Source organism: Ammospiza caudacuta, chromosome 21 (genome assembly GCF_027887145.1).
Source record: "Ammospiza caudacuta isolate bAmmCau1 chromosome 21, bAmmCau1.pri, whole genome shotgun sequence".
NCBI classification, from domain to species: Eukaryota; Metazoa; Chordata; class Aves; order Passeriformes; family Passerellidae; genus Ammospiza; species Ammospiza caudacuta.
In genome coordinates this window covers 2,547,655-2,820,842 of record NC_080613.1, presented here as the reverse complement: position 1 = coordinate 2,820,842, position 273,188 = coordinate 2,547,655, and the positions used below count along the sequence as shown (strand labels likewise).

General features: G+C 53.0%; 15 protein-coding genes, 1 long non-coding RNA gene and 2 other non-coding genes across 26 annotated transcripts; 13 read left to right on the top strand and 5 right to left on the bottom strand.

Annotated features, from left to right (window-relative positions):
• The first annotated feature begins 12,528 nt into the window (after nucleotides 1-12,528).
• PPP1R26 (protein phosphatase 1 regulatory subunit 26) lies at nucleotides 12,529-21,204 on the top strand. The gene is made up of 2 exons (XM_058818258.1): nucleotides 12,529-12,626; nucleotides 15,013-21,204. The coding sequence occupies exon 2, from the start codon at nucleotides 15,074-15,076 to the stop codon at nucleotides 19,016-19,018; it is 3,945 nt and encodes a 1,314-aa protein (XP_058674241.1). The 5' UTR covers nucleotides 12,529-12,626; nucleotides 15,013-15,073; the 3' UTR covers nucleotides 19,019-21,204.
• Nucleotides 21,205-23,494: 2,290 nt separating this feature from the next.
• Nucleotides 23,495-24,503, bottom strand: PIERCE1 (piercer of microtubule wall 1). Its single transcript, XM_058818349.1, has 3 exons — nucleotides 24,323-24,503; nucleotides 24,087-24,165; nucleotides 23,495-23,943 (listed from the first exon to the last, which is right to left on the bottom strand). The coding sequence occupies exons 1-3, from the start codon at nucleotides 24,385-24,387 to the stop codon at nucleotides 23,743-23,745; spliced, it is 345 nt and encodes a 114-aa protein (XP_058674332.1). The 5' UTR covers nucleotides 24,388-24,503; the 3' UTR covers nucleotides 23,495-23,742.
• Nucleotides 24,504-24,585: 82 nt separating this feature from the next.
• MRPS2 (mitochondrial ribosomal protein S2) lies at nucleotides 24,586-26,089 on the top strand. The gene is made up of 4 exons (XM_058818497.1): nucleotides 24,586-24,613; nucleotides 24,693-24,764; nucleotides 24,875-25,004; nucleotides 25,249-26,089. Exons 1-4 carry the CDS (start codon nucleotides 24,586-24,588, stop codon nucleotides 25,790-25,792), a joined length of 774 nt encoding a protein of 257 aa, XP_058674480.1. The 3' UTR covers nucleotides 25,793-26,089.
• Nucleotides 26,090-26,596: 507 nt separating this feature from the next.
• LOC131566959 (uncharacterized) lies at nucleotides 26,597-29,757 on the top strand. Its single transcript, XR_009275607.1, has 4 exons — nucleotides 26,597-26,838; nucleotides 27,306-27,413; nucleotides 28,102-28,164; nucleotides 29,562-29,757. It is a non-coding gene; the product is annotated as an uncharacterized LOC131566959 (long non-coding RNA).
• Nucleotides 27,655-27,788, top strand: LOC131567041 (small nucleolar RNA SNORA17). The gene has a single exon (XR_009275615.1). It is a non-coding gene; the product is annotated as a small nucleolar RNA SNORA17 (small nucleolar RNA).
• LOC131567042 (small nucleolar RNA SNORA17) lies at nucleotides 28,203-28,336 on the top strand. Its single transcript, XR_009275616.1, has one exon. It is a non-coding gene; the product is annotated as a small nucleolar RNA SNORA17 (small nucleolar RNA).
• Nucleotides 29,758-31,162: 1,405 nt separating the features above from the next.
• On the bottom strand, nucleotides 31,163-37,514 carry DIPK1B (divergent protein kinase domain 1B). The gene is made up of 5 exons (XM_058818298.1): nucleotides 37,415-37,514; nucleotides 35,045-35,179; nucleotides 33,758-33,865; nucleotides 33,454-33,630; nucleotides 31,163-32,915 (listed from the first exon to the last, which is right to left on the bottom strand). The coding sequence occupies exons 1-5, from the start codon at nucleotides 37,475-37,477 to the stop codon at nucleotides 32,103-32,105; spliced, it is 1,296 nt and encodes a 431-aa protein (XP_058674281.1). The 5' UTR covers nucleotides 37,478-37,514; the 3' UTR covers nucleotides 31,163-32,102.
• Nucleotides 37,515-47,892: 10,378 nt separating this feature from the next.
• AGPAT2 (1-acylglycerol-3-phosphate O-acyltransferase 2) lies at nucleotides 47,893-56,134 on the top strand. Its single transcript, XM_058818316.1, has 6 exons — nucleotides 47,893-48,121; nucleotides 51,577-51,710; nucleotides 52,110-52,285; nucleotides 52,431-52,526; nucleotides 53,972-54,044; nucleotides 54,501-56,134. Exons 1-6 carry the CDS (start codon nucleotides 47,934-47,936, stop codon nucleotides 54,650-54,652), a joined length of 819 nt encoding a protein of 272 aa, XP_058674299.1. The 5' UTR covers nucleotides 47,893-47,933; the 3' UTR covers nucleotides 54,653-56,134.
• Nucleotides 56,135-56,582: 448 nt separating this feature from the next.
• Nucleotides 56,583-73,356, bottom strand: EGFL7 (EGF like domain multiple 7). 8 transcript variants are annotated; one of them, XM_058818300.1, is made up of 12 exons: nucleotides 73,201-73,356; nucleotides 71,831-72,101; nucleotides 68,899-68,967; nucleotides 66,261-66,374; nucleotides 63,953-64,122; nucleotides 62,409-62,525; nucleotides 61,691-61,803; nucleotides 61,017-61,112; nucleotides 59,697-59,861; nucleotides 58,874-58,938; nucleotides 58,484-58,640; nucleotides 56,585-56,896 (listed from the first exon to the last, which is right to left on the bottom strand). In XM_058818300.1, exons 5-12 carry the CDS (start codon nucleotides 64,030-64,032, stop codon nucleotides 56,874-56,876), a joined length of 816 nt encoding a protein of 271 aa, XP_058674283.1. In that variant the 5' UTR covers nucleotides 64,033-64,122; nucleotides 66,261-66,374; nucleotides 68,899-68,967; nucleotides 71,831-72,101; nucleotides 73,201-73,356; the 3' UTR covers nucleotides 56,585-56,873. The 8 variants fall into 8 exon arrangements, with proteins under 8 accessions (XP_058674288.1, XP_058674289.1, XP_058674283.1 ...); XM_058818299.1 differs by lacking the exon at nucleotides 66,261-66,374 and having other exon boundaries at nucleotides 56,586-56,896; XM_058818305.1 differs by lacking the exons at nucleotides 61,017-61,112; nucleotides 66,261-66,374 and having other exon boundaries at nucleotides 56,583-56,896.
• A 63,507-nt stretch (nucleotides 73,357-136,863) lies between these two features.
• NOTCH1 (notch receptor 1) lies at nucleotides 136,864-178,188 on the top strand. Of its 2 annotated transcripts, none has more exons than XM_058818463.1 (34): nucleotides 136,864-137,042; nucleotides 138,710-138,791; nucleotides 154,728-154,990; nucleotides 155,747-156,085; nucleotides 158,859-158,981; nucleotides 159,118-159,351; nucleotides 159,439-159,594; nucleotides 159,699-159,884; nucleotides 160,287-160,400; nucleotides 161,043-161,156; nucleotides 162,104-162,337; nucleotides 162,680-162,790; nucleotides 163,461-163,653; nucleotides 163,885-164,030; nucleotides 164,561-164,674; nucleotides 165,521-165,640; nucleotides 165,872-166,024; nucleotides 166,427-166,655; nucleotides 166,787-166,988; nucleotides 167,090-167,243; nucleotides 167,485-167,669; nucleotides 167,815-167,947; nucleotides 168,392-168,511; nucleotides 168,612-168,724; nucleotides 169,169-169,740; nucleotides 170,452-170,880; nucleotides 171,679-171,827; nucleotides 172,457-172,673; nucleotides 172,998-173,088; nucleotides 173,297-173,462; nucleotides 174,150-174,445; nucleotides 175,127-175,274; nucleotides 175,386-175,483; nucleotides 175,898-178,188. In XM_058818463.1, the coding sequence occupies exons 1-34, from the start codon at nucleotides 136,985-136,987 to the stop codon at nucleotides 177,374-177,376; spliced, it is 7,521 nt and encodes a 2,506-aa protein (XP_058674446.1). In that variant the 5' UTR covers nucleotides 136,864-136,984; the 3' UTR covers nucleotides 177,377-178,188. The 2 variants fall into 2 exon arrangements, with proteins under 2 accessions (XP_058674446.1, XP_058674445.1); XM_058818462.1 differs by having other exon boundaries at nucleotides 168,254-168,511.
• Nucleotides 178,189-188,303: 10,115 nt separating this feature from the next.
• Nucleotides 188,304-212,610, top strand: SEC16A (SEC16 homolog A, endoplasmic reticulum export factor). Its single transcript, XM_058818259.1, has 30 exons — nucleotides 188,304-191,993; nucleotides 192,725-192,867; nucleotides 195,155-195,240; nucleotides 195,920-196,049; nucleotides 198,634-198,832; nucleotides 200,210-200,375; nucleotides 200,778-200,920; nucleotides 201,350-201,411; nucleotides 201,629-201,767; nucleotides 202,018-202,260; nucleotides 202,481-202,578; nucleotides 203,053-203,134; nucleotides 203,275-203,392; nucleotides 203,612-203,723; nucleotides 203,938-204,043; nucleotides 204,493-204,633; nucleotides 204,729-204,842; nucleotides 205,442-205,643; nucleotides 205,842-206,081; nucleotides 206,740-206,828; nucleotides 207,218-207,376; nucleotides 207,625-207,702; nucleotides 207,922-207,978; nucleotides 208,150-208,261; nucleotides 208,557-208,694; nucleotides 208,771-208,871; nucleotides 209,253-209,327; nucleotides 209,927-209,986; nucleotides 210,858-210,932; nucleotides 211,349-212,610. The coding sequence occupies exons 1-30, from the start codon at nucleotides 188,337-188,339 to the stop codon at nucleotides 211,415-211,417; spliced, it is 7,194 nt and encodes a 2,397-aa protein (XP_058674242.1). The 5' UTR covers nucleotides 188,304-188,336; the 3' UTR covers nucleotides 211,418-212,610.
• A 1,002-nt stretch (nucleotides 212,611-213,612) lies between these two features.
• On the top strand, nucleotides 213,613-223,452 carry INPP5E (inositol polyphosphate-5-phosphatase E). The gene is made up of 11 exons (XM_058818073.1): nucleotides 213,613-213,710; nucleotides 214,403-215,452; nucleotides 217,177-217,300; nucleotides 217,495-217,592; nucleotides 218,121-218,245; nucleotides 218,347-218,466; nucleotides 218,840-218,947; nucleotides 219,683-219,844; nucleotides 220,333-220,448; nucleotides 220,793-220,929; nucleotides 221,934-223,452. The coding sequence occupies exons 2-11, from the start codon at nucleotides 214,614-214,616 to the stop codon at nucleotides 222,064-222,066; spliced, it is 1,962 nt and encodes a 653-aa protein (XP_058674056.1). The 5' UTR covers nucleotides 213,613-213,710; nucleotides 214,403-214,613; the 3' UTR covers nucleotides 222,067-223,452.
• A 508-nt stretch (nucleotides 223,453-223,960) lies between these two features.
• Nucleotides 223,961-229,369, bottom strand: PMPCA (peptidase, mitochondrial processing subunit alpha). Its single transcript, XM_058818267.1, has 13 exons — nucleotides 229,316-229,369; nucleotides 228,928-229,130; nucleotides 228,737-228,816; nucleotides 228,387-228,469; nucleotides 227,999-228,093; nucleotides 227,753-227,853; nucleotides 227,145-227,408; nucleotides 226,847-226,939; nucleotides 226,464-226,582; nucleotides 225,941-226,031; nucleotides 225,761-225,823; nucleotides 225,244-225,388; nucleotides 223,961-224,963 (listed from the first exon to the last, which is right to left on the bottom strand). The coding sequence occupies exons 1-13, from the start codon at nucleotides 229,366-229,368 to the stop codon at nucleotides 224,794-224,796; spliced, it is 1,560 nt and encodes a 519-aa protein (XP_058674250.1). The 5' UTR covers nucleotide 229,369; the 3' UTR covers nucleotides 223,961-224,793.
• A 119-nt stretch (nucleotides 229,370-229,488) lies between these two features.
• Nucleotides 229,489-232,325, top strand: ENTR1 (endosome associated trafficking regulator 1). Its single transcript, XM_058818435.1, has 7 exons — nucleotides 229,489-229,634; nucleotides 229,711-229,896; nucleotides 230,331-230,404; nucleotides 230,524-230,635; nucleotides 231,150-231,212; nucleotides 231,791-231,918; nucleotides 232,190-232,325. The coding sequence occupies exons 1-7, from the start codon at nucleotides 229,506-229,508 to the stop codon at nucleotides 232,281-232,283; spliced, it is 786 nt and encodes a 261-aa protein (XP_058674418.1). The 5' UTR covers nucleotides 229,489-229,505; the 3' UTR covers nucleotides 232,284-232,325.
• A 783-nt stretch (nucleotides 232,326-233,108) lies between these two features.
• Nucleotides 233,109-246,374, top strand: SNAPC4 (small nuclear RNA activating complex polypeptide 4). Its single transcript, XM_058818260.1, has 23 exons — nucleotides 233,109-233,296; nucleotides 234,056-234,102; nucleotides 234,365-234,529; nucleotides 234,899-235,024; nucleotides 235,695-235,773; nucleotides 236,280-236,361; nucleotides 236,879-236,983; nucleotides 237,453-237,525; nucleotides 237,788-237,952; nucleotides 238,169-238,316; nucleotides 238,580-238,686; nucleotides 238,940-239,034; nucleotides 239,167-239,261; nucleotides 239,520-239,605; nucleotides 240,055-240,447; nucleotides 240,830-240,919; nucleotides 241,147-241,369; nucleotides 241,459-241,529; nucleotides 241,867-241,965; nucleotides 242,193-242,220; nucleotides 242,648-244,716; nucleotides 245,170-245,297; nucleotides 245,931-246,374. The coding sequence occupies exons 1-22, from the start codon at nucleotides 233,131-233,133 to the stop codon at nucleotides 245,284-245,286; spliced, it is 4,629 nt and encodes a 1,542-aa protein (XP_058674243.1). The 5' UTR covers nucleotides 233,109-233,130; the 3' UTR covers nucleotides 245,287-245,297; nucleotides 245,931-246,374.
• A 1,755-nt stretch (nucleotides 246,375-248,129) lies between these two features.
• On the top strand, nucleotides 248,130-254,401 carry CARD9 (caspase recruitment domain family member 9). Its single transcript, XM_058818402.1, has 13 exons — nucleotides 248,130-248,262; nucleotides 248,539-248,761; nucleotides 249,096-249,233; nucleotides 249,571-249,896; nucleotides 250,283-250,474; nucleotides 250,657-250,779; nucleotides 251,053-251,178; nucleotides 251,265-251,456; nucleotides 251,972-252,013; nucleotides 252,570-252,615; nucleotides 253,227-253,297; nucleotides 253,796-253,872; nucleotides 254,133-254,401. The coding sequence occupies exons 2-13, from the start codon at nucleotides 248,578-248,580 to the stop codon at nucleotides 254,227-254,229; spliced, it is 1,614 nt and encodes a 537-aa protein (XP_058674385.1). The 5' UTR covers nucleotides 248,130-248,262; nucleotides 248,539-248,577; the 3' UTR covers nucleotides 254,230-254,401.
• Nucleotides 254,402-254,596: 195 nt separating this feature from the next.
• Nucleotides 254,597-256,213, top strand: DNLZ (DNL-type zinc finger). The gene is made up of 3 exons (XM_058818446.1): nucleotides 254,597-254,833; nucleotides 255,220-255,359; nucleotides 255,943-256,213. Exons 1-3 carry the CDS (start codon nucleotides 254,597-254,599, stop codon nucleotides 256,106-256,108), a joined length of 543 nt encoding a protein of 180 aa, XP_058674429.1. The 3' UTR covers nucleotides 256,109-256,213.
• Nucleotides 256,214-259,163: 2,950 nt separating this feature from the next.
• LOC131566804 (G-protein-signaling modulator 1-like) lies at nucleotides 259,164-269,023 on the bottom strand. The gene is made up of 4 exons (XM_058818212.1): nucleotides 268,858-269,023; nucleotides 263,513-263,672; nucleotides 261,212-261,420; nucleotides 259,164-261,122 (listed from the first exon to the last, which is right to left on the bottom strand). Exons 2-4 carry the CDS (start codon nucleotides 263,601-263,603, stop codon nucleotides 260,934-260,936), a joined length of 489 nt encoding a protein of 162 aa, XP_058674195.1. The 5' UTR covers nucleotides 263,604-263,672; nucleotides 268,858-269,023; the 3' UTR covers nucleotides 259,164-260,933.
• Between the last annotated feature and the right edge of the window lie 4,165 nt (nucleotides 269,024-273,188).

Genomic DNA, 273,188 nt, shown 5'->3' with positions numbered 1-273,188 from the left:
GCTGATTTAGGGTGTCTGGGGCTCTCCTAACGCTGCAGTTGTTTGAGGAGGGATAAAAGGGAACAGAGAGTTTGGGTACAGGGAGCTGCCCAGGGACAAGGACAGGGACAGGAGGCACCGAGGGCTGGCAGCTGCTCAGGTTTCCCTGCTGCTCCTGTGCCGTGCTGGTGGCAGGGTTTGTTTAACTGCAGCTCCACAGACAGGGATAATTTGTAGGTATGAAACCCGTCCTGGTGGGCGTTCGTTTTTGTTGGCTGTTTGTGTGAGCAGGCTGAGTTCCTCCTCCCAGGCTGACGGCTCCCAGCTGCCGAGACACCACAGGGAGGGCACCCATCCAGCTGGGAGCAGCGCTGCCCCACAGAGCCCACCGAGGCACGGGCAGCTCAGGGATGGATCCTCCTGCTCCCCCTCTGCCAGCAGGAAAAGTTCCCCCGAGTGCAAGTGGTGCCCACTTTTGTTGGTGGGATGGAGGATTTGGCTGCCTGGGGCCCCCCAGCACCCCACAGCGTGGGTTTCTGAGTGGGGAGGTGTCGTGGATGCAGTTGCCATGGCAAATTAAAAATTGAAACCCCCGTCAGGATGCAGAGGGAGCTAATGAAATAATTAACAAGCAGCAAAATGAAAGAGGAGGATCGTGGTGGGGCTTCTGTGGAGGGAAGCTGACCCTGAAAGCAAAGAGATGGAAAAAGCAGGGAAATAAAGCCCACCTAAATCCCAGTCTGAGTTTTGTTTTGCTTTCTGTCCAAAAAGCAGAAATGAGAACTCCAGGACACAGAGCACAGCTCCCTTCTGAGCCAGCTCACGGGGCAGAGGGTGAGGGACAGGCAGCCCTGCTCCTCCAGCATGGAGAGCCCTTGTGGCTCCACAGGACCTTCAGCCACAACTGGGATGGGGCATCTGAAAACTGAGGGGACACTGGGAGCGCTGCATTTCTGTGAGACACTGCCACAGAAGGAGCAGATTTAGACATTACGAACATCCCCACGGCAAAAAGGAACACCCAGAGCCTCTGTGGGGTCTGAGAGCCAGCCCTGAGCAGGGCCCTGGCTGGACACCCCATTCCCCTGCGAGCAGAAGGCTCCTTCCCACCCTGCCACGAAGCACAGCACCATTTATATCTCTGCACCAGTTTCTGCAGCACGGCGAGGCGCTCCCTCCGTCTCCCCGAGACACCAGTTGGCAGATCTGTGCTGTGAATGTCACGGCAGTCTTTCATAACAACTTCTCCCACCATCCCATCAAGTGCAGGGAGACGGGAGAACCATCTGCTGGGAGCTGAGCACATCCCTCCCTCGCCAGAGAAACCCTGACACCCTTCCCCGGGCCCACTCAGCCTCTCCCGGGGTGGAACAGCCACATTTGAGTCCCCCAAGTCTCTCCTTGGGGGGCAAACGGGTCCTTTTTGTCCCTCCTATGTCTACAGTGATGTGCTGGGGGTGACCAGGGGTTAAAGCAGCTCCCGATGGCTTTTTTGAGCCTTCAACTCTAAGATAATCTGGCAGGGAAAAGCATCAATAGGATTGTCTGTGTACAAAGCTCCTTCCTAAAACAAGGAGTGGCAGCACTTGGAGCCTGAGGGAGAAAAGACACTGTAATCTGATTTTCTCAGCAGGAGAGTGTCACTGCCCAGGGGACACAGGTCTGATCTGTGCCCAGAGCCAGGGGAGGCTCAGCTGGGCAGTGCCAGGGAGGGCTGGATCAGCTGCAGGGGATCCCAGCCCTGAGCCTGGTGCCACTTGGGCAGCTCCTCCAGCCCCTGTCACCCCCAGGCCGTGTCCCCAGGGAGGCGGGGAAGGGGCTGAACCAGCAGTAACCAAATTTTATCCCAGCTTGGAAAGGCAGAGAGAGAAGGACCAGGCATCTAAATCCACATACAAGGAAAAACAGGCTTCCAAATGCTTTTCAAAGCTGATTCAAAAAATGTTTCTTAAAGAAAACACTCGAACAGGAGTCGGGATCTTTGCAGGAGCACTGCGGTGGCAAAGCAGCAGTAGCAAGGCAGTTCATACCTGTGTTTGTACAGGGGGTGGAGGGAGCCAGGGCTGGAGTGGCAATTAGTGCAGGAGAGAAAAATCTCAGGGTGCTCCAACACAATTTTGTTGATGCTGTTGTGCTCAGTGTGAGCTGGGAAAGGCCAGTGTGGTCCTTGCCCCCGAGGAATGAACAGTTTCAGCACTTGGATAATGAGGAAAAGTGTTTTCTGAGGGAAAAGGAGTGAAATGCTTTTCCTCTCGTGAGGCACTTGCTTTCTTTAAGCTGCTTGCAACACTTTTCATAATTAAAATACCCCCATAACGTCACACAGTGCTTTTTGATGCTTGCTCTTTGATTTGGATCAATGAAAATGTCCTGGGAGCTTATGGCAACAGCCTCGCTCAGCATTTTCTCCACTTGAAAGAAACCCAAGAGGAAAAAAACATTTGTGGGTCTGCAAGAAGAAGGATTTTCCAAAGGGCTATTCCACACCGTGGAAAAAGGGAGTGATAATAACTTCACTCCTGAGTTTTCATCAAGGCTGATTTGCATAATTAACACTAAAATTAGTTGTTGTTCTGTCCTTTAGGCTGTATTGCAAAGGGAACCTGGTGAGAGCAGAGCTTTGCCCAAGGCAAGCTGGGTCCCCCCAGGGACGTCCCCAGGTCCCCAAAATGCAGCCACAGGTCCCTGGCAGAACCAGCACTGCCTTCATGCCTTGAGATGCCCAACCCTGAACACAGCCAAAGCCTGGCATGCCCGGGCACTCCCACAGTGCCCCGAGCAATGAGAAGAACCGTCGGATTCAAATCAAATTAATCAAACTGGAATCAAACCTTATGGGATTAGCACGGAAACCCGAGCGCTGCCGGAACAGGGAGCTGCCACCTCCGAGCCCTCCTCGGTTCTCTTTGGAATGTGCTCGTCTCCCAGCTGCAGAAATTGTGCTCAGAAGTGAATAATTATGAAAAGGGACTTTGGAGCCAAAGCAAAAAAAGAAAATAAAAAATAGCTCAGCCCCAGCTCCCAAACCCGCGAAGCCGGAGCCGCGCTCACGCTCCGGCACGCTCGGCTACACGAGGATTTTCATTTCACCCCCCCACCCCTAAACAAACTGTCAGAAATGTACTTAATGAGAAGATCTTCTGTTACAAATGAAGCAGTAATCTGTCAGAAGGGAAAATCTGCTGTAAAGTTAGAGCTCATCCCCTGACTCCGTGCCAGCACCAGCGCAGCGCTGGCGGGCGGCAGGGCCGGAGTGCCACCTACAGCGGCCGGGGGGAACTGAGGCATCCCGGAGCCTGCTGCCCATCTGAGCCTGCTGCCCATCCCGGAGCCTGCTGCCCATCCCGGAGCCTGCTGCCCATCCCGGAGCCTGCTGCCCATCTGAGCCTGCTGCCCATCCCGGAGCCTGCTGCCCATCCCAGAGCCTGCTGCCCATGCCAGTGCCTGCTGCCCATCTGAGCCTGCTGCCCATCCCGGAGCCTGCTGCCCATCTGAGCCTGCTGCCATCCCGGAGCCTGCTGCCATCCCGGAGCCTGCTGCCCATCCCAGAGCCTGCTGCCATCCCAGAGCCTGCTGCCCATCTGAGCCTGCTGCCCATGCCAGTGCCTGCTGCCCATCTGAGCCTGCTGCCCATGCCAGTGCCTGCTGCCCATCTGAGCCTGCTGCCATCCCAGAGCCTGCTGCCCATCTGAGCCTGCTGCCATCCCAGAGCCTGCTGCCCATCTGAGCCTGCTGCCCATCCCGGAGCCTGCTGCCCTCGGCTTTGGGGCTGCTTGCCCAAAAACAGCCTGGCGCTGCAGCTGGGAGAGTGGTGGGAACCGTGGCAGCGATGCAGGGCAGGTCATCAGCAAATAAATCATCTCCTGAACAAAAATAAGAGTTGTTTTTGGAGCTTGTGTTCATGATGGAGACTTCCAGAAACTCGTGTTGTGGGGTGTGGAGGGTCCCTTGTGTGCCTTCTTCATGAGGAAGAGTCAGGGCACAGGGCTCAGGTTCTGCACATGGCAAAACCCACCCTGGCACTGGGAGGAGGGGATGCAGTGAGAGCCACGCTAAGGCAGCTCCCAGAAAGATCTGCAGGAGAACATATGGTGTGTTTTTAAATGCACCCATAACATTTATTTAAAATACAGGCTCTAAAGCTTGCCAGCAAAGCTTAATGGCAGGAAAGCTTTCTTTATGCTGGAATGGCTGCTATTGTTTCACTCAAATCATTAGGCTCGTATTTATTTGGGTTTAGGCTAAACAAGTGGGGAGAGTGTTGCAGGCAGAGCTGCCTAGGATTCCTCTGCCTGCAGGATCCCAAATCCAACCTGGCCTGGTTCAGGGGGCTGCCAAACCTGTGTGTGTATCCAAGGTTCTGTGTGTACCCGAGGCTCTGTGTGTCCCCAAGGTTCTGTGTGTCCCCAAGGTTCTGTGTGTCCCCAAGGTTCTGTGTGTCCCCAAGGTTCTGTGTGCACCCGGTGTTCTATGTGCACCCGAGGTTCTCTGTGTCCCCAAGGTTCTGTGTGTATCCAAGGTTCTGTGTGCACCCGGGGTTCTGTGTGTGTACCCGAGGTTCTGTGTGTCCCCAAGGTTCTGTGTGTGCCCAAGTTCTGTGTGCACCCGAGGTTCTGTGTGTGTCCCCAAGGTTCTGTGTGTCCCCAAGGTCCTGTGTGTACCCGACTTCTGTGTGTCCCCAAGGTTCTGTGTGTGCCCAAGGTCCTGTGTGTCCCCAAGGTTCTGTGTGTCCCCGAGGTTCTGTGTGTCCCCAAGGTTCTGCATGTTCCCGAGCCTGCCCGCTGTCCTGACCAGCCCATCCCTGGCAGCCGCATCGCTCCATCCCGGGGATGAGTCAGGGCATGGCAGGCGGGCGGGGGCTCGAACAGAAGACAGCCGTGGCATTTCGGCTCCTCCGGCCGGCCCGGTGTGATCGGAAGCAGCCGGATTGCCGCAAGGCACGGGGGCACCCCCGGGATCCGTCCCCTCTCCTCCGCCTTCCGCCGCGCTCCGCCAGCATCTCCCGCGGGCACTGCCAGGACGCGCTGTGCCAAGGACAGAAAGGCCAGGAATAGCAGGAGACGGATTTCTCATCCCCCCGGTGCCACGGTGCCCGCGGCTGGCACAGCGCTGCTCTCCGCAGGTAGCTGGCGCACAGCCTCGGGCAGGTGACGCGTGGCGAGCTGTGTCCCTCGCTTTGTCCCCTCCTGCCAAGACGCTGGGAAGGGGCCAGGGGGAGAGCCCAGGGCTGGCTGCACCCCCAGCTCTGCCGCAGGGTCGGGGTTTGGCTGCGCACGGCGGTGCCCAAAGGCAGCGGCACCATCTAGAGGAGAAACGGGCCCCGAGCAGAGCTCACACACCCAGCAGGCACAGAGGCTGCGGGAAAAGGGTAACCGGGGCAGCCTGGTCATGAGTGAGCTGCAAATCCTTCATGGAGGCGCTGTGCGAGTGATTTCAGGGTCTCATGAGTGAGCCCAGACGGCTCCTCTATCCCAGAGAATGGGAACACGGGGAGAGGATTCACAGATCCTGCCTCTGCCTGCTTTACATGCTACTGATCTCTGGTGGCTGCAGGGAACAGGGCAAAGGAGAGGGGAAAAAATAAATTAAAAATCCCCAGCCTGCAGTCAGGCTGACCACACACCCCCAAGCTGGGAATCAACAGCCCTGAAAGCAATTTCATCGCTCAGCTGGACCTGTATTATTGCTCTCCCTCTGAACAGATGTGCCAGTGACACTCATGAATTATCCCAACAGAGATTCGAGGGGGTGAGGAAAACCCCCCCTTTTCCCATCCTGTGTGCCCGCTCCCCGTTCCCCACGGTGCTGAGGCCAAGCCCCTGCCCAGCATCAAAACAAGCGGCAGATTTCTGATCCCTTGTGCTGGGGATGTCTCCAGAGATTTTGAGGAGCAAACCCTCAGGGCCGTACCCACAGGTACCCAAAGGAAAAGGAGGCTGCAGTCCATGCTGGCAATACCCACAGGTACCCAAAGGAAAAGGAGGCTGCAGTCCATGCTGGCAGCACCCACAGGTACCCAAAGGAAAGGAGGCTGCAGTCCATGCTGGCAGCACCCACAGGTACCCAAAGGAAAGGAGGCTGCAGTCCATGCTGGCAGCACCCACCAGTCACGGATGGAGCAGGGAGTGCCCCGTGCCACCCACCACCTCTCCCACCCCCTGCCCTGTGGCAGCTGGATGAGCCCGTGCCTGGATTTGCGAGGCGTGTGAGAGCCTCACCCTCCCCTGCAGCACACGGGGATGGGAGCTCCGTTCCCACTGATTCCACATTTTCTATTCGCGCCGCTCAGGCCCCTGCCGGCTGTGCAAGTCACAAGGGAGCGTTGATCACATCCCAAACACAACCACTAACACGTCTCAGCTCTCAATCTGCCTCGTTTGCTGACACTGTTTTCTCCTCCTCCTCCTCCCACCAGCTCCTCGCAGCCGGTTCCTTCCTCCCAGCACGTAGGGCTCAAGCTGCTCCGGCTCTCCCGTCCCACGCAGGCACTCACAGCCCGAGGTGCTGCCCCCGCACATTCCCGTCCCTTCTCCCGAGCCCCAGCCAAGCAGGGAAGCCTGGCCGAGGGTCAGAGCCAGCCCTCACCCTGCACGGTGTGGGATGCAGCCAGGAGTGGGCAAAATGAAAAGTACCTCAGGTGATGGGAATGGGATTTTTTCCTCTCTCATTCTTCCTGGCCAGTGACAAGGATTTGTGTGTTGTTGAGCCACATTTTAAGTGAAGATTTTTAGCCCCACACTGTCCTCTCAGCATCTCAGTGGCCTGAGGGGTGCTGGAAGGATCAGAGAGGGTTTGGATCATCCTCCAAGCAGCCCAGACTGCTGCCAGGGGATTCAAGATGAGGACGAGGAAACACTTTAAAAGGACCACCAATGCCAGCAGCACAATCCCCATCCAGGAGAAAGCACACCACATTTTTCTTAATGCTTACTAGGACAGGATTTGATGCCCTGCTCTGTCTCCAAAGCTGTTATGGATCTGTTGTACTCAAGGCATTTGCAGGGCCCAGTCAACATTTCTCCATCACTGACAGCTCTGCAGGATGGGGGGCTGAATCTGACACTGCACATAGCCCAAAATCCCCATGGCTGGCCATATGTCATGGCCCTAAAAGACCCAGGAACAGCAGGAGGACACGTGGGGTGCGAGCAGCTGCACCTTGCATGAAGCTGGGGTGCTCCTGCCTGCACCTCTCTGGGCTGGGGCACTGGGAGAGCAGAATGAAGACTGGGGGAAAAGAAATACCTCAAATAACTATCAGCCTGCTCCAACCAGCCTGGAGCTGCTCCTGGAGTTCCCCTCACCCTGCAGAGCAGCAGGAGGCTTTGGCTGTGCACAGGCAATTCACTCTGTGCTGCTTTGCTGAGAAGAACCCAAGCCAAAGCATTGCACAGAGTCCCAGCCCAGCGTGGTTTTCCAGCCTGATGAAAATTCAAAACAGCGGTGATCTCTGGCTTGATCCAAAACTTATTTAAGGAAGTGTTTTAAGCACTGAACCAAACAGGAGCTGTTTGCAAATCCTTGATCAAAGCCGCTTGTGCAAAGAGCACTTGGCAACTGCAGAGGCATCTCTGGATGAGGCTGTGCACCCTGGCCCTGGTGGGACTGGGCAGGCAGCATCCCGTGGTGGCTCCCTGGGCTCAGCCTGCTCCTCAGGGACCTCGGGGACAACTCATTTCCATCGTGCTGCACTCCAGACAGAGAGCCTGAACCCCTGCCAGCTGCCCTGTTGTGAATTCACCGCAGAGAGGTTTCACTTGTTTGCAGCCAAGAGAGTCCAGGGATGCTAAAAATGGATCACTCCTTGAAGGTGATCTGAAAAGCTGAAGATGCCTCTTTAAAAAAGGCAGTTTAGAGCTAATGGGGGCTGGGACAGTGCTCAGGGTGGCCCTGCTGGGAATCAGGAGTTGCTCCACAGAAGGAATCCAGCAGCCTTTGCCTCAGAGGGGGCTGCAGGGATGCTCCTGGGCGAGCAGCAGGTCAGGAAAAGCACTCTGTAAATGCAGGACCCGGTAATTGCCGGTGGACAAGTCCATGGCTGTGCTGGGATTCCTCAGCAGACAGTCAGAGAAGCAGTAATGAGGGCAGCTGGAGCATGTTGTGTTTTCTTTCCCTCCCCCTGCCCCATTAAAGCTCTCAGCAACTGCAGCACAAAGTCAAAGCAGTTTCCTTTTGAAATATAAAGTGAGAGCAGCATCTCTGGCTTTTCTTCATGTAGCAGGGCAGGTATCTATCCCAAGGTACATCTTTGATCCTGCCCTTTAAATAAACCATTTTAAGGCTCACAGACCCCTTTTCATCACCAGCCACCTCGGCTCATGGCACCAAATGCCCATGTTTATATCCTGCCTCGTGGCTGGAATCAAAGTGTTGCTGTGGGAAACTGCACAGAGTTCATTAAAAAGTTTGTAAAAAAGCCTGGCTTTCTGTCCCTGAATGAATCCCCACGTGTTCAGGCGTGCTCCCAAGCCCTGAGGTGCAGGAAATATCCAAGGGCTTGGTGCCAGCATCAGCACTCAGTTCCAAGTGCTCATCCCAAAAGGAAGATGGGCAAGGTGGGCAGAGGTTGGTCCTGCTGTGACAACACCTCAGTGACCCCACAGAGACCAGAGCAGCGTGAGGAGCTGCTGCAACAAGAAGAGCTGACCTCGGGAATGCAGTGAGAGGTGGCCTAAAACACAAACGTGCTGCAAAACCCGGTGGGTTTGGGGCAGGAGCTGCTGCCTGTGGATGCTCATTCTGCAGCCCAGTGATGAGCAGTGGCTCTGGAGGGATCCCAGCTGTTAAAACCTGGGACAAAACCAGCACAGAGTCCCCGTTTGGTGTCCCAGTGAGCACCACAGCACCCAGTTTGCCCTTTTTGGGTAGGACCCACAGGTAAAAGAGCATCCCAGAAAAGCCACACCAGCTCTGGCTTCTCATATTCTCGTGTTCTCCTCGAAATCCCGGGAACTGGAGACAGAGCCGATAAGAGTCTGACACCTAATGGGCACAAGCAGAACTGTGACAAGCACAGGAGGCAGCTGGAAGCGTCCTTGAGGGAATACTGACAGCATTGCCCACAGCAAAGCCCGCGGAGATGGACAGAAAGGAGGCATTTGTGTAAAGAAAACTCTTAAAAGCCCACACGGCCCGTGCCCAGGATTGTAAACATGAAATATTTATCATTTAACCTAGATAGGAGTGAGTCATACAAAACCCATTAAAAGGTTCCAGGTACAGAATACGAGAGAGGGGATGTAATTTCCTTTGATATTTTAGAGGTCTCTGCCACATGGTAGCAAGAAAAGGTCAGGGTTACAGTTAAAACTCCTGGCACTAAATTGTGTTTTCCACTTTGTGTTCTTGTGCCAGATACACTCGGAATCAACAAGGAAAAGGGACATCTCTCCATGTCTCCCAAGGGACATCTCCCAAAGCAATGAGCTGTGCCCCACAGAGACCTTCAGCTGCACTTGGTGTAATGGTCAGTGATGAAAGGGAAGCATACCAGGTTTGACTCAAAAATGTTAAATGCATTCTGTAACCTGCCTCTGTGCTATAATTACACTTTAATTTCCTTCATGGAGTTGGTTGATTTCTTTCCTTAAAAAATTCTGTCAACCAAAGGTGATTTACAGCAACGATGTGTTCCAAGGCAAGACAAAGCACAGCTTCCAGGACTGGGCTCCACCAAAAACTGCCCTTGAACCTCCTCCTGCCTCAGGTGCTGCTTCCCTGGGCAGCATCCAGCCCTGCTGAAAGGCAGCTCAGACTATCTCTGTTCCATTCAGAGGGTAAATAGAAATGTTCGATACCCAGCGCTGCTTCCTGGCAGCTTTCACAGGCATCTCTCTTCCCTTTTTTTTTTTTTTTTTCTTTCCTAAATTAGATCTTTCTATTATAACTTCAAGGCCTCATGAGTCTCCTTGGCATTTATTAAATAACAACTAAAGTCTTCAATTTGCCATGTTACTACATGATCCAGTTGTTCTCTATCTAATAAATCATCTGAGATCAGACTGAAGGAGCTGAACAGGGCAGGGAGATGTTGGAGCAGGGCCAGCACTGAGTGTCCTGAAGTTCAGTGCAGCCATGTGAGAAATGGACCTTAAACACTGAGGGTGAGCGAAAATCAGATTGGGTTCCATTCACCTCCTTTCTCTGCTGCTTTTCCCCCCAAAAACTCAATGTTCACAGCAGGATTGTGCTGTTATAAATCAGTTTTGCCCCAAAACCCAAAGAGGTGCTTGAGGAATGCAAAACTGTCCCCAAGAGGGGAAAGGTTTTATGGAATCTGAAGTTATCAATTTCCCTCCTGTCCCAGACATGGATGTGCCCTCAGCCAGCATCACTTGTGACCCATATTCCCAAAAAACAGCACCACAGCAGACGTGGCTGGTGTTTTAACATAGCTCCATGTAGGAATATTAATTGGCCCTGAAGCCACAGGTTACCCAACAACAAAATCTGCCCAGTGAGTCCTTTTACTCCTGCTAATGTGGTTTTAATCTTGTCCTTTCTCTTGCTGGGGAAAAAAAATAACACAAGCCATTGCCTGAGCTCTGATTCCAGGCTCTGAGGTATCCAGAGGCACCTGTAATGAGCACCTACCCCTGCAAACAGGAGCAGCACATCCGGAGGTCAGGGGAGATGTTTCATTTTGGAAATGTGAACGTTCCCCTGCCATTCCAGCCATTCTAACGAGGGGTCCAATTAGTGCTCCTGACTTTGACATCCGTCCACTGCCCTCATTTCTGCCAAGATCAGGGATCAGGAAGGCAAATCACCCCTAATGGCACCTCTGCTCTTCTTTCAAGTCAAAGTGGCACACAGAGCCACAAATGCCACCTCGGCTGGGGACAGCAGAGCTCTCCAGCAGCAGCAGCAGCCTCCCCCCTCCCAAGCAACTGCATGTGCACAAAAACATTTATCAGGCTTCTGGCCGCAGCTTTGACTTTAATTTTATTTTAAAAGTGCATTCACATGTAAATTGACTTGGCCCGGGAGGATACATGAATACAAGAGCCCTTTCTTCCCTCTGCCGCGGCATTAGGGAGGAATATGGTGAGCGAAGCAAAGTTTCCTCACCTCCAGGCTGCAATTCTGCAGTGAAGGAAAAGCAAGTCCATTGTTTCCTCCTGCACACAGATGCTGGCTGTGCTGTTTTCAGCAGTCTCGTTCAAGCGAGCCAGATCAGAACATAAAAGCATGTTACATATCCCAGGGACAAGAACACACAGGCAAATGTCTTATCGGCTCTGTTTTATCTGTTGTAAGAGCAAGAGATAAATTAATACAAGTTTGTAACTGTGTCTGATGGTTTGAAACATGGTCCTGCCCCACATTCCCAGAGTCAGACCTGGTTTGGTAGTAGAGGATTTCTTTGGGTGAGGAAAAAAATTAAAATGTGAAGCTGGAGTTGAGGAAAGGGCACAGAAATACATGTGCTCCCCAAAACAGGAATCTCCGGGATAAAAGTGGTGGAAATCTGTTCCTCACCATATCTTGCCATAGAGTGAGCACAAAAAGAGTGCAACATTCTCAGTCACCCCATTTCCAGGTTGAGACCCCCTCTTACCTGTTGTTCCCCACTCTCAGCCACCCCATTTCCAGCCTGGGACCCTCCTTAGCTGCTGTTCCCCACTTTCCATCACCCATCCTGAGCTTTTGATGACACCCAGCCAAAAGATGCTGATTTCCACTGCAGCATCACAGGTGTTCCAGCCCCACGGGGAAACAAAACACACTGACAAAGTGAAAACAGGCATCACTTTGGGTTGAGGCACCAGGGTTTTGTTTGCCAGAGATGAGGAATGGAAATGCTTGCGCAGATTTATAGACTGAGAGGCGTGACTCACTCTGTGTGTTTTAGGAATGAGCAGGTTGAAGCGGGTGTCCCGAAAGGAAGCATCTCACTGCTCTGGAAGGACAGGGATGATGGCACAGGGTTGGCACTGTATCCTCGGGGAAAACCCGCTTGCCAACAAAACAGGGATGAATTCGAGCGCTAAAACTTTGCTGTTTCGCTGTGTGAAACCTCCAACAACCCAACCGCTCCAGGAGCCCCAGCACTGACCGCTTCAGAGGCCTTGGCTCCCTGCACCTCACTTCTCATTCTGCACCCCAAACTTTGCACCTGGGACAGCCAAGTGTTGCATCCTGCCCATATTTTGAGTTTCCCCCACTCTGGCACCCCGAAGGCAGCGGATGGATCATCCCCTGCTCTGCGCATAGCTCTGAGACGAGACCCGAGCACAATCTCGTTCTTTCCGCCGCTGTTTTGCCGGTCCGCGCCGGGACCGCGGTCTGGAGCCCGGCCCTGGCCGCGGGGCTGCTGCAGGAAGCCGCGGTGCCCCTTCCCCCGGCGGCCCTTCCGTTACGATCGTTACCGGGCTCCCTTCGCCCTGCCTCCCTCCCTCCGCTCCGCGCCGGCTCTCGGGGCCAGCGGCCGCCGCCGCCTTTGTGCCCCGGCCCGGTGCGGTCCCTCCCCGCCTCCCCGCCGGAGCCCTGCGGCGCATGCCTCCCGCTCCCCGGGGGCAGGGAAGGAAGCGCCGCCCGCCCCTGCACCAGCGCGGCGGGCAGCGGCGGAGCGGAGCCCGGCGGAGCCGACAGCCCGGCCCGGCCGCCGCCGACCCCCGTCGCCCCTGTCGGCCTCCTCTCGGCAGGTGAGCGGCGGGCGGGGGGGCGCGGCCGGGCCCCGCCGCGCCGGCGGCCGAGGGAGGCCCGGGCCCGGGTCCGGGGCGGCGGAAGGCGGGAAGGGGGAGCCATGGCGGCGCGGGCAGGGCCCGGCCGGCCGCGGGCAGTGGGCGCGGCGCCCCGCGGGGGTCCCGCGGGCGGCGGCTGCGAGCGGCCCCCGAGGGTGGGGGGCCCGTCAGAGCCCGTTCGGGGTGCTCTCCGAGCTGGGGGTACCCCCGTGTCCCTTCATGGAGCCTCTGTGGGTGCCCCCCGGGTTGGTGTCGCTTCATGTCCCCTCATGGAGCCACTATGGGAGCCCCCCTGGGTTAATGTCGCTTCACGTCCTCTCGTGGAGGCACTGTGGGTGCCCCCCGGGCTGGTGTCGCTCCATGTCCCCTCAGTGAGCCTCTCTGGGTGCCCCCCGGGTTGGTGTCCCCTCACACACCCGCTGAGTTAGTGTCCCCCCATGCAGCCCCTGTGGGTGTCCCTTCATTTTCTCTCAGAGTTACACAGGGTACCCCCCTCCTTCTATGTGTGTGTCCCCTCATTTCCCCTCAGATCCTGTCTGGGTGGGTGTCCCTTCATGTCCCCTCACACCCTCAGTGTGTGTCCCCTCATGTCCCCTCACACCCTCAGTGTGTGTCCCCTCATGTCCCCTCACACCCTCAGTGTGTGTCCCCTCACACCCTCTGTGAATATCCCCTGGGTGTGTGTCCCCTCATGTCCCCCCTCAGGCAGCACCCAGGTGTCCCCTCACGATCTCCTTGGGTGACCTGGGTGGGTGCTGGGACACAAAAATTCACCCCAATCTTGTGTAATTCATGCAGGACCCCCAGTTCAAGTGTGGGGTAGTGAAGGCACCTGCCCCTTCCCTGAAAACTGTGGAAATAGGTTAATAGGAAAAACGTTGGGTTTTATTTTTTAATGAAGCTGGGAGCTAAAGTGTGTTAATTATGTTGCTTCAAGGTAATGAGGTATCCTAATTTCTGTCTTTTTGATCCTTAGCTGCTTATTACAAGGAAAAATGTTTTTAATTTATATTTGCCCAAGCAAAGATGAAGAATTGTCTTCCTTGGTTGTCTGTTACCTTACTCTCAGTAAATAAATACAAGTTTTAAAGAGTTTAGAGTCATTAATCCTTTAAAATATTTAATACCACTGATTAATTTGAAACCAGAACTAGAGAATAATTGACAAGTGCAAGGTCAGGGAGGTTTCAGAGGGAAAATTGTGTCCCTGTACGTTGGCAGAGTCCAGTGCCACTGCAGTTGGGACTCACTGCGTTTGTGTGGAGCCATCCAACTGCAGTAGTTTTTGGGAATTATTGTCATCCCTCAATCCTACCAAATGATGCTGCAGGTGAAGCCTTCAACCCTCATGGGACCATGTGGAGGTGGTGAACTCTGTGGGGTGTTAACTGGAATTTTGTGGGTGGCTTTTTCCATTCTTCCACAAACCGAAGCTCGTTCTGTCTGCAGTTTCAACTGGAACACAAAGAATAGCTCCTAATCTTCATCCTGCTTTTGTGCACTCCCCAAGATCTGTGTTTGCCAAGAGCTTTTATCCTGCAGTGAGGCCGGATGACTGATGTCTCGGGGTTATTGCTGTAGAGTGTGTTTCAGGAAGAAATAAGTTCCCTTTCCTTCTCTCTCAGCTGCCCCAAGTCCCTCAGCTGTGTGTGTTTAATGCCAAGTCAGATCCAGTAAAAGCTGTTTTGGAATATTGTGTGATCCTCTGCTCTCTGAGGAGGAGTTGGTTTGTGTCCCACCATCCTGGATGATGGTCCAGGTTTCTCCACATCCACCCATCCTGCACCATGTGGACACAGCCAGTGCTGCTTTCCTATGAAAGCTGGAAAGCTGAGCTGCGTGATCCTGAAAAAGGGCAGTTATGCCAAAGGAAACAACGAGCAGAGTATTTTGCTGAGTTCTCCACTCCCACTATGAAAGAATTCCTCAAAATTGGTTTTCCTCTCCTGCCACAAAGTTTTCTGCAAAAGTATTCAGTGCGAAGGGGATTGCACACACCAGTGCACTGAATACCATCACAGTGGGTCTTGGTGGGTCTGGGCAGTGCAGCATTATTTGGGAGCACATTATTTAGAAGCACAGGAAGAGTTTCAGAAGTGAATTACCTGAATTTGGTTATGATTTTGCCAGAAAATACTTCAAACCATAAATGATGAGCTCTGCCTTATCCCCAGGGGCAGTAGTGACTGATTTACCCGTTCAAGTGATGTTGAGGAGTAATTCCTGTGATTATCTGGCACAGTAGTTCTGAGTGTTAATAATTTACAGTTTATGTTACCAGGATTATTACTTGGAATTTCTGGAAGGAACACACTTAATAAATAATTTCCTTTTTTAATTGTTTTAGGATGGAGGAGAGACCGGTCTGAAAATCTGTTCCACGGTGGACTTTGCTGTGGTCTGCTAGAATGTTCCTTATGGATGCTCCTCCTCTGGTAGCTCTTCAGACAAAATGGGAGTCCTTTGGGCCAGCAAGGAATTGTAGATACCCCGTGTGCTTCCCTGAGTCCGACAGCAACGTCACCAGAACCTCCGTGAGCGCCAAAGTTCAGATGATCATAAACAACCTGCAAAGCCAAGAGCCTGCCCTGGGTATGAACAATGAGTGTGGCTGTGTTGTGCAGAAGAAACAGAAGGGAGAAAAAGGCAGCAGTGCCAGAGTCACATCCAGCACCACGCTGCTGCAGAAGCATCCTCAGTACACCCAGTGTGGGTGCCCCGAGGATTCTGATGGCAGCGAAGTGGAAGGGAATGTAGAGTTCGAGACTCTGCTGCTCGATTCTGACAGCGACGATTCTGTGGACCGAGGTATAGAGGAAGCCATCCAGGAGTACTTGAAAACAAAAAGCAAAAGTGCCCAGTCGTTGCCAAGGAATGCAGAGCGTTCTGGGAATGTGGGCAGAGACAAAAGGTTTAAGAGGGAGTTCTCCCAGAACAAAGTGGCTAGTAACCTCCTCCCCGTGAAATTTAATGCAGAGATGCTCTCTGAAGAGTACCTGTCTGACCACCTGGGAATTGGGAAAAGAATCCAGCCTGCTTCCCCTCAGAGCATCAGCAGCGATGACTCCTTTGAACAGAGCATACAAGCTGAAATAGTGCAGTTCTTGAATGAGAAGAAGCAGCAAGAAATTAGTAAATGTGTTACCGAGGAGGATAAAAAAGATTCCCGTGTGAGATCTGTCCTGAAATGCAACAAAGAAGCAACAAACAGAACAAACTGTGGTGCTATAAAGCAAGGTTGTAATGCACTTCTCCTGAGACACCATCCCAAGCTGCAGAAATCCAGTGCCCAGTCCAAGTGTTTGCAGTCCAAAATCCAAGCAGAGCCCAGTGATTTCAGCCAGGTGAACCAAGCTTATCTAGAAATGGGCACTGCCAGCCAGCCCTGGCTCGTGGAGGAGGATGAGGGAAGTGCAGCTCATTACTGGGAGCCAAGGGAAGCACTCATCCAGGAGAGCATGCACACATCTGACTCGAGCAGTGATGATGGCATTGAAGAAGCCATCCAGCTTTACCAGCTGGAGAAAATCAGGAAAGAGGCAGGTCATGCAGCAAACTGTGTCCCTTTGCAGAGGGAACCATTTGATCCAAAGGGTATGGCAGACATTTCTGCCAGCCTGACAATTAGCTCCACAAAAAGTGCCTCACCAGAAATCCATAAAAACCCTACAAGCAACAAGAGAAAAGAAGTTAATTCCAAGTCAACAGGATTAGAAAGCACCAGCAATGACTTTAATAAGCTGTTTAAACCACTGAAAAAAGCCAGACATTTTGCACTTCCAGAAAACAAGATTACTGCTTGTGAGCTCACATTGCAGGCCTCTTGCAGAGCAGACACATCTGCAGAACTCATGTGTGCAGAAGCTATCCTGGATATTTCCAAAACAATCATGCCATCCCAAATGGGAAGTGACAACAAATCCCTTACTGCAGACTCTTTCTTTTCTCCCCAGCTTCTCTCCTCCTCCCGTTGTGAAAGTGACAGCAGCCTTGTGGACAGTGATGACAGCATAGAGCAAGAAATCAGGGCTTTTTTGGCTCTGAAAGCACAGTCAGAGAACCTTGGAACAAAACCTCCCAGCCTGTCACGCTCCATGCAGATGCCTTTGCCTTCTGATCCAAACAGCCTCACCGGGACTCTTGAGCCTGCTCTGCCCAAAACACTGAAATTATCCCTGAGTCGGAAAAGGAGACTTAAAAGGGAAGGCAGAACAGCAAAACAAGGGGGGTCAAAAGTACCTGAGCAGCTGGAGACAGGACTTTTCCAGCCAGGTCACCATTCCAAATTCCCAGTGCTCCAGGAGGAGCCAGCCCTGAGCAGCCCCACAGAACTCCGGGATGCTCAGAGCAATAAAGACCCGAGGCAGCAGCAGCTGATGTCTCCCAAATTGTCTGGCTCTGATGGCAGTAGATGTGTGCCCTTGGACTCTGTAAATCCTTTTCTGCAGGTTCAGAGTAGCACAAAAAAACCTGTCAAAAACCCCATCCAAACCCCAGAGAGGGAGGGGTCAGGTGATGAGAGCAGCTCTCTGGACAGTGATGAGGACCTGGATAGTGCCATCAAGGACCTGTTACAGTCTAAAAGGAAGTTAAAGAAGAAATCCAAGGACCAGAAAGCTCAGTGCAAGAAGAAAGTCAGATTCAGTGAGACAGAAACTCAGCTGCTGGATGAGTTCAGTGGCCTCCAACAAAACGAGTGGAAATGTAAAAATCCCTCACTGCTAAAAAGCTGCCTCTCAAAACCTAGGAAAGCTGTGAGGGAGAATGCAGTCAGGAACCCTCCAGACAACATGAAACTTCCCAATGACAAGCCAGAAACCATGAAAAACTTGGAGTCTAACTTACAGCTTAAAAAAGGCAATAAACCTAAACCAGTTTCAAACCAGCGGGGGGCTAAAAATAGGAAATGTGCTTTCCCAGCTGTGTCAGATGCCAGTGACAGCAGCTCAGTGGACAGTGATGACAGCATTGAGCAGGAAATCAGGAGGTTTTTGGCAGAAAAGGCTAAAGACTCTGCAAGCAATTCAGAGATGCAAAAAGGTGATGCAAGTCTGGACCTACTTAGAGCAACCAAACAAACTGGTAATAAAGGAAAAGCAAAGCAGCAGCCGGTGGAAAACGAGATTGACCTGGTGCTGGGTCAGAGTAGAAAGACTGAGGCAGCTCAGCAAACTGAGGAGGTGAAGAACTCTCAGAGAGCAGAAGGGAAAAGTGCAATGTTAGCTGGCAGTGGAAAATGTGCTTCCTCTGCAGAGAATGTTCCTACTACTGGTCAGTCAAAAGCTAAGCAAGGACTGGGGGGGGTCAGAGGTGGTGCTGCTGAGGAGTTACCTGGGAGTGCAACAGGTAAAAGGAATGTCCATAACACAGAGCCCCCAAAACCCAGCAGAAATGAAGGGTGTAAAGTGAGAAAAGTCATGAATGCAAAGCCCAGATCTAAGAGGAAGAATACCTTCCAACTGAAAATCTCAAGTAAATTTATTGCAGGTCTGAAATATGCCCGGGACAGGAAGAAATCGATGCTTTTGAACAAAAAGCAGAAAGCAGAGCGTTTGCTCAGCCAGAGCAGTGCCTTGGGAATGGAGACAGCTTCCCAGGACACAGATGTACTTAACCCCTTGCCAAAAGGGGAAATTACACCAGCAATAAAAGAACCCAGTTCTTCTCAGAAACTCATTGTGGGAGGGGCGAGTCCCCATGTGGCAGAAAGCTGTGCAGGAGCTGGGTGTGTCCAGGAGGCAGCTGAGGGTTGCAGGAAGGCTGATGCTCCAGGGGATCAGTCCCAGTGCAGCCTTCCCTCACAGGAATGGAGTGTGGCTGCAGGAAAAGCTGATAAGGTTGGCAGAGGAACCTCCAGAGCTGAGAACACCCAGATGTGGATCAAGGAGGGAGATATCCACCAAGGCAGCTGGGCTGACCCCACTGCAGATCCCCCACACCCTGAGTGCAGTGTGGGAAAAGCAGATAAAGCCAGCAGAGAGCCAGCTCAGCACAGTGCTCAGGTGGACAGTAAGGGAGGGAATAACCAGCTGGACAAGAGGCCAGATCCAAGTTTAGCTTGCCCAAGGCATGAATTCCATGTGACAGCAGCAGCAGTGCATGATAGTGGAGGAGCACGTGCAGATAACAGTGTGCAGATGTGCATTAAGGAAGAAAAAGCTGACAGGCAGGGAGAAATTCAGGTATCCAGCTCCAAAATGGAAGGAAAAATACCTGTCCTGCAGAACAGGGAAGCTGCTAGTGAAGTACACCAAGGACAGGAATTTTTAACCAAAACCTGTGCAAAATTTACTGACCTACCTGCAGGGGATTGCCCAGGTTCCCTCCTGGGAAAAAAGGTTTCAAATATGTAAGTACTTTTTTTTTTTTTACACTAGCAGTCTTTTTATAAAATAACTGTGATTGTAATTACCTTGATAAAGCTTGAGAGACGAAAGGAGAGGCAGTGGGAGATGCTGATACCTGTATATCATAAACACACTAATGTGAAAATAATTCTATTTAACAGGGATATCACGGATAGGCATTCGTAGCTTTTGTAGAATTTTGTAAATTATTTAAAGTGCTCTAAGGAAATATTTTTTATAATGATTTTTAGGGCTTGCATTCCTACAGGATGCTGTAGTTACTGTAGATAAGATATTGGCTAATCACACTTTAAATTATGAGGCCTCTAATTGTCTCTCAAAGGGAAACCTGTTTGCGCACAGAATTTATTTGGGAGCCTGTTCAGAGATCCTAGGGAAGCACAGCCTTGGATAGCTATGCAGATGTGACACTGGCCACATCCCAGCTGCCTCGGGACAATCCTGTGGGGTGGGGTTTGCTGGAGCTCAGTTTTCCCACCCTGAGGACTGTGGGATGAGGTCCCTGAGCAGAACTGGGGGTGTGGAGATCCAGCCTGGAAGACACAAATGCAAATTCAGGTAAATCAAGTGGATGGCTCTGTCTGCACCTCCTGTGCAAAGAGATCTCAGCAGCTGCTCAAAGTCCTTTTACACACCCAGAACCTCCTGCTAGCAATGATTCCAAGCACAATTGCAGTCCAAGACAAGTGAAGGAGTGTGTCTGTTCAGACAACATGATTTCCCTGGATTTCCCTGGATTTCTGTACTGTTGGGCCTGCAGGGCTCAAACAATTCCTGTTATTCTCTACTCTCTCCTTTTGATGCCCTGCAGTTACCCAGAGATGTCTTTTGGTTTCCTGAATGAACTTTCTGGAACTGAGTGCCCTTAACTTTCCTTTTTCAGAAGTGGTTTTTAAAATGTTACATTTCTGTGAACTTTTCACTGACAATTTTGGTGCAATAAAGCAAAGCTGGGTTTGCTGTAGGAAGTCACAACACAAACGGATTTTTTCAGCCACGTATATTTTCAGCACTGTTCTTTCTTCAGGCTCTTTCTCTGCCTCCGTTTCCAGCAGCCAGAATAAAGCAATTTTTCACTACTATCTTTTTATTTGTACTGACTTTCAACGGGATTGAAGTAGCACATTCACATCACACACACAAAAAAGTGCCCCCACACTGGTTTCGCTGCAAATTCAAAAGGTGTAAATTGGAGCTGTTGGCTCTTTCATTTTCATTTTTGTGTTGTGAAGTCCTTGGAAGAGTTTGTTCTCACATCTTGTCCCTGTGAATTGATCTGATATTCTCTTTGTCTGCTCTTCTGCAGAACTTCTCAGCCAAACCACCACTTGGCATCACTTTGTTTCTCAGTCACTTGAGGAGTCTTCCTCCAGGCTGGCCTTAAACTTGCAAAACGGAGCAAAAGCAGCCAGGACTGGATCCAGAGTCCCGTGGTGTCCCTGGTGTGATGCAGAATGTGGGCAAAATACGGTGTAGCATAGAGTAGTGACTGTGGCATGTAGAGAAATAAACATCTTGGTGTGTTCATGCTGTCGTGCAGCTGCGTTTGAAACATGTTCCTAGTGCTCACTTGGCATTTCTGACTGTCCAGCCACCTTTCTGTAGCCCTGGGGTTGGTTGGCCGGGTTGTTTAAAGGTCAGTGTGTTAATTCATCTCCATTTTGTGGTAGGATACCTTGGACAAGTGTTTTTTTCCTTAGCTCAGTGCCTGCACTCCCTCTTCACAGGTTTATCTTTTGCTCTGCCTTGATTCCGTTGCAGGATTTGAGCCTTTTGTTTGGAATAGGTCAATAGGCTGGTATTTTAAACTAGAAGTTTTCCAAGTACCTTGCTTTAAAAGGATTAAACTGTATACTTAATTTTCCTAGAGATGTTGGAAGCACTCTGTACTGTTTGTATAAAAAGCTGAATGTTTCTTCTCAAAAGTTTTCAGTAAATCCACATTAAGACTTCAAAGGTGTCTCGTGCCCCTGTTGCTGTGTCTGTGTCCTCAGTACCACTCGTGACCTGATCCACTCCCAGTTAAAATGCAATTCCAGTTACCTTGTGCTTTAAATAAAACCTGATTTCAAACAGCACTTTTTTATTTTAATTGATGAACTTGATTTGTATATAGGAACTGGTGTACATTGCTGAGTTTCTAATGTTTAATAAATGGGGTTCTGCCCATGGACCGTGCATCTGGAGTGTTCCTATGGTTTGTGTCATCATCTTGAGTGAGTAATAATTTCTATGTTCCCTCTTCTTCCCTCCTCACTGAGGATGTCATTAATTCTTTGTAACAAAAACTGAAGGAGGAGAATTTATAAAATACAAAGGGTTGGCTTTTGGGAGGTGAGAATGGTGCTTGTGGTAGCAGAACCCCAAGAGATTTTTTTCCTGGTGTTTGATCAAGAAGTGGAATCTTTGCTTGTGTAATTGGGTGTGTGTCAAGGAGCATCTCTGGAATTGAACAGCCAAGCTCCAGTGGCAGTGTCTTCATCCTGGCCCAGTTCTCATCACTTGTTCAGAAAAGAGAAGTCTGGTGGTTTGCAGCAATAGGAAATCCCTCTTACACATCACTAAAGGCTGAGCAATAAAAAATATTATTTTGAGTGGCAATAAATTCCCACACGTGGTACCAAGGCTGCAGCACGAGTCTCTCAAGGCTGAATCTTCATACCAGCAGTTCCAAAAGCAATTTTATTTCCTGTTCATGGTGCCCATGAGAGCCCCAGGGAGGGCACAGAGTGGGCACAGCCTGCACAGCCCTGCTACTCCATTGCCAGCCCTGGGGAGTGTCCAGAAACTCCTTTTCCTATTTCTCCCACCCTCCTGAGACACCAATTAATTATAATTACTGCAGTAGATACAGGGAGCCATAAACCCAGCTCTTCCAAAGCTTATTAAGTTACCTTTTTTTTAATGAGTGCAGGTTCATATTTTTAAAAAAAGCACAATGCTCATTTTTCTTTCCAGTCAGAGCCCAAAACTTGTTAATTTAGATATTAATGCTTAAACCACTTGGTGTTTTTGATTATGGCTCTGGTGAGTTACAGATCCTGGCTGCAGTACCACAGCTGGCAGGTAAATCTGAACAGAGGTTTATTGCTTCATTTTTTACCCCAGTGACTGGTTTTGGGTGCTTTGGGAACAATCTTCAAGGATCCTCAAGGGACAGCAAGGACTCCCTTAATTTTTTTATTCCCAGTTCTTTGCTGCTGTTTTAGGAACACGTGTTTTGACATGTAGCTGCTCTTTATACAAGGCAGGAACATCCCTGCCCCCGTTTCTTTTATTAATGTAGCTTTTCAATTTTTCATCCCTTCAGTTGGTGATAGTTCAGCCTCACTTAATTTCATCTGCAAATGTGAAAATCTTCCTTTCAAAAGACAGAGTAGAAAGAGATTGTCTGAGGTAGATCCTGTGTGGTAAAATGAGTCATTTTTTGGAGGGTATTTTGAATTTGTACAGGTATTTCTTTTTTTAAAAGTGCATTTGGTTTAACCTCTGAACACTTAGATACACTGCACGCCACTCTTCAAAGGATCTGGTTCCAAGAATAAAATTAAATTAAAATTGAGGCAAGAAAGAAGAGGTGGGTGTTTTCAGATGGAGTGGGAAAATATGTGACAGAATCCACTCTGTTAATATTTTTATGAGGCAGCCTTATCCCTAAATTATGCCACCTGCAGAAAAATCAGTGGATAAAAATACACGTAACATTGTCACAACTATTTCTATTGATGCAGCACTTTGTTATTTTCTCATTTCAGGAGAAGAAAGGGAAGTTCTAAAGAAGCTCCAGGTATTGTCTAGAGTCTGATACGAGGATCACAGCAAATGGAAGAGGGTTGCTTATTTATTTTCAGATGTTAAATCTTTGAAATGTTAACTTTTCAGGCCCATTTCTGCTCAGTTTATTTACCTGTTCCAATTTATTATTTTTGGTGTGTTTGCAGCTGGAGGATTTACCCAGCTCTTACCACATGTCACAAACAGGGAATGGTTCTGACATGTGAAGAGTATCAATTGCAGTAGTTTGGACATAATGTTCCACTCATTATTTATATTTTTGGCAAACAGTTTGAATAATATTATGCTTATTTTTAATGTTTTGTTACACCTATAAGATGGGACTGTTTCTCATCCATAAACAGGCAGAGTAGTTTCTCTTAAAAACTCATTTTTAAGCCAAAAATGTTCGGGTGCTCTTTCAGTGCACTCACTGTCCAACTGATGCAGTTTTTTTGCCTGTACCTACAATTGTTCCAATAAAACTTTTAAAATAATCTTCTTCTTGATTACTTGTCATTATTTGAATAATTTCTTAAAACTTTGTAGTTTGGACACAGAAGAAACATGAACTTTCTACAGGAAATCCAAAGCATTCATGAATAACTCTGGAAAACTTAGAGATTGATTATGCAATAAAGACTAGAGAAGCAGTTTAGATCTTAATTTTTAATGATAGGTAGTAAATAAGGCAAGAGTGTAAAGGATCACTAGTGACAGAGAAGGGGATAAGGGGATAAAACCAGAATTTATGTTGTCCTAGTACGTATATGCTGCTGATAAATCAGGTAAAACGCTTCACATGAGCTACCTAACTGACACTTAACCGCATTAAACCTTCACTAAATAGTGCTAATAACATTCCCCCTGCAATCTAGTGGCTCCGTTTAGGATCAAGGCCGGCTGTGGGCGTTTTTAAGGCCGACAAACGCCGCCTACGGCGGCTGGTCGCGGCAGTGCGAGGGCCCGCTGGGGTTGTAGCTGGGGTGGAAGTCCATGTGCTCGTAGGCGGTGATGAAGGTGTCGGGGCCGGTGCAGTGGCTCTTCTCCAAGGACGTGTTCAGGCTCTCGTTCCTGCACATGCCAAACCTGCCCAGGTGATCCGAAAACGTGTGCGGGAGGGTGTGGAAGGAGTTCTGTGGGGGCGACAAAGGGTACGGGGTAAGAGGGGGGGTAGGGATGGTTTAAACACCAACATGGACAACACCTGCAAAGGCCGGCTGTGTGCAGGGCTGGACGCGGCTTTGGGCCGTGTCTGCATCCATCGGGGTGCTCCTACCGGCAGCTCGTGCACCGTGGGGGCCCTGCTGCCGTAGCTCTGGTTGGCGGTCCGGTAACGGGGGTGAGCCGGCGGCTGCCTGCGGGGGAGAGCAGAGATATTGCGGGGACAGAGCACAGCTATTGTGGGGAGCGGGGCCCGGCCGGCCCGGCGGCTGCCTGAGGGACAGAGCACAGCTATGGTGGGGAGCGGGGCCCGTGGCCGGGGTAGAAGGAGAGCTCCGGGCCGGCGCTCACCCGTAGCCGCGGTAGAAGGTGAGCTCCTCGAAGCGCCGGGGCACGCCCGGGCTGGGCTCGGCCATGGCGGAGCCGCCGGGCCGGGCCGAGCCGAGCCGGGCCGCGGGGATGGAGCGTTACCCGGCGACCAAAGGAGGAGGGCGGGGAGCGACCGTAACCGCCCCGGGGCGCGCCCGCCCCGCCCCGCAGGAAGCGGAAAGCGCCGCTGACCTTCCCCGCTCCTCCTCCTCCTCCGTCCCCGTGCCCTGCGGCGGGCTCGGAGCATGGCGCTGCCGCGGCTCCTGCGGGCAGGTGAGCGGCGGGGCCCGGCCCGGCCCGGCCCGGAGCGCCCCGGCCACCCCCGTGTGACCCGCGTGTTTCTGTCCCGCAGCAGCACCGCGGCTCTACAGCACCGCCCCGGCCCCGGCCCCGGTCCCGGCCCCGGCAGGCAGCCGGCCCCGCGGTGAGTGCTGCCCTGGCACCCCAGCCCCGTGCGGTGATACGAACCGGGCACGGTGCGTCCTCCCGGCCCGTCCCCCTAAACGCAGTGAGTATTTGTTTCCCCTCTCTCAGCTGACGATGACAAGCTGCTGACAGAGCCTCTCAACCACCCCGACTTCTTCAGCGTGAAGGAGCTCTTCACCCTGAAAGATCTCTTTGATGCTCGGGTGCACCTGGGCCACAAAAAGGGATGTCGGCACAGGTGAGTGATGCTTTTCGTGATGCAGTGCTTGTTGACAGCAGGAATGCTTCTGCTGGATTGGTCTGAGCCTGGAGCTGCCCACACAGGGACACAGTGTGGGCACTGTGAGGATGTGGCGCTGGGACAGACACAGGGCTCTCTGTGCTGTCAGCCAGGAGCAGGAGCGTGGGATGGTTCCTCCCCCACATCCAGAAACACTCAATACCTGCACACCCCATCCCCGTGTCCCCCTGTGCCCCCGCAGGTTCATGGAGCCCTACATCTTCGGCTGCCGCCTGGACCAGGACATCATCGACCTGGATCAGACCATGCAGCACCTGCAGCTGGCCCTCAACTTCACAGCCCACGTGGCCTACCGAGGGGGCATCATCCTCTTCGTCAGCCGCCGGCGCCAGTTCTGCCACCTGGTCGAGAGCACGGCGCGGGCGTGCGGGGAGTACGCGCACACCCGCTACTGGCAGGGCGGGCTCCTCACCAACGCCAACATCCAGTTCGGCCCCGGCGTGCGCCTGCCCGACCTCCTCATCTTCCTCAGCACCCTCAACAACGTCTTCGAGCCGCACGTGGCCATCCGCGACGCGGCCAAGATGAACATCCCCACGGTCGGCGTGGTGGACACGAACTGCAACCCGTGTTTGATCACCTACCCCATCCCCGGCAATGACGACAGCCCCGCGGCCGTGGAGCTCTACTGCAGGCTCTTCAGGATGACCATCATCCGTGCCAAGGACAAGAGGCGGCAGAGCGAGGCCGTGGAGGAGCTGCAGAGAAAAGCCCAGGGCAAGTAGAGCCCCAGGGATGGGCTCGGTGCCTCTGCTCCGCTCCACGGGGCTGGCTCTGCATCCAGCACTGCTGTCGGCACAGCTGGCTGGTGGGGAGGGGGCCCCCAGCCCTGTGCACGGTGATCCCACAGCCATGGAGGGTTTCCAGATCCAAAAAATTGTCCAGAGCAATGCCAGGGAAAATGGAGCCAGACTCCTGTTCCTTGAGTTTGTCACTGTTGCAGGGAGTGCCACTGTCCTGTGGCTTTCCTGAGCTCATGATCTCACCTGAAACCACTTGTATCTTGCGTCTGTTCTTAGTAAATAAAGGGATTTATCCTTGTGATCTTTTTTTTTGGTTTTTCCCTAGTGGAATGGGATGGGGAGCCTGGCCAGGGCAGTCAAGGCAATGGGATGGATAGGATGCACCCAAGCTGGGGATATTTCAGGGTGGCTGATGCAGGATGAGAGGATCCCCAGTGGGGGTCAGAGGGTTCCACATTTGTCCTGGGACAGGCTGGGAGCCCAACCTTTGCCACCACGGGAGGTGAGGGACTCCAGGAGCAGCTGAGAAAAGGGATATCCATCTTTTAGTAGCCTCGTGTCTCCGTGGGAGGCCCTGGAGCAGTCCTGGGCAGGGATCCGTGTCCCATCCCCTGTCCCCTCCCGTGTCCCCGGCTGCGGTCCCCGCCCCGCCCGCTCCCTGCTCTGAGTCCTCCCGCCCGCCAGGGGGCGCTCTCGGGCGGAAGAGCGAGTGCGCAAGCGCGGCCGTTCCCCGCACTATATATTGAGGAGGTGCGGGATCTCTCGCCCTTTCGGTGGGCGCGGGGCGACGGGAGCGGCGCTGCGGTGCTGCCTCAGAGGGACTGGACCGGGACTGGGACCGGCACCGGCCTCAGCCTCTCCCGGCGCGGCCAGCGAGAATCCCCGCGTCCCTCATGCGCACCAAACCGGTGCTGGTGGAGGCGGCTCCACAGCTGCGCCTTCCCCCGCCATGTTCTGGCGGGGCTCCCTCAGGGCCTGTGCCGCTCTCCGCCGGCGCTGAGCGGCTGCGGCGGGAGGAACCGAGCGAGGTGAGGCTGGGAACGGCCCCTTCCCCTCAGCCCCGCGGCCCGGCCCGGCCCCGAGCGGCCCCGGGGCTCGGGGGGCTCCGGGAGCTGCCACGTGCGCTGCAAACCCCCAAATTGTGGAGTGCGCTGGAAGCAAAATCTATCGATCTGTCTATCAATATATTAATATGATGTTAATAATATGTCCATATATTGTGAACCGAATATATTGCAAGGTGTATATTTATATCTCTAATATAAAGCATACACAGATGTGTGTTTTTTTTAATATACTCCACTGAAAAAAGGCAGAAAATTCAGGGATTTCAGGTTTTCAATGATTTCAGTAGCTAATGTGAATCTTCAGTGGATATCATTCTTTTAACTGTTGTAATTCTGTGGTTTTTAGATAAATTGTGTGCTTCACCAAAAAAAGGCTGTTAGGCGATTATTAACAACATTTTTCCTTTGTTTTTCTTTTCTTTCTTCAGTCTGGCGGTGGACAAAAAATAAAGTGACCGGGATGGTGTGAGTTCAGAAATGCAGGGTAATCCTTCAGGAGGGGGCTGCCCAAGCAAGCTTCAGCCACCTTGCTGACTGTGAGTGGTGTGTTACACGTGGTATCTGCACATGCAGCAAATACCTTGCTAGCACTGCTTTTAAATAGTGATAAAATCTTCTAAATACAACAGAATCATGGAATGGTTTGGATTGGAAGGGACTCCTTCCACTCCCAGGCTGCTCAGAGCTGCATCCAGCTGGGCATTGAACACTTCCAGTGATGGACACCCACCCATAATTACATTTTTCCAGTGGTTTTGGGTTATTTGCTCCCCCCAGGCTGCCACTGGCGTTGCAGAGATGGCTGCTGTGGCATCTTTGTGTCAAAGAGTGGCAAGAGAGAGCCAGGCTATGTTCTACGCTCGTTTGTTCTGCACCCCGTGAGCAATCAGAGTGATTGATAGCCTGACATCCCTAATCAGCCTCATGGGAGACAGGGACACCAGCTCTGAACTCATTGGAATGTGGGGTCTGGGTAAGGGGAGGTTTGTTCTGTGCAGAGTGAGAGTTTCTGATCCTGTGGGTGCCACGTGTGTTACAGAAGAATAAGTGGAAGTGATCTGTAAAACCACGTGGTAACACTAGGAATTTATCATATCAGAAAATGAAAATACTCCTGTGCTGTTATTGATACCTTTTAAATTTTTGCTGCCAGTGAAAGAGTACCTGTGTAACCAGGCTTTGGGCTGTGTCTAAAGGCTGTCCATGCATTTCTCTCTTTTCCAGAGGCAGACCAGAGGAGCCCAGCCCAGGTGAGCTCCACTGCTGGAAGGTGCCAGCCCTGCCCAGGTGAGCTGCAGCGCTGTGAGGTGCCAGGGGGTGCCAGCCCTGCCCCATCTCGTGTTGCAGGCATGGCTGCAGTGCCACGTCTGTGTCATTCGGTGGCAGACAGCAACAGGCGAGGTCTTCCCTGGTGCTCTGAGCCCTGTGAGCTCTCAGGATTGCTCAACAACCTGACATTTCAGTTCTTTTCCTGCTCTCTTGCCTTTAATGGGGAATGGTGGAGGATGGGCACTGTCCTTCAGTCCTTCCCTTCCTCAGGGACGCCTTTTGCTGTGCCAGCTTGCTCCAAACCCTGTGCACAGGTGTCCCTGTATCCAAGTGGTGCTGTGTGTCACTGTCCCTTCTCGAGGGACACCGAGAGCAGCTCTGGGCACGCAGAGATTGTGACCCTGAGCTTTGCAGTGAGTAGCTCTGGCACTGCTGAATGGGAAACCTCATTAAACGGCCATTAGAAGGGCAGAGGGGCCTCAGTGGTGCAAAGTGAACCCTTCAACTGGCAAAAGTCACTGGCTGTGGAGAAGAATGTTAATGAGCTTATGGGGATGTGGTTCTGCTTGAGGATGTGGCTCTTTTATTTAAATTTCTTGACTTCTGTTAACCTGCAATCCGTGTTTGGGGTTTTTCATCAGGCTTTGCTCCCTCCAGGGGTCCTGCGTGGGCATGAGTGCTAATGAGTGTCTCTTTAGAACTCCCTGTGAGGCACAGCAGAACCATGAACATTTTCCTGATGGCATTCACTGGAACTGCCCTTCCCCAAGCAGCACTTCTGGGCCATGGAGATTGCTTTGCTGAAGGAAAAACTGGCTCTGAGCTGTGGAAAACGTGAATGTTTTACATGAAAGTGGTTTAGAGAGGAATTAAAAATCTCTCAGCACATAGCACAGCCCTTCATCATCCAGGACTGGTTTATGTCATGGCTTTAAAACTGGAATAAGCTCAGATTTTTTTTTTCCCTGCACTATTAATAGCTTGGCTGTGCACCAAGGTTGGCAAACTCACCTTGGATTTTTAGGGAGTGATGGAATAACCCAGAGCAGGCTCCAGCTATCCAGCTCTTAAATTATCCCTTTCCTCAACTCCCCCAGCCAGATACTTTTCCAAAAACCCTCTGATGTCCTGCCAAAGAGCTTCTCCTAATTTTGTGCCATGTCCTTCTGGGCTGAAGGAAATCCCTGTCTCAAAGTTTCCTTGTGAACCCTGATAACAGCCTTAAAATGTTGCATTTTATATTTAATCTTTATTTCCTCTGGGATGTGAAAACTCTTGGGACAGACCCAAGACAGTGAGGGCAGCAGAGTCTGCATGGCAAGGGTTAATTAGCTCATTAGTGTTGACTTTATTGCTCCCTTTTCTTGCCTGTTTTTCAACTTTCCTGACATCCTGGGCCTTATATTTATTTGCAGATTATGCCTTGAGCTGCAGAATGTCTGACAAACTGAGAACTGCTTGGCAGCATCCACATCTGATGGCTTGGAGATTCCTGAAACTTGATCATCTGTGTTTTCTCTGCATGGTTAAGAAGGATTTAAAAAAAAAAAAAAAACTAAATAAAGATGCCACCTACAAGACTGAAAGGATTATGCTGTGTGTTTGTAATGCTATTTTTTAACCATTCTAGGATGTAAGACTTTGTGGATATGAGAATTTAGGATTGTTTTTGAGCAATTTCAGGTTTTACCTCCATCCTCTTGAGCACAAAGGGGATCCACTGAGATCAGATTATCAGTTTTGGAGTGTCCTGGCTTTTCTTCCATCTCCTGTGGGGAATCTGGAGGAATTTAAGTGTAAAACAGCTTTGCCTTGACTCATTTCTCTCCTGTATCCCAGAGTGGTTTGTAAACTGCACTCACTTTGTGCTTCTTATTAGTGATGAGCAGAATTCCTGGGAGTGTCCAGGGCCACAGGGGATGTGCATTAATGGAACAATTGCTGTCACAAGTGACTTTATTTCAATTAAACTGTCAGGGCCTGGTCCCTCAGCTACAGGAGCCACCTCTTCATAAATATTTAGAGAGGTTCTGCTGTTGGGGAAATTGTTTTCCTCCAGTTCTCCAGGTGCTTTAGCACTGCTTTGAGGGAAGGGAACAGCAGGGATTTAGTGGGAGTAAACCATGGAGGGAAGGATGGAAAATGGCTTTTCTGCCGCCCTGAGGAGGGGATTTTGGCGGGGGCTTGGGTTCCTCTGCAATGGCAGGAGGAGCTGGGTTTGTCAGGGGAGCTGTTGCCATGGGGATGCAGGACAAGGGATGAGGAGCCTGGAGCCTCATTGCAGAATTCCAGCCCTGCCTTCCCTCCCCTGCACCTGCAGACAGGGCCTGGATGGTGCCCATACCCAGTGCAGGCTGAGGAGCCCTTCAAACCTGAATCCCCCCAGCTGTTGCCATGGGGATGCAGGACAGGGGATGAGGAGCCTGGAGCATCCTTACTCAATGCCAGGGAATTTCAGCCCTGCCTTCCCTCCCCGCACCTGCAGACAGGGCCTTGGAGGTGCCCATACCCAATCCAGGCTGAGGAGCCCTTCAAACACAGAATCCTTGGGAGTGCCCACCTTCTCCATGGATAAATCACATTCCACAGGCCACTCCTCAGCAGGGACTGAGCCCTGCTGGACACAGAGCACTCCTAACACCAAAATCTGCCCAGTGAGAGGTGATGAGGAGCCTAAAGAACCAACAGAAGGAAAATCCTGATCTTTGTCCCCTAAGGGCTCCTAAATTTGCTGCAGTGTCAGGTGTATTTTTATTTTGTGATGGCACATCAGCTGCATGCTCGCTTCCCTAAGGAATTGTTGGCAGGAGAAGCAGCACATGCTCCAGCAGCAGGAATATGGCTGTGCTGGGAACAGAGCAACCTTGGGGGAGTTTATCCAGCTCTTCCTCCCTGCCCAGAGCTGTAGGATTGCTGTAATTGAGCATTCCAAGGAAACAGCCATAGTTGGAGCCCTGGGAGCACAGACACAGCCAAAAAGAAATGTCTGGAGACCTGCTAAAAGCTTTGCCTGGAAATTCATTTTAATAATGAGAGAAGCACTGGATTATTCTGGTATTAACCTTCAACCTCTGCAGGGCAAGCCCAGCTTAGTTTTTGGAGAATTAAACGGAGGGGTTGGCTTATCCCTGCTCTGAGCGTGGTGGGCAGTGACACCCGAGCACACGGAGGGGTCACAACGTTCGTGTTTAGCCCTTTGCCTTTAAGCCATCCTTGGCCTCGGCCGCTTCCAGAGCGGACACGTGAGGGAATGGCTTGTGCTGCCAATTCCTCACCGGGGGCAGGAGCAGCTGGGGGGAGCCTCTCACAAGCCTCGGCATCACCGTCAGGGTCAGGCACTTAAAAACGGAACCAAAGCACTGCCACGATTCTCCACGGTGCAACAGACAGCTGATCTGCTTCCTGTGTGACAGCTGGAGCTGATGGCAGATGACTCAGACACTTAAGGAGAGGCTTTTGAAAGGGGAAATCTACCTTTTCCTCCTTTTTAGATCACAGTACTTAACAGGCTGCTGTTTGGCTATTGATGGACGGGTGTGATTCACATAAAAGCTGTTTATTTACATCAGAGCCGTTCCTCAAAAGGAGATGTGACAAGTACAGCATGAATGATTCATTCCCATCGCTTTGCTCTGCTTTCCTGCTCATCAAGGAACAGTTTGATGCATCCAGCTGGGCTCTGCTTCCTCATCCCTTTCCGCGTCTCCTTCCTCCCCCAAGCCTGCTCAACCCAGCTCAGTGTCCCAGCTCTGCTCCTGCCGACCCATCCCTGATGCTGCTGGGTGGTGCAAGTCACGATGTTGGTTTTCCATGAAGGAGAAGGGGCTGCAGCTCTGCTGAACTCCCTGTGCAGGGTGTGTTTTTCCTGGGGAGGAGAGGATGGAGAAACAGGCCTTCAGCCCTTGGACCTCGCTCCAAGCTCACAGATTGGAAATTCCAGGGCCGTGCTTCCCCCGTTAGGAATATTTGGTGTTGGAAATCTTCTTCCAGAGCAAGGTCTTGAGGTTGTTGAGCACGAGGGAGTGGTGCACTTCCATCTGGCTGGCCAGGCCACTGAGGGTCATGCAAGTTCGGAGCTGTTTCTGCAGCTCTTCCTTCAGCTCCAGGGGAGCTCCATAGAGCAGATAGTCCTGCAGCAGCCCGCACACCTTGGCCAGGTTGGGCTGCACCACGTCGCTCTTGCACTGCTTCAGGAGTTTGTCACACGTGGCCGTGCAGTCCCGCCCGTAGGTGCAGTCCCCGTTCTGCTCACAGTGCCGGCCCTTGAGGAAGCCTCTGATTGTCATCTCCGTGGCCACCTTGCGCAGGTTGACCATCTTGAAGTCGAACTTGTCATTGTAGCCCACGTTCCTGAGGCTGCTCTCGCAGATGTAGAAGCTGCCGTAGGTCCCGTGGAAGATTTCCTCCACGAACTCCAGGAGGCCGATGGCGATCTTGGCGCGCCGGGGCCAGGCCGGCGCAAACCACTGGTGGATGAGCTGGTGGGCGAGGGAAGGCAGCAGGGACTGCAGGAAAGGGGGGACATCCACCCCGTACAGGGAGGTGTGGGGGATCTTCTCGGTGACATAAAGGTCCCCACAGTGCCCCAGCAGCTTGGCCGTGTGCTCCTTCTCGTGCAAGGAGAACATGAGGAGGAACTCGTTGAGCTGGAGCAGCGCCCAGATGGATTTGGCCTCTGCCAGGGACACCTTCCCGTCACGGTTCACGTCTGCCATGGTGATGATCCGGCTCACCAAGGCGGGAAGAGATGGCTGATCCCCCAGCTTGGACTGCAAACAGCACAAAATTGGCATCAGACCCTCACAGCTCTCCATGTTTGGGTGTCACATCACAAAACAGAACTGGGGGAGCAAAGAACTGAGCTGGGGAGGAGGAGGAAATGGTGACACCCCAGAAAATGCCACACAATGTGTGGGCATCCAGCTCCAGCAGAATTTTACCAGCCTCAGGGCTGCTCTAGAGCTGGAACCCCACCACTGCTGCAGAAGCCCCAAGAGGGGAAACTACCAGAGCCACCAAATCAGCTCTGCCCAGCACAGATGCCACCCAACAGGGTAACTACCAGGACCACCAAATCAGCTCTGCCCAGCACAGATGCCACCCACAGCCGTGGCACAGCCACCTCCAGAGATGCTGCTACTGAAATCTCACAGATAAGAACTCATTTTCTCCACTAATCACTGCATGGCACTGGCACCAGCAGTGGATGGGCGGCACAGGATGGAGGAGCTCTCGTTCAAAGGGAAGGAAAAACAGTTGGTGTTTCTGACTCACAGGGCTGTGGATCCCACAGGGCCCTGCACTGACCTTCAGGAAGTTGAGGAGCATCTCCTTGAACTCGTCCATGGAGGTTCCCCGGGTGGGTTTGTCGAAGAGCACCACGTCCCTCCTGGGCACGGAGTCCGGGCGACTCTCGGCCCTCAGGGCTTCCCCGATGCCACATTTGATGATCACCTCCCTGTCCCTCCAGAGCCCTCTGTACACCTGGAGCACAGGGAAGGGCACAGCAGGAGGAGGGAGCTGGGTGCTGGTTTGGGATGGGCACAGGGGGAGATGTGCAGGGTTTGGGGCTGGTGCCCAGCCCTGGCATGGCTGGGGGGCACGGACCTACCTGCTGGCTGGGGGAGGAGGAGAGGCAGCGCTGGAACAGGAGGCCACGCTCCTCACACAGGTCCTTGCACGTGGAGCCAGAAATGATCCCTTTCTTGTACTGGTCACACTGGGGAGGGCAAGGACAGAGAGGAGCTGAACAGGGACAGATTTCTACTGGCCCTTAGGGGTGGCTCAGTGCCTTGGGCTGGCAGGGACCCCTGTGCTGCTGGAGGGATCTCAGGGAGTTGTTCCTGGCTGCTGCTGCTGCAAATCCAGGGGCTTGGGAGAACTTCCTGCGCTGGAGGAGAGGGCAGTGTGGAGTTGGGTGAGGAAGCTCAGGCTGCTCAGCAGAGCCAGGCTGGCCCCAGTCCTGGGGGTGGCAGGGACAGGGACAGACAGTGGCTCTGATCCATGGCCAGGCTGGAGCTGGAGACATCCCTGGGCAGGAAAGGCTGCAGCTCTGCAGCTCCTCAGCGAGGGCACAGCAGCCTCAGGGCTGGAAGCTGGAGCTGCAGACATTCACTGCATCTTTTCCCTTTTTTTTTTTCTGCTGTGGATGGGAATTAACCCTTGGACCTGCTCACAGAGGACACGACCAGACACGGAGCCTGATAGCCCCAGCTCCGAGCAGGAATTAGCGCCCAAGACCCCGCGGTCGGAGTCAGGCAGAAAATCAAATTAAACGATCGTTGCTGTTGTTATGGCAATTCCTGCCTCCCTTCTCTGCTGAGGGATTGATCAACGAGGCTTGTTCTGACACAGCCCAGCTCCCCCTCCTCTCCTGGGCTGGGCTGAGACCCACTCCCATGCCAGGGGCACACACAGCACTCCTGGGGACACGCCATGGGGAACATGGAACATACTACAATCCCATGGAACTACACTGCAAACCCCAAACAGGGCAAAACACACAGAGCCAGGCAGCCACACAGAGCTCTGCTGCTTTCCTTAGGGCTGCTCAGCAGCCACAGACAGGTACCATGGACTGAGTGCTCCCTTTTCCTCCCGCTCTGCAGAGCCCAGAGGGGGCTGTTGTGGTGCTGTCCCTGCCCACAGATCCTGCTCCCTGCCCTGCCATTCCAGCTTCACCTGCAGACATGGATGTGCCCACGCCTGCCTTGGCTGCTTCCCTCTGCCATCTCACAGAATTGTTTCACCGTCACCCTGGCAGGGTAAGGTCACCCCTCCTGCTCTGAGCCCTGTGCCATGCTGGGGACAGCAGCTGCCAGGAGGGCTCCTCCTCCCAGCTCTGGGGCTCCCACAGCCCCAAACAGGACAGGAGCCAGGGGGCTGTGGTGCCACTCACGATGATCATCCGGCAGACGTGGCCGCGGCACAGCTCCGAGTAGGACGCGTAGTGCATGTAGGCCACCCAGCTGCCCACGAAGATGCCCAGCCACACCACCAGCAGGTACTTCACCTTGATGCCTGGGAGGCGGCCCTGCAAGGCAAAGGAAATGCTGTTGAAACCCTTTTGGAAGGGCAGGGCATTGCCCAGGGCAGCACAGCTGGCCAAGGACAGCTCTGCCACACAAACCGACCTGAGCGCTGGGGAAACCTTCAGCCTTTTTTATATATATATTCATCAGTCTCTTATGCAACTCCTGCTGCAAGTAGGTCACTTAAAATTCCCTAAAAGCAGGGGGATTAGCAGGCTGAGCTGCAAGGAGCTGGATGCTGTGCATGCCTGGGAGCTGTGGCCACATCCTCCTGCTCTCCTGCCCTGTGCAGGGCTGGGGTATCCCAGTGGGGCTGCAGGAGCTCTGTTCCTGTTTGGGGGGGACCCCTCTCAGCAGAACCCCCCCTTTAGAAAGCCCCAAGGGCAGGGGAAGCTCCAAACAGCAGTTCCTGTGTGGGAGTGGGTGAGTAACAAACCTGGGAGCTCACAGGTGATGCTCTGTGCAAACAACTCGGAGGCTCTCAGCAGGATTTTGGGTTTTTGGCTTTGTTTCCTTCCCCCTGACCCTGGCACAGCAGCACTGCTGCCATCTGGCCTCCTGCAAGAGAGACTGCTCACCTGGCTCATGAAACGGAGCAGATCCCAGCAGTTCCAAAGGGCAGGGAACGAATCCTCGCACTAAACAAACACTTCCACCCCTTTTCTGTAGGTAATTCTACAGAATCCCTGGCCTTTGACCACCTCCAAACCCTCCTCACGACCTGCTGCTGGGATAGGGCTGGATCTGGGTGGGTGCAGCACCTTTAAAACCTGCCAAGGATCCTGGCTTGGGTCTTGTAGCCCAAAACCACTCCCCACTCCAAAATGCTCCTCCTCAGCCCCTTTCCAGGAGCTGTCAGGGCTGTGGGAGCCACAGGAATGGGCAGAGAGGGTGAGAGCAGGCAGGTCTGCCTCGAGATCGTGACATTTCTCCCATTAATTGGAAACCCTAAAGTGTGAAGAGGACCAGGGTGCCCAGCTTGCCTGTGAAGCAATGGCACTGCTAATTAACATGAAATTAAATTAAAAGAGAAGCCAAGCACAGCCAGGACTTGGCAAAGACAAAGTGTAGGTGGCTGCTCCTGTGAGGTGAGAAGCAGCCCATGGCCCTGAAGTCAGGCACACTGAGACCTTGAGATCCCCCCAGCACAGGAGCCCCCCAAAACTCAGTAAAGGGGCTTTTCCAGGGACTTCCCACTAGAGATATGTCTTGTAGAACCCTGGAATAGCCAAAATGTCACTTTTTACTTATTCTGACTTAGAATCCATCCTGTAGCAGAAGGGGAGTCAGGACTGCTGCCTGAGCATGGCATGGGGAGCTCTGGCTTCATCATTGCCTAAAGGGTGGAAAGAAATGTGGGATTGGGGGATGCATTTCAGTGAGAGATTTCCCTTGAGATTTGCTTGGATTTTGGATTGTGAGGGTTCCTCCAGTGCCTCAGTCTCAAGACACAGGAGATTCTCTCCCCGTTGCCTTCCCTGCACTGAAGGGTGTTACCCTGCGAGAGTTGCTGTGTTTAGTTTTAGAGTGACTCTGGAGGATATGAAAGTGACTTTGGGCTGGGGCTGACTTCAAAGGCAAAATGGATGCAGCATCAACAAAATCCTGCTCCATCCCTGTGGCTCCCCGGGGAACACGGAGGTTGTTTCACAGCACTCCCAGCTCTGCACCCACCTCCTGCCAGCACCCTCTGCCCACCGGGTATCCCCTCCCTCATCCCCTCCGGGATAACCCCTCTGGTCCAGGATCTCTGCCACAGTCAGGCTTTCCCATCCCAGGCTGCAGAGAACACCCCCATTCCAGCATCCCTGACATCCTCAGCATCCCTGGAGATCTGAGGGAGGTGCCCGGCCCTCGGAAGCTCAGGGATGGGAAGAGGACGGAAGATAAAGAAAGAGAAGGAAGGAGCCATCCCTGCCCTGCTGCATTGGCGGCTTCACCGAGCGCTGCGGGCTGGGCTGCCCCGGTGCTCCGCGGCTCCGGCACGGCGGAGCGGGCGCGGGTTATGCAACCGCTGCGGCCCCGGCTGCCGCTCCAGACCCCCGATGTGCCGGTGCCCGGCCCCGAGCTCCTCGCACCGGCGTCGGGGGAGCCGAGGCGGAGCGTCCCTTTGTGCACGGCCGGTGCCAGCATGCGGAGACGGGCGTCCCCGAGCCCGCATCCCAGCGCATCCCCCCGGCCCGGCGCATCCCCGAGCCCGCATCCTCCACCCCGGCGCATCCTCGCTCCGCCGGTACCTGCAGGCCCTTGGAGAAGGGGCAGAACAGCACCAGATGCACCAGCCGCCGGATCCTCCGCATGCTGCGGGCGCCCCGCGGCCGCGGGCCTCAGGCTCCGGGGGGCATGGCCGGGGCGGCCGCGGCCCCCGCAGCGCCGCCGGGGCCGGGGCGGGCCGGGGTCCCGGCAAGGGGGGCCCAGGCGCGCCGCTCGCTCCGCCGCAGCGCCCGGCCCGGCCCGCGGGGCTCGGCGGCTCCGCCCGGCGCGGGGCGGTGCGGGAGGCGGGGGCGGCGCTCGCAGCTCCGCCGCAGCCCGGGGAGCCGGGGCCGTGCTGCCGCGGCCCCGCTCGGCCCCGCTGGGTTAAGCCAACCCAGCGCTCCGCATCTGGGCGCCCCGCCCGGGGGGCTCATGCCCCATCCACCCGAGCATCCCGCTCGAGGATCTCATGGCCGTGCCCATCCCATGTTCCGGGGTTCCACCCACCCGGGGATCCCATCCCCGGGCTCACCCCACCGCACAGCCCTGGCTGATGATCCTGGCGGAGCAGGGGGGGTCTGTGGAGATGCTGATCCCACCTGGCCCCCAGCACTCACAGCAGCTCCAGGTGTATTCAAAGCCATTTTGGGTGGCAGAGGGCCAGCCTCCCTCCTTGTTACCCATAGCAGGTAATCTGTGAGCACAGCTCGGGGCTGCACCCCTCCGGCCTGAGCCCTGCCATCACTGCCGCTCCTTCTCCTCCTTGCTGTGTCTTTTCCCACCCTGAATCCCAGCAGCAGCACTGGCTGGTCCTCTCTGTTTGCACTGCAGCCGGACAGGGAAACCTCAGGGCAAGACTTTGACAGGCCAGGGACAGCCCCATCCAGGGAATCCTGTGTGCACAGGCAAGTTAGAGCAAAGGGGACACGGAGCAGATAATATGATGGGAAATGATCTGTGAGACTCAGTCACGAGGGCATTGTTAAGATAATTCCTTGCCTGCTATCAGCAAATCTTCAGATTATCCATTGCCCCCTTTTCATGGCTCAAGTTGTTCCTTCCTTTTAAATTTGGTTCAAAATGACCTTTGAAAACAAGCTGGTCACTGCGAGCCCAGATCCCCGCTCAGTGTGAGCGCCAAGCACCGAGTTATCAGGGCCTAATGAGCAAAAGCCTTTGCTGGACTAATCCAAATAATGGTGATGGATAAGGAGCATCACACAAAACTGCCTGAAGCCTCCCAAATCCTGCAGCGTATTTGCTGTCTGCTTTTAACCCCGAGGAGGTCCCTGCTGCTCCAGTGCTGAGCCCTGACCTCTGTGTGGGCTGGGCTGACATTGCCCGCAGCGGTGACAGGGACAGGGACAGTGAATGTCACCTCGGCCACCCACAGCCCCTGTCAGGGAAGGTTTTACCATGCCACTGAAGCCAGGATGGTTCTGCAGCAGGTTCTTATTTTTAGTGTTAATTAAGACAGGAAAGAAGAAGAGCCTCTGAGATTTATTTTTGATGTTGGGGTTGGTAATTTGGGAAACAGCAGGAACGGGAAGGTGCATTGCTGGATGCATTCCACACTCCCTGCTCACCCTGCTCCTGCAGCTCCTTCTGACTTGAACCCTGATTTTGGAGGCCAAGAGTGGGGGAAGAACCCTCGATGGAGATAGGGAATGGCACACCTGGCCAGGACTGAGGATGCCTGGAAATCCACAGAATTCCACTGTGGGGCTCTGCAAAATTCAGGGGTGGATTGTCCAGCGAATCTAATTAGGAATGAGCAGACCATCCCAAGCTGTAATACGCCAAGTAATTAAGTGATTAGTATTGATTGTTAGAATGCCTAATGAGCAGTTATCACTGAATGATTAATTAATCCAATCAAAAGAGTAATAAAAATTCTGCAGGTGTGATGGTACCTTATATTCAACACAGAAGGGAAGTGAGATCGTTCCCCATGGTGCCCATCTCCGGTTTCCATCCCAGGCACCTGGCACCAGGGATGCACTGCCAGGGCTGCTGCCCCTGTGCAAGGGGTCTCTTCCCTCTCCAAAATTCCCCTGGCACTGCCAGGATGGGCTCCAGCACCAGGCAGGCACCCAGAGCTGTTGTAGCTCGAAGGTGGAGAAAATGCTCCCACAGGCACTGTCAGCATCCAGAAGATGCCGGGATCAGCCAGCGCTCAGCTCCTCCCTGGGAATTCTTTCTCTCGCTGCCTTGATTAAGTCGCTTCAGTTTCTCCTGGTCAAAGCCCTGCTAATCCCAGCTAAGCCCGCAGCGTGCCGCCCGCTGGCCTCTGCTCGCTTCCCTGCCAGGCGGTGGCTCTGCGGGCACGTCCCCAAGAGCACGGTGCCCTCAGGACATGGCAGTCGTGGGCAGGCACAGCCCTGCAGTGGTCATTTGCTGGCCCGTAATGTTTGTCTGACTAAATGATAATGAGTAAATGATCTCCAGCCAGAGCTAACAGCAGTGCAGGGCAGCCTTGACTCGTGAGCAGGGACCCCCATGGGTGGCTACCATCCCCTCCGGAGCACCCTGAGCTGCCCAGCGTCCTCTGGGTGGGATGTCAGAGTTGGGTGACAGCTGGGGACAGCCCAGTGCCATCGCCCGCAGTGCTGCTGCCAGCAGGGGAGGCAGGACCCCAAACCAAAATAGGGGCACATGCTCTGCCCCCTCTCCTCTGCCATCAGGATCAGCCCCGTGGCCACAAACCAGAGGGATTTCTGTCCCGATGGCACCCGGCATTCCCAGGCAGTGCCACAGCCCCGGAGATGATGGATCCAGGCTTTAATGCTCTTTTCTGTGCATCTCTGAAGGATTTGAGCTGATCGCCTGCGCTTCCTGCATGGCATCCACAGCTGGCTCTGCACAGCCCGTCAGCTGCCTCTGCTGCCTGCCGGGCCTGCCGGGCTCAGCGCAGCGGTTATAATTAGAAATGCTAATCAGCTCTTGTGTTTCTGGCTTGACAGCCCTGCCACCCCCAGCACAATCTTCCCTCCAATCTGTCCTGTGCTCGCCCCCTCTGCTTCCTCTCCAAATCCCCGCTACTTGTAATTAAGCACTACAAAGTTTAGGGGGGTTGAATGGGAGTGCTGGGGCTCGTTGGATGCTTTGGGCCAGGATTGCAGCCCCCACAGAGCTCCTGGATTGCTGGGAACTGTTTGGGGGTCTCATCCTTCATTCACTGCCATCCACTGGGGCTGGGGACACCCCAGCGATGTCCCTGGCCCTGAACTATGAGGGGGAAGAGAAGAAGCTCTGCAGGCAGTGCTGGGGTTAAAGGCAAAGGGTGGTGGCTGTGGCTGGGAGCCCTGCGGTGCTGGCTCTGGAAGGGGAGCTTCTCTCATTGGGATTTCCATCATGTGCCAACCGTGGGCGCTTCCCAGCCAAGGAGGAAAGGGAGCTTGTAAAGGAGCTCGGAGATGGGGGCTGAGCAAGCAGATCCCTGCGCTGGCTTTGATTATGGAGCTATTCATCATCAGGTCACACTCTGGGAGACACAGCCCAGGGATTCCTCCCTCACCAGTGCCCATGCCAGCCCCCAGCCTCTCCACTCCACAGCCAGGGCACAGCTTTCACCCTGGGCATTTTGCTCCCAAAGTCAGGCTTGGCCAGGGAGACATTCCTTGGGGCAGGCACGGGGCTCAGCTGGCCTCAGAAGAGACAGAGATGCACAGGTGGGATGAGCAGCTCTGGACACAGTTTTTAAGTTAACATTCATCTTCCAGGTGCTCCCTGCATATCAGTTTCAGTGAGGAGAGAGGCTGCAGTTTGGAGGGTTGATGTGCAGAAGGTTTTCAAGAAGGCAGTGGCTGTCTGAGCAAAGGAGAATCCCCTCTTCACCTCCTCTGTCCCATGCTCCACCTGGGACACATCTGCTCACTGCAGCATCTCCCAGTGTGTGAATCAACAAAGGGCTCTCCCTCCTCAGCACAATTTCTCCCTGGAGAAAGGGTAATAAGAGAAATAAGGAGGTATCACAAAAAGAACATGGGAGGGACAGGGCATGGTGGCTTCAATGACGATGCACTCATGAAAAGGCACCAGCAGCACAGCCAAGTGACTGGGAAAGCTCTGGGGGAGAAGTCGGATTGGATTTGTCATGACTAATTGACTCCCTCCAGCACTGTGGTCCAGCCTTCACGCATGGCATGAGCAGGGTCCCAAGCATCCAGGAATTAATGAGGGTCTGACCCTGTCTGCTCAGCCACTTGAGTTTTGCCAGTGCAGACAGCTGGCTTAAGAGGCCCTTTTATCCTTTACAGATCAGATCAATTTGGATAGTTATAATCTAGTCCTGGTGAAAGCTCAGAGCAGACTTTATTGCCCAACCAGCTCAAGGAGAAAAAAAGCAAGCAAGAGGGAGAGGTCATGCTGAACTATTGATTGTGCTGCTCCCAGACTGGCCTCGGCAGAGAGCTCACCTGGGACAGTTTGCCTCTATCTCCTGCTAATGCTGCTCCATTGATCTCCTGTGACAGGCGGCAACTACAAGATTTTTTGAGGTCAGAGTCATTAAGAGGCATTAATCAATAACAGAGGAAACAGAGAGAGAGCAACTGTTTGTTTCATGCAGACATATTCCCCGTGTGGATTTTAGCCTGCTGAGGTGTGCGTGGTTTATTTCCAGGGAGGTGTGCCAGGAAAAGAATTCACCTTGTGCTGGACTCTGGCACTTGGAGGAGATCCTGAGCCAGTTGCAACACACTGGCACCTCCAGCAGGGCTGTGCAATAAGAGGGCAGCACCTGGGGAGCTTGTGGCATCCAATTCCAGGTACCCTAGCATCCTACCCAGCAATTGCCCAGACTCTCTGTTCCCACACAGGCACCCCAGGAAGAGATGGGCACTGATTTCACATGCCCAAAGACCTGGGTGCTGGTTTCATGTTGTGCTTCTACTAAACAAAGCTGCTGCCTGGCCGTGGTGCAGCCAATCCCAGCAGCCTGTTCTGGGATCCAGCCCTGTGTGAGCTCAGCCCCAGCCCAAATTCATTCCTGTGGCAAGACTGGAGCTGTTCACAAGAAAACAGTCTTTGTGCTGAAAGCACCCCGGGCTGCTCGGCTCCCTCCCGCCCTGCCCTGCGGTGTCAGTAGGTTTCCACTGCTCTGTGGTGGCAACGCGCCTTTTCCTTCTCCAGCAGCTCCTGTGCTCAGCCCCAGCAAGTGTCTGTGCAGGTGCTGGAGCCCATTTTCCCTTGGAGAGGCAGAGAAGGGGGCAGGAGACCTGCACAGGAGCAGGAGGATGGGATCGTCTTCAAAGGTGGTGGTTCTGGCACCAGCAGAGCAACCAGCAGCCTCGGGGTGATCTGGGCTGGGGAGGTGCTGGTGCTGCCATGGCTGAGCCCAGCTCCAGGAGCAGCCCTGTGACACACACCAATGACACACCTGGACTTAGCCCAAAGGCCCTTTATTCCTGCTGTGTGCCACAGAGCTGGCACACCCTGTGACACAGTGCTGGCAGGCCTGGCAACCCAGGAATGCCACACTCAGCCTGGGGAGAGAGCACGGTTCAGCCAACAGGGCCTGCACCCAGAAGGTGCCATGAGATGCTGCAGAGAAAGGGAAATGTCCTTTGGGAGGCAGGGATGGAGATTCCAGTGGAGATCAGTGTCCCTTTGTGGGCACACCTTGCCTCGACTCCCAGAGCCCCAGTGTCCCACTTTATGGTGGTCAGTACTGCAGATCCCCAGGGAAACAGGATCTTCCTCGTTCCTGTAATTACAGCCACACATCCACAGCACAGGGATCAAGGGCTGCAGGAGAAGAGGGGATGAGATTGCTGGCTCAGGTTGCACAGGTGGGGCACACACAGCTCATAAACACCTGGCAGTCCAACACCAGAGACACACCCAGAACTCAGCACCACCAGCTGAATCCAGACCACGTGTGCCTTTTTATGAGAATCCAGACCAGGTGGACTCTTTATAGGACTCCAGCCTTGGTGGACGCCTTATGGGAATCCAGCCCAGGTGTGCCTTGTTATGGGAATCCAGCTCAGGTGGGACACATGATGCTGGTGATGAGAAGGGGCTCCCTGAGCTGAGAACCTCTGAGGTGGGAGATGCAACAAACCCCTCTCCAGTCCCAGGTTGTTCACCAAGAGAAGCCCTTGGCTCACAGCTCTGCCTTCCCTGCTCGGTCCATCAGTCTCCAGGTCAACGACCCAGTCCCTTTCACCATCACAAAATCCATCAGAAACAATTTGATTTCCTTTATTTACACATGGCATTTGGGAGAAAGCCTAATCATATTGCAACTTGAAAACAAAAAGAGTTATTCCAATTTTACATCCTTGTGCCTGAGACAGCTCAAGATCTGCAGCCAGACAAAATGTCCTGTACTGGGCACACCCTCATTTACGAGCATGGTGCAGAGACTGTGAGGTGCAGGGGGATTTCCAGCCTGTGGTTTCAAACGTAAATGCAACAGTAAGATCTGGAAGTCTCGTGCTTTTGCTACCTCCTGTTTTTGGCAAAGTCTACCAGAAGCAAAAAAATAAAAGTCAGTGCTGGGGGATTTGGTGGTGTGTTAACCCCAGCTGCAATCCTTGCCTGATGCACACTGGCTCTGCAAACTCCAATTTTCAGCCTCATTGAGAGCCCTGGCACTCTGTGGGGGGCTGGTGTGGCATCCCTCTGAGGATCAGCATCCTGCCTGGTGTCCAGCATGGATTCAAATCCACACCTGGCTGGTGTGAACACTCCAGCAGATGCAGTCTTAACTTTCCAATAGAGTTACTTGTAGGTGAGTAAAGGTTACAGGAAGGAAGGTTGAGATTATTTAATAGCCTTTTAAAACACATTTCTCTCTTAATTGCATGTTGCCAGAGTCAAAGTCCTTTGGGCTCTTTGCCTTACCAGAGGCCAGTGAAGGCTGTGCCTGCGGGCAGTTTAGCAATCTCATGCTTCTGGTTCTTGTGCAAGGCTGTGTTGTGAGCAGGGAGCTGCAGCGCTCACGTTGAAGCCACGCTGAGTCACCAGCTGGTTCCTCCCCAGTGTTTACTCTGCTGTCACCAGAGCGCTGACGTGTGATTACCGAGGAGCCCAGTGAGCACAGGGAGTGTGGCCATGGAGCAGCAGGAGCCAGCGTGGAGGCTGAGGGTCAGGCTGAAGCTCTGCCCCTGTGACTGTGGGCTCACCATGAGCTCCCACACAAGGAACAGCAGGAAAATTTCACCTCCCATGTGCCCTTTTAGGTGACAGGGAAATGAGATTCACCCACATCCTTTGCACAAACTGCTCTTAGCACCATCCTCGCCAAGCAGACTGTGCTGTTCCCAACCAGGGGAAACCGCTTCTCTGTCTTTGCCAGGGCAACACTTCCAGGAAAGATGATGCCAGCCAGTGATGTCAGCCCTTGGGGCAGCCTTGCTTATGGATGCAAACAAGGTTCAGGTTCCCAGCCTGCAGCCCTGCCCGTGTGAAAGTGTTACACAGGGTAAACACGTCAGTGCTGTGATGCTGGACTGTCCTGTATACCCTGAGCTACACAAAGGTGACACACAGTGACACCAGGCCCTGACACATCTCCCAAAGCCAGCTGTTAATTCAGATAGGTGAAGAGGCAAGAGGATAGATCAATGGATGCATGGATGCATGGATGGACAGACTGACAGAGGTCTGGAAGGAGTTACAGCAGATGTGTGGATCACCTCACTGTCCCCAAGCCCCTGACAATGGGGGTTGCTGTGCAGCACGAGGTGCCAAGGAGTTTGTACAGCCCACAGCTTCATGCTGTCAGCCCTTCCTGTGAGGGCTCCCAGGCTCACACATGCGTGCCATGAAAAGGCCACCAACAAGGATGTTTGGCTGCTTGCTACCTCCTCCTCCCCCCCACTTTAATGTCACCAAACCCAGCTGCTGCTTTCAGCACACGGCCCTTGGCAGGAGGCAAAGGGAAGCAGGCCGATGGGTAGAGCTGCCAGAGGCACTGTGGGAAGCCAAGGGCAGAGGCAGGGTGAGGCAGCACAAGTGAGATCCTGCACAAATCCAGCCTTCCTTCAGCACAGCCGGCATCTCCAGAGGGTCCTGCTGAGCACCCACCCAGCCTCGAGCCTCCTGCTGCTCTACAACCTGCTCAGTCAGGAGATGGACACATCCCTCCTTCCTTCCTACCCCTCCAAGTGCTTTCCCTCTCTTCCCTTCTCCATATGTGGGAGATGTTCTCCCTGGCTCTGTTTCTTTACCAGTCAGAAGCTAGTCATCCACAGGGAGGTCACATGCTGTTGCCAGGGAAGCAATAAATTTAGGCAAATAAAAGATAAAGAACACAGCCAGATTATTGTAAGACAAGGGTAATGCTTTGAATTTCATGGCTCTTCATGGAGCCAGGCACAGAAATCCCACCACCAGTGATGCTATGTAGACCCTTCTGCTTGGCACTGGATGTGTTCTTGCTCCTGCCAAGGATTCTGGGCCCTGCTCAGCTACACTACCAGCAGGGTACCCTTTTAACATGTTTAAATAATCCAGTCAGTAGGTTAAATATGCAAAACACACAGCACAATCTAGCAAATCAGGTTTTTTTTGAGTATTTGGAACTGCTTCATCCTGGCTGCTGCAGCTTGGGAGGACAGGGATGGGGTCACCTTTGTCTCTACCCCAAAATGGCCATGTTTCAGGGTGATGGGCTGATGCTCGTGTTGCACAGTGGGCAGAGGCTCTCGGGCCTCCTCCATCAGGCAGTTTGTTAATGAAATGTTAATGCACAGGCTGTCGTCATCTGGCAGCACCACCGCCTGCCTTATGAAATAACTCAGCATGACAGCTCTGCTTGCTCGCAGGCAAGCCCATGTCTGGCTTCTAATCTGGCATCAGAAAGCACTCCCCTTCCTTGAGCTGCAGACTAATACTAAATGTTTCATTTGCATTACTCCAGATAACGCGCTGGAGAGCGTGGGGAGAAGGGGATGGCAGCCAAGCTCCTCCAGAAGCCCACACGTGGAGCGTTGCACCAGCCCCATCACGCTGGATCTGCTCACTGCGCTTGCCGCCGGCACTGTGGCCCTGCCAGGATTTACATTTCAGATTCCCAACGTCAGCCAGCGTTCATGAGCTCCGCGGACCGGCCCGTGCAACTTTCTTCCAGGGACTTTCTTCCCATGTCATCAGAAGGGAAAAGTCACGAGGATAGCACAGAATCGCTCCGGGCCCAGCGTGTGCTCAGCTGCAAAGGTCTCGGTGACTTCTCAGGCATATGTTGGCTGGCACAGTGCCAAGGCTCCCTGAGCAGCCCACACGACACAGGCAGAGGGGATTAATCTCATGCTGTGTGGAGATGCTAATACAATAAGGGTTCTTTGTGGCATTAGCTGGAATCATGAGACCAGCTCTGAGATGTCATTGCCTGGCAGCCGTAGGGAGTGCCAACCAGGAGCTCTCTGTAAAGAAGGAGCCTGTCTCCTGTTCCCAACCCTAAAGCTGCTGTGGGGTAAGGAAAGTGCAGTGAGCTCTCCTTTTTCTGGTGACAGCTTGTTTGGGAACAGCACGCAACTTCTGTTGGTGAATCCAAGGACAGCTGAGGGAACAATGGTTATTTTAACAGGGCTAACACATTTCCATGATTTTTCCAAGAGCTGTAAAGCTGTGGATGCCAAGGGGATGCTCAGAACCACAGGATCACATCTTACCCCACTGAAGTCTCCGCGGAGATTTGCAGGACTTGCGTTTTGCTATAAAAAGTGTTGCAAAACCAGCCGAGCTCAATGAATGGTTTGTGTTGGTTCCAGCAGACACTTTCATCTCCCACATCAGCTTTGTACCCACAGAGCTTCAGGGCCTGATCCTATCCTAACCCCTGTGCCAGCAGGGAAAGCTCCATCCTGCCCAGCATGTTTGTGCCGCTGGACAAACAGCATCAAGCACCAGCAGAGAAGGTGGGTAAGGGTCTATGAAGTTTGTGTCCCTCACAGTGCCCTGAGGGACACAGACTCCCTCACAGCATGGAGGAGACCAAAGCCTTTCCATGGCGCCACACAGGCAGTGAAAATCCCCCACAGAGCTCCATGAGAGTCTCAAAGGCCCACAGGGCTCCATGAGGGTTTCATGAGGGGACCAAATCTCCCACAAAGTTTTATGAGGAGACAAAACATTCCCAGGGCTCCATGGGAGTCCCAAAACTCCACATGATTCCATGAGGGTCCCAAACTGCCACGACCAAACCCCCACAGGGCTCCATGGGGAGACCAAACCCCCCACGGAGCTTCACGAGGAGACAAAACGCCCCCGGAAATCCATGGGGGGGATCTCAAAACTCCTCATGCTTCTATGAGAGTCCCAAACTTCCTCCATGCGGGGACCAAACCCCCACAGTGGTTGGTGAGGGCACCAAACCCACACAGTGCCCCGTGAGGGAACCAACGGCCCTCCTCCCCTCGCCATGGCCACGGCGTTCCCCGCCCAGCAGCCCGAGGAATGCCCGCTCCACAGGGAACGTTCCCCGCTCGTTAGCCCGTCCCGCCCCGCCGAGGGAGCGGCAGGGCGGGCAGGGCCGCCCACATAAGGCGGGCTCAGCGCGGGCTGCCCGGGGAAGAGGCGGCAGCAGTAGCGGCTGGTCCGGGTGGAGCCGTCATGGAGATGGGGTGGCTGCTATGGAGCACGGCCGTGCTGCTGCTGCTCCACGTCCTCATGGAGCTCAGCCCCACCGTCAACTTCGCGCTGCGCATCGGCTTCTACTGCGTGCTGTGCCTGGTGGCCTCGGCGCTGGCGGCCGTAGCCTGCCTGCTGATCAACGGCGGCCGCACCGTCAAGAACATGAGGTGAGAGGGGAACGGGGGCCGGGGACAGCGGTGTCACCGCCCCGCCGCTGCCCGGAGCTCCTGGGGTGGTGGCGGCCTCTGTCACATCGGTGGCAGCGCAGCCCCGGGGGTCCCCTCTAGGCTCAGGGGTGGCTGTCCTGGCCTGTGGCAGAGCCCTCGGCAAGGCATGTTTGGGGATGAAGTGTCTGGAAGGTGGCGGTGGTGGCTTTTTAAGGGAAAGCTGGAAGAGAGCGGTGTTTGTTGAGAGTAGCAGAGCGCTGGAGCAGGCTGTCCAGGGAGTGTGAGGAATCTACCTGTCTGGAGACATTCCAAACACACCTGTGTCACTGGGTGACCCTGCCGTGGTAGATGGAGCCGGTCTCTAGAAGGTTCCTTTTGATCCTGACAGTTGGGTGGTTGTGTTTGGGCTGTTTCCTGCCCCGGCAGCAGAGGCTGGCAGGCTGTGTGCCATGTGCTGCCGGGGCACGGCTCTCCTGCAGCTGTTGTCCGGCCCTGTGTCCCCTGACAGGACACCTGTGACAAGGGCCAAGGGGCTGCTATCATCCAGCACCTCCTCTCCGTGCCAAGGTACATTCTATGTACAGAGCTGGCACTTCTGCTGGCAGCACAGGACAGCTCATTTCCTGGTTTTGCTGTCCCCTTGGCAGCTTTTTACCTCTGCTGAGCATGTCGTGTGGATGCAGCGGAAAGGAGAGCCTTAACATCCTTTAGGATCAAAGGTTGGCAGCATCCGAGCAGGTGGAGCTGGACTTTGCTTTGCAGTGTGGCTTTCACATGTAGGACTCAGGGTGGAGGGAGCTGATGTGGTGCCTTGAGGGCTGTCCTCTGCCGGTCCCAGCTGGTGCCATGGCCCCAGGCAGTCTGCTCGGTGATCTCCAGCCTGGCTCTCTCTCCAGCTTTGGTTGCCTTGGCTCACTCAGGAGCAGCTTTCCAACACTCAGCTAGCTCTGCAGCTGGGAGAATTTATGATGTCAGTGATGGAATTGCTATCCTTTTATTTCCCCCCCAAAATAAAACCTCTAAACTTTATGTAAACTTCAAGGAATTATTTGGGAACAAGAATTTGCATTGGATAACTCCTCCTGTTGAAACCCAGGCTGAATTTTGGCCAGAGCCACCCTTTTCCTGTAACTTAAGCCTGTTGTTTCCTTGTAGTGGCACTAGCTGAAGATTCTGGTGATGTATCCCAGCCCCTGGGAGGTCCATGGCTGAGGTGATGCAGTGAGTTCCTTATTTCTCCAACATCCCAGGCTGTTTATTCCAGCTTGGGAAAGGGGGCTGGAGCAGAGCTTGTGCTGGTGGACAGACAGTGATAATGGTGTTGTTGCCTGGCACAGAACACCCCGTTCTTGCTGTGCTGCTGGCTCCAGTGTTGAGCTGGTGTGACTTGGAAGAGGTTACCCAGGGTGTCTGATAGAGATAGAACTGTTTATCTGGGGTAAAACATCTTGCACGAGCCTCCAATCTGGTAAGCAGATTTCAGTAGTCCTTGAAAATCAGAGCATCCCAAACAAGCCCCTGTGACTGGCTGTGGAGCAGAGCACGTGAATCTGGGGGCTGCTGGCTTTCATACTCACACTGTTAGGGATGCACTGAAAAGTCCCATTCCCTGTCATTTTTGTGCTCCTTGTCTCTGGCAATAAGTGCACTGGTTTTACAGCTCTCTGCAGCTGTGGCTGCACCACGTCTGACTCAATGATTCTGACAGAGAAGTCACTTGTGGGGTTGTGGGGACTCAGATCCATCCTTTAACCCTGTGGGTGACGTGGCCAGCCCAGCAGGTCACCCCTGCTCTTTGTCTGCTCTGAGCTCTGCCCCTTTGCCTCTTTCAGCAGCTCACGCCACATCTTGTGCAAGGAAAGTCTGTCCCCGGGCTGGCAGGAGGAAGCTGGATGGTTGCTCTTGAGTAATGTGTAACCAGCCTCTCCCAGCAGCCAGTGAGCACTGTGACTTCCAGAGCGGTGACCTCTTTTTTGGTTGGCAGTCAGAAGGGAGGAGAAGTGTGATTTAGGTCACCCTGGTGGCCTGGCATCCCCCATGACCTCTGTGGTTTGTGTCACCCTGCCTCTGATCACCTGTACTCCCATCTCTTCACCGGCACTGCACCCCTGTAACCTTGGAGCAGCCTGCACCCCTGTAACCTTGGAGCGGGCTGTGGAGCTCTGCATTCCTCCCTGTGTCCTTTCCCCGGGTGTGGCTCTTTGCAGCAAGTTGAAATGAGGACTGATAACAGTGTCACCTCGGGGCATTGGCCTGGCCTGAACTCCGGTGTCACAGCCAGCTCGGGTGGTCTGCATGGGGGGACACCCCACGGAGATGTGAACCCTGCTGTGGGTAGGAGCAAGCTGGGAAAAGTGCTGTGGCTCAAAAGTTTATGGCAACTTTCAGAGAGCAGATGCTGGGAGCTGCTGTCAAGAATGAGATGCTGTCCAGGTGCTCACCTCCCACCTGAGTGACAAGATGCCTCTCAGCAGGATGGTGCTGCACAGTTTCCAAGCTGGACCCTGTGGTGGGGACAAAGCTGGCTGTCCCTCACTCTCCTGCTGCAGGAAGGAAAGCTCCGTCCCCTGTCTGCCAGGGGAGAAGGTGGCCCTGAGGCAGGACATCCAGGTGCTTGCTGGAGGTCAAGTCAGCTTGAATCAGCTCTAGGGAGAGCAGATCCAAGCTGGTGGCTGTTCCTGGGAGCCTTGTTCACGTGCAGGCTCCTCTTCCACCTGTCCTGTAAATGGCTGTTCCCTTGCCCAAAATAGCCCCTGTGTTCTGCCAGCTTCTGCCTGTGTCCTTTGGCCTAGCTGGAGAGTCCCCAGGTGCCCCGATCAGGGGGTGGCATAGATGGGCCCTGCTCCTGTGGGCTGACAAGGAAATGTGCTCCAGTGCTGGCATGGCTGTTGGAGTGTTCCAGCTGGGAAAAGCTGGGAGCTCTGTCAGACCTGTACATCCACTGGGGAAGGGCAAAAGCTTCAGCACGGTTTTGCTTGGGGGCACGCAGCCTCTGCCAAGCCACGTGGGGAGCATCCTGTTTGCTGCCTGCATCCTTGCCTTGTGCAGGGAAATGTTTCTCACCTTCATTCCCCTCCTTCCTTGTGCACCCCGGGTTTGTTTGTATCACTGAGCCCCATCTCCCAGCACTGCAAGGAGCAGACCTGGCACAGCCTTCCTCGGGTGTCGGGTGTGCTGGGGAGTGGCAGCTCCTGGGAGAATTGTTTGACAACTTTTGGGGCCCTGCTGCTTGCAGGAGGAAGAGCCTGGTAGCACCAGGGCAGCCCAGAACCCTGGCACTGAACAGCACTCCTGCAGCACATGGGACCGTGCAGGACAGACACCTGGGTGGACCACAGCACAAATAAGACTGGAGGTTCTCTGTCCCAGAGCTCTTCTTGTCTCCTTCCACCCCCACTGGGTATTGCAGGCCTTGGCGCCTCTACTCTGCTGCTGTTTTTTTTTTCCTTCTGCAGAATCATCAAAGCTGTTGTCAAGACCTTCAAGTATTTCTTTGGCTTGAGGTTTGAGGTGAAGGGACTGGAGAACTTCAAGGTGGAGGGCCCTGCTGTCATTTTGTCCAACCATCAGAGCATCCTCGACATGATGGGTGAGGAGCTGGTGGGAGGGAAGAGAACATTTCTCCTGCTCACCTTTGGGAGAAGTCCTGCTTGTACCTCCTGGACAAGCAGCCTTGGTGCAGCTTCCCCATCAGTGCTGGTTGTAGGGAGGGTCTCCTGTCACTCTGAGCAACCCCACACCTCTGCAGCCCCCCAGGTTCTGCTGTCCTTGAGGTGCTGGCCCAGCACATGTGCCAGGGGCCCTACTGGACTCCCTGGGGCTGGGGAATCAGCTGCTGTCACCTGCAGCCACCCTGCCCACTAACTGCTGTGTGCCAAGCCTCCTGCTCTCAGAAGCCAGGAGAGAAGCAAGGCAGCAGCCTGTCCCTGGTGCCCCTGTCCTTGTCCCAGGGGTGACTGCTGGGTCTTGCCCTCTGCCATCCCACTAGGGCTGATGGAGGTCCTGCCCGACAACTGTGTCCAGGTGGGCAAGAAGGAGCTGATGTACATGGGCAGCGTGGGGCTCATCATGTACCTGGGTGGAGTCATCTTCATCAACAGGAAGAGCACCAGCAGTGCCAAGATGGTCATGTCAGAGGTGGCCAAGACTATGGTGGCTGAGAATGTGAGTGTCGCTGCGGAGCTGGGTGGGGTGGCATGGGGGCATTGTGGCACTCCTGGTGCTCCTGGCTCAGCTTGGCAGAGCTGGCTGGTGGCTCCCACCACTGCAAGTGGATTTCTGGAGCAGAGCGTTGTCTCTCCATGTGCAGGTGAAGGTGTGGGTATATCCAGAGGGCACGAGGAACTGCACTGGGGATTTGCTGCCATTCAAGAAAGGAGCATTTCACCTTGCTGTCCAGGCACAGGTAACGGTGCTTTGCCCCTGCATGGGAGCTCTGAGTGCTTTTGCAGTGGCACTGCACACTGGTCATGCAGTGTGTGGTTTGTTTGCTCTCAGATGAGCTGTGTTCCCAGGTAAACCACTGGTGTCAGAAGTGCTGCCCTGCAGCAGCCAAGGGCCTTTTCCATCCCCTCTGGGAATGGGCATGAATGGCTGTGGACAGTGGAGAATTGCCCTGTCCTCTCTCCTGCCTGCCTCAGTCCTGGTGTCCCCTCTGGAGGAAGGGCTGTGAGGGACAGGCACACTTGATCCCTATTTCCAGGCTTTCCTGGCAGCATGGCAGGGCATTGCCAGTGCCCAGGGCTTCCTGGGGGCATGGCTGCAGCCCAGAGCTCGCTCCTGGCAGGGAGCCCAGTGGGTTCTTTCCTGGGGAAGCCCAAAGCTGACGATTCATTTCTCAATCCCCCAGATCTCAATTGTGTAGTGATGATTCAGGATTGTTAATTCTTGTGCTTTAGAGCAACATCTGGGCTTGCTCTGTGTGAAAATAGCTGCTGCCTCCCTGGCAGCCATATGGCAGTTCTTGATGTGTCTTTTCTCTCCAAAATGACAGCATCCATGAGCAGTTAGTGGGGGAGCAGGCCAGAGCTGTCTCAGGAGCAGGGTGTTTGCCTGGGCACAGTGCTGGGGCAGTGTGCCAGAGACTGGGATGACTCGAGGCCTTAGGGGAAACTGGTGCTACAGCAGGGATTTTGGGAAAGGGAAGAGATGCCAGCTCTCTGACTGGGTTCCTTTGGCCAAGCCCAGGGTGTAGCCTGTGTTGTACCATCCCCATTCCTGCCTGGGTGATGCAGCCAAGGCAGAGCCTGGCAGCTGCTGGAGGAAAGGATGACGTGGAACTGGTTCCTGCCTCTGCTACACCCCCCTGAGTCACCAACTGTAGATCCTGGCTGTGTTACCAGCACTGCAACAACAGCTCTGCCTGCCCTCCTGGCCCTGTGTCTGTGTGAAGCTTCCCCAGGAGCAATTGATAACAACTGGTGACTCCTTTTCTTAGAAACTGAGAGCAGAGCAGCCACCCTGCCCCAGACACGTGCCTGTACAGCAGGCAGGGCCTGTCACAACAGGCAGCCTGCAGTGTTTGATTGCAGGACAGAAAATACCTGGGGTTTGGAGCCTCACTTGGGTCGAGGAGCCCTAAAAGCCAGTGCTGAGCTGAGGCTGGGGTGGAACTTGGCCCTGGTTCCTAGAGTATCCCTGTGCCTTGAGTCTTTGGGGAGTGCTTTTGATTCCATTTGACTGCTGATTGTTCTGCCCTTTGGGAGTGGGTGTTGCTGGTGGGGCTGTGTGTGCCCTGTGTGTCTGAGAGCCAGGCCAGGTCAGCTTTGCAGCATGGGATTTGCTGCCTGTCTCTGGCCTGCCCTGAGCTGCTGAAGTGTCACTAACTCCTTTTTTTCTTCCCTTCCCAAGGTCCCAGTGATCCCTGTGGTGTATTCCTCCTTCACCAGCTTCTATAACCCAAAGACAAAACTGTTTACATCAGGTAACAAACAGTCACTTGGAGACAGGGTTGCTGTTGTCCTGTGTGAAGATCTGGCTCACAGGGGTGTGGGAGGGAAGCAGAGCTGGGGTGAACAGGAGGAACCCTGCTGGGAGATGTTTGGAGGCAGTTCAAAGCACTTGGCACCAGAGCCTGGGCTGGGTTAACTCAGGAAGGGCTGTAATTAAATACACTGGGGGATGTTTTCATTAAAAATTGGGTGCCACCTCCTGCTCTGGGCAGGCTCTGGCTGGGATGGCAGTTTGGGGCGCAGGGGGATTATTCTGGGTGGCACAGCTGTTGGAGCTGGGATCTAACTCTGCCTGTGCTCCAGGGGTGGATGCCTGAAGCCCTGGGAGGGGCTGAGGGCTGTGCTGGGGCTGTCCAGGGTGGGGACAAGGCACAGAACAGAGCTCCTGTGGTGTGTGGGTTTCTCACAGGCTCCTCTCTTGTCCCCAGGCAAAATCAAGGTTGAGGTTCTGCCTCCAATAGAGACCAAAGGGCTGACGTCAGACGATGTCACCGAGCTCTCTGACAGATGCTTCAGCACCATGAGGGAGACCCTCTTCAGGCTGTCAGGCCACCCAGGCCAGGCAAAGGACTCCTCCTAGAGCCTCCTCCAGTGGTGTCACCGTGTGGTGGTGGCTGAAGGGACCTACCTGTCTGTTCTTGCCAAATACTGAAAGATCTTCTCCTCCTCTGCAGTGATTTCTAACTCTTGGGAGCACCACAGACTGGTACACACAGGGTGTCAAGCCAGCACTAAGGTTCCCCTCTGAGTGGATTTCTCTTATGGGTTCATTTTCTCACTTTGCAATATCTCCTTTTTTCTGAATTTCTCAGGCATCAAACTTGTGCTACCAAAGGGCTCAATGACTAGAGAGGTGAGTTCCCCCAGCTCTTGCAGCTAGCTTGGGGTGACAGCAAAAACCTGCCTGGACCCTGAGCTCTGCCTCGTGTGACTGTCCCTGCAGCTGTGTTCCTGCAGGCTCAGCTCCTGAGGTGGCCCTGTGATGTCCCAGGTGGAACCCACCAGGCAGCAGTTTGTATCAGCACAACCTTGATGCGCCAACAGGGCTGAGAACTGGGGCGAAAATCCAGATTTTGGCTTTTCAGCAGTGCTAGGAGTGTGGTGTCCTGCCTGGACAGCCCAGAGCACTCCCACCCACCAGTGGGACACACAGGCCTGTCCCCTTGAGGTGCCCTCGTGTCACAGCAGCATCACGTTGGGAAACTGCTGCCAGCTCCCCGCCGTGCTGGTGGCTCAGCCTGGTCACATCCCTGCAATGCCCCTTCTGGAGGCAAAGGGCTCTGTCGCGCTCCGTTTGTCACTTGTCATGGTCAGCGCTGGCCGAAAGATGGTGCCTGTCCCGCGTCTCTGCTGCTCTGCGGGGCGGAGCCGCTGCCCTCCAGGGCTGTCAAACCCCTGCAGAGCCACACGGTGGGTGAGCTGCAGCTGGAACGCGGCTGGGAAGGCTTCAGCTCCCCCTTTGGGGGATATAAACCGCTTTTCCAGCCGGATAAAACGGGTTCCCTTGTGCCTTGGGGTGATGGACCAACAGAGCTCCTGCATCCCTCACCGGGACCTGTGGAATGTTGGGGGCTGGCTCAGGTCCATGGTTCTTTAGCTTTAGCTCTCCTGTTCATGGCACAGGGGGCCTTGGGATAAACCAGCTGGGGCTACTCAGGTAAGCAGCACACCCAGCTCCTGCAGCCTGCTCTGGTGCAGTTGTGTTTGTCTGGCCTCAGCTGGGAAAGGCAGGGAGCTCCATGGAAGGAGCCCTGGGGCCCAGCTGGTGCTGCCAGGGCCTTCATTGGAGGGGCCTTAGTACAGACTCAGGGGATGGGAAGGGTCGGGGTGGGAGGATGGGAACCAAACCAGCACTTTGTGAGAGTGGCAGATAAAGGGCTGTCATGGAGGGTCAACCCAGGAGGGCCCTGGGAGGGCTCCTGGGGAGGGGAACCATGTCTGACTCCTCCTAGGAGGAGGGAGCAGTGCTTCTATGTGCAGTTGTCTGCTGTTCACTTTTAATTGGGCTGAGAATGTTATCTGCTTTACAAAAAATCAACCAAAAAAAAAAAAAAAAAGGAAATTACACCTTTGGTTATTTAAATAAAGGAGCCTCCTTGTCTTTTGTGGGGGCTGAGGGAGGAGGATGTGGGGTGCTGAGCTCTAGCAGGGGTTGGTTTGGTGATGGAGGGGCAGGGGGGGGTCCTTGTCACCACCCTGTGACCCCAGACAGGAGGGCTGTGCCTCACCCAGCCTCACTGCTGAGGCACCATCCACCTCCAGAGCAGAATGGGAGCTGCAGGCATGGGCACCCACTCCTGTACCCAGCTCTGCAGACACCAGGTGCTCCTGTCCCTGCTGTGACACCTGGCTTGGGGCTGCAGGGACTTGTCCCCACCTTCTCCCTGCGACAGCAAGCCCAGGGAGCGTGAGCTGGGCCAGGTGTGTGTTCCACAGCCAGCCCTGTGCCTGCTGCTCCCTGGGAGCTGTTACCCCAGGATAGTGCTGAGGGGCAGCTGAACACCCCCAGGTGACACACAGGCAGTCTGGCACAGGCAGGCACTCATGGCACGAGGTAAGGCATTTATTTGCTGCCTCTCCAGCAGGGAGAGGGCTCAGAGTCCAGTTTGGAAGGAACTGTGTTGCCTCTGCTGAGGTGAGCTGGAAGAGAGAATGATGAAGATGGAGCTCAGCCTTCTCCTGCTTTCTCCTGCCACCCCATGCCTTCCTGTGATGCTGAGGCTTCGTCCCCAGCCTGGGGCTGGAGAGGGAGAGAAGAGCTGTGGGCACACTCAGCTTGCTCCAGGTCCCCAGGCACTCTGCTAGAGTTCGTTCTTGCAGGAACCTGGGAAGATTGGAAAAAAAAAATAAATTCAGCCTGATAAATTCAGTCATTAGCCTGGCAGAATGAGACTGAGCTGAACCTCTGGGAATGTCACCCACACTTGCTGCTTTCCTTTTGGCAAACAGCCCCAGGCTGGCTTCATCCCCCCACACTCAGGAGTGTCACTGTCACCTCCCTGGCATGTCACAGTCCTTGCCTGGGCCCTGTGCACAATGTCCCCAAATCCAGTGACAGTAACAGCCTGTGCTGGATCAGGGGCCAAAATCGTTATGGCTCACAGAGCTCTGACCTGGTGCCTCTGCTGGTGGTTTAAAGAAGAGAAAATGGGGGTTTTGGTCATTGCACACATCCCCACTGAGCAGTAAATTAGGGAGTGCAGTTGTAGGGTTGCATTCAGTTGGGAAATGTTCCACCAGGCACAGAACAGGGATGGCTGAGTGACTCCATGGGATACCCTGTGAGCCCAGAGCTCACTGGGGTACAACAGGACAGCTTTGTGTCCTACAGGGACCATGAAAATAGACAAAAACATGGGTTTTTTTGTGCTGAGACAGACTTGGGAGAAATTAACTTCAGGACTTTGGAGTCATCCCTTGGAATGAATCCATGTTACCTTGTGATACTGCTCACATTCCTCGGTGCTGTCACTAATAATATGTGCAGGGCACTACTAGAAAACCCAGCCTGCTGGAACACTCAGTGGTTCTGGTAATTACCCCTTTCTGAGATGGTTTTTAAGTGTCTATTTGCAGCTACTTTGTCTTCAGACAAGTTCTTTGAATTCTTTTCCTCTCTCAGCCATTACTGCAAGCACTGAACTGGGACTGAATATGCCCTGAACCAGTTTCTCCTGAGTCTTTCCAAGACTCAGCAAGCTGCTGTTGCACACCCCAGCCGTGCCTAGTTTCTGGAATTATTTAATGGGAAAATGAGCTGCAAAGAGCTGCCTATCAAAAGAAAAGAGTTCAGATGGTTGTGTTCTGCTTGGAGTCCAGGTGAGCACCACAGGGACCCGAGGGGATGCTGTCCCTCTGCATGGTGGGGACACCAGGCAGGACCCCCACCTCCAGCCATTTCACACATGACAGCTCTCACTGGGGGCCCTTCCTCACTTTGCTACCTCAGAGACCCTCTCCGGTGCCCTTACTGGTCTGTAAACTTCCAAAAGAAATGCCTAAAACTTCCCAGGCTCATAAATCTGCCAACTTCTGCACGCTCCCTAAACTTCCCTGATTGACTTTTTGGGCTGTTAATTTCCCAGGAGTTGGGGGATCTTTCCTAAGGACTGAGTTACCAGAAAGGGACAAGAGTTGTGAGGTGCTGCCTGCCCAGTGCCTCCCTCAGCCCCACAGCCACGTTTCCATGTGCCAGTCCTACAACTTCTGGCTGCTACGTGGGCAGTCAGATGGTGCAGCCATAGAAACAGCTTTGAAATGAAGCTAATGGGCTGTTTGTGTTCATCCTTTATTAATTACAGGCTGCTGAGCTTGAGGCAGATCCAGATTAACAGTGGCATATGTGTTACTGATCTCGCTGGCCCACATGGCTGCAGGGACATCCTCTCCCACTGATTTTCCAGGCACTTACAGGTCTCCAGCCTCTCCTCCAGGAAGGAGATCTGCTCGCTCAGGGAGTCAATCCTGTCCAGCTGCTGCAGGGAGTGCGACAGGCGGCTGATGGGGTCTGCACCCACGTCCTCAGGCGGCATCAGGTTGTGGAAGGGGGCCAGCACCAGCTGGAGCTTCTGCAGGGAGAAGGGGAGCTGTGAGTGCATCCCCCCGGCCAGCAGGACCACCCGGGGGATGCAGCACCCACCCGGGAGGGCTCAAGGGGCTGGAAAAGCCGTGGCGTGGGCGCTGCCGGCGGCTGCTGCGGGGAGCACAGCTGGGATGGTAAAAACAGAGCCGGGGAGGAGGGAAACCCTGGCTGCAAACAGCCCCTGGTGGGAGCAGGGCACGGGGATGTGCTGCCACTCACCTGCTCCAGCGCTTCCACTCTGCTCCTCAGGTCCTTCATTTCTTCCTTCATTTCACTGGAGGCACCTGAAAAAGTGACCAAGGGGATGTCAGTGAGTTAAAGCCCACTGCTGAGGGAGGTGGAAGCTGCTGGGGAGGAAGACACGGCTGCAGGGCTCTGGCCAAGCCCTGCTGCTTTCCACCCCCAGGGTCATCCCCCAGAGCATCAGCTGGACCTGCTGGCATCTGGTCCAGCTGCTCCTGCTGCTGCAGCACCTGCAACAAAGCGGGGAGGGTTTCAGGCACTGGGGTGGTGCTCTAAGGACAAGAGATCTGGTGGATCCTGGCCTTTTGTGCCCGTGCTTCCACAAAACACCCAGCTCTGCCCTGTGCTCAGTGGGCACAGGGGGTTGTCCCTGTCAGGGCCCTGCACAGGGGCAGAGGCAGGTGGGGCAGGTGCAGGCTGTCCCAGATGTTTGCTGCTGATGCCCGTGCTGGCCACAGCGCATTATTACTCACGGTACGAGTTTGAAGTGTCACAGCGCGTACCAAAAGTAATAATGGGCCGTCACCAGCGCCGCTCCTCGTGGCTCCAGAGCTGCCCTGCAGGAACCAGGATGATGAGGGAGAGAACAGACACATCCCAGACAGCTCCAGCCACAGCCAGGCCCTGCCACCCTCACAGGGATGGATTTGTGCTCAGGGGAAGCTGTTTGGGTGGGAGAAGCACTCCTGGCTCAGAGAGAATAAAGCTGAGGGGCTCTGGCTGTTGTCCCCTCTCCCATCTCCTGCTATTCTGAGTGTTCCCTCAGCTCTCACTGGGGCTCAATGTGGGGACAGGATACCTGCTTGGCTGGAGGTGTCTGTCCCAGGGGCTGGCACCAGGGGCTGGCAGCCCTTGGCATCGGCAGCCAGGCTGAAGCCGTCCTGGCAGGCGCACTGGAAGCTCCCGGCTGTGTTGATGCAGAGCTGGCTGCACCCGTGGCTCTGGCTGGCACATTCATCCACGTCTGGAACACAGGAACAGCTCAGTGAGGAGGGGACAGGGTGAGGGACACAGGGGGGCTGCAATGGAACCCAGGGAGTGCCCTTCAAGTGAGCTGGTGTTTGGGCTGGGCACAGCTCTGGGTGTCTCAGCGCCTGGGGACAGCCCTGGATAAACCTGGGCTAAGCTGGAGGGGGTCTGACCTCCTCCCCTCCTCCCCTCCTCCTGCTCCCCCCACAATACCACCAGGAGGAGAAGCTGTGGTCAGAAACGTCCCAGCTCTGGCCAGGCAGTGCTCGCTCTCATCCCGGATTTACGGCCGGGGTTTTGGTTCCCGCCAGCTGTGGCGAGGAGCTATCAGCCTTTCAAGTGTGTACAGAACCCAGTAACCTCTCCTCACACGGGGGAGTTATTAAAGCTGTTCCCACAAAGCAGAAAGAGCTGAAGCTCTTCCCACGCCCGGGCAAATCTGTTTTAGGCAGTGGGAAAATCCTTTCCCTCGGAGCTGGAGCTGTCAGCGATGGGCTCAGCCCTGCCTGGCCCAGCATGGGTCAATGCCACACGCTCCTCCTCTGCCTTACAGGAGGCTGGAGAGCTGGGAAAAGCTGGGAAATGCCGTGGCAGGGGTTTGCAGCACTGGTGTGCAGCACACTGCCTGGTTTCTCCATGCTGTGAGGAACACTGGGGCTGTTCCTGTGCCTGGACATCACCAGGCTTCCCCTCCACCCCCAGATATTTTTGGTGCATGGATTTTTAGTCTCTGCAGTAAAAGGGCATTTTAGTTTACAGCAAGAGTTTACAAAGCCTGGGAGGGATGATCACAAACACACAATCCCAGGCTGGCCCCACAAGGGCTCTGTGCTGCAGAGAGGCTCACAGCTCTGCTCACTCTGACCCAGCACAGAGCAGCAGGCACAGAAAATGGGGCTGCACAGGAGGGAGCACTGAGGGAGCCAAAGGGAGCCACACTCCCCATCCTTCCCTGGAGCAAGTGTCATGTGTGTGCAGAGGGACAGAACCAGACACGGCCCACGGTCTGATAAGGGATAAGCTCTGACAAGGTCCCTGTCCCCGCTGAGGGGTTGGTGTGGGGCAGAGGACACCCAGAGCCCCATGGCAGCTCTCCCAGCAGCAGGGCGGGTGTGACACAGGGGCAGGGACAGGGGGACATGGCCAGTACCTGTCTGGCAGGCTCTCCCCGTCCAGCCAGGGGGGCAGGAGCATCTCCCAGGGAAGGCACAGCTCCCTCCGTTCTGGCACGGCTCCCAGCACACAGCTGTGACAGGAACACAGCACAGCATCACCCAGCTGCTCCCCAGCTCCCTCCCTGCCCCCTGGGGCTGTGCACACCCCAAAACAGCAGCACACAGCTGGGCTGAGCTGCCCAGAGGGAACAGAGCTCGGGATGGATGGGAGGAAGAGGAGCTGGGAAGAAACTGAAGGCCCTGCAGGCAGCAAAGGTGGGAAGGAGGAGGGCAGCAGGCGGCAGCAGCAGCCCCTGATGCCACACTGAGCCATTGGCTGCTGCTGTGGTTCGTATTTGTTGCCTCCTGACAGCATTTCTCATCCATTTCTGCTGATTTAGATGGGAAGGAATTGTTTTATTGATCCTCTGGTAACTCTAAAGGTAATAAGCGATCCCAAAGGAAAAAGGCCCAAGAGGCAGCAGGGAAAAGCTGGGAATTAATCAGATATTGAACCACATTTGGCTGTGATGCTGAAAATTTAATTCAGGGAGAATCCACTGACAAGCAGAGGGTTGGTAAATGAGAGATGTGGTCCTGGGGCTCCCTCCAGGGACACGAGGGCTCTGGGGACAGGCAGTGGCACCGGGGTGACCCAGCAGCTCCTTACCTCTGTTACAGCCCAGCGTGTGCCCGTTTGCTCTGCTCCATCCAGGACAGCACGAGGCCATGGGCTGGGGCAGCTGCCTGAACCTCTGCCTGTAGGCAACCCTGTAGATGGTCCTGCAAGGCAAGGCTGGGCTGAGCAGGGCACCCCAAACCCCTGCCCTGCTCTCAGGGGCTGGGATCCCCATGGCTGTGGGGGGAATGTCACAGACATCTTTCATGAAAAATCTTTTCTTCAGGATTTTTCTTCTTAAGAAGCTGAGAGGCTTCAAGAACAAAATGTAAACAATGGTTATCTGTGGAATGCAACAAGCAGATCTGTGATTAGCCCATGTTAGTTGTTTTTAATTAATGGCCAATCACAGTCAGCTGGCTCAGACTCTCTGTCTGAGACAGAAGCTTTTGTTATCATTTTTTCTTTCCTATTCTATTCCTAGCTAGCCTTCTGATGAAATCCTTTCTTCTATCCTTTTAGTATAGTTTTAATGTAACATATATCACAAAATAATAAATCAAGCCTTCAAACATAAAATCAAATCCTCATCTCATCCCTCTACCTGAGACCCCTGTGAGCATGGTCACACGGGACAGAATCCCCACGCCTGTGGGGGCACACAATCCCCAAAATCCCCACAGCTGTGGGGGCACACAATCCCCAAAATCCCCACAGCTGTGGGTGCAGCAGGGTCTGTGCTGCCCCTGGCACGGACAGGAGGGCTCACCTGTAGGTGCTGCAGAGCCTCTGGCCCGGGCAGGTGGTGAGGTAGGGCTGGTACACGGGCTGCACGTGGGACTCGGTGTGGGCGCTCGGTGTCGCCGTGGCTGAGCACACCCTGCGCCTGGGCACACAGAGCTGGGTCAGTCCCACACCCTGACACGGCCTCAGCTCCCCTCCCTGCACTGGGGTGCCCCAGTGACCTGGGAAGCCACTTCAAGCTGTTTGGGGTCAGTGACACAATTCTGGAGCGGCGCGGGCGCTTCCTCCCCCGTCCCAAGGGACCCAGATTTAGGGATGATCTACTCATTGCATCCATTGTCTCCCTTCCCCTAAAATCACTCACTTTCTGGGCGGATTTTTCCTTTCTGAGACATTCCTGAAACGGATGCCCCTGTGGTCACTGAGAAATTAATGATTTCACAGGAAGGGTCAGGCTCACCGCAAAAAAAAAATTAGAGGTTGGACAAAAGGCACTCCCCAGCCTTGCTAAGATAAGTGTTATCCAGGCAAAAACTTTCCCAAGGTTGACAGCCAAAGTGGTCTTGGTTAAACATCCTTTTTTCAACAATTTCCAGCCCAAGCAGGTCAGTCCCACTGAGGAACCCATCTCCTTGTCTCAGCCTCCCAGTTCAATTAGAAACTAAAATAAAGAGCCTGGGAATTAGCATGGACATCAGATGGTTTCCATTAACTCCAGAAAACTCCTCTCAGCCTCATGATTAATGTTATAGAAGATGCAATTTTTAAATGGCAATTGTTTGCTTTGTAAAATCCAGAACAAAGTTTTAGCTGCAGCCTGTGCGTGTGAGCGAGGAATTCAGCTGCGGTTTCAATCCTAGACAGAATGTGAAAGGTTTGACACTGGAGGAGCATTTCAGTGTAAGAACAAACTTTGTAGAAAATGTGAGCTGTGTCTGGGGGAGGGTTTGGAGCTCCAGCTCCTCTCGGCTCAGGAAGAAACTGGGGCAGTGAGCTCTGGGCTCCCCCAGAGCAGCAGGAGCTGAGCTGTGCCTGCCCTGGCTGTGCTGGGAGCTCTCCCAGACCCATTTCCCACAAAGGGAAGGGGAATTGCTGGAGCTGCCCCTGCTGGGGAGCACAAAGCCCAGCCCAGGGTTTCCACACCTGTGCCTGGGTGTCCATCAGAGCTGGAAGCTGCATCCTCTTCCTATGGGAGCTGCATCCTCCAGTGACAGCTTGTTCACAGGGCTTGATTTGTGTGCTAGCAGGATTTCACACATATTTTCATGAAGGATGTGCTTGAAAGAGAATGTAATAATTCCTGAACAGCTCAGGACCTGATGAGCTTTTGGGACAAAAAGCCCAGAGCGTCTTTGTGTCCCTGCCTGGAGTTAAGCAGAGCTGGGACATTTCCTCTGAGAGATGCTTTAGCTCCAGTGAGAAAGCAAACAACCAGCAATGGGCTGCTGAGGCATGGGAGAGCTTTTTCCACCTCCTCACCATCCCAGAGAGCCACACAGGGCTGTTCCCCCCCAGAGAGGACCTGGATGGAGAACACACCTGAGAGCTGCAGACAAAACAAAGCCTTACCCTGCTGGGGCAAAGCCCTCCGTGCTGGCGGTGCTGAGGATGAGGAGGAGTCCCCAGAGGAGGCAGCTGAGGCTCCTCATGTCCCGTTCCTCCTGCAGCACTGCGTCCTGCTGTTCCCTGGGATGTGCTGGCTCCTTCCTACTGCATGGCTCGTCCTTCAGCGGGGCTCCCTGCGGGCAGGAGGGCACCACTGTCAGTGGGAGGGCATTGCAGGAGAAAATTCTGAATTGAAAGAGAGATTGGGCACTGGGATGGGCTGCCCAGGGGGGCAGCGGAGTCACCGTCCCTGCATGTGTTTATAAAAAGACTGGATGTGGAATCAGTGCCATGGTGTGGTTGATAAGGAGGTGTTAGATCAAAGGGCTTCATCTCAAAGGTCTTTTCCAGCCTGGGTCATTTTGTGAGGTGTCCCTGCCCAGCTGGTGACACCCAGCAGAGCCATGGGGACCAACCCTGGCAGGGTGGGAGCTGCCCCAGGCACAAACCCACCCTGCCCTGCTCATCCCATCACTGTGCACAGCATTAATTCAGGAATTACCCTTGATTTACCCCGGGGGATGCCTGGAGATGCTCTCAGGGCACCAGGGGCTGCCCAGCTGTGTTGAGGGGCAGGGAGGGGATGTGTTTTGCCTCCAACTCGCTGCCAGTTCCAGGCAGTGAGGGTAAAACAATGGCCTGTCATTTCTTAATGCACACAGCATTGTAAAGCTGTGCTTTCCCACCACATAAAACGCTGAAATCTGATCTTCTTCTCTTTAAAACACAAATTCGTGACAGAGAAAAGTGCTGTAAGGGCCATATGTACCATCTGCAGAGTGAGCTCTGAGCACAAACCCAGAGGTTTTGATTTTCCAGCACAAGACAAATACAAAACAAAGCTGAAGAGGGTCAGTAACTATATCCTATTGAAACAATATCTCATTTAAACAAAGCACTTGGCCTCCGGAGGGCAGCAGCTGAAGGAGGAAGAAATAAAGAAACCCACCTTAAATATGCACCAATTAAAGAAAGAATCTTCTGGTTAAATTTTCTGAAATGGGAGACTACACAACAAGAAACCTCCTTCTGAGACTGCAGATTTGGTGAGCTGCAAATCAACTTTCTAAAATCCCCACACGCTGTGGGGCAGGATTGGACTGGAAAATTGCAGTTTGATCCCCAAACTCCACTGGGAAATCCCAACTCTGAGGCAGGATTTTACAAATAACCATGGCAAATCTGCAGACATGCAGGTCCCCAAGCCCTTCTCCAAGGATTGTCCTTTCCTTGGTGCAGGAGAAGAATCTGAGGCAGGGAGAAATGGAGATTCACATCTGGGGAGAACCCAGCCTGGTGCCTTCCTCCTTCATGTCAAATATCAAATATCAAATATCCCAGCAGATTTCCATGCAAGCCCAGCCCTGAGGATGCAAGGAGGATTTTGGTGCTTTAAAGCCTGTAGTCCTCCATTGTTCTTCAAACAATGCAATTAGTTTTATTTCCTAATGAAGAATTCATGGTACCTCCACCATCAGGAAAGCAAATCTCACTTGTCCTGCAGGATTTTTTTTTTTTTTTTTTTTAATAGTGAAGGAGCTTTCCCTGTCCCCATTCCTCCTGGAAACATTCCAAGGACACTGGTGTACAGACACACACCAACTCCCCTTGGCTCCATCAGCCAGCTTTTCCCAGGGCTATACCAGGACACAAAACTTCCCTGCAACCCCAGATGCTGAATTCTGGAAGCCAAACTCTGCCAACCATCCCCATCCTCCCACAGGATTCCCGTGGCTGCCATGGCAGCTCTCCTTGTGGGGATGGCAGCAAACGCAGGGCACGAGCCTGAAACACAGAGTTTGTTTTTTCACTTTGAACTGGAGCTGCACTGCCCTACCTCGAGGGCCATAAAATTATGGTTGCTTAGTACCAGAAAAAGCTGTAAAAGTAGAAAATATCACAGTCTAGACTCATATTTTTTTATGGGTTTACAAAAATCAACCTCTTTAAAGCTGCTGAGGATCCTCCAACCTGTTGCCACCATCTATACCATGCTTAATAAAGCACAGAACTTGAGGAAGAAAAAAATTTTGCTGAAGAAAAAAAGAAATATTTTTTTGTCTCTGCCTTTTAAGCCTCTCACATGAAGAGGTCTGAGAAGTGAAATTATGTCTTAGGGGTCAGCAAACCCTCTTTGGACCACGTGCTCTGCGAGTCTGGGGGTCCCCATCCCACCAGCCAGAACCATTCCCAAAATTCTCATAAATTCCCGAAATTCTCCTAAATTCCCAAAATTCTCCTAAATTCCCCGAATTCTACTCTGGCCTCTCACCTGCCACAGCAGCCGAGGGGACACACAACCCACGGCGCAGGTGAGCAGCACTTTCTGCAGCTCTGCCCACGGAACCAAAACTCCAGCTGAGGGCAGCAGGAGGAATCGCTCTGGCTGCGGAGGGATGAGATGAGATGAGATGAGATGAGATGAGATGAGATGAGATGAGATGAGATGAGATGAGATGAGAGAACCCAGCCCCGGGCGAGGATGCGGTGTCTCTGCCGGGACCCGAAGCTGCTCTTTGCCACACAGCCCGGCCTGGTTGTGCAGGTGAAGCCGGGATCCCGTGCCCTCAGAGCCGAACCGTGCCGGGAGGGGCAGCGCCAGCAGCAGGGGATGGATTCTCCCTCTCTGACACCTCCACCGCGGGATGGAGCGGGATGGAGAGGGACACGGGCATGGTGACACCGCCGAGGGGGCTGTGGCACTGTCCGGAGGGACACGGGGACAGCGTCACCATGCAGGGAACCGGGTACCGCGGGGGCTGCGGGGACACAGGTGTCCCGGGACGGCTGTAGGGACACGAGTGTCCCGGGGGGCTGTAAGGACACGGGTGTCCCAGCACGGCTGTAGGGACACGAGTGTCCCGGGGGGCTGTAGGGACACGAGTGTCCCGAGGTGGCTGTAGGGACACGAGTGTCCCGGGGGGCTGTAAGGACACGGGTGTCCCAGCACGGCTGTAGGGACACGAGTGTCCCGGGGTGGCTGTAGGGACACGGGTGTCCTGGGACGGCTGTAGGGACACGGCTGTCCCGGGGGAACGCGGATGTCCCGGGGATGCTCCCGCGGCCGCATAGCCGGAACCCCGAGCCCTCCGGCCGGTCCATCCCCCCCGGCCGCTCCCCGCGCTCGGTACCGAGCCCCGCTCCGCCGGTACCCCCGTCCCCGCTGGGGCTGCGGCCGTGCCGAGCCCCCCCGGTCTGTACCGAGCCCCCCCAGCCGTGCCGAGCCCCCCCGGTCTGTACCGAGCCCCCCCAGCCGTGCCGAGCCCTCCCGGTCCGTGCCGAGCCCCCCCGGTCCGTGCCGAGCCCCCCTGACCGGGACTCACCGGTGCCGGTGGCGGACTCGCTCCGTCCCTCGCCCCCCGCGCGTTTCCTCCCCCGGCCCGAGCCGGTCCCTCCGCCCCGGCCCAATGAGCTCCGGGCGGGGAGGAAAGCGGAGCCTCCCGGCCGGGGGAAGCGCCGGGCCCGGGGATCTCCGCCTGCCCGCGGCTGCCCGGGGCACGGCAGCGCCGCCGGGACCCGCGGGAGCCATGCGGGGACACGGCAGGAGCCCCCAGCGCCCCGCCCGGGTGAGGGACACGCGGCGTGGTGTGCCGAGCGTCGCTGATGGGGACGGGGTTGCGGGGACACGGGTGGGGTTGTGGAGCCTTACCTGTGACCCCAGGGCCCCACACGCGGTCCCTGAGCCCCCAATGGCCCGGCCCGGCTGGGTGGGCTGGGGATCAACAGCGAGAGATCGCGGCTCGGCCCCGCAGACCCCTCCGGGGATGGCCCATCACCAGCGCAGTGCCCAGGGCAAACTGAATTTTCGGTACTAAAAATGACTGTCCTGCTCCGCGCTCCCCACCACTGAGGATTTTCGGAGACATCGCCCCTCCCTGGGTTAGAGACCTGCTCCAGACCCTGTCCCTAATCCCCCTGAGCTCATCCCAAAGTCCTGCAGGCGCCGGTGAGGAACCACCAGGTTTCCAGCAAATCACAAAGGATGCTTAGGGGATTCCTCAGAAGCCCCCCAGCTGCAGAGGGACTCTCCAGGGTGACACCCAACACCTGCCCCAGCACAGCCCCAGCCCAGCTGCCTACAGGCTTCTCCTCTTAAACACCCAGTATTTTATCAAAGCTGCTCGGTTTGTGCCAAAATGCCACTTGTTTTGTCTACATTTTTGTCTGGAAAATTAAAGCACAGAGGGTTATTGTTTTTCAAGTGACTTAGGTGCCTGCCCATGCACAGAACCATTCTTGAAGATAGCAGGGATCTGATGTGCAAATGAATGGCAGGATACAGCCCCCTGGGAATATTTGTTCCCATTAAAGCCCTGTAAGGTTTTTTGAAAGCATGTAAGCATTTAAAGGAAATATTTACCAGTTCAACAAGAATGGCTCCAGGAGAACAAGTGAGATCACTGGCCCATCCCCTCTGTTTCCTCAGGGATACGCTGGGGCTGCTGGTGGAACTGGAGCTCTGGGGAAGCTGATGGGTGCTTGGGGCTCTCAGTGTGAAAGGAGCTTTGGTGGGAAGGGAGAAGAGGGGAATCCTCTCTGGAAGTGCTGCTGGAGATGGAGATCCCTCCCTGCAGCAGGGAAAGGTTTGCTGGTGCTGGTGGAGGTGCAGCTCTGTGCTGTAAATCATCTCACACAGGTTTGTTCACCCTCTGGAGCCATCCTACCTCTGGGGAATGATTTCAGCTCCCTTAATTTCATCAGCACAGGCAACTTCTCCCAAGAGCCTTGGAAGCACAGTAATTATCTTGTTATGAGAGAGCATTACTGTCTTTTTTTTTTCTGGTGTACGGGGGAGATGAACAGAGCCTGAATTATTGTCTAATAATTGCAAAATGCACGTGGAAGCCAGAGCTTCTCTGTGTGGCCATGCTGAAAACACAGGGTCTCATTTTGCAGCTGAGACAACTCACCTCACCCACGGTGCTCCATCAGGTGTGCTGGGCAGGGATCCTTTGCTTGTGGAGCATCCTGGTTTCTCTCTGTGAGGACAGAAAAAGCCCAGTGTTACACTCCCCTGGTCAGGCAGGCAGAGAGCAGAGACCCAGCCCTCACCCACCACGGACCTGGTGCTCCCTGGACACTCCTGAAATCCCTGCAGGGTGGTGGCCACAGAGCCCCTGTGGCACTGAGCTCACGCTGCTGCTGTGCCACAGAGGCACAGACACTGTCACACCCATGGCAGGGCACGAGGAAACCCATCCCCATGGCCCTGATCCTCCCTCACCTTGCTGTGATCCCAGTGGGAATCAGAGCCACGGTGCCTTTGCAGCTTTTAGGGCTGAGCAGGCTGGGGGACGAGCAGGGGCTGATGAGCAGAAGGGATTTGCTGAGCAGGATCTATCCCCTCCAGCAGCTCAAGGCTGGGATTTTCCAAGGACCAGGAGAACAGGAGTGCAGCTGGAACACTCTCCCAAATGTATCCCTGATTTGTGATCCCATCTGCTGTTCCCCAACACTCTATTTTACCATTACATTCTATTTTACCATTACACCCTATTTTACCATTTACCCTCATTTAAGGACAAGCATCCCTCACTTCCCAGGAAACCTTTGCACGAATCTCTGGGATTCCAAGTGTAATTTGATGGTGAGGAAGAGGATGGACTCATCCTTCAGCTCCTCACAGGACTCAGCACGCTCCCCCAGGGACCCCACTGGAGCCTGCTCTGCCACAGGCAGCCACTCCTTAAATGCACTGAGCATTTTAAAATTCTGCCAGTATTTTAACTGCAGAAAGTTTCCTTTCCAGTTCCATTTATTGGGTCAAATCGTTGCTGAAGAAAAGTGCCCGTGTCAGCTGCTAAAGAACTGCACACAGCCCATTAAAAGAGCATTTAATCCTCCGCTCTCAGGGAGGGTTCTCTGTCTTCTGTGCTAATATTCATTATGCTGGGAGGGAAATCCCCCAGGACAAGGCCTGGCAAGGTTCCCTTGGAAGCAGAGGAGTTATGGCAGTGCAGGGTGGGGGAAGATCAGATCTGCTGGCACTGTTAATGTCAGTGTGATGAGCTCCTGACAAAGGCAGCAGGGGATTCTGGCTCCTGCCCGCGTGGCCGCCCAAATTCAAAGTCCTCCCTTGCCCCACGTTTTACATTTTCCCCCCACAGCTTTCTCCCTTGCACACCACAAGTGTACTCCCACGACATCTAATATTAATGCTTGTCTCCAGGCCAGCAGAGAAATGTTTCTGCCCAGCCTCCCTCTTCGATCCAACCATGTGAAAACCTCCTTGTCTCCCACTGCATTTACCACCAGCGTGAGCTGGGAGGGACAGCGAGGGCTGAGCACATCTCAGGCTGAGCACCAGGTGAGATTTTCACCCACATCCCAATTTCCTAGAGCCTGCCAAGCCCCCTGCACCTGCCTGGGCATCCAACATCCCCCTGAGAGCATCCGTGGGGATTGAGGGCTGGAGATGAGGGCTGGGAGCGCTTCCCGGTTTGGTAGAAGGGTGGGAGGTGTCTGGGGCATGAAGAAGGAAGGATGAACAGTGGAGAATTAATGGATCAGCACCACAGGCCCACATCAGGAACCTGCTCTTTAGCATTTCCAGCCCCTGGCAGCAAATGGGACGTGCCCAGGCACACGAGCTCTCCCAGAGTGCAGTGACAGATGGATGGGGACACGGGCAGCAGTGACACACATACAGATGCAAAACCTTTCAGCCCCCCAAGCCGTGGCTGACCCCACACCTGCAGTGCACAATGGGCTCCACGGGGGTCTGGCACAGAGCTGGAGCCACTGGCTAAAGCAAAAGGGAATTTTTGGTGCTTCTCAAAAATAGAAAAAGGAGGAATGGCTTTTGCTGTTCCAGGACAAATTCTTCTGCCCGGGACTTCATGAGGCTGTTTGTAAACTTTACACTTTGGAGCAGCCCCTGTTCTGCAGGGCTCTGTGAGGAAAATGACCTCCCACTATTCTCCTCTGGCCCACATTGTTCTCGGCTGCGTCAGCTGCACTGCAGCTATCTCAGAGGAAATCTAGGAGCCCACTGATGGCAGTGGGATAAAACCAGGTCAAACCAAGAAAAGGACTTGACCCATAACTCTTGCCACCAGTGGCTCAGGACTCTGCATATTAAAACTGAGACCTGAGCCCCACAAAGTGATTTAATTGTTGGCCTGAGTGAGGATTCACAAGCATTATTTGTCTCAGGACCAGTGTGTTATAACTTAAGGTGCCCATAGGGACAACCAGCAGCTGAGCTGGAGCTGTGCAAACACAAATGCAGGAACAGGGCACACCCCATAGCCAGCTTTATTTTCCCTCCCATGCACACTTGAATTTTTATTTACATTTAGAGGAGAAGCAATGGCTGCAGTGTAAAAACTGGGAAATATTCATCCCACCCAGGAATAAACTGAATTTTGCGTCTCTCTGTAAAATTTCCCCGGCAAAACCTGGCAGTGAAATTTCCCAGTGAATCAGCCCATGGGAAGTGTGGTGGGATAGCTGCAGGATGGCTCAGCCCCTTCCCCATCCCAGGGAGCAGCTCAGCACAGAGCCTTTCCCACAAAAAATCCTTGCTCTCATTGTCTTTTCTCTTCCAGGGGAAATTTTCCAGCTGCAGGAACCTGCCCTAGGCAGGACAGGAGCTCACTTTGGGACAGAGGAATGAACAGTTCTGATCCCCCCTTCTGTTTGCAGAGATATTTTTGTTTCCCAGCCTGGTCTGGGACCTCTTCCCCGGTGTTCCTCCCAGCCCTCCTGCCGCTGGGACAGCGGGCCGGGCTCATTTTCCCCGATTTGCTGCAGTTTGTAAATCTGCCTGCCCGGGGCCAGCCCCATCTGCAGCACGGAGCCTGGGAAAAGGCTCAGACGGATTCCATTTCTCGTCCTTACCTCCGGGGGAACCTGGCAGAGCTGGAACAGCAGAGAGGGGCAGCAGCTCCATCGGCGCATCCAGGGAGGGACGGGAGGACCTGCGGGGGCAGATCCGCGTTCCCACCGCTGCCCAGAGGATGAGGATGCTCCAGCCACATCAGCTTTCCACAGCCTCCCAAGCACTGCCAGACCTTCCCAATCCAGCTGGAAATTTATTGAATCACTGGCCAAGGCTCGCTGTTTCTTTCTGTGTTTGGTTCTCTGCTCGCTGCTCCGCGAATGTTGGACCCTGGGGGAAAATGTGCTGGGTTATTTCTACCAAGAGCCCCTCACTGGTGTGATTCTGCTCCGTATTCCTGCACAGCCAGACAGCGCCTGGTGCTCCTTTATCCCAAAGGAGTAAAGTTCTCCTCCTGCCTGCACTGTGCAATGCCACAGACGAGGACAGCAGGACCCACAGACAGCATGAAAAGCGCCCAGCACCGTGGTTATAAACTGGGGGGCTTTGCTGAGCTCCTGGTGTGCACACCCAGCACGATCCAGGCTCGGCTGCTCCTCAGGAAAAGCCTTGGTGGGACAGCCAGGACAGTCCTGCCCATATCCCTGTCCTGCCCATATCCCTGTCCTGCCCATAATTCCTGTTTGCCCCACATCCCCTTCCTGCCCCACATCCCTGCCCTGCCCCACATCCCACCCGGGTCTGGGGTGAATTCAGCAGCACTAGAGGAGAGCAGGGAGGATGGGCAGCCTGGGGATGTACCCTGGGTATCCAGAGAGCAGGCACAGGGAAAAGGGAGGCAGTCACAGAAAGAAAAGAGATTAGCCAAGAATTCCCAGCTATCTCACAGGAATTTGTGCAAGTGTTTGCAGCCTCTACATGCACAGGAGGTAAAATTTACCCACTGGCTTCTCCTCCCCGTGAAAACAGCCTGAATGCCAGTGGGGTGACTTAAAAACAACAGTGCTGGAGGCTGTGCTTAGAGCAAAGCCCTGCTCAGCACGTGGCTGAGAGCAGATCCAGCCTCACCAGGAGCAGGTGGAGGCTGCCTCACACACCTGTGTGCTCCAAGGTTTGCTTTGCACACCTGTGTGCTCCAAGGGATGCCTTGCACACCTGCTCACTCCCTGCTGGGTGTTCAAGCATCCCCAAAGCCACCAGCATCACGAGCAGGGCCAAAACCCACTCAGAGCTCACAAGGACCTGCTCCCAAGGAGCTCATGCTCCTGCTGCCCACAGAGCTCACAAGGACACATTCCTGCTGCCCACAGTGCCAGCTCCCTGTGCCATGCCATGCCATGCCATGCCATGCCATGCCATGCCATGCCATCTCATCCCATCCCATTCCATCCCATCCCATCCCTCCATGCCTCCTGGGGCTCTGTGGTACCTTGGGTGCCCCCCTGTCCCCTGGTGGTTCCTGGTGGCTCCTGGTGTCCATCCCTGCCTTGCCACCCTGTGTCCAGCAGCCTCATTGTCCCCGCTGTCCCCGCTGTCCCCATGGCTGGCTGCTGGCTGTGCACAGGCAGGAGGTGGCTGCCGAGGTGGAAGGGCGGCTTTTTATGCTTTTCTTCCTGTATAAATCAGGCCGGGGATGGACAATCCCAGACAGGACTTCCTGTGTGTGTTGCGAGCTGATAACGGCGCCGCGAGGAGAACAAACACGGGCGCCCCGAGGGGGAGAGGGGCACGGGGCGGGACCCCCACGCCGAGCCCACCACCAGGGGAGCAGCCACCGGTCCCTGGGGACAGGGGAGGGACAGGGCTGCAGGCCCAGGCACCTCCTGAGCTCACACCAGGCCTGGGATGGGTGGGACCCAGCCCAGGGCACATCTTGGCAGCTCCCGCTCCCGTTCCCCCCCCAAAAGGGGACACTGGGGACCCCCACAGCACCAGGGACATGTGGCAAGCATGGCAGGGTTGGTGGCCACCTCCTCAAGAGGGGCCATGTCAATGCTGATCACCATTGGAGCGCCTTCTGGGGTGTTTGTGACCCAACAAAACTTGGGTACAAGGCTGTGCTCGGGTTGTTGTCACCCTGTCACGCTGTGCTGGGTTGGGAAAGAGGGAGGTGTGTGGCTTGGGCCACTAAACCTGCAGGACACCCCCTGACAGAGGGGGAAGTGTGGCAACAACTGCCCTGATGCCCTGAATTTCAAACCCATTTGTGTGCAAAACTGATTGTATTCCAAATTTAATTTCTCTGTGTGTGTGTGTGTGTGACCTCAGTTCTGGGCAGCCAAAGCAGCAACAATTCAGTTTGTAAAGGGATTTTGGAACCTCCGTCCAGACTAAAACCAGGCATTTTGGAACCTCAATCCCGACTAAAACCAGGCATTTTGGAACTTCCATCCAGACTAAAACCAGGCATTTTGGAACTTCCATCCAGACTAAAACCAGGCATTTTGGAACTTCCATCCAGACTAAAACTCCTGCGCAGGCTCAGGGGAGCGCACAGAGTTACTCCCACCCTGATTCAGCAGAACTGTGCTCTGGGCAAATCCCCCGGGAGCTGCAAAATATCCCTGTGTTTATTTATATGAATGCATGGCTAAAGAAAGCCCCCTCTTGTTTTCCTTGGCAGAAAGGGCTTCAGAGGCTGCCCAGCGCCAGGTGATTTTGTGCCCCATGTGTGAGTGCAGCACTCCCAGCTGAGGGAATCTTTGGGAGCACAGATATCCAGGGAATCTCACAAACGAGTCCCTGAGTGCTCACACTGACTGCAGGGAGGCTCAATCTCCCTCTTTTCCTCTCAGTGATGGATTTTGAGCAGCAGCTCCCCATGGAAAGGCTCAGGGGTGGCTTGTGCCACATGAGGGATGTCAGACCCAGGGCTGAGACCTCTCCCCACCATCAGCACACACACAGATTCAGTCCTGCAGTGCTGAACACCCCCAGAGCTCTCCCTAAAACTCCACACCCCAATTTCACCATCCGCAGCAGCCCTGCCTGGCGCTGTGCCATCTGTGCTGGGATGAGAGCAGGTCACAGAGGACACCACGGGGACACCATCCTGTTCCAAAATCCTGTTACAAATCCTATCACCCACCCCCCCTGAGCCCACACTGACTGCAGGAGTGAAATGGGACGTGTGGAAAACCCAGGTTTGGAGCCCTGAGCAGTCAGCAGGGGCCACGTGAATGGAAGGGATTAAATCTGAGCTTGGGACACCAGTGTAGGACCCAGGTGGGCAGAGTGACCCACACAACCTCTGGGATGCTCCTTGTGCACTCTGAGGCTCAGCCACCCCTCTCTCCTGACAGACAGCCCAAGGGAAGCCTGGTAAGAGAAGAGGAGAAAGTGAGGGAGCAGAAATTTAGTATTGTGCAAGTCTTGAACACAAGCAGCAAAGGCTGGGGGAGAAAGAAACTGCAGCTCAGGGCTGGAGGTGTGATCAGAGGACATCAGATATGTCATTTGCTTTGCTCTGTGGAGGTTTATTCACAGAATCACAGAATGGTCTGGATTGGAAAGATCTTAAAGATTTCCAACCCCCTGCCTTGGGCAGAGACACTTCTACTGTCCCAGGTTGTTCAGAGCCCCTTCCAGCCTGGAATTGGACACTTCCATCCACAACTTCTCTGGCAGCCTGTGCCAGACCCTCACCAGAAACACCCCTGTGGGTGTATTGACAACCATTAATTTATTTTTGCCATTATTTGACAACAGAGCCCAAATCCTAAATGCAGAGCCTTGCTTTCAGCAAAGATCCAAAGCACGTATTTTGAATTCTCTGCCAAAAGTAACAGCAAATTATGGATCAGGTAAGGACTCCCACAGACCTGACATTGATTTCATGAAATCCCAGACTGATCTGGGTTGGAAAGGATGTTAAAACTCATCTCATTCCACCCCTGCCATGGCAGGGACACCTTCCACTGGCCCAGGTGGCTCCAAGCCCCATCCAGCCTGGCCTTGGGCACTTCCAGGGATCCAGGGGCAGCCACAGGGAGGAATTTCTTCCTAAAATCTAACAAAAATCTACATTCCTTCAATTTAAAGCTATCCCTCCTTATCCTATCCCTCCATGTCCTTGGAAAGGTGACTTCTGGGCTATTCCATCCTCAGCAGAGTCCTGAAGGCTGAACCCTCCTCTTCCTCTTCCCGGCCTGCAGCCAACCATCTCCTTCCCAGCAACTCTCACTGGTCACTGTAGACGACAAAAATTGACATTTTAAACCTTCCTAGTCACAAAACAAAACACCTGCAACTGATTAAAACATTTTCTACCTTGAAAAAATACTCTGTGCATGGGAAAAATGCACTCTAAGGGCTGGTTCTGGTCTGGTTGTGTGGGACAAAGCCCAGAGGAGCTCTCCATGGAGAGGACCTGAAGAATGGACAGGACGTTACATTAATGGTGTTGCACACAAATGATCCAGCCAAGTAAGCCCCAGCTGAACAGAGCTCCACAGCCTTTTTATAAAATTAATAATGCGTGGAAGAGATAAGTGTGTCCCATTAATGGGTTTAATACCTTGGCTTAAAAGTCCTACCCAGGAAACTTCCATGGCTTTTCTGCTGACTCCGCTGGATTTCAGAGCATAAGAGAGAAGTGGAATTCAGCCTAAAAGGCAGACAGTCAATGCAGAAGTCAGGACTTAGGAAAAAGATTTTTTTTTAAAAAAAGAGATGTTGATATTTCTCCTCTCTGACACGTCCCAGTCTGTCAAAATGGCCACTGCCTTTATTTTGTTTAATCACTTATCTCCACGGAGGGAAGAGGAAATTCCCAAGAACGCGCGGTCGTTAAAAATATTAACCAGGCACTGGTGATTATTTTTGGTAGCTAAAAACTTCCTGGCTGAGGGGTCTGGGTTTGCATTGGACTCGAGTGAGTGTTTTAGGATAACTTTCATAAATACCCATTATGCTGAAACCAGTGGGCAGTTTACAATTCAGCTGGGAAGGGCGGGGACATGTTTCTCTTTCTTTTGTTCTGCCTGGCCGCATGCTAAAGTGCATAGATCCACACTGAATTAGCATTTGGCTATTTTCTTGTATCCTTAAATAAAAGACCAGTTCACACAGTCAGAAATCTCTGTTTCCTTTCGGGCAGGAAAAAGGAAGTGAATGCGAGGGGCAGATTTGGAGTTTGCTTGCAAGAACAATTGAACTCCCATCCAGAGGGGAAGGGGATCTGCGTCAAGAGGAATTCACTTTTTTTTTTCTCTTTTTTTTTTTTTCCCCCCACCCCCAGCTCTGGAAGGGAAGAGAAAAATGACCTTTAGTTTAAAAGCCTGAAAGAATAAAGGTCTGAGCCTTGAGAGCTGCCTGCACAAACAGAGCCATGAAGGGTTTTTCCTGAGCAAAGGCTCCTCCAGCGGCCGCGCCGCGGCTCCAGCTGCTCCCCGCTTCTTATCCCAGGTGCAGGGCAACACCCAGACCTGTCAGCAGCTCCTGCCCACCAGGGACAGGCCCTGGGTGGTGCTGAGCAATATCTGACATTTTCCTCGCTGTCCCTCCCCAGTGCTGCCCGTGCTGCTGGGCTGGATGAGGTGGGATTGAGAGGATCCCCTTGCCTTGCTCACCCAAAATCTCATTTATAGATGTGTGTGCATTGATTCAGCACCTCACACTGGCCCCATTTTGGTCCTTTTACTGCCCACCACAAAGCCTCTCCCAGCTTCTCTGGGCAGGGGAAGTGCACTGAGCTCTCAGCGGCTTGACCAAGCATCAAACCATTTTCTGTGTGGTCTCATCTCCATGGTCTCACCCAAACCATTCCAGTCCTCAGCACTACTCTCCATTTAGTGGGCCTTCAATATCCACAGACTATTTTTCTCTGTATTTTTCCCCCATGCAAGCCAGATTTCCAAGACAAGCTTCCAAGGAGCTGGAGAACACAGAGGTTGAACCTTGTTAGGATGTTTGAGCATCCCCAAGGGCATTAAGGGCTTTGGGATGAAGGTGGGTGACACAGGCTGGGGTGCCCCCATGGTTCCCAGTGCAAGCCAGATTTCCAAGACAAGCTTCCAAGGAGCTGGAGAACACAGAGGCTGAACCTTGTTAGGATGTTTGAGCATCCCATTAAGGACTTTGGGATGAAGGCGGGTGCCGCAGCTGTGGTGCCCCCATGGTTCCCAGTGCAAGCCAGAGCAATCCTGGCAAAAGAGGGACACACATCAGCCAGACCTGTTCCAAAGCCAGGCTCAGACCTGCCTGAGGGGTCTGTGCCCCAGAGCAGAGCCAGCCCAGCAGCTCCCACCCTGCATCCTGCAGAGCATCACTGCATCCCTGCAGGTGATCCCGAGGGAGCACAGGGGATCCAGCTCCACTCTGCGTACCCACAGAAGCTCCTCAGAGCACTTTTCCTCCCATCCAAGGAAAATATTTGCTGGGAGAGGGGAGCTGTGGCTGGGCAGTGTCAGCAGCAAATGTCAGTGAGTGCTGGCAGAGAGGAACTCAGGCAAAGTGGCCAAATTCCCCCAGGAGGAGCTGCCCTGTGATCTCTGCAGCAAGGATGGATTGCCCAATCATCACTGACATATTTTCTGAAAAATACCTTTGCCAGGATCCTTCTTTTCTCCTGAGAAGGTGGGAAGCCTCGGCTTCTCCATGTTTTGCTGCTTTGGAATGTGATTTGGAGATTGTTTACCCAGCATGTGAGATTGTTTTTAATTAATATCCAGTCACAGCCAGCTGTGTCAGAAGATTTTATTATTCATTCTTGTATAACCTTCTAATGACTCCTTTCTCTCTCTTTAGTATTGTTTTAATATATCACTTTCTTTTAATATAATATATATCATAATATAATAAATCAACCTTCTGAAACATGGAGTCAAGATTCCCATCTCTTCCCTCATCCTTGGGACCCTCAAACACCACCACACCTGATGGTTCCATGGTCATTTTGTGCTCTCTCTTTGCCCCTCTCCTGGTTTTATCTCAGGGGGCCGGTGACCCTCCTGACAGCACACCACAGACACCTCCCAGCTGAGCTGGGCTGAAATCACCTCTCAGTGTGGGTCTCTGAGTGTATTTTGGCAGGTTTCCACTTTTCTTCTCTGGGCTGTCCATGCCCAGTGAGTGCAGCTGCAGGGATGCCCCCAGCAGCCCTCGGAGGGACAAAGCGGAGCAAACAGACCCAGAGGGACAAACAGCCGGTCCCAAAGCAGGCAGGCATCCCCTCTGCTGGGCTCAGGTGTCTGCAGGGCCTGGCACCAGGCAAAGGTGCATCTGGGAGTGCTGGGCTGAGTCAGTCCTGGAGGAAATGCTGTCACCTCCAGCCCCGTGCAGCAGCCCCACTCCCTTTACCCTTCACTGCCAAAACTTCCTGACCAAACCCCGCCAGTGTCGGAACTCAGTGCATCCCTCCACTGTCCAGAGCTGCCAGGACCCCATTGGGGGGCTCAGAGACCCTGGCACACAGCCCAGAACACCTGAGGACTTGAATTTTACCCTTAGAGCAAGTTACCAACCTTGTATGAGGACATGGAAGTCACACAGGTTTGAATAGTGTAATAACAAAATGAGCACAGGGTGAAAATGTAGATTTTAGGATTTTTGGTATAGGGGTATGGGGACAAGATGGAGGAACTGGGGCATGTCCAGCCTTTCTTCTTCTTCTTCTTCTTGGTCTCCATTTTCTGCAGTGCTGTTGGCACTTTGGGATTGGTTTCGAGTAGAAGTGCACTGTCTAACACGGGTGATGGGTATTGGGAATTAAGTGTAAATATGATATAGGTAGTTTGTAGTATAAAAGGACAACACAGAGCGCCTGTGGCTGCCCTGCTGAGCAGATCTCAGAAACAGAAAATTTTATAGATAAGGATTAATAAACAACCTCAAGACTGAAAAGTGAAGAGTCCAGACTCGTTCTTCAAAAGCAGAGACATCCTGCACATCTCGGGGCAGCAATGAACAACCAAAACCCGAGACTCCAGCTGGAGCCTGAGTGAGGTTCCAGGCCCTGCTCATGGCTCTGTTACATGAGGGAGCCCAGCTGGGAGCCCATCCCCACATCCAGCCAGGGTGGGAGCAGAACAGCAGTGGGAGAAAGGCAGGATCCCACGGAGCACGGGGAATCTGCCATCCCCGTGGATTTCCAACCTTATTCCTGTTCCCCTGGAGCTCCCAGCGTGCAGGGGCTGCACCTCCTGCCTTGGTGCACCAAGGTAATTCATTAACTGCAGGAATGAGGAGCCTCAACTTTCCCCCAGTGCCTGGGACAGCAGCAGCTCCCGTGGTGCTGCCAGGCTGGGGACAGTCCCCGGGGTGGGGACAAGGCAGGGCATGTGTGCCCAGCTCCTCAGGAATGCAGGGAAGGCACCAAGGCCAGCTGGGTGTGAGGGGCTGGGAGCAGCAGGGATTTTGTTCCCCTCATGGAAAGGTTGGGTTCAGCAGGGTCACAACACCAGGTTTGGGGTTCCAGGGCTGTGCAGAGGCTCCAGGCAGGTTCTTCCCAATGGAAAGCAGATTGTGACAGGGTTCTGAGTGCTTGTGCAAGGCCAGGGATGGTGGCAGAGCTGGAGCTGTGAGCCCACAGCACCTGCAGGGCTGCCAAGTGCCCTGTGGGGCTGGAATAAGCTCATTGCCTCCCCAGGCCTTGATTTACCCACCAGAAGCAGCAGAACCAGTCCCAGAAAGGGCTGAGCAGACATTGGGATTGCTGCCCCAAATATCCCAGCAAAGAGGATAAACCTGTCCAGAGGGAACACTGGAATGACCCAACTTGAATTTACAGCAAAAGAACATTTTCCTTCTGCTCCTGTGGCACCCCCAGGGCTCAGGGCTGCTGCTGGAGGCTGTGCCAGCCCGCTGGGGAGCCCTCAGCTGCTTTATTCATAGAAACCCAGAGCAGCCCTGGAGCTGGCAGCAGCCCAGAGAGGGTCTGTGCTCTGTGGAAATGGGCAGGGCAGCCCAGGGCCCGTGCTCCTGCTGGGGAGACAACATCTGGATCAGCCAGGGCAGTGTCCCAGCAGCACAGATAACATCTGGATCAGCCAGGGCAGTGTCCCAGCAGCACAGATAACATCTGGATCAGCCAGGCAAGGGTCCCAGCAGCACAGATAACATCTGGATCAGCCAGGGCAGTGTCCCAGCAGCACAGATAACATCTGGATCAGCCAGGCCAGGGTCCCAGCAGCACAGATAACATCTGGATCAGCCAGGGCAGGGTCCCAGCAGGGGAGATAACATCTGGATCAGCCAGGCCAGGGTCCCAGCAGTGGAGATAACATCTGGATCAGCCAGAGCAGGGTCCCAGCAGCACAGATAACATCTGGATCAGCCACAAAGGGAGTCATTGGGGCAGGACCCTGTCGTGCCCTGCTCCTCCTGCTGCACACACGAAGGGTTCAGGCTGGATCATCCTATTTTCCATAAACACTCCAGGTTTGTAATCCTGGATTTGCAGGACAGCGCTGCTGGCACGGCGCTTTGAGCTCGAGTGTCAGCCCTAAACCTGAGCTTTGCTGAGATTAGTCCCAGGTACAGAGCCAGCAGCACCCAGCAGGTTCTGTATGAGCACAAAAATTGGTTGGATCAGGATTCGTGTGGCACACTGAGCGAAATCACTGGCCTGTTATTTCTAAGTTCCTTTTCTTTCCTTTCCTTCTTTGCTCTGTTTTGATTTTGATTTATTTCTCCCCCGTAGGAAGCAGCTCAGAGATTGGTTGTGACACAGCCCAGGTCACCAAAGCCTGTTTTCCAAAGGAAACATTTGCCATCTCACTCCCAGCTTGGATTTGCCTGTCCCTGCTCACTTGCCAGAGCTTGTTCTGCTGTGTTAATAGGGAAATTTCTTTGCACAGAGCCAATTGTGCCCCAGTGATTTTGTTCAAGGGATAAAAAAGCACATTCACTTGGTGTTTGAGATGACATTTATTTGGTGGGTGAGCTGGAGAGCTCGGTGGGCAGAGAGAGAACAAAAACCCACCCTTGTCAGGAGCTCTTTGAAAAGCAAAGAAACAAGAGCACAGCAGAGATAAGAAAATGACCATTTGCAGAATCTGGGAAAGCCTCGTGCAGAGGGACAGAGACAAAGCACGAGAATGCACTTTATTTGTGACAAGCTTTCCATCCTGGGCAGCCAAACAGGACATCCTGCCTCAGTTCTCCTTCCTCTCTTTAATTAGAGCTGCGTTCAGGACGCTGCCATTAATGTCATCTCAGCATTTCCATGCCAAAGCCCTGTTTTTGCTGGACTTTAGGAACTTGGCCCCAGAGAAGGCTGTTATTGGTGTGCAGAGCTGTTCAGCAGGGGGGCTGGAGCAGCTTTGTGACATTTCCATCACAGGGAGCTGCCACCAGCCCGGAGAGAGGCGTTTCCATGCAGGATGTGGGGGCAGTGGGGGAAATCAGAGCCCCTCTCTGGCCACAGAGGGATTCGGGGCTGTTTGTGCTCCAGGAATGTGTCTCCGTTTCAGGTCGGGGCTGTGGCACCTCCGTGACATCTGAAAGTCACTGAAAACACACCACCCACATTTTCCAAACCGTGAGTCACCGTGGAAGCCTCTGTGGCTGCAAATAATTAAAGAAGAGTCTGAAAAGTGGATTCTCCAGCAAAAGTGGATTCTCTCAGGTGTTTTCGCTGCCTGAGAACAGGGCCTGGCTGCAGCCCCCCCAAAAAGGAGCCCCTGAAATCCCTGTCAGCTGTAAAACCCCCATGTTGGAAAGAAGCTGAAATGCACCTCCAACACCAGCACAGCCTGGCAGCTCTGCTGATAAACCAGATTCCTGTCATGCTTGTTCTGTATAAACCCCTTCCTCTGGGTCTCCGGGGCAGGACCTGGGGTTTGTGCACAGCTCTGAGCACATAGACAGGAGAAATCCCCATTCCCATCCCACTGAGAGCCTGTTACCCCAGACTGGGCATCCCTGAGCAGGAGAAGCCAGAGCTCAGTCCAGCCAGCTCCTCTGGGGCTGCTTTTGGCTGGAGAACTGCTAAACATTATTAGCAAAAAGAAAACCACTTTTATTTTTTTTTCCACGATGGAAAAACGAGTCCTTAGTCCTCCCAACCCAAAATATCAGTGAGATTCCAAAATATCAGTGAGATTCCAAAACATTAGTGGGATTCTTCCACTCCTGAAGGGAGGGCAGACAGATCCCTTTGTTCCTGCTGCAGCCCCAGGTGCAATGCTGGCAATCCAGAGCAGGGCAGGCTCTGGAAGAAGCTGTAAAGCAACATTTCATCACAGGATACTCCAAAGCAGACAGGGTTAAGCCAAACATCCTTTCAGTGCTCCTCTTTCACTTCCCATTCGAGGGGAGAGCGCACAATGGCCCTGCACCCTGAGCTAGGGCTCTGCTGGGGCATCCCCAGCTGCATTTTCTGCTGGCTCCCTGCATGGCCAGGCTGCTGTGTCCCCTGGCCCAGGAACTCCCACCAGGAATTCCCTGCCTTTCCCACCAGGAATTCCCTGCCTTTCCCACTGGTGCTGCTACCCCACAGCTTGCTGAGGAGCCAAATCAGAGAATTCCCACCAGGAATTCCCTGCCTTTCCCACCAGGAATTCCCTGCCTTTCCCATTCATGCTGTCACCCCACATCTTCCCTCCCTTGCTGGGGAGCCAAACCAGAGAATTCCCACCAAAAATTCCCTGCCTTTCTCACCCTACAGCTTCCCTCCCTTGCTGGGGAGCCAAACCAGAGAATTCCCATCAGGAATTCTCTGCCTTTCCCAGCCCTGCTGCCACCCCACAGCTTGCTGAGGAGCCAAACCAGAGAATTCCCACCAAAAATTCTCTGCCTTTCTCACCCCCCAACTTCCCTCCTTTGCTGAGGAGCCAAACCAGAGAATTCCCACCAGGAATTCCCTGCCTTTCCCACCCCACATCTTCCCTCCCTTGCTGAAGAGCCAAATCAGAGAATTCAAATGGATTAACAGAGGGAAGAAACAGTGGAATGGGGCTGTTTTGGGGCTGTTTCCCCAGTTCCCCACCTGCTGGAACAACCTGCTTTGGGTACAAGGCACCGATGCCACCACAGGGCACAATCCCACTGTTTTTGGGGTTTGGGCTGAGGGGGTTCGGGATGTGCTGGCCCAGGGTTCCCCAGCAGTGCCCCCCGATGCTGGGCAGCCCCGGGGGGGGGCTCAGGGCTCTGTGCCCCCCCAGCAGAGCAGGGCAGGGCAGGAAGGGAGCAGGGCAGATGAGGAGATGAGTGTTTCCTGCCCCTCTCAGCAGCGCTGTCACTCAGCGGCCCCTGCAAGTGCAGCAGCAAGATAACTCCAGACACAGCCACCAGCACTTCCCCCCTTTGTCCCGGGCTTTTTTCAGGCCTTCCTGAGCACAAACGTCCCATCTCCACAGGAATGTCCCTGCTGCTGCTGCTGGCTGCCCCCGGGGATGTGGGTGCTGCAGCAGCCCGGGGTGAGGGGCTGCCCTGAGCTGGGCACTGCCATGGGGGGCATGGAAATGTCCTGGCATGGAATGAAACTGCAGCTGGGCACTGCCATGGGGGGCATGGAAATGTCCTGGCATGGAATGGAACTGCAGCTGGGCACTGCCATGGGGGACATGGAAATGTCCTGGCATGGAATGGAACTGCAGCTGGGCACTGCCATGGCGGACATGGAAATGTCCTGGCATGGAACTCAATTGTGATGGTGTTCACAGGGGGTCTCAGGTTGAGGGGAGAGACGAGGATCTGACTCCATGTTTCAGAAGGCTTGATTTATTATTTTACGATATATATTACATTAAAACTATGCTAAAAGAATAGAAGAAAAGGTTTCATCTCATCAGAAGACTAGCTAAGCTAAGAATAGAAAGGAAAGAATGATAACAAAGCTTCTGTCTCGGACAGAGAGTCCAAGCCAGCTGACTGTGATTGGCTATTAATTACGAACAAACTAACATGAGCTAATCACAGATGCACCTGTTGCATTCCACAGCAGCAGATAACCATTGTTTACATTTTGTTCCTGAGGCTCTCAGCTTGTCAGGAGGAAAAATCCTAAGGAAAGGATTTTTCATGAAAAGATGTCTGTGACACTGAACGGCCACAGGCCCTGGTTCCTTGGCCTGAGTCACTCCCCAGTGCAGGAGATGAAGGAGCTCACTGAAAACAACGAGCTCAGGAGCTCAGGGCAGCCTGAGAGGCAGCAGAGCAGTGTGCCACACGTTCCTCAGGCTCCTGGGCTGGCACAATTCCCCTCCAGCCCCACCAGATGCTCCAGGAAGGTGCCCACATGACGTTTCAAGCTCCTTGCCTGTCCCTGTGTGGTGCCCACTGAGCCCGCCTGGGGTAACACCCAGGCACTGCTGGCACAAACCCCTCTGATCTGAAAGCAGGGAGCACTCCCAGCCCTTCAGTTAGGCTGTATTTTCCCCCAAATTCCTTCCCAAAGAAGGCTCTGGGTTTGGCTTTTGGGATGCCCTCACCCTGCAGAGCTCGGCCTGTGACTCTGCCCAGCACAGACCCTCCAGTGCCCACAGCTGCAGAGATCAGCCCCACAGGAGATTCCTCACTCCCACAGCACTGTGGGGCAATGGGGGGCTCTGACAGGAGCAAGGGGGACACGTGGCACCCCCAGAGAGGGCCCGTGGCCGGCACAGCACCAGCGTCCCCAGAAAGCCAAGGCTGGAATGCAGCGAGGCTGTTTCCTTATCTCCTCCCCTGCCTCTCAAGGACACAACAATCTAACGGTTGTAGGAACGCATTTTTCACCACGGGATCCTTCATTAGTGCTCGTTTCCTCCCCCCCAGCCGTTTCCTGGAAGCAGTTTGTGCTGCAGGAGCTGCAGGGCTGCGTGAGGGAGCACACCCATTCCTGCCATGCTCCATGGGCCAGGTCACACCTGGGCACTCTGCAGTGCCTCTGCCACCAGCTCTGCCTGCCTGGGAACACAGGCAGGCAGGGACAGGGAAAGGAGGATGGTGTTGAACTGGAACAGGAGAGATTCAATTCAATATCAGGGAGAAATTCTTCCCTGGGAGGGTGGGGATGCACAGAGGCTGCCCCTGGATCCCTGCAAGTGTCCCAGGCCAGGCTGGACAGGGCTTGGAGCAGCCTGGGATGGTTGAAGGTGTCCCTGCCCATGCAGGGAGTGAAATGCATGATCTTTAAGATCCTTCCAAGCCAAACCAGTCCATGATTCTATAATTATAAGCACCTCACAGACAGGTCCTGGTGTTCCCAGCCCCATGGCTCCTGCACAGCTGTTTGTGCATCAACCATAAATATTTGCTCCTGGCTGCAGATTTCAATCCACGAGCTATTCCTCCATTCTTCCCTGGCTGTTTACTCCTGGAGTTCCTCTGAGTTAAACACAGCTTTATTTCTAGACCAGCAGGAATGGGATATCCATCATCTCCATCGATTACAACAAACCGATTACAGACTGTGCAGCAACCAAACAACGAAAAATTAAAAAAAAAAAAAAAAAAAAGAAAAAAAGATCAGCCACCAAAGTGCAGCCCAGGGAGGGAGGGAGGAAGAGGATATGGTGCTTCTGGGAGCCGTGGCCGTTTGAAGGCTGGGCGGGAAGCAGGCCAGGGGTTATCCAATCTCTCGGAGCAGACATTTCCGCCTGGCACGCCCAGAGCGCCGTGCTGGGGCAGCCATCCATCATCAATCACCCGCCCTGCCCGGGCAGGAAACAGGAGCAGGGCCCCGTGTGGGCACTGCAGAGGGGGCACAACGCAGCCAGCAGCCCCCAAAGGTCCTGCCCAGCCTTTGCAGCTCACCTGGCAAAAGGAGCAAAAGGAGCTGCGGTGCCCGAGAGTCAGCACGAGCTGGAGATGTGGCTCTGTGATATTGTCTGATATTTTTCTCTTGAAAAGCTGAGAAGCCTCAGAAAAGAAATGTAAACAGTAATTATGTGATTGCTTAGAATGTGGTATGGATGTTGCTCACCAACAGGTGCATCTTTGATTGGTTCCATGAGAATTGTTTTTACTTAATGGCCAATCCCAGTCCAGCTGTGTTGCCTCTCTGGTCAGTCACAGGTTTTTATTATCATTCTTGTCTAGACTTCTAATGTCCCCTTTCTCTGTCTATTTAGTACATAATTTTCTTTTAATGTAATATAATATCATAATATAATAAATCAGCCTTCTGAGAACCTGGAGTCAATTCTCATCTCTCACCTCATCCTGGGGACTCTCAACAATTGGTGACCAGAGAGATGGACAGAATTCTTCCTTCTACCAAGTGTCCATTCCCCCTTCCCAGCCACAGAGAGCAGCAGATCACTTTCCCAGGGAAAAGATAACTCTCCCAGGGAACAGATAATTTTCCCTTTCCATCATTCTTGAAAAGGCTTTGAGAAGATCAGAAAAAAAAACGAGAAACAATACTTGTCTTCCCTTGCTGCACCTGGCGTTGTGAACGTGTGGAATGTGCTGTGGAGATTGGTTTACCAAAGGGTGGTTTCTTGATTTGCCAGTGGTGGTCATGGTGTTTGGATTCAAGGACCAATTAGGTCCACCTGTATTGTAACTGTCTATAAAAGCAATGTGTTTCTTAATAAAGATTATTATTGATGAACCTTCTGTCAATCATGGAGCCAATGGTAATTATTACCTGGCCAGGGGCCCATTCCAACAACACCCAGCTGCCAACCCTGAGCTTTCCAAGGGCTCCTAGGCTCTCCAGGATGCTCTTCCAGCCCCAAACCATGCAAGCAGCATTGTTTCCCCAGGAACATAAGCATGATTTATACCTGGATTTTTGGCAGATGACTTTGAGAAGGTTTTGGCAGCTGTTTGAGCACAGCTAACATGGGCTGTCCTGCTGGATCCAGCCACTTGCTGCTACCCATCATAGCAGCATCCTAACCCTGGTGGCTCCCACAGTGCCCTGACCCCCGGGGATGGATGCAGGGATGCCAGGGGGGTGGCACACCTCATGTCACCCTGTCCTTGCAAGGACACCCTGGCTAGAGCAGGAGGGACAGGGACACCCCATGTGTGGTGATGCAGCCACCCCCGGCCCCACAGCTCCCTGGGGCTGCTCAGTGACACAAATCCCTGCCACCAGAGCTTCCTGTTTTCCTGCTGCAGCAGCTCACGCTTCCCTGCAGTCCTTGACCCCTGGGGCTGTGCTAGGAAGGACGTGAAATTGCCTCTGCTGCAGCCCGAGGCTGGGCTTGGGGCTGCCCCTGGAGCCCTGAGCCCGCAGCTGCTGTGTCTGTGTGTGTGTCTGTGTGTCTGTGTGTGTGTGTGTGCCTGTCTGTCTGTCTGTGTGCGTGTCAGTGTGTCTGTGTGCGTGTCAGCGTGTCCATCTGCGCATACACAATGGTCACACCGTGCCTCACCAGCTGGCACAGCTGCCAGCAGCCTCAGGGGACAGGATCTGATATCTCAGAGGGAAAGCTGAGCCACGGGACAAAGCAAAGCCCAGCAGAGCTGAGTCTTTGATTACAACCCCTTTTTTCTCCTCTCTGAGCAAGGAAATACAGGCTGCAGTTGTTTTCTCACTTGTACTTCCCCCAGATTCCAAAGCTCCAGGGTTTTGTTTTCCCTGCACAGCTGGAAAGAAACTCTCAAAATCCCTTCCTGGCACAATGGCACGGGCTGGGCTTCCCAAAATGCCAGCCAGGGGAAGGTGGGGTGTCTGTGAGAGCAGGAACTGCTGTTCCAGGCTGTGCAGAGCACCATGGACACACATTCAAGGAAACGGCCCAGCCTGGGCCATTGTTGCCTGTCAGAGCCACCACCTCTCATCCCTGCTGGGAAACGATGCTGCTCATTTCCCAGCTTTTCAACATTTCAAGATTTCGAAGTGTAAAGCAAATGCTGATCACACCAGGATGATGGGTGCTTCACTCTGCTTTTCTTGGGGTGACAAGATACTTCGGCTCTGGTTTTGATTTGTTTTTCTGTTGCAGGAGTGCCAAAAGTCAGAAATCCCTCCAGAAACAAACCCAGGTCTCCCCAGCAGCTGCAGCACAGGGAACCCCACACAGACATTATTGCAGTGGGGACAAAAACATGAGCAGGGCTTTGGGGAGGGGGCAAGGACAAGGGCAGAGGGTACCAGTACAACCAATATCAGCCAGATCCAACTTTCTTTGGAAAAATCCAACATTTGTGATCTCTCTTGCCAAAAGGAGCTGTGATAACCATTTATTTCGATGCTTTTCTAGTGGAGATCATCTCATGTAACAGTGCTGGGCCAGACCACCCAGCAGCACCTCGGGGACATCATCAAGAGCTCTGCAGAAGGGCTCAGCCCCCAGAACAGAGGAGTGAGGACACGGAGCCACCCAGGGCTGAGCCCTGTGCACAGGTCAGGGAGCTCGGTGCAATCACAGGAACACAAATCCTCCCCTCCCAGCCCAGGGCTCCAGTTACACCACACTTAATCCTGGAGCCACTTTGGCACTGCAGCTCAGGGCTGACCCACTTGTGAGGCAGCGAGGCCCCCTGAGCTCAGAAATGTTAAATACATTGTAATTGGAGCCACCACGGTGCCTCCGCTTTCCTCCCCATGCAGAGGCCCTGGGAAGTGAATTTTCCAGAGTGTTCCTGGAGAGGAGCTGATTCTCAGCCCAGCATGGACACATTGGGATCTTCCCCATCTGCAGGGTGGTCACATCAATGGCAAAGCGAAGGAAACCCAATCCAGCCGTTCCTGGTTCATCCCAGAGGAAAAGGGAGTGGGGCTGGATAAGGGCTGAGCTCCCTGGGGAAGGGAGGGGAGAGCTGAGCACTCCCTGTTCCAACTTTTGCTCCTTTAATATCAAATCTTGCTAGTGATGCTGCCAGAATCCTGGTGAAGGGACGTGTCACCTGTCCCCTCTCCTTGTCCGTCCTGGGGCACTGGGGACAGCATCAAATTGGGAACAAATCATCCCTGATGTGCTGGAGGGGGCAGCACAGACATTTGTCCCCACTGTCACCTCTCCCTTTGCCATTGCCAGGTGAGGCTGGAGCTCCTTGGGGCAGAGCCACAGGGCAATGCTCCCAGGTGCTATTTTGGCATAAAAACCAGCATTTCCCCCAGCTTTAAAACACTTTTCCTCCCTCCCAGTGCAGGTGAGCGCTCCTCTCTCGCAGCTGCTGTCCTCTCCAGAGGGAGTTTGAAGGCCACGGTCACAAAATCAGCAAACTGGGGCAAAAGGCTCTGCCAGACACACAGGCAAAGGAAACAGATGCAAGGGGAGCTCTGGAACAGCCTCACTTTGCTACCAAACACTCCAAAACCTCGTGAGGACAAACCCAGCAGGAGCGTGAAACTTCTTCTGGGGACATCAAAGAAAGCCACTTTGTCCTGCTGGAGTTTCCAGACTCACAGGTCACAGCCAGGAGCTGCTGCCTGGGGTGCTGGGGCAGAGCTGGGGCACAGAAAGTCCCGTGGGCAGTGGGGAGCACCCACAGGGGAGGCAGCCAGGCCCCAGCCCTGTTCCCAAGGCTGTGTGGGCTCAGGTTTGGAAGCAGGAAGGGTTTGGATGCTCCCACAAAGCCCTGACACGGCTCCCAGAGGCGTTTCTGCTGGGAGATGCTCTCGTGGTTTGCCTCCCTTTGAAGTGAAAGCCCTGGGAAAGGCAGGAAAGCCTCCAAACACACTTAATTAATCCAACTTGTCACATTAATGACATCAAACCACAGCCACTGCAGCAGAGTCTGGGCCCCATCTCACACCCAGCTACACTAAACAAGGAGACCCCTGTGGCAGGGAGGAATGATGAGGAGGATTCATTCCATGGATATCAGATGGCTAATAAATTACTTTATAATATAATATTTATTATATTATAATAATATATAATAATAAATATACACTATTATATATTTTATAGTTATTATAATAAATATATAATATTTGTTATAATAAATAATTAATATATAATGTTATATGAATAATGATAACAATAAATTTGTACATTATAACAATGTCATAATAATATAATTATAATATATAATATATATAATTATAATTATATAATATAGATATATTATATTATATTATATTATATTATATTATATTATATTATATATATAACTATAATTATAATTCTATAATAATATAATTATTATATCAATATTATATATTTAATAATTATTATCCTAAATAGATATATCATATGGTAATAAATAATAAATAAATAATTTTATATAGAATAGTAATAAATATATAATATAATTTTTTTATTAAATACTATATTATTCTACATTATATTACATTACATCTAAACTGAATCTGCCCAGCACACAACTGCCCAGAATCTCGTGACTGTCAGCCCACAGTCCTCATACACACACCTGGCCCTGACAGGCCAAGGAAACAAAACACCATGACTTTGGGTAAATAATCTCCATGTTGCATTCTACTTTGGCACAACACAGGAGCAGGGAATGAGATAAGAATTGTTTAGACCATTCCTTTCTCTGCTTCTCTCGCTGCTCCTCTCTGGTTCAGAGAATGTGGATCCCACACCCAGCAAAGCTCGGGCAGGACGCAGAGGGCTCAGGGCACAATTTGTGCCTGCACTGGTGCAGCAGTGGGGACAGCAGGAGCAGGACCCCATGGGCTGTGCTCAGAGCCCATCCTGAGCCCCCCGAGTGTTCCCTCCTGTCCCCCCTCAGTGTTTCTGTGTCCCGGGGCTGTGTGTGCCCTTTCCCAGGCTGGGGTGAGGGTGTCTGTCCTGTAGCTGTCCCCACAGCCCCATGGGGCTGTCCCTGAGTGGGGCTGAGCCCCCTGTCCCAGCCCTCGCTGCCTTCCCCAGGTGATAACCTTGGGCAGCTCCCTGTGACCTGGAGGAGCTGGGAAAGGGAAATGTTGACTTTTAACCTCCTGCTGTTCTTCATCCTCTCCTAATGGGCCGAGCTCCCCCCTCCACCCTGAGCCCATCCATCTCCTGCTGCCACAGCCCCCAGCTCTTCCCACGATCCCATCTGGAATGGGAGGAAGGAGCTTCACCTCCAGCCTCAAACTCACCTGGAGCCACAGCTCCCTGCTATCCCTTCCCTGTGACCGTGTTCACAGGGGTCTTAGGATGAGGGAAGAGATGAGGATCTGACTCCATGTTTCAGAAGGCTGATTTATTATTTTATGATATATTTTACATTAAAACTATACTAAAAGTATAGAAGAAAAGGTTTCATCTGAAGGCTGGCTAAGAATAGAATAGCAAAGAATGGTAACAAAGGCTTGTGGCTTGGACAGTCTGAGCCAGCTGACTGTGATTGGGCATTAATTAGAAACAACCACATGAGAGCCATCCCAGATGCACCTGTTTATTTCCATAGCAGCAGGTAACCATTGTTTACATTTTGTTCCTGAGGTCTCTCAGTTTCTCAGGAGGAAAAACCCTAAGGAAAGGATTTCCATAAAAGACATCTGTGACACTTCCCCCTCACCTCAGGGCAGCAGCAGCTCCCAGGCCAGGCCCAGGGACACCTGAGGGGCACAGAAATCTTGCCAGGGCTGCTCAGTGCCCAGATTTTGGCCAGGTCACCGAGTGAGGCAGAGCTGAGCCCGTCCCCTCCCAGCCTGGCTGAAAGGAGCCCCACACCAGGCAGGACCTGGAGATAAACCCAAACCCTTTGATGTGCAGGGGAAAGGAGACATCCCTTATCTCCCTTTCCTTCTGTGCTGAAACCCTTCCCAAAGGCATTCCTGGGCTGTGAGGATGTGACAGCAGAGCCACCCCCTGTCCCCGCAGCACAGGCAGGGCTCAGACACAGCTGGGACACTGGGCTGAGCACAGGAGCCATGCTCTGTCCCTCTGCCTCCTTCTGCCCTCCTCTGGCGTCCCCGGGAGCTTTTCCTTGCATCTTTCTCATCCGCTGCTCCGGCTAAATCCACTTTGGAGGCAGAGCTGTAAGGAAGCCCCCAGGGTGGCAGGGGAAATTAATTATTTTATTATTATTATTATTGACATTTTTATTATTTACATTTACATTTCTTAAGCCTCAAAAGCACATTTCAGGAAACCTTTAGAGGAGAAAATATACAAAACGAGGAGTAGCAGCAGCTGCAGACGACAGGAAGGTGGAGTGGGAGAGCCACGCTAGCAGGAGCTGAGCTGTGCGAGAGCAGAGTTTCTTTGGTTTCACAAATAAGAGGTTCAAAGTTGGAAAATGTGTGAAGCTGTCTGCTGGCGTGGCTCAAATTGAGGCAGCAGCTTCACAGGGAAAGAGGAGGAAGGATGGATGCAATAAAAACATTGAAGTACTTTGCACCAAGGCTTGCCAGCAACAAGTTTAATTCTTGAGCTGCTCAATGTTTTTTGTCTCATCATTGTCAGATATGAAACGTGCTTCTGGTGAGCAGAGTTTTCCCTGAGAAATTGCTCCCAGCCTCAAAAGAAAGAGAAAAAGCCTTTAAAGGATATTGAACAGCCCCCAAGAAGGAAAGGAAGGTTTTAATTTCGTGTGGAACACAGCATTTGCACGATGAACCAGAAAAGGAAACGAGGCAGAGATTCTCCCTTTGGGTCTGAGCCTGTCTGACTTTGCCCTTGTGGTTTTCGGTTCAGCTGCAGAGCAGAAACCTCTGGTTTCCCCCAGATTCTCTCTCTGAGCCCTCGAGAGCAGGCTGGCCATGGACACGGCGTGGGAACTGAGCCTGGCAGTGCCCCTGGAGCTGCATGGATGTGACTCACCCCCTTTGGACGCTGCTGGTTAAAATCCCTCCCCAGTCTTGGTTAAAATGCCTCCCCAAAGCTCCAGGCTCAGCCATGTGTTTCTGTTTACCCACTGTGTGTGCCAGCAGAGCCTCCACACACATCGTGTTTGCATATAAGCTGCAAATTTGAGTTTGATTTGGTGGGCTGGAGCCCCCGGGGCCTCTTGGATGCCTTTGAAAGAGCTGCTGGGTCTGAAAGGTCTGCAGTGCGTGGGGATGTGTGGTCCAGGAGAGGGGCTCAGAGGGGGAGTGTGGGAAGAAGAGCGGGAGGAAAGAGAAAGGAGAAGGAGATGAAAAGGAGGGGGATAATGGAGGAATTGCAGGGAGGAGAGGGATGGCAGGGACAGCACTGGAGGGGCAGAGACATTAGTATTAGTATTAGTATTAGTATTAACATTAGTATTAGTATTGGTATTAGTATTATTAGTAGTATTTTAATAATATAATTATTTCTATATCATAATATAATATAATAATACAATAATAATTATATATGTGAAAATTAATAATTAATATATATGTAATAATAAATAATATATAGCTTATATATATTAAAACTAATAATATAATATAATAATATAATATAATAGTTAATTAAGCACAATATAATTAATGATAACGTTATTAATATTAATATAACACTGAGCACCCAGCCAAAGAGAAAGGAAAAGGAGATGCAAAGGATGGGGATAATGGAGGAACTGCAGGGAGGAGAGGGATGGCAGGGACAGCACTTGAGGGGTAGAGGCTACTATTATTATTATTATTATTATTATTATTATTATTATTATTATATCCATATATATATAGGTAGAATAGAATAGTTATAATTATATATGTAATCATATTAATATATTATCTTAACATAATAATATTATTAAATTGATGTACATATTATTATAATATTATTATTACTATTATACCCAGCACCTAAAAAGAAAGGAGAAGGAGATGAAAAGGATGGGGATAAAGGAGGAACTGCAGGGAGGAGAGGGATGGCACCCAGCACCCAGCCCGTGCCTACACCCATCCCCAATTTCCCACATCCCATCCCGGGGGATGTGTGGGATCTCAGCAGACCCAGCCAAATCCCTCCCCTGAGAGGGCACAGAGCCACCTCAGGCCACCCAAGCGCCGCAGTGCCCCCCTAACCCGGTGTCCCTGTGCACAGCCCATCCCTGTGCCCCCAAGCCCCGCGGTGCCCCCCTGGCCCGTGTCCCTGTGCACAGCCCATCCCTGTGCCCCCACACTCCCCCACGCCTGGGGCTGCCCTCCATCCCCAGCACTCCCGTCTGAAACACCCAGCAGGAGGCTGGGAACGTTTGGCTGCTCTCCCAAGGAGATTTTCCTTCATGAAACGCGAGGCAGGCGGGGGCTTTTCACAAGCACCGGGCACGGCTGAATCCCTTTCTCGGCAGCCAGCGGGAGGAGAATGGCAGAGGGACAAGAGACGGGACGGCCACTGCCTTTGTTTGGGGTTTGAGGCAGAAAGAGGATGGTGGGGGGAGTTTAAGGATATAATGATGGGGCTGAATGTGCTGAAGGAGCAGCTTGAGGTGGGGAGGCTTCAGAATGCCATGGGAGGGGACGGGAAAGGTTTGGCTGTCACCGCTCACAGGACAGGGGTGAGCCCCTCATGGTGGGCATCCAAGGGCTGGGGTCTCCCTGCTGCAATCCCTGCTGGTCCAGGAGGGAACAGGCTGCTTGGGAAGGGTCCGAAAGGTGTGTGGGTTGTTGGGGACACGGTGAACAGGTTGATGGTGGGTTATCCATGATCTTTGAGGGCTTTCCAACCTTAATGATTCTATCATTAAATAAATTAATAACCCAACAGTGTTTTGCACTTTGGGGTTTAGGCACTGCCTCACCCCAAAAGACTGAGGAGAAGGGACCCCAGTCCTGCTTCTTCACGGGGCTCTGGCTTTGTCCCCCATGCCTGAGGAGCTGGGGATGGTGGGGACAGGGACACGGAGCCAGGGCCACCACTGCCATGGGGACATGTGGGGGGAGCCCATCCCTGTGTCACTAGATGGCGGCCCCACCCCAGGAATGGTGCAGAGGCACTCTGGGGGCCAGCCTGGGGTGTCCTGTCCCCCTGTGGGGGCCCAGCAGAGCCCCCCATGTCCCCCTGCCACCCGTGTCCCCACTGCCACCACGACCATGCAGGAGGGGTTTCTCTCTCTCCTTACTGCAGGAAAGTTTTCTTCCTCCCCTTTCAGCACCATTCCTGCTGGCAGGACCCCAAGTTGCACCCGAGGAGGTTCACGTTGGATATTAGGAATCATTTCCTCACTGGATGTGGGATTCCCTGTATCCAGCTCCTTCCCACGGGGCTGATCCCGAGCCACAGCTCAGCCTGAGTGTGGTGAGGTCAAAGAACCCTGTCCCTCTCTTCCCCCTCAAGGAAACCCAGATGGAGGCATGGAAAAGATCTCATCTCGTGCCTAGACCACCCCGGGCTGAGGGTGTGAACCTCCTGTGGTGGTCTAAAACCCCCTGCAGCACAGAGAGAGCGCCCCTGGAGCCCCAGGGAGGGTGGGTGTGCATCCCACCGGGACCACCATCCCTGCAAAATCACCAGGGATTCCCTGGCAGGTCCAAAAGCCTCAGAAATGAAAAGCAAACCCTCTCCCCCCAGCTGGTGTGCTGCCCTTGGGTGTGCTCACACTCCCAGTATGACCAGCTCCCTCCAGCGTGGGGCTGGCTCCGCACTGAGCTGCAGCTTTAAGGCACAGCCAGGCTGCGCAGGTTCCTCCTCCCAGCGCCCTGCCAGAGTCAACCTAGCCGAGAGTAATTAGTGTGGTTATCAAGGGACGAGGTGGATTAATGTGGGAAAGTCATTGACGAAGGCAGAGAAGGGCAGATGCTTTCCTGGAGTCCCCAATCAATACAGACCTTGGAGGACGAATGGGCGCTTCAAAGAAAAGCATCAGCCGACAATTGAGCGCTTTTAGCTCCCGGCCGGCTGCTGTGCCTGCAGCAAGGAGTGAAGCAGGGCCCAGGGCAGCCTCACACCCTGACAATTATCGCTCCTTCTGCCCGGCAGGAGCCTCTGCCCACCGCGGGGAGGAGGAGGATGCTGCTGGGGATGCTGCTGGGGTGGAGATGGGCACCGAGCGTGTGGAGGTGGCCGTGTGTGTGTTGGGAAGGATGAAAGTTTGACAAGAGTCTCACAGATATGTGTGCTTAGCAGGAAGATTTTTGAATGTAGAGTCTGATGAAGGAATAGAGATGGAAGCAAGTTTTGATATAGAAGAAAAGAATTGCTGAGCCACTCTCACTGGATAACCAAGAAGGCAAAATGTGTGTTAGCTAGAAAGAGTTTTTATGACTTACAGCAAAAGATAAACCTACCCTAAACAAGATGATTTTACCAAGCAGAAAGACAGCACAGGCAAACAAGTCAGCAAATGCTGCATGTAGAAAAAAGGTTTCAGAATTTTCCACTGCAAGAAAACTGGAAAACAACTTCTAGCTTAAACTGTAATGTACTGACTTTTAGTGACTGGAGAACAGTAACATGAATGTGGTAATTATAGAAGTTATGATGGGCTATAGGTAAAAGTTAAGGTATAGATTGGTTCTACTGTATTAAGATGCTCAGCAAAGAAAATTATATAATGCAATGTAACCAAAAGAAAAGTATATAATGCATGTAACCTAAAGAAAAGTCTATAATGCATTGTAACTAAAATAAAAGTCTATAATGCATTGTAACCAAAACCAAAGGGTCTCCAGGCCTGCCTGCAGCTGGAGCTGCCACCACTCCTGGGTGTGAGGCGCACACAGACCTGTCCCTGTCCCCAGCCTGGTCCCCTCCAAGGCAAAGCCTTGCCGGTCTCCAGGCTGCAGAGATGTGTTGCTGTTGTTTCGGGGGAAACTGAGTCACGGAATGGTGCCAGCCAGGGGATGGATGGGTGTCCCTGTCCCCACCCCGGGCTCCCTCCATGCCTGCAGCACCCAGCGCTTTACTCGAAAGCCAGGCAGGGCGGGACAGCTCTGCAGAGAGGGAATAAAGAAAACCCAAACAAATCAGAGCATGTTTTTTTTTTTTTTGCTCTCCCGGCGCAGCTCGCAGCCCCTCCTCTGTCATTCCCGCTGGAATGTGTCTCCGAATTCCTCTCTGGCTCGCTGCGTGCTGCTGCCGGCTCTGCCCGCGATTGTTCGCAGCGATTGCGCTTTTCCCACACTCGGATCGCGGCTCGGCTCCAGCGGCTCCGCATCACCCCCAGCGCCAGCGGCGAGCGCAGGCCGGGGCGAAGCTGCGTGGCTGTGCCCTGAGTCACACCTGAGTCACCTCCGAGCCCTTCAGCACCTCCTGCCCCTCTGTCCCGGCTCACTCGGGGCTGGCAGGCAGGGAGAAGTGGCTGCTGCCCTTTGGTGGGTTCCCCATGGGATGGTTCCTGCAGTCTCCATCACCATTTCTGCACAGTCACAATTATTTTGTGCCTCTTCCCCACTGTTCGGGCTGCAAACTTTGGGATTTCTTCGCTTTGGGAGCAGTTTCCCAGCCGGGCTTTGCTGTGTGCTGCCCTTGGGCCCTCTGAGCCCTTCAGCACCTCCTGCCCCTCTATCCTGGCTCACTCAGGGCTGGCAGGTAGCAAGAAGTGGCAGCTGCCCTTTGGTGGGATGGTTCCTGCAGCCTCCATTGCAATTTCACCACAGTCACAATTATTTTGTGGCTCTTTCCCGCTGTTCAGGCTGCAAACTTTGGGATTTCTTCGCTTTGGGAGCAGTTTCCCAGCCGGGCTTTGCTGTGTGCAGCCCTTGGAGAGGCAGGTGGGTGGTGCAGGGATGTGTTTGTGTCCTGCTCTGGATGTGTTTGTGTCCTGCTCTTTGTTTTTCCTGGCTGGGGCCGCGTCTCCCTGCCCGGTGTCACTTCCCTGTTCCCTGTGCTCGGGGCAGCTGCCGTTTCCATCAGTCTGGAGGCTCTCAGGAGATCCCTAAGCTCCAGTTCTGGAACATCACAGCAGCAGGATGGTCCCAGAACTGGCTGGGAGCTGCTGTGCTCACACAGAGCCCGTGTCCATCCCAAGTCACCTACTCTCAGCACGGCATCAGCTGGCAGCCACTTCTCCTTGAACACCCCAAAACTCCCTTATCTGCACCATAAACCGGGGAAGAAGCCCTAAGGAGAGGTGTTATCTGCTGCAGACACGCAGGAGGAGGTCAGGAAACACCTGGCAGCCCATGGCCTGGCCTGGCAGGCTGAATCCAGGCTCCCAAAGCCCGGGCAACCTCAGCTCACTCCCAATAATGGACTGTGCTTTACAGGGACTCCATAAAGCAGTTAATCCTTATCTGCAATTTATAAAAGGATAAACTGCACGTGATTAAAACCATATTGTGTGAGGCAGGCAGCTCCAGCAGAGCAGCAGCACAGCCCCTCTGAGCATCCAGCACACGATCCCAAAACCCTCCAGCCCCTCCTGGGACTTGCCAGGGGTCACCCACAGCCCTGAGCACCCTCCAGCTCCTGTCTCCCAGCTCTAATCTCAGGGCTCAGGGCTCTGAGCATGAATAAACTCAGCTGTTATTTGCAAACAATTCACACACAAGTACTCAATAAACAGAAACCTGTAATTAAGCAAATAAGGAGAACCTTCTTCCCCATTAAACAGCGCTGCAGACGGGCTTCTGTTTGAATTGTTTTATTGCAAAGGGTTTTAAATCACTCTTTTTTATTTGAGATGAGGTAAAAGCTAAACAGACATTAAAAAAAAATTCAGGGGAAGGAGCTGGATGGGTGCCTGGCAGGGCTGTATCACTGCTTTTCCCATAGGAAACCCCCTTAAATCTGCTGAGAAGGGAACAGCCACAGCATCGCTCCTGCTCTGCTGCTATCACAAACCAAACACAGGGCAAGGTGAATGTAAACAGCTCCTTCAGCCCCATCCAATTAACACGGTTAAAGGTTGGCCCTAATTGCTCCTGGAGAAGGGGTGGCACAGCACAACACCCCCAGCCCTGGGGGGACAAGGACTCCTGTCCCCCACAGCAGCCCTGCCTCCCGTGCATGAGGGGTGAGGCAGGATCCCAGGTGAGAGAAGCCCCCTGGGAGAGATTTCCCACCAAAGAGAAGAGAAGAGCCCCTGCAGACTTTCCCTGAGCAGCTCCCTGTCACAGACATATTCTATGAAAAATCCTTCCGCCAGGATTTTTTCTCCAGAGACTCCGAAACAGCTGGACTTTGATTTGGTATTAATTAAAAACAACTACATGGACCAATAAAAGATGCACTTGTTGCATTCTACAACAGCAGATAATTATTGTTTTTTGTTTGTTTTTCTTCTGAGGCCTTTCAGCTTCTCAGGAGAAAAGATCCTAATGAAAGGATTTTTCATAAAATATGTCTGTGACAGTTCCCCAGAGCATCCTCTTCCCCTCAGTTCTCCCAGACCTGACTCTCCTGTTTTCCTTGGGCACCGTGATTCCTTCTGGCTCCTGGCCAGCCAGAGCCCCTCTCCTCCACCCCCTGAGCCATCCCAAACCACCAGAACTCCACATTCCCCTGCTGCTGGGCAGGGACACACTCACTGCATGTGCTGGCGCGTGTGGCTGCTGTCACCGCCGGGCAATCCTTATCTCGTTTTCCCAGTCGCTCTCTCCTTCCCCACACAATGAAGGTCAGGGTGCAGAGGGACATTTGGGTTCTTGCCATCAAAACAGCCCGGTTCGGCTTGGTTTGGTTTATTTTATTTTCCTTCTTCCTGCCCATCAAAGCCCATATCCGAGGCTGAGGTGGCTGACATGGGGATGTGGGGATGGGGCAGCCCTGAGCCAGCTCTGCTGGAATCTCACTCATTTCCACCAGGGAGAGCTGGGAAATGACCAAACTGGGAAATTAATGGAATCAACAAGCCTTTGCCTATTTTTTTTATTTAATTTTTTGTTTTGTTTTGTTTTTATAGGCTCCGTTTTTTCCAAGGCTGGGAAAACCTGCCCCAGAGCGAACCCGCTGGGATAGCCAAGCCCGGGGGAGCAAGACAGTTCTGGCAAATTTGAAATAAAACTATCTTTTTTCTTTCAGAAAAACAAGTCCTAGGCTGGCCAAAACCAAATATTCAGAGTGTTTGCTTTTAACACTTCCAGTGCCAGCCAGCTGGGGCATCTCATTTTACAGCAGCTCCTCACCTGAAGGGGGGTGTCAGGTTTTTGACTCATAAAATAACACATTTTAATGCTTGGTTTTGTGAGGAGAAGCTTCCTCTGGCCGTGTGGGTTCTGCAGAAGCCAAAGCAGCTTCCTGCTGCCCCCAGGGCCCCCCCAGCAGCCCCCAAACCACCCCTTCCCCACCCAAACTGCTGTGTGTGTGCCGGGAGTGAGGGGCCACATCCAGGCTCCTGTGACCCTGCAGTGACAGTCTCAGAGCTGTTTGTGCCAGCTCCGTGCCCGTGGGCGGTGGAATGAGAGGTCAGAGAGGCACCCAGGGTGTCACTGCTGGTGTCACTGCTGGTGTCACCTCAGAGTCACTGCGTGGGGAGCTCAGCCTTGCTCGACAGCAGAGCGCCCACGCACCAGAAACCGTCCCATGAAGCAGAGAGCTCCTCCTGCAGGGGAGAGCAGCAGGGCTTCCTGCCTGGGCTCGGCTGCTCCTGGGGCTGCCCCATGCCCTGAGCCCCTCTGAGCCCCAGCCCCAGCCGTGCCAGCCCCTGTGCAGCCTGGCACTGCAGTCCAGAGCAGCTCTGCCACCCCACCATGGTGCCCGTGGCCCTGCAGCTCTGTCAGGAGTTGCTGCAGTGTGACACAAAGCTTTGCTGAGCTCTTTTTGCTTTGTTGATAAAAGAATGTTTCTGTCCATGCTCTCTGTGCAAAGGGGCATCCATCTGGCCTGACCTGACTCCAGGGTGGAGTCACAAACTTCCTTGGAAGTTGAGGATGGGACATCTCCTTGGCTTGGGCATAGCCAGAGGTGGGCAGGGTCAGATTCTCCTTGGTGTCATCCCAAAATGCTTGTGCCACGTGGCCCTGGCAGGGGACAGCTGCTGGCACACAGCACTTGGCAGGGCTCAGAGGAGGATCTCAGGAGTTTGTGTTGGAACCCACAGGTACCTGGGCCTGGGGGGTGTGGAGAAGGGTGGTTGAGTTTTCAAATCCATTGGTTTATGGAGGAGCCAGCAAGGGAGGGGCAAGGAGCAGCCTGCCTCATAATTGTAATTGTGTTAATTACCCGGGCTGGCTCCGAGCAGGATCCCACACTGAGGCAGGTGCCTCACCATCCCCTACCCAGCATCCTGGCCACCATTCCCCACCATTCCCTCCTGTCCCCACCATCCCAGCAGGGCAGCCAGCCAGGCCTGGGCCATGCTGTGATCCAAACCAACATCCCCATCCCTGTCTCACATCCAGATCGCACCTGGGGCCACCCTGAGCGTGCCACGATGAGTTTTGAGAGGCACAGCACTGCTCCTCGTTGGGAGGGCAGGGCAGGGATGCCAGTGATGCTCAGGGGTGTCCCCAGGGTCCCTGCCTGCTGTCCATCACCCAGGCTGTGCTGTGCAGGAGCAGGCAGGGTGGTGTGTGTGGGATCTGGCCCCGGGGCTCTGCCTCAGCCTGGCCAAGTGACGCAATGGAAAGCAGCAAGCAGGAGCGTGCCTTGCCCCTACTTGCAGCTCTTCCAGCTCTAGGGCTCGATGCTGCAGATAAAGGGCCTTGATGGGACGGCAGGACAAGTTCCAACACTGCTTCCCAGTGGCTGCTGCCAGCTCCAGAGCGTGAGAAAATACCAGGCAGGGAGGGAAGGATCAGCATCGCACGGATGTTTGGAGATGATTGATATTTTTATGGTGAAGTCGGGATTTTTGGGTTCCTCCATCCCCTCCACGTGGCAGGTTCCTGGGCTCGGGCTTGCACGCACGTGTTGGGCACCGTGCTGCCCACGGGCACCCAGGGACATGCCAAGGGCTGGGCTGCACCCCAGCTCCTCAGCTGGGCACCCACAGCTGAGTGCAGGCACCCTCTGAGAAACTGCACAGCAGCCTGTGCCCTCTTCACACAGGCTGGTTAGGATGGACCTCAAAACCTGTGAGTTTGAAAGTAAATCAAGCAAAACACTGAAAGCACAAGTGCCCCATGAGTGTCCATCCATCTCCAAGGACAGGGATTCCCTGAGTGCCTGTCATGAATATCCATCTATCTCCAAGGACAGGGATTCCCTGGGTGTCTGTCACTGCTGTCCATCCATCTCCAAGGACAGGGATTCCCTGGAGCTGCCACCTCCCTGCCCACGGGGACTGGCTCTAGGAGAGGGCTCTGGTTAAAGGAGAAGCAGAGAGAACTTGTTGCTTCTCAGGCAGGCAGAGAAAAACCTCCTCTCAGCTCCCAAAATCTCTGGGATCAGAGGGTCTCACTCCCCCACCTTGTTCTGGGTGTTTGCATTTACAGCAGCTCCAGCACTGACCAAGAATGAATTTTCCTGGCCAGCTAGGAAGGACCAGACTCTCCTCAAGATGTTTTAGGACATGGCCTCCCTCTCTTTCCACCAGTGTTCTCTTTGTAGCACTGGGAAGAAGGAAAGCAGTGCAGGGAACTCTGTCTCCTGGCTCTCTCCTAGCAGGTTGTGGGACATGTCTGGGCATAAACCACCTCCTGCTGCAGACACCGTGTGCTCCAGGGATGCTCCCTCCATGCAGGGGTCTGATGTGGGCAGCAGCTTCAGGACACGGCTCCTGTGTCCATCTGGATCCTGCTGGAGAGGGGAAAGCACAGAAAGCCAGCTCAGCTCTTTGGGAAAGCTCCCTGCCTGCATTCCTTGGGGTCGAGCAGAGGAATTCAGCCTGATTATCATTAGAATAAAGGCCAAAGGAGCTGGCTCACCCTGGCTCTCCTCTCTCAGGTTCCCACCATGGATCCAGATCAGGGACCTCCTCTGGGATGCAGCTGGGAGTCCTGCCTGGTGCAGGAGCTTGCTGTGGGGCAGGCAGGGCTGCTGTGAAACAGCAGGAGATGGGACACGCTCCCAGCAATGCCATTTTATCAGCTCCCAGGCCCTCCAAAATCAGCCACGCTCCTGCTCTGTTACCTGCCTGCTCATCAGCACGTGAAATTCAGGAAGGGGGAGATGTTCAAAGGATGCACTCCTGACCCTCCTGCAGCACCTTGTCAGTGCTTCCTTCCACCAGGACGTGGGTCAGGAGCAGGTGAAGCTGGAGGAGGGAGGCTGCTCCTTCCCAGACCTACCTGCCTCCCCGAGGTGAGGCTGCAATTGCTAAAAGGGAGATTTTCCTGAATAAAGATGAGCGTCAGCCACAGAATTGAACTTTAAAAACACAATCTACTTCAAAATGAATGTCCAGTTTGCAAAGGTGCTCCCCACCCAGCGGTGCCCCCGGCAATCCTCCCGCACCGCCAGAAGAGAGGGAGGCAAATCTACCCGGGTAACTGGGTGTTCTATCAGCTAATTTATGTCTGAGTGTGCAAAAACAACCACCACGCACCCTTGGAAGCCGGGCACGAGCTTTTTTCGCCCGGGGCTCTCCCAGTAAACGCCGCGTTTCCGACGGCACCCGGGGCTCGGCTCTCGCCTCCTTATCGGAGCCGGGACGCGTGTGGGTTTGTGATGCGGATCGTGGCCCCGGGCTCTCCACCTGCCGAGGAGGAGGAGGAGGAGGAGGCTCGGCACCGTGGGATCCTCACGCTCCGGAGCGGCAGTGGGGAAGCGGCCGTGCCCGGGCAGGTCCCGCAGCAGGCGGAGCCGCTCTCCCGCAGGCGCTGGGACGTGCTGATGTTCGCCGGCCGGGAGCTCACCCCAGACACCCAGCGCTGCTTTATTCACCTAAGGAATCCCGGCTCCTCCGTGCAGGTGTGAGAGGAGTCTGAGCTGGGGGGTTCAAAGCCCTCACACTGCCCTCCAACACCTGCATGGCTGTTTTCTCATATAGCAAGAGTTCTGTTATCATTATGTTTTGTGGAGATATAGCCAAAAACTCCACAACTTTGTGAAAGTTGTAAAGCCGGTATGTTTATTATTACAGCGCTGGACACATGCAGAGATTGTTCTCCTTAAAAGACATGCGTACCTCTGGGAACTCCAGGTCCCTTTTTATCCCCCTCTCAAATACATATGCATACAATTTCACAACAGATTCATACATATTCCTTTTTACAAATTTCACCTGACATTTGCCACTAGTTCTTCTTTATCTGAAAGAATTCCTAGGTGAGGAATGCTCTCTCTGTCGCTCTTTATCATCCTCTGTCTCCCCCCCCTTATCTCTGTCCTTCACTGAATCCCTGAGCCTAGGCCTTACAGTCAGGCTACATTGCTATGTTTCAAACCACAGACTTAACTCAAAGATGTACATTTCACCTAAATCAAAATTGATTTCTACCCTGGAAAATTTTCCACTTTGCCTCAATTATGGTGCAAGGATTCCATATCACCAGAGAGTCATACCTCCTGTAAGCACTGACTGTTCCTGGTCCTTGCAGTAGCCATCTGACTCCAAATCCCACCAATCCATTATTGTATAACACTGTTCTTATTTGCTACTGTTATCATCAGGCCTGCTCCTCATCTTTAGTAACTGGTTCAGCAGCAACTCTTTAAGATTAAGGTGGTATATATATTAGATTATATTCTATAAGATTACATTCTATACCACCTTCATTTACCCATACTGTATCCCCCTACGCATGGCAATGCTTTAACCCTGCTCTGGTCCCTCTCCAGCCCTTGGGCTGTTTCCTTGCAGGTCTAAAACGTTTCTGTGAGGATTATGATCCTGCAAATTCCTGCAGTGGGGCTGGAGCACAGGAAGTGTTTATATCCAACCTTTAAAGCAGTGATTTTCAGGGAACTGATCTGCATGAGCAGGATTGTATCAGCCTGTCCACATCCCTGTGTCAGTGATGCTGTTGGGGCTGGAGGGCTTGGAATGTCACCCCTGTTCCCCTGTCCTTTCCTGTCCCCCCCTGTCCCTGTCACTGCTGCACTGGCCCATTCTGGGGGCACCCAGGAGGCAGCACCTGATATGGGCACACCTGGAAAGTCCCAGCCTGTGCCAGGACAAGCAGAAATGACACTGAGGGCTGTCCTGATGTATTGTCCCTGTCCTGTTCCCTGAACAGGGCTCAGTGCTGCCCCAGCTGAAATGGGGCCGGTGCTGAGGTGCCAATGCCTTGGAACAAAAGGTTCAGAGTTTAATATTACACCAGGAAAACAACTGGCTGGAAAGCTGCCACAGTTCCTAAATAAACAAGGGACCAGCCCTGACAGGTCCAGCTCACAGCTCTGATGGCACAACCGTTCCTCCCTGTGCCCTTTGAAAAGCAGGAGTGTGGACAGGGAGCATCCTCCCCCTGCCCACTCCAGCCAGGGATTGTGCCAGGCAGCTGCTGCACTGGCCAAGCTTTTCCCAGTGGCTTTTTCCCAGTCCCTGGCCATGGCTCATCCTGAAAAAGCCACAACTCCTTGGCCCATTCCCTTGGCACATCCCACATTGCCCATGCTGGACACTGCAAGGTGGTTCCTGGGCATGGTGATCCTTACCTGGGGAATTCCTGCCCTAACAGCACCAGGGAAGCTCAGGATAGCAGGAAATCTGGTCTCCAGGGCATGATTAACCCCAGGAAAGCGGAGCTGACTGAGTGGTTACTGACAGCTGTCAATCTACACATGACACAAAGCAGGAATGGCAATTTGGGTGCATCTGGCCTCCAGTGGGGACCCAGGCCAAGCATCTGCCTGCTGGCTACTGATAAAAAATGGTGTTTTCATAAAACTGAGATTTGGGGGGAGGATGCGTGGGGGGGTGACATTTCCAACAAAACTCTTCTCTAGTGCCGGAACAGCAATCATTTTTATCACTTTTTGGCAGCCAACCAGATTTACAACGGCCTTTCACTGAAGAAACAGAGCTTCTGTTTGTTTTCGGGGCACCCACATTCCCAGGGTTTGACAGAAATGATTATTTCCCCCCCTTTTCTTCCAAATGTTGATACAAGAGTGAAACACTCTGCCAGGCTGAGGAAGGGAAATGAGCTTTGCCAGAGGAGAGGCCAGGCCGTGGCCCTGGGATGCTCCACCCTGCCAAGGTTGCTCTGAGCTCAGGGCAGCTGCTCTGGGCCTGATGTACCAGAATTCATCTCTTGGACACCGGAGCCGCTGTGGGCTCATCTGACACTGTCCCCTCACCAAGGGGTGTCCCACAGGCTGGCCAGACGTGTCCCTGCACATCTGCCTGTGTCTGTGTCTCCTTCTGCAGGAGCTGGGAGCTGCAGCAGCCTCCCCATCTCCTGTGCTGGGTGTTTGCATCCCTGGGATGAGGGAAGGAAATCTCCCTGGCCATCAGCTTCCCCTGCTGCTGCCAGTGCTGGGTGTGCAGATCCCAGAGCCCTGCAGGGATGAATCTGGGGGTGCAGGGCTGATGGCTGGGCCCCATGGGACTGTGGGTTTGTGTCTCAGCTCTTGGGGATGGTGTTTGCGGACCAGGCCAGAGCAGGGGCAGCTCCCAGCTCTGTGCCCACCATGGCAAAGCCCCGGTGCTTGGGAAGCTGGAGGCACCCTTCCTCTGGAAACACCAGTGCCAGATTCCCAGGGAACTTGAAACAAAGCAAATCCAGTCCAAGACACGCATCTCCAAGCTCTGTAGCTGGAGGGCACCGGGGGAAGCTCAGGGGGGAACAGGCTGAGGGGAATCAAAACTCCCTTTTGCAGCCAAGTGTTCCTTTTCCCAAATCCTGTGCAGCGCTTGCATCAGAGGCTGCAATCACCCTCTCTTACCCAGACTCGCCCTCTCTGTCTGCACCAGGCTGCCCTGCTGGGTGCTGCCCCATGCTTTGAAGTGGCTCCTCACAGCAGGGTGGAGGTTCATTGACTCTTTGGGGATGAGCAGAGAGACCTCCAGCATCTCCTGAACGGTCAGCAGGGAGAGCACCGAGCATCGGCACTTTGGAGTTGGTGTGCCAAGCACCTGCTGCTGCCACAGCTGTGCTGGCAGGGCCACCCTGCCGCGCTCCTGCCCTGCTGCCAGATGGGGACATCGGCCCGGGGAGGGCTCAGCCCACATCCTGCAGAGCTGATGTTTCCTGAGCGCTGACCGGCGGCACGGCCCGGCGTGTCAGCAGATGGCAATGTTTCTGTGCTCTGCTTATCTCTGCTGCTGGCTGCTTTTCAGCCCACAGCCCACCACCAAACCCCAGCAGGAGCCTCCCGTGGGCCCCAACCAGCACCCGACCCAGAAAATCCAGAGATCCCATGGTACAAACACCTCCAGCACCCTTCTAGCAGGATCTCCCAGCCTTTCTTCTGTGCCCATGCCCTGGACGTGGTCATCTCATCCTCTCCATCGTGGTGTTGCTGTTTCTGGTCTCAGCCCCGGCCAGGAAGGGCAGAGGCACTGACAGAAATAGCCAACAAACTGTTCAATGAAGCTTTTTCAGACGCTTGGGTGTGGTGTGACTTTTGGGCAAGAGATCAGGGGTTGGCTTTTCCCATCCAGCACTGCTCCCCTGCCCAGCTTGGCTTGGCTCGGCTCAGCTTGGACTTTGGGAGCACTAAGGGAAGCAGGGAGAGGCTGGGAACAGCAGAGGAGGTGGAAGAAGCCTGTTCCGGTGGTGAAATGTCAGCCAAAACATCCCTGTGGGGAGCTCTGCAGTGCGAGGTGTGAAGGGCAGCAGGTCACAGGTCGGGGCTGTCTGTCCTCACCCTCCTCCGGCCACAGCACCCCCTGAGCTGTGCCAGCCCAGCCCAGCCCAGCCCAGCCCAGCCCAGCCCAGCCAAGCCCAGCCCAGCCCGCCTCGCTCGCAGCGGCAGATTTCGATTTCCCAGACTTCCTCTTTCGGGTGAGATTTATGGAGGTCTGATCACAGCAATCAGGAACTGGGAATGACCCAGCGAGGCTGCCCCGAGGGGGTAAAAATAGCCCTGGCTGGTGACTCACTGGGGACACACAGCCCTGTGTCACCCTGTGTGCCCTGCTCCTGTCCTGCCCATGTGTGTCCCACATGGTGAGCCCAATGGGGATATTCCCGAGGCATCCAGGTGTGCAGAGTGGGAACAGTTTGCATGGTGGGGGCTCCAGGTGTGACCCAGCTCCCTGGAGATGATGTTCACACCCTGGCAGAGCCTGGCCAGCCGTGCCCATGGATGGGGGCTGCCTTCCCAGGAGCTTCACACCCTGCCTGGGAAAGCAGCAAAGATCTGCAAGAAGCCAGGCTGGATTTTGGGGATGTTTGGGGATTAAACTTCACCTCCTGATGCCAACACCTGCAGCCAGCAGCTCTGTCCCTCCCTGCCTGCAGGCTGGGACTGGAGAGGGGCCAGACCCTTGGTGTGAGCACTGTGTGTCCCTGCCACATCCCCGTGCTGTTCCCTTTCCCTGTCTGATCCCATCAGGCACCAAACTCTGCTGAAGCACAGCCCGGGCACACTCAGCCCTATGTCAGCCCAGCCGAGCAGCGGTGTCTACTGAGGGCGGGGGTAATTGTCCTTCCTCCCTGCCAGCTAAAAATAGGTGTCAGAGCTCAAAGAACCAGGTGCTGGGTGCACCTCAGCAGTGGGAAGCAGGATCTGGGGAGATGTTGCAAGAACAGCTCGATTCAATGCCCCCCTACGCTCCAGTTTCGGGACTGCCTTTTGTTTTCACGGGAGATTTGCACTTGAAAAGCCACTGTCAAATTTGCATGCACAAACATGTAGGCAGGCCAGGAGCAGGAATGGTGCCCTGTGCTTTCCAGAGCCATGGCAGTGCCTGTTGCACACCCAGGGAGCAGCACCAGGATGCCAAGCTGGCCAGGAATGGAGGCTCCATGGCAAATCCAAGGGACACTCCATGGCACATCCAGTGTGTGCTGACCCCTCATCCCACCACAGGACAGACAGAGCTGCCCTGCCCGGTGATTAATGACCCTCTGCTGAGATCTCCCAGAAGGAAACAAACGTCTTCCCATTGGAAGGAGCTCATTTCTAACCCCGACAGCTCCCTCCATCCATCTCAAAGGGGCTTTGACCATGAACTCCACCCCGCAGGCTGACTGTGCATTCCCGGCTGGGGAACAGCAGCAGTGCCAGTCCCTCCAGCCCTGCCGTGCCCCGGGGCACTCAGAAATCAGCACACATCACCCTGGAGCGGAGCAGAGCTGATCCCTGGCTCAGCCCTGCTCTCCTTTCACAGCAAGAGCTGTTCCCTCGCGTGGCGACACGTCCCCAGCCGAGCCACCCAGCGCAGGCAGTGCCGGTGCCAGCTCCTCTGTAAAGCTGAATTCTGAGCCGCTGAAGAGAGCTGTGTGCTCTGAGCATCACAGCCAGGCTGCCCCAGCAGCTGAAGGGAGCTGTGTGCTCTGAGCATCACAGCCAGGCTGCCCCAGCACACGAGGCTGCACCGTGCCAGGGGCTGGGGGGAGTGGGGCTGCTCAGGCTGGAAATGCTGAAAGGAGACACTTTTAGGGCCAGGGTGTCCCCACACACACGGTTTGCACTCCTGCAGATGGTTTTGCATCATCCCAACACTGTGCCACAGGGGAAATGGGGCAAATCACAATCCTGGCCAGACTCAACCATCCCGCTGCCTCAGCTGGCACCCCCGGGGCTGGCCACATTCAGGGAGAAAAGCTCCAAGTGCTTTTGGTCAAGCACAGAGAGCTGCAGAGGGTTCGTGCCAGGAGCTGGTGCTCTCCCACTCGCCTCTGGAAGGGTTATCAGGACAGGAGTGAAATCTGGAGCAGGGCCGAGGTGGGAGAGGTGTGGGAACACAGACAAGGCAGGGTTATTTCCCCTGCTCTGCAGAGAAGCCAGGCAGGAAAGACACACAAATAGACATAATTGAGGCTAAATGTCTTAGGTTTTTGAATCAACATGCACCACTGAGAGCACAATCAAAGGCTCTTTAGTAATTTATTGACTTACCATGAAGTAAAATTATCTGCGTGTATTTATCACACCCACACCCACCCCCACCCCTTCCTATTAGGTAACTGAGTCCTTCCAGAGCACTCAGCTCCCCAGTGCCACACGCCAGGGGAAGGAGGATGGGCTGTGGGACAGGGAATTCTGTGCAGGAGCCAGCCCCACACCAGCCAGGGGCACAGCAGCACCCACAAGGTGCAGCTTTGCTGCAGGTCAGTGGACACAGATGGATCCTGATGCTCTGAAATTCAGATTATATCCAAAAACACAGCTCCAGGCACATCCCCAGTGGGCTCAGAGCTTCTCCAGACACATCCCCAGTGGGCTCAGAGCTTCCCCAGACACATCCCCAGTGGGCTCAGTGCTTCTCCAGATCTTACTGCTCTGAAATTCAGATTATATCTAAACACACAGCTCCAGACACATCTCCAGTGGGGTCAGAGCTTCCCCAGACACATCCCCAGTGGGCTCAGTGGGAATGGGACACAGGGAGATTCTCCTGGCTCAGCAGCACTGTGCCATCCATCACACCTCCCTGCCCAGCCCAGCAGCACAGAGGCTCCCTCAGGATGCTGGAGATGCCTCAAAGATGATTTTGGATTCCTCACCATGTCCCAGCTCCCCAGCTCCCCGTGCTGGTGCTCCTTGAGGGAGTGATTCACCTCCCTGCTCACACCCAGGCAAGCTCAGGGCAGGGCTGTCCCTTCCTGCCCCCAGGCCAGCCCCGGTGACATCCCTTGCAGGCAGGAAGGGGAAGGTGGCAGTGACAGGAGCAGCCAGCAGGCCCCGAGGACAGGCTCTGTTTCAAAAGGCACGTGCAGGTTCCCTGTGCTTGCAAAACTTCCCCAACCCTCCTCTTACGAAAGACCCTCGGCTTGCAAAAGAGCAGGGCCTGGGGAGCACGCAGGAAAATAAACAAATGGGAAAGAAAAACCACGCTTGAGGTGTCTGGCTCTGACTTCCCCTGCACGCCAGCTCGTGCCTCAGTTTCCCCTTCAGCTGGGGGAGCAGCCAGCGCTGCTCCCAGTCCTGCTCCCAGTCCTGCTCCCATTCTGGCACCCAGCCCTGGCCCAGGGGCTCGGAAAAACCTTCCCTCCCCAGCCCACAGTGCAGATCCAGAGCACTGATGTTGATTCCTGACAAATGAGGCGGCAGACAATGGAGGAGGAGGCCAATCCTGACCCCACATCCCTGGAAAGCACCAAGTGCAGCTGTGGGCAGCTGGGATGCACGCTTCCAAAAGGGCTCCAGCTCCCACAGAACGGGAGATAAATCACCAGGAGGTGAATCTTCTCCAGTGGGAAACCCCAGCACCAGGCACAGCCCTCCCACAGGGCATCACCACACCCCAGGGTGGTTATAGGGGGCAGAACACAACTGGAGGGGGCAGAAGCAGTTTTACATGCCAAGGATTCATCCCTGGGCAGCACTGTGGGGTAGAAAGGAGCAGAGGCCATGCAGGCTCCAGCTGGATAGGTGCAGGGTCCAGCCTGACTCATAAATGAGGGGGGATCACGCACACCAAAGCCCCCAGGATCAGATTTGGGGTGTTTCCCTCTGCTTTGCTCCAGCCCTATCGCCCAAAGCCAGCATGGGAAACTGTGAGTGTGACAAAGATAGTGCCAAGGGCAGATATCAGCCACGCTTCCTGCAGCACACTCAGCCCTCCACCCACCCCACAGCCCCTCCGGCTCCCAGCTCATCTACCCTGGCATCAATTAGCCTGATTAACACCAGAACTTGGGTAGTGATTAGAGGGAGAGCCCCATCCTGGTCTGTGCATGGATCAGGGGATGCTTCTTCCCAGGATGGTGTTACCCCTAAAAAGGAGGAGAGCTGAGGGCCCTGCTCCATTTTGGTTGGACACTATCCCAAGACACAGCTGGGACAAGCTTCAGCCTTCCCTCCAAACCATCTTTGGCTGTACCCATACTCACACTGCCCATGTGGTCCCAAACCTCTGCCAGACACCCACTGCAGCTGCCTGATGGGGAAAATTTGACCCCAAAAATTCGAAACCTCACATTCTTGAGCAGAGTCATGCCTGAATCCCACTGCTGTGCCCAAACCACTGAGAGGGAAGAGCTGTGTCATGGGTGCGAGTGTGCAAGGACAGGTGAGCGTGCAAGGACAGGTGGGTGTGCAAGCACAGGTGAGCATGCACGCCTCAGGATGTCACTGGCAGCAGGCACGAGGTCAGAGCCCAGGTCAAGCCCTTCCCCGTGCAGGCTGTGAAGCCCAGGAGCTGGGAAGGGGCTGGATGGATGCTGGCCTGGTCCCCAGTGACAAACCAGCCCTGGGAACAATCTGCAGCAGCTCGGCTGGGGCTGCCCTGAGTGCTGGACTCCTCTCCCCGTGGCAGAAGGCACTGCTTGGGTTCAGCCCTCCCAGCTGCCTCCCCAGGGCTCCCCGGGGATGGCAGCCCTGGGAACGGGCACGGGGGGAGCCCAGCATCCCAGGATGGGACCAGCAGCCTCTGCTCTGCCCTGGCAGCACCATTGTCATGTCCTGAGGTGAGGCAGAGCCACCCCGGAGCTGCTCGTGCTCCCACCACAGCCCGTGGGGGTCCTGCAGCTGGGAAAGGGAAATCCAGCCCATAAATCCATCAGTTTTAGCTGAAAAAAACATCTGGGAATATCACACAGTCACAGAATCACCAGGTTGGAAGAGACCCTCTGAGTCCAATCCAGCCCCAACAGCTCAACTAAACCCTGGCACCCAGTGCCACATCCAGGCTTTGTTTAACACCCCAGGGATGGTGACTCCAGCTCCTCCCCAGGCAGACAATTTCAGAACTTCATCACTCTTTCCATAGATGTCATGGGTAAAGTCACCAGAGTGCTGTGCTCAGCTCAGGGAGGTGTGGGGTGAGATGACAACAAGGGCTCCTAAAACTCTGGCAGCAACCCCATCCTTAAATGTAGGATTGATCCATAGTGAAGGATTCGTCCCTATCACAGGGCCAAGGTGTCCCATTGGGGTTTTCTCACCCAGTCTCACATGTCTGACTGTGGAGTCCCTGTGCTGGCTCACAGCAGGATAAATCCTGGCCCTGGAGCAGTGAGGAGCCTGCATGAGGCAGCTGGTGACAAGCCCTGGGCAAGGAAGATGTGTGGGGGCAGGAAAACACAAGGCAGGGAAATGTGGCAGCACTGGGAAAAGTCAGCACTTTTTTTTTTTTTTCTTTTATTATTGTTGGGGTTTTTTTGTTCTTCTCCTTTTTTTTTTTTGGAAGGTGCCTGGGAAAGGAAGCGATTGTTTGGAGCAGATCTTGATGGCTCCAGGCCCCTCATTGGGGAGATAACCAGGCACAGCCTCTCGGCCGGGCCTGGCCCCGGTGGGAAATGTCCCTCTGCAGCTGGGCAGCTGCAGGGGGGGCTCAGATACCAAAACCCACCCCCCTCATCCCCCTCAGAGCTCGGGGATGGGGTTCTTGGGGTCCCCCAGCAATGCCACCCCACAGCCACAGCTCCAGGCCGTGTCCCCACCTCGGTCCCGTCTGTTTGAGGCTATTTTGGGGGTAAGCAGGAATTAGGTAGCTTTAACTCCTTTCTGATGTTGCTGCCAAAAATCTTGGCTAAGCATATGTAATGAGGGACTCTGTCACTCTTGGAGCTGTTACCCCCCTGCCCGGCGCTGATTTGCAATACCCACATTTTAAACACCGCCGGCCTGGCCCTCTCCTCTGCTTCCCACCACCCCTCACAGCCTGAGCTGGAGATTAGGAAACAAGAGAGGGGTTTGGGGCCTCGCTGTCCACCAGGAGATAGAGCCGGGTTTGCTGTGAGGAGGGAATTATTCTGGGTATGAATTATGTCATTTTCCTCTCCGGAAGCGGCGCATGCTCCCGGGTGTCACAGCTGCCGGGGCCGAGGGGGAGGCTCCTTCCCCGGCACGTCCCGGCTCCCCAAACCACGAGGAGAACAAGGGGAGCAGCCAGAGGGGGAGGGAGAATGAGGATGGCTCCTTTTCCCTGTTCCCCTCCACCCCAGCTGCCCTCCATGAGGGGAGGATGAGGCCGCAGTTGTGAGGGGCCGTGCTGGGCCCGCGGACTCAGCTGTGCCCGGAGCAGGGGAGATTTGGGGTGGATCAAAGAGCCCGAGCCCCCTCCCAGCCCCACAAGGAGCCCCCACGGGCTCTGTGGCATGTGCAGCATCCCAAGAATCAGAGCAAATGGTGGGGGGCTCATCCCCCTGCCCTTGGTGTCCTAAAGATAGAAATGAGGGGAAGCACTCTTGGATGCAACAGTGAGCGGAGCGAGGTTGGGGTGCAGCACCCCACGCCCTCAGAGCACCCCACAAACCCCTCTGGGAGCTGCTGAGGAGCAGCCAGCAGCCCCCAGCCCCTCTCTCGATGGAGCTGTGGTGAAAGGGAGCATTTAGGGCCACGCTGGCACCCTTGGCAGGCGCCGGGGCGCGCGGCCGGCCCAGCTGCTGCCGCTGGCGCCGGAGCCGGCGGCGCGGGCCGGGGGCAGGTGGGCGGCTGGCTCGGCCGCCTCGCTCCCCACAAAGGCTCCCCTTTCTCCCAGGCACCATGGGAGCTGAATGAATCCGCCTGATTTATCTGGCCTCGTTTCCTCAAACGGTTTTTCCGCCCCGCGAGCGTGTCCGTGCCGCCGCTCCCCCTCCTGCTGTTGGCACGGGCCTGGGGCTCCTGCAGCAGCAGCAGCAGATGAGGGCCTGAGGGATCCCCCTGCAGCAGCAGCAGGAGAGGGTCTGGGTGCTGGGGATCCCCCTGCAGCAGCAGGTGAGGGTCACAGCTCAGGGGGTACCCCTGCAGCAGCAGCAGGTGAGGGTCACAGCTCAGGGGGATCCCCCTGCAGCAGGAGGCGAAGGTCACAGCTCTGGGGGTCACCCTGCAGCAGCAGGTGAGGGTCTGGGTGCTGGGGGATCCCCCTGCAGATGCCCAGGGAAGGGGACACCTGAGCATTTTTGGAGGAGAGGCCGAGTGGTTTGCCAGCACCCAGGGAGGATGCTGGGGGTGCGTGCAAGGAGTAAACTGCTGATGGGACTTGCTCCAGAGGCTCATATTTACCCCAAAGTGCTTCAAAAACGTGCTGTGACCTCCTTACATCCTCCCTGAGCGCCGGGCATGAAGAGGGAGAAGCCCAGCAAAGCCCTGCTCCGTCCCCAGGGATATCACCCTGCCCACCCCACACCCTGACCCCAGCAGCACCCAGGGTTCTGCAGGAGAGCTGGGGCCCAGACATGAAAAGGGCTCTGTGCTTTCTTCTTCCTGCTGTTATCCCAGCACAATTTCAATTAAAACCCTCTCTGTGTGAGGATGCAAATGCTGCCTGGCATGCTGGTGCAGACCCAGGGAGTCACCCCGTGTGTGTCGGTGAGGGCCCAGATCTGCTCATTTCACTACCTCAGCCCGTCGGAAACCTTAATTAAACACTGCCTTTGATTTGGGCGTGCTCCTGCACCCTGTGCAGCTCCTGCTGGGGCGTGCAGGCCTCCCCCAGCACCCACCCACTGCTCCTGCCCTACACCCACAGATCCTGGGGGCGGTGGGTGCAAAACCTCCCTGTGCCTCCCTGAACGCCACACACGGGGCAGGTGGGGTAAAACAGGACCTGAGATGGGAAAATCTTCATCGCCTGTTGAAGGCTGGTTGGAGCTGCCTTTTCCTTCCAGGGTTTTCCACTTGAGTTGATACCCACCCAGCCAACAACGCCTGGCTGTGTGTCGGGGCTTAAAAACTTTTTAAAAAAGAGAAATATCAACGCCAAGAAGACGCCGGCGGTCGTGGCTGCTGTTTGCACGCCCTGGTGACAGATAAAAGGCCATCCATGCTTATCAGAGATGCCTCCCCCCAGCATCCCCCCAGCCCTGGTGAGTTTTGCCGGCCAGCCCCCTTCTCCTGCTGCCTGCAGGGGGGTTCCAGGCGGAGGGAGAAGCCTGACAGCTCACAGATGGGGCAGGGCAGCAAAGTAGGACAGCTTGGGGAGGCAGCTCTGCCTGCCCGGCCCCATTGTGTCCCCTTTTCTTCGCGGGAGGACGCGCGGGGCTCAGCATCACGCCGGCGGGTTTCCATGGCATTCCCCCGCCAACCCCAGCCAGCGGCTGCCCCAATCCCGGCCCCTCCGTGCCTGCTGCTGCTGCCTGAGCCTCCCTCCTTCCCTCCCTCCCTTCCTCCAGCCTCTCCTCAGGGCTGGACTATGAGCAGCCGTTGGGGATGGAAGCTGCGGGCAGGGATTCATTGACCTGGTGGCAGCTGCTCCAAGGATGTGTTTCACCTGCCTGCTGAAATCTGGGACTTTCCTACCTGGCTATCTTGGACCGAGCACAGGATCAGCTCGTTTGGTGCTAATTTGCTATTTTGTTCCTGCTGCTACGGCAAATATTTGTGTGTGGTATGTGTGGAGAAGTTCCTCCTTTGTTCAGCAGCCTCTCCCTCTGCCAGTCCCTGCAGCAAAGGCAGTCTGGGCTGACTGGTGATGTAAAGTGGTTTGGCAAGGCAGTTCCTGTCTCTCCCCAAAATCTCCATCAGTGATGGGCTCGGGATGGCACCAGGCTCCACTTCCCACCTCTCTCCCTCCCACAGGCCAAGGGAAGAGGGGCTGAGCAGGGAAAAGTCTGTTCTGGAGGAATCCACAGCCAAGTTTGCAAAGATTTCAGGCATGCACTTCTGCAGACTCCTCTGTAGCAGAGCCAGAGGAGCTCCTGCTTCCCAAGGCATGGGAACAAACTGTTCAAAGACTCCATGCTGGAAGTCTTGATGACCCAAAAAATCCCAAATCCCAGCTCAGGGCACCTGGGCTTTCTGGAAATACTGCCTTGTCCCAAGGACCTGTCCCTCCTGCAGCCAGTGTGCTGGAGCAGAACATTCCCTCATGGAAAAACGGGCTTTTATTGGATGCTGAGCTGCCCCACAGCTCCTGGGGTCACCCCCAGCCACAGACGGTGTCTGCTGCAGTGCAGGGAGGGGTTGGCAGGATGGCAGGGATGGCTGGGAGCATTTACACACCCTGGTCCACCCTGTGCTCCTCAGAGAACTCCAAAATGAGGGCAAGCACCATGCCAAATTCAGCCCTGAAGACAGAAACCGAAATTCATTTGCTTTGTTAATTACCTAATTACCCTGGAGATAAACAACAGAGAGCACCTTGGGGGCCTTTCAGTGTGGTGGATGTCAGATCCCCCTGGCCTCTGAGCCCACCCATGGCACAGCAGATCGAGTTTGGGGTGCCTTGTGCAAGGGGCACTGCTGCTGAGCTGGGCAACAGCTCAACTCCCACCTGCCAAGGCCAGGAAAGGAATTTCATGTGAATTAGGATTCATCCTCAGGTTCCTTTCACGTCTGTGAGCTGTGCAAACACCCACATCCTCATTGTGGAGTATGGGATATGTGGGTGCAAGCAGCCTGGGATGCAGCACCCCAGCTCCGCAGGTACTCCCACATCCACCTGCTGCCCCATCCCATGGAGCAGAGACAAAGGTTGCTGCTTCCTGCACCCTGCCACTGCTGGGATGTGCCCAGACAGATCCCCTCGCCTCGATGCAGCCACCCAGAACTCGCTCAGCTGGAGTTCAAAGGTGCAGGGACGTCCTGGGGCACACACACAGGGGGCTGTGCCCACACGTGGGTCCTCGTGCCTCTCTCGGGAGCTCCACAAACCCTCTGGAGATGGGAAGGAGGGATCCCAGCTGGGATAATCCCACCCTGACATGTCCAGGCCTCCCCCTGGTGCCAAACCCCCCGAGGTGCCCGTGGAGGTGGGCAGGGGGTGCAGGGTGTCGAGCCAGCCGAGCCCTGCTGGTTTCATGGAGCAGGCAGGGCTCCAGCTGGGGCCCGGCCAAAACCAACCCATTCGTTCCAGTCCGGATCTCAGGCTGGCCTTTGCAGCACCCGCAGCGGAGGGGGGATGCCCAAACCCAGGGCTCCTGCTCTCCCCAGCCTGTGTCCCTCCAGAGCCAGCTCCGGAGCTGCGGTGCCACAGCTCTGCTGGCAGAACAGAGGGTGGGGCTGCGCTGCTTCAGCCTCATTTAGATTTCCTGCTCCCCAGGGCCGGGCTGCTCCCAGGACAGCCTCGTGGCGCTCCTGGTCCCGTGGGGATCCTCAGGAGCCAGACTCCAGCCCGGTGTGATGGCAAGAAGAATGTAGGAACAGGGAAAGACATCTCAAACCCTCCCTCCACTGGGATCCTTATGTTTGACACTAAACGCCTTTGGCACAAACGTGCGGGTTGCTCAAGCCCGGGGGGCCGGCGGCGAGCCGGGGGCGTGCAGGAAGGCGGCTTGAATTACCCCAGGCTGTGGAAAGACTCCCCGGAGCCTGGGAAGGGTCTCTGTGCCAGGTGACTCCGCTTGGGAGCGCATTTGGGATTCCCCTATCGCAGCCAGCCGGGTGCGGGGTGCGGATGCGGGGCTGGGGCGCAGCAGGACCGGGGCTGCGGGACACGAGCAGCAGACGGGGGCACGAGAACCGAACCGGGGGTGCGGGGACACGAGAACAGAACCGGGGGTGCGGGGACACGAGCAGCAGAACCGAGGATGGGGACACGAGCAGCAGACGGGGGCACGAGAACAGAATCAGGGGTGCAGGGACACGAGCATCTCCCGGCTCGCTGCCCCGGGGCTGGGATGGCTCCAGCTGGAGCTGAGAACAGCCCGGCGCCCCGCGGCCCGGCCGGCGTGCGGGCAGGCGGCCCCGGAGATGCCCGGGGGGAGCGGTGGCACAGCTGGATACAGCGGTGGCGCTGGGGACAGAAGCGCCGCAGCTGCTGTTCTGCAAAGCGGGGATGCTGGAGCGGCTCAGCTCCCCCGTTTTTCCTTGCCGCAGTCTGGGGGTTGTGTTTGGAAAGGAAAGAAGCGGCCCTCAAAAGTTTGGTTTCCCCCCCCTCCTTCTCGCAAGCAGCGCGAGTTGAATTTAATGTTGTTAGTCAGGCAGTGCCTGGCTGGCTGTGCCGCTCTGCAAGCTGATGGGGAAACCAATTGAGGGCAAAATTGCTGCAAACAATTGTCCTTTTGTCCCTTTCCCTGGGGTCTGTCTGCCAAGGTTAGTGGAGCTGAATAAAACTCACTTGAGCTGCAACTCACACAACATACCAAGGGCTCCTTTCGGGGCTCGGCGGGGCGAGAGGAGGGGGAGAGCAGAGCAAAGCAGGGGAGGGTGGGGAGCAGGAGGGAACCGAGAGGGGAGGACACGCCATCGGGATGTGGAGGTGGGACAGGGAGCATCCAAGCACTCCATGGCCATCCACCAGCAGGGCCTGCACCGGCACCAAGCGTGGCTCTGCTCACCCTCAGCACCCCAAAACCGCCCGTGCTGCCCGCCTGGGGGGCTGCTCTGCCATTGCCCCCGCCCAGAGCCAGCCCAAAAGCAGTTTGGCCGCTCCCTCCTCATGCCCTAAGGAATCGTTCCTCCGTGCCCGTGGGCAAACCCCTGTAAAACACACGGAAACCAATGCCTCCTCCAAATAAATAATAGCACACTTGTTTGATTTCCTGAGCACAATAATTAAAAGCCCGGGGGCAGGAGGCATTGTCTGAGCGCCCCTGGGACCCAGCTCCCTCAGCTGACTCTTTCTATTCCCCCAGTTATTCTTTGCGTTCCTTTTTTTTTTATAGCTTCTCCGTTGGCGAATGAAAAATAAAAGCACTTTTTTTCCATCAATCTGGCTTTGTTACTGGAAGCTGATGCCTGAAAAGAACTTCTGTGGGGTTTTTTTCATGAGTAATGAGCACTTCTGTTCTCGCTGCCCAAACATGTATGTGTTTTCCCATGGGGATGCCCTCGGCTTCCTCTGCCCCCACTCCTCCACGTCTGTCCCAGGAGATTTCTTGTGTTATCTGTGTGATGTGTTAGAGTCACTTTTCCTTGCCATGGTGCTCATCTTTAGGTATTTCCTCACCTGCCAGGTGGTGCAGCAAGGCCCTGGTGGGATCAGCAGGCTCGAGGTGAGGGGCTGCTGAATCTCTGGGCTGGCACATCTGTCCCAGCCCTGTGCCAGGGGAAAAGTGGCATCTCAGAAGAGCGGGAGAGGCTCGGTTTCACCAGCACCTGACACAATATTTGGTGCTGCTCTGCTCTGATGTGGAGACCTTTCAGTCAGAGGGGCTGATGCAGCCTCCGGCCACCGCCAGACCGTGCAAGAAAAACAAAGCAAAATGACACCAAAGAGGGACTGGCTGCTTCCCTATTATCATTCCTGGGTTTGTTTGCAAAGCTGCACTGGGCAAAATCCAGTTTCTGGGGCTGTCTGGGAGCTGGTTTTCTAGGAACCAGCTGTGGGAAGGACAAGGACGGGCGGGCTGGTGGCGGCTGTGCTGCCGTGACAGGAACATTTCCCTGCCAGGTTTCAGTTCCTCCTGGGATCGTCTGTCCCGAGCACAGTGGGGCTGTTCCCCACCTGTCTGTGCTGGCAGCACATTCCCAGCCCAGGCTGGGGTCCCACGGGCGCAGGGGATGTGTAGCAGAGGGAAGAGGGATTGCTCCAGCTGCTGGGATGAGCATTCCCACAGGTGACAGCACTCCCCGTGGTTTTATTCCCCCCTGGAGGCCCTGATTTGCCCAGGGATGAGAAATCTCTCGCCTGCCTGTGAAGAGCAGCTGGGACAGCTGCCCCCAGCACAATCCATGTGGACACAGCCACCCCTGGGACACCCCATTTGTACTGGAACATGAGGAGACCAAGCCCTCTTGCCAGAACCTTGCATACCCCATGATCACCCCCAAAATCCTGCAGCATTCCCAGGAGAAACCTCCAAAAGGAACATCAGGAAGGCTCCCATCACCTGGCCACTACCTAAGAAATATTCTGCCTTTCCATTTTTAGCTTTGCTGATGAGGAAAACCAAGAAACGCCCCCAAAGGAGCTGAGGGAAGGGGGAAATGCCTGAAAATGAATCAGCCAAAGCCAGGCACCGCAGTTTGCAGCCAGGAGCGCTGGGAGGAGCTCAGCAAGTGCTGCACCAGTGTGACAATTAGGTTCATTTCCCACGAAAACATCCTCAAACACCAGCTGAGTGTTGGTTAACCAGGCATTGGTTTGGTGAGCTGGAAACCAGAGAGGCCAAGCAATATCCAACAGAGGTTTGCCAGCACTGCCCACAGAGCTGTGCTCCCACCAGCCCAGATGTGATTCTGACCCAGAGTGGTTTTAGTTTACAGTTGTGAAATGCAAAAAAAAAGTCAAGCCCAAACCATTCTTTTTATCCCTTTTTGGCAAGTTTTGTTCTGGAAAACCTCTGAGTGCTGTAGTATTGTTGTCTCTTTCCAACCCAGAGCCTGCCTGGTGATTTGAAGCATCAATGAAAGCTGCTGCCCCGGCCACAGCAAAATGAGGCACTTTCAGAAGCCTGAACGTGTCGTTGGGAAGCTGCCATCAAACGCTGGTTAAAAAAACACAGCAGAAAAAAAACCTCAAAACAAAGGCAAGAGTACAAACAGACAGAGCTTGGGATCAGAGCGAAGGCAGGAAGAAAAAGGAGTTATGAACTATATTTACTCTGCCCGAGATCCTTCGCTGCTGTGTGTGGTTCTTTATTCACCCAGGGCCAAATCGCAGGAAGCGCTCGGAGCCGGCGGCTCCTGGCAAGTTCATCCTGGAGCTGCTGCAGCTGCCACGGCCATCCTGCCTCCCTCATCCCTCAGGGACCCTGTCCCATCAATCCTGGCTCCTGTATCCTCAGGGATCCTGTCCCAGCAATCCTGGCTCCTGTATCCTCAGGGACCCTGTCCCAGCAATCCTGGCTCCTGTATCCTCAGGGACCCTGTCCCAGCAATCCTGGCTCCTGCTCCTCAGGGACCCTGTCCCAGCAATCCTGGCTCTCTCATCCCTTAGGGACCCTGTCCCAGCAATCCTGGCTCCTGTATCCTCAGGGATCCTGTCCCAGCAATCCTGGCTCCTGCATCCTCAGGGACCCTGTCCCAGCAATCCTGGCTCCTGTATCCTCAGGGATCCTGTCCCAGCAATCCTGGCTCCCTCATCCCTCAGGGACCTTCTCCCAGCATCGATGTCCTGGCTGGAGAGTGCAGTATTCCCAGATGCTGCAGTGGTCCCTGTGGTGGTTCCCCCACCTCCAGGTGGTGGTTCCCAGCTTTTCCAGGTGATTATTGAGCATTGCAAGCTGTCTCAGCAGAGCAGGCTGAGTGTTGGTTTCGTGGGAGCCCAAATTTCACGTGTTCGACCAGAGGAGCTGGGGAGGGGCTGTTTGGGCACCCAAAACTGAGTCCAGCCCACTCAAGTGTTGCAAAGCAAGTGCAGAGGAGCTCAGACTCACCCCAGTATGGTCAGGCTGCTCAAAAGCAAAAGCAGCAAAGGCTGATGGCCGCCACCACATCGTTTTTACTTTTGTTACTTCATTTTTCCACTGAAATGCCTCCTGCTGGGGCATGGGGGTTTCCTAGGGAGCCCCAGGTGCATCCCTGACCCTGCTTTCACCCCTTTCAGGGGCAGCACGTGGGGAATGACTTGAAATGCAAAATCTCCCTTGTTTTCAGATGCTCTTAACACCTCACTGAGGCCGGCAGTGAAAGCGTGGGCAGCTCTGCCGAGCACTTCACACCCAAGTGTGCAGTGCTGGGCCATCCCCAGCACCACCACCAGCCCCAGATGCCGGCACTGGGACCAGCCAGAGCCTGCAGGAAGGTTTCCCTTGGACTCTGCTGCTTTCCAGGAGCAGCCCCAGCGAGGGGTTTCTGCTCCAGGGCTCAGCATTCCCACGTGCCTCCACGCAGGGTTATTTTTCTAACGTTTCTCTTTTTTTTGTTCCACTCATCCGGTACGGTTGTTGTGACACTGCAGTCAGCAAATATCACCGAGCTGTAGGAAACGTGAGGCTTTACTGCTTCAGTGAGATTCGGCTGATGAAAAGGGGAAGGGAGAAACCAACTCTGAGAGGCTGTGAAGCCACCCCAGGCCTCCCTGCAGCCCTCCACTGCTCAGACCCCAAAATCTGAGCAGGGTCTGGTCCAGCTGAAGCCACACTTGAGGTGGGAAGGACACCCACAAAGATGCCAGGGTGTCCCTGCCTGCCTGGGCTGGAAAGGAGGGTGGAACTCCCTCTCTGCAGGCAGGACATGAGTTGGGTGCTGCTCCTAAATTCTGCATAGACCCCTTGGGCTTGTGCTGGTGGCCATGGGCAGCACAGCTCCTTTATCTGATGGGACATTTTGAGGGAACAATGTCCCCAAGGCAGAGCTGGGGTGAACAATGGGCGCAGGCCGGGCTGCGGGACCCCGGGCGCCCTGGCCCGCAGGAAATCCTTTTATTTTTCACTTGTGCACTGAAACAAACACAAGCTCCTGTTTATTTCCTGGTCGATTGTATTTTGGAGGATGGAGGTGGCTTCCCCACGCCGGCGGTTTAACCCTTGCCGTGCCGGCTGGGACTGTCCCCCCCTGTCCCCAGCGAGGTGGTGGCCACGAGCAGGACCCCCCTTCCCCCGCCCCCGCTAATTTCTGTTTAATTTGAAAACCTGCGGGTCATAAATAACACGTGCTGGCGTGGGAAGTCTGGGAAGCGGGAAGGCAGCCCATCCCCTCCCCTGGCTGAGGCCGGGGAGTCTGGAGCTGCTGCTGGAGCAGTGATGCAACATCCCCGAGGTTGCTCCACACCAGCCACGCTCCCATGGGATGTCCCACTGTGAAGCTGAGGGAAACGGGGTGGCTGTGGCTCTGTCCTTGCTCTCTCCATCCCTCTGTGGCTCTCCATGCCATCCCCAGCCTGGACATCCCTCGAGGAGGGGCTGGCATTGCCTGTCCTGCGAGGAAGAGGCTCCCACAGAGGCCGAAGGTTTGCCGACCTCGGGCTTTTCTCACAGCTTCCCCATCACATCCTCCCCGGCTCCCACGTCTGCCGTTCACAGGCGCTGCTCTCTTGGCTCCCGGCCCCGGGGCCTGTGCCTGGCTGGAAACAGCATCCAGATGGAGCTATTTTTTCACATTTTTATGGGGGAGGGGAGGAAGGTTTGGGAAAAAGCTGCCGGGACCAGGAAAGCAGAGGGAAGGAGATTACTTGAAAGGGGTCTGGTTAGCATGGCCCTGTTTCTGTAGGGAATGGAGGGCTTGGCAGGGAAACTGAGGCACGGAGCATCCCACCAGGGTGCTGTCCTGGCTGACAGTGAACTCTGACTGCTGCCCCAGGAGTTAAATCCTTTAACTCCTGCCCTCAGTGCAATTAGTGGGACAGCACAGTCCAGATCCCACTTCCATCAGCACAAGCAGCTGCCCAAACAAGGAATTTGGTGCCCCAGGCAGAATCCAAACTCATCTGTCGCTCATCCAGAGCCCAGAGGGGGAGGAAAAGCCCTTCCACCCCTCCAGCCTTAAATCTCATCCACAGAAAACTTTTGAAACCCCACCATTGTGCGAGAGGATAAACATTTATTGAATATTTCCTGTTTGGCACAAATTCCCTGCGAGTCCTCTACAGCCTTTTTCTTCTCGGGTCTTTAAATGAGAATGATTTGAGTTGAATGTAAAGGAAAAGCATCCCCCGAGCAGGGAGCCCCTGGGAGCAGGGAACGAAGGGAAGCCCACGTGTGTGCCATGCCTGCTTGCTGTTAGCTATTAATTTCTGTCTCCCGAGGTCTGACATGAGCAATGCATTATGCAAAGGTTGTGGGAATATTTCAGACTCTGCATCCCGGGAGAACTACAATTTCAGTTTTACAGGGTTTGGGGTATTTTTTTTTTCCTCCCTGTTTCTTTCAAATGTGTTATTTCACTGAGTTGGAGCAGTGGTTGTGAGTTACACAGTGAAGGGAAGGACGAGATGGGTCTGGCTGGGGTGGCCAAGGGATCAGTGCCTGTCCCCTTGTGTCCCCAGAGCTCTCCAAAACGGGCAGCATCACATGCAGGAGCAGCAGTGTGACCCCACTTGTATATTTGGGTGCAGGAAAAAACTGTAGGGGTGGAAAGGGGCAAAAATCAGGGTTGGAGAGGGGTTGGAAGTGGGGATGTGAGCCATGGGTAACTGATGCTGAGGCAGCAGCCAGGATGGGGAACACACTGGGGTTTGGGCCAACACTTGGCATACCCTGGGCTTGCAAAAAGCCTTGCAAAACATGAGTTTTTCCAGCAGATCAGTCTTGCAACAGGCAGCAGCCTCTGGGAATCTTCTCCCCACCACCACTCCTTGGGATGTGCCACCACAGAGCCTCTGGGCTGGAGCTGGAGGAGGTGGGGGCACTCAGAGCCACCCTGTCCTGTGCCACTGGGAGCCCAGAGGCAGAGAAGAGGCTCAGGCTGAGATGAGGCTGAATAGGGTTTGGTCTGAAGGCAGGCTAATTCTGGCCCAGGCACAATCCAAAGGGATTTATTTTTAGGCTCTGGGCTATCGCTGCTTTGGGTAATTGAATGGAAAATGTATATTTAGCTTCTTTGGTGATATGCTTAGAAAAATAAGCTGCTGTCACTGTTGTGGGTGGTGATTTGTGCCAGCCCTGCCCTTGCCAGGGCTGGGAGGCATCGCCCACCTCACAGCTGGAGCCCTGAGCCCTGGATCTCTTGGGCAGCACAATTGGGAGCTGGATTCCAGGCTTCCTTCTCTTCTGCTCCTCAGGAGGATCTTGCCACCCATCCCACTGTGCCCTCGCTGTGCAGGTGCTGAGGGCACCCTGTGCCAGGGGTTATCCCACCTGGCATCCCAGCTGGGCCCAGCCCTGTCCCCACAGCAGGGACACGGTCACAAAGGTCCCACTGGTGGGACCTGCTTTGTGCTGTGCCCATGGGAAGCTCTGGGGCCTCTCTGGTGTGGAAACCATGCATGAACACATGGCAGGGAGATGGAGTTTCCTCCCTGAAGCACAGGTGAGAGCCAGAAGGGCAGCACTCCCGAGCCTCTCACACTATAAATACACCACATGCACAGGAACCCAGGGCTATTTTTGCCTGCAGGAAGCTGGGATGAGGAGAGCATCCCTCCCTCCCCAGCACGTTGCTGGCAGTGGGACGTGCCCAGGGCCAGGACTGCCCCTGGCAGAGGGTGCAGGGCTCCACGCTGCTTCCAGGTGATGGGAATAGGGGATAGAGCCTGTGGTGGGTGACCCCAGAGCCACTGGACCCCAACATCTTCTGGTTGGGTAGATAATGGAATAGATGTGTTGCCTTCTGCAGGACTGAAATCAACTCCACACCCCACGGAGATCTCAGTGATGTCCTGCTCCTCTTGCATGGGAAACACCAGCGATGGATGAAGAAAGCCCAGCCAGTGTGGGAGGCACCACTGGGGCTGCCTCCTCCTCATCAGCTCTCCCTGTCCTGACTGCCTCCTTGCTCAGCTGTGTCTTGGCTGGCATCACTTCCCTGGAAGAAGCCAAAGGCAAAACTTGCAGGGAACCAGGAACCGTCGATGGCAAATCCCCAGCAGCAGCGTCACTAATTGCACAGATGTTATCAGCCCCCCAGCAGTGCCTGTCTGTCTGTGCATCCTCTCACCTCTGGAAACTGGGACCCCGAAATGCTTCTTGGTGCAGAAAAACTTAAAGCAGAGTTCTGTCTTTGCCAGATGCTTGCTCAGTACCTGCCTGTGACCTGTGTGTGTGCCTCTGGGTTTGAGTGTGTTTGTGTGTGTGTAGAAAGCACATTTTGCAACAGACAAATGGGAATGAAATATTTCAAGAATGTCTCTTAAATCAAGTAATCTTGGGGAATTTGACAGCCAAGGTCACCAATGACTTTTGGCTCTTGTTTGCTCAGTGTGGAGCCAGGGCTGGGCTCTGCCTGGGCAGGGCCCCATGGCTGAGGGGGTGTCTGGTCCCCAGCACCCTGAGGAAAAGCTGTGTGCCTTGAGATCGTGTCCAAGAGCAGGAATAGCTGCAGGACGTGGCTGGAACGCAGAGCTCCCAGCTCAGGAGCAGCCCTGCCTGGGGAGTGCTTCTCCTCCGAGTCCTGGCGTGACCTGCCGGGGCACGCTCCAGCTCCGGCATTCACCCAGAGAAAAGAGAAAAGGGAAAAATCCTCAGCTCCTCGTGATGCAGCCCCGTAATTACCTGTTAGTCTCATATCGAGGTAATTAACAATTAGGCAGCTGTCTGAATCACATGCAGAGGAACAATCATTTCGTTATTAATGGATTCTATTTAACAGGTCCGATTTTCCCACTTGTTGGGTTTTTTTTTTTTCTCCTTCCTTGTGCTCTCATGAATTATCCTCACAATTAAACCTGCACCAGAAAGAGGGAGGAGTAGTCCTAATATTTACTGAACCTTGCAAAGCATCACATTTCTCAGCTTATGAACCTGTCACAAGCCATCGGGGGGCTCTGGTGGTGATGGGGAGCCCGTAACCCAACACCCTGCGCTGTCACCTGCACAGCCCCGCTGGCTCTGCCCTGCTGCTGCTGCTGCTGCTGGGAGCTTATTCATTTCAGTGCAGATAAAAGCCATTATTTACAGTCAGTTACATATTTCCGTTGGCAAACCTCCTCCCTCAAGAGCAGGTTTGAAAACATCCCGCTCAGCAAAGCCAAGCCAGGCTGCTCTCAGGGGGCAGCGCTGCCCCCCTGTCTGCCCGCTGCCCCTGGGGCTGTGCTGGGTGTCACCCCAGCAAGGTTGGGGTTTGGGGGGCAGGGATAGCCTGGAGGGGCCCCTCACCCTCTGTTCCCTGTGCTGGAGGCACCTTGTGATCTCCCCAGGGAGTGCTGTGGGGTGGGATGAGCTCCCTTTGACTGAGCACTGCAAGTTGCTCCTGCATTGCTGTGCTTGAGAAGGGAAGCACATTAATGTTTTCATTTAAATAATGGTTTAATTTAAACTCCCTGAACAGTTAGCACAGCCTGGGTCTGATCCTTAGAGTCATCTCCCATGGGTGCAGAGGTGGTTTTGGTCAGACTGCCCAGGACTCTGCTGGGCTGCCTGGGCGACAGCAGGGATGAGGTAGAGGGGAGGGACAATCCCCGTCCATGGAAAATTTAGTTTTTATTTTCTTACCTTTTCACTTTGTCTTATACCCCAGAGCAGGAGGGTTTGACTCCCTCCCAAACCCCTGAGTCTGGGGTTTCTTTGGAGAGGGGATTTTTTTGGAGTTGTTTCCTCAGTTTCTGACTGTGGACCAGTCCAGCTCGGGAGTTTGTGTTTTCAACAGCCAGCCAAGGCTGTGCCCTTGCATCCACCCTGCACAGGGCCAGGCACCTGCTCCGCTCTCATTTGTTTGTTCCAGGCATGGAGTTAGGGATTTCACTGGAAAACAGGAACTTTGCTGGACAGCAGCTGCTCCTGGGCAGTGAATCAGCTCATCCCACTGACGCCCAGCAGAGCCGTGCCAGCGCCGCGCTCCCACGCCCAGGGCTGGCATGGCTGGGGTCGCCGTGTGTCCCCAGCAGTGTCCCCAGCAGTGTCCCCAGCATGTCCCCAGCATGTCCAGGGAGTGGGTCAGTGGCTGTGACCACCCACATGGCAGCAGTGAGGGGTCTGTGGCTGCTGCCCCGGCCCCAGGACTGTGCAGCAGTCAGCGGCCACGGCCAGGCACAGACAGCTAATGCCTTTTGTCCCAGCCTGACTTTTCGCCTCCCAGCGGGATTAGGATGGGATGACCGGCAAGGAGGCCCTTAATCCCATTAGGGATCCCGGCGCAGCCCTGTGGGGCAGCCCTGGGAACCGGCCCGGGCTCCGGGAAGCAGCGGGTGAGGCAGCAGCAGCCTGTAACACCCTGTGCTGCCACCATCCCACTCAGCCCCGTGCCCTCCAGCTCACCCAAATCCACTTTGCTCAGAGCACTGAGCACAATGCCCTGGTGCGCATGGGCAGCAAGGGGCACACGGGCATCCACAACCCCTGCGGCCCCCCTGGCAGGGCTTAGCCCCCACAGCCACCCACTGAACAGCATTTTTGGAGCAGGTGGCCCCAAGCCCTTTTGGCCCTTTTGGCCCATTTGGCTCATTTGGCTCATTTGGCTCATTTCTCCACGGGGTCACAGCTGAGCGGGCAGCAAAGCTTCTCCCGCCTGGAGAGAGAGTTGTTTTTCTCCCCCGCCAGTTGCGAGGAGCTGTGTTTGTGTTTCTGTCCCTTCCTGTTTACTGGCTGCCATCAGGACACGCTTTGATGTGTTTATGCTGCTGGACATCCGTGGGAGCACGGTCCTGTGGGCTGCTGCATCTCCCTGCTCCGTGGGGCAGGGCCGTGGCTCCATCCAGGCCTTGGCAGAACCCAGGTGCCACAGGGGCACGGCTCAGCCAGGTGCCACAGCAGGACACCACCACCCTCGGCAGCCTCTGCACTCCAAAGTCCAGGTGACAGCGCCAGCCCAGCCCAGCTGTGCCAGGAGCACACTCCAAAGGCGTAAAATCCTGCCAGGAGCGGGGAGCTGGTGGTGGCACGTGGGTCCGACCAGGCAGCATCACTTTGTCCCCATGTGTTGGAACAGGGGGTCGGTCCCATCCATCCTGGGCTCCAGGTGTGTGTGGTTTCTTTCCCTCTTGCAATCCCCGCTTCCTCCCCGGCTGGGAATCTCCCCGCCCTGTGCGGGAGCTGCTGCATTTGAAAGGTCCCCGGGCTTTGAAGTCGGCGGCTCGGGGCGGCAGAGGAGGGATCACACCTTGCTGGCATCTCCCGGCCGGCCGGTTCCCAGCCCGCCACCCGCACGCCGAGCTGCTGCCGGGGGTGGAACGGCACACGGCCGGCCCGTGCCACCGGGCTGTGCCCGCAGCAAACACCCCGTCCTTGGGTGTGGGAGAACAGCCAGGGAACCCCGAGCCCCCATCCCTGAGAGGGGGAACAGCCTGGGAACCCCGATCCCCCTTCCCTGAGAGAGAGAACCCCGAGCCCCCATCCCTGAGAGGGAGAACCTCGAGACCCCATCCCCTGAGAGGGAGAACAGCCAGGGAACCCCGATCCCCCATCCCTGAGAGGGGGAACCCCGAGCCCCCTTCCCTGAGAGAGAGAACCCCGAGCCCCCATCCCTGAGAGGGAGAACAGCCAGGGAACCCCGAGACCCCATCCCTGAGAGGGGGAACAGCCTGGGAACCCCGATCCCCCTTCCCTGAGAGAGTGAACCCCGAGCCCCCATCCCCTGAGAGGGAGAACAGCCAGGGAACCCCGAGCCCCCATCCCTGAGAGGCAGCAGCCCTGCTGAAGAGGAGTGACCTCTCCCCGTGAAGGAGAGACAAAGGATTCTGGCATTGCAAGGACTTGTAGTTAGATTTATTTTTCAGCCTAAAGCTAAAGAGAAACAATGGTTATCTAGGAAAGCCAGTAGATGTAATTGTTGTGAACTTCAGCAAAGCTTTTGATACCATCTCTCACAGAGTCGTGTACGGGCTCCGGAATGAGCTCCATGATCCTGACGGGTTCCTTCCAACTCTGAATATCCATGATCCTGTGAAAACCCATGATTTTCTGGGAAAGAAATCACTCACATAGAGCTGCCCATGAGCAGAGGTCTGGGAATGGGCTCTGGGCTCCTCCAAACCCTTTGGAACTGGCTGTGGCACCATCAAACCCCACAGCCAGCACAGGGCAGGGATCCCCAGTGCCCCGGCCCTTGGGCATGACAGGGCATTCCTGCAGCTCCTGGGTACCCCAAGAATGGCTTGCAGGGGTGCTCCCTCCCTGCCAGGCTGTGGTGGGACACCCTGTGCCCCGCAGCCACTGCTCTCTGAGAGGAAATGGCATCTTTGGGCTGATTTCTCCTGATTCCCATCTTCTTCTTGTGCCTGGCTTTGATTCGCGGCCGAGCCCTGTGATAATGTGGCTGCCTGGGAAGGAAGGGAGTAGAAGGAACTGGCTATTGTGTTTGGCCCCTCTCCAGGAGGTGTTTTTGCTGGGAGGCACCAAGGTCAGAGCTGGGTGGGAAGCGTTCCCCGAGAGCAGCCCTCACACGTGTGCCCAGCCATGGCAGGGGGGGACAAAGGAGCACCCCCAGCACCCCAGCACGGGGCTGCCATTGCCAGTGCAGCAGCCCAGCACAATCTGCATCGGTGCAGAGGACGTGTGATCCTCCCTGTGTGTGTTTCAGGGGGCAAAGGACTGCTTTGCAGCCGTTCTGGAAAGTGAAACATCTCCCAGCCTTCCCGTTTCCATGAGGAAGGAAAGAGGGGGCGGCGGGTGGGAGTGCCCGTGGATGGAGCATCAGCAAAGGCTGCCGTGCAGAAAATCCTTTTTTACTCTCATTTTGTAACCGCTCAAGAATTTCAGCTGTCTTCATCCCAGCACAGGAGTCCCAAATCCCAGAGCTGTGAGAACAGAGCTGGCACTGAACCACCCCTGAAACTCCCTGCTGGTATCAGTGGCACCCCAGGACCCTGCAATGCAGCCCCCTGGGGCAGCACAGCGAGAAGGAGCACGCCCAGATCCCTGTGAGTGATGTCTCCCAAAAAACCTGCCCAAAACCACTGCAGGGCGAGTGTCCACATGGCATGACGTTTTTCTTGAGCATGAGCCCTGGGAGAGGCAGATCCCAGCAGCACAGAGAGGGTGAAACTGTGGGGATGCCAGCGTGACTTGGATGAGCTTGGCGTTGCACCACGGTCCAGAAATCCAGTATCAGGTTCATGCCCAGGCTTGTGCTCAGAGAATCACACTTGGTTTTCACTGCTGTGAGCGATGGTTTTTGATTATTTAATGGAGATATCAGAGGAGGTTTGATCCTGGCCTTTCCACACACTCTGGTGAGCAATTTACTTGCTGAGGTGATGAAAACTGCCTCGGCAGGAAAAGGGGGAATGGAAGAAAAAGCAAAGAAGGGATGGCCTTGAAGGAAGATGCACATGAAATACAAACGTGTCCCACATTTGTATTTGTCCCACATGTTCCCAGGACCAGGACAAAGCTGGACTGGGGACTGCACTCCAAAGAGTCGGGGTCACCCCCTGCATCTCCTCTGTGGTGTGCAGAGCTGTCCCATCCCCGAGCTGGTGTCTGTGACACCCTGAGGAATCGAGGGACAGCAGAGGGACACGCAGGGTCTGCAGCACCAGGGTGCAGACAGAGGCTTGAACAAGCATGGAGGGAACAGGGACACGCATCAAAGGACAGGGAGAGCTGCATTTCCAGCAGCCCATGTGGCTGGGACGGGCCTGGGGACAAGCATATTGTCACTGGCAGCTCCATAAACCCCAGCAGGCTCTGTTTACACAACACAGAATGTTTCAGTTGTTTTATGGAGGTGGATAGGAACAGCACAGGGACCAAGGGGCCAGGGCTGGGCTGAGCAATGCCTGCCCAGCACCTGCTCTCCCCTCACAGCCCATAAAGACATTTTATTTTAAACATGGCACAGATTTTATAGCGCAATTCCCCAGCAGCACCTTTCACCCAGGTACAAACGGTGCGGGCAAAGCTGCTCCTCGGGGACGTCCTCCAGCCTGTCACTAATCCCTGGGTGAGAGTTCCTGAGCTGACTTTACACACTGAGAAATGATGGCCAGGAGCAACCCTGCAATTAAAACCAGTTTCAGCAGCCCGTGAGGAGGGAAACTCAGCGGGTGCCAAGCCTGGCACAGGAGCCGTGCCAGAGCAGGGACACACATGGCACCAATCCCTGCCCGTGGCAGCAAGGACTGATTGTCCTTTGTCCCAACCCAGCCCTGGACATCCTGATGGGACCAAACCCCACTGCACTGGCGGGAGGAAGGTAGGAAAGTCGTCCTTCATGAGCATGTGATGCCAGAGCGCTGTGGCAGAGGGATGGCACTCGGTGTGATTTAATCTGTGACTGTTCAGGCACAATCCTCCACTCAGCTCTTTAAGAAAGATAAGATAAAAGCAAATCAGGATTTAGGCAAGTCTTGCAAATCCAGCCTCTTTCCTCTGGTGCCCCAGAGAATCATGCCTTAATCCCATTATGGAGAAGTTTGGGGGTAGTTTTACCTCACAGACTCCATGACCAGTGCATTTTGATCTGCTCAGAATTTCCAGGATGCTCTACCTGCTTTGATTCACACTTAATTACTAAAAATTAGGTTTTTTTCAGAACGTGAGGGAGGGTGGGGGTGCATGTACCAGCATGAGGAGGGCTAACCTTCCGTGCTGCTCCAAAATCCAGGAGGCAGAGCAATGCCAAGCCAAGCACGGTGGGGAAAGCAGGAGAGATCCAGTTTGATGTCTGCCTTATCAGTCTTATTTTTATTGCACTGAAGGTATAAGAGCAAAATATTGATTGTGATGATAAAGAGATGAAAGTGTCAAGAAGGAATAGGCACACAAGTTACTCAGGCGATTGGAAGCCGCCTTGGTTGTATTTAACAGGCATTTGCCATTAAAGAAAAACGCCTGTTTTTATTTAAATAGCCTCGGGCAAATTTCTCACTAAACCAACTTTCCCACGCCAGCCCAGTGCTCTAACTCTGGTTTTTGGCAAATTTTTTCCTGAGCTGTCAAGGCAAAATATATATAAGAATGCTGGTCTCACTTAGGTTTTTTTCCAGCCCCTGGAGACATGAAAATAATTTACAGATGTGCATTACCTGTTTATATTTGTATTAAGTTTTGCTTAACGGACATGATTTTCTTAGCTTGCAGTAACAAAAAAATATTCCCAGAGTTTCACTCATTTAATTTTAACTTATTAAAACTTTTAAACATGTGTGGAGGTTTCATGTTTTTAAATCACTAATCACATGGACAGTTGCCAAGGTTTCTATTAAAGCCTTTTACAAACACTATTTTTAAAAGGACCTAAAATCCCATTATTTTTAACCCCTGAAGACCACTCAAAAGAAAAAATTTCTTTGGATTTATGTCTTATTCACCTCTTATTGCAAAAAGATTTATGCTGGGTGCTGACTTCTGCCTTCCTCCCTTTTTTTACTTTTGCTGGTAGGAGTCTCTGGAGGAGGCATCTGGGAGAAGGAAACCTGAGGAGGTTCCCCACGAGGATCTTGCAGCAGATCCCTCAGTACCAGGGGAAGGATGGAACCAGATTAAGTCGGGACATCTCGCAGCAGCGCCGGGCTGGAGGAGCCATCCTCGTGTTCAGGCTTCCATGGGAAACCACAGAGCACCCTTTTAGCTCCCTCCCAGCAGAGCCTTGTCCCCAGGCAGAGCCCCAGAGCCGCAGGGTCACAGAGCCCCGGGGTGATGGCAATAAATAGATGTATTTGACCTGCTGTGCTCGGGGGACGAGGCGCCGCGGCTGCGCGGCCGCACGCCCGGTCTGGCTGTGTTTGCGCTGTGGACACCACACAGACCCTCCCAGGCACGGAGCAAACCCAGGGCCAGGGTTTGCTGGCTTCTCATGTGCCCTTCCAGCCCAGCACCTCCAGGAGCAGCCTGGGACACAGGGTTGTGCAGTGTCTCCAGCACCCTGCACATCCCTCAGCATCACCCCCTCTGCATCCCCAGGTGTGGCACCCTGACAGCCCCGTGTCCCCTGGCATGTGGCACCCTGACAGCCACCTGTCCCCTGGCATCCCCATGGTGGCTCAGAGGGGCAGAGGGGTCTCTCCCAAGTGTCAGGGATCAAGTCCCAGAGCACAGCTGAGCTGAGTGCACGGTGCTTTCTGCACATGGAGAACAAGCCCGGGCAAAGCTTCGGCCGGTATTTCCAGGCAGCGGAGCTGAGGTGCTCCCTGCTCCGGGGGCTCTGACAGAGAGGGGGAAAGGGGGAGATGGAGAAGGAGCACAGAGTCTCCATCTCCAAGGACGGCCAAGTGGAGGAACCTCAGGCTGTCCTCACACCTCCAGATGAGGCTGAGGATGGTGGCAAGGTTGTGGTGGTACAGCTGAGGTCACATCCCACTGCCCATTTGTCACCATATTTGTGCCTGCAGGGAGGATAGAACGGGCAGCACCCACATTCTGGAATCGTTCAGGGCTCGAGCTACCAGTGGCACCTGGACCCTGAGTGGCACCATGCTCCACACAGGGCCCTGGCTCCCCAGCCCCAGCCAGGGCACAGCTTTAGAGCCCAGAGCGGGGAAGGCAGGAGGAGCAGGGAAGGAGGGAGCCTCGGCAGCGAGGTACCGCTGCAGGGCTCACGCCTTTGATCTGGTGAGCAGACTCTGCCCTTCGGTTTGTTTAATTGTTTCACACTTGCTCTGGAAATAGTTTACAACAGGAAGCAGTGGGATAACAGCAGGGCTGGCATGGGATGGGATGGGATGGGATGAGCCCGGGGGCTGCTGGAGAGGTACCCTGAGATGAGAGACACAGATGACCACAGTGTCACCTCCCTCCCATTAACCCATTGCTGATCCTCCTTCCCCTTCCTCTTTCCCAAGCTTTCAGCCAGAGGCTGGCAGCCTTCCCTCCATGTCCTCATGTTTGGGAGCTGTAAAAGAACCATCCACAGCCTCCAACAGCCTTGAGATAGACACAAGAGTCCAATGGGATTTAGGTACCCACATCCCTGGAAGAGCTGGTACCCCAAACTCTCCACACTGAGTTTTTGCTCCCCACTTTTGCAGGCACTGCAGCCTCATTGAGCAGGGCTCATGAGGAACCATCGTTTTTAAGCACCCTCACGAAGGCTGTTCCCATCAGGGGTGCTCTGTGGGTACAGCCCTGAGCACCCCCTGCAGCCACTGCTTGCAGGAGACACCCACAAACCCTGGGTTAAGGGCTTCAACCTGTCCTGGGCCAAAGGCCTGGATGGATTTCGGGTGGGGCATTCCAGCTTGGCTTTTTTGGTTTTTTGCAAGCTTGACTGTGGCCCAGTGGCAGCTGGGGGAGGAGTGGGGCTCTGAGGATGAGGGCACGGGGACCCTCTGTCACCACTGTTCTAACAGCAACCTGCAGACATGTGGGGGTTGTGGGGCTGCCCCTGGGTTTGGCTTCCCCATTTCTCCCAGAGTGTTTGTTTATTTGTGGATGCGGCAGCGCACGGGGCTGGCCAGGCTCTGCCTGTGGGAGTTCATGAGTTCACAGCACAAAACAAACAACATCCGACCCAGCTGCCGGCACCTGCGGGGCAGCCGGGTGGGAAACGGCTCCGCGTACCTGCACACACCTGAGTCCCGGTGGGGTCAGAAGGGGAACCCCACACTGCATTCCCAGCACCCAGGGGTGGTCAGTCCGTGTCCTGGTCCCCCAGTACAGCCACTCCATTGCTGTGGTTTGTGTGCCCCATGTCCTTGCACGGACGCACCGCGGGTCAGGGTGGTCTTGGGGTCTCTGGTGGTCACTCAGTGGCTGTTGCAGCAGAAGGGACTGGGGGTCTGCACTGGGGAAGCTGCGCAGGAGCTGCACCGGGACCATGGAGGAGCTACATTGGGATTATGTAGGGTGTGCGTGGCGAGGGCTGCATCAATACTGGGGTGGGGGCTGAACTGGGGGTGTCCGGAGCTGCACTGGGGAAATGCGGGGCTGCTTTGGGGGGCTGCATGCAGGTGTGCAGAGCTGCGCTGGGGCTCTGCAGCGGCTGCACGTGAGAGCTGTGCTGGAGCTGCCCTGGGAATGGGGGGCTGCCCTGCGGGGTTTGGGGGACTGCAGGGGGAGGCTGCACGGAGAGAAGGAGCTGCACCCGGTGCATCCGTGTCTGCATGCGAGGGGCTGCACCGGGGGTGTCCGGTGGCTGCACAGAGGGACGCGGCTGTCCCGGGGCTGCCCGTAGGGTCTGCCCGGACCCCTCAGCCCCACTCGGGGACCCTCGGCGGCGGGCAGGGGGTTCCCAGCGGGGGCCCCCCGGGCTGGGCAGGGAGGAGCGTCTCGCCCGTCCCGTCCCATCCCCTCCCGTCCCGCGGCGCCCGGCCCGCCCCGCACCGTCCCGTCCCGCCCCCCGCCGCCCGGCCCGGCCCGCCGGGGCTGAGCAGCCGCGGGAGGCGCCGCGTTTGGAGTCGCTGCTCTCGGGCGCGCTGTGTTTGGGGCTCCCGGCGGGGCGGCGCGGACCCGCACACGCACCGGCACCGGTTCGGCTCGGCTCGGCCGAGGCCCCGCGGATCTATGCGGCTGTGAGCGGCGGGAGCAGAGCGGGATGGAGCGGCTCCTGGCGCCCGGCCTCCTGGTGCTCCTGCTGCCCGCCCTGACGCGAGGTGAGGGCCGCCGCCGCCGCGGGCCCCGCACCGGCCGCCCCGCAGGAAGTTTGCCGGGAGCGGGGCCGGGAGCGGCGGGCACCGGAGCCCAGCGGGGCACGGCGGGCACCGGAGCCCGGCGCCGTCGGGGGGTCCCTGCCGGGAGGTTCCCGTGGGAACCGGGACTCGGCTTTGCGGCGGGACCGGAGCGTGGCGCCCTCGGGGGGGTCCGCGTGGGAACCGGGGCTCGGTGCCGCGGGATGCGCCGGGACTGCGTTCGGCTCTTGCGGGAGAACCGGAGCGTGTTGCCAGCGGGACAACCGGACCGGAACCGGGTTGGGAGAGCGGGGCTGAGCCCCGCGGGGGTGGCCGGAGCTCGGGGAGCCGGGGCCGGGACGGCGCGGGGGAGCTCGGCGGGGCCGGGGCTCGGTGCCCCGAAGGAGGCGCTCGGGGCCACCGGGAGCCGGAGCTCGGTGCCCGGGGCTGCCGGGGGAGCGGCGCTCGCTGCCGTCGGGCGGAGCGGAGCTCGGTACCGGGGCCGCCGGGGGAACCGGGGCTCGGCCCGGCGGAGGGGCGCGCAGGGCGGCCGCGCTCCTGCTGCTGTTCTGCGAGAGCTTTTGGCCGTTTTGCAAATTTTTCTCGGTTTCCTGTTTCTTGAAAGTCGGGGCCCCCCGGGGCCCCCCCTCCGGGGCGGGTCCGGGTGCTTCGCCGCAAAGCGCTGCGCGACCGTCGGGGGCAGCGGGTCGGGGCACGGGAAAAGAGCCCCGAAAGCGGCCGGGGGTGCGGGACGGAGCGGGGACGAGCCCATCCCGGGGGGTCCGGACCTGCAGTGCCCCCCTGCCCCGGGACTGGGCTAGCATCCCCCTCTGGAGAGCCCTGAGAGGATTTGGGGGAGCGAAGGCAGCGGTGCTGCTCCCAGAGCAGGGCTGGGAGCCGTGGGAGGGTGAAGTTTGCAGAAAGTTGTGCCCGGCCGGAGCGGTCCCCAGCAGCCCGGCCCGTGTGCCGTGGGACACGGAGCCCCAGCAGAGTGACCCGGTGGGCTCGGCACCCATCCAGGGCAGGATCTGGCTTGTGGCGGTGGCGGTGCGGAGCTGCAGTCGCTCAATGTGAAACCGGCCCGGCTGCACACGCGTGTCGCAGAAGCAGTTACCGTGAAGAGCGAGCGGGCAGAGAAGGGGAAGAGCGAGCCGGGGTGGAAATCGGAAGCGATTCTGGTACTTTCAGCGAGTTGCTGTGGTAACTCTGCAGAATTTGGCTCTGAGGGCCAGACAATGAAACCTTTACTCATAGCAAGTTATGACGGGCGACTCATTTCGTTACCGAGCTCGTGGTAACTAATGGGCCCCGAGCTGGATTTTTTTTCCCAAATGGCATTTGTCAGTCAAGGGCCTGATCTGGGCTTTCTCTCTGTCAGTCCTCCTGCTGGAGGAGCAGGCACAGCCTACCCTCAAACCCACCCTGGGTTTATTTTTAGGTGAGCCTCTCAGCGCAGGGGCCGCACAGTCCCTGCCCCGTCCATCACCCTGCAGATGAGGGCTGCTGTGTGCTGGACCCCACCTCACCAGGCTGTGCAGGGGGTCTGGGGGTCTCAGCGAGCCTGTCCCCTGCCCAGGTGACACCAGGGGATGCAGCCCCCCTGCTGCCACCAGGGCCCTGAGCTGTGGCTAATGCTGTCCCTCTGTTTGCAGGTTTACGGTGCTCGCAGCTTGCCGAATCCTGCCTCAACGGGGGCAAGTGTGAAACTTTTCCCAACGGGACGGAGGTGTGCCAGTAAGTATGGAACAGCCAGAGGATTTTCATCTCCCCCGACCAAAGTTATTGACATTCATGTTGACTTTGCTTTGAAGGCTCTGGATTTAATAGGGCAAGATGCGTTTTCTTTCCTTGAGTGGCAAGAATAACCTGCTTGTGTAGGAGTCACCGCGAGTTTGGCAGGATCGGGCTTTGTTCCTGGCTGGGTGGAAAAACATGGGCAAAGGGCCATGTTTTGCTGGTGTTAGCCTATGCAGACTGCCCTGCTGATGGAGCAGGAGGTAGGGCCAGCCTGCGGCGCTCCTTGGACCGTCGGGCGGGGAGGGAGGCTGTCTGTCTGTCTGTTTTCCAGCTATTCCCTCCTGGCCCTGAAGCGTTGCCTTTCAGTCCCTTGCACACTAGGGTGACCGGTGCACCTCCAATAAACACTCAGGAGAGGTTCCATGGCCTGGCTCTGGCTGCTGGAGCTGCCCCAGTGGTGTCCGTGGGCCGATGAGGCATCGCCAGGGGAGCAGGGCAGCTCCTCCTGCAGCCCTGCCAGTGCTGGTGCCAAGCTGTGGTCTAGGCTGGCGTTCCTGGTGGGACCTGGCACCCAGACTGCCTCTTTCTCCAAGCTGATTGTGGGGGAACGGATGTGTAAAGCGTTGGGACTCTTTGAAGGACCAACCGACCCACCGCAGCGATGGCCGATTCACTCCAGGCTCCCAGGGAACAATAACCAAGAGAAATGAATAAGACTCCAGCTCCCTTTTTAAAACTATTCCATAAAAGAAATGTGAATGGGCAAGGCTCTGTTTTCCGGCCAGATTTCCCCTCTGCCTGTTGAACGCGGCCTGAGCTGCGAGCAGGCGGGGAGACGTTCCCACCCACCCCAAATTTCCAAAGAGGAAGTCCTCGGCGGAGGAACCTGAAGGCATTTCCAATCCCAACCTGTTGAATGGCAGTTTCCCTTGACAATGTGTGTTGCTTTTTTGCAAATCCGCCTGGGTGCCGTTACTCTGCCCAGTAGCCGGGCACCTCCCGCCCCCTTCTCCAAGCTGAGCCCCCCAACCCTTTGGTGCAAATAAATCAGCAAATCAATCAGGCACATGAGCAATTTAATGGACAAAGGCTGGGTCCCTTTGTGAGGCACTAATGAATGCACGCCACTTTTTTTTGCACAGAAGCCCTTACCAACGCTTGACGCTCTAAATCTTGTTTTCTTTCATTCAAAGAGCGACAGCTGGGATTCGGTCGAAATTCGGCAGCTATTGTTAAGGGAGGCAGATTAATGCTGTGTGACTAATCATGTATGGCTTCCCAGAATGCCCAACCCTCCACCCCCTCCCCAACCTTACACCCCTCCTTTTCCTTGTGGTCATTCTTTCCTTTTTTTCTTAAGTCTCTGCAACTCCTGATTTACATTTCATGTGCAGATGGTGATGGAATCTAATTAGATCTGATGTGTGCGAGCTCTATTTGGAGAAGCCTCCAAAGTAGGCTTAGGGTGGGTTGGGTTTTTTTTTTTTTTAAGAGAAAAAGTTAACTTTAAAGAAGTTCTTGGTTGCTGGCTGTGAATAACCACTTCTCTCTTGGCTGCAGATGCCTTGTGAGCGTGTGTGAGTTATTTTTGCAGGAGCACAAGGTGTGTGCACTGGCTGTGTGAAAGCTCTTGTCCCGTGCAGGGTGATGGGGGCAGATACTGGAGTTACAGCCAGACTGAAGGAGGTGCAACTTCCCAAGTTACCTGATAGCAACTCACAGAAATCTCGTTTTTTTTCACTTTGTTTGAATATCTCTTGACGAGGAGCTTTGCTTGCAAGCTTCTTAAACAAAGCAGAGCCAAGAGCACAAGATAGCAGACACAGAAAAGCTTGGCACTGCCCCTTGGCGCCTGCGTGAAATGCACCATTTTGGCTGCTGGCCACATCTCCGCTCGGCCTGGCACTTAACAAAGTTTGGCCATAAAGCCCCTTTGTGCTGCCCCCACAAATCCAATTAGAAAGTGGAGTGAAATAAATAGTGTGCGAGGGGGATGCTGCTCCAGAGGACGAGTGTCCCAGCACTTGTGGCGGGACAGAGCTCGTTGGGTTACGTGGAGCCAGCTCTGATAACTCCAACCCCGGGTTATCAGCCCTGCTACGGAAAGGAAACTGCCGGTGCAAGACCAGGAGCTCTCTCTGCTTTTTATTATTTTACAGAGATAGTTTGTAAAGCTCCAGGTGCCTTATCTTGGTTGTCCCTTTGCCAGGCGGTGCAGGGCACGCAGGGCTTTAATTGAATGGAGGCACCAAGTGTTGGATTGGAGGGCTTGAGACAGAAGCACCCTAATTAGGCTCCTTTGGAGCTGCTCTCCATCTTGGCAGGGCTGTCCGGGTCTTTCAGTGCAGGCAGAGCAGCAGCAGCAGGTTTGTGGGTCTTGCACAGACCCCAGCTGAAGGCTCTGGGTGTTTTTGTCCCAGAGCTGGAGCTTTAAAAGGTCCAGGCTGGAGTTGGTGGCTGCTGCAGGGCTTGGTGGGAGGTTCTGCGGTGCTGGGGAGCTGTGGCATTCCAGAAAAGGCCCTTGCCTTGGACTAAGGCACTTTCCCAGACTAAATGAGAAGGTTTTTCCAAGAGGTCGTTTTTGACTTCTAGTGATAGCTCCTAATTAGACTGTTGGATAACCCCAGTTTTGACTGGCATCCCTGCAAATGGGCCGGGCTGATTTTAGCTCCCTGTGCCATGTGACATTTATTCCCAGGACCTCCCTTGCTCTGCTAGTTAAAAGCAGATGGCATTGAAAGAGGGCTGAGCTTCCAGCCCTGCCCCACCAGCCTCTCACCATTAAAGCCAGAGGAGCCGTGCCTGGGCCCTCCTCTTGCTCAGAGAAGCAAAGGAGATGGTGGAGGGAGAGAATAAGTTAAATTAATCACTGGGCTTGTGCTGAAAAGGGGGAAAAGTCAGTTTGCTAAAGTACTTCCTCTGTTTATGAATCAGCACAGCGTTGTCGTTCAGCCAGGGCAGTGGCTCCTGAGCTGGTGCCCGTTGCCACCACCAGCTTCCATGGGCAGCAGGCCAGAAACATGGGAAGAAACATTCTGAAGGGGGCCATGGCGGGAAGAGGTGATTATTTTAGCTCAAAACTCTTTGAGGAGACAACCAGGAAGGCAGAGGAGTGATGTGAGCCCCGTGAGTTTCTGTGCCCTTCAAGTTATTCAACTGCTCAGTCATTGTTATCTCATTGTAAAGGGCGGAAGTTTCCTTCTGGTTTGGTTTTTCTCATGTGCTTTAACCCAACGTTATTTCCATGAAATAATAACAAAGAAAAAATGCAGTCTCGGTGCTGGGGAGGAAGAGGGTGGAGTGTTGAACAATCAACCAGAGGAAGCTCTTAAAGAAGTAGAGGAGCAGTGATTCAGCCATGTTGAGAACTCTTGCTGGCTCTTTGGAGTCTGACCTCATTCTCGGAAAGAACAAGGTGGAAATGGGTAAGAGGGGAGGTTAAAAATACCAGAGTGTCACCTGTTGTGGATTCCAGTGGAATAGAAACTGAAGCCCAGCTGCTGAGGTCATTGGGGCAGCAGTGGGGGTTTTAGCTCTTGTCTGAGAGAATCTGTTTGTGTCTCTGGTCCCTGCAAGGTGTCTCCATGGTTATCAGTTGTCTCAGGTGGTCCCACTCACTTCTGTTCAGTGTCCTTGGGGTTTTATTGCTTGGGCTGAGGTTTTTTGCTTGGTTTGTCTCTGTGGTGGCCAGAGGGTTGTTCTGCATGGGAAGTGTTTGAGAGGAGATATCTCAGCAGGTCCCACAGCCCAGAGAGGAGCAGGAGAGATGGGGTGATGCAGAGGGGGTCAGGAACTCACAGTGGTGCTCTTCACCTTTCATGAGTGGGGCTGTTCCCCACCAGGCACTCAAGGTTTGGGTCAGAAAGGACCTTTAAAGGTCCTCTGCAGTGAGCAGGGGCATCTCCAGTCTCCATGGTCTCATGGTGTGAAGCAGTGCATGGGTCTCTGCTCCCTGGGGCTGGAGGTCACTCACTCCATGGTGTGGGTATGTTTTATTCCACCAAAATCTCTTCCATCTCAACACCTGACTCGCTGTCCTCCTTCCTGCTGGCAGCCACAACACGTCCATTTGTTCCAGCTGATACCTCACCTCCCAGGCTGCTATGGTTTATTGTATGTACCACGAGGGTGACACGTATAAGTCACTGCTAGACCAGGCTATTCACCAATTAAGGGCCCGGACAACATCATCAGGAGGCAGTTAGCAAGTTTTAAAATAACATTGTTTGGAAATTAACCTGCTTTTTCCAGGCCTGGAGGTGTGGTGACCCTTGTTTTGCTCGTGTTGGTTGGTGTCCCAAGTGGTGGCAGCGTGTGTACATGAGTGGAATGTGAATTTTATAGAGCATCAGCCTGTTTAACGAGGGAGTAGCCCCAGGGTGCACTTAGGGAGAGCTGGTGAGCTCTGGATCTGGATGGAGACTTCTCTGTGGTTGATGTGCTGCCAGGTGAAGGTTTTGCACCATCTGTTGGGGGCTGCAGAGGGGAAGAGCCTCTGGGATGGAACTCAAACCCCCCTGGGAAAGCAGACCTGCTGTGGGGTCTTGGCTGAGTCCTGCTGGTCAAGAAGGTGGTCAGGGTCCCCTGCTGCACTCAGGGCTGTGTGCAGCATCCTTGAGGAGCTGCCAGGCTCCTTCTGCTGCCTGGGATGGGGCACTTGGGCTGCTCACTCACCACTCCCCAAGCTGGGCTACCCTGCTGCTCTGCTTTGTGTTCAGAGTTAGAAAGATCCGCAGTCTGGAGAAGTGATGGTTTGGGATGGTTCCAGTTTCTTCCCAATGGTGTTTTCATCTCATTACATGGCCCTGGCACGTAGTGCTGAGCCTGAAGGGTGGTGCTGCATCCCCCATCCCTGCAGCTGTGCCCAAATCCCTTCGGTCCCTGATGCTGCCTTGCTGCAGGTGCCCTCATGAGCCCAGATTTCCTTATTCCAGAGTTCTGGAATAAGGACAGAAATGCTGCTCTGGTGTCAAGGGGAAATGCTGCATTTTTGATTTCTTGGGTGTCTGAGTGCGGAGGCACCCAGGAGCAGAGAGGTGTGAGGGTCAGGCCCTGCTGGCTGGATTTTATAGCAGAGCTCCTGTGGGTGATGCTGGGAGGTCTTTGCTGGTGCCAGCAACTCCAGACCATGGCAGCTCCCCAGGACAGTTAGAGATGCCCACCTGGGAACTCCCCAGGGTTTAACACCTTGTGCATCTGGCCAGGTGTGATGGTGCCTGTTCACTCCTGGACACCCACATCTGGACTCTGCCTTCCTCTCATGCACATCTGGTGGGTCAGGTCCTCTCCTGTCACCTCCCCATGGGCAGATCTGTAGTACAGGATGGTGTTGGGGTTCCAGATAGCTCAAGCAATTTGCTGGTGGTTAAAAGGGTGACTATGGAACTGTGGAATAGTTTGGGTTGGAAGGGACCTTAAAGATCTTGTTCCACCCCCTATCATGGGCAGGGACAGCTTCCACTGGCCCAGGCTGCTCCAAACCCTGTCCAAGCTGGCCTGGGACACCTACAGGGATCCAGGGGCATCCACATCTGCTCTGGTGCTGGAGGTTCCCGTTGGTAAATGCAGTGCTGGGTGTGAGAGATGCGGGAATAAAACCTCTGTGAGGTGCTGGGGGTGGGGGAGAGATCTTTGGCTGGGCTATATGGGGAGCTCTGCCCCCAAAAAGAATATTTTCAGTTGGAAGGAACTTACCATGATCACTGAGTCCAACCCATGCCTACCAGCTTGCATGCAGCAGAATTCGTGCTGTGCTTCTGGATTCCCAGTTCTGTTGGGAATCCCAGAGCTGGAAAGGACCCACAGGCATCACTGAGTCCAGCTTTTGGCCCTGCACAGAGCAAACCCAAAACCCCAGTGTGTGCCATGGGAGCAGGATGCTGGTGAGCTCAGGGTGTGCCTCCCTCACACTGCAGTAATTAATGTCTGCTTTAAGCTCTCACCCGTCACGTCCTCCCCTTCCCCCATGGCAGCCTGGAGTTAATATTGGAAAAGCCAGTTAAACAGTTAATGTTTAGGCCATGGTTATTAGGCTCTTGCACATTTCCAGCAAAGGGAGCCGAGTCGCATTTTAATGGGAAACTTTCATGCTCAGTCAAGTTGCAAAAATTTATTTGCGCCGAAGTAATTTTCTTTTAACAAGTTTTCACCCTAATTCCCTTCCCCAAAACCTGGATTTAATGCTATTTATATGGGAAATGGATTTATTAAGTTTTAATGATGCTATAACGCTGCCCTTATTTAATAGAAGGGGCACCCTGCAGGCAGGTGGGCTGGGAGGGCTGGGGGCCACAGGGGCACCCAGGGGTGGGCAACCTGTGCCAGCCTTTGGGCTTGGTTTAAACTCACCATGGCTGAGAGTGGCAGTGCCAGCTTTGCTTTATCCTCTGGGCTGTGCAGGATCTGTTGTCGGGACTGAGTTTGGCATTCTGGTGCCAGTGCCTCCTCATCCTCTGTGGTGTGGTGTGATGCTGCCACACCTGTCCCCAAGAGGAGCAGGGCAAAGAGCCCTTGGCACTGTGGGTTTTGGCTTTGTTAGCAGAATGATGGGAGACCTCAAGGGCCACACACTCCCTGCTGGCATCACTGCCTGGGGATGGAGCATTTGTGAGTGACCCGTGGTTTATTTTAAGGAATTTTCTGCAGCCATGGAGGAGAGCATGTCCCCAGCACTCCCGCCCTGCTGGAACATCCCTGCTTGGAGGGATGGCTTTTGGCTTTGTCAGCAGGGTGAAGGGGACACCAAGGGCCACATACTCCCTGCTGGCATCGCTGCCCGGGGATGGAGCATTTGTGAGTGTCCCGTGGTTTATTTTAGGGAATTTTCTGCAGCTGTGGAGGAGAGCATGTCCCTACCCTGCTGGAGCATCCCTGCTTGAGGGGAGCAGGATGAGACCCTCCCAAGGGCTCTCCTGGCTGGTGAAGCCATGGGCTGGCTCCTCTGGAGCAGGTGGAGGAATGTGCCTGTCCTCTGGGACGCTTTGGGGCGGGCTGGGAGAGTGACCCCCCGGGGGAGCAGCAGGGACAGAGGAGGGGCTGTCCCCGGCCCCCAGCCCCTATTAAAATGTTAGACACAGACCTGCGAGTCAAAAGGCAGGGCGACAGACGGCCCTTTCACAGGGCCTGCCGCTCCCCACAAAAGGGGGGTTTCCAGGGGAGGGGGGCAGGAATGCGGGCTGCGGCCGGAGGGCAGAGCCGCCACCATTGTCCCGCTCCCTCGGCGAGGGCGTCATGTTGACACAGGGATTTCTGCCGGCAAAAGGTGGCAGAGGAGGCACAGGCTTCCCTCCCTCCCTCGCTGCTGTTTCCTTGGTTAGACTCAGCAGCAACAGAAATCCCGGGGTCCCAGATCCCAGAACCCGTCCGCTCTCCGCTCCTTACACGCATGGTTCCCAAGTGGGCAAGAGTTTTGTTGTTAATAACTATTTCTGGGGTTTTTCTTGCAAAGGGAGACCAGCAACTCCATGGCTGGTTGAGGGGAGCTGAAACCATCCCTGTCTGGCCATTGCCACCTCTTGCCACTCCCCATCCCATCCCCAGCAGGAATTTCTTTGGCTTTGGGTTGGCTTTGTGCCACGGGGCACCCGTGTGCTCTGCAGAACCCCCCTCTCCTCCCTGTTTATAAATATCAGGGCTAAATTTAGCTTGTTTAAACTTTTGGTGGCTGTTCAGATCCTAATCGTGGGTTTGAAGTTCAGGATTAGACGAGTGGGATGGTGGGGTCACGAGTGGGAGTTTTCCATATTTGGCTCTGGGGCAGTGTGGTGTTTAGCCAAAACTTGGTTTGAGGGGGAAAGGGGAGAAAAGAGGGAGTCCATCATCACTGAGTGAGATTCTAACACTGGGCTGTGTGTGTGCCAGAGCTCAGAGAGCACTGCAGAGTGAATTCAACCTGAATGGGCAGCAAGTGCTGGTCCAGAGTGGGGTAAAACCAGCAGTTACCCCAAAAAGGTGGTGAGGGAAGAGTGACTTCAGGCAATGCTGAGCAACTCCTTATCTCCCCCAAATTCTGACTTTTCTTCTGCTGGCTTAAAGAATATCACATTTTCAGAGGGCAGAAGCAGGGAGCAGTTTCAGGGGGTGCTGTCAGGTGCCACAGGGGCTGGGTGCCATTCCAGCGTCTGGTGGGCACCGTGGGTGCTCCTTGGGGGTCCAGCCCCAGGAATGTCACACAGGTGGGTCCTGGGACCGTGTGCCAGCCCCAGCCCAGGCTGTGTTCCCTGGGGATCCATCCTCCATGGCCACCCCATAAATGCAGGAGCAGGGTGAGCAGAGCGAGCTGGGCTCCCACAAACAATGGGGCTGTGCAGCCTTGCGCCGGCAGAGGATATAAAACACATCCACTGGGGAAAACAAATATTTCACAGCAGCCATTGTTGAGGGTGGGAATGGGGCGAGTTTTGTCTTGGGCTCTTCCTTTGACATCTTTCATGTTTGTTGTGAATGAAGCTGCATTGAAAGGCAGCTCCTTCCCAGGTAGCCAGTTACCACCCCTGAATGGCCTGACCACTCTGCTTAGTAATGGGATTATATTGTTTTTCATTACAATGGGAACTTTGATTCCCAAACTGTCCTGACTAATGTCTGCTTAAGAAACAAAGGCATTTTTTTCCTTCAGAGGAGGAACAGGGCTCTAGCATGTTTCTTCCCCACTCCTGTCCACGAGTATATCCAGCTTTGGGAATTCCTTTAGTTTCTCTCCAGATGAAAGTCTGGATCTTAAAATCTCAATTAGATGACTTGGGCTAGGTCAAAAATGAAATGAAACAAGAGAAAGAAAAAAAAAACACATCAAAGACTTGGGATTGCAGTTTGCTTTTTTAATTAAACAAGAATGGAGATCTGCTCTTGCTTTATTAACCTGATGTCACTTGGAGTAACCTGCTGCTTTGCCAACCACCTCCCTATGTGAAACTCTGCTTTTTTCCCAGGCTGGTGTCCCAGAGTGTTTAATAAAGCAGGACCTGGATGAAACTTCTTAAAAAACCACCACTTATGTGTTGAGCTGGGTTTTGGTACTGGGAGCTCCGTCGTGGCTGCTGTGGAGGTTTCTGTGGGGCTGTGCTGGTGCCAGGGCAGCTTTGGGGTGCATCAGCCATTTAGGGTGCCCCACATGGGTGAGGGCAGCTCTGCCTTCATGCCCTGGCTCTCCTGGCAGCTCTGGTGAAGCCTTTGGTGCCAGGAACCACCAAGCAAAGCTGCAGGTGAGCTATGGAGCCACAGGGCCTCAAGCAGCCCCACAGCCCCTGGGAACAGGGAGCATCCACAGCCCCACGTGCTCCAGGGAGGTCAGGGCAGCACCCAAAGCGTTCCTCATCTCCCTGCACCAATTTCTATCCGTGTGCCCCTGGTGATGCCAGGCGAGGAGGATGGGGCAGAGGGCAGGGTGCTGAGCTCTGATTCCCCAGCAGGATTGTTTTCCTGCCTTCCCCTGGCTCCAGAGTGTGCTCCTGTGCCAGCAGGCTGTTTCCAGGGCAGGAAGCCATCCTGGGGACCACAGAATGCACCTGCTGCTCCATGCATCACGGGAGGCATCCTTGGGGAGGCGGTGGAACGAGAACGAATGGAATAAGCTGGGGTGAGAAGCAGGTTTCTTCTCTCATATCCCCAAGCACTGGCCTTTTCTCTGGTCAGGCTGCAGCCAGGGGAGCTCAGGGCTCCCTGGGCTGGCAGCGAGCAGACGTGTCTTAGGGGAAAGGGTGTGACTTCAGCTGGGTGCTGCTGCCAGGCTGTGCCAGGCAGGGAGCCACTGGCACAACTGGAAAGGTGGCTGCTGTGTGTGGCTGCCTGGGCTGTGCAGCTGTGGGGCTCAGGGGAGGCTGTGGGGCTGTGGTTGCCCGTGCCAGCCCGGGGGTGACGGTTACCCCGAGAGCTGCAGGGCTGTGTCCCTGCTCTGCACCTGGGGCAGCCTGCGCTGCCTCTGGGCTCCTGTGCAGCCAAGGGAGGCTCTTCTGAGGGTTGATTCTCCTTCCCTCAGCTGTTGCCTGCAAACGTGTGAAATCTGAGTGTCTTCCACTCCACGGGGTCCCGAGCACGCTGGCACAGCCACCCCCAGGTCACGCAGCACATTTGCTGCTGCGCAGGGCTCTGGGGGTGTGAAGGTCCCACGGGGGGACCCTCTGCACCACTCAAGGTCACAGTTGTGCTCCTGAACCTTCTCTGTGCTGGGGTGGCTCTGCCTGAGTCTCTGGGAGCAGAGAATGGCATCCCCCAGCCCAGCCTGTTGGGGAGAGGGCTTCTCCCCATGATGGGAGACCCTGCACCCAGCACCAGGGATTGTCCTGGTCCCGTCAGTCTCGAGTGCCCCCAAAATGGTGCTCGAGTAAAGACCTGAGCCTGCCCTGCTCAGCTTTCCCACGCTGCTCAGACCTTGGGGAGAACAACCACGGCCGTTGGTGCTTCCAGCAGCTGAGGGTGAGGAAGAGGTTGGGTGATAGCAGAGCAGATAAGAGGCAGCCTGGATGTGGGGCCAGGATGGGGGTCCCCACCAGCCCCCTGTCCCTTCCTGCAGTGTGGGGCTGTCCCTTGAACCTCCCCCTCCAAAGGATGGGCATGGGGGACAGCCCGTGCATCTCCTGTTTACACCTGGTTTCCACTTTGTTTGTTGGGATTTTTTGTACATTGTAAGCCCAGAGTGGGTTTTGCCTCCAGCCCTGCCCCTGTCTCAGTGTCCCTTGGGAGAACAGGCTGTGTCCTGGCAGGAGGGCAGTGATGGTGGGAGCTGGGGGGTGATGCCACATCCCGGCCACCCCTGCGACACAGCCTGGGCTGTGCTTGTGCAGGGCTGTGCATCCCGATTTGAACAAAGCCCCCGTGCTGCCGTGCAGGAGCTGTGCTGGCTGGGTGTCATCTGTGCTGCCTGTGGCAGATGGCAGCTCAGTCACAGAGGAAAACATTAGTCTTGGGTCAGGGGTCACAGAAACATCTGCCTCGGGATGCTTTCAGTGCCCGCATTGCTGCGCACGGACAAAACCTGTTGCTGGTGGTTTGGAGCAAAAGCCTTGAGCAACAGAGAGCCAACAGAGGGCTGGCAGCACCAGAGCCACTCACAGGGAGCACCCAGAGCAGAAAACACAGGTTGGGGGGCTGGGATGGGCACCCCAGCTCCGGCAGAGATGCTGGGAGCTGTGTTAGTGAGCAGAGGTGTGGAGCAGAGCTGAGGCAGCAGCTGGCTCTGATACTCCTGCAGCTCATTCATTCAAGCTCACTCTTTGGATTTTCTGATCCGCTGAGCTCTCCTGGAGCCTCGCTGGAATAGCTGCAGCGTTGGGCCTCTGGTTGTAACTCAAGGATGTGCAGCAGACACAACAAATGCACGTGCCCGTGCTGAGCAGATCCAGATTTGGCCCAGGCTTGGTGCTGGGAGCAGAGTGGGAATTCAGGGCTGCTGCTGCTGTTCCCAGGCTGTCCCCAGGGACTGCTGTCTGACCTTGGACAAGGCCTTCTCCATCACCCTTCACTCTGGCCGTGAATCATGCAGATTTATGGCCGGCAGCTCGGCGCATTATTAATCTTGTCCCCCCTCGCCACAGTTTGCACTCGGATGCTCATTCCGAGGGGGAAGACACATCCCAGCCTGGTGCTGTGGGAATCCAGCTCCCAGCCTCTGCCTGACCCCCAGAAACAAAAAACACCACTGGGATGGCCAGCCCCAGACACCCAGGGCAGTGTAAATCAGTGTGCTCACCCTGCAGGGAGCACCCTCATGCACGGGGCTGGGGGCTGGCTGCTGCTCCCGTGGTGGAAAACACCCCAGAAAGGCAGAGGTGTGAGATTTTCTGCTGGAATGGTGCTGGGAGAGGGGGGATTGTGTGTTGGAGCAGAGATTGGCCATCACAGGGATGGGGATTGGGATGGGGATGGGGATGGAGATGCAGTTAACTTCCATCAGTGGCTAAAATGGAGCCTTTGATGCCTCCTCAGCACGTTAATGAGTCAATGGAAACAATGAGGGAGACACTGGGGTATTTTTAGCCATTCCTGCCTGGTTTGGGAACGGGGTGCTTGTCATGCCTGGAGCTGGGACTGTGACCACAGCAGCCTGGCTGAGGCTTTCACAGAGGCTCCTCAGGACCCCGGGCAGCTTGGCCACATTTCAGTGCCTCCAAGCTGCTTCCTAATGGCCCTCCTGAGCTGTTTTGATCCTGCAGCACCCGCCCTGTCCTCTGCCAGCAGGTACAGCTGTAATTAAAGCTGAGCTTTAATGTCTCCCATGCTAATTTCCATGAGCTGCTCGGGGTTGGCTTTGGATAGCCCTGGCTTGGGAAATGCCAAAGGAAAAAACCACAGGGTGATCTTCACCTGGCTGAGCCCGCGGGGACGTCGCATCCTCCACGTCCGCTCACCTGACACCACCTCGTGTCTTTTACAGAAAATAAAGCTCAGCTCCTTGGGCTGAGCTTTAGGAGAGGTTTTTAGTCCCTGGAGAAATGGGTGGTTGTAGCATAGCTGGGAGTTGAACTTAGCTCTGCTGAATCCAGCCTTTCCAGAGCTGGAGAAGTTGGAGAATAACTAACTACAGCTTGGGTTGCCCTGGTTCTTCACCTGGTGTTTGATCTCTTGCTTTGCATGTGAGACTTGTCTCCAGGCTCTGCTCTGCAGCCAGGACTCTCTGAATCTGCTGAGGTCGCTGGGCTTTGAAATGCAGCTCCAGTCTGTCTGTGTGAGCTCTGGGACCCATGAGAGGAGGGAACAGTGAAATTCATCCTGTGGTGGCTCCATCCACGGCTGGGAATGTGCTCTCCCCTGCTTGTCCCAGAGCTGCTGTTGCAGGAGTGGTGTGGAGAGGGAGGAGGATGTCCTGGGCACAAAGAAGCCAAGATGATTCAGAAACCATGGAGAGATTTGGGAGGTTCCTATGCTCCTGTGTGTGCAGTGGGTGTGTGAGGCTGGGAGTTGCTGGGCACATCAGCAGGTCTGTGCTGCACAGCCCCATGTGGAATGGCAGAAATCCTCCCTGGGTTAGAGCAGTGACTGCTGGATTGGAAGGTGCCTCTGCTGTGGTGATTTTTCCTGAAGATTTGCTGGGAATGCCCCTTTTGGGAGGAGAGATACAGAGTGTGAGTGTAGCCTGGACTTGATGGCCCACCTGTGCCCATCTCAGCCCTTCCAGGCTGAACTCTTCCCTGCCATCTGCTGCACCCTCCTCACTCCTGGAGCTGATTGTGACCATGAATCAGCTCTTAAACAAATAGAAGTTAATTTTAAAATAATCTATGAACTCCATGAAACTTGAGGGGTTTCCTGAAGCACAAGCCTGGAAAGCCCCTGAGCAGCCTTGCCAGGTGTGGGGCAGCCCCCAGCCCGGGCACTGCCACTGTCCCCAACCCGGGCAGTGCCACTGTCCCCATCCTGAGCAATGCCACTGTCCCCAGCCCGGGCACTGCCACTGTCCCCAACCCTGGCACTGCCACTGTCCCCAACCCAGGCAGTGCCACTGTCCCCATCCTGAGCAATGCCACTGTCCCCAACCCGGGCAGTGCCACTGTCCCCAACCCTGGCACTGCCACTGTCCCCAACCCAGGCAGTGCCACTGTCCCCATCCTGAGCAATGCCACTGTCCCCAGCCCGGGCACTGCCACTGTCCCCAACCCGGGCAGTGCCACTGTCCCCATCCTGAGCACTGCCACTGTTGGCAGCCCAGGCAGTGCCACTGTCCCCTACCCACCCTGTGCCTTCAGGCAGGGGCATCCCTGTCCCTCAGGGTTCTTCCCATCACCAATTAACCTTCTGGCTAATAACCACGCCCAGGTTCAGGCTGGGATTTACTTAGGTTTCCCATCCATGTGTTCAGGCCCCCCTTGCCTGCGCTGGAATTGGAATCAGTCTGAAAATTAATTCAGTGGGAGGGCATTGGGCTGTGTGCCCTTGTCCCCGACCTCACAGCGCAGGAACCCCAATTCCAGAGAGCCCCCCTGGCCTCCTGCCTTGTCCTGGGATGCCGAGCATCCCCTCGGGTCCCTGAGCATCCCCTCTGGTCCTGCAGCATCTCCGTGTCCCTGTCCCGTGGTGGCACCGCCGCGCCCAGCGCTTCCCGCGCTGCCACTGCACCTCTTTGTCCAGCATCAACTTTTTTTCCCCCTATCCTCATTCCCTCTTTTCTTCCCCCATCCTCATTCCCCTTTTCTTCCCCCTCTCCTCATTCCCCTTTTTTCCCCCCCACTCTCCTTATTGCCCTTTTCTTTCCCCTCTCCTCATTCCCCCCTTTTCCCCCCCTCTTTTCTTCCCCCTCTCCTCATTCCCTCTTTTTTCCCCCCACTCTCCTTATCCCCTTTTTCCCCCTCCTTTCCCTCCCACCGCACCCTCCCGTGCCGCTCCTCTCTCCTCCAGCCCCGCACATCGCGGGGGGATTGATTTAAGAAATGCAGCGTGTGCGGGGCGGCACAGGGGCGCTTTTCCCAGATGGCTGCACAGCCCGGCGGCGTGTCTGTGCCTCTGCCTGCTCCCGTTCCTGTCCCTGTCCCGCACAAAGGGCCCTTCTCAGGCGGGCCCAGAGCTCCGCATTCCCCGCGCAGCCACCCAGAAGCGGCCTCGGAGCCGCCGGCGGGCCGGGCACCGTCCGTCCGTCCGTCCGTCCGTCCGTCCGCGGGCGCCGGCAGCTGCTGAGCCTCATTAGGATGCACACCTGCTCCCCGCCGCCCTTTGTGTGCCGAGCAGATGCCCTGATTTATTATTATACACATTTTCTTTTTCATTTGGCCTGGATAATGCCGTCTCATTAACTCAAAATGTCTCCGAATCCTGACAAATTCTCACACAATCCCCCGACAATGAAATCAGAATTGGGTTAAAAAAAAAAAAAAAAAAAAAAAAAAAAAAGTAGGAGGAGAGGGGGAGCAGGGCTGGAACGTGGTCGTGCCGCCGGCAGAGCGCTGTGGCTCCGGGCTGGGGTGGCTGAGGGTGGGGATTGCTGGTTGTGCCTCACCAGAGGAGCCCCACGGGCTGGTTTTGGGGGTTGCAGGTGACTGCTGTGCTCTGCAGCATCCTCTGGGACCCCCCTGCCCACCCCCGTGCCACAGGAGCCTTGGAGGCGTGCAGGAGGCTCAGGAATGTGATGTCCCACCAGGTCTGATGGCAACAGGTGTGAGCTCGTGGTGCCCTGAGCCTGACCTGCCACAGCGCCCGGGATCCCCCCGGTGGTGTCACCTTCCCCACCTGGGGTTGCCTCACCTGCAGCTGGGGTTGCCTTACCCCCAAGCGGGGCCATTTGTGCCTTTTTTTGTGTCAGGTGCACAGCTTTGCTCCTCATCCTCATCCTGCCCACTCTGCAGGGTCCTGCCAGCCACACATCCTGCCCAGGTCCACCAGGATGGCTGGTGGGGTTTGCCATCAGGGCACATCTCTGGTGCCAGCTCCAGCCCAGGGGGCCAGTGGTGACAGATGGTGAAGCTGGTGGTGGCATCAGCGGTTCTTCTCTCAGGGCCCCCACGCAGAGGGATGCAGCAGCCAGAGCCTCTCACCCTCCTCGTGCAGGGTTTGCCTTTGGGGAAGCTCTCAGCTGACTTGGAGGAGCAGGAACGCATCCCACCTGTTGCCAGCCAGTGCTGAGCCCCTGCTTAATTGTGTTTGAGTGATTTAGGAGGGAGGGAGGATAAAAATAACCCTGGTGCAGCAGAGACTCCAGCGTGGGCAGGGAGCAGGGCTGTCCCTGTGGATTTGGTGTGGGTATGGGGATGCTCCTCTCGTCCCTTGTGCCTCAGTTTCCCCGTTGAGCAGGGAGGGGAGGGAGATGAGGCGCAGGATGGCTGCGGTTCTGCAAGTCAGCACAGGCCCCTCCATGGGGGCCGCCTTTGTTCCCTGCACCTTTCATCCTCCCCTTCCCAGCCTGGAGCAGCCAGGGCAGAGCCTGGATGTGGCTGGGCCGGTCCCTGGGGCTCACGGTGCCCTTGGGGCGTTCAGAGCCGTCCCGCTGATGTCTCACCTCACCCCTGCCAGGTGCAGCGGTGCCTACATGGGCGAGAGGTGCCAGCTGCCCAACCCGTGCCTGAGCTCCCCCTGCAAGAACGCGGGCACCTGCACGGCGCTGGTGCGCGGCAGCACGGTGGATTACAGCTGCGCCTGCCGCCTGGGCTTCACCGACGAGCTGTGCCTGACGCCCCGCGACAACGCCTGCCTCAGCAGCCCCTGCCGCAACGGCGGCACCTGCGACCTGCTCACCCTCAGCGAGTACAAGTGCCGCTGCCCGCCCGGATGGTCAGGTCAGGGGGCACCTGGGGGCACGGCTGGGCAGGGAGGGGTGGGCTGCCACCCCAGGGGAAGGGCGGAGAGCTGCCCCTGAGTTTGGGTTAGGGGAGGTGGGTGAAGCTGGTTAGGAGTGGATGGACTGCAAAGATGGTTTGGGTGAGTAGATGGCAGCCAGGTCTGCACCCCGGTGTGGATCACTGGCACCAGGAGCTGCCACAGGGATGCAGAGCTACCTGTGATTTTGGCTTTGGGGAGGTGGGCAGGGTGGTCTGCAAAGCTGGTTGGGGGTGGCAGTTGAGGGAACTGCGACCCTACTGCACAGTGGGGAGATCAGGTACAACCAATTCCAGATCTGGAGGATGGGGTTTTGAGGTAGGGGGATCAGGTACAACCAGTCCTAGATCTAGGGGGTGGCAGTTTGAAGTGGGGGGGATCAGGTACAGCCAATCCCAGATCCAGGTCTGCACCTTAGTGTAGATCACTGGCACCAAGAGATGCCACAGGGATCGAGAGCTGCCTGTGATTTTGGCTTTGAGAGGTGGGCAGGGTAGTCTGCAAAACTGGTTGAGGGTGGGCAGACTGCAGAGCTTTTTAGGGTGGGTGGATGGCAGCTGAGGGAACTGCGACCCTACTGCACAGTGGTGGTTCGAGGTGGCGCGATCGATCAGGCACAACCAGTCCCAGATGCAGGTCTGCACCTCAGTGTAGGTAGCTGCCACCAAAGCTGAGCTGCTGTTTGCATCCTCACCCTCCCTCCCTGCCCTCCCCAGGCAAAACCTGCCAGCAGGCCGACCCCTGCGCCTCCAACCCGTGTGCCAACGGGGGCCAGTGCGTGCCCTTCGAGGCGCACTACATCTGCCGCTGCACCGCCGGCTTCCACGGCGCCAACTGCAAGCAGGACGTCAACGAGTGCAACATCTCGCCGCCCGTCTGCAAGAACGGTGGCAGCTGCACCAACGAGGTGGGCACCTACCAGTGCTCCTGCAAGCCAGCCTACACGGGGCAGAACTGCGAGCACCTCTACGTGCCCTGCAACCCCTCGCCCTGCCAGAACGGGGGCACCTGCCGCCAGATCGGGGACACCACCTACGACTGCACCTGCCTGCCAGGTACGGAGGGGAGGGCATGGGGCAGTCCACCCTAAATGAGTGGTGCCTGGATTTCCCGTCTGGGAGAGGCAGAACCCTCTGGTTGTGCTTTAGGGAAGACGTTGGGCAGCGATGCCCGAGGAGGAGAGTTCATCTGGGGGCTTTATATACTTTGTGCTTCACCAAAATAGCTCTTCCAAAGCAACTGTTTGAGCAGAGGCCCCTGTGCGGATGCTCATATTCCAGAATAAGAGTGCCTTTTTCCGCTTTAGCTCAATCCACTTCCAGACTGGAATAATTAGCCCGGAATGGCTATTTTGGAAAGTTTCTGAGTGCTAACAGAGCTGGGGAAGGAAGACCCTCTCTGTGCTCGCTGCTGCTCCCTCTGGCAAGCTCTGGAGCAGGATTGCAGCCTCTGGCATGGAGAGCTCCTGTGGAGGGACCTGTGGGGACTGTCCTGGGAGCTCAGTGCCCTGGAAGGGATCTTGGCACCCTGGAAAGGAGCTTGGCACCCTGCAAACCCCAGAGAAGAGCAGCAGCTGTGAAAGGGCTGCCTGACCCCAGCAAGCCCTTTCACTTCTGCCCTCACACAGTGGGCCTGCAGTGCAGTAAGGGCAGGGAGCAGAAGGGACTGAGCAGCTCCATGGGTCGGTTGGAGAAATGAAAGTGGAGTTTCAGCCCAGAGCCACGCTCAGACCAGGTTGTGTTTCCTGGGATAAGGGCTGTCCTCACCCCAGCCAGCCACACTGGCCAGCTGTGCAGATGTGGAGGGGATGCACCGCCCTGTCCCTGGGGAGGAAGCTGTGGGCAGCACTGTGGTGCCTGAGGAGCCTATTGTGGGGTTGGTTTGATCCTCTGGTCACCCATAGCCCTGCAGTGGCCAGAGCAGGGTGAGGCTTGGGTGGTTTCTCTGCTCTGCATTGCTGGGCATTGCCATGGGGAGCTCCAGCCTCCCTCCCTGAGCTCCTGCCCCATCCCTGCTGGGGACGTGGCATCAGGGTGGGCATGGGGTCTCCCAGATGGCACAGACACCCACACCCAGCCTGGGTTGGGGCAGATGAGTGATCCCTGTGAGCTCTCTGGGGGATCTTGTCGTGATGTCTGACACAGGTTCAGAGGTTCCACCCCCTTCCCAAAGCTTTTGTGTGCAGTACCTCAGCAATCTCATCAACCATCCAGCACAGACAGGGCCCTGCAGGGTCTCCTGCCTCACCCCACCAGAGCTCACCCAGGCTGGAGCAGAGCTCCTGTCCTTGAGGACAGGGAGGTGTGGGGCTGATGAGCCAGCAGTTTCAGGAGGGAAACCTTTCCTTCCAGGACGAGCGATGCTCCTTCTCCTTTGGGGCAGCTGGGAGCCCTGTCCCGCAGGGATGGGCAGGTGGAGCTGCCAGAGGAGGTGCAGGAGGAGCTGTGCTGCCCTGCCCTGCCCTTCTGCTGACGAGGCACTTTCCCTGAGCACGACGGGGTGAGGCACAGCCCGGGGCACAGCCCAGCACTGTCACACCCAGCTGCGGCTCCGTGGGTGCTCCCAGGGGAGATTTGCATCCTGCAGGAGCTGCTTCACCTCCCGTGGGCTGGCACAGCCCCTGCTCAGGTCCCTCAGCAGCTCCTCCATCACACACAATGCAGGAGCTGCAGGCAGCAGAGGGACAGGGGGCTGCTGCCCGTGATAAGGGGGTGATTGATATGCTGGTATGTGGCACAGCAAACATGGAACAATGTCCCCTTTTCATTCCTGGAGAGGCCTGGCTGTACCGGGTTTCTGCAAGTAAAACTAATCTTGGCTGTTTTATCGTGCCATCGCTGCAGAATGTAACCCTGAGTTTAAAGTAATTGCCGTGCTAATTACTCATTTGGATGGTTCAAAATGAGTTAATCCTGGTATCTGGGACATTGGGAGCTATGGCTGCTCAGGCTCGGCCCCACTGCTTAAAAATGAGGTGCGGATCAATGTTATCTGCAACCGTAAAAAGCTGTGGCTGCACCCCATGTGATGGAGATGGGGAGAGGAAAATGTGGAGAGAGTGAGGGGAAAGCTCCCAAGTGGGCCAGGGTCTGGGGTCCCACAGAGGATGAGCCTGGGCACCTGGTCCTTACCTGTGCAGGTGACCTGGGTGGGGAGCAGCCTGGTCTGGACCTGCAGAACACCCTGAGGAGTCTGAAGGAGCTGCAGATGGACACTGACACTGTGGGCTGGCATTGCCACCCCAAACCACAAGCCGCTGGGTCAAGAGCTTTGAGGGTTGTACAGTAAATGAAGCTTTTAACACAAATGTCAGTTGGAGGTGGCTTGGCAGATGTCCTGAGGAGGGCCTGGCTGCTGTGCTCCTGCTGCAGAGGCTGGGGGTGGCAGGGTTTCCATGCTATCAGCTGGAGGGGATAACAAACCCAAGCAGGAGGTGGGCTGGGATGAACCCAGCGCCGTGTGGGACGTTGGCTCGCCCTGGCAGGGATTGGATCCCCCTCAGGGGCAAGCGCTGCTGAGGCTCTTTACAAGTGAAATTAAACACTGGTGATTCAGCACTGGGTGCCACAAGCCTTCGTGGGAGCAGCCCTGCTTCGTTCTGGCTTGTGTGGAGTCAGATCCTCCGCTGCTCGGGGCAGTCTCCGGGGCTGGAGGCTCTGGCAGCAGAGGCAGAATGGGGATGAAGATCAAACCAGGCAGGTGCTCAGAGCCACCTGGCACACGCTCAGCACCTGATAATGAACCTGCTGGAGAGGGGGTAGTGAGGGGCACAGTGGTGACACAGCCAGTGGGTGAGTTGGCATCATGGCAGGTGTCTCCTCTGCGCAGGATTCACGGGTCAGAACTGTGAGGAGAACATCAACGACTGCCCAGGCAACAACTGCAAGAATGGGGGCACCTGCGTGGATGGCGTCAACACCTACAACTGCCAGTGCCCACCTGAGTGGACAGGTAATGCCAGGAACGGGGCTGGCACAGGGCTGGGCTGGGAGGACGGGGATGATGGGCACAGTGTGGGCAGAGCCGTCCTGCTTCACATCGGGAGTGGTCAGTGCCAGCTCCAAGCAGGTTCCCTGTCCCCTGGCAGGTCAGTACTGCACTGAGGACGTGGACGAGTGCCAGCTGATGCCCAACGCCTGCCAGAACGGCGGCACCTGCCACAACAACCACGGCGGCTACAACTGCGTCTGCGTCAACGGCTGGACGGGCGAGGACTGCAGCGAGAACATCGACGACTGCGCCATGGCCGCCTGCTTCCACGGCGCCACCTGCCACGACCGCGTGGCCTCCTTCTACTGCGAGTGCCCCCACGGCCGCACAGGTCAGCCCTGTCCCCCCTTGTCCCCTGCCCCGCATGTCCCCTGGCTCCTCGGTGCCCGTCGTCCTTGACGTGCCTTTGGGTGCCCAGGTTTGCTGTGCCACCTGGATGATGCCTGCATCAGCAACCCCTGCAACGAGGGCTCCAACTGCGACACCAACCCCGTCAATGGCAAAGCCATCTGCACGTGTCCTTCGGGGTACATGGGGCCAGCCTGCAACCAGGACGTGGACGAGTGCTCGCTGGGTGAGCTCACATGGGGGACAGCAGCGTGGGGTGAGGGTGGGAAGGAGTGTCCCCAGAGGGGGACAGCCAGGAGCAGTCCTGAGAGCTGTGCTTGTGTTTTACAGGAGCCAACCCGTGTGAGCACGCAGGAAAGTGCATCAACACTCAAGGGTCCTTCCAGTGCCAGTGTCTGCAGGGCTACTCAGGCCCTCGCTGTGAGATCGATGTCAATGAGTGCCTCTCCAACCCCTGCCAGAATGATGCCACCTGCCTGGACCAGATTGGGGAGTTCCAGTGCATCTGCATGCCCGGTGTGTGGGCAGCCCTGTGCAATCAGCCTTGGTGCTGGGGGTGGGCAGTGGGTGGGCTTTGAGTGCCCTGAGCTTCAGCTTGGTGCAGGGTTGGGTCAACATCTCCTGTGTGCCTGGGGATAGCACTGAAAACAAAGAGCTCAGTAAAGGTTGTGTGGTGGGGGCACAAGAAGTGAGATTTGGGCACCACCAGCCCTAGACTGAACTCCTCCTCTTGCCAGCCTTGGCTTGGATTGAGCCAAAACCTGTTGATCCAAGGAACAGCTTGTGCATCAAATCCCACCATGCTCCTGAGCTGCCTTTTAAAGATGGGAGGACTAGATGTGCCCAGGTGTAACTCACCCATAGTGGGGCTCTGCCAGCCCCGTGCCAGGGTGCTGACAGTGCTGGGTCTCTCGGCAGGGTACGAGGGGGTTTACTGCGAGATCAACACGGACGAGTGCGCCAGCAGCCCCTGCCTGCACAACGGCAACTGCCTGGACAAGATCAACGAGTTCCACTGCGAGTGCCCCACTGGTACGGGCACCCTCCCACGGCCAGCTGCCATCCCACTGCTCCCGTGGTGGGAACAAAGTCAGGATGCATCCTGGATCAAGCCAAGAACGGGCTCCTTAAATTTCATAGCTCTCCGAAATGGGGAGAGCGTAGCGAGCACCTCTTGGTGTTCGGAGGGAGCTTCTCCAATTGGGATGAGGGGCTCAGCCCCGTGCAGGCCATGCGGCTCCAGCTCCCGCCCATGGGAGAGGGGAAGGAGGATTAAACCCCACGGCTTTGCACTTGAAAAGGCCCCTCTTTGGGAAGGAGGGCTGGGGGGCTGGGGGGGGCCGCGCCATCGGCTTTGAATGCGGTGTCAAAGTCACGGGGTGGAGCAGAGAATGGGGAGACGGTTAATCTGTGAAAGGAGGTTTTGAAGTTCAGAGACTTTGCTCCTCTAGAGATGTAAATAAGATGCTCTCAATGGTGGGTCGCAGCCCCGCATTCAGGGCCCCCAGCAGCCGTCCCCATGGAAACCCTGCGCCCCGGCCGGGATGCGGGGCCGGCGGGAGCAGGGAGGGGAGCCCGGCAGGGAGGGGAGGCTGACAGGAGGGGATCCTGGTGGGGAGGGGAGCCTGGCGGGTCCAGCCGTATGCAGGGATGTGATTTCTCCCTCCGTTCCAGGCTTCAACGGGCACCTGTGCCAGTTTGACATCGACGAGTGTGCCAGCACCCCCTGCAAGAATGGTGCCAAGTGCGTGGATGGCCCCAACACCTACAGCTGCGAGTGCACTGAAGGTGAGGGGATGCTGGGGGGGCTGTGGGGATCACCTGCTGCGTGATGTGCTATAAAACCACATGCACAAATCATTTAGTGCCCACCTCTGCAAGCACCTGCTGTGGCAGGTGTCCCCAAGCCATCCATCAGTGAGGCTGGTCCCTGCTGATGTGACAGCAGGGCAGGATGTCCCTTTCCCTGCTGTTGGCAGAACAAGTCGAGCTCTGGAGCCTGCTGGCTCTGGAGCCAGGTGTGTGGAGCCTGGCACTCCTTAGGTGTGGCCCCGCAGCAGCCATCCCACCGTGCTCCCGCCCGCAGCGAGGGGGAAGGCAGGAAGGAAGGAATAAAGCTGCCTCTATGGGCATGCAAGGTGCAGGGCCGTTGGGGGCTGGCTGACCGAAACCTAAGGAGCAGTTGCACAAAATGATGACTTGAGCCCTGGTGGCAAACAGTGGCTCTTTTGTGGAGCAGCTCCCGCCAGAAATCTTCCAGCTGAATGGCCTCTAATTAGTGTCTTGCTAATGCCAAGCTCCGATGAAAAGCTGCTATGTGGGCTTGGCGGGGTCTAGTCAAAGCTGTACTTTGTCCTCGGCTCTCCACCCCCAAACCCGGCGGGGAGGGAGCTGGCCAGGAGAATAGGAGCTGCCGGGGGGGTTATTATTGGGGGGTGCTTGCAGCCAGCCCCCCCGTGCGTGCTGGGACGAGCGCGGGGCCCTGCTTGCAGCCCAGGCTGCTTTAATGCAGGGCATTGTGCACCCCAGGACAAAGCCCCAGGGCTGGGGGCTGAGCAGACCCCCAGCAGCACATCGGGGTGCTCCCTGCCTGCACCCCACTCCCAGCAATCACAGTGGGGCAGGTAAAGGGACCCCAGTGTGCTAACTCACACCTGGAGAGCATGGGAAGGAGTGTCCCCCATCCGCACCCCGTGTCCCCCACCCTCACCCCGTGTCTCTCCTGCTGCTGGCAGGTTTCACAGGTGCTCACTGCGAGATCGACATCGATGAGTGTGACCCTGACCCGTGCCACTACGGCACCTGCAAGGACGGCATCGCCTCCTTCACCTGCCTCTGCCAGCCCGGCTACACCGGCCACCGCTGTGACATCAACATCAACGAGTGCCAGAGCCAGCCCTGCAAAAATGGGGGCACTTGCCAGGACAGGAACAACGCCTACAACTGCATCTGCCTCAAAGGGACCACAGGTGAGCAGGAGGGAACCCCTGGATCGGCAGTGCTGGTGCAGCATCCCACTCCCGTCCTCTTCCTCGGGCAGGTTGGCCCTGGGCCACCACCAGCAGCCACCCTGGTGCCAGGGCCAGCCTGGGGCATCCCAGGTGAGGGCGAGTTCTCCCAGTTTGGTGGCCGGCTCAGGCAGGAACCGCGCCCCAGCCGGGAGCTGCCCATGGCGGAGGCGCTTTGTTGTGGGGCGGCGGTGGCAGCTGGTGCCAGCTGGGTTCATTTCACTGCTTTGATGGGTCTGGGGACCTCCTAATGACACTCCTCTCCTCTTGGGGACCCCCTAACAACTCCCCTCCCCTCCCCAGGCCCCAACTGTGAGATCAACCTGGATGATTGTGCCAGCAACCCCTGTGACTACGGCAAGTGCATCGACAAGATCAATGGCTATGAGTGCACCTGTGAGCCGGGGTACACAGGTGAGAGCAGGGCCTCACTCCCTGGGGACCTGCAGCTGCTGGTGCCTCACAAAACCAGGACAAGGGTGGAATAAGGAGGGGGGATGCTGCCATCCTGCTTGTAGGAGGTTTTACACCCTCCGGCGCTCCTGCTTGTTCAGGAGGGTGACCCCGGCTCAGTCCGAAATCAAAGGGGTGTCTGGTGCTGCGAATTCGACTCCTGCTGCGCCCACTCCCATGGGTATCAGGTTGCTGCCTTGTCCAACTGGTTTGTTTGATGGCTGCTGGAAATGGTGGAGGGCTTTGATGGGAGCAGCCCCCGCCGCTCCCCGCTCGCGCGGCCCCTTGTCCTCGGGCCCGCCGGGAGCTGAAATAAAGCCTGGCTTTGTCAGCCATGGCAGGTAGGGTTACAGGCTGAAACCTCCTCCCCGGGTTACAGGCTGAAACCTCCTCCCTTTGCTGTTCCCTCCTGGGCCAGAGCAGCCTCTTCCCAGTCCCATTTAATGAAGGCAGGAGATGCAGGGTGTGAAGTCACCCTTTGTGCAGGGCAGCCAGCAGAGTGTGTCCTGAGATCCCAGCCTCCAGCAGACACTCCCTGGGTGGCTGGAGGGGGGAATGCCTGGTGGGTGCACTCCCCAGGCCGTGCTGTTCATGCTCATGGGGTAACTGCTCCTTGCTCCCCCTTTGCCAGGGCGCATGTGCAACATCAACATCGATGAGTGTGCCAGCAACCCCTGCCACAACGGGGGCACCTGCAAGGATGGCATCAATGGCTTCACCTGCCTCTGCCCCGAGGGCTTCCACGACCCCAAGTGCCTGTCTGAAGTGAATGAGTGCAACAGCAACCCCTGCATCCACGGGAAATGCCATGACGGGCTGAATGGGTAGGCTGGAGACTGCAGGGGCTGCTGGGGGGCTGCAGGGACCAAAGGGACCCCACAAAATCAGGGTTAGAGGAGGGTGAGCATCTGTCCCTAGTTGGTGCTTGTCCATGCTCTGAGCCAGTGCCATGGGCTATTTCCCTGGAGGGACAGGATTTGCTGGATAAATGATGACTGGTGCAGCCTAGAGGGCTGGGATGGACCAGCTCTTTATGCCCCATTTTTTTCCCAAAGCTACAAGTGTGACTGTGACCCTGGCTGGAGTGGGACAAACTGTGACATTAACAACAATGAGTGTGAATCCAACCCCTGCATGAACGGTGGCACCTGCAAGGACATGACCAGTGGCTACATCTGCACCTGCAGGGAGGGCTTCAGCGGTAAGTGGGGGGTTAGATTGGATATTCTGAAAAATTTCTTCCTGGAAATGGTGATCAGGCACTGGAGCAGGCTGGCCAGAGAAGTGGTGCAGTCATCATGGTTGGAAGTGTTGAAAAGGGGTGTGGATGTGGAACATAGTGATGCTGGTTAATGGTTGGACTTGGTGATCCTAGAGGGCTTTTTCAGCATTAACAAGTCTATGATTCCATCTAAGGGTGCAGCTAGGGATGCTGCCATGTTTTCCCCACACTGAGGCCTGGTGGAAGCTGTCGGTGGGTGTTCCATGGTGTCAGGTGGACTGGAGGCTTCATTTTGGGAACAGTGGAGCCCCAGGTGTGGCTGGGAGCTGCGGCAGTGCAGCCCTCCTGGAGACCTTCAGCAGAGCTCAGGGCTGGAGCTGAGCACAGCAGACTTTCCCAGGGCAGTGGGTGTGCTGTTGTCATTGCCACCGTGTCCCCACTGTGCCCTCAGCCCCCTGCCACCAGCACACCTCCATCACAGCCACGTGTGTCTGTTTTTCTCAACACAGGCCCCAACTGCCAGACCAATATCAACGAATGTGCCTCCAACCCGTGCCTGAACCAGGGCACGTGCATTGATGACGTTGCTGGCTACACCTGCAACTGCCTCCTGCCCTACACAGGTGAGGGGAGCACCCACCACAGCCCTGTGGAGCTTCTGCTTCACGTGTGACACCAAACTGGTCCCCAGCACATGCAGTGAGCTGGGACTGGGCATGAAGGCTTCCCTCACTCTGCCCTGACCGCAGCCTCTCCACCGCATAGCCAGAGGAAATTTGCAGGAGCTTCCTCCCTTCCTCCTCTTCCTCCTCCTCCTGCTGGAGGGTGGCAGCAGCACCCAGGGGCTGCCCCAGTGACACTCCCCAGCCATGGTGCCCGTGCTGGAAGGGGCGATGCGAGGCTGAGGGGCCGGGGGGATTCTGCTGAGCCGATTCCTGTTTGCCGGCCCCGCGCTTCCGCCCGCCAGCCCTGCACAATGGCAGGAAGCCGTGAGCTGTTTCCTGCCCTCTGCAGTGGCCATAGAAACCCCTGGCGGGGGGACAGGACTGGGCAGGCAGGGAGGGGAAGGCTCTGGAAAATAGCAAAGGCCAGTTCAGGAGATATTGGCTGACAGGGAAGATAAGGGTTCGGAGGGAACGTGTCCCTTGGCTGGACGTAAACAGGAAAAGCAGCGGAGAGGGAAGGGGGGAGGGAGAGCAAGGGGGAAAAGACACCCTGAGCAGCACTTCCCTGCCAAAGGAAGTGTGCAGTGCTGTCATGCAGCCCAGATAGCCAGGGCATAAAAGTTTGTGGGGGTTCAGGGTCATGGGTGACCAAAATGGAGGAGACAGCCCCATCTGGGCTGCCCTGGGGTGCTGGGGAAGTGCAGAACCTTGCCCAGACTGGCAGCAGGGCAGGGGACAGGGAGAGCAGGGTCTTGGGACACCTGTCCTTTTGGAGGGTGTCAGCAGGTGCTTGTGCCTGTGCAGGAGCCACCTGTGAGGATGTGCTGGCCCCCTGTGCTGGCAGCCCCTGCAAGAACGGTGGCGAGTGCCAGGAGTCAGAGGACTACAAGAGCTTCTCCTGCAGCTGCCCCCCTGGCTGGCAAGGTATGGACATGGCCCTTTTGGGGGTTAGAATTCCCCCCTCCTCTCAGGGACCCCGGCCCTGGGGAGGGTCCTGACCTGCCCCATGGCTCAGCTGGGTGGATGGGACACAACCATTGCCTGCATCCCTTGGCTTCTGCCTTGGTGTGAGCGTTGCCCAGGATGTCATTGTCACTCCTGGGGCTTTCACCAGCACCCCCAGCCCACACAATCCCTGTCCTGCTGTGTCCCCAGGTCAGACCTGTGAGATTGACATCAATGAATGTGTGAAGAGCCCCTGCAGGAATGGGGCCACGTGCCAGAACACCAACGGCAGCTATCGCTGCGCCTGCCGCACCGGCTTCTCCGGCCGCAACTGCGACACCGACATCGACGACTGCAAACCCAGTAAGAGCAGGGGCTGCCCCCAGCCCAGCCTGGGCCTCATCACCCTTCCCGGGGCTGGGATTCTCCATGTATGGACCAGCTCTGGCTGCCACTGTGGCCTGGGCTGTGCTGCGAGCCCTGCTTGGCTTTTGGGCCACTTCAGGCATGTCCCTGTTGAGCTGTGTCAGTCCAAAGCAGGAGGAAGGAGGCTGGGGGACAGTGTGTCCCATAGGTTCCCCTTGTGCCCAGTCTCCTGGAGGGGTTGGTGTGGCTTCTGCCCAGTCCAGGGGCTCATTCCCATCCCATATCTCCACATGGCCAGGGAATGCGTGTGGGGACAGTGCTGTGGGGCAGTTCCCAGGCTGGGCTGCAGCACTACTGCTGGACCCATCACATCTTCGCGTGCACATCCCTCCTCTCCAGATCCATGCCACAATGGTGGCTCCTGCTCCGATGGCATTGGCACCTTCTTCTGTGAGTGCCTGGCTGGTTTCCGTGGGCCCAAGTGCGAGGAGGACATCAATGAGTGTGCCAGCAACCCCTGCAAGAACGGGGCCAACTGCACCGACTGCGTCAACAGCTACACCTGCACCTGCCCCTCCGGCTTCAGCGGCATCCACTGCGAGAACAACACCCCTGACTGCACAGAGAGGTACAGCCCTGGAGCTGGGACACGGGGCTGAGGTGCCTGTGCTGCCCCACAGCCCTGGGGTTGGTGTGGGGACCCTTTGCATGGGGCACGACCAGCTGTGGCTCACTGGGGTGCGGCGTCTGTGTCCCCAGCTCCTGCTTCAACGGTGGCACATGTGTGGATGGCATCAACACCTTCACCTGTGTCTGCCTGCCCGGCTTCACGGGCAGCTACTGCGAGCACAACATCAACGAGTGTGACTCCAAACCGTGCCTGAACGGGGGCACGTGCCAGGACAGCTACGGCACGTACAAGTGCACCTGTCCCCAGGGCTACACCGGCCTCAACTGCCAGGTACAGAACCTGGGGTGGGCGCTGCTGTGGGGATCTGGGGGTCACTGCGGTCTCCACTCCCTGCTGGGTCCTCACCCTCCTCCCTTGCTCTGCTCCCCCAGAACCTGGTGCGTTGGTGTGACTCCTCGCCCTGCAAAAACGGAGGCAAGTGCTGGCAGACCAGCAACCTGTACCACTGTGAGTGCAACAGTGGCTGGACAGGCCTCTACTGCGACGTCCCCAGCGTGTCCTGCGAGGTGGCTGCTAAGCAGCAAGGTAAGGCCCTTCCCTGTGTACAGGGCCAGGCTGGGGTGCCAGGTGTCCCCTGTGCTGGGCACTGAGCAGGGATGTGCCCAGTTCTCATGGTGAGGATCTTTGGGACAGCAATCTCGAGGGTTGCTTTAGCAATGCACCCCCAAGGCTGTGATTTCCTGTGGGATGTGTGTGGCCAGGACATGGCCCTGTGGTGTGTGGGTGTCACCAAGGTCCCTGCATCTCACTCTGCTCTCCCTGGCAGGTATCGATGTGGCACACCTCTGCAGGAACTCGGGGCTCTGTGTTGACACTGGCAACACTCATTTCTGCCGCTGCCAAGCCGGCTACACCGGCAGCTACTGCGAAGAGCAGGTGGATGAATGCTCCCCCAACCCCTGCCAGAATGGAGCCACCTGCACAGATTACCTGGGAGGCTACTCCTGCGAGGTGGGTGCCTGGGGGCAGGAATTCCCAGGAGAAAAGCCTCAGTTACTATTTTTCTGCTGCCCTTGCGTGATGCCCCTTTACCAAGTTGGAGATTTGGGTGCTGGCTATGCTCCTCTCTGATAGTTCCTCTCTTTCCTCCTTGCAGTGTGTGGCTGGTTATCATGGAATTAACTGCTCAGAGGAGATCAATGAATGCTTGTCTCACCCATGCCAGAATGGAGGAACTTGCATCGATCTCATCAATACCTACAAATGCTCCTGCCCCCGAGGAACTCAAGGTAAATTAATTCCCCAGGCTGGGGCATTAGTGGGTTGAGTGCAGATATCCTTGGATTCTGCTCATTAGCTGCTCGGGCTGGCGGCAGCAAACGCAGCGGGTGAGGTTTGTGTTTGCTCGTGGGCTTAGCCATCAAGGCCACGGGCCTTGGCCACGCCGTGCCATGTCCCTTCTGCCCCAGAGGTGGCTCAGGCTGCCACTGACGTGGTCAGGCTCAGCCCCTGGGCAGGGCAGGCTGACACAAGGGAGCAGCAGGCCCCCCGATACTGTTTGATGAGCTGTGTGGGTTGTTCCCCCCTCTCTCTAGGGGTGCACTGTGAGATCAATGTGGATGACTGCAGCCCTTTCTTTGATCCTGTCACCCTGGGGCCCAAGTGCTTTAACAATGGCAAGTGCAAGGATCGGGTAGGTGGCTACAGCTGCATCTGCCCCCCTGGCTTTGTAGGGGAGCGCTGCGAGGGAGATGTCAACGAGTGCCTGTCCAACCCCTGCGACGCCCGCGGCACCCAGAACTGCGTGCAGCGGGTCAACGACTACAAATGCGAGTGCAGACCTGGCTATGCAGGTGAGCCCTGCATCCCCTGTGCTCCCAGGGCCCAGCCTGCAGCCCCCAGCCCCCCCAGGCACACCTTCCTCTGCTCCTCACACGCTCCTCTCCCTCGCAGGCCGTCGCTGTGACACCGTGGTGGATGGCTGCAAGGGCAAACCCTGCAGGAATGGGGGAACCTGTGCTGTTGCCAGCAACACTGGCCGTGGCTTCATCTGCAAGTGCCCCCCGGTAGGTGCCTGCTCCTCTCCAGGAGGAGGGAATGAGTGTGGGCATGAGCGGTGGTCAAGAGGCCAGTTTAGTCCTTGAGGCTTCCCCAGCTGGGATAGGCACGAATGGGAGGATGCTTTGCTGTTGGTGCATCCATAAATGTGCACCCTCCATGCTTGCAAGGATGCTGGAATTGAGTTAAGGAGGAGATGGCTCAGGCCTGAAGGTAGAACAGGTTGGAGTGTGATTTGTGTTATTTGCACCACACAAAGTGGGACAGGCAGCTATGGAGAAGAGCTCCCTTTATTTTGAGGGGATGCTCTAAGAAGCTCTACATACAAGGTTATTCTTGCCCATCACCAGTTTTAGAGGGTGGGTTTTAATTTCCCAGAACACATGTGTGTTAATGCTGCTCATAGCCCAGCATCACTGCCTCTGACTCCCTCCTTGCTGTGCCCTCCCCAGGGATTTGTGGGCGCCACCTGCGAGAACGACTCCCGCACCTGCGGGAACCTGCACTGCCTGAACGGGGGCACCTGCATCTCCATCCACAAGAGCTCCAAGTGCATGTGCACGCCGGCCTTCACGGGCCCCGAGTGCCAGTACCCGGCCAGCAGCCCCTGCACCTCCAACCCCTGCTACAACGGCGGCACCTGCGAGTTCTCCAGCGACGCCTCCCCCTACTACCGCTGCAACTGCCCCGCCAACTTCAACGGCCTCAACTGCCACATCCTGGACTTCGACTTCCAGGGGGGCATCGGGCAGGACATCATCCCCCCCAAGATCGAGGAGAAGTGCGAGATCGCCGTGTGCGCGGGCTACGCCGGCAACAAGATCTGCGACGGGAAATGCAACAACCACGCGTGCGGCTGGGACGGGGGCGACTGCTCCCTCAACTTCAACGACCCCTGGAAGAACTGCTCCCAGTCCCTGCAGTGCTGGAAGTACTTCAACGATGGCAAGTGTGACTCTCAGTGCAATAATGCTGGCTGCCTCTACGATGGGTTTGACTGCCAGAAGTACGAGGGGCAGTGCAAGTAAGTGGCTTCTTTAGAACCTTCTTGTTTTGAAGCCCATCAGGGTCAGCATCTCTGGTGACACTTTGGTTGTTCTGATTGTATCTGGTAAAACTCCTAGACTCGGGGCTGCTGTTCATTCCCAACATTCTGTTCTGCTGCCTGTGTGGCTGCAGCTCAAGCAATCACATCTCCCTGTGGTCCTTCTGAGTTTACATCTACTTGGAAGCTCTCTGGGTTTGACTCATTGTAGATGGCTTCCCTGTCCTTTCTTGTATCACTCCACAAAAGTGATTTTCTCCAACTCACAGCAGTAACACAGTCAGTTTCAAGGCAGGGAGACCCCAGATGGAAAAGCAGCCAGGAAACATGATGATGTTAACATCCAAGCATTTCCCAAACATTGTCTTTGGCAACAGCAGGAACTTAGTCCCAGATTCCTGGACCAACTGTGGTCTTAGTAACTATTCTGTGTCCCCATGCCTTCTCTGGGTCACAGCAATTTTTCCCTTTTTCTTTTATAATTTAACAGCTGCTCTCTCTCACCTGCAGCAGTGAGTGCTTCACAGTGCTGCATGACACAGCTGCTTTCTATGTAAACTGGTTTGGTGTCTGTCAGGGTGAAGAACATTTATACAAAAGAGAGACCACCACTGCTTTTCTCAGCAGACAGGTGTGATTTGCACTGCTTGGTCTAATTCTTTCTTCTGCCTTGCTCCTTCCTCCACCCAGCCCTCTGTATGACCAGTACTGCAAAGATCACTTCTCCGATGGGCACTGCGACCAGGGCTGCAACAATTTTGAGTGCGAGTGGGATGGTCTGGACTGTGCAAACAACATGCCAGAGAAGCTGGCAGATGGCACGCTGGTGGTGGTGGTCCTCATCACCCCCGAGAACCTGAAGAACAACTCCTTCAACTTCCTGCGGGAGCTGAGCCGCGTGCTGCACACCAACGTGGTCTTCAAGAAGAACGCCAAGGGGGAGTACATGATCTTCCCATACTATGGCAACGAGGAGGAGCTGAAAAAACATTACATCAAGAGGTCCACAGAGGACTGGTCAGATATGTCCAGTGCTGTCATCAACAAAGTGAAGAGCAGCCTCTACTCCAGGGCTGGCAGGAGGCAGAAGAGGGAGCTCGATCAGATGGACATCAGAGGGTAAGAGGGGTCCATTTTCTCTGAGCAGCACTCTGAGTGTGCTCTCTGTGTTGGTAATAGTAACACGCTAGGAAGGGAAGGATGTAGGCCAGATAATTGTATTTAGATGTTGCTTTCTGTGTGAACAGAAACCGGATTTTGCTCTCATGTGGGAAAATGGAGAGATCATTCAGGATTCCCTGATACAAGGCTGCCTGACTCTCACAATTGAAGGAGTCCTGGGCATTGTTGGGAGCCAGGGCTGGGCTGGGTGGGACCTGGAAGCAGAGGTTGGCCTGACCGACTGTCTGACTTCAGGAAGTCATTAAGTTAAGCCTCATTTTCTCCCTGGGAAATGCTTTCTAGAGCTTTGTTGTAAAACTCAATTACTGCAATCTGTGTTTGGAGATCTTTGGTGTAAACATACACATCTAACCTGCTCCCTCTCTGTGGACTCAATCAAAAGCCCCTGAAAGCAAAGGAGTTAGAGCAGGGAAACTGATATGAGAACATCTGAAGGCTCCCAAACAGCATTATTTAAGATACTGTAGTGTCTGGGTAATTATAAAACATTGTGAAGCAGAGACTCCCTTCCATTCCTGTAGATAAAGAGCTGGATTTTTGGTGAACATTCACTGAGGCAAATCCAACAGACCACGAGTGTGAGCTGCATGCTTTGGGCCACAGGGGAGCAAGGAGATGGGTTCCCACGTTCTAATTCCCACTGATAGGGGTTAAAGAGGGAAGGGAGACAGGGCTTGGCCGTGTCCTCAGTGTGGTCATCTCTCCCTGTTCCTTATTGACTCTTCTCTCTCACAGATCCATTGTCTACTTGGAAATTGATAACCGCCAGTGCATCCAGTCATCTTCCCAGTGCTTCCAGAGTGCCACTGATGTGGCAGCCTTCCTGGGAGCCTTGGCCTCCCTTGGCAACCTGAACATCCCCTACAAAATAGAAGCTGTCAAAAGTAAGTACAGCTGGTCACTAGAGGAGGAGAGACAGCCAAAACTTTCCAGCCTTCCCTGAGTTTAGTTATCTGTCAATTTGCTGCACTTGAGCACAGTCTGGTTTTAATAACCTCACATATATTTTTTTTTTTCCTTTAAGTCTTTTCTTTAAAAAAATTGCAAGCCCACTTTATTATTTTTGCTTATTCCAGGTTTTATTTCAAAATCATTATCACTCTAAAAGTTATTAAAAAAAAAGAAAAGAAAAAGAAAACCCAAGCAGCTCCAATCAATCAGTGACATGCAAGGAGTTGAAGTTTGTATCTTGAAAATCCCCCCTAAATCCTTTTGTCTTAACAGCTCAATGCAAGCGCAATGATTTGAAGTTTGCTAATCCTTTTCCTTAAAGGAGAAAAAAGTGAAGCTGTCTCCTGGTGCAGGCTGCCTTGTGCAGCCGAGAATTTGCCGATAGTTTGCAATTCTGATTAATAGCGTATAAAATGACCTTATTTTGAGGGGGGGGGGGCCCCGCTGATTTAGATCAGACTTAGGTACCTCTATTAACAAATTTTCCTTCATTTCCACTCCGTCCCCGGTTTGCTATGCAGCTTAATGTCTCAGCATCTCTGTGTGCCCCCGTGTTGTGCAGGTGAGACGGCGGAGCCCACGAAGAACTCGCAGCTGTATCCCATGTACGTGGTGGTGGCCGCGCTGGTCCTGCTGGCCTTCATCGGGCTGGGCGTGCTGGTGAACCGCAAGCGCCGCAGGGAGCATGGGCAGCTCTGGTTCCCAGAGGGCTTCAAAGTGACAGAGTCCAGCAAGAAGAAGCGGCGGGAGCCCCTCGGGGAGGATTCTGTTGGGCTCAAGTGAGTAATTTGCTTGTTAAGCCGATGGACACTGCAGGGCTGCTCAGGGTTCTGCTGGGAGAGCCTGCTGGAGTTCTGTGTGTTGTGGCGGTGTGGCAGGGAGGAGAATCAGGGGGCTTAAAGTTCTGCGTGGAGGAAAAAAGCAATGTTCTGTCTGGTTCGTGCTTTGTAATCTTTTTGCACTTGGTAAAAAATGAAATGCAGCCTGAGGGGAGCCTCCTGGAAATTGGTTGATTCTTCTTTCAGTTTGTGCCTGTACGTGGACAAACATCACAAACAGTTGCTGCAGAGGAGATAACTTTTGCTGTGGTTTTATTTTTAAAGACCCCTCAAAAATGCCTCGGACGGCACGCTGATGGATGACAACCAGAATGAGTGGGGTGATGAGGAGACCTTGGACACCAAGAAGTTCAGGGTAAGCCCTCTGCCTGTTCCCTGCCTGTGCTGCAGGGTTTGTCACAAAAGGAGCAGAGGGACTCTCAGGGCCCCTCCTTGCTGCTCTCAGCTCCTTTGCAAACCTGCCTGTGACAAACACACACCTTGGAGCCTCGCAGAGCTTCCCAGGCTGGAGCTCAGCCCAGGTGCTTTCCTGGGGGCTCACTCCCTGCTGTTTTTTCCCTCAGTACGAGGAGCAGGCGATGCTGCCGGACACGGATGACCAGACGGATCACCGGCAGTGGACACAGCAGCACCTGGACGCCGCTGACCTGCGCATCTCCTCCATGGCCCCCACGCCTCCACAGGGGGAAATCGATGCTGACTGCATGGATGTCAACGTCAGAGGGCCAGGTAAGGACCCCTTGCACTTCTGCACTGGCTGGCAGCTCATGTGGAACCCTCCCTGAGCTCCTGCAGAGAGAGGAGCAGCCCCTCAGCCGTCCCTGTCCCTTGCTGGTGCAGAGTCACTGCTACAAGCTCTGCACCACAGGGTTGCTGTTGTGTGTGATTTAGAGAGAGATCCTGTCACATTTTGCTTTCCATGAGAGCTCTTTTGTTCAGTAACTGAGGTGGAAATTACAGAAGTACCTAATAAATCACCCAGGTTATCTCTGTGCTGCTCCTATATTCTTCTCCTCCCACCCAACGTGTATGTTTCACAGCCTTCCTTTAAGGTTTTTCACAATGGTTAAAAGCTTTTAAAATTCCTGCTAACACTTGGTCTTCCCCATGTCTGTGAAACTGTCCTCTGAAATAATGAAGGTATTTTCCATATTCTGTTTGCTTTGAGTAGCCTTCCTTACAAACTGCACCTTACATGGCGCAGATGAAATAGGAAAAGCAGTGAGATACCACTAAGGAATTTCAGATCCATATCAGAGGAAGCACATTCCTGTTTGATGTTCAGAACTAGTCAGGAACTCAGTCTCGGTGCACCCAGGAGAATAAGCATCTATCGCAGGCAGAGCATCTGCCAGAGCCCTATTGCATTACAAGGGCAAAAATCCTTTTTCATCCTGAGCCCCTCTGTGCTTTCAGATGGCTTCACCCCGCTGATGATCGCCTCGTGCAGCGGCGGAGGGCTGGAGACCGGCAACAGCGAGGAGGAGGACGACGCTCCCGCCGTCATCTCCGACTTCATCTACCAGGGGGCCAGCCTGCACAACCAGACCGACCGCACGGGCGAGACCGCGCTGCACCTGGCCGCCAGGTACTCGCGCTCGGACGCTGCCAAGCGCCTGCTGGAGGCCAGCGCCGACGCCAACATCCAGGACAACATGGGCCGCACGCCGCTGCACGCTGCCGTCTCTGCTGATGCACAGGGAGTCTTCCAGGTGAGCTGTGATTCAAAAAAAGCCCTGCTGGTTTTGGGGGTTTTTGGGGGAATCGTGGTGCTACGTGAAGGGTTTTATCACAGGGTGTCCTGCTCACCTGGGCAAGGTGTGGGGTGACAGTATTAAAAATTGAAGTCCCTGTTGTCTCGGAGTGTAGCCGCACATTTCTCTTCACAGAGAAAAGCAAGGCGCAGTTCTTCCCAAGAATATTCTTATCTCATTTGCTGTGGCTGTGTTTGTGCAGAAGTAGAATGCAATATGGAGATTGTTTGCCCAAAGTGACGGTGTTTTGTCTCCTCGGCCTATCAGGGCCAGGTGTGTGTGTGTGTGTCAGGACTGTGGGCTAACTGCCCTGAGATTCTGTGCAGTGTGTGCAGGGTTGAGTGCTTGGCAGATTCAGTTTAGATGTAATGTAATATAGATGTAATATAGTACAGAATAAATAGTATAATAAAGTAATTAATTAACCTTCTGATAAGATGGAGTCCTCCTCATCGTTCCTCCTTCGTTGGGGCCTTCTCAGCACTGCTATACTGGGGAACAGCACCACAGCAGCAGCCGTGGATTGGGAGCAGAATTGGAGAGATGAACCTTTGGAAAGGGCATTGCAGGTCCTGAGATACCTGGGGTGCCCTGCTGTCTGCCCCTCCTAACGTTTGTGTTCCCTCTGCTTTGTGGCAGATCCTGATTCGGAACAGGGCGACAGACCTGGATGCCCGGATGCATGACGGGACCACTCCCCTGATCCTGGCTGCTCGTTTGGCTGTGGAGGGGATGCTGGATGACCTCATCAACTGCCACGCTGACGTCAACGCCGTGGATGATTTAGGTACTGAGGCAGCTAGAACACCAGTTCACCCAGCCATGGGACAAAAGGGATGCTTGCTGTTCATCTCAGTACTCTCTAATCTTGGTTGTATTTCGTGGTTTCCCTCTCCAGGCAAGTCAGCCCTGCACTGGGCAGCTGCTGTGAATAATGTGGAAGCTGCAATGGTGCTCCTGAAGAATGGTGCCAATAAGGACATGCAGAATAATAAGGTAGGATCTACTAGGCTGATATATGAGAGTGAAGAACCATTTGGGGAGTCTGTTAAAGAGTAATTTCTGGCTAAAATACAAATGTCTGGCACTGAGACTCTGATTTGATTGTTCTGCTGTGAATGAAGTTGGATTCAGCACAAAGGAGCAGTGTGGGATTTGGTTGTAGGGGTGATGTTGAGGGGCCATGCAGTGCCTGGTGAGCAGTGTCTTTGTGACCACATCCAGGATGTTCTGGGTTCCTGGTTTGATACCAGTACAAGGACATGGCTCAGGAGGGTAGGAAAAAGAAGGAGCAAACCCTCACCAGAGGAGAGATGGTGGCCACCCAATGACATGGGTGTGGAGCTCAGGGCAGTGCTAGCCAGGAGAATCTGTGAACTCAACCCTAACCAAACCCTTCTGGCTTTGCAGGAGGAGACCCCACTGTTCCTGGCAGCCAGAGAAGGCAGCTACGAGACCGCCAAGGTCCTGCTGGACCATTTTGCCAACCGGGACATCACGGACCACATGGACCGGCTGCCGCGGGACATCGCGCAGGAGCGCATGCACCACGACATCGTGCGCCTGCTGGACGAGTACAACCTGGTGCGGAGCCCCACGCTGCACAACGGGCCCCTGGGGGCTCCCACCCTGTCCCCCCCGCTCTGCTCCCCCAGCAGCTACATCGGCAACCTCAAACCCGCCGTGCAGGGCAAGAAGGCCAGGAAGCCGAGCACCAAGGGGCTGAGCTGCAACGGCAAGGACGCCAAAGACCTCAAAGCGCGGAGGAAAAAGTCGCAGGATGGGAAAGGGTGTCTGCTCGACAACTCTGGGGTGCTGTCGCCCGTGGATTCCCTGGAGTCGCCGCACGGGTACCTCTCGGACGTGGCCTCTCCCCCATTGATGACCTCTCCGTTCCAGCAGTCCCCTTCCATGCCTCTGAACCACCTGCCGGGCATGCCCGACGCCCACCTGAGCATCAACCACCTCAACATGGCGGGCAAGCAGGATATGGCCATGGGCAGCTCCAGCAGGATGGGCTTCGACTCGGTGCCACCGCGCCTGTCCCACCTGCCGGTGTCCAGCCCCAGCACGGCCATGAGCAGTGCCCCCATGAGCTTCTCGGTGGGCAGCGGGGCCAGCCTGAACGGGCAGTGTGACTGGCTCACCCGGCTGCAGAACGGCATGGTGCAGAGCCAGTACAACCCCCTGAGAGGCAACCTGCAGCCCGGGGCTCACCAGCAGCCCCAAAACCTGCAGCACGGCATGATGACCTCGCTGCACAACGGGCTGCCCACCACCAGCTTGTCGCAGATGATGAGCTACCAGGCCATGCCCAACACCCGCCTGGCGTCCCAGCCCCACCTGATGCAGAGCCAGCAGCTCCAGCAGATGCAGCAGCAGCAGCAGCAGCAGCAGCTCCAGCAGCCCAACCTGCAGCCCCCACAGCAGCAGCAGCAGCAGCCCCAGCAGCCCCAGCAGGCGCCGCAGCAGCCGCAGCAGCACCACAACCCCAGCGGCTCCAACCTGGGCCAGAATTTCCTCGGTACGGAGCTGAGCCAGCCCGAGCTGCAGCCGGTGAGCGGCGGCGCCATGGCCGTGCACACCATCCTGCCGCAGGATTCCCAGCTGCTGCCCACCTCGCTGCCCTCCTCCCTGGCCCAGCCCATGACCAGCACGCAGTTCCTGACCCCTCCTTCCCAGCACAGTTATTCCTCCCCCTTGGACAACACCCCCAGCCACCAGCTGCAGGTGCCCGACCACCCTTTCCTGACGCCGTCGCCGGAGTCTCCGGACCAGTGGTCCAGCTCCTCTCCGCACTCCAACGTGTCCGACTGGTCCGAGGGCATCTCCAGCCCTCCCACGAGTATGCAGTCACAGATGGGACACATCCCCGAGGCCTTCAAGTGAAAACAAAAACAAAAAAATGTGTTTTAGAGACGCTCGCTGCGAGCCAGAAGCTCAAGGGAGATTTTTCTCTTTTTTTTAAAAGGACGCATTGGATGCTTTTATTAAAGGATCCTTTTTAAATATGTTTTTATAAAAAAGGAAAAAAAAAAGACAAGAAAAAGACAAATTAATTCCTTTTTTTTTTTTTTTTAGTATTTATTTATGTACTTTTTATTTTACACGAGAACACTGCCTTTTTATTTATATGTTCTATTGTTAAGAACTCAGTGTGGGACACCAGTTGTGTTTCGAGAAATCAACAAATTAGGTTTTTATAGGATGTTCTCTTTTGTTTGGGGGGGTTCATTGTGTTTGATTTGAGAGGAAATGTTTATGTAAAGCTATAAGCAACGATTTGTGATTCTGAAATGCCATTAATTTATTTTTTTTTCTCTTTCAACTCAGAATGAAAGGTGAGAAAGAAGAGGGGAGGGAAAAATTGACTAAGTACCACTCCTTAAAGGGAAAAAAATTAAGTATGGACAAATTTTTTAAATGTACTTTAAAATGTTTCCTTTGCAATTATATGAGAGGACATTTTATGGTACCAGTCATGAATCTTTGTTTAAATTTCAGTATTATATAGTTGTACATTTGCCTTGATAATAGAAATTTTTGTTCTCTCTTGTTTTTATATATATAAAAATATATATATTTAAATGATTTTTATGATCTAAAAAAAAAAAAAAGAAAAAGAAAATCAGGATTATAGACTTGTAAGAACAGTTTCTAAGCTAAAAAAAAAAACCCTACAAAACATGAATACTGTCCCTCATCAAAAACAAATGTATTTACCAAACTTCCAAGAGAGCAAGCCCATAACTATGGAGTATATACACAAAAGAGACTTAATTTTACTTTGAATATCTTTACTGATTTTTCGTTTTGTTTTCGCGTTTGAGTAACTGTTTTGAGAAATAAATGCCAATATAAACTTTGTAAACCACATCCTTATTTTAAGGATGGCCTGCCTATTTTTTAGAGGAGGGCGTGTCTGGCAGTGCAGACACCCAGAGTGAGATTACAAAGCATTATCACACTGCCACCCCCACGTGCCCCTCTGGCAGAGCCCTCACTGGGTGCCCAGTGGGATGTGCTGCTGGTTTTTGGTGGGAGGCTGGACTGGCCAAACTGGAGGGCAAGGGGCCAGCACAGCTGTGCTGTGAGACGTTGACATTTTGTTCTGTGACGTTAGCCTGGAGTGATGCATCTTTTTTTATATTGATGTGCACTCTTTCTGTGTATCATGTAAAATATAGTATAAGCCTGTGGCAGATTTAATGTTTGTAAATATGGGGGTTTTTTTGGTTTTGGGGGTTTTTTGGTTGTTTTTTTTTTTTTTAAGAAAAGGTGGATTTTGTTTCAAAAATCTAAATGAGCAAGTCTTAAATATATCATAAATATATCACCTTATAGAGGTGTTGAAATATCACTCACTCGGGTGCAAAAGCAAGCAGACACCCTCAGACTAGATAATGTGTATGGGACAGGCAGATAGAGAGCAGTTAATCAAGAAAACCTGAGAAAAGGGTTCCTTTTCCTCATTCCTTTCTATTAGAACACCAAATAAAATGGATATTTCTCAAGGCACAGTGCCTTGCGGAGCACTCATCTTAGTTAACATTTCAGACCATTGTTATTGTGACACGCCTAATATGAGTGATAAAAACATCACGTGGTGTTGAATCTTCCTATGTTTTATAAACTAGAGTGTAGTTTAAGAAAAGATATCTTCTGTAATAAAGTTATCTACATGCAAAGTTGTAGTTTGCAAAAATGATGTATTTTTTTTGGTTAACTGATTTGCAATAAATGATGCTTCTGGGCATCTAGATTTTACTAAAACTGGAACTTGGTGTTTTTGTTATGGGTCAGTTGAATTCTGCATTTGACACCTTTCTTTCAGAGATGTTCCCTTGCACAGAGGGCTGGAACTTCCTCAACATTTTCTTCTCTGTGTGAAAACTTAGGGAAGAGCTTTGGACAGTGAAGATTTCTCTTTAACTTCTGCTAAGCTCTCACTGACCTGAGACACCTGAGCAAGGCAGGAGGGGCTTTGCCCAGGTGCCTTTTTACCTGCTGTGGGTGCTCTGATATCCTCAGGCCATCAGGTCAAGATCTAAAAGAGGAAACATGGAAAAATTGTTGTAAAGAATGTCCCTCATGCATCTTCAAAAAAAAGCCAGGAACAGCAGCACCAAGAGGGAGTTTTACTTGTGCCACCCAGAAATGTTTGCTGTCCTTGCTGTGCTCAAGATTTTTAAGGTAATTTAATTTCATTTAATTTAATTTCATTTCATTCTTTCTCTACCCCACAGGGGCTCTGCAGTGCAAATGCAGCGGCAAAGTCCCCAAATAACTGGATATAAATAGCAGGGCCACTGACCTCCTCCCAAATCCCATAAGCCTGGAATGCTGGTATTTTCCACTCCGTGGCTGGGCAGGGAGAGGGTCTGTGTGTGCAGGGGCCTGGTGTCCAGCCCCAGACGCATCCAGGGCCACCACACACCTGCTGTCCAGCTGGTCAGCTCCTGCTGCTGGGACAGTGGCATTCATGTGCCACCCTCAGCACTGAAATGCACCTTCAGAGCTCAGGGGGGCGTGACGTTCCAGGAAAGGGAGCCCCAAACTCCATGGAAAGGGAGAACAAACCCTCTTTTCTCTGCAGAAATGTCACCAGTGAGGATCTCAGCAGCCAGAGGGACATCCTGGAGGGAGCTGGGCTTCCCAGGATGTGTCACCCCCTGCCTGTGGCTGCATCCCATCTGGAATGCTCAAAACGGGGTGTGTCTGCCTGCAGAGTGACTCACACAGGAGCTGCTCAGGAATCCCAGCCAGCCCAGGCTTCTCCCACATCCCAGAACCAGCCCAGCACAGCCCCAGTGCTGCCACGGGGCTGGGACAGGCTCATCCCAAAATCCCATCCTAGAACCATCCCAGCACAGCACTGGGACAGGCTCATCCCAAAATCCCATCCCAAAATCCCATCCCAGCATGGCCCCAGTGCTGCCATGGGGCTGGGCAGGCTCATCCCAAATTCCCATCCCAAAACCCATCCCAGAACCATCCCAGCACAGCCCCAGTGCTGCCATGGGGCTGGGACAGGCTCATCCCAAAATCCCATCCCAAATTCCCATCCTAGAACCATCCCAGCATGGCCCCAGTGCTGCCACGGGGCTGGGACAGGCTCATCCCAAAATCCCATCCCAAAACCCATCCCATCCCAGCACTGGGACAGGCTCATCCCAAAATCCCATCCCAAATCCCATCCCAAATCCCATCCCAGCACAGCCCCAGTGCTGCCACGGGGATGGGACAGCCTCATCCCAAAATCCCATCCCAAAATCCCATCCCAAATTCCCATCCCATCCCAGCACTGGGACAGGCTCATCCCAAAATCCCATCCCAAATCCCATCCCAAAATCCCATCCCAGCACAGCCCCAGTTCTGCCATGTGGCTGGGACAGCCTCATCCCAAAGTCCCATCCCAAAACCCATCCTAGAACCAGCCCAGCCTGTCCCAACCCCATGGCCCAGTGCTGCCATGGGGCTGGGACAGGCTCATCCCAAATTCCCATCTCAGAACCATCCCAGCACAGCACTGGGACAGTCTCATCCCAAAATCCCATCCCAAATTCCCATCCCAAATCCCATCCTGCACGTCCCCAGTGCTGCCATCGGGCTGGGACAGGCTCATCTCAAAATCCCATCCCAAATTCCCATCCTAGAACCATCCCAGCATGGCCCCAGTGCTGCCATGGGGCTGGGACAGGCTCATCCCAAAATCCCATCCCAAATTCCCATCCTAGAACCATCCCAGCATGGCCCCAGTGCTGCCATGGGGCTGGGACAGGCTCATCCCAAAATCCCATCCCAAAACCCATCCCATCCCAGCACTGGGACAGGCTCATCCGAAAATCCCATCCCAAATTCCCATCCCAAATCCCATCCTGCACGTCCCCAGTGCTGCCATGGGGTTGGGACAGGCTCATCCCAAAGGGAGGAGGCATTAGAAGGATCCTCTCCTGCCTGGTCCCCTGTAAAACTGAGTCACTCACGGGCAAGGCAGGAATTTGGCCTGGAATAGATGAAAAAAAGGGGTTTATGAGGATGTGGAAAATAATGTGACATTGCAAGAGGCAGCACGTGTGGGCTGGTTTAACAAGAGGGGCTGCAAAGCAGGGGATTTTCCATGAGGAATGGTCAGAGGGACGGGATGAGGAAAGAGGGGGCTAAATACCATGGAAAGAAGCAAAGGGATAGATATTAATTAATTGTCCACTAGGTAATTCAAACTAGAAGTCACTTGAGGTTTTTAAGGAGTAGAGGGGAAAGGGTGCAAAAATTTAGGTTTTAGGTGTTTAGCCCCAAATTGCTTTGATTTATGAAGGCATCTGGTCACCAAACAACCTGTGGGTAAATGTGGTGTCACAGATCCAGCTGGGACGGAGGCTTAGTTAAAGGAGAAATGAGAGAAATGCCCACAGTTTCAAACTCTCACAATTAAGGCTTCTTCCCAACCCACCACAAGCTCATCTCCACCTGGTGTGGATGAAGATTTTTGGGAGCTGAACTTCAAGCCCCCCCAGCACCAGGAGATGCCGAGGAGTGATGGATCATGGCGAGCAGGGCTGTCTCATCATTCCAGGTGAAAAAAGCCGAGAAGCACCAAAATCACATCGCACACATCCCTCTCATACCCGAGGGAAGGGTTCAGGAGTGCTGAAAACAAGATTAGCCCTGGCTATTGCCATGGCAGGTATGGAATCCCTGCACCTGAACTATTTGTTTACATGCTGGAGGGCTTGGTTTGTTTTTTTTTTTTTTTTTTTCCACTTTTTGTTTTCATTATTCCTGCTCAATTAGATGGGAGATTCAGACATTTAGAAACTGCTACTCTGTATTGCCTCTCCCTCCAGGCTGTGTTGGTGTTTGCTCACAAAGTTGCTCACAGCTGCTCCAGCCCCGATTGAGGAATTTTTGCTGCGGCTGAAATCAGCCCCTGGAGAGTGTGCAAAAGGAGCCAAATTCATCTCGGGTGCTCAAATCACACAGGGGTTAATGTGGCTGGGGTAGTCTGAATAATCACAGCAACTGAATGAGTAAATAAATAAAACTCAGGTTGTCCAGTTGGCCGACACGGTGCAGAATACTGGTGAGGGATAGAGATACCCTCCTCTAGCATTTTCCATGTTTCTAAACTCAAAGAATGATCCTTTTCACAGCAAGCCCGTGGGGCAAGGTTGTGTTTCTGGTTGTGTGCAACCTGAAGACTGAATAAATTACCAGGAAAAGGCCAGAGTGAGTTGTTTGTGTTGTATCCCAGGTGAGCAGAGGAGCAGAGCAGCTGCGGCTGCCCCTGGATCCCTGGAACTGTCCCAGGACAGGGCTTGGAGCAACCTGGGATAGAGAAAGGTGTCCCTGCCCATGGCAGAGGGTGGAATTAGATGATTTTTAGTGTCCTTCCCAAACCATTCTGTGATTCTGTGAAGCAGGAGAGAAGGACACATGCTGTCCTCACTGGCAAAGGTTTCAATTTATAATAGGTCAGTCAAGCCCAGAACTATTGCTGAGTACAGCAAACCAGCTAGAAAACTTCAGGTTAAAAAGGGATTGCATGCTTTAATGTGGAAATTCTTTACGATCACATACATATAAAGAGAACAGCAAAGGTGAGATCCCATTGTTGATGTTTCCATTGTGTACCCCTGTATAAGGGGGTTAAATATGTAACATAGATATCTAACTATAGACACAGATGTGAGCTATTGATGCTGTTTAGCACACAAAAAAGCCAATCAGGCTAATTAAAACCATGTTTCCTCAGATTACACCTGTTGGGGGAGGTATCAAGGGAGAACCAGGGCTTAATCTGCTACTCATGCCTGCGCAGGGAAATTGTATTAGACAAGCTGGTTTAGACGAATGTTCCTACAAAAGAGGGAGATGAAAGGCACTTAAAAATCACAGAGCTGCCTCTGGTTCCCACACCAGCATCAAAGTGCTGCTTCCCCTGCCTGGCCGGGGCTTTGAGGATATTCCCCTGCTTTAATGATGGGAGTGCAGGAACAGCTCTGCACTGATAACGACCCCTGATTAAGATGTTTGTTTAGCTCCTTGTGTTTTCCTCTCCAAGGCTTGTCGGGTGCAGGGTGGGACAGTGTCAGCACAGGGAATGGCAGATATTCTGATGGTTGGAATGGGGGTTCACCCCCCTAAAAATTTGTCTTTGTGTAAAATAAAGCTGCAATTCACGGAGCGAAGCTGATGAAGGGTCTGGAGCACCAGGGGTGGCTGGGGGGCTCAGCCTGGAGAAAAGGAGGCTCAGGAGGGAATGTTTTGTGCTGCTTCTGTGCTTTTGATTCCCAAAAAGCTGTTTTCATGGAGTCACAGACTGGTGTGGGTTGGAAGGGACCTTCAAGATCATCTCGTTGTCCCTGTCCATTATCTCATTCTCCCTGTGCACAGCTCCCCAACAGGAGGATGGACAAGGGACAGGGTGAGAGGAAATGGCCTCCAGTTGTGCCATGGGAGGGTTAGTTGGATATTTGGGAAAATTTCATCACAGAAAGGGTGGCTAAGCCTTGGAGCAGTGCTGGAACCATCATCCCCAAAGTGTTCCAAAGGGCACACGGATGTGGCACTTGGGGACAGGGTTTAGTGGTGAATGTGATGCTCGGTAATCTTGGAGGGATTTTTCAGCCTTAAGGATTCTGGGATTCGTTTCTGATTCTGCTGCTGTTGGACACGTGCACCCCAGCCTTCCCCAATTAATGAGCCTTGCCTAATTAGGCCCCCACGGACGTGCAGGACGGGACCTCGCTGTGCAGCTTCGCTCTGTGAGGCAGAATCTCATTTTCCGTGTCTATAACTCGGATTTCTCAGCTCCGGCAGCCCCCGGCCCGCGATGGGCAGCGGCGGCCCCGGAGCGGCGGAGCTCTGTCCCGCCCTGGCGGCCACCCGCGCCACTGCACCCGCACCGGCCAACCGGAGGCACCGGGACCTGCACGGAGCCCTCACGGCACCGCGCTCCGCCACTCCCCGGCACAGGGGCGAGATCCCGGTGGCACAGGGGCGACACCGGGACGAGGCGCTCCGACCGGGATTCGAACCTGTGATCTTCCATCCCGCGACCGCCCCAGTCGGGATTCGAACCCGCGGCCCCTCCCGCCGCCGGACAGCAACACCGCCGGCTGCGCCCGCCGCCGTGACGTCATCGCGCGCCGCGCCGTGACACGTCGACGGCGGCGGCGGCGGAAGCCCGAGCCGGATGTGCCAAGATGGCGGCGGCCGGCGCTGGGGCCGTGCGGGGCGGCGGCGCCCGCGCCCGCTGCTGAGGGGCCGCGGCCGGCGGGGGCTGCCAGGTACCGCGGGGCGCGCCCGGAGGGAGGGCCGCGGGTCCCGGGTGGGCTGCGCGAGCAGCGCCGGGCTGGAGGTGCGGGCCCCGGTGTGCCCGGTGCCCACCCCGCCGTGCCTCAGCGAGGGCCTCGGGGCTGTCGCAGCGCCGGGAGCCGGCGGGTCCCGCAGCCCCGGGCTCGGCCCGCGGCCCGGCTGGGGCGGGCTGTGGTGCCGCAAGGAGGGGCGAAGGCGCTGCCGCAGTCCGGGCCGCGCTGCCCGGTGTTTCCCCGCAGGATTTGGGGAGCTCCGGGCGGTTTCCAGTGGGGCGGCGGGACTGGGACGCTCCGCGGGCCTCCGAGGGTTTTTCCGTGGGGTGCGGCGGGGAGAAGGTTCAGACCGATGCCGGCTATCGTGTGTCCCCTCCGACAGCGCCGGGCCCGGGGCAGGGCTGTGTTTGCGGCTTTCAGGTGCCCCAGGTCGGTGCAACTGGTGCTGACTCAGGAGTGCGGCTCCCGGAGCTGGAGAACCGGCAGCCAGGCTCCTGTCGGAATAAACGGGAACGCTTCGTGCTGCTGCTGGGCTTGCGGTTCCCAAAGAGCTGTTTTGATGGAGTGATGGGCTGGTTTGGATTGGAAGGGACCTTAAAAATCATAAAATTCCACCCCCTGCCATGGCAGGGACACCTTCCACTGGCCCAGGGTGCTCCAAGCCCTGTCCAGGGACACTTGCAGGGATCCAGGGCAGCCGCAGCTGCTCTGGGCATCCCCACCCTCACCGGGAAGGATTTTTTCCCTGGATCTCTTTAAACTTACCCTGTGCCTGTTTGAAGTTCTCCTGTTGCTACACTTTAACAGGATAACATTTGTAGCTCTGGTTGCTGTTGAGGAAAAGCCCGGTAGGAATCTGTCAGGAGAGTGAATGATGCAGAATGTGTTCAATCTGTCACCCACATGTGTGCAGATGTGCAGCTGTCTACATGAGATAAAAGTGAAAAAGCACTAGCTGATTTTAAAGCTGCAAATCTCATTTTTCCAGCTGTTCTGTATTTGAGATTGCAGTTTCTTTTTTGCTTTTTTTTGCTTTTTTGGTCACTTTGTTTTTACTAGGAATCTGTATGTGAATATGTTATTTATTGTTTTATTCATGCATGAGGATGACAGTTAATATTAGCCCTCTGTAATCTGCTTTATGGGTATAGTTATTCTGTTTAAGAGTAATTTATTTAGATAGGTTTAAATTAATTGCCCCCAAAGGAATTATTTCTTTATAGATGAAGCTATAGAGCTCATCAGATGAATTTAATTTTATGGCCTTGTCTAGAGGGTTTTAATATTTTTTTCCTCTTTGCCAATGTTTTTTTTGGTACACCTGGAAACACCTTCTGCAATTGTTACTCTGGTGACTCATGTTTAGCAGGCAGCTCTGCTTTATCAATTAATAAACCAGCTGAAATATGAGAATTTCCAAACTATACAAAGCAGAGGCGGATTGCTCTTAACTTGTGTAGTTATTTCTAAATTCCTTAAAATCGGCATTTCTGTTAGTGCTGGATAAGGCACAAGGGAGGGTCAGTAGCACTGAGTTATCTTCTGTTTAAATTACCTGACATGGACACGTTCATTTTATTTGGACCCAGTTCCTCAGATCTTGCTTGCTTTTACTACTGTGTGCAGTCTGTTAATATTAACTTTGCTTCTGTGGAAGCTGATCCCTCATATTGAACCTGTCATGCACCATCAAAGATCCTGCCAGAGGAATGGCAAGTTCTGACTTAAAGTAGGACTTTACACTTAATATCTTTTTTAGCTAATTACTGGTGCTGGCTGTTACAAAAATATGGTAAAGTATTATTATTTTTTTTAAATAAGACACTGCAAGTCCTGAAACCTCTTTGTAAGCATTCCTTGATGGAATTCAGCAGCTGTGCTTTGGAAAGAATGGTGGAGGCACAATGCAAGTAATGCCTGAAACTGATGGAGCTCTAATGCCTCTGTGGAAATCTGTTTGGTGTTGTCCTTCCCTCCTTCCCACCTTAATAAAACACAAATTTATGGAGTCTTAACTCTAGGTATGGCTGTGGAATATGTGGATATGGGGGAGAAATTGAGAGGTTCTGTTAACTCTGGAAGAGGAACTTGGATAATACACAAGGTGTTGGAGGCATTTTTCTTCAGGAGAAGTTGTCCTGCTGTCCAGTAAAGGCTGTTGTACTCCAGTGTGCTTTTTATTGGAATTTTTTAGGTATAAATCTCTATGAAATTCATATAGTATTTTTGATAACAAGAAACCAGAAGTGTTTTGCATTTGAACTTCTCTGGAACTATTACAGTTTTGTCCTGATTACAAACATCTGACTTTTCTGGCTTCCAGTTTTATTGCTCTTAGTAACAAGATGCTGAATCTTAGGAGACCTCCAAATAAGAATTGCACAGCTTTTTTCTTTTATAAGCAGAAATGCAACTGCTGTGGAGCAATTGCTGTGGGCACTTCACTCTGCATGTTGTAAACAATCTTTGTTGTGTACTATGAGAAAACAAGATCATCATATGCTGCTAAGGCTTCCCTGAGCTCCACTGGAAACTGATGAATTCCTCTGGTTTGTCAGCCTCCATCCTCCCCAGATTGTTGAGAGGTGATAAAATTAAAAAAGACACCCTGATGAATTTACTGAACCCCTGTGTACCAGATTCCTGCCTGTATTGTTTGGAGCTGGGGTTGGATTACTTCTGAGCGTGTCCTTTCCGCCCTGAGGTGCAGCTGGAACCCTGATACTGTGCCAGAGCCCGCTGGTGTTACAGTGAGAATGTTCATTGATAGGAGGGGGTACTTGATTGGTTTTCTATCCTTAAATGCACTTTTGCCATGCAGCATTCATCTAGAAGAGAGAATATTTGTGATGAAGATGCAATTGCCTTTCTCACAATAAATAACAATACTGTGCCACGCCATGTTTTTCCTGGTTAAACCAAAAGTTTAAGGGTGATAACATCTGATGAATTCCTTCTAGGGATGCTTCTCATCTTACCTGTGTAAAGGTCCAGTCACATGGAGTGCCAGTGCAGCAGGGCTGAAGATCATCTCTAACAGAATTAGAGTTAGATAATGACTTCTCAACTCTTCATAAGTAAATTGAGCAGGGCATGGTGCTGCAGGCTCTCTTCCAGCCTGGTTGCTGTCCTGTCTGTGCAGATTATTGGGAAATGTAGCAGTGGGATACCACTGGAGGGTTTGACACCAGTATGGGTCTGAACTGTTTCATTAGTCTTACTTGGATCTATTTAATAGAATTGTTAAATTATGTGCATTGACAGCACACAGCCTTACACTTCATTAATGCTGGACTGGATTTAGAAGTACAATGGAGTCCGTCAGTTCCTTATGCACTCTGAAGAAAAGGGAGATATTTTCCACTTCAAATTCTTTGAGTGATTTTGTTTCTAAAATAAAAGCTGCTTAAGTACTGCACATATTGTGAGGAAGGGAACTGACTTGTACCTGTGTTGTCCCAGCAGGCCAGAAGAAGAGATCTCTGCGCTGCCTCCGCAGGTGGTTTGTCACCGTGTGACCGTGCCAGGAGGCCACCATGCAGCAGCCAGCGCAGCCTGTCCCCCCGGGGGCGGCTCCTCCTCCTCCTGCCGGCGTGGCTCGCAACATGTACTGGAGGAACAGCCCCCTGGGCAGGCGGGCCAACGCCGCGGCCGCGCCGGGGCCGCCCGTGACAGACCCGTTCGCCTTCGGCCGCCAAACCCCGCAGGGCTCCCCCCTGGATCACCCGCCCAAGGGCAGCGCTCCGGCCGCGTTCCCACCGCACGGACCACACAGCTCCCTGCCGGCTCCTGTGCCTCAGGCAGGGGGAGGCACCAGTAGCTTTCCCGGTGCTCCAGTTCCCTCTCCGTCCCCGGGGTATGTTATAAATAGTGCTGCAGAAGGGCATCCCAACGCTGATGTTGGACTCCGTGGGCCTGCGGCGCCCTTGCATTATAACCCAGGAGCAGCAGTGGAAAATTCTTTCAGTGTGCATCCTGGGGTGGTGTCTGCAGCGGGCAAACCTGGGGCTAGGCAGGATGTTGGCAGAGATGCAAATGATGCAGCTTCAGCACCCACCACGGCAGCGCTCTTCCCACCACCTCCCCAGCAGCCTGGGCCCCAGTGGAGGCCTGTCCCAGGGAATCTGCAGTCTCCAGTTCGCAATTTTGTGCCCTATCCTGAGCCGTCTCCTCAGACCGACGTTCACAACATTTCTCAGCCTTCCGTCAGCGCTTCTCACCCTCCTCCACACACAAACGTCCCACAGGGCCCTGGGCACCAAGGAGTTCCACAAAACATCGTGCAAGCGCCTTTACCCGCTGGCTGTGAGAGGAATGGCAAAAATGGCCCTGCAAACAGCAGCCATCACATGAACAGCATCCAGCCTGGAAATGTGTTTAGGCAGAACACAGACATGACTAACCCTTGGTCAAACCAACCTTACCAGGAACAGTTTTACCCACAGCCACCTTTGCAAGACTCGGGTTTTGTCCTTCCCACAGCTCAGGAAAACAACCCCAAAAACCAGTCTCCAGCTATGTCAGAAACATCAAATAGATCTATTCCCACAGATAGAGATCCAGGAACTCTCTCCATGTTCTTCAAAGGGGATGAGGCAGAAAATGAAGAAATACTTTCATCTGAGAAAAAATACGTAATGGAGAAAACAGAGTTTGATGCCTGTCAGCAAAATTCAGCCTCCCTGTATCACCAGTCTGTGCATCCTCAGCAGGTGGCAACCAGTATTCTCTCTCAGGCTCAGCTGGGTTCAGCTGGTGACATGGTACAGAAAGGAATGGATGCCCAGTACTTCCCTAAACTTGTCAGCCATCAGGAGGCACAGGCTGCTAAGCACTCTCTGTTTGCTGGTGATGACAAGGCACAGATAGGTGACCCAGCTGCTGGGTCCCAGTATGAGAATGTGGAGAACCTGGAGTGCATTCAGAATCAGGAGGTGCTGCCAAGTGAACCCCAGAACATCAACGCTTCCTCCCCCGCTGCTGGTCCCGATCCGTACAGGTACGGATCCTTCCCGGGTCAGGTGCTTCCCAAGAATGCTGTGAGCCATGCTGAAGGAGGACCAAACCTGGAGGCTCCTGACTCCTTACCTCACCCTGGCCGGCCAGACAGCGTCTCTTCCAACTACAGCAGCATCAGCCACAGGAGCAGCTCCAGCTCTGCACGGCCCCCGGAGCACGTCGGTACATTTATCCAGCAGGAAATTGGGAAGCCTGATGAGGAATCCTCTGCCAGCTTCTTCAAACAGATTGACTCCTCTCCTCTGGGAGGAGATTCAGGTGAGCTAAACCTCAGCAAGAACTACCACGGCAATCTATCCCAGCCTCCCACTCCAAGTCCTCCTAAGCCTACAGGAGTGTTTCAGACAAGTGCAAATAGTTCTTTTGAACCTGTGAGGTCCCATGGAGTTGGTATAAAACCTGCAGAGATTGACCAAGCAAAGATGGTGGTTGAATTAAGAGAGAACCACTCAAACCAAAAGAATATCAAGAAGAACACAGCAGTGCCTGCTGCATCTCCTGGCAATCTTGAACAGCCACCAGATAATCTGGAAACAATTTACATGCCTCAGGTACACCCAGGCACTGGGGAGGCTGGAAACACGCTGCACTCTGGACCTGTTGTGGAAAATATACAATCAGTGTCTGAGAGACGCTCCTCCACCAGAGCTCAGGGAGCAGTTAAGAAGTGTGATAGCCCAGCAACAACTTTATGGGCTCACAATGAGTTACCAAATTTTGGGGGAAATGTTCTCCTAGCTCCTGCTGCTCCTGCAGTGTATGTACCTGCCAAACAGACTGTGGAAGTCATTCAGCCACCAGAAGAAGGCCTGTCTAATCAGCAGCCATGTAAACCAGGGACTATTGCTGTGCAGCACTCCCAGGATGGAAATGTAGCTTTTGAAAATCTTGAGAATCCTCCCAAAATGGGAGAGGAGGAAGCACTTCAGTCTCAGGCAAGTTCTGGTTATGCAAGTTTATTGTCTTCTCCACCTACAGAGTCTTTGCAAAATCAGCCTATCCTGATTGCTCAGCCTAATCAAAGCTATAACTTGGCTCAGCCAATTAATTTTTCTATTTCTCTATCTAATCAGCTAAGCAGCAATGAAAACAATCAGCCAATGAAGGACTCTGGAGTTGGGGACAAGCCTGCGATGGGTCCCCAAAGTTCACATGCTGGTGGGGAAAACATGCCACTACCTGTGATGCAAGTTGGATCTCTCCTAGTTAATGCACTTCCAAATACTAATCTGTTAAAACATAATTTATTGCAAAGTCCTGTTAATTCCTCTGATGCTGCTTCTAATCAGCCTGCAAACTTGCTTATGAAAACTCCTCTTAATTTGAGTCCAGAAGGGCAAAAGAATGTTAATGTGGAAGGCCTTGTTCCTGAATTTGCTAGCAAGCCAGGGTCTAACTCATCTGTTTCTCCTGGGACAAATCTTCCCAGTGGAAGTGCAAGTGGCCTGGTCCCCCCTGTTAATTCCATAGCCCAGGCTAATAATTCTGCAAATCAATCAAGTAGCAAAGAAGCTGCTGGAGTGCTGGACTTCACAGTGCCACGGACGTTGGAGAAAAGCAGCACAACTAATTCTGTCCAGGTGCACAATCAGTCACCCTCTGGTGCTCCAGCCCAACAGGCAGCTGGTGCTGCTCAGGTGCGTCCCGAGGTGCCTGACAAACAACATTTCTACCAACAGGTGACAAAAGATGTGCAGCACCAGGCTGCAGCAGACCGAGCTGCGCAGCCACAGATGCAAGCAGCTCAAATGCAGCCACCAATATCTGGGCAGTCCTCAGTTCCTGCAGACTCCCAGGTCTCCACAGGGGCCAAGGCCATGCAGCAGGGGGACAGCCAGGTGCTGGGTAACCGTCCCCAGCCTGGGGGACCCCAAGAGGGAGGTTCAGCCCAGCCAAGGTACGACCAGACGAGTCCTGGGAAGCAGCCGGTGTCAGAACAGCCTCCAGGTGCTCCAGCTGCCACTGCCCCTCCTGCCAGCACTGCTCAGGCAGTGCCACCCAATGGGCAGCAAGACCTGCAGCGTCCACCCCCTCCTCAGACTCCTCAGGAAGCCTTTGGTCCACCCCAGAACCCTTACTACTACTACAGACATCCTTACGATGCTTACCAGGCTCCATATCCACCACCTTACCCTCCTGCAGACCCCAGGACAGCAGCTCACCTTTATTACATGGTAAGTTTCTATTTTTCCCTTTTTCCCTCTTAATATGTATTATTCATTTTCATTTTTGACTTATGAATTTAAGCGGTTGTGTCATGATCAACATTCAGCAGAGCATTCACGTTAAGTGTTTAAGTGTAGAGAAAATCCAGACAACAGTAACAAAACTGACACTGCAAAGATTATGGAAACTTAAGTGGTTGCTGATACCAATTCCAGTTGGCACAGATGTCAGCTCATAGCAATTTGTTTGGAAAAAGTTGGCAGTCCAGGTGCTCAAACTTGGTTCCTGAATTATTGATGGTTTAGTAGAAAGGTTGAAATGCCTTTAGCCCAGACATAATGGTTTTTTTTCCTTAAGTTTAGGATATTAATAACTTGACTAGAACTCCTGCCACAAAAAGTAATAAAAGTTAAGCTGTTTATTAACCTCCATCTCTTCAGGTGTCGCTACAGTGGTGTGAATGGTGATGTTTTTTGGTTTGAACTGTTAATTTTGGAGATGTGAAGCCTCTTCCCTTGCCTGTGCTTTTGCAGGACAGCTATGGCTCACTGCAGTGGTGTGAATGGTGATGCTTTTTGATTTCAGCTGTTCATTTTGGGGGTGCTCAGCCTTTCCCCTTGCCCGTGCTCTTGCAGGAGGACAGCTGTGGCTCACTGCAGTGGTGTGAATGGTGATGCTTTTTGGTTTGAGCTGTTCATTTTGGGGGTGCTCAGCCTTTCCCTTGCCCGTGCTCTTGCAGGAGGACAGCTACGGGCAGTACGACCCCCGGTACCGGCACTACGAGGGCAGCGCTGCCTACATGGAGCCCGGCAGTTACCGCTACCCCGAGCCCGAGCGGCCCAGCTCCAGGGCCAGCCACTGCTCTGACAGACCTGCCTCCAGGTGGGTGATCCTCGGCTGAGACAAGATTTGGGTACCCCAAAGCAGGGAGGGTGGTGCTGCCTGTTGAAGTTTTACAGCATAAACCACAGGGAGGAATTCAAAACCTCTTTGTGTGCTGCCTCAGGGGTGGACGGTGTCAAATGCCATGTCTGGGAAGGATGCAATTCCCCAGCCTTTCCTCTTGCTTGTTGTTCCTTTCATTCAGTTCTTTGGGGGTTGTTGGTGTTTCTGCCAGGCAGGAAGTCACTGTGATAGCCTCAGTGCTGATGTTTGCTGTGAAAGAGCAGTGCAGGTCATGGGGTTATTAATCAATACTCATTTATTTTCTGCCTTGCACTTAAGCAGGGGCCCCTTGGTCTGTTAATGAATGGCAGTTTTGCACATTGGGTGAGATTTGCCTTGCAAGCACCGTGGATACACAGTGGTTCAGGTGCTCAGAAGGGAGTGGTGAGTCAGGTGCCAGCATCCTGGTGCTGTGTCAGGTCCATTTGTGTACTATTCCCTCAGCTGTGGATAAGCTTTCCTCACAAAGCTCCCAGAATGTGGTCTGGGTGGCAGAGGTGCTGTGTGGGCATGTCCCACCCACTCATTTCAGTGCAGATTTTGATTAGGAAAACTTAGAAGCCTTGATCTGTCTGATTAATACAAAATAAAGACATTTGAGAGAGGAGGAACAATGTGTTCAGATGCTACTTGAAAATATTAAATAAAAGCAGGATTAAATCTCTAACTCAAGCAAGAAGCAGCAAATTACCTTGAAGAGATTGCTGCTTTCTGATGATAATTGTGTAAGTTATTTGTATGAATTCAAATTAATGACAAAATGTTATTGTTGTCACCTGCTTTGCAGTTTCTAACAGAGAAACTCCTGTCTGGAAATGATTAAACCCTTTGTAATGTTTGTCTGTTGTTGATAGTTCACTCATGGAGCAGTGATCAAGTTACAAATATCACATTTTATTTACCATCTCCAGAAGATTATAGATGTATTTTGATCTTGAGGAGAGCAAAACAATGGCTGTAGCTCCATGTGATAACTTTTACCATTTTCTTAAGTGAATTTAAGTGTGCTGTGAGCTCTTGAAATGAGATGATAACCTCCTGTAGCACTTCCTGAGGTGCTATTTTTAGAAGGGGTTGAAGTTTCTCTCCGTGGCAGTGGGCAGATCAAAGCCTGCTAGAAGTGGCTGTGCCAGTGCAGACAGACAGGGACTGTGGTGTGCAGCTGCAGGGCAGCAGAGCTGTGTGTGTGTGAAACTGCCCTGAATGTGCAGTGATGGCACAGCAGCTTTGGAAACTCTGCTTGGAGAAAGGAGCAAGATCTCACTGGGGAGACTGGGGAGACTGGTTGGGTGGCCAAGGCTGGTGTGATAAGATCAGAGCTCCTCTGCAGGGTGAGTGCTGTGTTAGCAGGCTTCCCACACTCCTGCACTCGCTGGGCCACTTTGGAGTTTGCTCTCTGAGTTGTAGGACCAGTTGTAGGGAAGGGTGGAAGTTTCCATCACTCCAAACTGGCATTAAATACCTTCACCTGCTGCGTGTGTGTGCCCGGGTGTGTTTGTGAGATTCGTGCAACTGTGTAGGTACAGACATACATGAATGTATACATATATACACATTTATGTGTTCACATACATGCAGACACTGCATTTTTCATCTAACATCCATCCTCTGGCTTTTTTCAGAAATTCTAGGATGATCTGAAAATGTTGTATAATAAAGGCTCATGATATTCCAAATAATGGCCACATCTTTCTTCTTTTCATCAGAAGAAATCATCTTTTTCTATGCACTGACTCTTACTTTGCCATGCTGGTTTTAGCCAGGTTTTTGTGCTAGTTTGGACAATCAGCTCTGTAAATGGGTATTTTCTTCATTATGAGCTGTATAATAAAACACTGTTAAATTTGGGGCAGCTATTATTTCTTAATGAATTGTTAAATTGTTGACTTCTCTGTTGAGACAGTTCAAAGGATGCTAATTATAGCAGTAGTTTTTGTGAACAATTGTCTGTAAGTAAATAAACTTATCACCAAAGCAGTTTATAAAGCCACTAAATTATTGTATGCTAAGGGCTGTCAGCTTTCAATGGCACACAACAACTTAGTGGTATATTGGGCTGTAAAGTCTTAATTTTGTGACTCCTTGGTTTCTTGGAAATGCATTATTTTAACTATGCAACTCTGTCTAATCAATTGGGGCACAGAGTTTTTCCTACCTCATGATGAATTTAGAAGAGATTAAGGAGGAATAACAACTTTTTTCATACTTGTTTGCTTTCTTGCAGGCAAGGGTATACAGAAGATTATTATGGAAAAGGTGGATGGAGTGATTATTATTCAGGCTATTACCCAAACTCCTATGATTATGGAGGTAAGGTGTCCAAAAAAACTCTGATTTTTTTCCACAGATTTTCCTCTCTTGACCCTTCAGTTTTCCTTTCCTTTGTGCAAACCCTCCATTGTAAGGGTACAGAACAGTTTTACTCCACATGTTGCAAGGCTGCCTTTCACTGGGGTGTGTCCTTGGTGTGTGACCTGAAGGCAAACCTGTAAAGTGAATTTTAGGTGGGTGTAAAGTTGACTCATGACTGGATTTTGGTTTTGTCCATCATTATCTAAGTGCTCCCTGAGACATGCTGGCATTGGGAGTCTGGAGGTAATTGTTTGTGTAGTGCCTGGGAGGGGTTTGAGCAACATCTGTCCACATCCTGAGATGTTTTGCTTGGCACTCTGCAGATTGATCACAGAGATTCTGTGAATCTCATAAACAAATAGTAGGATTGAGATTTAAAGATGTTAGAAAGGATCTGATGGCAAACACTGACCCCTCAGGAGTAACTAACTCTAATGGCTATGTTTCTCTGAAAGGTGTAAAATTGATTTTTTAAAGTAAAAAGGAGTGGACATATTTATGTAGCTTTAAGTACATTTCTTTGGGTTTGCTCTGTGCTTCAGGACCAAACCAACTTGTAATTAAAGAGAAAGGAGCAGAAAAAAGATTATAGTTAAAATCTACCAATATCTGAACCATTTCTTTTTGTTTTCCAAAGATCCAAGTCGCTGGGAGCGATACCCATACGACCCCAGGTACAGAGACCCGAGGAGTTATGACCAGAGGTACTGGTATGATGCTGAGCACAACCCTTACCAGAAGAGAGAAGCATATCCTTATGGCAGCAGGTTTGTCCAGTCAATCCACGTTCTCCCAGTGCTCTTTCCAGAGCTGGGGCAGCAGATTCTCTGGAGCAGGCTGTTAAAATGCAGTGTTACACATATTTCACAGTGTAGTTGCTAGTGTGTGTGTGTGTTGCTAGTTCTTTCTGTAGCTTTAACATAGGTCATTGAGGCAAACCAGATGAGCTGTCACATCACTCTGAGAGAGGGATTGAAGGTAGCAGCATTTGTTTTTAAACCAGTTTAACATTCTGTGGGTTTTTAGAACACACTCTGAGTATAATGTTGGTCTTGATCTTGAAAAATCTGGAGGAACTCCGTGAAGGAATGTCTGTTTACTGTAACAGCAGCCTCGGTGTAGGCAGATTTAAGAGCCCTTCTGGAGTGAGGTCCTGTGGTGTTACATTTTAATTAAATGGTATTCTCTGTCTCACCCCTCGAAAATGTAGGATTTATTCCAGGCCTGTGATACTGCAGGGGAGGATCGTGGATCTGTAATCCCATTGGCCCAAGTCTTACTCTGCGCCCACTTTGAATCTCCCTGTTAAGCTGTGCCGGGGATCCCAAACCTCTCTTGGTCCTTCTCTCCCTAGGCTCTCCCTCTCTCCCCCTTCTCCCTCAGAAACTAAGCAAACACCTAATAGAGATCTGAAATTTCATCATGTTGTGATATTGGATGGTGCTGGGAGATCAATTAGGGCGTCGTGATGATTTTCAGGATTTGGTGGTTTTTACGAAGGTTGAGGGCCATTGGTTGTTTCTGTATGTGGATATGAGGGTGATGAGGATGGTCCCACTGGGGGTGGGAGCCCCAGTAAACCTTCACCTAATCAGCACCCCCAGAATCCGTGTGGAGTCTCCTTGCCTGCCTGCTGCTGCCAGTGAGCACACAGCTTAGGGGTCTCCCCAGGGGTCCCCCAAACAAACTGCACCAAGGTCCAGTGTGACCGTGCTTACAGGGGTCCAAGGATGAGGATCTGACTCCATGTTTCAGAAGGCTTGATTTATTATTTTATGATATATACTAGATGAAAACTATACTAAAAAAATGGAAGAAAGGATTTCATCAGAAGGCTGGCTAAGAATAGAATAGCAAAGAATGATAACAAAGGTTTGTGGCTTGGGCTCTCTGTCCAAGCCAGCTGACTGTGATTGGGCATTAATTAGAAACAACCAACATGGGCCAATCACAGATGCACCTGTTGCATTCCACAGCAGCAGATAATCATTGTTTACATTTTGTTCCTGAGGCCTCTCAGCTTCTCAGGAGGAAAAATCCTAAGGAATGGATTTTCATGAAAGATGCCTGTGACAGCCCAGCTCTCCTCCCTGAGCCCCGTGGGTGCCTGAGCTCACTCCTGTGTGTGTGTGCCCCCCTGAGCTCACTCCTGTGTGTGTGTGTGCCCCCCTGAGCTCACTCCTGTGTGTGTGTGCCCCCCTGAGCTCACTCCTGTGTGTGTGTGCCCCCCTGAGCTCACTCCTGCTGTGTGTGTGCCCCCCTGAGCTCACTCCTGTGTGTGTGTGCCCCCCTGAGCTCACTCCTGTGTGTGTGTGCCCCCCTGAGCTCACTCCTGCTGTGTGTGTGCCCCCCTGAGCTCACTCCTGCTGTGTGTGTGTGCCCCCCTGAGCTCACTCCTGTGTGTGTGTGCCCCCCTGAGCTCACTCCTGTGTGTGTGCCCCCCTGAGCTCACTCCTGTGTGTGTGTGCCCCCCTGAGCTCACTCCTGTGTGTGTGTGCCCCCCTGAGCTCACTCCTGTGTGTGTGTGCCCCCTTGAGCTCACTCCTGCTGTGTGTGTGCCCCCCTGAGCTCACTCCTGCTGTGTGTGTGCCCCCCTGAGCTCACTCCTGTGTGTGTGTGCCCCCCTGAGCTCACTCCTGCTGTGTGTGTGCCCCCCTGAGCTCACTCCTGTGTGTGTGTGCCCCCTTGAGCTCACTCCTGCTGTGTGTGTGCCCCCTTGAGCTCACTCCTGTGTGTGTGTGCCCCCTTGAGCTCACTCCTGCTGTGTGTGTGCCCCCTTGAGCTCACTCCTGTGTGTGTGTGCCCCCTTGAGCTCACTCCTGTGTGTGTGCCCCCCTGAGCTCACTCCTGCTGTGTGTGTGCCCCCCTGAGCTCACTCCTGTGTGTGTGTGCGCCCCTGAGCTCACTCCTGTGTGTGTGTGCCCCCCTGAGCTCACTCCTGTGTGTGTGTGCCCCCCTGAGCTCACTCCTGCTGTGTGTGTGCCCCCCTGAGCTCACTCCTGTGTGTGTGTGCCCCCCTGAGCTCACTCCTGTGTGTGTGTGCCCCCCTGAGCTCACTCCTGTGTGTGTGTGCCCCCCTGAGCTCACTCCTGCTGTGTGTGTGCCCCCCTGAGCTCACTCCTCTGTGTGTGTGCCCCCTTGAGCTCACTCCTCTGTGTGTGTGCCCCCCTGAGCTCACTCCTGTGTGTGTGTGCCCCCCTGAGCTCACTCCTGTGTGTGTGTGCCCCCCTGAGCTCACTCCTGTGTGTGTGTGCCCCCCTGAGCTCACTCCTGTGTGTGTGTGCCCCCCTGAGCTCACTCCTCTGTGTGTGTGCCCCCCTGAGCTCACTCCTGTGTGTGTGTGCCCCTCAGGAACGAGCGATACGAGGATAACTGGAGGTACGACCCCCGTTTCACCGGGAGCTTTGACGACGAGGCGGAGCCGGCGCGGGATCCCTACGGGGACGAGTTTGAGCGGCGCAGCGTGCACAGCGAGCACTCGGGCCACAGCCTGCGCAGCTCCCGCAGCGTGCACAGCCACCACAGCAGCTTCAGCTCCCGCTCCCAGCAGGTGAGCCCCAGCTGCACGCACAGCCTGCCTCCTGCTCTGCTGGCCCTCGAAAAGGCAGGGTTTATTCCAAGCCTGTGATGCTGCAGGGAAGGGTCGTGGATCTGTAATCCCACTGGCCCAAGTCTCATTCCGCATCCAGTTTGAGTCTCTTGTTAAGCTGTGCTGGGGAGACCAAACCTCTCTTGGTCCTTCTCTCCCTAGGCTCTCCCTCTCTCCCCCTTCTCCCTCAGAAACCAAACACCTAATAGAGTTTCAAAACTCCAAAATTTCATAATATTGAGATACTTGATGGTGCTGGGAGATCGATTAGGGCGTTGTTGATGATTTTCAGGATTTGGTGGTTTTCACAGAGGTTGAGGGCCATTGGTTGTTTCTGTATATGGATATGAGGATGATGAGCACCCCCAATAAACCCTCATCTAATCAGCACCCCCAGATTCCATGTGGAGTCTCCTTGGTTGCCTGCTGCTACCAGTGAACACACAGGGCTTAGCACGGGGAATGAATTTTTTTTTTTAACTTTCATAAGCTAAGGCTGTTTGTGATATACTTTTGAACTTAATGCTCTTGTAAGGAGAACTTTAAGCAAAATCAGCACTCAGCTGTGCAACTTGCTATACACACAGAAATGGAAAATTTCCTCTACTTGAATCCATTTGCTGTTTGTGAGAACATTGCCTTCCCTGTGCTTGGCTGTAGTGTGCCTGGCTTTGAATCATGTCATTTTTCTCATCACAAGCTTGGCTGTGTTACTGAACTTAGTTAAAGGACTAACTCTGTATTTGTATGATGTTATTGTGACTTTAAAAGCAAAAACCAAAGCTAACTGATTGCTCATCCACTTACACCACAAATACAGATACATGAAAAGCTCAGAGAATATTTGGCTAATTTTGAGGTACAATATTTGCTCATGTAATGGGTCATTTTACCTATAGTTGCTTCATTGTGTTTCTTGGAAGTTTAGGTACTTTTCCAGTCCAAAGTCCAATTCAGTAATGTTTGAAGCAGTATTGGAAATCATTTAGGCATTAATCTTTAGGCACCTGCTGTCATTTGACATTTGTTGGACTTTTTCAGTTGGGATTTTCCGTCTGTTACAGCAGAGGTGAACATTCATTCTGACCCACAGTTGTTGGTAACAGAACTGGTGCTATAATCTTAACTTTTCACACAAGCACATAGAAATCCTGTTGTGAGAAAACTGAATATGCTTGGATGTGAACAGATCAAACGATGGTAAAAACACTGGGGGAGAAGACAAAATGATTAATTACCACAGAAGGGTCTCACAGGGGGGGCTTTCTGCAAGGCTGTGAGTGCAGTGCTGCTTGCTGAGTGTAACCCCAGCTAACCTGGCTGCTGTGCCCTGCCTAGAGCCAGCTGTACAGGAGCAATCACGATCTCACTGCCTACGACCCCCCTGCGCAGGCAGTGCACGCAGATTATCCCTACGGAGGCTATGAGCCCAGCTTTGATGGACAGCAGCCCTTCCCAGACTATGGCTACCCTGCTGAAACAGCCTGGTCAGCTGTGGAACAAGGTATGGACACGCTGGGGAATGAGGGAAAACATTGTGCTGTAGATACAAAACGTTTTCTCTGGAAAAGCTTTGCCAAGGTGGCGATGTCAGTTTAGCTCTTTGAAGATGTGTTATATGTTTGTACAGAGATGGCAGGAATGTGTCTGATACTATCAAAACCCCTGCATTGAAAAAAATAACTGGATTTTAAAGTTCTGGAGTTTAGTTATTGCAGATCTTCAGGTTTGGGACTTTGGGATTATAAAGGAACTGATTGTTTCTTACCAAGTTCAGCCAAATTCAGTAACAGGGTGTTTTTCACTAAAACCCACAGCATTATTGAATTGGGTAAATGCATCAGCAAGTTTGCTTAGCTGCACAGCAGGTTATCTGTTCTTATTTTATCTTTTCTCCCCATTTCAGCACCTTTAAGGCCCTCAACACCTGAGAAATTTTCAGTGCCTCATATCTGTGCCAGGTTTGGGCCTGGGGGCTTTCTCATAAAAGCACTGCCAAACCTGCCTTCTGAGGGTCAGCCAGCTCTGGTTGAAATCCACAGCATGGAGGTAAAGTTTAGAAGGAAAAATGGGAAGTAATGGAATAAAGGTCTTTCTTTTGGAAGGGAAATGGGGAACTTGAATCTGTAGCTTCCTGATTTCTCTTTTTTTATGTCAGTGCATGTATTTTTTTCTGTTTGGGCTGTAATCATGAGTAAAACAGTAAATTTAAAAGTTCCTTTCCTCTGAGAGATGACTTAGTCATGATGAGATCATCCAGCTCCTTATAATTTTGTTCAGGAAGATATACAGAGTAATTGCATGTAAAGTAGCTTTCATAATTTATCATCCTTATGCAGGTTGTGACAAAATCACCCTTTAAATTTTGCTTAAGAGGCTTGATTACATGACAGGTCATGTTCAGCTCTGGGGGTTTTATCAGTAAAAAGCAAAATTTAGAGTTACAAGAATTTCTTATGGATTATATTTGTGTTTCAGACAATGTTACAACATTCTCCAGAGCAAGAAGAGATGAGAGCCTTTCCTGGTCCTCTTGCTAAGTACGTTCCTACAGTTTTCAGAAATAATTTTCATACTTTCAGAAATTACTTCTTCATTGCAAATTACAGGATTTAAACTGACTTAAAATATTTGTGGCTTTTGACCTGCTTAAATAATACATGAGCTTTAAATTTATTCCTCAGAGTAATTACAGATAATGACCTGAATGTTTACATTTGTCTCATTAAAAACGTCTTTCTTTTTTTTTTTTCTCAGGGATGAGACCCATAAAGTGGATGTTATTAATTTTGCACAAAGTAAAGCTGCACAGTGCTTTAAGAATGAAAATTTAATTGACAAAGAATCTGCAAGTCTTCTTTGGGACTTCATTGTACTGTTGTGCAGGCAGAATGGGGTATGTCTCACTGCTGGAGTTTTTATTTATCCTTGAGTGTTTTGTACACAAATAGTTTTTGTGCAAAGATCTGGAATTTGTGTTCTAGTCGCTGATCTTGGAATATGGCAAAGACTGAAGGAATGTGTAAACTGGGCACTCACCCTCAGAGGTGCTGATATTCACATATTGCTGTTGAAATGCTGAATAAAATGCAGGCAGTGTTGAAATAAGAAAATTTTCAATTTTTGTTTCCTCTCCACACACACAGACTGTTGTGGGAACAGACCTGGCTGAACTTCTGCTCCGAGATCACAAAACAGTGTGGCTTCCTGGGAAGTCCCCTAATGAGGCAAATTTGATTGATTTCAATAATGAGGCTTTGGAACAAGTGGAAGAGGAATCTGGTGAAGCCCAGCTCTCATTTCTCACTGATAATCTTGTAACCATGGTTGACAGTTTTGAGAAGGAGACTGAGAGATTCAGGGAGCTGCTGCTTTATGGACGTAAGAAAGTGAGTGCCTGTGCTGCTACTTATTTTTGTAGTGCATGCAATATATTGTGACTCTGATACAGAAATTTATACCCTACAGCTCATAATCTAAAACAAAATTACAGTGTGTTAGCTTTTATCTAAACATTTTTTGATTTGATCACAAATCACTACTGTAAAACTGGTTTTTGTGTGTAATATGTGAAGCTATTCCCAGGAAACTAATTTGTGTGTTTGTTAGGATGCTTTGGAGTCTGCCATGAAGCATGGCTTGTGGGGTCATGCTTTGCTCCTTGCCAGCAAAATGGACAGCAGGACACATGCAAGAGTGATGACCAGGTACTGGGTTGCTTTTTGATTAGTGGAATTTGGCTGCCTGTTCTGCTAATGAGGTGGAGAATGTCAAAATCATGGGTTATCCGTAGTAGTTCGTGCAAGATTTATGCTTTAATTTTACCTGTGTATTTTTTTGTTAATTATTACTTTTTATTCTGGGGTCTTCTGGGTATAAATTTAGACCTGAGAAGTTGTTCTCTGCCACCTGATCCATTTAAGGAGTATTTGAACAATGTCATCTGTGACCTTGCTTGGAAAAAAACTGCAAAAACTTAACTGTCAATTGTCTTAATATTTTACTGGTAATATTTTACTTTTGAACATCACCCACTGGGTAATTTCCTGTTCAGTGTAGTATTTTCACACAGCACTTCCTTCTCTTGAGCTAGGTTAGATTAATTGCCACTGAGAGCTGAAGTACATTTTAACTGCTTACCCCACGTCTGTGTTTTGTTTTTCTCTGCAATGTCTCTGTAGGTTTGCCAACAGTCTCCCAATTAATGACCCTCTGCAGACTGTTTACCAGCTCATGTCTGGGAGGATGCCAGCTGCATCCACGGTAAGATTCACTGGGAGCTGCAGGGAGGAGTGGAGTTCCCGACAGAAATCCTTCCCAGAATGTCAGAGAAGTTGTTCTGATCCTTTTAACCATGCAGAGCTCCAGTCACTGATTTGACCTAGTAATTCTTCTCATTTTAGTGCTGTGGAGATGAGAAATGGGGAGACTGGAGGCCTCATCTAGCAATGGTGTTATCCAACTTGACCAATAACGTGGACTTGGAATCCAGGACCATTGCAACCATGGGAGACACTCTTGGTAACACTTGGGGAAATGAAGGGTGGTGACTGAGGGAAAAGCTTTGATTGCTCAGCTTATTTTTTTTGAAAACAGGCAATTTCTTCATAAAATATAAAGTGGAGCAGTTCTGTATGGGCTTGTCTCTATTGTGAAGGCATTTGAATGCAGAGCCAAACAAAACAGGACACTGAATGTGCCACTGGAATATCCTGAGCTCTGTCCTTTGTTTCTCTACAGCCTCTAAAGGCCTGCTGGATGCTGCTCATTTTTGTTACCTTATGGCCCAAGTTGGGTTTGGAGTTTACACAAGGAAGACAACAAAGCTTGTCCTAATTGGATCAAATCACAGGTTTGACTTTCTTTTTTTTTAAACCCAACTTTCTCAATGCAAAAATGAAAGTTTGAAAGACTGAATTGCACTGTTCCTCTTATCCTCACTAGCTGGTTTTGAGATAACTTATTGGTATCCTGTCTTGTAGAATGTGTTTGATATTTTGTGTCTGACAGTGACAGTTCTGTGTTTCTCAGCTCAAACAATACTTTTCTTCTCCTGTTTGAAACAGTTTGCCATTTTTGAAGTTTGCCACCAATGAAGCCATTCAAAGAACAGAAGCCTATGAGTATGCACAGTCACTGGGAAGTCAGCCTGGCTGCTTGCCCAATTTCCAGGTGAGGAGCTGTTCCTGTTTTAGTTTGGTTTCTGTTTTGGCAGATGTCATGCTTTTGATCTCTCAAGTGCTGTAGTCAGTGGGGCAAATATTTTCTCTGTTATAACATGAAATGTTAATGGATAGTAATGCCATATAGCTGTTTTCCTGTAGTCATTTCATTTTCATTTTTTCATCTCTACATCCTGAACTTCTGAATTTTAACTTTATAAATTGTAATTCTGTATTCAAGAAGAAAAATCCAGCAGAATTTGCTGGCACTAGCTGTAGGTAAATAGACAACTTCTGCTGGATGCATTAGGTGGAGGAAATTAATTGAATGCTTTTTCCCTTAATTTTGGATGTGATAATGAAATATCTGAGCTTTCAGCTGAAATGTCAGACTGCCTTTTATTTGTTGCCACCCAGAGTGTTGTGATCACTGATTTTATTTGTCCTTTGCCTCCCCAGGTTTTCAAGTTCATCTATGCCTGTCGGCTGGCTGAGATGGGCCTTGCTGCCCAGGCTTTCCACTACTGTGAAGTCATTTCCAGAACTGTCCTCAAAGATCCACATTACTATTCCCCTGTGCTGATTGGCCAGCTAATCCAGGTAACATGAGGAAGAATGAAGTGTTTGTGGCTGGAAGTTGTAGCTGGGAAGCTGTGGCTGATGAACTCACACTTTGCAATGGTTCCTTTCCACAGATGTCCTCCCAGCTGCGCCTGTTTGACCCTCAGATCAAAGAAAAACCAGAACAGGAATCTTTTATTGAACCCCCCTGGTTAGTGACACTTCGACATGTGGATGGACAGATCAAGGTATGGCGTGTGCTTTTCAGCATGAATTATTCCCTGGAAAGGATTAGTGTAAATCCAGTTTTTAAAATGGCTTTGTTTACACTGCTAATCACACAGAAACACGAGAAGTGACCTTATATATTCATATCCTAAATGGCAAATGTTATGGTGTAAACCAAGTGAATTTACCACACTTCAGTGCCCTGAGATTCAATACAGAATAATTAAAATTATGAGAGACAGGCTTTTTTTAATACCATAATGCAAGGAGAACTGCAGGACTCATTAGGTTGCAGTAGTCAGGGGATCTGCTTGCCATAAAAATATCTCATGCATGGATTGGTGTTGCTGGATTATAACAGTGGAAATAATGATTGTCTATTTAAAGAGATGTGTTAGAAATTGGAACCCTGAGCTAATTAACTGTGTCTCAATTTAAAAACAAATAAACCCTTCAAATTATTGGTTGATCTTGGCTTATAAATGGCTGACAACCCGTTTTTCTTTGACTGAACACTAAAAAACCTTTTCACACCTAAGATTTCCTTTGCTCTGTGTTCCCTTGGTTATGAAGAATGTCTGGTAGAGATGAGTTAATAATTTCTTGTTTTTCCCTGCAGGAGGGTGCAATAGCCTATAACACAGACAGATCCACCCCCCCTCCCTATGAGTGCAGCACTCCCAGCTCTGAGCTGGACCGTGCCAGTCAGTGTGAGGGGGGAGGAGGCCGTGATGTGGGGCCAGGTGCTGAAAATCCCTTGCTGGCATCCTTGTTACCCAATATGGCTCAACAGATGCAGAGCGTGCAGCTGATGCCTTCAGGTTGGTGTTTCATGTCCTTTATGACAGAGAGAACACAAAGGGTTTGGGTTTCTGATACAAGAAACCACTTAAGGGGCTGGTTGGAACAGGGAGATTTCACTTCTGCATTGTATCATTCATAGGGTAAAAGGTTCACACTGGAATTTCTGCTTCATTTTAATTCTGGTTTTTTTTTTTTTTTCTTTCTTCATGCTGCAGTACCTCAGGCTGTCCTTGATGGCTCAGCTGCCATGATTCCTCCTGGTGACCAGGGAAGTGTCCCCTTCTACCCAGTGGCTCCTCAGCCTCTTGGCCCAGGACCTGGCTTTGCACCTCAAGGATTTTCAAATCCATATGGAACTGAACCATCCCCACTATATGTAGGGACAGCACTACCCCCAGGAGGGCCACCACAAGAAATAGAACCACAGCCAGAAGAGCAGACAAACTTGGAAACAGGTCTGGGATCTTAATAAACAGCTTTCCTTCCTTAGAAAGGGAATGAAGTGTTTCAGGGAATAATTCAAAATATCTCAGTATTTAAAAAAATAGTGATGTTTTGGGTAATGAAATTTAAAAACACCATGTAATGGCACAGAAACATCTGTAGAAAGTTGTAGTATTCATCCTGCTTTTTTGGCTTACTTTAAAAGAGAGGTCAGGCTCAGCAGGTCATGATTTAGACCTTGATAGGTAATCCCTGAGTGCAGTGAGATTGGCAGTTCTGGTTCCAAGGGATGTCAGGGATTTCTGCCTCTGGACATGAGTTTCTAGGACCCTGATAAGTTTTAAATCTGTGACAGCAGAGCCTGACACATGTGGAGAGAAGGAAACTCAAGTTTGGTTAGAGTTTGAGATGTGAGGAACCTTTAACTCCTCCATCCTGATGGTTGAGTTGGATCAGCCTGCTCTGGCCTGTGTTTAGAGCAAACACAAACCCAGACAGCAGAAGAAAAAAATCACAGCAATTGCAGCTCTCATTCTTTAAAAGACCAGGTTCTCTCTAGAAGAAAACTCTTGCCTTAAAACTATTGTGGGGCTTAGGGGCTTTGGTGTTTATTGTTGGATTTTTTGTTGGTGTGTCCCTGCTAACATAATCTATTTTTTTTTTTTTAAGGGATGCAGAGAATTGCCCCAGAGTCTCCTTCACAAAACTCCTTCCCTGAGCAGAGAGAGGATGATTTCTATGGCAGGATGGCCAACATGGTATTGTTATTTCACACATTTCTTCAGCTGCATTGCAGCACAATGCAAACATGAGGATTTGGAGGTTCTGTATTGCTCTTCTGCAAGACTTGAAGCTTGGTTTTCAGAAGTCCCCAAAGAACCAGATTAAATGTCTTTGTGTAGAAAATCTTGATAAAAAATTAATGCTGTGTCAGATATTTATCTGCTTGTTTATTATGCATTGATGTCCTGGCTTTATATCTAACCAGGCAGCAGGACCAAGATCCATCTTAAGGTTTATTTTGTATGAACTTTTAGATCTGTTCTATTTATGGATTTTTCAGAGAAGGGTTGTTTTTAGCAGGGTGGGATGTGATCCATCACTGCAGCAGTGACAACTTTTGCTTTCCTGTGTTTTTGTCACCCAGGGCTATGGGAGAAGGTCCCGCACAACCTCAGAGTCCTCTGCTCATTCTGTGGGACGAGAGAGATCCAGCTCTGCAGCCAAGCAACCCTCTCCTCCTCCCTCTGCTCCTGCAGGGAAAGACACTAAAAAAGAAACAAAAAAGGAGGCAGCACCCAGAAAGGTAAACTTTCTTAGAAAGGTCCCTGCAGCTGGAGGAGACTTGTCAGTAAATGTGGTAACTGCTGGTTCACTGTAGTTAAGAAATCCTGACTAAACTGTAACTACTTAATAGTTGCAACTCTGGGCTCAGAGTTGAAGTCCCTGACAGAAAATGTGTTGTTGCATGAAAGTTTGTTTTAAGTTGCCTGTAAAGTGAGACAAGAATTAACTGAGAGGGAGAGAATTAACTGAGATTTGATTTGTTTTTAGACTGGTGGAACCTGGTTTCGCTGGCTGATGGGAAAAGGAAAGAATGAGGCTCACCTGCCAGATGACAAGAATAAATCAGTAAGCCCCTAAGAATCACAAAAACCTTTATATACTTGAATTTGTTCCTAATGTTCTCCTGGATGACAGATGAACATTGTTTTGATGAGTAACAGATGATTGTAAAACTTTGAAGATGATTCTTATTCTAAGACTAGTTAAAAAAAAAGTTATGGTTATTTTAGACTTTTTTAGCAGCTTTCTTTGAGCTCTGTGTTTTTGACTGTGATTTTCTTTTAGATTGTTTGGGATGAGCAAAAACAACGTTGGGTTAATCTGGATGAACCAGAAGAGGAGGTAAAAATCTGAGTTTTCATTATTTCTCCAAGTGGAAAAGAAAAATCTGTACTTGGCACACAATTTTTTTTAGTCTATGACTGTCTCTTAAGAGCTGCATTTTACTGAATTTGGATTAAAATGTGCTACATCAGACAATTATGTGATTGGATTTTTTTTGTCTCCTTGCAGAGTAAACCTCCTCCACCCCCTCCAACAGGATTTCCTAAAGCTGCTCAGGCTGCTCCCCCTGGGCCTGGAGGCCCACCTGGTGCCTCTGTCAACGTGTTCTCCAGGAGAGCAGGTAACAGCCAGCACTGATATTTGAGGACTTCCTCCTGCATAAAACATGAAGGCAGAAGTTCTGACTTTCCCTGCCTTGTTTGGGAACATTGGCAGCTCACTGGAGCTGTGGCTCTTGCTGGCATTGCTCGTGCCCAGCCCCTGCTCTGCTGTCACAGTACCATGGCTTGGGTGTTACTGTTTGTATCCCTGGGGTGTTATTTCCTGATCCTAAAGGATGCTTTAACCAGCCAGCTGTTCAAAGTAGACACAGGCATGATAAACACAAGGGTTCTTTTCTGTTTTTCTGTTTTTAGCTGGAAGCAGAGCCCGTTATGTGGATGTCCTGAATCCAGGAGGAACCAAGGCAAGTGGGGCTGTTCCTGCACCATCAGACCTGTTTGCCCCCCTGGCACCCATGCCCATTCCTGCCAACGTGTTTGTTCCAAACTCAGGTGTGTGCATACAGTTGTGGGGAGGTTTTATGGCTGTTTGTGGGGTGTGTTTGGCTAAATCCCATTTTCTCTGTAGTTCCAGGGGAATCCCAGCCCATGGAGGGGAGTGGAGCAGCAGAGCACACAGCAGCTGCAAACCAAACCAACACAGACCCTGCTGCAGCTGTGGAACCAGAGGTGGGTTCCAAGGAATGTCTTATGGGCAGAACCCAAATTTTCTGATTCAAACCCCTCAGGATTCTGAGCAGCAGTTTGACAGCCACAGTCCATAAAGCATGATGTTTGTGGGGTTTGTGGTTTAACGTTTTACTTAAAGAGCAGAAGAGAAATACAAGTGAAAATGGAGGTGGGAGGTTGCATTTCCTAATTTGTCAGGGCTGCAGCTTCCGTGGGTGCAGCAAAGGGACTGAGGACATGGGAAGAACATGAGTACCTACATTGCAGGTTACAAATCCCTGATGTGCTGTAACATTGTTCTGCCCCTGTGGGATCTCTAAGGGAAATGTGGAATAGCCTCACAGTAATGATGATAAACAGAAGTGCTTTGTTTTCCTTCAGTACTTAAACCCTGCAGCCCTTCCTCCTGGATCTGGACTTCCTGTTCCTAACCCTGATGGCTCCCAGTCAGGCGAGGTAAGGCTTGATGCAATTTAATTAATGACTTTTTACAGTTAATTGTAATGGTCTTACAATGGGCCATTTAAAACAACCAGTAACTGATTCAGTTGGTGATAAGTAGGCAAGATGTGATATGACTGCCTCCAGAATTGTACAGAAAAGACCTCTAAGCCCATTTGAGAAGTTCAGCCTCCATGCCCTGCATTCTGTGATCTCCTTTTCCTATAGAAGTACTTTTAAAAGCCTTTTTCAGAGTAAAATGTCAGTAGCAGTTGAAGGGTCTCTTCTTGCCTCCATGCATGCATATAATGTCACTAATATTAAATGCAAGACAAGGAGAGCAAGTGCTGTGTGCCAGGCAGAGTAACATGACCTTTGTTCCTACTAAATGTTTTCTATACCTACATAATTTTGTGCTTTAAGAAGTCCTTTTGATTTAAACTAACTTCTGGCTTTACGTTTGTTTTTTGTTTTTTTAACTTGAAGTTGGTTTAACCTTTGGCAGTGAGACTTTGACAATGAAATAAAACAACTGAAAGCTTGGGGCAGTGACATGCATGACGACTTTTTTTATTTGTGTTTTTTTGTATTTGTGTGTTCTTGCTGTTTTGTAGCTTTCGCGCTCTAGTTCAATGAGTTCATTATCACGTGAAGTAAGCCAGCATTTTAATCAGGTACATGTGGCTGGCCATTCTCATTTATGTTAACTTATTTACTTTCCCCTCTCCCTTCTTTATTTTGCATTTGCTCAAATACTAATGCTACTTTTAGTCATTTCCCCCTCATTTCACAGAGTTGTCATTAAAAGTAGATCATGATGTAGTGTTCCTTTTCACACTCAAACAGGGTCTTCAGTTTTGTGTATTTATGGGAGTGCATGTAATCCAGGCATGCTTTTTATTTATGTTCCTAAGAGAGTCACATAATTTCATCATCTTATTTCTGGGATACTAAAGAAATCAGTTGATTTTAAACAAAAAAAAAACCAAAACATCCTCCAACAAAACCAAACCAACCTCCTAAAAAGTCTCAATACAAGCAAAACTTGGTCATTCTGCTGCTGCCAGTCTCAAATTGGTATAAACCCACTTGCAAAAGTCCCTGTAGGAATTAAAGGAATGCTTCATCTCTGCTGGAAGTTCCAGAGCAAACACAAACCTTTCTGGTATTTCTTAATAAAGCACAACCTGACGTAGAGTGTTTATTTTGGGGCAAGTCCTGAGGTGTGTACTAACAAAGGCAGAAGGTACTAATTGAGTGGAGTTGCACTGGTGTCTTGTGTTGGTTTTGCATGCTTTGGACCTGCAGAGCTATTTGCAGTTGATGCATGTGCCACTGTTTGGCCAATTCCTACATTAAGCCAGCCATGTTGTAGATCTGGATGCAAACTGTACCAGCACTCTGGAGTTGTTCAATAGGCTGTGCTCTCCATGTTGTTGGCATTATTCCTGTGAATATTTGCTCTGTATAACTTAGCAGACCACATTTGAGAGGCACTGGAGTTCCTCTCAGCCCTTGTCTAATTTCAGTGCTTTCTTTTCCCAGCCTGCTGCTGTTCCACCCTCGGGGGCACCTTCAGCAGGGGCGGTACCGTTCTACAACCCCTCTCAATTTGCACAAGTGAGTGAAGGCCCCATCTTTCCTTTTCCTTATCCTTCTTATCCAACATTTCCCAGAGCAGCTGTGGCTGCCCCTGGATCCCTGGAAGGGTCCAAGGCCAGGCTGGGCAGGGTTTGGAACAGTCTAGGACAGCAGAAGTTGTCCCTGCCCATGGCAGGGTGTGGAATGTGATGGGCTTTAAAGGCCCTTCTGACCCAGACCAGTCTGATTCTATGCTTTGAACAAAACATGATTTTGTGCTTTATCAGCTTAATCTGGGTTGTTGCACACAGAGTGTTAAATGTGCACAAAGATCAGTCTGGCACCAGTTCAATTTAACAAGTTCCCATTCCAAACTTTATTCCAGATTTCTTGAATTTTTGTCTCCAGCATGACCCTTTTACAGAGCACTTTGTTTATCCCTGTTCTTTTTTCAGTCTCCTGCAGCCACTGGAAGTTCAAGACTGGGAAGAATTGGACAGAGGAAGTATCCAACATTGAAGTAGAATACAATGGCTTTGTATTTGGAGTCTTTACTCACATTCTGAGTATGCACAGAACTCTTCAGCCTTATGGCACATGCTATCAGCTGCAGTTGACAGGACAGAAATATGATGATGGGTGATCTTTTTCATGCTTGCACCTCATCTACGCAAACCATTACCAAACATGAAATATATGTAACTTTTCCTTTTCAAAACCTGGCTAGAAATAGCTTTGCTGTGATAAAGAATAGGCACAAGAGAGGAAATAGTTGCTGTCTGTTACAAAACCTGTTTGTAAATTGCATAGGCAATTTATTCCTTAAATTTATTTTAAACCTTACTAGCGTGACCTTCCGAGACATAGTTTCAGGGATTCCTTAATTTCTGAAGGATGCTTCCCTCCCAGCAGGGGTAAAAAACAAACATGTCCACATTGTAAGATAACACTGTGGCCTTAAGAGGACCATGCACAATCAGCCAGAGTGTGGAACCAGAGGTGTTCCCCTGGGAGAGGCTCACCCAGGAGCTGCCTCCTGCTGCTTTGGCTTTTGGGAGGAGGGAGGGGGCCACAGCTCATCCAAATAAATCGACTTCTATTGAATGAAAACTGTGACTGTAATCTAATCCTGATTTGATTTGGATCTTTCCTAGTCTGTATGTAGTTTGTGGTTTAGACTACCTGTAAAGCCAAGTGTATAGTGGGAAGGAGCTCTGTATCATAGCCAACGCTGTTCTCTTGACGAGTGAGTGTTTGTTTAAGTGCAATACGGTTACTTTGCTTTCTCTCAAACTGCTGGCACTCTGCAGCTGGGGGGTAACAGCTTGAAAGTTGTTTTTTTTTTCCTTTTGGGAGTGCCAGAATCAGTGTAATAATCCGTTCTTGAATCTCCCTTACTAAAATAACCAAGGTCTTAAATAGCTAACTGCTAAATTTCATACTAAAAGTAGATGGATTAGACCTCTACAGATGGACTTCAAAATCTTTAGGTTTAATATAGGAAATCTTGAAAACCATGGTATGCAGCATTTATATTCACTGAAGAATCTGAATTATCTGCAAAGAGAGAAATAAACTTTAAATATTTATTAAATCATTAGGCCATATTTTATTTAGAACTTGCCACCAAACTATTTGATTTTACTTGAATTTCTGCCCGGAGTAGAAGTAATACAAATGTGAAATTGCCAGTATTTGTCCCCAGTTGTTTTTTGGTTGGTTTTTTTTTTTTTTTTTTGTTGTTGTTGTTTTGGGGGGGTTTTTTTGTTTGTTTGTTTTTGGGGTTTTTTTTTTTTCTTTTCCTGAATAACACCACTTTTCTAAGATCGTGCTAGCCTTATCTATGTCCCAAAAAGTTTGTATGCAGCCCAAGTAAAACACTATTTGGGGGGATTAGAAACCTTTGTGTGCTGGTCCATTCTCAATTCCCACCGTGGACAGCAGCAGTCGGTGTGGTTTACTTTTCTATAATTGAAACCTAATCAGACACTTGGCTTTCCTCTAGTCCAGCCAGGCTGCTGATTATTTTCTCCTTTCAGTAGAGACTGCCAAACAACTTCATTCAAGGAGGCTCCCCCTGAGCTGGGAGCAGCTGTCTTTCCTAAGTGTAAGATTTGACACTGTAAATTCTTAAATAAAATATTTTGCGCTCTGGAGCACTTTCACATTTCACTTTCTTCTTGTGGTTATTGCTTTAATGAGGTGGGTGAAGGAACCTTTCCTGTTTTTCTGGGCATGATCTGTGTGAGGAAAGTGAAGTTTTTGGTGTTTGAAACAGCTTAATCAGAGCAGGTTTAGGTGCAATATTAGGAAGAAATCCTTCCCCATGAAGGTGAAGAGGCTGTGGCACAGTTGCTGAGGGAAGCTGTGGCTGTCCCATCCCTGGAAGTGTCCAGGAGGGTCAGGCTGAACAGGGCTCGGAGCCTATGGAAGGTGTCTGTATCCATGGCAGAGGCTGCAAACTGAGTGATCCTCAATGTTCCTTACCACCCCCGGTGATCAGTGTTTGTACTGAAACGTGCAAAATTGAAGCTTTAGGCAGCTTTGAAATTTCTTCCAGTGTACCACATTTATTTTTAAGCTGCTTTTTAAACGCCTCCTCCCTCCCGTGTCGCGACAGCCTCGACTCCCCGCGGGCGCTGCCGGGCGCTCCTCCGGCCGCCGGGGGGCGCTGCGGGCGGGGCGGGCCCGGCGCTACCCGCGTTGCCACGGCCGGGCCGGGGCGGCCGCCGCGGGACCGACACCGACACCGGCGCCGAAACGGGCACCGGCAGCGACGCTGCGACCACGCATACCGGCGGGGAGCCTGAGGAACCGGTAAGGCCCGGCCTGCAGCGGCGGGGAAGGGGCGGCCCCGGCGGGCGGGGGGCGCGGCCGTTGTGAGGGTGAGGGCCGGGGCCGTGGCCCTCCCGCCCGGCCGGCCGGGGGATGCGGGCGGCGGCCCCTCGGTGCCAAACCGCAGCTCGGGGCTGCGGTCACCGCGTGTTGCCCTCCCGGGGCCGGGGGAGGCTGGTCAGCGGGAGCCGCAGAATGACGAGGGGCTTCCCCCGTGGAGAAATGTGCTCAGAGCCCAGTCCCGTACCCCAAAGTCACCCCCGGGGCATTTTCTTGTTGAGCGGGGTTGGTGCAAGGCAGGGAAAGGCGGCGGCGATTTCCCCGTGCCTGTGGGATCGCTGGAAATTTCCTGGCCTCGGGCTGCGGGCTGGTCGTGCTGGTGACGCCTGTGTACAGCAAGGACAACGAGCTGTGGTTTCCGTGCAGCTTAAATTCCCTCCCGTGCTAACAGAGCACGCTGCCTTTCCTTAAAGTAGGATGTACACAGCCGTACAGGAGGTCTCTACTCTGCTTTTGGGGTAAAAACCGGGAAAGAACAGTGATTTTCTAACAAGGTCACGTTAAGGTGCGAGTTGTGCTAGAGGGAGGTGCTGTAAGGAGATGCTTTCAGATCGGGGAGTAATTTGCGGCTCAATAACTTTTCATTCTTTCATCTTTCTCCTGGGGGAATCCAGGTACCCCACGTCTTGGAATTTTGCAGACAATGCCTCTGCCTGCACATTCACCTGCCCTTCATTCCCAGCTAAAGGCTGAGCTATCTGCCATTCCCATGCCTTGCTGGCTGAGTAAAGCCCTGTGAAACACACAGGGTGATAAAGGGAAGGAAACTATGCTTTGAGAAACTTTCCATCTGGAGCAGCATCCACAGCTGGTACCTGGGGCACAATGAGTACCCCAAATGGGTTTCCGCAGCACTCAAGGGTGTGTCTTACCCGGAGCATGGAGGGTGGAGCGGTACAAGACCTGCAGGCAAAAAAAGCTGGAAAAGCGGCCAGAAAGGAGGCTGGGGGTGATGGGGCACCTCCGAAACTAGGCACGCCCATAAGTGAGACCTTTAAACTGCCAGAAGACCTCAAAGCTAATATCAAAATTAAATCGATCACTCCAAGGCCCCCTCGGAAGCCGCGGCTGGAACGTGCTGCATCCCTGGATGAGAAGAGCTGGAGGAAGTGGAGACGCTTTAGGACAAGCCAGGAAAGTCTGACCGATCCCAACGAGACGAGCTCCTCGAACGGCTCCCTGCAGGAAGCGTCGCCCAGCCCTCCCAGCAGGGGCAGGGCCAGCCCCTGCAATCCCTGCGGCCAGCAGGAATCCTTGCACAGCTCACCAGACGCCTTGGAAGCCAGCCCCGGGGGCAAGAGCAGGGGAGGCGCCTCGGACCTGGGCAAACGCGCCTCCGAGATCTCCAGTGCCTTTGGGGGGCTCCTGCGGGGCAAGGGGTTCGCGGCGGGCAAACCCCGGCTCTCCCAAATCATGCCGGCCCGCCCCCTGCCCCCCATGGAGCTCAACGTGGCCTCGCACTCGCTGAGGACGGCTAATAGGATCGACTCGGATTGCCTGGATTACCGGCATTATTCTCAGCACAAGTTCGGCAGGGTGAGCAGCAGCCTCAGCGACTCCCGGCTGCAGGGCAATGGGACTCTCTGTGACAGCTGCTCCACGGACTCCATGAAATCCACCTTCAGCGTGCTCGCCCCCATCCGAGCCAAGGATGTGCGCAGCAGGTAGGGCTCCCCCACGTTCCTCCTGCTTTTGGGGTGGCAGCAGGGAGGAGAATCCCTCTGGGCAGGGAGCTTGTGAGCTCAAAAGCCACTCTGTGTTATTTAACCTGCTGTGGAGAGAGCTGGAAAATGAAGAGATCAGTAAAAATGCTCTTTTGTTTGCTGCTTTTAGCTGAGTATTTTCATAAATACATATGAGTATTTTCATAGATTTTATATAAATATATGTGAATATATAAATATACTTAAATATATAAAAATAAAACTATAAATATTTATATATCATTATCATAGATATATAATATAATATTCTAATAAATATATAAATATAATATATATTTATATTATATAAAATATATTTTAAATAATTTATTTTATATAAACATATATTTAATATTATAGATAAATATATACTTATTATATGTTTGTATATTTATTCTCCTAAATGCATATGGATCTGGTTTGCTGTCAGTTTGCTTGTAATATTAACATAATCTGGTTTGAGAATTAAGAAGTGGTGGCTGTGCATTCCAGCAGTCAGGAAAACTGTTTTTCAGAAAAATCTAAAAGTACATTGGCTTGGACCAAAATGATAAATAACAGAAAAAAATAGCACAAGATATTTTAAACTGAGATTGTCATGCAGTATTATCACAGTCCTGTGAGATGCTGAGCAGAGGTTGCACTTGTTTGGTTTCTGGCAGGAACAAATTTATGTGCTGGGAACTACTCCAGTATCCCACAGGAGCTCCTCTGCAGGAGGGAAAAACCCAATCATTGATCAGAGCGTGGGAGTCTGTAGTAGAGGGGAAAAAATTCTGAGATAAATTAAAGTGTTACTAGCTGGTAAAAAAGGCCCAAAGATAGATTGTTACTTGTTTGCCATGAGGGTTTTCTTTCCCATTCCTCCTTAAAGCACCTGGAGCCAGCTGGGTTGCCCAGAACTCCCTGACATTATTCTCTCACCATTATTTGCAGAGCTTAAGCAAGGTTAAAAATGCTTATTGAACATGCAGTCCCTGTGCCAGCATCCCTCACCTCTGTCCTTCAGAGAGGCAGGTGCTGTGGATGCATCTGTCCTTCCCAAAGGGGATATTTTGGGACCTCAGGCTCAATAAATTATTTTCTGGAAGCTGATTTGATGAGCTGAATTGAAGGATGTGAGTTTGAGGTTTTGGTTAAGAGAAACTTGATGCCAGAACACTGGGAATGGTGGAGCTGTTTTTATGTTTGAAGTAAACTGAGCTGCTTCAGGGTACTCTAATTTAATGGAATCACAGAATGGTTTGGGTGGAAGGGACCTCAAAGCTCATCCAGTGCCACCCCTGCCATGGCAGGGACACCTTCCACTGTCCCAGGGTGCTCCAAGCCCTGTCCAGCCTGGCCTTGGACATTTCCAGGGGTCCAGGGGCAGCCACAGCTGCTCTGGGCACCCTGAGGTTGTCAAACCAATTTCTTTGTTCTGTGTCTGGATGAGTTTAGTGGGGCTGAAGACTTTGGATGGCTTCAGCCTTCTCATCACACACCATGAGCAGCATCAGCCTCACCATCACCCTCATGTCCTGGCTTTGGAAGGAACTTCACACAAGTAGAACATTTTATAAATATTAAATTCATTCTTCTTAAAGTTATATTCTTGATAACATCAAGATTCAAACATTCCACATCAATATCCCAGCTGCCCTGCCCTTTCCTTAGATGCTCATTTTTGGGTCTTCTGTCCACAGGAGCTATTTGGAAGGCAGCCTTCTGGCAAGTGGTGCCTTAATGGGAGCAGAAGAACTCAGCAGATATTTCCCTAACCGGAGTATGGGACTCTTTGTGGCCACCTGGAACATGCAGGGCCAGAAGGTAAATGAACAGGTCCTTTAGCAGTAAAGTTACTCCAGCTCTACTGGGAGGACTGGGGTGATGTTTTTCTGTTCAGGAATATGTTCCTTGTCAATCATCTTTGTCAAATTACAAGGTACTTTTCTAGTAAATCTTTGCATAACTAATACTGATTTTCTTTTCTTTCTTTTTATTTTAAATTTCTTGTGTAATAGGAACTTCCAGTGAATCTGGATGACTTCTTATTGCCAACAGATCCAGACTTTGCCCAGGACATGTATGTCATTGGGGTTCAAGAAGGCTGTCCAGACAGGTAGCAAAAACAATGTAATGAACCATCTTCTTTTATTGTTAACTAATCATTTTGCTTTGATATAGACTAGAAATAGTCTCTGTTGTATTCCTAATATTTTCAATAATCAATCTGTTTAACAAGACTGAATTCTATTGCATGAGCACCAGTAGAAATGGGATTTGGAGGAGATCTGTAAATCATAAAATCCCAGAAGGGTTTGGATTGGAAGGGACATTAAAGCCCATCCAGTGCCAGCCCCTGCCATGGGCAGGGACACTTTCCACTAGACCAGGGTGCTCCAAGCCCTGTCCAGCCTGGTCCTAGACACACCCAGGGATGGAGTAACTTCTCTGTGCATACAGAATTTCATCCTGATGGCAGAGCGGTGCCGCTTTCTGTGGCACCTCAGTTGAGTGCAGGGAGGTTTAGCTCGTGCCTTGATGCTGTGTGTGAGAGGGGTTGCTGTGTGATCACCAGGCTGACCTGCTCTCCTGGCTGTTGTGTCCTGTGCTGGCTGTGTGGTGCAGCTGTAGTTCTGTCCTGCAGGAGGGAGTGGGAGATCCGGCTGCAGGAGACGCTGGGCCCGCACTACGTCCTGCTGCACTCGGCCGCGCACGGCGTGCTCTACATGTCTGTCTTCATCCGCAGGGACCTCATCTGGTTCTGCTCAGGTGTGTGTGCCAGCCTGTGCCCTGCCCTTTCTCCCTCTCCTAACCTCCCTGCTCACTGTCAGAAGTGTTTCAGTAACACCATCTTCTTTTCCTCCTTGCAGAAGTGGAGTATGCCACGGTGACAACTCGAATCGTGTCTCAGATCAAAACCAAGGGGGCTCTGGGAATCAGCTTCACCTTTTTTGGGACCTCCTTTCTCTTCATCACCTCCCACTTCACATGTGAGACATTTGCAATCTTGCTACAAGTGTCCTGGTTGAGGGAGGAGGGGAGGGAGCTGTACAGAGGTGAAAAAGCAGCTCAGGCTGGAGCCAAAGCTCAGGATTGCTAAGCTGAGAAGGATAAGGGAGGAGGTCTGTTTGGTAACAAACTTACAAAAGAACTGTGTTTATGGAAACAGAAATGAACTCTGCACCATTGTGTCCCCTTTCCCACAATTTCTGTCATCATTATTCAGTGCAGACACTCCCAGAGTGTCACATATGTTATATGTGGAAAATGTCTGATGCCCTTTGGAAGCTCCTGGTATAACCAGAAATTATCATTGAATGAAAATTATTCACTGTTGGCAGTAATGGGGTTTCTGTCTTGCAGCTGGGGACAGTAAAGTGAATGAGAGGAAACTGGACTACAATAAAACCATTCAAGCCCTTACACTTCCCAAGAATGTTCCAGACACAAATCCATATCGATCCAGCTCCAGTAAGTGTGAAACCATGAGCAGGGGGGAGCCCAGCTCAGCAGAGTCTGGGCATTGTCTCTCAGTCTGCACTGGGAAAGAGAAAAGAAGAGTGATCATTTGAGACTGTGTGAAAAGAAACTACAGGTCTTTTTGTCTGAGGATGGTTATTACTCCCATTATTTTTTTTCTTGAAATAGGGAATTTGAGAAAAACATTGAAATTGAAGAGAGAAAATTCAAAAGGGAATTTTTACATAATGTATTTTTTTAGCAATTCTTTTGGTTTAATTATTATTAATATTACGGATATGTTTTCACTTTCCAGAACAATTAGGAATTATTTTATTTCAAATTTAAGAGAATAAAGCTTATGTCACTTTGCATGTACACAGGTCAGAGCATTGTCTGCCAAAGTCCATTATTGTTTCCTAGTACTGTGCTGACAACTTGATACCTAGATAGATAATTAGGTCCTTCTACTAGGAAATTTAATATGCTCTTTATCTGCAGTGTAGCATTAGCTTTTTGTGTTCCCTCTGGTGTTAGGTTCTATAGATAGTTTGGTCCCTTTTCAGCTTTTTCTATGTTTTTTAACATTTCTGTTCTGTTTTCTCTTGAGTTGTTAATTCCCATATTCAGTGGTGATCACAGGTAGAAAACATACTCACTATCACATCTCCAGGTAGTGAAAAGAAATAATTTCTTCCTCAAACACATTCAGCAGCATCCCTTGAACCCTGTGCTGTGAATTTGCAGGTGATGTCACAACTCGGTTCGATGAAGTTTTCTGGTTTGGGGACTTCAACTTCCGACTCAACAAGGATCGGGAGACGGTGGATTCCATCCTGAACCAGAACCCCAACACAGACGTGTCCAAGCTCCTGGTGTATGACCAGCTGACCAGCGAGATGAGTCGGGGTAAGGGACAGCAGCTGTTATCTCCCTCCTCTCCAGAAACAAAGATATCTGCACACAGGAGTAATGGCAGCCCAGTCCCCAATTCCTGGAGACTTTTTTTGCAGTGGCAGTGTGTCAAGGGACCTGTTGCTGTAGCAGTTTGTTCTGTTTAATGTAACCTCCCAAGCCATTTGCTGCTGTTTCATCTGACTCCTCCATAACCTGGGCATCTTTCTGTCCCAGTGTCCAGGGAATTTAGATTTGAACAGCATTTGCAAAGCAGCACGAGCTTTCAGTGGAAGGGGAATTCTTTGTTTAATTGACCACTGACTAAACAGCCACTGGCTATTTTTTATCCTCTCCATGTCAGGACTGGAGCTTGCTCCCTTTCTGGAGCCCAAGCCCAGGTTTTTCTGGGATGTACCTGGTTGTTGTTTCTAGCCAGCATTAGTAGACACAGTTCTAAGGAGGGAGGAATTTGTTCATGCCATTCTCCTCTTCCCTTACAGGGTCTATTTTCAAAGGATTCCAAGAGGCTGATATCCATTTCCGTCCTTCCTACAAGTTTGACATAGGAAAGGACAGCTATGACACCACCTCCAAGCAAAGGACTCCCTCTTACACGGTAAGGGATTATTTCAGGAGTCAAAGGGGATCCAATTGTGCTGAGATTTGTTGCTTAAGGGCAGCTGGGACTTGTGGAAGAAAGGATTGTAGAATCTACGAGCACAGGGAGATTTTGGCACAGGCTGTTAACCTTATTTTCCCTGTCTGAGTGGGTTCTCCCCTGTGCTCAGAGCTGGCACAGAACTGTTGGGATCAGGCAATGAATGGATCCCCATCCAAGGCCACGTTAATTTAACCAAGTGGAGGGTGATGAATGAATGGATTTGTCTCTTGTGCAGCAGTGCTGCTCTCCAGGGTGGGTGATGTGCAGTCACCCTCCCTGTCCCCTCTGCCCGCCTCCAGGACCGGGTCGTGTTCCGCAGCCGCTACAAGGACGACATCCAGGCTGTCAAATACTCCTCTTGTCCTGTCATCAAAACCTCAGACCACCGACCTGTGTTTGCTTTGTTTCGTGTCAAAGTGAGGCCTGGCAGAGACAAGTGAGTACCTCCTGCAGCTCCCCATGCCTGATTGCTCCAGTGACCCTGAGGAGATCCTCCTGTGTCTATCCCTGCAGCCTGGTTGGGTTTTAGCCAGTACATGCTGGTGGCCAGAGCAGTAAGAGCTTAAACCTTGCCCTGACAGCTGAAATCCCTGCTGCCAGGTCTCTTAATCCTTCTGAGGGGGATAAACAGAGCCCACTGCAATTGAATGTAAATCTGTGTTTTATCTGAGATGCAGCTCTTTGTTTTCCCTATCAGCATGGGCAGCTTTCCTCTTCTCTTCCTCTTTCCCTGTTTAGGCTCAGTTCTGTTTTCCTTCCCCAGTGGTATCTGCAGTTCAGCACAGCTGGATGTCAGTGGAGTATTTTGAGATCCTCCAACTTCCTAATGTCCTATATAGGCTGTTGTAGGCTGTTGTATGAGTAGAACTCCTTAGGAAATTTCATTTGGAATGATTCTTTTTTTTGTGAATAACATGGTCAGGGATTTCAAGACCTGAATATCTAAAAAAGTGATTTCACAAAGTATTTGATCAGCAGTGCAATTACAATGGGAATTTTTGTTTCTGGGTATTAAATACCCATTAAATAGCAGTGTGTGATGGGCTGCTCAAGTTTCCTTTCTAAAAGATACCAAGGTAAGAATTGTTGAGATGAACCACACCAGTGAGTACACCAAGTTAGCTGTAACCTGGTGTAGCTTTTCAAATGAGTGGGTTTTAATTCAGAATCATTAATAAAGTCCTCTATATATAAAAGCAGGTGAGTTCATGCTAAAATTTAAAGTACATTTCCCTTTTACAACCAGCATTTAAAGTATTGTGAAAAACCTTAACTTGTTGCTGTGGAAGAACAACACTTGTTTCTCCCACAGCAGTTGCTGAATGCCTTAAGAAAGTAAAAATCAGATTTGTGGCCTTTGTTGTATGAAGTAGTAGGGAAATGCTGGGCAAACAAGAACGTATTTCTGCCCTGACCTGCTGGCTTGTGTTCCTGTTGCAGCATCCCCCTGGCTGCAGGGCTGTTTGACAGAGATCTGTATTTAATTGGAATAAGGAGGCGGGCCACAAGGGAGCTTCTGAGACTCCGGGAGCAAAAGGACCAAAGATCCAGCAGCATATGTAGCATTTCTTGAGCTGAAAGCTCTGCAGTGCTTGTGGTAGAGGTGCCCCAAAAGAGGATTTCAGACCATGGCAAACTCTGTAGGGAATTGTCTGCATAAGCACCTCTGGCAGTTGCTGTGGCTTGTGAAGAATGTCTTAAACCTCATCCTGGATTCATTTGCATGAGCTAATCCATGTAGCTCAAGTGCTTCTGCCTAAGAAAAGGAGGAGTCAGTTCTTTAAGACATCCATCCCAACTGGTGTAATTGGTTTATTTTTAACCAGACTATCTTAGGAAGCCACTGGGTGCAGCCCCTTGGTTCCCCTCCATGCAGGGGCACAGCTGCTGGAACTGCATCACCCAGAGGGGCCCTAAGAGAAGCCTGCAGAAGAGTGAATTCTTCGTTTGTCTCTTTGGTTTGGTCAGGTTAACTTCCATCCAGTGTGGGGTTGGGTTTGCTCCTTCTCTGTAGCCAAGTGTTGGTATTGTGTGCAGGCAGTAACAGGGACCAGTTCATGGCAGTTGTGTGTGTGGATGGTGCTCCTGTGTTGGGCTTTTTGGGTCCTCTACAGCAAATTGTTTGTGAATGTACTCCTGTACATTGAAGTGTAGAAACATTGCCTTTCAATAATTGTTCTATAGGCCTTCTGTTACTAAGGGGGTAAATACCAAACTCTCAGGCCATATATTTGTCTGCTGAGACTGCTTGAAGCCATCCCTTCCTGAACTCACTTGTCCTGCCCAGGGCTGATAAAGCACTACCTGCCTTCAGCAGCAGGAGCTGGAATTTATCTGAGAACAGGCACTGTGTGATGCTTCACCAAAGTGATGCAAGTGAGTGCACCAGGGAGGTTTGCAGAGCAACTGCAGCCACTCAGCTCCACACAGCTCCATTACCTCCAATCACAGTCAATTCCTTTTGGCTTTATTTTTCCAGATCAGTAAACTGTGAATAACTTGCTATTTCTGAGGTAGTGTTGTCTTAAGGCTATATATACTACAAGGACCAGTATGGCACTGGTAAAATGTTAAGTACAGCTAATAATTAAGAACTCATGGGCACAGATGGGATCATTAATCACTTTGGGACCTAAAACATCATGCAAACACCTTGGAGGAAGTGCTGCTGACTATGCAACCTGTCCAAGACAGGCTCCTGTTCTGCGGTACATTTATGGCACTGACCTGTCTGTAGCCATCAGGTATTTGGATTTCCTTTCTTTTTAAAGGAATAAAAATAAATTAATGCAATACCTTAAGTGAGAACCAGCTTTTATTGTTGTCAGAACCAGAGTTCTTTGTGTGGTGTGTGTTTGGGTGACCTGGGCCATGTCTCCAGCTGGAGGGGTGGGACAGATTTCTCTGTAATTGTTTGCATTGAACAGAGCATGAACCACTGGCCAGCTCAGGAAACCCTTGGCAGATGAATTTCAGAACTCTTACTACTTGCTCAGTTGTTCAGAGGTCTCTTTATTTCCTCACAAACATACACAACAACTGAACAGGACTTGCACACTGTGGGCTCTGCAGGAAGCAATGCAACGTTGGAGTTGCATGAGGAAAGGATGGGGTAAAGCAGGTACCAGCAGCCTCACAGTGCTCTGCTCCCAGCTGCATTGCTCCTTAGCAAACACATCTAGCACTGAAGAGCTGCAGGGCAGCTGTCTTGTGTTTTTGAACCCATGTATTAAGGGGTTATATAAATCCAGTGTTTTTTCCCCTTTTGAGTCTCCATTTCTTTAGCATGTCACACATGTGGCACTTGGTTTCTGTGATGTGGTGTCAGTCAAGACTGTGTTCCTAAATGTTGTGATTTTGTTATCTTGACTTGCAGCTGAGCCACATCTCTGCTGTGAGACTGATTGTGTCTTCTTTTTGCAAGGCCTTAAGTCCATCTGGGTGACACTGAGGAAATGAGGCACGAGTTTAAGGTGCAGCAGCAGCAACTCCTTTAATAACTGTTTGTAAAGCAACTCTGGAGGAAAAGAACTTTTATTCTTTAGCACAGTTCATGTTCAAGTGAAAAACCTAAAGAACAGGATCAACCTCACTCTCAAGTAAGTGTCCATTATGTAGAGTACCTCTGCAGAGGAACTCCACAGAAAATTGGTTCTGTCATGGGGCTGCTTTCCTTGGAACTCTGGCAAGATGATGAAGTTATTCCCAGGTGGGCGATTCCTTGTCAGATGGTGAATGGATCTGTGATTTGTAACAAAATCTGGATTGCAGGAAACTTTCTGGCTAACTTCACAGGGACAGTAACTATTATTTTCCTAATTCAGTTTGACCAAGTCTTAGTTAACCTTGGTAACAGTTATAAATATTCTCTGAATTGAGACATGGAAGCCAAGCTGTTTAAGGTGCCACACATTCCTCAGGAAGGGCACAGTGGGGCCTCATGTGACAGCCCCACTTCCACTGCTGGGTGATGAAGAGGCAGTGACTGCTCAGAGATGTGCTTTCACTGTAGTGATGAACATTTTGGCTTGCTCTGTTCTCCCCAAAGCCAAGAGAAGGGTGTCAACAGCCATCTTCCCTTGTAACCTACTCAGAGGGTCAGACTCCTCCTCCAGGGGCAGCGCTGGCTCCTTACTCGAGCTCTTCACACTCCAGTGCTCCAAAGCAGCTTTGCTCAGCTCCACGCTTGCACAGAATGCCTGGGAGCATTGGGGGCAGGGAGGGTGGTACAGCAACATGAGAATGAAAAAAAAAAAACATTAAAAAAGGAGGGATTTGAGGGCAGGCAGGAGGTGCTGCTCTATCGGAAGAGGCGGTAGAGCCGCGGGAGCCGCCCGTCCTTGCTGGAGAGCGCGGCCTGGATGTGCTCGTACGTGGGCAGGTCTGTCAGGTCACCCAGGGCAGCCACTGCTGGCTTCTTGTGCAGCATCTTAGTCACCACCCTCTTGATATCGTTGGGTTTCACCTGACCTGCAAGCAGAAGAAAGGCAGAGCTGTGACACTTCCATTGTGAACAGCACAAAGCAGCTTTGGGCCCACGCTCAGAAAACCAACTCTGTATCTTCTCTACCATGATTTGTTTTCCCTTCCTTCTGACCAAAATAAGCCCTGTGCTGTAATTGTGAAAGCAGTTAAGCTCAGTTTGAAATGTATTTCTGTAGTACTTTCAGAGGTAATTCATCAGTGCTACAAGAGTATTTTAACTGTACCCACAGTTCCCTTGAGGCAAGGCAAAGCATTGGCTACTCACTGATGAGGTCACAGAGCTCATGAGGTAGCTTCCTTGTGTTTGTTGCCAAAACCTGCCTCCCCACATCTTCAAAGATCACTGGCCGAGACTCCAGGTTCATCATGAGCATGGACTTGAGCTGTGTCTTTGCTCTTTCAAGTTCTACCTGTGAATGAGCAGGAAATTAAAAAAAAATAGTAATTAATTGCTGCTCTGTAGTACAAGGTAACATGGAGGAGTTCTGCAGAAACCTCTCTCTTTGTGAATGCATTGCTAAAGTTGCTGTATTTTACAGAAATATATAACAAAATTATCTATAAAAATCCATTCTAGCACAGTCAATGCTATGCATTCACAGAATCCCAGACTGGTTTGGGTTGGAAGGGACCTTAAAGCCCATCCAGTGCCACCCCCTGCCATGGGCAGGGACACCTTCCACTGTCCCAGGGTGCTCCAAGCCCTGTCCAGCCTGGCCTTGGGCACTTCCAGGGATTATTTCAGCTCAAAGACCATCTGCAAACTCAAATGTGCTGCTGACCTCTCCCACTGCTCCTGCCATGAGGATGAATTCCCTGGTGATGATTTCCACCATCTCCCGAACCTGGGGAAAGCAGATGATGGAGAGAAGATCAGAACAATGCTCCTTGTGTCCACAGAACCCTGGGACTGATGTGGGTACTGGTTAAGGACTCCTGTCTCTGAGCACAGGACTCTGTACCTGTTTTGGATCTGCACTGGCGTGGATGCACAGCAGACCCGTGTCCTCATAGCTGTGGTGATAAGAGGTGGCATTGTACATCCAGTGGTGCCTGTGAGTATAAAACGCTATTTTAAAATTTAAAACCCACAATTTTCAATGTAAAAATTAAACATGGACGGTGAGCACCCTCCCAGTGCATTCTCAGGATTCTCAGCAGTGCAGTGAGAATTGTCAATCCCTGCCTCTGACGATTTATGCATGTGGCATCTACTCCCTTCTCTCCACTTGAATCCAGGAAAATACAGAGCCAATCCTGTTAATATTCCATGATTAAAGCACGGATAGGGCTAGCAGAAGAAAACACAACTCCTGGTCATTTCTGCCCTTTACTTTAACCCTCTCAAAATGCCAACTGACACGCCAGTCCCATGTTCCAAGCAGAATGAACTGATATAAAAAATCTTGGTGGGATTTGCTTTTTTCCATGTAAAACTGCTACAGGACTGTTCCTGGCACCCCTTAAGCAGCAAGACAAACCCACCTGTTGAGCACGTTGAGGTAGAGCCGGGTGAACATGCCCTTGCCAGGCCCTCCAGCTGAAAAAGAGCCACCACCTCCCATCATCATGTTCAGCACAGCAAAAGGAATGAAATCGTCCTCCTGCATTGCAACAACAAACCCAGGTCATGGCAGAGCTCTCGAGGGTCTGGGGTGAGTAAAGGGGAGGGAAAAACACAGCACAAGAGCAGTGGGAGGGGTAAAACCTTCAGCAAAGTGTTGTGGGAAATGCTGCTTGTTTTCATGTGCAGCAGCAAAAATGTCAGTATTTGTGGGGTGAGTCAGTGTTCCTGGGATTTTCCAAGGAACAGGTTTATGTACTGCAAGTATAGGGCATGCAAAAAGGGATTTTAGGTTAATACTTACTAAAAACGAGCAGCTTTCTAAGCCAATCATGATGTGGGTGAGCTCTGGGATGGGAGTAGGGCCCAGGCTCACATCTGACATGTCTTTTTCAACCTGTGGCAAGGGCAGACAGATCATTAACACCAATTTTCACAGCTCTTGTACCCAGTTTGATATATTCCCAATAATCACCACACCGACCCAATTTACAGCTGTCATGGCCAGCTTGGGGCTCATACTCATGAAATGTAACTTAAAAAAAGCAAAAGCCTGCAGAGAAATCAGCAAAGCCCAGCAAGCTGCCACCTGCAGCATGTACCTTGATGATGCCTCCGGTGTACTGAGCCACAGACCTGTCCACAGCCCTGCCCTGCCCCGGGCCCCACACGGGCTCCACGCCCAGCAGGTGTTTCCTGGCACACTCCACCAGGTGCTCGTGCTCAATGCCCACCCCAGCCAGCACCATCCTGTCTGGGGTGTAGTAGCTGCTCAGGTAGGAGTGCAGCACGGCACGGTCGATTTTGTCCGTGTTCTCCACGGGGCAGAACCTGTTCAGCCCCACTGTGTTGTCTCTGAAGGCTGCCTAAAAGGAAGCACACACATTAAAGTCACAAACACTTTTCTCTAAACCTCTTTTTGCTTTGGAATTAAGCCCACATCTGAGAGAGGAAAAGCTGAGAGTATTTCAACTCAGTAATATTTTGTCACCCACACCAACAAAGGGAAATTACAAATAGAATTATTTTTCAGTTTGGGTTAGAATCTTCCACATGTGGAGAATGCTGGATTTCAAAGTGAAGGACGGCCAAATTCTCCTATCACAGAAATCAAATAACAGAAAATCTGGTTTTAGAACAGTCTAAAATAAACCCTGAAGCTGCTAAAATCCATGAGGAATGCAGCAGGGTGGAATTGCCAGTGTGTTACCGCGTGGATCATTTCTGTCAGCAGAGGCTCTGGGTCAGGTCTCATGTTCAGATCCTCCAGCTCAAACCTGATGGCCATTCGGGTCATCTCAATTTCTTCATCTGCAAGGAGACAAAGCAAGGCATGGCAACCCCTACAGGAAACCCCCAGCTGCTGCAAGTTCACTTCAGAGAGAATTCTGAGCTCTCAGGAGCAAGCCATGAGGTGGAAATGGGTATTTTGAGATAGAGGATTGTGCTGCCAGACCTGATAACCTGGGCTGCAGGGTTACATCAGCCAGCAAGTTGACCACGGTGTCCAGGCCCCTGGCATCAGCAGACACTGCATACATTATGGTGTCCCTGCAACACACAACAGGTTCTGCACTGAGACATCACCTCTGGGGCTATCAGTGTCATCTCAGCATCAGGAAATCACAGATGAAGCTGTTCTAATCATTAAATGCTTCTTAAATGAAAGAGATCTGAGTTTTATCATCCTTTCAGGCTCACTTTTGTAGCTTCCCAGCAGCCCAAACAAATGGATTTCTGCTGCCTGGGAACAAAAAGTGGCTTTTCTTGGCCCACACCAGGAAAAGAGATTCAAAGTGCTGTCAGTGCTACAACACCAGGTAAGAGCAGAAGGAGCAGCCCACCTCGATGCCTGGCAGTCACAAATGCCTCCATGCTTCTCCAAGGTGAGGAGAATTTCATCTTTGCTGCCAAACTGAGCTGTGGACTAAGGAAGAAGATACCAGTGTTATTAATTAGTAAAGCAATAACTGTTTATAACCCTTCAGAGTAACCCAGAGCATCTCTGACATTCTTTCAGTCCTAGAGTTTGATCACTACATGTCAGCCTTGGAGGTGAAACCACAAAGACTATTAAAATGTAATTACAGTCATGCTAATTAATAAGCAATTAGGATTCTGTGACTTTATCGATGCTGTCACCACTAGGAGCTAGGAGCTCTGTGCAGATTTGGGGAGCCAGGGCAGCACTCACAGAGAACGCCAGCTTCTCCAAGAAGTGCGAGATACCACTGAGATATTTCGCTTCGTGTCTGGATCCCGAGTTCACCAGAACTGCAGCAAAGAGAAGAACAAACCAGAGTGACTTTGACACCCGCACTCCTCACAACCGGGTGACCCCGGCTGCCCCCAGCCCCGCCGGTACTCACGGCCCCCGGTACTCACCGCCCACGGTGCAGAACTGCCCGAACTTGTTCTGGGAGGCGACGCGGAGCCCGTTCTCCAGCACCGTCACCCGCGTCTCGAAGCGCTCCCGGCTCTCGGCCGCCGCGAACACGGCCTTGGGCACGCCGGGCAGCGGGCACGTCAGCGACACGCTGGGGTAGGCGCCGCCGCCGCTGTAGCTCCGGCCGGCCGCCAGCCCGCACCTGCGGCACACCGGGCACACCGTCAGGGCTGCGGGCGCGCCGCTCCGCCGAGGCCGGTACCGAGCGCTGATCCCCTCCCAGAGCGGCTGCCGCCCGTCCCCCCGCTGTCCCAGCACTGTCCCCGCGCTGTCCCCGCGCTGTCCCCGGCTCCGTGCCCTCCCCGCGCGGTGCCGGGCCCCGCTCACCGCCGGGCCGGGCCGCAGGCGCCGCGCCGCAGCCACGCCATGGCCGCCGCCATCTTGCCGCCACCGGGAGCGTGGGGTCAGGGGGCGGGACCGCGGCAAGGGGGCGGGGCCGAGGGTGGGCGCGGCGGCGGAGCCCGCGCGCTCATTGGTCCGCTCCCAGTGGGAGGCCCCGCCCCGCCCTCAGGCGGCCATGGCGGCGCCGGCGCTGCCGGTGGCGGAGCCGCTGCCGGGGACCCCGGCCGAGCCCAACCCCTTCTCCTTCCGCGAGTTCGTCCGCTCCAAGGCCCGCGGCGGGGACGGCGCGGGCGCTGACACGCAGGTAAGGCCGTGCGCGGCAGCGCGGCCGGGATCCGCCCCGTCACGCCGCCCACCTCAGCCCGCTGTCCCCTCCGCAGGCGGCTTGGGCTGTGCCCCCGCTGCCCGCAGTGCCCGCAGAGTCGGGGGACGAGCAGGAGGACGAGGAGGAGGAGGAATGGAGCGAGAGCTACCGCCCGCTGGCCGTGGAGCAGGAACACCTGGGCAGCGCCGGAGCCGCGCCGGGGCCGGGCCGGGTTCCCCCCGGGCAGCCGAGCTACGAACAGGTGAGCGCCGCCCGACCCCGGTACCGCTCCGGGAGAGCGGCCCCGAGCCCGGCCTGGCACCGCCTGCCCCACCGAGAGCCGCTGGGGAACGGAATGAGCTCTGCAAATGCGCGCTCAGCAGGGCCAGGGCCGGCTCTTTCCCTGTCCTGCTGCCCCGCACATGACCCGGGGGATTTCCTCGTGCTCCTGCCCCTCGGGGCCGTGGTCATTTAGGATCGGGACATTAATTAGTCACCTTTACACTGTGGTTCAGTGCCACGTTCCTGTGCCCCGCAGTGGTTTCCTGATGGGTAAACTGAAGGTAAAATTCAGCTTGAATGTATTAGAAAGCACAGGGATTTCCAGTATTAAAGCTGAACATTCTGCTATTGATCTTGGATTGTTTTGTTGTGAAAATGCACCTCAGTCCTAATAAGATTTTTTTTTTTTTTTAGCTAAAAGAAGAGAATGCTTTCTTGAGAAGCAAGATCAAGAAGCTTCAGATTCTGTCTGAAACTCAAGCAGACAAGTATGTGAGAAGAAATCATTTTCCACAAAACCATGAGATTCTTGATCCCTTCCCAGAATTTCCCTCCTCAAGTATTTAATGATACAAGTGCTTACTGTGCCACCTCTTATTTTTTTAAGGATGAGGAAGCTTGAGAAGAAGCTAGAGGAAAACAAAATCAAAGAAGAGAAGGAAGCACAGGATTTGGAAGCAATGGTGCAGCACGTGGAGCAGAATCTGCAGCTGATGACTGTAAGTGTTGGCTTCAGGCTGAGCTCAGAAGTCAGGAAGAAATTCTGCCCTGTGAGGGTGGGGAGGTTCTGCAGATCCCAGAAAGGAGCAGTGAGGAGGGAGCTGTTCCTACATCCTAAAACATTCAGAACACAGTGTGGTGTAACACAAACCTATCCCTCCAAGTTCTGTGCTGGAATCACTCATTCCCCTGTGGCTCAAGCTGCCAGGGTTACTATTATTATTATTATTATTATTATTATTATTATTATTATTATTATTATTACTATTTTATTATTATTATTATTAATAATAATAATATATCTTTACTGTTATTTAATATTAATTTTAATAATAATTTTGATTATTATTATTAGCATAATCATATAATAATTTATTATATATAACAGCATTATATTTTATTATATATAATAATATACAATAGTATTAGGGCATTATTATTATTATTATTACTATTATTATTGTTGTTGTTGTTGTTGTTGTTATTATTTCAATAATCTCTGTTCTGTTGCAGAAAAGGGCTGCCAAGGCTGAGAACAGTGCTGCCAAACTGAGGCAGGAGAATGCACAGCTGCAGGTACACAGCAGCACTGCTGGGGCTGCAGGGACACCTCTCAGAGCTGAGCCAGTGCAAAGGATTTTGCAGGCTCTGAGGAAAATGCTGGGTGTGTTTTTAGGCTTGGGAGTTGTGTCCTGGCAGGGGCTGGGAGGGCCTGGATGGTGCAGTGGTGAGGAGCAATGGCCAGAAACTGAAATGAGGAAGAATTTCCTTCCATGGAGGGTGGCAGAGCCCTGGAGCAAACTGCCCAGGGAATTTGGGGAGTCTCCTTCTCTGGAGACATCCAAACCCACCTGGAAATGTTCCTGCCACCTGCTCCAGGTGACACTGCCTTGGCAGGGCTAGAGCTGGACACATCCAGAGCTCTTTCCAACCCTGATGATTCTGGGCAGACACTCCCTGCAGGCAGCTGGCGCTGGACTCCAGCCCTGTTTATTGCACTGTTTATTGCATTGTTTATTGCATTATTTATTGTATTCCCTCGTGTCAGTCAATGATTACATCCCAGCCCATCAGCTGCTGTGGGAATGCACCATTAGCTGCAGAGTATCTGCCGCGGTTCCGGGCTTGTTCCTCACGGATTCTGCCTCACGCAGGCGGAGCTGAGCAATTCCCGGCTGGAGCAGGAGGAGCTGCGGGCGGGGTTGGCCGCGGCCAAGCAGAACGCGGAGGCGGCGCTGCAGCAGCTGCTGCGGGTGACAGCCAGCTCCAGGGCATCCATCAGGTCAGCTGCGCTGGGACAGCCCCACCGACACACAGATAAACCTCCTCAGGGGTTTTTTGGGTTCAAATTCAGGGGTTTGTGTTCTGTGCCGCAGGAGCTGCTCTGTGTTCTTACCCACGATGTGTTTCCTCCAAGTGTAAACTTAAGTGGGAAGTGGGAGTTTCCAGTCCTGATAAAATGCTGCCTGATAAATCACAGAATGTGGGGAAACTCCCCCAAAGCTGCCTGGTTGCCTGTCCCCCACATGTAACCCTGCATCTCTCCCCCTCAGGCAGCTGCTGTCTGGAGCAGAATCCCTGCAGCTCGTGGCTGATCTCCTGAAATCCATAGACAGAATCTCGGAGGTGTCAGAGGATGGACACTGAGTGACTCACACAGCACGGAGCACTTTGTTTTCATACGGAAACCATTACTAAAAAATGATTTTTTTAATACTTGGCCTCATTTTGATGTGTCAAACTGCAGACCTGGCATCTCCATCCCCTCTTAAGAGATCCCTGAACCGGGAAGGGAGCAGCTCCCGCAAATCCCCGGGCGGCTTTGGCTGCGGCTCTCGCTGCCCTTCGGTGCTCGGAGGGCGAAAGCCCGGTGTCCGGTGCCATTGATGGCCGTGTCCCGGTGCTATTGAAGGCTGTGTAGCGGTGTCCCTGTGCTATTGAAGACCATGTCCCGGTACCGCTGAAGGCCGTGTCCCGGTACCATTGAAGGCCGTGCCGCAGTGTCCCGGTGTCATTAAAGGCCGTGTCTCGGTGCCATTGAAGGCCGTGCCGCGGTGTCCCGGTGTCATTAAAGGCCATGTCCCGGTACCATTAAAGGCCGTGCCATTGATGGCCATGTCCCGGTACCATTAAAGGGCGTGTCCCGGTGTTATTAAAGGCCGTGCCGCGGTGTCCCGGTGCCATTGATGGCCACGTCCCGGTACCATTTGAAGGCCGTGTCCCGGTACCATTTGAAGGCCGTGTCCCGGTGTTATTAAAGGCCGTGCCGCGGTGTCCCGGTGCCATTGATGGCCATGTCCCGGTACCATTTGAAGGCCGTGTCCCGGTCCCGTCCCGGGCCGATCTCTGCGGGTCCCGGGACCGCCCCCCGGCCGTGCACGTGCGCCAATCCCCGCCCCGATTGGCTGCGCCCCGTCACGTGCCGGGTCAGCTGACCCGCGCTCGCAGTAGCGATTGGCGGAGCGGGGGGCGGGCCGGGAGCGGCGCTGCCGCCATGTCCCGCGGGCCGGGCCCGGCCGGGCCCCTGCGCTCCCCTCAGGGCCTGGAGCTGGATGCGGAGCGGGAGAGGATCCGCCGCGAGATCGAGCAGCTGGAGCGCAGCCTGCAGCCCGGCGGGACCGGCATCCAGCTGGCCCTGTGCGACACCGCCCTCAGCTCCGGTACGGCTCCGGGGGTTCGGGGCGCTCCCCGCCGCTTTGCGCGTTCCCTCTGCAGCCAGAACCGGCGGCGGTGAAACGGCGGGGCCCAGGCGGCCTCACATAACGTTGTGAGCCGCGGCGTGCCCGGCGTGCCCAGCTCGCTGTGCAGAGCCCGAGCGGTCGGTGCCCGAGCGGCTGCACCCCCGGTCCTGCGGCTCCTGCGGCTCCGGGACCTCGCCCGCAGCCTGTACCACCCCCGGTGCTGCGGCTCCGGGACTCCTGTACCACCCCCGGTGCTGCGGCTCCGGGACTCCTGTGCCACCCCCGGTCCTGCCGAGCGCTGCCGGTACTAAGGCTGCGCTCTCTTGCCTCGGAGCTGTCCCTGGGCTCTCACCCGGTGCCTCTCATGTGCAGCGCCACCGTTCAGCTTTGCTGTGCTTACCGAGCTGTGTTTTTAGCTTCTCCAGAACAACAACAAACAAAAAAACCCCATAAATAGACTATAACTTGTGGCACTTGCTGCCATGATCTAGTTGAACAGTTAGAACATCGACTGGACTTGATGATCTTATAGGTCTCTTCCAGTCTTGAACTTCTGTGATTCTGTGATAACAACACACTTTTTACACCACAGCGTTGTCAGTAGCCAAACCCACTGATGGTCATGTCTGAGCTCTCTCTGCTGTTTTTTCCTCTGTGTTTTAATTGCAAAGATTTGGGTTTAAAACTTTTCTTTTATCCCACTGCAGTCAGCATTTTTGTGTTTTGTTTGTCTAACAGATGGTGATGATGAAGATGATGATGATGAAGATTCTTGTGCTGAAATGGTAATTGTTTTTTCTTTAAGTATGTATTTCCAGTTTTGAAGGGAAACCTCACCCTGCTCCGGGGAAATCCAGGCAGTGCCTTGTGCTCAGTAAAACCTGGATTTGGGTATTCCTGCCCAGGATTTGTTATCCAGGCTCAGAGGCCTCCCTGCAAACCCCTCAGGTGTGGGCACACAGCACTGAGGAAGGGCTGAGTTACAGCACTGCTTGTTACAGACCTGCTTTTGTGTCTTCTCTCCCTAAATGCCTTCTCTGCCTCCAGGAAGTGGAAGTGGAAGAAGACAGCAGTGATGATGATGATGATGATATTGAAAGCCTGCCCCAGGATCCAGAAACCTGCCTGCAGATGAACCATGTGTACCAGGATGTTATCAAGGAAAAGATTGAGGAGGTGGAGCTGCTCATTGCACAGAACAGAGCACAGCAGGTGAGCACAGCAGCAGGGAAATGCTCATTCCTGTGCTTTTCTGGGTTCCCATTTGCCTTCCTTCCTTCCCCTCAAGCCCAGGGCTGAGGTGGTTTATTTAACTGATGATTCCATGCTTTCTTACAATTAAAAAATGGGTATTTTACATGTTATATTTTAGCATGCTGGGGCAAGTTAGTATTTTATTAAGCTTGTAATCATCTGCACAGTGCAAACTGAGGAAGTTCCAAATGCTGCCTTTGACTCCTGCAGTGATTTTGAATCTGGTGCTGCTGGTTTGAGCCCTGGGGTGTTTGTGAGGGCTCAGCTCTCTGAAATCAGCACTTTGGGGGAGACACTGATGCTGTTCAATTCATTCTTGTGTTGCAGAAGGAAATCATGGATGAACGTGATGGTTCAAAAACAACCAAGGCAGGAGATGGCAGAAATCTCCCAGCAAATGTGTTTTTGGGTCATTTTATGAAGCCATACTTTAAGGATAAAACAACAGGAATTGTAAGTAAATAAAAGCAGCTTGCAGACTGGTGTGTGTTCAGTGATGGTTGTGCACTGGAATGTGTTTGAGCTGTTCTCATTTCAGGTGTGTGACTGACTGTCACTCCTCAGCCTGAAACCTTTCCCCTCTCACTTGTCACTCTCCCTCCTCTGGAAATGTTTGTTCAGCCCTGTGAGGTCTGAGGAGTGGAATTGCAGCCCCCAGGGGCTTGAATCTTGAATGTTCTTGGGTTTAACTTAACTTTATTGTCTTCATTTCCATGACCCAATTCCATGCTGCTCTTTAAAACCCTCACTGAAATCTGATCTGTTTGTCTGTGAAACTGCTCAGTTCCTGAGATTTTCTGTATTTTTTTATATTTCCTGGAACAATCAGTAGTACATTTTCATGTGTTTTTAAAAGGCCATCAGCAAAAGGAGATCTTGGCTTTTTATGGTAGCCAAGGTGTCAGCTATCATCATCCATATGTTAAGATATTCAAGCAATTACTGGTAATATTTCTGTTTAATTAAATGAAACCTCTGCAAAGGTAACTAAGCAGTGTGAGTGTGACAGTTTGCACAAGTCTGAGTTTCCAGTTATTGTTGTAGCAGTTCATGCTGGAGTTTTAAGAAGAAACAGTCATTTTGTCTGACTCTGAGTGTATCTAACCCTTCTAATCCTCCTCAGGGCCCTCCTCCCAATGAAGAGGCCAAGGAGAAGGCAGCTCAGGGCATCAAATCCTTTGAACAGCTGCATTCATCCAAGTGTAAGTAAGTCTGGCTGCTGTTCAGTGCTCTAGAAGAGCTGTAATATGTTTATATTTATGTAACAAATGTATATATTCATATTGTTTGTGTGTTCCTGTTTGCAGTTAAACATCAACACCTCTGCCTGACTCACAAAAAGTTGTTAGAAGGGAGTGGGGTACTCTGTAAATTATTTCAGTGAGTCATTAATGACTCCTTTTCCATTTGTTGTGCTGATCAGCTCCTGTGAGCACTCCTAAAGCAAGTAAGGTGCTGCAGGGTGCCCAGATGAGGGCAGTTCAGGGGACACCTGCACCTCCTGATGCTCACAGAGTGATTCCTTTCTTGGGGTCCCTTTGGGGGTCCCAGTAACACCGAGCCAGAGGCTGTGCCTGGCCCAGGTCTGGCACCACGTGGGTGATTTGTGCAGGGAGCTCTCACTGCAGAGCTGCAGGAATTCCCTGGAGCACTGGGTGTCTCCTGGCAGTGTTCTGCACTGATTCTGGCTGCTCTCTGTCTGCTTTAGGGAAAGCTGTAGAGAAGACTCTGCTGCAGAAATCCGTGGTGAGCGACCGCCTGCAGCACCTGCTCCAGCCAAAGCTGCTCAAGTGAGTTCTGCCCCAAATCCCCTCTGCTCCTGCTCAGAACACTGCAGGGCAAAGGAGAAGGGACATGTGCAGATTTCCCCTTCCTCCAGCAATTTCCTGTGTTAATTGCTTGTGTTTGTGGGATTTTACCATCTATTCTTCCTATTGGCACTGTGGTGTAACTTAAAATACTTTGTAGGGCTTGAAGCTGAAATTGTGATGTGAGACATAAAGATGTGGATTTCTGTGCTGGAACTGGCACAGTCTGTGTGGCTGTTGCAGCAACCATTGGTTCTCTGTGTAAACACCAAAATGATTTATCTGAAATCTGCTGTGGGTCAAGGTTTGCATTGAAGGGGCCGAAATATGGCAATGAGTGTGCCTTGTGGGAAACCCTGGGAGAACAGTTTGGTGTGGAAATAAACCTGAAGGGAGGAATGGAACTGATGGGGAAGGTGTCTCTGCTGTACATCTTCTGATGCCATTGACCCCATTCCCATCTGTCCTCTTAAGTAGTGATAAAAATGTCTTTGAACAGGTTGAGTTATTGGAATCAGAAACTGGAGAAAATCAAGACTGAAACGGAAAAAGAGACCTTGGAAAAGCAAATCAAAGACTTGGAGCAAGAAATAGAGGCAATTAAGTAAGAAGTCTTTCTATGTTCTTGGTGAAAAATGAAATGTCTTAGAGTTTAGCTCTCAAAGTTCCCTCCTTCTACTTCTGGATGCTCATTGGTGTTGGGTTGTAAAAAATCAGGTGCTGTTGTGGCTCTGCAGCTCTCTCATCTCCACTGTTCTTTACTAAGAAATGTGTTTGGGTCTTGATACACAAAGTGCCTGCACCCAGTGTAGAGGTGCTGCTTTAAATTGTTGTTCAGCAACAAAGGAGCAGAGCTCTGATTTTTCCATAGTTTTGAACTTTTTCTCATGAACTAGTATCAAGCAACATGTTTGGATATGGCATTAATTGTTTCTCCTGCTAACCTGAGTATTCTGTTTTTGTGGAAGTCAGGAACAGGTGGGAGGAAAGCGATGAGGCAGGATCAAGAAGACAAAGTGTTTCATTCACCATTTAATAAGATTTTTTCTTCCTTTTTGTACCTTCTCCTGTAGCCAACTCCCAGAAAGTGACTTAATAGGAAACAGATTTGATGAGCATGACTGGGACAAGATTTCAAACATCCATGTGAGTTGGGGGCTCAGCTGCTTTATTGCTTCTGATATCTGGGTCCTTCCTCTTGAGAATCCCTGATCTGGTTTGCATCCAGTGTTTCCATCTTGCATTTCTCCAAGCTGACTGTTAAATGATCTCAACTTGTTAAATTTGGTGATTTAATTCTGGAAAACTTGGCAGTAAGAAATACTTGGAATGCAAAATACTGATTTTCCTTTTGTCCAGGTGTCTTAATCCCAGCTATGAGACTAAACATATTTTTGTTGGTTTTTAGTTTGATGGACAACGCAGCTCAGAGGAACTGAGGAAGTTTTGGCAAAACTGGGAACATCCAAGCATCAACAAAGAGGAGTGGACTGAGGAGGAGCTGGACAGGCTGAAGCAGATTGCTGCTGAGCACAACTGCCTGGACTGGCAGAGCATTGCCCAGGAGCTGGGGGTAAGGTCTGAGCTGGCTACTGGGTTCACTCTGGCTTTACTTTGCCTCTTGTCAGATTTAAAAAACAATGTTAATACTAATTCAGTGTTAATTAATGCTTTGTGATGAGTGTCCAAGAACAGTACCAAAAAGGATTGGTGCTTTAGCTTTTCCCTCTTGCTTTTTGTTCTCATAAATAACTAATTGCTTGTTTCTCTCTGTTTTCCCTGTGTTAAGACAAACAGGACACCTTTCCAGTGCTTGCAGAAATACCAACTCTATAACAAAGATTTAAAAAGGAAAGAATGGACCAAGGAGGAGGATCAGATGCTTTTAGAGCTTGTTCAGGAGATGAGAGTGGGAAGCCATATCCCATACAAGAAAAGTAAGTGGCCCACAAGTGACAAACCCTTCATTCTCCCATTCTCTTTTCCTTGGTGATCTCTGCCTTTCCTGTTTCATTATATCAGCAAGAACTTCATATCTCTTGGAACCTTTATCCATACTGGAAATTTGGCTGAAACTGGCAGAGCACCATTTCTTAAGAGATTAAAGTGCTGCTTATGGCAATCACTACTTGCAACTGTTGTCCAGATAAAGGAAGAAGCATTAATTACAACAGATTTAAATAAACCTTTTAATTTCCAGTTGCATATTACATGGAAGGAAGAGATTCTGCTCAGCTGATTTACCGCTGGACAAAGAGTGTGGACCCCAGCTTGAAGAAGGGACCCTGGACACCAGAGGAAGATGCTGTAAGCAACATTCTCTGGGCCTGGAATTGCAGGGTGGGAATGTTGGAGTGCTGAGGTGTGGCATGGCTGTAAATCTGAGTTTGAGGAGTGTGAACCAGACCAAGGTGGGCACTCCACAGCTCAGGAGCGCTTAGAAGCTCCTAAACAGTTTTGTCCAGAGATTTGCACAGGAAACAAACAGAACTGCTGCTGTCTCAGGCCTGTTAGGGTTGATCCTGGTGAGGATTTCAGCTCTTGCTCTGCCTGCACACAGATGCTGATGGCTGCAGTTAAGAAGTACAAGGAGAAGGACTGGTACAAAATCCGGAGGGAAGTGCCGGGCAGGAGCGACGCCCAGTGCCGGGACCGGTGAGTTCAGGCCAGGGAACATTTTCCCTAAACAAGGGAAATGCTGGGTTTGTTCAGCCTTGGAGGGCAGGGAAAGTCTGATTTTTGCAAGCAGGATTGAATGATCCTGACTGTAATGTTTTCATTTGCAAGGTATTTAAAAGTATTGCACTGGGATGTAAAGAAAGGCAAGTGGAGCTTGGAGGAAGAGGAGCAGCTGATTGAACTGGTTCAAAAGCATGGCCTGGGTAGGTGTTTCTGTGGCTTAATCTTTAGAGGTGTCATTGAGGTTTTCTCTTCTTTCATTGTAAGCCCTGCAGGCTCTGCTTTGTACTGATGATTGCAACTTCTCTCTATTGTGTGCTGTGGGTATGAGATCCACTCATGCAGTAGCTCTGTCTCTTATTCAGAGAAATGTATAAAAGTGTGTAATGGCTGCATTGAAAGGCCTGTTGCTCAGTTTGTGGCACAAATAAAATGTTCTGCATCCTCTGCCTCCTTTTCAGGTCGCTGGAGTAAAATAGCCTCAGAGCTGCCCCATCGGACTGGTGCCCAGTGCCAGAGCAAGTGGACAGTCATGATTGGCTCTAAGGTATTGTGGGAGTCCTGCTGTCACAGCCCCATCTCTTCAATTAAGTTTCTCTAAACTAAAAGTGGAATCCTAAAAGTGAAATCAATAAAAAAATTGACATTGATTTCACACAATCAAGGGGTTTTTTTTGTGGATTTCACAGTTTAACTTTTCGGTGGGTAAAGCAGTGTTTGTTCTGAAGGGCTGAAGTTAATTTGCTGTATATTTATGTATTATCCAGAATTCCTCCCTGCCTTGAAATGCCTGTAAGAATGGGATATATGTAGGTTTTCATGTCTGTACCTCATAACTTGCCAGTTTTGATCCCAGGCACTCAAGAAATTCTGGCTGCTTAAAACCATATTAAAGATGGTTTTGTTTCCTTTGGAAAAGGAAATTTCCTGATTTGAGAGAGTTGCAAGCCAGGGGTGAACACTGACTAAAACTTGTGTGTGCTTGTTTTGATCAAGAGGAAAAGATCTGGGGCAACCAAACGGCGCCACGCTGAGGAGAGCTCCAGCCCCTCAGAGAGCAGCAGTGAGGAGGAGCTGGAGCTGGAGCACAGCTCAGAGGAGGAGAACGTGACCACAAGAAAGGAGAAGTTTGCAGTGCCCAGCATTGACCTGTGGATACCAACAGGGACAGACAAACAGGAGACAAGCAGAGAGAGAAACCAGATCCAATCCCTCCTCTCTGCTGCCAGGGCTGGCACAGGGAGCAGCTGCAGTGACGTTCCAAGGGCAGGGTGTGATGGAGACAGAGCTGCTGATAAATCATCTGAGCTGAACACTGTGCTCATGGGCATTGCAAATGCCTGCTCCACAGATGTGCTGGTGAGGAATCCAGCAGAAGTGATGGCCAAGGTGAGCTGGGATGGGGGCTTGGATCAGAAGTTGGAAGGGACGTGCAGCTGCTGCAGTAAGGGCAGGATGTGATGAGCAGATAACATCTTGCTGTTCATTCCCTTGTGGTGTAAAGTCAAAAAACGTGAAGATAATTACCCAGTAAATTCTGGTTTTTGGGTTTTTGGTAGATCCCTCACACAAAAGCTTCTGTGAAATAGGCATTTCACAGAAATGATGTTGTGATGATGCACACGGATTAAAAGGGAAGGTCTCCAGAGTTGATTTCATTTAGTAAGATACCTTCAACAGCAGCAATGTTGAGAACTTGTACCTGCTGTGCAGTGCCAATAATTTCCTTTGACTTTCCCTTCTGTACTTTCTTGTGTTCTTTCATCTTTAGGCTTCCCAATGTGGGAAACACGTGCTGCGGGTTAGCCTGGAGGAGGTGAGGACAATACTGAGGAACAACACGAGCTTCCAGAGGAAACTGGTGAGTGCCTCTTGTGTCTTGTCTGCTCTTGTGACCTGAGCACTTCCAGGCTGTGCTTAGTAGGAAATAATTTTTATATAATCACAGATATTGCACTGTAATTCCAAGAGGAAAAGCTCACAGTTTTTTGTCCTGACTGCCCTGTGAATTGTTTGCCCTGGGACTAATGGCAGAACCTTCCTAACGGGAACTCTTAATTGTGTATTTTTCATGCATGGCAATTAAAGATGCTGAGACCTGCCAGGCTTTTGGCCATGCCCCCTGGAGTGGGTGCAGCTGCGGGCCAGGATGCCCAGGAGCTGCCCAGGAGAGCCTGGCGCTGGAACAGGGAGCACTGGAGGAGGCTGAACCTGGACAGGAAGCTGCTGATGGCAGTGACCCCGTGGATGGGCAATGTGCTGCTGCCCCGCAGCCTGAGGGCTGGCACGATGGGTTTCTACCACACAAAAGGTACTGGGGGCCCATCCTACCTCTGTCCCTATTTTCTGATGTCTTCTGAGTGATTTCCCAGCTGATTTTGTTGTTGGATTTCTTCCCAGCTGCTGCTATTCATGACAAGGTTAAGTCAGTGAGTCTCAGCAGCACTCCCCTGTTTGCACTGCTCATTCAGGTAAGTTTTACTGTCTTAATAGCTTTACCTGCTTTCAAACAGAGGGAGTCTTTATTTTTCAGTATTTGAAGCTTAAATAGGTTTATCTTTGAGGTTTATCTTTGCTTCTTAAACAAATAATCTAATTTTTGGACTAATCTGCCCTCATGGTTTGCACATGAAGTTTCTTAAATAAGTCCTGCATCCAAAGTCTGGTCCTGCCAGGGCTTTTTCTGCAAGTGTAAAATATCCCCAGAATCTTGCATGTGGAGCATGTCCCATCTGTCTTGCTTTGTCACTGACCCCAGCAGTACATTTTTGTTCTCATTTGAATGTTAATGAAGCTCTCACCTTGCAGCTCCTCCAGATTGATACCAAGGGCTGTATGAGGATTATTAAGGAGAGGAACCTGAGGCACTTGGAGCTGCTTAAGGCTAATGCAAAGAGCCCTCAGCAGGTATTGTGGTTTTTAAGCTTTCCCCAATGAAATCTTGACTAAAATAAGCACTTTAATTGTGTGGCCACACAGTTTGTATGTGTGTTAGCAGTTTTGGTTCAGAGGCAGAATCAAATGCTGGCTCTATTTGTTCAGGAGGTGGCAGATGTGGGTTTGATTCACATCTGTGCTGTTTTAATCATCTTTAAATCTATCAGAAGTATAATTTAATATACTTTTTTTTACAGGCTTCCCAAAATACAGAGACTTCTTCAGGTATCTACCAGAACATTTATTTTTGTGATGTGCAAGAACTTTCCCATAATTCATCACTGTTACATTAATAACAAGTTTAACTGAAGGAGAGCTTTGGGGGACAAGCCTGCATTGTCATGCTCATTTTTGCTAGATCTTGGATCTTTAAGCATGTTCCCCTTTGGTAAGGACTGGAAAAAACCCTGGAGGGCTGGGGAACCATTGGCTCTGGACCAGTTCAGTGGGGTGTTAGGGTGCATTCCTGGCCCATCTCTGATTTCTGGGGGGCAGTTACCCCTTGTTCAGTTGTTGGGATGTGGCTTGATTAAATCAGGACTGTAATGTTGTAGGAATTCTCACAAACAGGAATTCTGCCACATTCCTTGATGTTTAATGAGAAATGGCTTTTAGAAATGCTGTTCATTCATTGTCATTTTATCCTCTGCAGGCAACTCATCCCAGGCTTGTTCTCAGAGGAATTCCCAACAGGGCATCCCCAAGAGTGCTGTCAGGAGATCTGCCCTGAGAGCACGGGCCAGCCCCACTGGAGCCTTGGAGAGCTGGGCCCCGGCTGTGCTGGGAGCTCCCCCAGCCCTGGGCCAAAGGCACAGGGTGAAAACTGTCTCAGAACTGCTGCAGGAGAAGCGTTGGAGGAGGCTCCAGGCCACGGCAGCCCTGCAGAGGACAGTGCTGGTTGCCCCACAGGTGCTGGTTTCAGGGCCTTTGATCATCCAGCACCCAGCACAGCAAATCATTCCCTGTGCACCTGCAGGGAGCTCACCTGCAGCTGCTGCTGGGACAGACAGCCAAGTACAGGGTTCAGCAGTGCCCACAAGGACTTCTGCTGCAGGTTCTGCTCCTGTGCCTCAAAACCATTCCTCTGCAGTGCCAGAAACTGGGGAGAGCCCTGGCTGCTCACAGGGCACAGATCTACAGTCAAGTAAGGAACTTCACAAAAAGGAAGCTCTGGGAAGCAGCCCTGAGGGAAGGGTTTCTCCAGCTGTGAGCCCAGCTGCAGCAGAGAAGGCCCCAGACCAGGGAGGGTGCAATGGTCAGGGCACAGCCAGCAGCTCAGCTTCAGCAGTGCTGCACAACCAGGCTTTTGTGCCTCACCAGATCACAGTGGTGGCTCTTGGCCTGGAGTCTGGCACCAGTAAATTGTCCCTTTCCACACCAGTCACCAGTGAGCTGGAGAGGAACAGGCCACAGCAGAGGCCAGTCAGCCTGCTGCCTGCTCTGGTCACTCCACAAGCTGCTTCTCCTGTGATTCCCAGCAGCATCCTGCCCTTCAAGTGGGTTGTGACCCCCCAGGGTCTGCTCCCCAGCACTGTGCAGACTGTGCTGGGTGTTCCCCAGGGAATGCCAGCTGCTCCTGGGGGAAGCCAGGCTCAGACAGCTGTGACTTCCAATGGCAGTGTCTCTGCTTTGGGAGGGACTCCTGTACCAGCTGAAGCAAATCCACCTCACCCCAGCAGTGCAGAGACAAAAGGACCAAGTTCCCAGCTGGCAGGAGTTCCTTTGGGAAAGGCAGCTGGCCAGTGCACACATCTCTTACCTGTGGCCCCAGTGAGTGCTGGATGCACCACAGACAGCGTTTCTGCTGTAACCCCTGCGTGTCCAGATGGCTCCTCCATGGCTCCAGACTCCTGTGCAGCTCCAGCTGCCAGCCCAGCCCTGTGGGCCATGCTGCTGCCCCAGCCACAGCCCCCTGCCAGCACTCAGGGCTCTGACTGCCAGCCCGTGCCCAGTCTCACCAGCTTAGGAAGGAGCAGTGGCTCCATCACACCAAACAGATCATTCTCCAAGGCAGGCAGCAGCAGGAGAAGGGCTGTGCACTGGCCAGGAGCTGCAGCTCCTCACAGCAGTGTCCCAGGGAGCTCTGCCTGCTCTGGTGCCCAGGCCCTGAGGAACAGACCCATTGCCTCCAAACCACCAAGCACTGACGTCCCCCCACAGCCAAGCACCTCCCATGCACAGAAGAATCTCCTTGACTTCAGCCTGATCTCCCTGGAGGACCAGGGGCTGGTGAAGGAGTGGCTGAGTGGGAAGCAAGGGGTTCAGGTGCCACCACTGCAGACCAGGCTGCCTTATCTGCCCCCTTTCCTCTGCAGCATAAAAACCCTCTCAAGGCTCCTGCTGCAGAAAGCAGCTCTGGAGGTGCAGGCAGCCTCTCTGCTGGCCTCTGAGGCCAGTGGGGATGGGGGCACTGGGGATCTCTTCCATGCTATTGGAGAACTGGTGCAGCAGAAACTGGGTGATAACCCTGCTTACCTCCTGCTGAAAGCCAGATTCCTGGCAGCCTTCACCCTCCCGGCTGTCCTGGCAACTCTGTCTCCTCCCAGAGTGACAACGACTGTGTCAGCTGGGAATCAGCTTGAGGAGAGTGATGAGGAGGAGTTGGAGAGTGAGAACCAAGTGTTGAAGGAAGAGAGCTGTGGGAAGGAATTAACAGGAGTACAGGAGGACTGGAGACTTGGGGATGAGCCTGGAGATGAAGATGCTGATTTACTAAATCAGGTAAAACAGATTCCAGGGGCAAAAAGCAGAAAATTACTGCCAGATGAACATTGCACTGGAATCCAGGGGGAAGCCCCCACTGTTATTAAGTGTAGCAGAAATTTGGTCTTTTTGAATAAACACAGTTCTGCAGCTGCTGAAAGGAAAAGCTCGGCAGCTCAGCTGAGAGGGTGAAATCCCATGGTTTATGTAGCACCTTACACTTGCCATGACAGTTCCCAGAAAAGTATCAAAGCTCCCTTCCCCTTTCTGTTTATAATCTGCTCTTGCCTTTTTGAAGTCAGGCCTTTGTTTTCACTCTGTGAACTGATGTTTTGTGCCTTCTCTGACACTGGCAATGGAATGTTGTCCCATGCATCATGAAAAATTGTTTTAGAAATGTTGCTGAGCTCCCTAAATCAGGAAGGTGTTTGTAATTCTCGTGGTGTTGATCATCTCCTGCTTCTCTTGCAGGACATGGGGGCTGAGGAGAGCCCTGCTCAGTCTGCCTTGGGTTCCTGCACTGCTGGGGCTGATGCCAGAGCTCCCCAGAGCAGAAGTGCTCGCTTCAAGAAGAGGAGGAGGACATGAGAAGGAGATGTGTCAGTAGCTCCTCAGTGGTTTGTACATCTTGCTGAGAAGCTGAACCACGTTTGTCTGTGGTTCAGCTCAGACAGTGACTCATGACCCCAGGAAAGGACTGAAATGATCTCTGCTCTTGTTCCCCAAGGACACAGAGGTCTGCAGTCACCACCAAGCACAGCCTAAGGCTGATAATATTTTGGGGAGAGGGAAAGTTGATGTCTCTACAATAAAATTATATATAAACTCATGAAATTCAAATATTTGGCAACCTTTTAGTTCATGCCCTGAACCCTACTTAGTATGCACCTAGTTGGTAGCACTCTACAGGCTTGACAGTGGAGTTTTTCCTTTATACTTCATTTTTGAGCAGCCTGGTGGGGTTTGGGGTTTATTTCCCCCATTTGGCTTCATTTCTGTGCAGTTATAACAGATTACCTTCTGCAGGGTACAAATGGGTGATGTCCTGATACCTGCTGAGGCTTTTGGTGCACTGGATGGAATGAACATGAGCAGTGTTTGATTCACATGGGTGTCAGATGAGACTGGTTGGAGATTTTTTTTTTCCTTGAAAATTCATTTTAGGAACTGCAAAAGGGCAAGTTCCCTGTAAAAATGTGTGACTGATAGGAGCTGTTTGTGCTTTGTTACAGGGGTCATGGAATAATCTTTGCACTGTTCACCTTTTCCACTTCCAGTGATGACTGGATGGACCTGGGGAAGAGGAAAATGCTGGATTGATTTTCCCATCCCTCAACAAAATCTGCATCTGTAGGCAAGGTTTAAAAATGATGGAAACTGGCTGGAGGGAAATCTTTCAGGCACAGACTCCTGCTCTTTCAAACTCCCACCTGCCATAGATTCTGAAGGGGAATATTGCAGGAAATGTGGGGAAACAAGCAGTGGTGGTTATTTATTTCCTTCTTGTGTTGTTTATGTGAATGCTTATCCATGTTCAGAATATGTTAATTGGGTGGTTTTTAGTGCTGTGACAGTGGCTTTGCTTGGTAACTGACTGAATACTGTGGAATAAGCAGCAGATTAATTTTGTATCAAAATGACTCTTAAGTATTTGTTGAAATACAGATGTTTTATTTTTCGCACTTAAAAATTACTGATGTATTCTGTCTGGTTTTTTTTTCCTGGTAAATAGTGCTTTTAATAATGTGTGTATGAGAGTGATTGCTAATGAGAAAATGAAGTTTTCAGGCTGCATGAAAACCAGGGAAAATAGGGGAGATGAATATTCATGTGCCTAAAACTGCAGGATTGAATTAGGATTCTTCCTTGATTCTTCCACAGCCTGCCCTGTACAGACATCACAAATCACTTTAAAAAAACTTGTTTCTTCATTTATAACCCAACAATTTCTGTCTCACAGAGAGGTGCAAGGTTAGCTGAGGCAAAGCTGATAAAGTCTAGAGGGAAAGTGCTGTGAAAGCTTCATTGCAGTGCACTGACTGAACTCCCCTGAGTCTGGTGGGGAGTTGGGATTTGAGCTTTTCCACGAGGGGCAGAGGGGCACTGGGTGCCAGTGTTGCTGTAATTTGGTGCCAAGACTTTATGGAGCACAAGGAATGATTGTGGAAGGCTTTCCTCTTGCAGTGTGCTCTGTTTTCCATAAGCCACTCTAGATAGCAGTTTTCCAGGAAATTCAGCTGTGGCAGAGTTGTGGGTGCTGTGCCCAGGCTGTTACAGTGAGGCACTGGTGGGAAAGGTGAGCTGTGCTCTAAATGATTGCTGGCCTTTGCAAATGCTGCTGAAAAGATGCCCTTGTCATTTATTTGTGGGGGAAATGCGTAAGCAGCAGCTGGCTTTGTCCTTTTCAGGATTAAATTGATTTGTCACTGGAATAACTCATCCCCAGGCTAAACTGGTCAATTAACAGACACACTGATTACCTCCAGCAAGGGCACAGCTGACACAGGTACTGCATCTTTTTTAGTGTAAAGCTAATTTAATGATAAGAAACACAGGCTGGAAGAATCTGAGCATCTCTGCCCTACTCCTGATGATAAGATGGAAAAACTCTCCATAAACTTAGAAAGCAGAACAAAGAGGGGAGTGGGAAGCTAACGGGAACATGTGTCATGCTGCCATGGCATCAGAGCCTGTGTGCTCTCCAGGCTTTTTTTAAAAAACACTGAGTGAGTTCTGAGTTCAGCTCCAGGGCTGAGGGAAGGGGGGAGGCAGGCTCAGGTCTTCTGGTGATGCTCAGCATCATCACAGTGGAATTATCAGCATTATCACATAACCCAGCTGCTTGCTGGGCTGCTCCTTTACTGCTGCCATGGCCACAGGCTGTCATTTGGGAATCAGGGGTGATGCTCCTTGTTCTGCCAGGACTTGATTCCCTTCCCCTTTCTTGTTATAATTATGCTGGAAGCTATCCAAAATTAGAGGCAGCAATATAGAAATCACCCTTTTCAACTGAAGAGACTTCTGTCTAAATGAAGGGTGAGTTCTTGCTGCCACCTGTTTTCCTGGAGAAGATGTTAACAGCTGGAAAGCCTTTCAAGAGCCTCTTCCTTCTTATTTTGTGGCTTGTTTTGTCCCCTGCAATCAGCTGCACACACCTATGGCTGTGGCTTTCATTCTTTTTAGCCTTTCTGACCACTGCACAAGGAAACTTTCTGGAGCCCAGCAGGTCCTTCAGTGGGACATATTAGAAAACAAAACCAGAATTAATCTAAAATCACTGCTTATGTGTTGCTGCTGATTCACAATGCCACTACCATCTTTCTCCTCCCCCCTCACCCATTCTGGCTTCTGCTTTTCTTATTTATCTCTCTTTTTCTTTTCCTTCCCTTTCCTGTCTCAGGGTATAGCTGAGTAGTTTCCCCTTTTTTTCTCAACCCAGTTTTGTTCCTGGAGTTATCTTTTCTCTAGTCAGAGTACAGAGGGAGGCTGCATCCCAGACAGGTTTCCTCAGAGCCAGGACACAGGAGGAGAATCAAGGAAGCTTTTGTGACTGCAGAGGTGAAGGTTGGTGATACAGAATGGCTGATATTAACAGGGAATTAAAGTTTATTTCACAGCTCTGTGGGTGTTAGATTTGGTGTCTGTGTGGTCAGACAGAACACCGGGATGTCACATGCTGGGAGGTGGAGAAGGAAGAGTGAGCTGCTCGTAAAGCAGAGGCAACAGCTCATGAGGACACTTCTGCATTCTCAGTGTTGAAGTCCTTGGTTTCAGCACCACTGCCACACTGCTCCGAGAGCCTCGGGGGCTGCTTGGTTGGGTTTTGGTGGTTTTTTCCAGACAGGACAACGCTGCTCACCGATTCCCCTCACTGCTGACATGCTGGAAGAGGATAATGATGAGATCTGCTGGAATAACCTGGAGAACTTCCGTGTGAAGCTGATCTCGGTGATCGAGCCGTCGCGGATCACGCCGTACCTGCGGCAGTGCAAAGTGCTCAGCCCTGACGATGAGGAGCAGGTGCTCAACGACCCCAGCCTGGTCATGCGCAAGCGGAAGGCAGGTGGGAGCACTTCCAATCCTCCTGGGGAGTTTCCAGGCCATTGGTTTGGGATTGTCTGGGGACTCGGACACTGGAGGGGCTGCCCAGGGAGGTGCTGGTGTCACCCACCCTGGAGGTGTTTAAACAAAGCCTGGATGTGGCACTTGGTGCCATGGTCTGGTTGCCAAGGGGTTTCAGTCATAGACTTCATGTTCCCAGAGGTCTTTTCCAACCTAATTTATTCTGTGAGTGGATCCCAGGGACTTTGGTATGTGGAGGAAGTGAAGCCATTTTTTCTTATGTTAAAGACAGGTGAAGAGAGAAATAACTGAATAGAATATCCTGTTGATTTTAGGTGTTCTCCTGGACATTCTTCAGCGAACAGGACACAAGGGCTTTGAGGCATTTATGGAGAGTCTTGAGCTTTATTATCCCCAGCTGTATAAAAAAATAACTGGCAAAGAGCCCAGCAGGGTTTTCTCCATGATTATAGGTAATGTTTGTGTTCCCAACAACAGCTTTTCCTTTGGTGCTGCTGAGCAGAGTCAAGAGCATTCCTTGCCTTGCTCCATGTGTGCTTTGGAAGGGTTCTGGGAAGAACAGCCCTGGTGTCATGGGCTGGACTGGGGAGGGGGAGGAGGAAGCAGGAGGATGAATTCTTCCCTCTGCCTGTTGTGTGGTGCAGGAAGGCACAGAGCAGAGAGGCACAGCGGGGATAATTTGCTCACACACCGTCAGGGTTGGCTGCAGTGACGTGCAGGGGAAGCCGAGCTCTGTGTGTGCCTTGGCAGCAGCCAGGAGAGCAGAGAGTGACCCTGTCCCCCACACAGACACGGCTGGCGAGTCTGGCCTGAGCCAGGTGCTGATGAACGAGATCGTGAAGCTGCAGAGCGCGGTGCAGGAGGAGCGGCGCAAGGCGCAGGAGCTGGCGGGGTGGCTGCACTCCAAGGAGGACACGCTCAGGGAGATGTGGGTCAGGGACAGCCTGCTCCGCAAGCACCAGGAGCGCGCCCAGAGGATGAAGGAGGAGAGGGACAGCCTGAGCAAGGAGCTGCGCAAGTGCAAGGACGAGAACTACAGCCTGGCCCTGAGCTACGCCAAGCAGAGCGAGGAGAAGAGCGCGGCCCTCATGAAGAACAGGGACCTGCTGCTAGAGGTCAGGCACAGCTCCTCCAGCTTCCCTCTCTCACCTGGGCTGAGCACCTCGTCTTTGCCAAGGATGCTCCAGTCCAGCACGAAGCACTGAGCATCTTTTCTAGAATGTGTCTTTGTGGTCCCCAGCTCAGCCCTGTAGGCGTGAATTTTACAATTTTTACAAGTTCTGTGAATGATGACCAGTCTTGCCCTCACTCAAGGCTGCTCTCACAAAGGCAGCACAGAAACATGTACCTGTTAGCACACGGGACTCTGGCCCCAGGGCACAAAACTTTGAGGAAAACAGCTGTGGAGAAACTTGCTCTGTATTCAGCTGGGGAACAGAGAACTGGTTTTGCAGGCCAGAGCTCTCTCCTTTCTCCTGCTGAGCTCTGAACCTTCTCGTAGATCGATCAGCTGAAGCACAGCCTCATGAAGGCTGAGGATGACTGCAAGCTGGAGAGGAAGCACACCATGAAGCTGAAACACGCCATAGAGCAGCGCCCCAGCCACGAGGTGGTGTGGGAGATCCAGCAGGAGAAGGAGCTGCTCTTGGCCAAGAACCAGGAGCTGGAAAACACTCTCCAGGTTGGTGGGGTGGTTGAGTATCGACTCAAGGGATTATTTGTAGCAGCCAGGGCAGCAATGCTGCCGTGAAGATTGTGGGGATCAGCTGTTGCCCAAGAGCCCTGAGAGGAGAGAATTGATATGGAGTTAGATGGTGGCCCTGTCTCACTTCTGCCTTTGTCCTGCAGGTTGCCAGGGAGCAGAACTTGGAGAAGAGCCTCTCCAAGGAAACTCTGGAGAATGACTGCAGCCAGACCGTGGAAGAGCGCCGGGAGCTGGTGAACACCATTTACAGCCTGCGCAAGGAGCTGCGCCGGGCCAAGGTGCTCCAGGAAAAAGTAGGTGCTGCTGTTCCCGTCCCTGCTGGGCTCTGGATCACACAGGCAGGTGAAGCCCCTGCAGTGTCCTGCCTGTGGAGCAGAGCAGCTGCTCAGGAGCAATCCCTGCTGCTCCTGCTATAGTACCGTTAGTTCAGCACTCCGTGTGGGGCAGCTGACAGCTCAGACACCCATGGAGCTCTGGCCAGAGCAATCTGTGGCACAGAGCAGGAGTGGGGACAGTCTGGCTCAGGCTCTCCCCACAGGCAGGCGCTTTTGACCTTGTCTCAGCAGTTTGCAGAGGAAAAAGAGGTGCTGGAGCTACAGTGCACATCTCTGAGGAAGGACTCCCAGATGTACAAAAAGCGGATTGATGCTGTCCTGCAGCAGATGGAGGAAGTGGCTTCGGAGAGAGACCAGGTGATAAAATATCCCTCACTGCTTTTTGGGCAGAAATGCCAGCCTGTGTGTGCTGTTGTGTGACTGCCCCATGTCCCCCTGCACAGGCTCTCCTGACCCGGGAGCAGTTCCACATGCAGTACTGCAAGAACCTGGTGGAGAGAGACGCCTACCGCAAGCAGATCCGCGAGCTGGGCGAGAGGTGTGACGAGATGCAGCTGCAGCTCTTCCAGAAGGAGAGCCAGCTCCTGGCCACGGAGGCCAAGCTGAAAAGGCTGCAGCTGGAGCTGCCCACTCTGGTATAGCTCTCCTCCCCTGGATGCATTGGGAAGCTGAGGATGGGGTCAGGCTGTGGCTGTTCCCAGGCCTTGTGCCTGAGCAGCTCCAGCTCATCAGGCAGTGAACACTTCCCTGAGCCACCACCAAAATTAGTTAAAACCATTGCCATGCAAATGCTGAGCTTAGGAAATGAAAGATGTGATGGTCTCTATCACCCCACCCTGGTTTTAGGCATGGAAAAGCTGGACAGATGCAAGCCCAGGCCACCTGTGTTTGTGTTTGGAGCATTTCCAGAGGTGGTGAGGCGTTCCTCAACCACCAAAGAGTAGCTCTATTTAGAGACTAGCTGTGAGCCATTTGGATGAAATGGGGAGCTAAGTTTTCTGGAGCTAAATTAGATATATTTTAATTAATATGTCATTGTGTGTACTTTCTTGAGTGTCCAGACAGGAGTGTAGGAGTTGTGTGTTTTGTGGAGCTCTAAGTCTCCTCCTTGCTCATGAGGAATGATCAATCTATACTGGTTTTGTTTCAGACCTCTGACCTGGATGACTTATCCTCCAGAGATTCCCAGGAAGTGAGTAGGGGTCCTTGTTTACCTTTCCCTTTCCTCTGGGATGGTTTCATTTTCCTCACCTGTGCTCAGCTCCCCAAGTATCAGCAGTTTTCAATGGCTCAGGCTCATTTCAGTCCATAGGCAGCAGGACAGTGACAGAACCTCCCTGTGTCCTGAAGTTCTAAGTGTAGGACACAGTTATGGCATTAGTCAGCAAGATTTGTTGAGTCTAAGCAAATCAAGGGAATTTAATTATTTTTTAATTGGCTCTCTTGTGTGAGAACAGGCAAAAATAAGTCTTACCCTGGAGCCACCTGTAGTAAAGAGTTTCACTTAGTTCATAACTTCAGTGAGGGAGTGAATGTCACATTGTCTGGAGGCCAAAAGTATAAATAAGGCCAAAGGGAGCTGGATCTATTCATGGAGGAGAAATCCATGAGCAAATCTGTAACTCCTGGCTGTCCGCTGTTTTCTGGCACCAACAGGGAGAGAGAGATTGGTTCTAGCATGTCCTGGGTTTTATATTCCTTTATCTAGGAACAGTTCTGATGTTCTTGCTCTGTTTTCTGCCCCACAGCTTGTTCTTCACAGTCATCTGGATGAAGATACAGAGACAGATAAAAGTAAGGGGAAAACATTGAGTAGAGCTCTGGAGAGGATGGTCCATTCTGTTTTGCTCTCCTGGAAGATCTAAATGATCTTTTCATTCATTGAGATGGGAGAATTTTCACTAAAACTAAACAGCACTGATCCAAAAAGGCTTTTATTATTATTCTACCTTGCTCAGTTCAAAAATATCTATTGTAACACCTGGTCACTACAGGAGTTTCACCAAAATAGGGTCTGGTGTGAAGTGCCATGATATTCACAACTTGGGGAGCAGGGACAAATGATGGATAAAATAATGATTAACACATTTCTCGTGGTGGCCTCAGAGGAGCTGCTTGGCAAAGGTTTGTTTTGCTCCTGCTGAAGCTGGAAGTGGAAAGCTCTGTCTCTTTCTGAGGGAGGTGGGGAACCCCACCATCCTGGGGAAGATTCAGGGCTCAGTTAAAATGAGAAGTGACTTGTGATTGATGACAGGATGGAGCTCTGAGTGCTTTGGGCTTGGTTTCAGTTCTGCTGGGGACTCTGTGCAGTTACATCACAGCTCTTCAGTTGGAAGAACTACTGGAGGGAGAAGTTACTTTGCAATGGCAACTCTGACTAAATCTGTGATTTTTTTATCTTTCAGAAGATTGCCTGGAAGTACAAAACCAGGAACTCAGCCCTCAAGAGAGCCATCTCCCCCCAAAATCACCAAGTGTAAGAGAATCTTTGTGGGCTCTTCTTTTCTATGACTGGGGTTTGTGATCTTTAATATTCTCCTTAATGATGGATTTACCAGCTTGGAGAAGCATGTTAGCAGCTCCTGCTTCTCCAAACTCTGAGCACTTTGTGCAGATCCACCCTCCAAAAAGGGCAAGCTCTGAACAGCAAAACATTTACAGTGGACATTTCTCCATCTGTGTATAAAAACTTATAATTAGTTTCTGCCCTTCATCTCTGGGTGGGGATGTTTTCCAGTGTAATTACTGTAGAATTACTGTTGCTGTAGAAAACAGACTCCCAGAATTACACATATTGGAGGAGTAAATGTAGTAAAACTGTGTGAAACAGCAGCATTACCACCCTGCACACACAGTAAAGAACCTGCTGGTACTTGACTCTGCAGATGCAGGAAGCAACCTGGTGTTAACACTGATCTGATCAAAAATAAATTCGTATGTTTTTAGTTTTTTTTTTTTTTTTTTCCTTTTCAAGGAGTGTGGCTTGGTCAACGAGGAACTGGCAGAAAAGGAGAGGAGGAGGATGAAGGACTGCTTTGAGCGTTACCGAAGGTCTGGGCTGCAGTAAGCAGGGCTGACCTGGAAATATCCATGATTTGTATTTGTATATCCATGTATTTGTATTTGTATTTCCCCTTTCCTGCCCCCAAGCTTGATCCATGAAGGGCTTAAAATGAGCCACAAAGGGGACTGATACATAGTAACAGCATGAAATACGGCTTGTTTGCAGAAAACACCTTCTGAAAGCTGTATGTCTGGTGTTGTTTGCGGAAAACACCTTCTGAAAGTTGTACATCTGGTGTTGCTTGCAGAAAAAGAGCAATGAGAAGGGCGCCCAAGGACCGGCACCATGAGGCGGACTGGGAGAACACCTCTGGCAGCGACAACACCGACACCGAGGGCTCCTGAGAGAGGGACAACACCAAAATCCCTTGGAAAGGGACACCAGGGACACCAGAGGCTCCTCAGGAGCCAATCTCTGAGGGAAACACCAACTTCTACAGGGTGCCTGTGCCTCTCCATTTCACTCACAACGGACTGTTTGGATTCTAAAACCATCCAAACACCCATTTATGAAAAGCGCTGCAGTGACACTATTGTATGGCTCTGACGGCCTCTCGGTCAATAAACAGGTTTAAATGCCAGCGTGTGACACAGGGCCGGGCTGAGCTGGTTAATTACAGGTTAATTAATGAAGGGCATTGCCCGACACCGCCATGGCGGCATTGCCCGCACCCAACATGGCCGCCGCTGCCTCAGGGAGCGCTAAGGGCGCATGCGCGGTGCTATGCAGCGTGCGCTGAGGGCGCTGCTCCGGGAGCCGCCGCCATGGCGGCCCCGCCGCCCCCCGCCCGGCCTGAGGGGCCCGGCCCGCTCCGCCCCGGGGCTTCTCTGCGGGCCTGCCCGCCCGCTCTGCACCGGCCAGGGACAGCGCTGGGGCCCGGCCCGCCCGCTCTGCACCGGCCAGGGGCCGCCGCCATCCACGCACTATCGCCTGGTGTACACCTGCAAGGTGGGCGTGCGCGCTCTGAGGGCATCGTCGCTGGGGTTCATGGTGTAGCTGTTTTCTTAGTTTTAAACTTGCAAAGACTAATTCAGAGTGGAAGAGCCCTCTGGAGGTTTCAAGTTCATGCTCATTGTGTTTGGGGTCTTGTGAGTGTCTCTGAAGGTGGAGATCGCACAGCCTCCATGGATCCTCCTCATTAGCCACAGAAAGCAGTGAAACCTCTCTCAGCCTTTGTGTCCCGGGCTGAACTCACGACATCCTAACATGATGGAGCCGACTTGGGATAGTTAGAGATGAAGGAGGGAAGACTCTTTTAATGTCAAAACTATTTTTGTCTTAAAAGCCCTAGGAGCTGCAGTTACCGTGCTCATAAAACCCACTTTGTTTTTCAGGTATGCCAGACCCGTTCAGCCAAATGCATCTCTAAGGCTGCCTACCACCAAGGAGTGGTGATCGTGACCTGTCCTGGCTGTGGGAACCACCACATCATCGCCGACAACCTGGGCTGGTTCTCTGATCTGGAGGGAAAGAGGTGAGTGTGCCACCAGCATCCTCCTCTCACCCTGCTCCCACCTGCAGCTTCCTGAAATGATGCCTTGTTTTGGTGATTTTTATCCAATGTGGTTCATACTAAAAACAAAGTTTCATCCAATTCATTAAAACACAAAGACTCTGTTTTCAGTCATTATAATTTGACTGTTGCTGTCTAGGATCCAAATAAATTGGTGTGAAGCTGCAGTAGAAACTTCACGGGGATCCTTAGTGGTGCCAGCGGGTGATTTGCTGTTCCCCTCAGGCTTTATCACTTCACTGCTGCCTTTCCTTGGATGTTTCAAGTGTGTAGATTGGTCTGTGGAGTTCCAGTGATTTCTAAATTCCCAAGATAACTTTAAAAGCTTCTGTTTAGCTGTAATTGCTAAATCATTGATCCCAGTGGATGAGAGCAGTCCCAGAAGGTTTGGGTGGTTTTCTGTGGTTAATTTTGGGTGGTTTTCTGTGGATAATTTTGGGTGGTTTTCCCGGTGATGTGATTCCCTGCCCGGTGTCAGTGCTGAGGGCAGAGTGCAGTCTGCCTTTGCCGTGGTGTCACTGCTGGTTCTCAACTCCCCGTGCAGGAATGTCGAGGAGATCCTGGCAGCCAGAGGGGAGCAGGTGAGACGTGTGGCTGGGGAGGAGGTGCTGGAGCTGCTGCTGGAGAGCCCTGCAGAGCCCCAGGGGCAGCTGGCACAGGGGGACAACGAGGAATCCCCCCCAGATCCTGGCAGCAAGGGACACACCTGACACGTGAGATGGTGGCCTGTTGGACAGACCTGCCACGTGGGATTTGGGACATTCTGCTTGGACTCTTCACCTTCATTCCCTGATTTCAGCTGTTTCTAAAATAAACTCGGGTGTTGGGTTTTCTCTGTGTTGTGTCTTTGCCTTGTGTAGTTTCACCTTTGATGTCTTTAGAGGTGTGTTGGTGTCTTTCCTGGTGCTTGTTTTGCTGATTTCAGGCAATTTTCAGTACCCCACCAATGTCCCTTGCCTGGCTTTGTTCCCTGCTCAGAAATTCTCTATATGTGTTTGACCTAGCGAGGTGCAGCTGGAGCTGGAGGTTTTAGGGATGCTCAGGTGTGGCAAATCAGGAGAGGGGACAATTGACACCACCTGAGGAGATGGGTCCCAGACTTCTAAAGCCAAAATAACCCTGCAGGAGGGTCAGACCACCTGCTCTTAATGCAGTCAAACACTGTTTTTATCTGTTCTTTTGACCCCTTCCAGAGTTTTGTTTCTGTGCCACTCATGTCAGGACTGAAAGTTTTGTATTTTGATCCCACTCGAGCTCCAGCACGGGGGTTTTACCACTCCTTGTTGGTGAGGGGGAGTGTGGGTGTGAAGGCAAAATTACTAGTGGTGGAGAAGAAGAGGACCCAGAAAGTTGTCTTGGCAGATATTGAGGGGCTTATTAGTGCTGCTGCAGTAGGTTAAGATTAGTTAGAAATTTAAAAAGAAATAAATGACAGATGTGGGAGTTTGTCAGCATGCAGCTCTGGGGTAGTGGTGGATCAGGCACTGAGATGATGATGCTGTGCTTTGTTAGGGTTTGTTCCCTCTGCACAGTTCCCACCTGCTTTCTTAATGTTTTGAGCTTGCAATCAAAAACTAATTCAGTTTGGAAGAGCCTTCTGGAGGATTCCAGTTCAATCTGCTTGTCAGAGGAGGATATTCAGGATCTTGAATCACAACCTCTGTGGATCCCCCTCATCACTGAGGCACAGAAAGCAGTAAAACCTCTCTCACCTTTGTGTCTTAGGCTGAGCAAGCCCAGTTCTCTCAGCCAGGCATCCCCAGCTGCTTGTGACGCTTCATCAGCCACAGATTCACTGAGGGCATTGCAGGCATTAATAAGTTCCCTTCATTTGGAGTGTTCATAACAATTTTATTTGTGTTGCATTGTAAGTGTTGGGTCAGAGTACCAGGAAAGTTGTCGTGTCCTGTGGGAGTGTCAGTGCAGAGTGATGAAACAGGGGCAGGAACTTCATCAGGCAGCTCGTGTGTGCTCAGGTCTGTAAGCTGCAGCTCTCCCTGACACAGCTGCTGGAGTGACCCAGGACTGACAAACAGGAATTTGCATTCTGAGCACTGCTGTGTTCTCCCCCTGAGCTGGGCTGCTGGCACCTATTAGCACTGCTGGAAAAGTGTTTGTTTTATTACCTTTAATCTGAAAATCAGCATTCTGCTTCCATGGTGCTGATGCCTTTGATGGGGTGGAACAGAGCAGCTGTTGCAGGATCCGTGTTGCCTTGGAAACAACTCATTTACAATCTGCCTTTTTAATACTGTTTTCCTTACCTTTCTTACCTGTTACTAGGTCCCAGGAAGGTGGTGCAAATTTTTGCTATGTTTTAGTAAAAAATGTAGTAAAATGTAGCAAAACCTGTGTTGGCTGCTCCTAGATTTTCGTGTTTCCTTGTGCCAGTGCCCTTTGTCACCTGGTGCTCTTTGGGGTAGGACAGAGACAGAAGCCCTCTGAGCATGGTGGGTGGCAGTTCTTGCTGCTTCTCTGAACATTCAGGTTAACATAAGGGGAGGGAATTTGCACATAATACAAAAAGATTTGCTGCTAAGAGATTGCAGCTAAAAACCAGAATTTTTTGCTCCCTTTTGAAGATGTTTTTTCTGAAAAATGTTGTGTCATAGGGCAGTGGGTTTGCTCTGGAAAGAGGACACAGGTAAGCACATGGGCTTGCTGTAGCCAAAGCAGGGAGTGAGGAGAAGCAGCTTTTCTCCTCAGTGCCTTTCTCCATCAGCCCTGTCCTGTGAGTCCCTTTGGTTCTTGTGTACAGCTGGGTAGGAGAGGGCAGGATCTCGTGTTTCTGCTGCATTTTTAGGGTTCTTCATGAAGAGGACGCTCACACTGCACAGCTGCAGCAGCAGCAGCGCTCAGGGCCGGCAGTCCCGCGGCTCTCCAGCGGATGTCACCATCAGAGAGCTCTTCCCGATGTGGGAGCGAGCCTGGCAGCGTGGGAGAGAGGAGGGTTCACACAGCAGGAGCTCAGAACGAGCCTGTGCTGCTCAGGATGGACAGACAGGAGGTGACACCATCACTCTGTCCCAGGGATCACCTGCTCCTGGCAGCCTGAGCCTCTGCACACACTCAGAGCTGCTGTGGCCAGGCACCCAGAGGTGTGAGAACACCTGATGGGAACAAGCTGGTGGCTCTTTATTAATCCTTGCTCAGGGCTGGCAGTGGCCAGCACACATGAGCCAGGCACAGGAAGCCCAGCTGTGACTTGGCTTTATCCTCACAGGGCCCAGGATCCAAACTGCTGCTCCCAGGCTGCCTTCCAGCCTGCTGTGCTGCAATGGGCTGGTGCTGCTGCTTTGTGTCTACTCCAGGGCTGTGCCCAGCACTCCCTGCCCCTGTCCCCTGGCTCTGGGGGACAGCCCAGCTTTGGGACAGGCGCCGGGGTGGCACCCAGACCGGGCAGGGCCTGAAAGGAGCAGCTCAGCCTCTCCTCAGCCTTTTCCAGTGGCCTTTTCTCTGCCATGCAGGGCTGCTCTGTCTGCCCTGTCGTCCTGGAAACTTCTGGGCAGGGAATTCTCAGGGCTTTGTGCCTTCCCTCCACAGCCACATCCATGCTGGCAGAACTGAGATGGTGGTGCTGCCATGAGCCCCATGTGCTCACAGAGTAAAGTGATAAGGAGGTAGGTGCACAACACTTTCCTTAGCACATGTGCTGGTGTCTGTTACCAGAGACCCCCCCCCGCTCCATTCACCCCCACCCTTATTCCAAAGGGCCAGGATTAGCCCTGCTCTGAGCCAGGAAATAATGGAAATGAGTATTTGCACTGAAGCTTAGACACAAATATTTATTAAGCACAATTCCCCCCACCCCTTCCCCTTGAGCTGTATTCATTTCTAATATATTAATCCATTTGGCAAATTATTTTTTAGAAAAAAAACAAGTACCTGTGGGTTGGAAATTCCCCATTAAAATGACATTAGCAAATGCACATGTAAAAAATAAATAAGCTCATACATTCAAGTATATGGCAAATAATACCTCAATAATACCTCTGAAAGCTTAATGGTCAGGTTCCAGTTCACCACCTGGCTGAGAGCTGCACAGGCCTGAGCCTGCAGCTGGTCAGGTCATCATCAATGTTTTTCTCTTTTACAAATGCCAGCCTGGCTGGTAGGTAGGGATGGGCAGCTCCTCCTCTCCCCTCTCCAGAGCTCTGCCAGCCCCAGGAAGGAGGCCCAGCCTTGGCCCAGCAGCAGGTGAGTGCTCCCAGGTAGCAGGTGAATGCAGCTACCACTCCACATGGTCAGTGCAGGCAGGGTAAATGCCCCATGAGCAGCATCACTGGTCTAAAAATACCTCCCTGCTGGCTGGGAATGTTTCCATCAAATGCATTTCCAGTCCAAAGTGCTGATTTGGTCTCTGCAGGAGCGGCGCTGCTTCGACTCAACGCTGGAGCTGCTCAAGTCCAGCACAGTCTCTGGTCAAGCACAGGGAAAATACTGCAGCTCCTCGAGTCACGGCCCTGCTCCCCTCCTCCAGCATTTCCAGCTGGTCCAAAAGGGGAAGGAATGGCAGTAAATGTGAGTTCCCAGCCAGCCCCCCCAGACTGGGGCTCTCCTGAGGCTCCAGGGGCTGCAGACAGGTGGGCAGAACAAGAGAGCCTCACTGGGAGCACCTCAGTGCTGGTTTGGGAGAAACACGAGGAGGGAAGGGCCATTGGCCTGAGCTGCTGTTGGACACAGAAAAAAGGAGGGGTGAGCCATGAAAGCTTTGCTGGCTGTTGAAGCAGGGCCCTGTCACACACAGGTTCTGTCTTGGGTGCCCTCACATTGGCTCAGTGGCACCAGGAGCTCTCCCTGATTGCTGTGGGCTGAACACTTGGGCAGAGACCTCTTTCTTTCCTCCTTCCCTCTGCCCAGGAATAGCCCCTGCCATGGGGCTGCAGAGGGCTCCAGAGGTAACAAATCCCACTAAAGCTTACAGTCAGAGAGGCTTTTCCCCAGCTCAGGAGGTCCTGCAGGGCTGCAGCTGGAAGCAGAGAAGGTCCAGGGCTCTCCAGAGAGTCCTCAGCAAACCTAAAATACACTCAGGTGTGTGGGACCACAATGCAGCTGGGGTGGATAAGGTTTAAAGGACTTGGGCTCTTTTTCTCCTGTAGAAGGAACAAAGCTGAACAAGATGTTCCAGAGAAGAATCCAGAACCATTTGTGTCAGGGAAGACAGGACGACTTCAAAATGGAAAAGGTGTTCTTCCCTTTCCCTGTTTAAATAAAAGTGTTGTGGAAATAAAAGAAATCAAGGATGGAGTTAGCTACCCCTTGTGGGCTCCTCCAAGTTCCTGGGGTTTTAGGTGATCAGCAAGGGGCTGCTAAAGTCTTCCAGGGACTGTGCCCAGAGTTACGGTGGTCGAGTGTCCTAAAAAAACCCCCCTTATTTAAAAACTGTCCCCATCCATTGGGCTCTCCCATAGGAACACGATGGAGGTGCAAGACTGGGAGCACAGGAGCACTCGGGCTTCAAACCACCTACTCTGTTCTTCCTTTTTAAAAAACAAAACAAAGCTGAAACAACCCCCCCAGCCCAAAGCCCAGTTCTTAGCTGGAACCAGGCCTTTGCTGCTCCTCCTCGGCCTCCTCCTGGGCTGAGGCCAAATCCACACGCTGCTCGTCCATGCGCTTGGCCTGCACACGCTGGATGAGGCTGAAAAAGTCTTCATCAGGCATGGTGGGGCCCCGGGGGATGGAGTCTGGGGGGGCACAGCGCTGGTCATCGATCCGGGAGGACTGCAGGGACACAGGGGCTCACGTTAGCACAGGGCAGGGAGAAGGGGCTGGAGCAGGGGTGCCAGAGCCCCCCAGCCCTGTGCCCGTACCTGACACTTCATGAGCATGTTGAAGAACTCGTCCCCGGGCTCCTGGGTGTCCCCCTCCACGCGCAGGTGGCCCAGGTTGTTGTGGGTGATCCTCAGGCCGGGCAGGTTGCCCACGTTGGCACGTTGGTCATCCAGGCGCCTGCTCTGCGAGCTGGCAATGAGGTCGAAGAACTCCTCTGTCTGTGGGGATGCCATCAGGGTGGACTGTGCTGGGGGAGAGGAGCACAGGGCAGGGTCACCGCTCTGCCTGCCCTGCCTGAGCTGCAGAGCCCAAATCCCCTCCCCAAACTCCTCTCCAACCCACACAAACCCAGCAGGCAGCAGCGGGGCAATCAGGGCCTTGATAAAGCAGAACCTCACACCCCCACCTTGCACGGCTGGGTCCCTTGTGGGGCTCCCTGCCTGTGCTTGGCCAGCTCCTGGAGGCCACCAAAGGTGCCACCTCAGCCCAGGAGATCCAGTGCCCCCAGGCTGACCCACAGCCTGCATGTGATCCCTGCACTGCCACTTCCACTCTGGCTTCCACCTGGACCACGAGGCACACGCAGAGCTGGCAATGGCAGGGGAGCACAGAGTTCCTGGTAGCCCCTGTGGCTGTGACAGGCACCCACACAGTCCCAACAGCTGGGAATAATTGCAAGCAGGCCATCAGCAAAGCTGCCTGGCTGAGCCTCTCACCTGGCAGCACCTTCCCAGACCCCCAGAAATCTGAGCTGTTTGCCCAAGGAGAGGCACTGCCGAGGTGAGTCTGGCTGTCACGGGCTGCAGGACCTGCCTCAGCACCAGCAAAAACTCCTGGGCTCCGCTGCTTCTCATCCCACGGAGCAGAGCCTGGGCTGTGCTGGTGCTGGGGGTCCCAGTCCAGAACCAGTCCATTCATCTATCCACCACTGACCCTTTGGAAAGAGCCCGTTGGCTCCTGCAGCTGCTGGGTAGGGAGAGGCTCCCAAACAACAAACCAGCAGGGCAAAACTCAGAAAAAACTCAGAAATCCAGCCCAAGTGGGGTTACACTCCCTGAGCACAAAGCACTGGAGCAGAGCTCTGAGCCTCCCGACACGAAGTCCTTAGAGCCCCAGCTCATGGAGCTGCAGAAACACAAGAAAATCTCAGTGCTGACGCAGGGATGAGTTTCCTCCCCTTCAGCTCACAAAGAATCCTCAAAAATAACACGTCCAAAAGGCTCAGAGCCCAAAAGAGCCGAACAGAATGTGGGGCCGCTCGTGCATTCTTTATAAAGCTCCACATTTTCAACCCCATCTCCTAAATTACACAGCTGTTACAGCCAAATGCACTTGTGTGTCAGAAATGCATCTCTTGACGAAACAATGCTCATTTCCACCTTTTTTTAGACAATAAATACCCTCTCACCTCAGAGCCAACCTGCCTTCCTACCACAGCCTGACCTCAGCTTCAGCCCCTGCCCTGGCACTCGCTGCTTGTGCTGCAGTGTCAGGGGGCTCCTCTCCTATCTGCACTTCATATTCATTTGGCAACTGATGATGAACAAATCCATCAGGTTAAATAACTGGTTTGAGCCCTCTGTGCTGGTGATTAAGCATGTGAGGGTGATCTGTGCATTTTAGAGCTTGGGTTAAACAAAGGCCCTGAACACTGAAAAAGCCACGGAACCCAAGTGCAAACACAGCCCTGCCTTTCCTGCCCTATTTGTCAGGCGCCTTCCTCAATTTATCCCTGTCCTTCCTAGGGCTGTTTGCCTGAGCAGTTCCCACTGTTTATCCATCCTCCTGGCTCCTCTGTCCTCACACAGCACCTATCACCACCGTATCCAAGAACAGTACAAAATCCAGAAGTTTTTCCTCCATGGCAACGCTATTACAAAAACTGGCAATATTTTAACTTGCCTGAGAAAGCCTGACCTGGCCCCTGCTCCTCCCAGACCCCAGTTTGTCACAAAGCTCCCTCAGCAATGACCATCATCATCTTCCTCCTGCAGATACTAGATGTGGCACAAGTCCTGTGCCAACCTCCTTGTTCAGAATCCAAGATCTAAAGACCCACACTGAAAAAAAATCCAAGCGCATTCTGCATTTCTCTCGCTAATTTACTCCCCAAACCTTAGCTCACATTCTCCAGCCTTTCCCTCGGCAACCATTTACATAAGAATGTTTTTTCCTTCCTTAAATAATGACTGAGATTGCCAAGGAACTGCTAAAAGTTCAGAGAGCTGAGTGAAAACATCACGGGATGCAGGGCAAACCACAGCAGCTGGGCACGCCGCGGGAGCAGCGCCGCTGCCACAGGAGCAGGGATTTTTGGGATTTGGGGTTTGGGTGCTCACATAGCCGCTCCCCCAGCGCAGGGACCCGCGTGGCCGCTCCCTCCGCAGCCTCGGCCGGGCACTCCTCCAGCGGGCAGCGCTGATCATCCATCCGGTTGCTCTGGAACTTGCTCAACAGGTCAAAGAAGCATTCCTCGTCCGAAGGGGTCCGGTTGATTTTCTGGGAAGAGAGAGGAGAGTCAGAGTCAGAGCACGCTGAACAAATCCCTGAGTCTCAGGAACAGCCGTGCCCTCTCCTGCTCCGTGCCAGGCTGGCTCCTGGCCGTGCCCTGTGCCAGGCCCCACAGTCTGGAGCCTGCTGGGGTCTCTGCTCCTTGGTCCCTCTGATCCCAGAGGCTCCAGGCACTGCCACAGCCCAAACCCGTGCATGGATGAGCCTCGTGCAGCCGCTGTCACTGCAGAGCAGCCACAGGAACCTGGGGGCTGAATGGCAAAGGGGAAAGGAGACAGAATTTACCCTGGCACTGCTCCAGGGGAGCTCCTGGGCTGGGTTCAGAGCAGGATTCTCAGAGCAGAACCATTTCAGCAGCCACCCCGGCTGAAATGCTGCCCTGTGCCCAGGGCTCAGCCCAAGCTCAGGGATTGCTTTTTCCACCAGCTAAATCCAACCTTTCCAGGCCACTGCCCCTCACACCCCAACACTCCCCTCGGTGCCTGTTTCCTCAGCACAGCACTTGTAGCAGTCACCCAGCTGAAAATGCCACAAAATTACAGATTTTCAGGACAACAGCTCTTGCACAAGAGCCCCAAATGAGCACCTTGCACTAGACAGGGATATATTTAAGTTGTGCTGCAGGAGGCTGGCATTGGAGGGAGCCTCTCCAAGCCACTTCCAGCAGGGAGAGGGGCTGTGTGTCCTGATCTGGAGCAGACAGAGCAGCAGGAACCACAGATCCTTCCAAGGAGTCACTTGGAATGGGAAATAAAACTAGCCAGTGATAAGAGGGGCATCTGCCAGGCTTGGGGATATTCCCTACACACCCAGCCGGTCCCACCAGTTGCTGGGAAAAAAGCTACAACAGAAAGCAACCAAAACCTCTTAGGATGGGTCTATCTGAGCTGTTTTCTAGCCAGAGGTCAATCAGAGGCACTGGGTCCCTCCTGAGGGGCTGCACATTCCACCAGAGAGATGCAGAGGGCACAGCCAGGCTTTCCATCAGAGCAGGGGATTCCCTGGGCTGCTGCTGAAGCAAAGTCCCTCTCCCAGCTCTGATGGTGGCCTGGGAGCCTCCCAATCCCACCACAAACAATGCTGCTCCCACCAGAGCTCCTCCCCATGGCAGGGGCAGGAAAAGCCCTTCAGGGGAGCTCTGCACTGGGGAGAGGCTTGTGCTGACAGGGTTAAAGCCACAAGTTGGATTGGGTAGATGAAGGAAAACAATTTTCCTGTATGCTAAGCGAAGCAGATGAGATGCACTCAGCTTCTATTTAGGGCAGCGTCAAAATTAGCAGCAGGCCAGAGAGGAACATTGGCAATGTGGGAGCTGATCAGGGAGGGGAAAAACCCCTCTCACCTCCTGCCTGCCACGTGCTGATCCACTAATGCAACCCCATGGACCCTCTGAGCCACCAACAGCTGCACCTCAGAAATCAAAGCTGGCTGGGGCTTGAACCGAGGGTGAACTTCATCTCTCACAGCTCTGCTGTGCTGGGTTGTGTGACCCAAAATTCAGGGTAGAGGAGGAAACCGGTTCATTCACACCGAGCCTCCCTCCCGCTGTTCCGCGGCTGCATGGAGTAAAGCAGAACAGCCCTGAGCCAGGGGGAGCTCCAGCTTGCAGGAGCAGCCTGGCAGGGCATGGCAGAGCATGGCAGGGCATGGCAGAGCCCCCAGCTCAGAGCTGCCCCCCACAGATCCCCCACAGCCCCTCCTGCAGAGACCCTGCAGTTTGGGGATCCTGCTCCCAATGCCCCTGCAGAGCAAAGGATGCTCTGAATGAGCAGCAAGAGCAGGCAGGGCATGGAGGTGTGGGGCAGGGCTGGCTGTGTGCCTGGCACCTCCAGTGGCACCCGAGGGGCAGCAGGTCAGTGCCCATGGGCCATGTTAGTGCTGGCAGGGCTGTGCCAGCCCATGGGCAGCCCCGGGGCACCAGGCTCCCTGCAGCCAAACCCTGCCCCAGGCCTGAACCTCTCTAATTAAAATGCCCAAATGTGACACGGCAGGGAGCTCTGAGCTCCCTCCCTGCCAGGCTGCTCCCAGCCCCGAGGCAGGAGCTGGGAGGGCAGATGGAGCTGTGATCCCACCCTGGGGCTCTCCATCTGCTCCGAGCCCAGGGCTGGGCACAGCCAGGGTCAGGAGGCCCTCGTGGGGCTGAGCAATGCCCTGCCACAACAGACACACAGCCACATCCCCAAATGCTCCTGGGCACCAGCCTCAGTGTCCAGCCCCAAAATCACTTCTCACCTCATGGCCGGTGTCCCTGTCTGGCCTCATCCCCCATCCTCTGCCTCCAGTGCTGCAACTGCCCAAATTCTGCCAGCTGTCACCTTCCTGTGGCAGCCAGACACTGTCACAAGGAGTGACAGAGGGACCCGGGGCTGCTGGCTCTGCAGAGATCACCCCAGGGCAGATCTGGCTGCAAACACGCTTGTCCTTGGCACGGGCACAGAGACACTCCCAGCTCTGCCCACACAGGGACAAGGACAAGTGTGGAACCCCTGCTCCTGCTCCCTGACCTTGGGCAGGACAGGGATGGCACCATCCCAGGCAGGTTGGGGTCCCACTCATGGGGGTCAGAGCTTTGTTCACATTTTCTGAGAGTGGAGGGGAGCAGGGCTCCCTCTCCTCACACAGGTCTCTGGAAGGCATCCAGGCTTTTGCACACATTCCCTTGCTGGAGGAGCAGGCTGTTTAACCTGCCTGGGTGGATTCAGGATGTGTAAAACCACAGCCGAGGTGTTGGAAAGGCAGCAAAAAGCAGCTGCAGAGTGTGACGGGAGCCTGCTCTGCCACTGTCCCCTCTCCCTGCAGGCTGGGACCGACCACCAGCTCCCTCAGGAGCCCCAAGCCAAGGTCATTACACCCCGTGGAGAAGCACAAACACACACATTTTCCTTTCTGATAAACTCTCACACCACATAACACCAGTCACAGTTTTGGGATGAGAGGGTCCTGGGCTGCCCAGCTCTGCCCCAGAGGTGCAGGACATGGAGCAGCATCTCCTGTGGACATCCCTCAGTCTGACCACTCCACATGTGCAGCTCCAAGGCTGGAGCGATCCCAGGCGAGGCAAAACAAAGTCAGATCTGACTCCTGAGCCTCACCCCCCTTGGCCATTTTCACTGGGATTCAGGAAAGCCATCAAACAGAGGCAGAAAGCCTCATTGCAAGAACTAAACCACCTCCCAGCTCCCAACACCTGAAGGCACAGCCCACAAATGCCCTGCAGGGCTCCCACCTTGGACCCCGCAGAGAACAATTCCCACTGCCAATCCTGGGACCAGCACCCTGTCCCAATCTCTCTGTGGCATCTGAGCCCCCCAGCCAGCCCCAGCTGTGCCCAACCACACCAACATCTGCTGCAGAGATCCCTCACCCCAACGCTCTGGTGGTGGCAGCTTCTCCCACAGCTTCCTGCTGCCCCCACAGCAGCTCGGGATGCAGCTCTTCCCACAGCGCTGCTCAGCCCCATCAAAGCCTGTCAGATCCGCTCTGGGACAGCGCCCCAGAGGTCCCCAAGCACCACAAAAGTATTTCTGTGCTGGACAAGTCATGGCACATCCCTCAGTGATTCCATGGTCACACGGACATGTGGGATCCCCTTTGAAGGGAGTTTCGCCCACCAAACCAAACCACAGACACCCAAGAGCCACCCCAAGGGCCAAACCTTGTCCCTCTGTCAGAGCAGCTTCTCTCACAGCTGCTGTCCCCAGGGCACTGACCTGCCTTGGTTCCCCTCCTCTCCTCCAGGCTCAGCTCCTCGCAGCCCTGACCCAGTGCAGGACGGAGCTGTCAGGTTCCAGGGCTGCTCACTCCGGCTTTGTCCAGCCCTCCCAGGACAGCTGGTTGGGATTTGCAGATCCCAGGGGTGGATGGACCCTGGTGGGTCTGGTACAGCAGAGCCAGCTCAGGAGCTGCTGCCTGAAGGTGCCTGGTGAGTGCCCAGGTCAGGGACGAGCGAGGAGGGTTCAGCATTTGTCACTGTCACCCCTCAGAGCACTGCCTTGGCATTCAAACACATCCACCACAATTCCACCTTATCTCAGAAAGGACACAGCCTGGAGATGAAGTGACCTGACCCTGTTCCACAGTAACAGAGCCAGCAAACAGTCCCAGGACCAAGTTCTCCCCCATGGACAGCCCTTGGAGATCCGTGCCCTTGCCCAAGCAGGCGCTCACCTGCCCTGGCAGTTCTCCATTCCCAACCTCCATGCCCACATGCCCTGCCCTATCTGCCTCTCCCCTGTGAGCCACACATGTCACCGCTCCTTACCTCTGCTCTTTGCAAGGCAGCCGACCTCAAAATCTCCAGGCAGGAGCAGGGCTGGAGCTCCTGGTGACCACCAGCGCCAGTAGCAGCTCATCCAGGGCTGTCTGTCAGTCTGTCCGTCCCCTGCACGCAGCTTTGCTTTATCCTGCACCACCCCACACCTCACCCCGCAGAACTCACCGTGGGGGCTGCACCTCTGGCACAGCCACAGCCTCAAACCCCAAAACCACCAGGCACTGAACTTCCCAGCCTCACCTGCAGAAAGGCTCTGAGGGGGAGGCTTGCAGAGAGGCAAGCGGGGGCTGGAGGAGAGGAGTGGAAGGAAATCCCTGGCTGGAATCCACAGCCTGTTTTAAAAACCAGGAGCTGAAATGCCTGGAGAAGCGTCCCTGTGCTCCGAGGGGAGCGGGGCTGTCCCTGTCCTGGGCTGGAGTCCCCACTTCTCTCAGCTTCAGAGGCAGCAGAGCTGAAAATGCTCTCAGTCTGCTCAGGACAGGCAGCAGAGCTGTGAAACTCCCCGGTCTTTGCTCAGGACAGGCAGCAGAGCTGTGAAACTCCCCGGTCTTTGCTCAGGACAGCGCTTCCCTTTCCGTGCCAATCCCCCCGCGGGTGACAGACGGACAGACAGACGGACAGATAGACATCCCGTGTGTCCCCCGAGCACGGCCGGGCTCAGGGACCCTCCGCCCCCCTGTGCTGTGACACAGAGCGCACCGAGCAGCCTGAGCAGCAATATTAACAACAGAAAAGTTCACACCGGAGCTACCTGAAAAACTTCAAACCCCCGAGCGCACCCACGGCACATCCCGAGCGAGCCCTCCGTGTCTCCGCACCCACCTCCTCCTCGCGGGGCTCTCATTCCAGAGGAAGACGGACACACGGACAGACAAACCAACCCGCGTTTCCCTCACTGACCTCAGCAGGGCTCCGGCTCTCACATGTCCGCGGGCAGCAGCGCTGGATGCTCCGGGCTCTGCGGGGTTCGAGCTGAGCGGGGTTCGAGCTGAGCGGGCTTTCTGTGCCCAGCGGGGTTTGAGCTGAGCGGGGATTGAGCCCAGCCGGGTTTGTGTGCCCAGCCGGGTTTCTGTGCCCAGCGGGTTTCTGTGCCCAGCGATGTGAATGAAGAGCGTCGCCGGCTGCCGGGACCCGCAGGGTGCGAGCCGAGGTTTAAAGCGCCAGCCCCGCTGCCACCTCCCCCCGGAGCCCTGGCACGACTGGGGAGGCTCCAGAGATCGCTGCCGGCTCCCTCACCTCGCTGCCACGATCCTCCCGTTATTAGATGATGCTCTTAAACACACAGTGCAGCTACGTGAATATTTAGCTTCCCTTCCACCTCCTCACCTCCCACCCGCCACACTCACTTCACCTTAAAAATAGATCGCGATCGATTCTCCCAAACTACATCTGCAAACACGCTCGGCTCCGCGGGCACAGGCAGCACACGCTCTGTGCACACACAGACACACTCTGATCGCTTGGATTTAAAGCACCAAAATACTGAAGGATCATTTTTAGCTCCTGATAGTCCTCCTGCTCTTCATATTATTAGATATGTGTGGTTTTTTTGTCTTATTGCAAGAGCCTAGGCTGCTCAGCCATAAGCAGCTCTTGATTTAAATGTAACACTGCTCGACAGAGGGAAATTTCTAATTGCAACAGGGTTTTAAACAGGGGAAGATGGAAATGCCACGCAGCAGCCAAAGAGCTGCTCTCACGTTTGTGAGAAGACAATTACTGACAGTGAAATGGGGCACTGGGAAGAAAATCACATTTCCAAAGGGGCAAAATAGGGACAGAGCCCTACTGGCACACATGCCTCTCTGTCAACTCTTGTCCTTCAATTCTCATTTTTCACTACAAAAGTAGGAAATCACTTTAACCTGAACAGCTTTGGGGAACTGCCCATGCTGTTCCACAGCAGTAAATTCATTTCCAGGAGCCACCCAGTATTTTCCAGAGAAAGATGGAAACTGTGCAGGACCTGAGATCAGGATGCCCAGCTTGGTACCTGGCCCTGAATGAAGAGGAAGAGAAAGGTGAAGGAGGGCAGGGCACAGCCACAGCTCCTGTGAGCTCAGAGCTGGTGCTGCAGCCCTGTTCCCACTGGGACTGAGATCAGGGATCCATGGACAGAGAGGGCAACAGGAGAATGAACCAGGATGGGGATCCTGCCCCTGATCTGAAGAGCTGAGCCGCCTTTGGAGAGCTCTGAAAGAGGAATCTGCAGCTGGAACAGGGGGAAAGGCAGAAAATAGGGATAACAGAGGGGGAGAGGTGCTTGGAACAACATGAGGAAATGACATTTTCCCTGTGAGTTTAGGATGCAGCAAAGAATAACGAGCGAGACATCTGCAGAGACACCACCTACCACGGCAGGCTGCGGCTCAGGGGCCGAGCGTGCCCTGGGCACACGTGTGCCCTGCACCGAGCTGTGCCCAGCCCTGGCACAGCCCATCCACACCCTGCCCAGCCCCAGGACCTGCACACGCTTCCCTCGGAGCATGAAATTATCACCCTCACTTGGACACTTTTCAAAGATTTTTTTCCCTTTAAACAACTCGCCCACTCATCCCTATAAACGCCGGTGCTAAAAGCCGGTTCTGTTGTTAGAGGATTTCAAATAACTCGGGTTTTATTGTTCCAAACAAAATCAAAATAACTCACCCACGCTGCCTCCTTCCGAAATGCAGTCAGGGCTGACCTGTGGGGACCGTGCCCTGCTGCCACCCGGCTGGAGCACAGGGCTGTGCCTCCCTGCAGTGACAATGCCACTGCTGATTGCGTTTGCAGGGAGCCCCGGGCTGTCTGCCTCGGGTGTTACTGACACCTCTGCTCTGTCTGGGAGCCACCGGGACCAGATTGGGCCACTTTGTGCCACAGCCACACTCAAATGGGATTTACTCTTTTTCCTCAGCTACACAACAACCTGTTCTGAGATCACAGGTCAGTCCAGCCCTCACTGCTGAGACCAGGGGGAATTACTCCTGGTTTCTCTTCTGTCTATTCACACAACCCTCTGCAGTTAATGTAGCAACTTTTCCACATGGATTTTGACAGCATTTACACCAGGCTGGGTTTCCCTGGCACTATTTAACACCAACACACCAGCCTGGATTTACCATCTGGAGCTTGTTTTATTCACCAGGGACACCAGGTAGGAGCATTCTCACTCCAGGTCAGTCCCTGGAGAAGATGAGTGGCCAGAGAGATCAGAATGGCCCATCAGAAACCTGGGGGATCCCTTAAACACCCAAACTGGGAGTGAACCTGAGCTACTGCTTGGAACAGCTCAGGCTGGAGGTGGATGACAACAAGCAGAAAGTTTTTGGGGTGTAGCTCTCACCAGGGCTGTGGTACCTGGCTGTGCACACCAGCATACACCCAAAGCAGTAAAACACAGGGTTTGGGCTACAGCTCACTGCAGTGACTGACCCTGCACTGGAGAGGGGGGAACCAGGACCATGCTCAGCCAGGCAGTCTCAGCTGAGCAGCACTAATTTACTAAACTGAAATAACTCCATTGCTTGAAATGGTATAACCCATATTGCTGGTTAATTAGCACAAGGTTAATATATAGAGCACTTTCTCTATCCAGCTCCCCACTCCAAGCCCCACGGAGCAGGGCAGGTGAGCTCCTCTTTGGTGATGGAGACAATCCATGCTCCAGCTGCTCTCCCTGCACCTCACATTGGAACCTCTGACAGTTTGCTTTGAAAACGCTCTGCACTAAAAGCCTGCTCGTCTCTGGATTGCCAAAACCGTGCTGCTTCCTTGAATCAGACTTTTATTCAGACACCTACTTGCTCTGAGCACAGCGAGGTTTTCAGAGGGAGCTGAGCAGATGCAGCACCTTCCTTGGGCTGGTGGGGATGGGGGAAGTGGAGCTGTGCACACCCATAACACATCCAGCCTGCACATAAACAGCCCTGCTCAGCACACACCCAGATGTTAATTATTATTTACTCCCAGCCCTGAAACGCCTGCAGGCCGCGTTCCAGATCAAGGCTTTGTTGTGCAAGGCACCCCACAAAACACGAAATCCTGGCCCTGCTGGGGCTGCTGCCTGTGGGTTTGCCACTGCAGCCACGCTCTGTCTGACCCGCTCAGGAGAGTTGAAACAGGCAAGGCAAAATCACATGCAAAGGCAGGAGCAGCTTCTCCTATCAGGCAAAAGCATCTCCTGCTCTGGGACCTGCTGCTGCGAAGGGCAGGATGGAGCTGCACCCTGCTTGGGGTTTGCTCCAGGGAACACTGGGATTCAAGCTTTAGACACAGGCAAGAAATCCTGCTGGGACTTTCCTGCAGGTCCCAGGGAGTGGCACCTCCTGCAGCCAGCACAGAGCCTGGCTCTGCTGGCTCCCAGACAGGGCTGCACTGACTGCCCTGCACTGAGCGCTGCAGGGAGCTGGAACTTCCCCGGGGCACAAACAGCACCGTCCAGGCTGGAAAAGTTGGATCCAAGGGATGGTTTGGGGCCCTGCTCTCATGGCACATCTCCCCAGGGAGCCTCTCCAGCCAGCCCTGCACTCAGAGCCCTCTCTGGGCTCCTGGGGAAGGGGAAGGAGCCAGGGGCTCTGAAAAACCATTCTTTGGGCTTTTTTAGATTAATTGGTGTTAACCGCCTAGGGAGGCTTAAAAATAGCACAGCTAATGGAACATGTGGATGCTGAAGGTGAGGTGTGAGCAGAGGCCACGTTAACCTCACACAGGCTGTGCCCAGCCTGCAGCCAGAGCCCAAACCAGGGACAGCTTCTGTCCTGCTGTGCAGGGACACCTTCTGTCCAGGGACTGCTTCTGTCCAGGGACTGCTTCTGTCCAGCTGGGAATTGCTGCCTGCACCTCTAATTCTGCCCCCCTCACCTGGGGGCAGGGGAACCTCCCTGCTGTCACTGCAGGTTTTATCAGGAGAGCTCCAAGAAACAGCCCCATAACCCTCCTGTGATTTATGGATTCCCATCCTTCTCCTGCAGCCATGCAGCACCCTCAGCCTCAGTTTCCTGCACCCTGCCCAAGTACAGAGGCAAGGACAGCTCAGAGAGACCCCAAAGCCTCTGCTCACCCCAAAACCACCCTAAATCCAGAGGAGAGCATTGCATGGATGGGACAGGATCCTTCCTAAAACATTGATTTAAGGAACAGCCTGTCCCCTGAGGGGGTCACTGCCTCCTGGAGCCCTCCTGCCTGCCCACAGGCTGCAGGGATGGAGCTGCCTGTGCCAGGGAAGGCAGCAGGGTGGCTCTGGGCAG

Bases quoted from the DNA above. Each gene is read 5' to 3' on its own strand.
- PPP1R26 (XM_058818258.1), top strand. From the start codon at position 15,074: ATGTTCCTTATGGATGCTCCTCCTCTGGTAGCTCTTCAGACAAAATGG.
- PIERCE1 (XM_058818349.1), bottom strand. From the start codon at position 24,387: ATGGCCGAGCCCAGCCCGGGCGTGCCCCGGCGCTTCGAGGAGCTCACC. The intron at 24,166-24,322 runs GTGAGCGCCGGC...TCTCCCCCGCAG, and splicing joins ACCTTCTACCGCGGCTACGG to GCAGCCGCCGGCTCACCCCC. The intron at 23,944-24,086 runs GTAGGAGCACCC...TCGCCCCCACAG, and splicing joins CCACGGTGCACGAGCTGCCG to AACTCCTTCCACACCCTCCC.
- MRPS2 (XM_058818497.1), top strand. From the start codon at position 24,586: ATGGCGCTGCCGCGGCTCCTGCGGGCAG. The intron at 24,765-24,874 runs GTGAGTGCTGCC...CCCCTCTCTCAG, and splicing joins GGCAGGCAGCCGGCCCCGCG to CTGACGATGACAAGCTGCTG. The intron at 25,005-25,248 runs GTGAGTGATGCT...GTGCCCCCGCAG, and splicing joins AAAAAGGGATGTCGGCACAG to GTTCATGGAGCCCTACATCT.
- DIPK1B (XM_058818298.1), bottom strand. From the start codon at position 37,477: ATGCGGAGGATCCGGCGGCTGGTGCATCTGGTGCTGTTCTGCCCCTTC. The intron at 35,180-37,414 runs GTACCGGCGGAG...TTTGCCTTGCAG, and splicing joins CCTTCTCCAAGGGCCTGCAG to GGCCGCCTCCCAGGCATCAA. The intron at 33,866-35,044 runs GTGAGTGGCACC...TGCCCTCCCCAG, and splicing joins ACGTCTGCCGGATGATCATC to TGTGACCAGTACAAGAAAGG.
- AGPAT2 (XM_058818316.1), top strand. From the start codon at position 47,934: ATGGAGATGGGGTGGCTGCTATGGAGCACGGCCGTGCTGCTGCTGCTC. The intron at 52,286-52,430 runs GTGAGTGTCGCT...CTCCATGTGCAG, and splicing joins AGACTATGGTGGCTGAGAAT to GTGAAGGTGTGGGTATATCC. The intron at 54,045-54,500 runs GTAACAAACAGT...TCTTGTCCCCAG, and splicing joins GACAAAACTGTTTACATCAG to GCAAAATCAAGGTTGAGGTT.
- EGFL7 (XM_058818300.1), bottom strand. From the start codon at position 64,032: ATGAGGAGCCTCAGCTGCCTCCTCTGGGGACTCCTCCTCATCCTCAGC. The intron at 61,804-62,408 runs GTGAGCCCTCCT...CTTGCCTTGCAG, and splicing joins AGGCTCTGCAGCACCTACAG to GACCATCTACAGGGTTGCCT. The intron at 58,939-59,696 runs GTATCCTGTCCC...TCACTTTTTCAG, and splicing joins AGACACCTCCAGCCAAGCAG to GTGCCTCCAGTGAAATGAAG.
- NOTCH1 (XM_058818462.1), top strand. From the start codon at position 136,985: ATGGAGCGGCTCCTGGCGCCCGGCCTCCTGGTGCTCCTGCTGCCCGCC. The intron at 162,338-162,679 runs GTGAGCAGGAGG...TCCCCTCCCCAG, and splicing joins CTGCCTCAAAGGGACCACAG to GCCCCAACTGTGAGATCAAC. The intron at 168,512-168,611 runs GTGAGCCCTGCA...TCTCCCTCGCAG, and splicing joins GTGCAGACCTGGCTATGCAG to GCCGTCGCTGTGACACCGTG.
- SEC16A (XM_058818259.1), top strand. From the start codon at position 188,337: ATGCAGCAGCCAGCGCAGCCTGTCCCCCCGGGGGCGGCTCCTCCTCCT. The intron at 203,393-203,611 runs GTAACACTTGGG...GTTTCTCTACAG, and splicing joins AACCATGGGAGACACTCTTG to CCTCTAAAGGCCTGCTGGAT. The intron at 208,262-208,556 runs GTAACAGCCAGC...TTCTGTTTTTAG, and splicing joins CGTGTTCTCCAGGAGAGCAG to CTGGAAGCAGAGCCCGTTAT.
- INPP5E (XM_058818073.1), top strand. From the start codon at position 214,614: ATGAGTACCCCAAATGGGTTTCCGCAGCACTCAAGGGTGTGTCTTACC. The intron at 217,301-217,494 runs GTAAATGAACAG...CTTGTGTAATAG, and splicing joins GGAACATGCAGGGCCAGAAG to GAACTTCCAGTGAATCTGGA. The intron at 218,948-219,682 runs GTAAGTGTGAAA...GTGAATTTGCAG, and splicing joins TCCATATCGATCCAGCTCCA to GTGATGTCACAACTCGGTTC.
- PMPCA (XM_058818267.1), bottom strand. From the start codon at position 229,368: ATGGCGGCGGCCATGGCGTGGCTGCGGCGCGGCGCCTGCGGCCCGGCC. The intron at 226,032-226,463 runs GTGGGTTTGTCT...TTATACTCACAG, and splicing joins TACCTCAACGTGCTCAACAG to GCACCACTGGATGTACAATG. The intron at 225,389-225,760 runs GTCAGCAGCACA...GCTCATTCACAG, and splicing joins TGGCAGGAGCAGTGGGAGAG to GTAGAACTTGAAAGAGCAAA.
- ENTR1 (XM_058818435.1), top strand. From the start codon at position 229,506: ATGGCGGCGCCGGCGCTGCCGGTGGCGGAGCCGCTGCCGGGGACCCCG. The intron at 231,213-231,790 runs GTACACAGCAGC...TGCCTCACGCAG, and splicing joins AGGAGAATGCACAGCTGCAG to GCGGAGCTGAGCAATTCCCG. The intron at 231,919-232,189 runs GTCAGCTGCGCT...TCTCCCCCTCAG, and splicing joins AGCTCCAGGGCATCCATCAG to GCAGCTGCTGTCTGGAGCAG.
- SNAPC4 (XM_058818260.1), top strand. From the start codon at position 233,131: ATGTCCCGCGGGCCGGGCCCGGCCGGGCCCCTGCGCTCCCCTCAGGGC. The intron at 237,526-237,787 runs GTGAGTTGGGGG...GTTGGTTTTTAG, and splicing joins ACAAGATTTCAAACATCCAT to TTTGATGGACAACGCAGCTC. The intron at 241,370-241,458 runs GTACTGGGGGCC...ATTTCTTCCCAG, and splicing joins GGGTTTCTACCACACAAAAG to CTGCTGCTATTCATGACAAG.
- CARD9 (XM_058818402.1), top strand. From the start codon at position 248,578: ATGCTGGAAGAGGATAATGATGAGATCTGCTGGAATAACCTGGAGAAC. The intron at 250,780-251,052 runs GTAGGTGCTGCT...TTGTCTCAGCAG, and splicing joins CCAAGGTGCTCCAGGAAAAA to TTTGCAGAGGAAAAAGAGGT. The intron at 252,616-253,226 runs GTAAGGGGAAAA...TTTATCTTTCAG, and splicing joins AGATACAGAGACAGATAAAA to AAGATTGCCTGGAAGTACAA.
- DNLZ (XM_058818446.1), top strand. From the start codon at position 254,597: ATGCGCGGTGCTATGCAGCGTGCGCTGAGGGCGCTGCTCCGGGAGCCG. The intron at 254,834-255,219 runs GTGGGCGTGCGC...TTTGTTTTTCAG, and splicing joins GCCTGGTGTACACCTGCAAG to GTATGCCAGACCCGTTCAGC. The intron at 255,360-255,942 runs GTGAGTGTGCCA...CTCCCCGTGCAG, and splicing joins TCTGATCTGGAGGGAAAGAG to GAATGTCGAGGAGATCCTGG.
- LOC131566804 (XM_058818212.1), bottom strand. From the start codon at position 263,603: ATGGATGATCAGCGCTGCCCGCTGGAGGAGTGCCCGGCCGAGGCTGCG. The intron at 261,421-263,512 runs GTGAGCACCCAA...CCTCTCCCCCAG, and splicing joins TGCGCTGGGGGAGCGGCTAT to CACAGTCCACCCTGATGGCA. The intron at 261,123-261,211 runs GTACGGGCACAG...GTGTCCCTGCAG, and splicing joins ACATGCTCATGAAGTGTCAG to TCCTCCCGGATCGATGACCA.